Here is a 288,358-nt window from a genome sequence, read left to right on the forward strand (position 1 = left end):
AACAATGACTTTGTGAAATTCATAGGCAAATGGAGGGAACTGGAAAATATCATCATGCGTGAAGTAACACAATTACAGAAAAACACACATGGTATGCACTCACTGATAAGTGGCTATTAGCCCAAATGCTTGAATTACCCTAGATGCATAGAACACATGAAACTCAAGATGGATGATCAAAATGTGAATGCTTTACTCCTTCTTTAAAAGGGGAACAAGAATAGCCTTGGCAGGGTTTAGAGAGGCAAAGATTAAAACAGAGATAGAAGGAACAGCCATTCAGAGCCTGCCCCACATGTGGCCCATACATATACAGCCACCCAATTAGACAATATGGATGAAGCAAAGAAGTGCAGGCCGACAGGAGCCGGATGTAGATCTCTCCTGAGAGACACAGCCAGAATACAGCAAATACAGAGGTGAATGCCAGCAGCAAAACACTGAACTGAGAATAGGACACCCGTTGAAGGAATCAGAGAAAGAACTGGAAGAGCTTGAAGGGGCTTGAGACCCCATATGAACAACAATGCCAAGCAACCAGAGCTTCCAGGGACTAAGCCACTACCCAAAGACTATACATGGACTGACCCTGGACTCTGACCTCATAGGTAGCAGTGAATATCCTAGTAAGATCATCAGTGGCAGGGGAAGCCCTTGATCCTGCTAAGACTGAACCCTCAGTGAATGTGATTTTTGGGGGAGTGTGGCAATGGGGGGAGGATAGGGAGGGGAACACCCATAAAGAAGGGGAGGTGGAGGGGTTAGGGGGATGTTGGCTTGGAAACCGGGAAAGGGAATAACACTCGAAATGTAAATAAGAAATACTCAAGTTAATACAAAAAATAAATATCCTCAAAAAAAAAAAGCCTCAAATGTTAGCAGTCAGCCCTTCAAGGGAACACAACCTCTGGGACCTGAAAGAATTCCAGGAAAACACAATCAAACAGTTGAAGGTATTAAAAATGGAAATAGAAACAATCAAGAAAGAACACATGGAAACAACCCTGGATATAGAAAACCAAAAGAAGAGACAAGGAACTGTAGATACGAGCTTCACCAACAGAATACAAGAGGTGGAAGAGAGAATCTCAGGAGCAGAAGATTCCATAGAAATCATTGACTCAACTGTCAAAGATAATGTAAAGCGGAAAAAGCTACTGGTCCAAAACATACAGGAAATCCAGGACTCAATGAGAAGATCAAACGTAAGGATAATAGGTATAGAAGAGAGTGAAGACTCCAGCTCAAAGGACCAGTAAATATCTTCAACAAAATCATAGAAGAAAACTTCCCTAACCTAAAAAAAGAGATACCCATAGACATACAAGAAGCCTACAGAACTCCAAATAGATTGGACCAGAAAAGAAACACCTCCTGTCACATAATAGTCAAAACACCAAACACACAAAATAAAGAAAGAATAGTAAAAGCAGTAAGGGAAAAAGGTCAAGTAACATATAAAGGCAGACCTATCAGAATCACACCAGACTTTTCGCCAGAAACTATGAAAGCCAGAAGATCCTGGACAGATGTCATACAGACCCTAAGAGAACACAAATGCCAGTCCAGGTTACTGTATCCTGCAAAACTCTCAATTAACATAGATGGAGAAACCAAGATATTCCATGACAAAACCAAATTTACACAATATCTTTCTACAAATCCAGCACTACAAAGGATAATAAATGGTAAAGCCCAACATAAGGAGGCAAGGTACACCCTAGAAGAAGCAAGAAACTAATCATCTTGGCAACAAAACAAAGAGAAGAAAAGCACACAAACATAACCTCATATCCAAATATGAATATAACAGGAAGCAATAATCACTATTCCTTAATATCTCTCAACATCAATGGCCTCAACTCCCCAATAAAAAGACATAGATTAACAAACTGGATACGCAACGAGGACCCTGCATTCTGCTGCCTACAGGAAACACACCTCAGAGACAAAGACAGACACTACCTCAGAGTGAAAGGCTGGAAAACAACTTTCCAAGCAAATGGTCAGGAGAAGAAAGCTGGAGTAGCTATTCTAATATCAAATAAAATCAATTTTCAACTAAAATTCATCAAAAAACATAAGGAAGGACACTTCATATTCATCAAAGGAAAAATCCACCAAGATGAACTCTCAATCCTAAATATCTATGCCCTAAATACAAGGGCACCTACATACGTAAAAGAAACCTTACTAAAGCTCAAAACACACATTGCACCTCACACAATAATAGTAGGAGATTTCAATACCCCACTCTCATCAATGGACAGATCATGGAAACAGAAATTAAACAGAGACGTAGACAGACTAAGAGAAGTCATGAGCCAAATGGACTTAACAGATATTTATAGAACATTCTATCCTAAAGCAAAAGGATATACCTTCTTCTCAGCTCCTCATGGTACTTTCTCCACAATTGACCATATAATTGGTCAAAAAACGGGCCTCAACAGGTAGAGAAAGATAGAAATAATTCCATGCGTGCTATCGGACCACCACGGCCTAAAACTGGTCTTCAATAACAATAAGGGAAGAATGCCCACATATACGTGGAAATTGAACAATGCTCTACTCAATGATAACCTGTTCAAGGAAGAAATAAAGAAAGAAATTAAAGACTTTTTAGAATTTAATGAAAATGAAGGTACAACATACCCAAACTTATGGGACACAATGAAAGCTGTGCTAAGAGGAAAACTCATAGCTCTGAGTGCCTGCAGAAAGAAACAGGAGAGAGCATATGTCAGCAGCTTGACAGCACACCTAAAAGCTCTAGAACAAAAAGAAGCAAATACACCCAGGAGGAGTAGAAGGCAGGAAATAATCAAACTCAGAGCTGAAATCAACCAAGTAGAAACAAAAAGGACCATAGAAAGAATCAACAGAACCAAAAGTTGGTTCTTTGCGAAAATCAACAAGATAGATAAACCCTTAGCCAGACTAACGAGAGGACACAGAGAGTGTGTCCAAATTAACAAAATCAGAAATGAAAAGGGAGACATAACTACAGATTCAGAGGAAATTCAAGAAATCATCAGATCTTACTATAAAAGCCTATATTCAACAAAACTTGAAAATCTGCAGGAAATGGACAATTTCCTAGACAGATACCAGGTACCGAAGTTAAATCAGGAACAGATAAACCGGTTAAACAACCCCATAACTCCTAAGGAAATAGAAGCAGTCATTAAAGGTATCCCAACCAAAAAGAGCCCAGGTCCAGATGGGTTTAGTGCAGAATTCTATCAGACCTTCATAGAAGACCTCATACTAATACTATCCAAACTATTCCACAAAATTGAAACATCTGGAGCACTACTGAATTCCTTCTATGAAGCCACAATTACTCTTATACCTAAACCACACAAAGACCCAACAAAGAAAGAGAACTTCAGACCAATTTCCCTTATGAATATCGACGCAAAAATACTCAATAAAATTCTGGCAAACCGAATTCAAGAGCACATCAAAACAATCATCCAACATGATCAAGTAGGCTTCATCCCAGGCATGCAGGGATGGTTTAATATATGGAAAACCATCAACGTGATCCATTATATAAACAAACTGAAAGATCAAAACCACATGATCATTTCATTAGATGCTGAGAAAGCATTTGACAAAATTCAACACCCCTTCATGATAAAAGTCCTGGAAAGAATAGGAATTCAAGGCCCATACGTAAACATAGTAAAAGCCATATACAGCAAACCAGTTGCTAACATTAAACTAAATGGAGAGAAACTTGAAGCAATCCCACTAAAATCAGGGACTAGATAAGGCTGCCCACTCTCTCCCTACTTATTCAATATAGTTCTTGAAGTTCTAGCCAGAGCAATCAGACAAGAAAAGGAGATCAAGGGGATACAGATCGGAAAAGAAGAGGTCAAAATATGACTATTTGCAGATGATATGATAGTATATTTAAGTGATCCCAAAAGTTCCACCAGAGAACTACTAAAGCTGATAAACAACTTCAGCAAAGTGGCTGGGTATAAAATTAACTCAAATAAATCAGTAGCCTTCCTCTACACAAAAGAGAAACAAGCCGAGAAAGAAATTAGGGAAACGTCACCCTTCATAATAGACCCAAATAATATAAAGTACCGCGGTGTGACTTTAACCAAGCAAGTAAAAGATTTGTACAATAAGAACTTCAAGACTCTGAAGAAAGAAATTGAAGAAGACCTCAGAAGATGGAAAGATCTCCCATGCTCATGGATTGGCAGGATTAATATAGTAAAAATGGGCATTTTACCAAAAGCGATCTACAGATTCAATGCAATCCCCATCAAAATACCAATCCAATTCTTCAAAGAGTTAGAGAGAATAACAAAAAACCCAGGATAGCTAAAACTATCCGCAACAATAAAAGGACTTCAGGGGGAATCACTATCCCTGAACTCAAGCAGTATTACAGAGCAATAGTGATAAAAACTGCATGGTATTGGTACAGAGACAGACAGATAGACCAATGAAACAGAATTGAAGACCCAGAAATGAACCCACACACCTATGGGCCCTTGATTTTTGACAAAGGAGCCAAAACCATCAAATGGAAAAAAGGTAGCATTTTCAGCAAATGGTGCTGGTTCAACTGGAGGTCAACATGTAGAAGAATGCAGATCGATCCATGCTTATCACCCTGTACAAAGCTTAAGTCCAAGTGGATCAAGGACCTCCACATCAAACCAGATATACTCAAACTAATAGAAGAAAAACTAGGGACCCACCTGGAACATATGGGCACTGGAAAAAATTTCCTGAACAAAACACCAATGGCTTATGCTCTAAGATCAAGAATCAAGAAATGGGATCTCATAAAACTGCAAAGCTTCTGTAAGGCAAAGAACACTGTGGTTAGGACAAAACGGCAACCAACAGATTGGGAAAGGTCTTTACCAATCTTACAACAGATAGAGGCCTTATATCCAAAATATACAAAGAACTCAAGAAGTTAGACCGCAGGGAGACAAATAACCCTATTAAAAATGGGGTTCAGAGCTAAACAAAGAATTCACAGCTGAGGAATGCCGAATGGCTGAGAAACACCTAAAGAAATGTTCAACATCTTTAGTCATAAGGGAAATGCAAATCAAAACAACCCTGAGATTTCACCTCTCACCAGTGAGAATGGCTAAGATCAAAAACTCAGGTGACAGCAGATGCTGGCGAGGATGCAGGGAAAGAGGAACACTCCTCCACTCTTGGTGGGATTGCAGACTGGTACAACCATCTGGAAAGCAGTCTGGAGGTTCCTCAGAAAATTGGACATTGAACTGCCTGAGGATCCAGCTATACCTCTCTTGGGCATATACCCAAAAGATATAAAAAAGACACGTGCTCCACTATGTTCATCACAGCCTTATTTATAATAGCCAGAAGCTGGAAAGAACCCAGATGCCCTTCAACAGAGGAATGGATACAGAAAATGTGGTACATCTACACAATGGAATATTACTCCGCTATCAAAAACAATGACTTTATGAAATTCGTAGGCAAATGGTTGGAACTGGAAAATATCATCGTGAGTGAGGTAACCCAATCACAGAAAAACACACATGGTATGCACTCATTGATAAGTGGCTATTAGCCCAAATGCTTGAAGTACCCTAGATGCATAGAACAAATGAAACTCAAGACGGATGATCAAAATGTGAATGCTTCACTCCTTCTTTAAAAGTGGAACAAGAATACCCTTGGCAGGGAATAGAGAGGCAAAGATTAAAACAGAGACTGAAGGAACACCCATTCAGAGCCTGCCCCACATGTGGCCCATACATATACAGCCATCCAATTAGACAAGATGGATGAACCAAAGAAGTGCAGGCCGACAGGAGCCAGATGTAGATCGCTCCTGAGAGACACAGCCAGAATAAACAAACACAGGGGCGAATGCCAGCAGCAAACCACTGAACTGAGAACAGGACCCCCGTTGAAGGAATCAGAGAAAGAACTGGAAGAGCTTGAAGGGGCTCGAGACCCCATATGTACAACAATGCCAAGCAACCAGAGCTTCCAGGGACTAAGCCACTACCCAAAGACTATACATGGACTGACCCTGGACTCTGACCCCAGAGGTAGCAATGAATATCCTAGTAAGAGCTCCAGTGGAAGGGGAAGCCCTGGGTCCTGCTAAGACTGAACCCCCAGTGAACTAGATTGTTGCAGTGAGGGCGGCAATGGGGGGATGATGGGGAGGGGAACACCCATAAAGAAGGGGAGGTGGAGGGGTTAGGGGGATGTTGGCTTGGAAACCGGGAAAGGGAATAACACTTGAAATGTATATAAGAAATACTCAAGTTAATAAAAAAAAAACTCAGTTGAGCACAGATACTGGCGAGGATGTCTAGAAAGAGGAACACTCCTCCATTGTTGGTGGGATTGAATACTGGGACAACCACTCTGGAAATCATTGTGGAGGTTCCTCAGAAAATTGGAAATTACACTACCTGAGGACCCAGCTATACCTCTCTTGGGCATATACCCAAAAGATGCTCCAACATATAACAAGGTCACATGCTCCACTATGTTCATAACAACCTTATTTACAATATCTAGGACCTGGAAAGAACTCAGATCCCCTTCAACATAGGAATGGATACAGAAAATGTGGTACATCTACACAATGGAATATTACTCAGCTATCAAAAACAATGACTTCATGAAACTCATAGGCAAATGGATGGAACTAGAACATATCATCCTGAAAGAGGTAAACAAATCATAAAAAATCATACATGGTATGAACTCACTGATAAGTGGATATTTGACTAAAAACTCAGATTACCCAAGGTACAATCCACAGAACACACGAAGCTAATAATGAAGGAAGACCGTAATGTGGATGCTTCATTCCTTCTTAGAAGGAAGAACAAAATATACACAGGAGGAAATACAGGGACAAAGATGGACCAGCGACTGATGAAAAGGTCATCTGAGATTGCCCCACCTGGGGATCCATTTGATATGCAGCCACCAAACTTAGTCACTATTCCTGATGACAAGAAGTGCTTGCTGACAGGAGCCAGATATGGTTGTCTCCTGAGAAGCTCTGCCAGAACCCCACAGATACAGAGGAGGATTCTTGCAGCTAACCATTGGACGGAATAAGGGGACCCCAATGGAAGAGTTAAAAAAAAAGACTGAAGAAGCTGAAGGGGTTTGCGTTCTCATAGGAAGAAGAAAAGTATCAACCAACCAGACCCCACCAGAGCTCCCAGGGACTAAACCACCAACCAATGAGTACATATAGAGGGACCCATGACTCCAGTCACATAAGTAGCAGAGGATGGCATTGTCCACCATCTATAGGAGGAAAAGCCCATGGTCCTGTGATGGCTTGTTTCCCCAAGGCATGGTAATGCCGTCATTGAGGTTGAGTTGGCTGGGTGGGTGTGGGAGCATTTGATAAAAGCAGGGGAAGTGGTTGGGGTTTGGGAGGGAGGAAAGGGGTTAACATTTGAAATGTAAATACATAATATCAAAGAAAAATAAAATTTTTAAATTGCAAAAAAAAAAAAACAAAAATAAAACTTTGGCTGTTCATGAAGATGATCTTGGGTCAATATCCAGCACACACATACAGATCACAGCCATCTATAACATCAGTTCCAGTGGATATGTTGCCCTTTCCTAGCCTTGCCAGCATCAAGTAGGCAAGGCAGGTAGTGTATATGTAAACATGTAAACAACACATAGAAATGAAACAAAGAGTTACTTTTATACCCAGTCACTTTGCTGAAGGTGTTTATCAGGTTTAGTAGTTCTCTGGTGGAACTTTTGGGATCACTTAAATATACTATCATGTCATCTGCAAATAGTGATATTTTGACCTCTTCCTTTCCAATCTGTATCCGTTTATCTCCTTTTGTTGTCTGATTGCTCTGGCTAGGACTTCAAGAACTATGTTGAATAAGTAGGGAGAGACTGGGCAGCCTTGTCTAGTCCCTGATTTTTGTTGGATTACTTCAAGTTTCTCTCCATTTAGTTAGCTATTGGTTTGCTGTATATGGCTTTTACTATGTTTAGGTATGGGCCTTGAATTCCTATTCTTTCCAGGACTTTTATCATGAAGGGGTGTTGGATTTTGCCAAAGCTTTCTCAGCATCTAATGAAATTGTTGGTGGGATTGCAGACTGATACAACCATTCTGGAAATCAGTCTGGAGGTTCCTCAGAAAATGGGACATTGCACTACCTAGGACCCAGACATACCTCTCTTGGGCATATACCCAAAAGATGCTCCAACATAAACAAAGACACGTGCTCCACTATGTTCATAGCAGCTTTATTTATAATAGCCAGAAGCTGGAAAGAACCCAGATGCCCTTCAACAGAGGAATGGATACAGAAAATGTGGTACATCTACACAATGGAGTACTACTCAGCTATCAAAACCAATGACTTTATGAAATTCATAGGCAAATGGATGGAACTGGAAAATATCCTGAGCGAGGTAACCCAATCACAGAAAATCACACATGGTATGCACTCATTGATAAGTGGATATTAGTCCAAATGCTCGAATTACCCTAGATGCACAGAACAGGTGAAACTCAGGAAGGATGACCAAAATGCGAATGCTTCACTCCTTCTTTAAAAGGGGAACAAGAATACCCTTGGGAGGGAATAGGGAGGCAAAGTTTGGAACAGAGGCTGAAGGAATGCCCATTCAGAGCCTGCCCCACATGTGGCTCATACGTATACAGCCACCAAACTAGACAAGATGGATGAAGCAAAGAAGTGCAGGCTGGCAGGAACCAGGTGTAGATCTCTCCTGAGAGACATAGCCAGAGTATGGCAAATACAGAGGCGAATACCAGCAGCAAACCACTGAATTGAGACTGGGACCCCCGTTGAAGGAATCAGAGAAAGGGCTGAAAGAGCGTGAAGGGGCTTGAGACCCCATATGAGCAACAATGCCAACCAACCAGAGCTTCAAGGGACTAAGCCACTACCCAAAGACTATACATGGACTGACCCTGGTCTCCATCCTCATAGGTAGGAATGAATAGCCTAGTAAGAGCACCAGTGGAAGGGGAAGCCCTGGGTCCTGCTAAGACTGAACCCCCAGTGAATGTGATTGTTGGAGGGAGGGCGGTAATGTGGGGAGGATGAGGAGGGGAACACCCATATCGAAGGGGAGGGGGAAGGGTTGGGGGTTGTTGGCCTGGAAACCAGGAAAGGGAATAACAATTGAAATGTAAATAAGAAATACCCAATTTAATAAAGATGGAGCAAAAAAATGAAACAAAGAAAAATTTCAAGAAAGACCCGGAGGGTTCATTCTGTGCAGTTACTCTCTTCTTCTGAGCTCTGTGGCATGGTAATTGTTACATTGCATTAACCAGAATCTCAACTTTATAATTTAGTTCAGGAACTATTGGAGATTTCTTCATTTCCCTTTTTCTTGTGTGGTGGTGTTAGAAACTTACCTTATATGTTTCTAAAAGTCCTGTGTCTAGGGTGTTTTCATTCATTGTTTCCTTTTTTTTTGTGATAAACACAGGGTGACCTTTCATAGAAAATATCAACATGGAACTGGGTATAAAATTCAGACTGGCCCCAAGATTGTTGATAGACTTTTTCTCTCTCCCTTGGTGACACAGACATAAACCAGATTAGAGCATATTAAAAATAGAAAAAGGCAGGTTTATTAGGAAGCAGCTCTCCATTGTGTTCAGAGACCTCACAGGTGAAGGACAGTGAACTCACACTTCTAGGTAAAAGCAAGGAGGTTTTATGGGTCTTGGGGTGGTGACGATGTGTAAGGTAGGAGCTGGGGCCAAACCTGGTCAAGATCTGACCCTGTGTGAGCACTCTGGGGTGGGTTGATGGAAAGTCAAGGGACTACGAGTGACGACATGTTGGCCCAACTGTTTTCTCCAACCTGGCATTGAGAGTTTTCCATGTGAGGTAGGACTGGGGGTGGAGTGCAAATGGGGTTTTGAATGAGCAGGTGTTCCAGCCTAATACTTATGATCCTGCTGCCTCCTCTTCCTAAACACTGGTATTACAGATGTGGGACACCAGGCTTAGTCCTATAAAATGTGCTATATTTTGTGCTGTGCCTTTCCATACAGATGGTCGAACTGGAATGGAGTTTCAGACTTTTGTGTCAGACTTACTCTTTGAGACACAACACAAATGACTATTCACCCCAGATAGGGAGAAAAGGTCAGAACAAAGTATAGATAGGAACAAATTCCACCCTGGTGAACAAAGACTTTTATTGGGGTTACTTACAGGAGTAGAAATTGTTCAAAGGCAGAGGTATCACTAAGTACAACAAATCACAGGTGAGATCTCACAAAAGTTGGGAAGTGGCAGCACACTCCACAGCCTACAGACACCACAAGTGGGAGAGTGTTCTTTGAGGTACCTCAGTTGGTTGGAACAGGTACTTTGAAGAGACTCCTAGTCAGTTCAGCTGCTTTCTGCTTCTGCGAAACAGCTGGTCTTTTCTTAGAGTCTTTACAGATTTGCTTTGTCAGAAAGGATTCTTTGAAGGCTTGCCTCACTGAAGAAACTCTCAGCAGCCATTGTTCTTTACTCTTGAGAGGGGTGCCCTAGTCAATCTGGTTAGTTTCAAGGAATTTCTGAAGCTACTTTGACTAATTTGCCTCCTGACTAAGGAGCTTCTGTGTAGGGTGCAATGGTTCAAACTCTCAGCTACACAGCATTTTACCCTCATCCTGCAGCTCTTACATTCTTTCTGCCACCTCTTTCAGAATGGTCCCTGAGCCATGGAAGGGTAGCATACCTATCCACTTATGGTTAAGAATTAGGCCACTGTGTCACAGCAACAGTCCTTTCATCTCAAGAGCTTCACTGGTGGTTGAGTTGATCCTGACAACTTTGTCAATCTATGGCATTAAAACCACACTTGTTCAGAAGGCAGTATGATAGGAACATCTAATCCATCTAATAAAAGAATAGAAGCTATTCTCCATTTTGACTTATGACCACCACATTTCCAGGTTTTTGTCCAGACTTAAAGTATCAGATATGAACCCCTTCTTATGGAGTGGGGCTTTGCATATAAATTTATAGTTTTGTGTGTTGTGTTTGTGTTTCTCCTTAAGATATGACTTTGATGATGTGACTTAACTTTGAAGAACATATTAACATGAGACAGTCTGCCTCTCCCATATTTTACAAGTTCACTTCACCACAAAAGAGACCAGGCAGCTGGTTCCTGGCCACATAGAAGAGCCTACCCTCAAAGAAGCAGCTATTGATACTTGCTTCCTCCTAAATCACCCAGACTGAGATTTTAATACAATTAGAGGTAAGAAGAAGCTCTTGGTCCATCATCAGGCTCTCTTGGCAGGTCTCAACACAACTGCAAGATGGTTCACAAATTTGTATGACATTAGGCAGGGAGAAAAATGAAAGCCACACAGATTTCTTAGAGAGGGTCATGGAGGCATTTCAACAATGCACCACGATGAACCCTGAATCACCACTGGAAGCAAAGGCAGCAGTTGCTCTAGGTTTATTAATCAGGTAGCACCATATATTAAGAGAAATTTCCAGAGGGTTGGGTGGTTACGAAAGAGGAGTCTGAAGGACTTAGTGGGAGTGGCAGAGAGAATATTTAATGGGAGAAAGATTTCAGAAAAGAATCAGATGAGAGGACAGAAAGCAGTAGACTCAAAACCTGGCAGAGATCCAGTTGGTAGCCATGGCCAAACCAGAAGATCTTAGGAGACTCCTAAATCGCATAGCATCAAAAGAAGGAGGTAAGGAGGTGGGACAAGGATTGAGAATACCCCAACTTGAGAAAGAAACAATATGCATATTGTAAGTCTGATAGCCATTGGGACAGGGAATGTCCTAAGAAGAAGAATGCTGTCCAAACCATTTCCTTAGAAGATGAAGATTGGGGGAATGGAATTGGGATCCCCTCTCCAAGTCCAGAGTAACCCTAAAAGTAAAAAGGAAACCCATAAGAATTTTGTTAATAATTAATAAAGTTCAACATCCTGTCTACCTAAAACCTTAAGATAAAGTCTCTTCATCAGTTTATAAATGACTTCCTGGTGGCAACAGAAATGAAACAAACAAACAAACAAACAAACAAACAAACGGGACTTCTTAGAGATCCTGAAAAATTTGGACTATTGAGCCTCCACTAAGAAGGCCTCACTATGCCAACTATAGGTGATCTTCCTAGACACAGCTGATTCATACTCAGACACAGGGCTCTGGTGTCAACTAATGGTCAGTCTGAAACCAATTGCCAGAAGCTGCCTCCCATCTCATTTACATATCAGTGTAAGCACCTCCTGGTTAAATATAATGCCAGAATGACTCATTACCAGACTCTTGAATGCCCCCAGGATAACTTTTCAGCTGCTCTGCTGCCAGACCCTGACCTTAATCTATAGGCCTCTGCATGACTGCTTGGACATTTTGGCCTGCATCCATGGGACCAAAATACCCCCTCAATGGATGCAGAGATAACATGGTTCACTAATGGCAACAGCCTCATTCAGGATGGACATTAGTATGTTCAGACAGTGGTGGATTAAAAAACTGAGATCATATGGGCAAAGCCAGTAATGGCAGGAATGTCAGCCAAGAAAGCTGAACTGGAGCTCTGAGCAAGGCATTAAGTGCTGAGAAAAACAAGAGACACAAAAAGCCATTGTGCCTTTCTTACCACTCATCTATGGTGCTATTTATAGGGAGAGAAGCCTTCTGACAACAGAAGGAAGGTCTAAACTCCAACCCAAAGGGCAACACAACATCCCAGTGGTGGCCCTAGAAATTGGGCCCTTCATGCCCTTGATTGCCCCAGAACCAGTAGATTCCACACTCTTTGACCACACAGAATATATGATCTGTGCCAAAATCCTGGCCATGTCTGAGTGTCATAAAAGATGACAGAGGACACCTGACTACAAACTAATTGTACCAGAGAAAATAAGTTTATGCACACTTAAAAAAGATCCATTTTCTTCATACAGAGAGGCCTGGAGAATGCGGGACCTAGTCTACCAGTCCCATATCAGAATTCAAGATGCCAATTCAAAAAAAGTTGAAATTGTTAAAAACTATAATGTCTGTCAAGTGACCAATGCAGCTGCCAGTAAAAGAAACCCCATTATTCAATATCAAAGCACTAAGCCAGGAGTATATCAGGAAATGGACTTCATGGAGGTAAAATCAGGAAAATTAGGACACAAATATTTGCTGGTATTTATAGAAACCTTTTCAGGATGGCCTGAGACTTTCCCACATAAACTTGAGACTGTGTAGAGGATACCAAAGAGAATACTAAAATTCTTCCAAGGTATAGGTTTTCTAAGCTTACAGGCTTTGACAATGGACCTATAGTTATATCCCAGGTAAGTTAGAGATTAGCTAATATTCTAGAGATTGAGTGGAATCTTCACTGTGCTTATAGGCTCCAGAGTTCAGGGTAAATTCAGAAGATAAAAAGAACCCTCAAAAACGACTAACTAAATTAACCTTAAAGACTGTGTGTGGCTGGGTGACTCTTCTCCTCTTAATCCTTTATAGAGTACAGAACTCCCCATACCAGATTGCACTCACCCCTTTGAAAGTTATGTTTGCTTCACCTGCTGACAGAACTTATTACAGAAACAGACTATTATAGACTATTGTGAATTATTATATGAATTTGAGGGCGTTCAGTGGGTACACATTTAAACTTCCTGCTTTCTATAAAACAGGTCTACTTCTAAAGCTCCACCAAATTTATCCAGGAGATTGGGCCCTAGTCAACAGACACTGCCAGGGGTCACTAGAGCCTCCTTGAAGTGGTTCCTGTGCTACAGAGTTACAGTGTGGGTGCACTGCATGTTTGATTCCAGTAGAAGAACACCCTGGCTAGCAGGAGGAGAATTCAGCCTCAGAACTCTTTCCTGTCTCCCAGTGATGGGTCCCTACTCATGCCCCAGGGACACCACAAAGACATAGCCCTGTTACTAACTTTTCCATAAAGCTTCAGGAAGTTCGATTATTGGGCTTTTAGGTCATAATGGAAAGGGTCAGGGGGAGGGGGATGAGAGGCCAAATCTTTTAAATTCAGACTGCATTTTAGAGAATCTTACCTAAGTTTGAACTTAGGTAAATGTCCAACAAAACCCAAGTCTAGCTTCAGTCTTTAGGCTAAACCTCAAGACCTGCATCTCCTGGTTACACCTCTAACAAGACCAGTGTCTCCAGGTTATTCCCCCAAAAATCTGTACCTTCAGATTACAAGCCCATCCCCTGCCTAATGACATGTGTAAGGAAGCAGAAATTAAGTTTATGATATGAGTCCCAGTAGCAGCCAATTATGTTAAAGTCCAGGGTAGTTCTCCAATTAGATCCAATGAGATGCTTTCACACTGACTCCTGCTTCCTGCATACTAATAAAACCTTACCTGAATAGATATTCAGGGCACCTGTCTCTCCTCAAAACCTTCCCAAGTGCCAGAGGTGAGCTGAGGGGCCAGAGGTAAGACTAACAGAATAAAGACCCTGCTGTATGTTGCATCAGATCAGCTTCTCTCTGTGCTTTTTGTGGAAAGGGTGTGGGGGAATCACGAATCACAAACACTTCCTCAGCACTACACTTCTTTTAGTTATAACTGATGTTTAATGTTGGGATTTATAAATATAATCATTCCTATAACTGATTTATTCTGATGTATTTATCTACATCTTTATTTGATAATGTAACTGATCACTTTTACCAACAGAAGCAAATTTTGAAAATGTCAACGGAGCTTAATGCCAGTTCTTTTGAAGAAAACATTTCGCTAAAAATTATGACATGGGCATCCTTGTTTCGGGGACCTTTGGCTTTCCATCTTAGGACTGAGACCTTAGTGCCCATCCAAATACTGAGAGGAGGCAAGTGTACAGACTCCCTGATTAGCTCTGATACTGAGCTCCTGAAATCGTTACATCATCTTCACACCAAACAATTGCTACAAGTCATGGAGACCAAGAAGAAATCCTACCTGGTTATGGAACATGAAGTAAAGTTAATCCTTCTGAAACATGTCCCTAAATGTGGGTGTCTGGAGGAGGAGGGGGAGGCGGCACAAATGATATTTGGTGAAGTCTGTATGGCTATCTAACCTTCACATATCCACCATATTTCCAAGTGAGTTATTAAGCATCTAAACATCTCAGTAGCCTAGAAGGGGTTCATTAAACTTAGTGATTTTGGTATGGGAAAAAGACTCACCTCTGAGTAAAGGGATAAGAACGTCAATGAAACCACTGAATACTTTTCTCTTGAGATGTTCAAGAGCAAAGGGGGGGTTCCCTCTGACAACCCAGAACTTGTTTTGATCCTCCACTTTTTAGAGACTGGACACCACTCATTCATAGAGGCAGAAAATTTGAAGATCAAAAGCCAGATTTTTAATGGAAGCCAACTTGTATGTCAGATCACCTCTACAAAGAACTTGAAGACCTAATGAATCAGTAACTAAAGATGAAATCATACAAAGTCATATAATGCTTGGACTTATGATCCATCCATTGCTTAGATATGATGAAGACTCAACAAGGATTTTCTCAGAAGTAATCCCTAGAGAACCCTGATCTCAAATAAGCATTAGAATTTTTTTAGTGACTTACCGAACCTATAAATTCACAGATTCTTTAAAGCAACAAAAAATATGACTGTTTAATGGCAGACAATTAAAGAGTAGAAGTTTACCTGGCAGTGTAAATGTAACTACAAGAAAGGCCAGAGCTGTACAAGTACACACAAAAACCTCCCTACTTCCCGTTGCCTCTGAGGGGAAACAATGTCCTTCCCTTCAAACCTTCTTTTCACCAACTCTTCCAGAGCTGCCTGGAGATGAGAGGAAATGGCATGAGGAAATAATGTGCCTTCCAATCTTTCTTCCTTTAAAAAGACTGTATAAGGCAAAAGCTCCTCACAGCATGGACATTATCCTAATCTGAGGAACAGGAGATCCTGAGAGACAGAACAGCAGCACCAGCTCCAAGGATTCACTGATACTGAGCAGGTTTGCAGAGTATTCATCTTCACAAACATCAAACATGAAAAACCCAAGGTGTGACCACTCATAGCTCAGAACCTAGACACAGGCACATTCCCTTTTGTAGAAGGATGGCTTTATTTTCCAGAGAAATAGACAAGAGTAAGAGCACAAGCATAAAAGACTCCAAAGTTAGCAGCCCATCCTCCAAGAAACACACCCTCTGGAGCACTTCCAGTATTAGAACCAGGGTTTGTATTAGACTGAATGTTGTGTCCCAGAAAGGCACACATTTGGAAGCACTTCCTCCTGACATCTGGAACCTTGGAGTGGTATTCTCTACTAACTGGGTATCTCCCATTCAGAGTAAAAGAAAATTCAAAGAATAAATGGAATATTTCATCCTGAAATCTTTACCTCTACTTCACCTATCATATCACCAAATAGACATTGACAATGTACTTAGTTCCTGACAGAGGATGTCCAAAAGAGCGCCATAAAAATGGAAGGCCTGCCACACCTTGCAGATGCACCAAGCTGAAGACAAAAAGACCCTCAGTAGAAATCCAGAGGGAACCAGATTACAAATCTGAATTACAAATAATTTACATGGAGTTGGTATGAGATACAGGGTATCAAATATGCTTCAAAACAAGAAAAAATGCATGGCTACATATTTAATCATAAGTAAGAGTTTCATCTGCCATTGAAAATTTTAACACACTGTGGGGAGGGAACAAGGACACCTGTAAAACCTCTCAACCTTCCTTGGCTTGTAAAGAGGCTAACCAGTGTTTCTCCAGTTGCCATAATATCTAGGGACCCTCTACTTGAGCAGTTAGGAGACAAGAAAAAGGGCTGTATGAGATAGGGGGTGCCCCTTACTTCATGTACACTGAAGAGGGCAGTCCTAAAAGAGATCTGATTTATGACTCATCTCAAAAATAGGACTTGCAGAGAGACTGAGTGGAGCACAAGCTTGGAGTAATTTTTATCAACCAGCGGTAGTCACACATTTCCACCAATGCTATTACTACTGACAGCACTAAGAACCCAAGCACAATCATGGTTTCCTTGATGAATTGGAGGAAGAGCACAAGCATAGAATCCACAAAAGACAACAGCCCATCCTGAAGGGAAAGAGATGCTCAGGAGCACCTCTGGTGCCAGTTCAAGGGGGTGAATCAGACAGAATACTTTGTGCCACACATACACAGTATCACACAATCTGAAGGGCTTCTCACTGAAATCTGCAGCCTTGGAGGGGTCCTCTGCTTTTCAGGGATAAGTTTTCTTATTTAAGGGAGACAGAAAATTCAAATAAGAATATAGAATTTGTTCTTTGTATGAGCAGCTCATCCTTTCTTCCAAGCGTTTAAAAACCTATTAGCTTAGCAATCATCAGTGCATAGTAAAACTGTGGATGTCTCCTGATGTAGACTCATCAAAGGTTTCTGCACAAGAAATCCAGATGGACCCTACCCAAAGGTAGCATCAGAAAAATTTCAATGGGTTTGGTAATAAAGGATGTCAAACAGGTTGTGAAATGTCAAAAGCACAACCATGTAATGACAACTTACCTTAATTCTGAAAATGAAGTCCTCTTGATAGAGCAAATTTGAGCACAATAAAGGACAGAGTAGTACAATGTCACATTCACAACCACACCACCTTCTTCTAATTTTAAGGAGGAAATCCACTTCCCTTTCTCTTCTCCCCTCTCCCCTTCTTGTTACCCAGTCTATCTGAACTATCTGGACAAGAGAGGAAAAGGCTCTAGGAGGCACAGAGTTCTTCCATTCTGTCTTCTCTGAGCAAATCTAAAGGCAGATTTTTATGCTAAAATTTGTATCCCAGATCACCTCTCCCCCAAGCTAATAGATATACTTAACCATTTAAGGACCGTGGATGCCAAAGTGATGCCCAAAGTCAATGAAATCATGGCATATCTCTAGCTGAGCCTTGACCAAGAGACATCGAGAATTTTGTCAGAGTAATTCTCTAAGAAGCATCACTACCCATTATTGGAAATATTGTCAATGGGTTATGAAATACAGGATATTAAAACATGCTTTAAATAACACATTTACAAACATGCAAGTCAACATACTTAATCATGAGTCACAAGTCCATCTGATAATGCAAATTTGGCTGCTGTAGAGGGCAGGTACAATGAACCACTACACAACCTCCCAATATTTCTCTGTCTCCAAATAGCAGAACCAGGGTCCCGTCTTATCTTTTGAACAGAAGCTTCCATATAAAACATTCCCACCATCACCGGCAGGAGCGTGGACATATTCTAAAACTCTGGAACACTAATTGCACGGTGACTGAGATCATCATGGGTTCCAAGGTTTTATTCTCACCAAGCACATTTTCACAAACGTCTAGTAGGAACAAATCCAAGATGTCGTCACTGATAGTGCTCAGAACCTAGACACAAAGTGATCCTCCTAGGATGCACAGTATCTTTTCTAGTGAGAAAGGCTTTTCTTGTGAGTGCACAAGCATGGACGTCTCATCACCCCATCCTGCAAGGAATCAGACTCAGGACCACCTGTGATGGCTGTGCCAGGGTGTGTCTTACAGTGAGTTACCCCTGGTTCAGTAACACATAGCATCAAAGGCTTTCCATTGACCTGTGGAACATTTGAAAGGTCCTCTAGATTTCTGTGCTGAGACACATCCCATTCAGAATGTCAGAGAATCCTAAGATCAAGTGGCAGAAATTTTCCTAAATCTTGTCTCCTTGATCACCTCTCCCCAGAGATAAAAGTTCTTTTTAACCAATTATTGATTTTGTATGACACGAAGAGGCCCACAGACATTCAGGTCTAGGCATTCCCGTGGCTGAGTCAGGAAGAAGACACATCACCCATGTCCTCACAAGGAATATCAAGGGAATAAAAGTCCAGCTCCTCATTAAAAATCTATTTGATGAAATACCAAAACCAGAATATAAAACATGGCTCAAGATCATTTAACACCAACATTTGATCATGAATGAGAAATTCACCCAGCACCAGTGGAAATTAGACAATATTATAGGGCAGGGTAGAAAAATAACTTCTGAACTGCCTCCCAAGTTGCTTCCTTCCCCAAGAGTACCTTCCAATTTAAAACCTTTCTCACAGTATGGGCACATGTTTCACCTCAGGAACACAACTTGCAGAAAAGGTGAGACAATAATGGATTACAAAGATTGCTTATCAACAAGCACATCTTCACAAAATTCAAATATGTACAAATCCAAGATGTGAGCTCTAAAAGCTCTCAGAATCTGACACAAGCACATTGTCCTAAAATATATGAAATGTATTTTTACAACAAGGATTCCCAGGGTGAGAGCCAATGCATATGTCTCAGATGGCAACAGCCCATCTTCCAGAGAATCAGACTCCCAGGAATTCCTATGTCAACAGGGTCATTGAGTGCCTAAGAACGGATATTGTACCCTAGAGGGTTTCAGTACCAGAAAGAATGAAAGGCTTCCCAATGACATCCTTAGCCTTTGTGTGGACCTGGCATTTAATGACTTTGCTGCTCCCATTCAAAGAGATGGAGCACTCAACAATCAAATGGCTATTTTTGTACAGAAATGCTTTTATCCCTCATCACCTCTGTCAAAACTGAAAGTTCTAAACAATGAGATGTGACTCAGATGCCACAAAGAGGCCAAACATCATAGAAATAATAGCATACCAATGGCTGTGCCATAATGAAGAAATATCAATCACGGGCTCAGAAAAAGTCTCAAGAGAATGAGAGACAACTCTAATGCTAAAAATATTGTTTTAATTGGGTACCAAATTCTGGAGATGATCGAATCTTGAGATCACACAAAGGCATGATTATGTAATGAATAAATATTTGATAATGAAGAAAACATTGTGGCTAGATTTTAACCTCAACGGTCTGTTTGGTAGGCACTGTGGTATATCCATCACACCTGACTTTTTATACCACTGCTAAAGAGCTGAACTTGGGGCTCATGCTTAACTAGAAGGGACTTTGGTGACTGAGTAACATCTTTAGTCATGTATTGAGGATTTGGCTTTCCCATCTATATTCTTTAAGGCATTTATATTATAATTTTGCTTCCTATTTTGTCTTTATCCATCTTTGAAGTTGGCAAAATAATGGCTTCGTGGAGGGTGTATGGATGCCATCATTCCCTTCTACTAAAGGGAGTAGACTGAGGATCAAATGTTGTCACTGCTCTTTAAGCCTTTGTGAGAATTCATGGTGACTGCATTTAGTCTTGGGTATCCTTTCTGAGGATACAGGTTTTGGTTTTGTTATTAGAGGTATTCTGACTTGTATTTATCTGCATAAGCATTTTCTGTCATCTTGGTTCAATTTCAGTAGATCCAATGTGCCTATAAACTTATTTAGTTTTTTTAAACCGAGAAGAGTCTCAATTATAAAATCTTTTCCAAGGATTTCCTGGATTCAAGTGACATCTGATGCAACATCATCATTTCCTAGAATTTGATTGAAATCAGTGTCTATCCTAGTTGAGGGATGCCTTTGCTAACACTGTCAAGTTTTTGTGCTATGAGATAAAATTACTCTTTGGCCTGGCTTTTCATTTTTATTTCCCTTTCTTGATTTTCCACTATGATCCTTCTTCATTATTACCACCCACTGTTTGTCCTTGATTTGTTCTTATATTCCAAAGCCTTTCAATTTTATTTTAACAGGCTTTTTAAGTATGTCTGACTTTTAATGTTAGGATTTATATCTATGAACATTCCATGAAGTGACTTATTCTGTGTAGATGTCAGTTCCCTAACATCAATATTTGCTGTTGCTACTTTTCATGTCTTTGAACAAAAGTCAATTCTGATGCTGATATGGGAACTCAAGGCCAGTTCCTCTAAAGAGTACATTTTAACAAAATGACACCCTAGATTCAGGGCCCTTTGAATTTCTTTCCTTTCACTGACTACCTGGTGGCCATCAAAATTTTGAAAAGTGACACATGTCCAGGTGCCTTGGTTAGCTCTCAGCCTGAACTCCTGAAAGCATTGCATCATCCTCACATCACACAACTCCTGTGGCCATGGAGACAAGGAAAAAATCCTACATGGTTATGGAAGATGCAGCATAGGGAACTCTGCTGAAATAGATCACTGCAGGTTCATATCTAGAGGAAAAGACCCATCCTATCTTTACAGAAATTACTTTGGCTTCCATAGCTTTGCATAGCCACCATATTGCCCGGTGACATACTGACCATGAAAACATCTCAGTAGATTAGAAAGGGCTCATTAAACTCAGTGATGTTTGCTTAGGAAAAAAAGACTCTCCTCTGGAAATTAAAAGGTCACAAGCTTCATGGTATCAGTGGGTACCATTCTGCCAAGGTATTGTGGCATACAGAGTCTGAAGGGCTTCCCTTGACATGTTGGACCCTGTATTGATACTATACTATTTAATAACAGGACATCTAGTATGTCAGAGAGAGAATTTTAAAAAAAAGGTCATGTTTACTGCATACGAACATCTATGCCTGATCATCTCTCCCAAGAGCTTAAGGTTTATTAATACCTGAAGTTAAAATCACATACAGTCCTGTGATTCTGGCGGTTATGGTACATCCATGGATGATCCATGATGAAGACACAATAAGAATTTCCTCAGAACAAATTCAATAGGAACCCAGCCCCCCTACCTAGAAATAGAAATTCTTTAAAGGGTTACTGAATAAAGCAAGTCAGAGATACTTTAAAGCAACCAAAGTCCAACCATGTTATAGAAAATAATTCATTGTGAAGAATTTCATTACGTGTGTCAATGTGACCAAAGTAGACAGTACTTTGTACTGTAGACAGTAGTTTTACTGTGGCACGCTGCACAAATTCCCAATCTCCCACTGCTTCTGAGTGTACCAGTGCCCCTCCCCTTTTTACTTTCACTCCATCCACTCTTGTTAAGCTGCCATATGAAAAGAAAAGACATGAGGGGAGAGTGTGCCTTCTATTATATCTTCTGAGAAGAAGAACTTCACAAACAAATGCTACCCTACAGCTTAAACATTATCCTCATCTCAGGAATAGGAGTTTCTGAGAAACTGAGAGCAGCATCAACTTTAAGGATTCACTCCCGTTAGGCATGCTTTTCAGAGTTTTCTTCTTCACAAATTTCAATCATGAAAAAAACCAGTATGTTATCACTCAGGGCTGTCAGAACCTAGAAAAAAGTACATTCTCCTTCACAGAGGTATTGGGTCCTTTTTCAAAAAAGAATATGAGAACAAAGCCCTCCCCCCAAAAGTTAGAAGACTATAGTCCAATGAGACAGACCCTTTGGAGCACTTCCAGGGTTAGAACCAGTTTGTATTGAACTGAATGAATATTGTGTCCCTGAGGTGCTAAGGAGCACACATGTTGGGTCTCTATGAATGTCCCATTCATCGAGACAGAACTGAATGACTAAATGGTAGATACCTTCATGAAACTTAAACCACACATCAGCTACTGCAAGAGATTGAATATCTACATAATCGATGAATTGCAGAGGATTCCAGAACAGGTTCATAACAATGGAAGTTCTGGTGCACCTGTAGCTACACCAAGCTGAAGACATATAAAGAAGGTCCACAGAAAATATCTGGAAGGAACCAGACATGGAATTATAAATATTTTAAATGCAGCACCAAATACAGGGTATCCAATATGCTTTAAAGCAACAAAATGCATGGAACCATTTAATCCTGTGTAAGGGTTTGATTTGCCAATGAATATTTGAACACAATAGATGCAGGGAACAAAGTCCCAGGTAAAACCTCCTGGACTCCCTCTGCTTCTAAAGAGGTGAGCCAGTGTGTCTACACTTCCCACTCCTCCTACTCTACCTATGCTAAAGAGGACATTTCCAGACAAAGCCTGACCCCATCACTTAAGCCTTGTCTCAAAACAGGAGTCACAGAGAGACTAGGGGTAGGTAGTATTAGCTCTGAGAAATTATTACTGAGAAGCACATATTTACCAACCTCATACTATGCTGTGACCACTGACAGCACAAAGAACCTAGGGTCAAACACAGGCTCCTCTCTGTATTGAGGCCCTTTTCTGGTGAAGATGTCCAGAGTAAGAGCACAAGCCTAGAATCCTCAGAGACAGCAGCTCTGGTGGCTGTGGAACTGTGGGGATAAGGAGGAAGGCTGTGCTACACAGTGGTCAGGAGCACAATGTGAAGGGCTTCCCACTAATACCCTGCACCTTGCAGAGATCCTCTGCCCTTTAGTGACAATGAATTTATACTTACAGAGACAGAAAATTCAAATGACATTTCTCATTCATGAGAAAAAATTATTGCTTTTTAAAAAAATATTCTCTCAATAAACTCTACTAAGAGCTTGAAGATCCACATAGTAACAGTGAGGCCACAAAGAAAGCAACAATCATCACAACATGACACACCTGTGGATGCCCCAGGATGTAAAATCATCAAAGATTTTTTTTTCAGGAAAAAAATCTATGGGGACCTTGTCCAAAGGTAGCATTAGAATTATTCATAATGTGGTATTGAATACAAAAGATCTCAGGCCCTATAGAGCAACAATGCCATGTAATGAAAACCTACTTAATCCTGAAAATGGAGTCCTTATTGGTAGCACAAATTCGGCCACAATAAAGGTCAAGGCATTATAATGAAACATTCATGACCTCTCCAAACTCCTCTGCTTCTAAGGAGCAGAACTGGAACTAGAACATTTACAAGTTGAGTCTTGGAGTGGTCCTGTAAGGTATAGTGAGCAGTCACAGCACAGCCAGAAAGAATTTAAGAATCCAAGGTCAGTCATTTTCCTGAGGCCTGTGTCCTGGATCATTTCCCCCAAAGCGTATACATATAGTTCAGCGAATACTAATAGTAGTGAATGCCACAAAGTATCCCCACTTATGGTGATTTAGACCCATGCATGATGTAGGTGCATCAAAGAGTTCCTCAGTCAAAATTTTAACAGAGGCAGATCTCAATGTTGCATTCAAAATGTTTTTGATGGGTTATAAGAAAAAGTAATTAAAGGATGCTTTAAACCAACAAAAATACAACTATGCAATGAGTTGTTATTTAATTATAAATAAGAAATACACATGGCAGTGCAAAGGTAATTAAAATAGAGGGCATGGTTGTATGTTATCCTCTGAACAACCTCCCAACATTTTTCTGCCTGAAAAGGAGGAAGGTTGCCCCTCCCTTCACACTTTCACCTTGACCATCTACCTGATCTGTCTGGAGAGAAAAGACTGAAGAAAATATAGTGTACCTCCAACGGCTTGCTTTCTGAAGAGGAAATTTCCAAGACAAATTGCACACTAGAATATGCTTCAATTCAGGAAGAGAACTTAGAGAGGGACTGACTTCAGTATCTGCTCCAGGGATTATAATCATTAAACATGGCTTCTCAAATCATGACTATTACAGGACTGCATGGACAGCACTCAGAATATAGACCCAAGCCCATGCTCCTTGTGTCTCTTTTCCAAAAAGAAAGCCTGTGATGTGATCCCAGCTTAGATCACTCAGAGGACAGCTGCCCATCCTCCTGGGAAACAGACCCTCAGGAGCATCTAAGTTAGCAGTGTACCAAGATCTACTTTGGTCTGGCCCTGAGAAAGAAGGAAAAAAAGGGTACCATCAATACTAATTCAAAATGCCTACACAGCTTGTGTTTTTACCTTTCCATGCATAAAACAAAACAAAACAAAACCCCAGCAACTTTTGATCAAAAGTAAAATCCTGGCAGCTAATAAGGGAGGTCTTGGAGAAAACAGCTAACACATGTAAGGTAGGATGGTAATGATACCCGTTTCTACTTAATCATGTCGATTTGAATACTGTATTCTTAACATAAATATTTACTAAGACACATATATAGGGGGTGTTGATAACGTATCAGGAAGATTCAATGTCAGGGCAGGAAGAAGGGAAGGGGTGGGTGGGGGACACCCTCATAGAAGGGGTGTTGATAACGTATCAGGAAGATTCAATGTCAGGAAGGAAGAAGGGAAGGGGTGAGTGGGTGGGGGACACCCTCATAGAAGCAGGGAGATGAGGGGTTGGATAGGGGGTTTATGGACATCAAACCAGAAAAGGAGATAGCAATGGAAATGCAAATAAAAATAAACCCCGCCCCCCAAAAAACTCCAAAAAGATCAATCACATCCTTACTCCTACCAGGAGTCCTGAAATATTTGTACTAGATGTAGTAAGTAGAGGATGGTAGCCTTAGAGTTTTGAAGGATGGAGGAAAATGGTGGTGAAGGAAACAGTGGATCACTTAGGAGGAATCAGACAGAGGACCAAATCCAACTCAGATCCAGCACAGGCAGAGCAGAAGTCAGGCATATTTCTCTTAAGAGACCCTTTCATGTGTCTGTGTCAAATTTTGTAGGAGGCGCTATGGTCCCCGGAGCTGATACCACAGTCTGGAGAGCACCTTCCTGAGGATGCAAATAGTCACAGGAGAGGAGAGAGTGGGTAGAAATATTGGTGGGAAACATATATGGTCGCCTCTTTTGACTGTGGGGCTTTGCTCCGGGTAGGTCATGGTGATTTGTCACATTTTGTCATTGAAAGACCCAGGTACATTCAAGTAGATCGAGCTCCGAAGAGTTTTCTCCCTCCTAGAACACACATCTAGTACAATTATTTTGTATATTTTCCACAGGAGTCACAACCCTTCATTCACCTTGCAATTACAGTGTCCTTGCTCCTGCTGCTGCTCCTGGTGCTGTGGCTGCTACTGCTATATTGTTGTGTCCAGTGTACTGTGAATGACCAGGTGTTTTCATCGCACAGATATGAACTTTCCAAAAGTCCATGCTAGAGATACTGAAAATCATCAACAACAACACACAGTATTGTCAAAGCATGAGCCCAGCCTCAAAATCAAGGCCAGGGATACGGCTGACTCTGTACAGGACACCCTGAGTGGAAGAGAGGCAGTCAGGTGTTGCTCCCTGGCTCAGGCCAATGGCAATGATTGGCCAAGTACAAGCGGTGGACAACGCAACACTTTGTTTCTTACTGAAAACCCATGTTTTCAGGTCTCCTCAAATGAAGAGGCTCCTGTACGCTCACATACAAGTAAGGCCAGGTTGAGATACTCACAAGTGAATGAACTAAGAGAAACAAGATAAAGACAAATGGATGCTGACTCCTGGAAAAGGCGACTACATATCGAATCACTGTAATTACAGTTGCAAAATATATAGAACTGCCTTCCATTAAAATTAGCCATGAAAATAATCATCACCTATAAAAATGGCTGGAATTCTTCTAAAGTCACTCTAATCTCAACAGGCAGATGGTAGATTAAGGACAGGGAGAAATGTAATATTGTGATCTAAAGATAAAAATGTTAACATTTGCAATCTGCCCTTGCAAAATTATTTTGTTCTTTAATTGTACTAGCTAAATAAATGTATTAATAATGCAGTCGTAGGACTATGAGTAATGAGAATGTGTGTGTGTGTGTGTGTGTGTGTGTGTGTTTTCAAGGAGTTCAATTTAAAATACAAATTAACCTTAACTTCCTCCTGCCTCTGTGCTTTATTTATCCAGTTTATTCACACCTGTCTGCCACTGCTCTACAGGCAGTGGGACATAGGACAATGGAGCCCTAGATAAGGTATATGAAAGTCTTATGCTAAAGCCATCTTCATTCAAAGCCTCATATAAAGGCATAAAAAGGGTCATTTAAACACTTAAATAAATTACAACAGCAAGCAAAAATGAGCAATCTGAAGTAAACTCATTCCTATCCAAAACACTGGAGAGGAGCATGAAGACACTGTCTATGGACAATTTGGTATCTTGAAAGAACTTTGGTCACAAGGCCTTTGTCTGAATTTTTAGGAATATTCTCACAAGCACTCAGAAATCTTCTCACAGGACTCCATTCCTGGACCATATCTGATACCTGTCAAAATGATAAAGTAGTTTTAGAGATAGAAAAGGAATTAATGGACTCTTAATTTGAGCAGAATACAAGATAGACTATCTAGCTCAAGTTTTGGTTCTGACAGAGTAAAATAAAATGTGTGAAATTTAAAAAAAATTGTTTCATTTATTAACATTAAAAATGACTTGGAATGCAGTGACTGTTTAATTGATACAATTAATTGATATAATTGTGCATCTCAAAGAAGCTGTCTGAGGTATGCACAGGGAGTTATACTCAAGACTATCCCTATAGATGTACTACCCAGAATGTCACACAAAGGGTAGACAAAACAAAGTCCCTCTTCAATAGTAAGGTTCCTTTTTTGAAATAATATTTCATTTTCTACATAAGCTAAATGCAACTATTCTGTGGTACAGATACATACGCATGTATATGTACATATTATATGTGTGTATGTGTGTGAAGAATATATGTGTGTGTGCACGTATGTGTGCACGTGTATGTGTATATGTGTGTGTGTGTATAATATTTAAACTACATAAATTATCAAAGGAAATCAGGATAGAAATTAAAACAGCACAGGAACCTGCACACTGAAGCTGATGCAGAGGTCATGGACAGGTGCTTCTTACTGGCTGATAACACATGGCCTCCTCTCGGAGACATTCTCTCAATTGTGACCCCCTTCTCTCTGATGACTCTAGTGTGTGTCAAGTTGACCCATAACTAGCCAGCACATCCATGTTCCTTAAACCACTTCATCTCCTTGCACAGACTGCACTTTTGCCCCAGCAGAATGTGTTACATACAGGCTATTAGTTTCCCTTCCCTTACCTATGGTCAATATGAGCACAGCCAAAAGTCCCTGTGTGTGTACTCTGCAGGGATCTGTAACTCATCCCCTTTTCTCTATGTCTCAAACACAGTGATGTCTGTTCCAGACAGATCACCTGGGAGCATCACAGTCCTCTGTCACGCTGCTGCAGGGTCTCCATAAGAGGACTAAATATAAATGAGTAATAAGCATGATAAGGTGAGCTTGGCACAGTAGCAAGTTTTTGTGTAGTTCTTTTCCAGTTGGTTCTCATTACAGAGCTGTGCTCCTACTGAGAAGGGACATGGAGACAGAATCGTGCCATTTTTTTCTGACTGCTAATTATCAACAAGTGCTTCATCTACCCACAAAACAGACTCAAGACTGAGAACACAGGATCCTAATGCATGTTCTTCAGAACCCTCCCGAAACCACATCCAATCCCATCAGATGCTCTTCTGCTCTAGAATAGTAAATGTGTTCACATTCATGATCTTCCTTAGAGAAGATCATGAGAGCCTGTAGGTGACAAGAACAGACAAATCACTTCCACAAACTTAGAGGAGTGACAGAAGGCCAGAGCCATGGGAAGGTGGTAGGTTTCCCATGGCTCCATGTCCCAGACTCGTCTCCACTGCCTTTCTAAGTACTGTGTCTCTTCTTAGCACTCATGCCCTCTCTGCCTTTTGTGTTCACTGTGTGGTGCAAGGACCAAGTCACCAGGCTCCCAAAGCCTTTCCACACACATCTGCATGATGGACTGCAGTAGAAGTAAAGGATCAGTCCTGACAGGGGCAGGATGTCAGAACACAATACGACTCCAGCAGATGCTCTGACTGCCTCTCTGTCCCAGCCACACTCATTTGAGCAATTATTTTGAAGATCATACCTTGGGTATTAAACAAGAACTCAAAATTTTTGTCTGGTTGTGCTGCTGAAATAGATACGATGCCTTGAGAAAATTGTATCCTGTTTCTGGACCTTAGATTCGCCCACTGTAAAATGAAAGAAGAGAACCTAACTGTTGGTTTCATAGCATAAAGTTGTCAGTCTTAGTAGACTTCTTTCCCTGCATCAATCGATGAAAACTAAATGGCACTCTGTTTCTCACCTGCCTGAGATCCTGAGTCAGGGGGCTGGATAGATGGCTCAGCACTGTACATTTCATTCCCAGTAACCACATGGGTAGCTAGACCCATGGCAAATAGGCTTGGGCTGTACATTCATATTTTATTCTATTTTGTATATAGGGCCTCTTGATATCAGGCTTAGTACCTGATGAAGTGTGTTTGCAGCCTCTCAGCTAACAGTAAGTTCTTGGTGGCATCATGCATGCACATAGTGATTTATGTGTTATGACTGCATTAAAGGAGCATGCACATTGTATGCTTGGGGCATTGATGTGATAGGTCAGGCACCGAAGACATTCTCTACATAGTGGTTCATGTGCGGTGGCCCAACCCTTACTTAGCTCCTTAGGACAGGGTGGACTATCACAGGAGCCTAAGCCTCTCCCCATGCCCTTCTCAGTGATCTCACAGACATGATATATAGAGAACACAGTTTCTGTATTAGCTACATTATCAAGTCAGCAATGTGAACAAATACTGCAAACAACAAAGCATAAAACGTACAAACAACACAGCTACAGAGAAATATTACCTCATACATCTGTAACTGCCATTTCAGAGGCCAAAAGACATCTGTTAAAGTATTGGCACTTGATGTCAACCCCTCCTTTGGGAGGCAGATCTCTGTGAATCCCAAGGCAGTCTTGTCTACATAATAAAAGTTCCAGACATCTATGTAGTGAGAGGCTGATTCAGAAAACAAAACAAACAAACAAAAAAAGCTTTACCCTCCTGAAGGGTATTGTTTCCTTTCTTTCTAAAACAAGGAATTCACTCTAGAATTGAATCTTCATGAACATTTATGTTTTTTTTCATTCCTTGTGTTTCTCTGTGTGTTCCTTTCTGACCCCCTCTCCTTGTGTTTCTCTGTGTTCCTTTCTGACCCCCTCTCCTTGTGTTTCTCTGTGTGTTCCTTTCTGACCCCCTCTCCTTGTGTTTCTCTGTGTTCCGTTCTGACCCCCTCTCCTTGTGTTTCTCTCTGTGTTCCTTTCTGACCCCCTCTCCTTGTGTTTCTCTGTGTGTTCCTCTCTGACCCCCTCTCCTTGTGTTTCTCTGTGTTCCTCTCTGACCCCCTCTCCTTGTGTTTCTCTCTGTGTTCCTCTCTGACCCCCTCTCCTGTGTTTCTCTGTGTTCCTTTCTGACCCCCTCTCCTGTGTTTCTCTCTGTGTTCCTTTCTGACCCCCTCTCCTGTGTTTCTCTGTGTTCCTTTCTGACCCCCTCTCCTTGTGTTTCTCTGTGTTCCTCTCTGACCCCCTCTCCTTGTGTTTCTCTGTGTTCCTTTCTGACCCCCTCTCCTTGTGTTTCTCTCTGTGTTCCTCTCTGACCCCCTCTCAACTCTTTGCCTTCTTCCAACTTACACTCTTTTGTGAACTTCTCACTATGTGTGGCCTGTTTGAAGATTCAGAATATAACAGTCGTGAGGATTATACCACATGCCCTTGTCTTTCTAACACAGGGTATTCTATCTTCTGATCCTTTAACCTTCCTAGAACTTCATAGGCCATTTTAATTCCCCCTGGTATCCATTCAAAGATTTGTCACATCTTCTAACCAGGTTCCTGATGCTCTAGTTTCTTCTGGATTCAAACATGGAAGATCCCTCATTTGTCCTCCACAGATCTCATTGTCAGTAGGCAGTATGGATGGTAGTTTGTTACTACATCCCATTTGAATGGCATTTCCTTCTCCCAGCAGCCATGTTGGCCCTTATATCATCTGATACTATATATCACAAAAGAAAATACTCAAAACTGACATCAAATGGGGAAAGACGGAACTGGGATGCAATGAATTCATCTCATTGACCTTATAATTTTATGGCTGTTCTATCAGAGTTCTTAGTTCCCTACTGAAATTTATTCTTTTTTTGGTGAGAGCGGTGCAGATTGTATTATGGTCACCCAGTGACTCTAAGAGGGTGCTTACCTCATGATAATTTTCATTAATACACAGTAATATTGAACTTTTTCATATATAGTTTTGTGAGTCAAACTATATATAGATTTTTTTTGAACTCCACTGTGATTAGGAAAAAGAATAGTACCATTATCCCAAATAAATACTGTGACATACCTTACAACCACTCCTTACTTGACCCTCCTTCCTTAATTACCACACATGCCTAACTTACCCCTCTCACTGGTCACCATTCATGTGATGTCCTTATAGCTCTTTTTTTTGAAGATCATCAGAGTACAAAAAGACAGTGTGTAAAAGTTTTTACACTGAATTTGTTTCAGTTATCTTAATGACATTGACATTCAATGATTTGTGCATGTGCATGTAAATGTTGCAATGTATGCAGGTGCATGTGAGGCCAGAGGACACCCTCATGTATTAACCCTTAAGGCTCTAGGTGTCATTTTCATTATTATTATTATTATTATTATTATCATTATTATTATATTTTCTTATATTCCATAAGTTGCCCACCTTTTCTGTACCTTCTCCCCAGGTTCTTTACTCCTATCCAGATCTCAGATTGTCAATGCTCCACACTCCAGGAGGCCAAGAATGAGGACTGCACATATTTCTAGAAGACTTATTGACATATAGGGGACATGACTGCCCAGCATGCCAGGACACACTACCACAAAGAAACTGGTGAGGTCTAGGGATCAGGCAAGGGAGTATAAGCCCTCGGACTGAAAAAAAAAAGCCTTGTTCTTTTGGGCATGCATGTTTTTAAGAGGGAAAAGATCACCTCCCCAAATTGCCCAAATACTTTCACAGTAAATCACACTGTGACTCAAAGACACTCGGCAGCAGATTGGAGATCATGTGTGAATGTGGATACACAGACAGTCAACTTGATGGTTCTCAATCAACCAATAGGGCTAGAATGGAGTTCCCTTTAGAAGGGATGCTGGTGATCCTGCTACCGTTCATGCTAAGTCACTTGGGAGGGATCTGATATTGGGTTTTGTGGTCCCGCCAATGCCAAAAGGCTTCTGAAATGTCTCTGAGAGGAGAACCCTAGAGATGGGTGGAATGATTTCTCACACCTTCCCTTTTCATTTCACATGGGTGATTGTTCTATTTCAGGGAAAGAAAATAGGTGACAAACAGTAAACCTATTCACAGATTCATGCCTGATTAAAGTGCTGGGAATATACAACCATTGAGTGCCCAGCAGAACATGGATATCTATCTTTCAATGGCAAGAAGACTCTATGGAAGAGGGAAGAAAGTATACAAGAGCCCATAATGGGATTAGTTGCTATGAAGCACTTACTTTTTGATATAACATGGCCATGACACACATGAATCCACCTATGATCATGAGGATAAGGAATCATTTGTCAACTTCTATACTAAAATGTTTTTAACATTCAATGACTGGTAAGAAGAGGGATGCTGTTCTCATCTGGAGTGGTATTATGTTCTCATGAATAAACTCCACCCACACTCACACACTCACATAGCAACCCTATTTAAACCAAGTTCATCAAACACAAAACATAAAGAATGATCTGAAAATTGGAAAGCTACACATTGAGAATTGGAGGTTTAGTAGTATTAGAAGAAGGATTAGAAACAATGGAGGGGCATGACCAAAATACACCTATACATGTATAAAGGAATACTGATGCCATAAGTATATAAAATTGATTGCTATTAAGGTGGGCATAAAATTACAGGGATGTCTTCAGGAAACAGGGCAGTACAACCAGCATGCGACTTCTCTGGATCCCATGACAATCCCATAGTTGGAAATTCATTCTTTAGTATGTGGACTCCTGGGATTACATAATACTTTTCATTTCAATTTCTGTACATAGATGGTATACATACTTACAGATACAGGTTAGGACTTCCCAAAGGAAGTTTCCTACTGAAGTTTTCTATTTCGACTGCTACATCCTGAGTACTCTATCTGCAGCAGAAGAAATAATCTATATGAAAGTACAAAGCAAGTAAAATATGTAAATAGCTTAAAATGAATTTTGCTTAAAATAATCTCTAAAGGTAAAACCATTGTTTCTGTGACATTTTAGGTGAGAGAATGGCTCCTGCTATTGATTAAAAACTAACTTTCATTCTTGGTCAATAACTAGAACCAAGACCAAAAGATCATGCACAATCCCTGACCCTCTCTCCTAGCAAGGAAGACATACTCTGGGACTTTACACTTTTAATTCATGGATGCTTGGAGCACAAGGAATAGCTCCTCTCAATGTCTGAATTTTACATATATGTCCTCATCCTGGGAGACAGAAAGCTGCCTGTGGAGTAAGTTCCTAACAGTCACTGATAAGAGTACCAAATATCCTAACAGACTAGATACGTAAAGAAGACCCAGCATTTTACTCCACACAGGAAACACAGCTCAGAGAAAGATAGACGCTACCTCAGAGTAACAGACTGAAAACAAATTTCCAAGCAAATGGTCCCAAGAAACAAGCTGGAGTAGCCATTCTAATGTTGAATAAGATCAAACTTCAACCAAAAGTCATCAAAAAAAAAAAAGGACACTTCATATTCATCAAAGAAAAAAGTCCACCAAGATGAACTTTCAATCCTAAATATCTATGTTCCAAATGCAAGGGCACCTACATTCATAAAAGAAACCTTATAAAGCTCAAAGCACACATTGCACCTCACACAAAAATAGTAGGAGATTTCAACAGCCCACTCCCATCAATGGACAGATCATGGAAACAGAAATTAAACAGAGACATAGAGAAACTAACAGAAGTTATGAACCAAATGGACTTTAAAGATGTTTATAGAACATTTCATCATAAAACAAAAAGGATATGCCTTCTCAGAACCTCATGGTACCTTCTCCAAATTAACCAAATAATCAGCCACAAAACAGGCCTCAACAGATACAGGAAGATAGAAATAATCCCATGCATCTTATCAGATCACCACAGACTAAGGCTGGTTCTCAAAAACAAAAAACAAAGAAACTAAAAAAACCGACAGAGAGCCCATATTTACATGGAAGTTGAATAACTCTCTACTCAATGATAACTTAGTCAAGGAAGAAATAAAGAAAGAATTTAAGACATTTTCTAATTTATTGAAAATGAAGGCACAACATACTCAAACTTAGGGGACACAATGAAAGCAGTGCTAAGAGGAAAACTCATAGCTCTGAGTGCCCGCTAAAAGAAACAGGAGAGAGCATTCATCAGCAGCTTGACAGAACACCTAAAATTCTAGAACAGAAAGAAGCAAATACACCCAAGAGGAGTAGAAGACAAGACATAATGAAACTCAGGGCTGAAATCAACCAAGTAGAAACAAAAAGGACTGTGCAAAGAATCAACAAAACCAGGAGCTGATTCTTTGAGAAAATCAACAAAATAGATAAACCGTTAGCCAGACTAACCAGAGGGCACAGAGAGTTTTTTCCAAATTAACAAAATCAGAAAAGAAAAGGGAGTCATAGCAACAGAACTCAAGGAATTAAAAAAAATCATCAGAGCCTACTACAAAAGCCTATATCTAACAAAAAGTGGAAAATCTAGAGGAAATGGACAATTTTCTAGACAGATACCAGGTACCAAAGTTAAATCAGCAACAGATAAGCAATCTAAACAGTACCATAACTACTAAAGAAATAGAAGCAGTTATTAAAAGTCTCCAACCAAAAGATGCCCAGGATCAGATGGGTTTAGTGCAGAATTCTATCAGACCTTCATAGAAGACCTCATACCAATACTATCCAAACTATTCCACAAAATAGAGACAAACTGAGCAATACCAAATTCCTTCTATGAAGACACAGTTATGTTTATGGGCAGGAAACCAGGAAGGGGAATAACATTTGACATGTAAATAAAAAATATCCAATAAATTTTTTTCAAAAAAAAAAAAAGAGTACTAAGTATCTAAGAGGTGCCAAACCCAAGTCATTTCCGCTGAATACCTACCTCTCTGGGAATCTGGGAAGTTGGCTTATCTTAGTCGAAAACACTCGTGTGACAAAACAGCAGTAAGCTCTGGCATCACATTTCGTTTTGTGTGTTTTCCCCAGGCAAACATTTCACACGTTTGTGACGATCCATTGCCAGAGAAATATCCTATGGGATTGTAAGAGAAGTCCCTTATTTGCTCCTATTTCCTTGCCTCAGAAGTCAATCACTCACATCTCTTAATAAATTAAGCTGCAGGGCTCAACTGTGCTCTGAGACCTGTGTACGCTGCCTTAAATTATCTGTGTTAGTGCCATTTAGGGAGCTTGGTCTAGTTCCAGAATATTTCATTTTTTGTTATTAAATTCCTTAGCCTTATTTCATGGCAAAGCACTTAGCAGCATACACCACAGTGTGTTCTCCTGTGGGAACCAATCATAGGATCTTCTGTTCAGTTTAACCCAGAACAAATTTGATACCGTGTTTATCAGCATTGATGGTATTGATTAGATTAATTATTCCCTTTAAATCAATTTGTAATCTAGGGCTTGGCCAGCCTCATTTGTTTATTGATTGTAAATGATGTTTCTATCATTCTCTGTGAATAAATCATTGAGTGGTCCAAAAAGAGGCCAGCATCATTTAAGCAAGCAAGGAAAGTGGTTATTTTAATTAGATTTTCAAATTCTTTCACTCCTTATATAAATGTGAGTAGTTGTTTGTATGTGGGTGGACACCAGGCACAGTTCACTTGTGAAGGTCAGAGGAAAACTTGTAGGAGTCCCTTCCTTCCTCCCAATAAACGAGTTCCAGAGATTGAAGTCCCCTCATAAACCTTGGTGGCAGATGTCTATCAAGGTTTAGCCTTTGAGCAGCCATCTAAATAAGTTTATATACAAAATCTTGCGATTGTTCTGATACTTTAGCAACTAGTTCAGAATATGTCGAGCAACTTCTGGATTCACTAATTCCATCAACAAAACAATAAAAATTCTACTGTTATTTAAATTATGATCAATCTTCAATATTAAAAAGATTGTGAAATTAGCACCACAAGGAAAAGGATGCAGACATCCATGAAAATAAAAAAAAAACTTTAAAAGAATTGCACAGAAATTCCATCAAAATCATCACCTCAGGCAGGAGTCCCAGCAAGCATGACTCAGAAGTAGCCACTGGGACATGAGGTAAAGTCTAGAGTGAATCACCAGGAGCAGCTGAACACAGCATCACAGAAGACGCAGTGATGCACTGTGCTAACGCTAGGACAGGCTGGTTAGTGCCAAGGGCTGACCACTGAATTTGAATGCGGAGAAAAAGGCTTTCTGGGACCTGCAAGACAGCAAGAATTTTAATAAAGTAAGGAAAAATGAAAGCCTACTTGATGTGATTTCCAGCAAAATCTATGAAAGCTCAAGGACTCAGTACAAGCATAAGTGACGAGGAACTTCTACAAAAAGCAGAAGGGCGCGGGGTTAGAGAGTGATAAGGAGAGATTGTATTGGTTTGTATGCGTTCATGACTATGTAGGTTTTGGTGCACACATGCATGTTTCCATGTGGTCCTTAAAGGAGGACAAAGCTGTGGCTACTTAAAGACATAATTACAGGAGACAGCACTCACTTCACTTGGTTAACGAAAAAATGCCCTGCTGCAGTTAGAGGCCGGAGAAACAAGTGAACCTTATCTAACTATAATGTGTACATGTGGGGAATTACTGAATATAAGTTATTTTAAACCAATGTAACTTAGGGCGGAAGTTCTCGTACATACAAAATTAAAAGACCCAGGCAATTGTACTTGTATTATAGAGTACCGTAATGCAGTTGAGTATTTTTAATCTTTCTCTTACTTAACCCCTTTTTACCTATGGCAAAAAGCCCACAGCTCCCACAGATCTCCATGGCAAGAAACAGGAACACCTACGAACTGTTTTACTCAGAGGCCTTTGAACCCTAGTGCAGTACCTGAGCAACTGCTTCACCCAGCGCCCTTCTTTTCCTCGCGCTACTCCCAGTCAACAGCTCTACCCAGAGGTCTTTGCGCCTTTGTGCTATATCCTGCTAATTACTTCACTAGAGGCTTTGCGGCCGGGTTGCAGCATAGACAGAAGGGTTCCTGGCACACATTTCTACCCATCACCATTGTACCAGAGGCAGTAGCAAAGAATTCTGCCAATCCCAGTGACAGAAGCACACTCTAGCTGGAGGTGGCAGAAGGGCAAAGGGAGCCTTAGATTTCCAAGTGTTAGATGGGGATTACGAAGATGAATTTCTGAAGACCTGAGGTGAGTTGGAATGAACTCCATATCCTATGAGAAATGTGTGATTTTTTCAGGTACTCCAGTGAACGAGGTGTGATTACAGCGATGGACTTGTAGAAACCAAAAGTGACTTGATGTGACGCTTATGCCATGTGAGAAAGAGCTCTGTATTCCAAGGTCCTGCGGAAGTCCAAGTGTATCAGTTGCACAGCTGTTTGTGTTCTAGGGAAGAGAGAATTTGGTCCTGTGCGATAGAAGGTGAAATACGGACTACCAAGCAGAGAAAGTCCAAACGTCCCACAGTGTTGCTTAATAAGGGTGGAGGTAACAGATAAGCAGCTAAACGCATGAATTACACAGTCAGCCCTTTATTCTGGTGTAGGAGGGTTTACCTTGTTGGAATCTTTATACTCAGAAAGGTTTGAAAGATCAAGACACTATCATTACGGATTATCACCATAAAGTGACAGATTTGGAATCCTCAGCTATTGTTGGCATTCAAGCAGTTGGGTAAAGACTGCTGCCACAGCATATTTCCAAAAGCTATGGGATCAGAATCGTGAGCTGACATTCAGTGCTGTCCAGAGAGCATTATATGGGCATGAGCAAGAGAACTGATAAAGCTTATAATAAAATCAAACCTACTCATGTTAAAAGTCTTGGAGAGATCAGGAATTCATTGCAAAATACCTAAACATGATAAATGTAATGTTGGACAAAACAACAGCCAACACCAAATTAAATGGACACTTGAAGTGATCCCCTAAATTCTGGGAAAAGACAAGGATGGCCATTCTCTCCCTACGAAATCAGTATAGTCCATGAAGTTCTAGTTGGAGCAATTAGACAAGAAAAGAAGAACAAGGGAACACAAACTGAAAAAGGAGAGTCGGGCTGGAGAGATGGCTGTTAAGAGCACTGACTGTTCTTCCAGAGGTCCTGAGTTCAAATCCTAGCAACCACATGGTGGCTCACAGCCATCTGCAATGAGATCTGTTGCCCTTTTCTGGAGTGTCTGAAGACAGTTATATAATACATAAATCTTTAAAAAAGAAAAAGGAGAGGTATCAGTATTCTCAGAAGATATAATCATACATAAATGATTCCCAAAATTGTACCTCAGAACTTTTACAGGTGATAGCTTCAGAAAAGTGACTGGTATAAAATTAACTCAAAGAAATCAGTAGCCCTTAATAAAAGCATTAAATGGGCTCAGAAAGAAGTTAAGAAAAGCATACCCTTCACAATGGCATAAATAATATAAAATATATTGGTATAATTTTATCTAGGAAAGTGTAAGAAATATATGTCAAGATTTTCAAGTCCTTGAAGAAACCAAAGAAAACCTCAGAAGATTCAAACATCTCTCACGCTCATGGAGAGGTAGGATTAACATAGTGAAAATGGCCATTTACCAAAAGCAATCTACAGATTCAATGCAATTCCTATCACAATTCCAACTCAATTCTTCCTAGAGTTAGAGCAATTCACAAATTCATTTGTAATAATGAAAAACTCAGGATAGCAAAAACTATCCTCACCAATAAAAGAACTTCTAGGGGAATCACCATCCTAACCTTAAGCTATATTACAGAACTATAGTGATAAAAACTGTATGCTACTGGTTCAGAAACAGGGAGGTAGGTCAATGGAATAGAATTGAAGACCCAGAAACGAACACACAAACTATGGTCATTTGATGTTTGACAAAGAGGCTTAAACCATCCAGTGGAAAAAGATAGCATTTTCAACAAATGGTGCAGGTTCAACTGGGGGTCAGCATGAAGAAGAATGCAAATTGTATGATCTTGTACAAGGCTCAAGTCCAAATGGATATGGGACCTCCACATAAAACCAGATATACGTAATAGAAGGGAAAGTGGGGAAGATCCCTGAACACAAAGGCACAGTAGAAAATTTCCTGAACAGAACACCAATGGCATATACTCAACGATCAAGCAATGACAAATGGGACCACATAAAATTGTAAAGCTTCTGTAAGGCAAAGGAGTGTCATTAGGACAAAATTACTACCAACTGATTGGGAAAAGAACTTTACCAATCTTACATTTGATAGAGGGCTAATAGCCAATATATACAGAGAAGTCAAGAAGTTAGAGTGCAGAGAATCAAATAACCCTATTAAAAATAGGGCACAGAACTAAAAAAGTATTCTCAACTGAGCTATATTGAATGGCTGAGAAGTACCTAAAGAAATGTTCAACATCCTTAGTCATCAGGGAAATGCAAATCAAAACAACTCTGAGATTCCACCTCACACCAGTCAGAATGGCTAAGATCAAAAACTCAGGTGACAACAGATGCCAGCAAGGGTGTGGAGAAATAGAAACACTCCTCCATAATTGGTGGGATTGCAAGCTGGTGCAACCACTCTGGAAGTCAGTATGGAGGTTCCTCAGAAAATTGGATATAGTACTACCTGAGACCCAGCTATACCACTCCTGGGCATATACTCAAAAGGTGCTCCAACCTATAACAAGGACACATGCTCCACTATGTTCATAGCAACCTCTTTTTATAATAGCAAGAAGCTGGAAAAGAACCCAGATGTCCTTCAACAGAGGAATGGATACAGAAAATATGGTACATTTACACAATGGAGTACTACTCAGCTATCAAAAACAATGACTTCATGAAATTTTTAGGCAAATGGATGTAACTAGAAAATATCATCCCAAATGAGGTAACCCAATCAAAAAAAAAACCACACATGATATGCACTCACTGATACGTGGATATTAGCCTAAAAGCTAGAACTACCCAAAATACAATCCACAGACCATAGGAACCTCAAGAAAAAGAATGACCAAAGAGCAGATGCTTCAGTCCTTCTTAGAAGGGAGAACAAAAATATTCATAGGAGGAGATATGGAGACAAAGTTTGGAGCAGAGACTGAAGGAATGGCCATTTGGTGCCTGCCCCACCTGGAGATCAAGCCCATTCAGCCACCAAATCCAAAGAAGTACATGCTGACAGGAGCCTCATACAGCTGTCTCCTGAGAGGCTTGTGACAAATACAGAAGCGAATGCTAGCAGCAAAACATTGAACTGGGAATGGGGACCCTATTGGAAGAGTTAGAGAAAGGACTGAAAGAGCTGAAGGGGTTTGCAACCCCATCAGAACAATACCAACCAACCAGAGCCCCCAGGGACTAAACCACCATCCAAAGGGTACACATGGACAGACCCATGGCTCCAGCTGCATATGCAGCAGAGGATGGCCCTGTTGGACACAAATGGGAGGCGAAGCCCTTGGTCCTGCTAAGCTAGTGTAGGGGAATGTCAGGGCAGGGAGGTGGGAAGGGGTGTGTGGTTGGGTCGGGGAATACCCTCATAGAAGAAGGGGGAAGGGGGTAGGATAGGGGGTTTATGGAAGAGAAACTGGGAAGGGGATAACATTTGAAATGTAAATTAAAAATACCCAATTAAAAAAAACCAGGAAAATATTGAATAGAACAACCTAAAAAGAGATGCTAAAATGATTGGAAGATGTTGACATAAAAATGGAAATGAACCAGTGGAGAGCAAGAAGTCAGGAGATACACTGCAGGCAATGAATGTGGTGGATTCTCATCAATTACATGGGTTCAGTTCACCAAGTCTACTCGTATGCTGAGATGGTATATTAAAAATTAGTGGTGGCATTGGGCAACTTAAGCAGATAACATTTATTTTAAAAGAAATCATCATTCCTTTGCAGAAAGTTTTATTACAGGTTGTTGTGTGGGTCACACTTCTGTTGCAGGTACAGCATGGTGCCCAGCTCTCTGTCCATATCCTGGGTGGCTGATCTTCACCCAGACACACAAGGCCTAAATAGAAAAAAGAAACCACACATAAATAAACACACAGCTTTCAAACTCTGGGTCCTTTGAAAACTGATCAGTTCTGCATGCATGTGGTGATGTCACTGCTGTGGGTGGTACCAACATAAAGAGCCCCCTGTTGGTTGATGTCATTATGCAGGTGACAGAAGACAAAACGAGGCCTGTCATTAGACAAGAAGGGAGGCCAAAACAGATTTTAGAAGGGAGGGAGAAGACAAGAGAGGGACGGAGTGAGAAGGGAAAACTGAGAGAACATGGCAGCTGATATTAAGAATTTTCTCTGCTCATGGATAAAGGTTGTTATAACTATTCTTAAGGGATGGGTGTGTACAGGATTTCATGTTGTCTAGATGGCAAATTATATCTTAACTATTGGATCAGAGGACATTGTGTGGTCTGTTCATTCTTGGGGTAACTTAGTTGAGTGCAAGAGAGTATATGGTGGTGGGATACACCGGGCCTGCCACAGAATTGGGATATGTATGGCTGGCATAGTGGCAACTTGCCAAGAGAGCTGCGAGTGAGGGTAGGGCGGCTTGCCAGTGTACCAAAATGGAAGGAACAGCTCATGGACAGCAGGTCAGAAAGTACTTGGGGGCAGCGTGGAGACTCAGATAAATTAGTGTCAGTTCCAATGGCCTCCTGAAGACTGAATTAGCCAGAGCACTAGGGCACTCATGTGAACTGTTCCACCCTTTTTCATTTTTTACTGCAACAGCCCCCACTATCTCTCCTTGTCCCATTCGTACAGGAGTGGAGGCGATAGTTGGATGGGACATGAGAAGACCTTACCCTGGTCACTTGGATCTTGCCAGAACAGAAAGGAACTGTTCCCAGTGAGGAAGTTCTTCAAGCTGCCTCAGATAGTGTTCTCTCACCACCCTGGTCAGGATAAGGTGCTATATGCTCCTGGAATCAGAACATATCTTTCTTTTCTTGTACTTCTTGACCCATGCACTTGTGGGTCTGCCTTTGCCCTACATCTGTATCAATCAACAGGAGCCTCTTCCCTGAAAGAGATCTGAAAATAAGGAGTTATTCAAAGAATTAGAAAAGGCCAGTTGTGAATCTGTAAATGGCCGTCCCTTCCCAGATGGCCTGAGCCAAGAAGCGCCAACTGTGTGCCTCTCTTCCACCCAGGTTTTCTTTGCTCAAAAAGGTATAGCCTTTCCCAAGTCCCTGCAGGTGCTGCTGGCTGCAAGGGTTATTCTGTGTTGAGTGACATTACTGGTGTTTTCTGCAGTTTCCTGAGCATGAGGCTCCAGAAGCTCCTGGCCCTTCCCAGCCTGCAATGGATAAAACAATGAAGCAGAAGCACCAGAAGCAGAAGCAGAAGCAGAAGCAGCAGCAGGGGTGGCAGAGGTAGCAAGGATCTGAGCATGCCAAGAGTAAGTTCTGTGGTAACAATGATCAATATACAACAAATAGTTTGCAATAGAGAGTGGGGCCAGAGGATAGAGAAATCCAGTTCCTCCTTAACACAATTGGCGGTCCCTGTGTCTTTGTACTTGGTGGAAATGGGGCAAGTCACCATGGGCCAATCAGAGGAAACTCCACACTGTCATATCAGGGGATCTCATCTGTTTTACCATCAACATATCCCTGCCCCACCCCATCTCGCAATATTTCTTACCAGCACCTTCTCTGGACTCAAGCACTTCAGACCTCACCTTGGATCGCCTCAAAAGACAGACCATAGGTAAGCCTCACTTAGCACATGGCTAGGTGCCCTTGCCCAAAGTGGGGAACAAGACCCATACTGGCTTCCGATGACTCCTAGAAAGCAGTACAATAGGTAGTTAAAGTGTCAGAAGGGAGTGGAGAAAAGAGAAAGCTGATTTGGAGAAATGTTTCCAGAAGGCAGAATCATTCAAATTATGAAATTACCTGGTTTGGAATGGGGATTCTCTCCATTTCAAATAAAACGCATTTGTGTGTGTGTGTGTGTGTGTGTGTGTGTGTGTGTGTGTGTGTGTGTGTGTATGTGTGTGCGCGTGTGTGTATAGAATGTAAAGAATACCTATCAAATGACTCAAATTTGAGTGCACCATATAAAATAAGTGACTAGAGCTGGTAGATTTGTGAGGGCTTCAGGATCCATCTCGTCGTGACTGTGCTATGGAGGACTGCAGTAGAGAGCTGTGGGGCTGAGCGGTCTCTGCACCCTCTGAATTCTCCTCTCTGCTCCAGATGCGCTTTCACTGCTTCTCAGTCCTGTTGCTGCCTGTAACCAGTTCACACAGATCTCTTGGAGACATGGAACATAGTCCTCTGAGTGCCTCCAGGACCACTGTCTCCTCAGCTCACAAGTACACCAGAAGACAGGCAGCAGGGCTGACACTCTCACTGTGCTTGAAGGTTCTTTGGAGTCTCGTGTTTCTTCTCCGTTTTCTTGCTAATTACCAGTACTGCATGGATGTTTCTTCCAGGGGCTTCTGAGTGCTATGAAAAGCACTGTACTGGACCATGGCTATTCTGGGACTGCAGCCCAGGGTGGAACTCTGTGCAGAGAATAGGCAGAAGGAACAACACTCAGACTTTCTTCCCAGAATCTTCCTTCAGACTTCAGGGAAAAACAACATTGTGGCTCTAGTTTAAGTCAGCAACATGGACCTCTGTCCCACTGTCACACAGCCACTTGAAATTCCATCCTGACTCTATCCTCCCTGCTACTGTCTGCATCCTCAGCAGACTCCTCGCCACTCTCTGCTGTCATCCTCCAGGGAACACAGAGGGTCCTACAGCACTTTAAACAGACAAAAAATCTTAGCACAGATTTGTAGGACTTATGCTTCTCTGTGCTCTCCCTATGCTGACATGGGCCCTCGGGTTGCTTCTTCCCACGTGCTCCATGAATCCCTCTCCAGCATCCTTGCCTAGCAATGGGCCACTGTCTTCTGCTGTCTACAGGTAGCTCAAGATTTGGAGGACTCCTCAGAGGATGAAGGGCAGGATAGGCTTTTCACTCTGGCATGATAGCTACAATGTCACCAAACCCCTCAATGTGCATGCTGACAAGGGAAGAAAGAACTAGAGAGTGTATCCTTTCCCATCACACCCCACCTACTTGTCTTAGTCTGAATCTCTGCGGCTCTCTTCATTGGCTGCCATGATTTTGTTATTTGTCACTGGGAGGCAACAACACAAGGTTCTTAGGGCTTTGCCAATCCTCTTCTTCAGGCCCTTCCATCCCGACCTTCTCAGAGGGACTCTGGGCACACCCTGGCACTGCATTCTGAGTTGCTTCTGGTCTGTGTTTATGGAAGACAATGTGGTCACTTGCAATGATTCGGGGCCTGTATTTTCTTCCTGGATCTTCTTACTGGGGAAGGGGCTGCTGTTTGTGGACCCCCAAGAGGATGTGCTGCTACTTCTGTCTGGAGACTCAGAGCTCTCACTGACTGCATGTTGCCTGCTTTCAAAAGTTGAGGTTTGTGAGGATGCGAACAGTAATGAAGTGGTTTCTGATGTAGTGGTTGTTATCATTGTCATTGTTGTTGATGTTGTTTCTGTCGTCGTCGTTGTCATCGTCGTTGTTGTTTGTGTTGTTGCATTTCCTTCTCTTGGAGATGAAGCAGTGGAATCGATGCTGCCCTCATTCTCTCTACATGTCCCCTTTCTGATTTGAGGCATAAGCACCTGCAGTGGTGAAGTGTTTTCTAGGAATTTGGTCTTAAGTGAAGAAAGGGTAGGAAGTGAACTGTGCCTCCTCTTACAGACTCTTATTCCACCTGCAGGCACCTCAGAGTATGTGTGCGAAGTGAACACGGGAAGGCTAGGGGCACTCGTTACTCTCCTTATAGGCCAAGAAAGGTTGGCAGCTTCTCTAGGGTCCAGTGTACCACTCTGCCCTCCATCATGATAAAATTGGGGCTGCCAGGGTGATTTCTTTTTTAAAATAAGATATGTAGCCATGGCTTCATTATATTTCCTTTCCCTCAAAGCATCTATGAGCTCTTGAATGTTGAATCCCATTAGGAACATGGTAAAAGCAATGTTGGACTCAGGATATCTAGGGATTTCCCCTAAAGAGATCAATATCTCTTGATCATGGCAGAGCCAAGGGTGGGCCAATATTTCTGTTGTAGATGGTCTCATTGTGGGGTCTATTGTCATTAATCTCTTCAAGAGGTTTCGGAGCTGTGGGGAGAGGTGATATGGTATCCAACAGCTCCGGGACAGTATTTGATACTTTATCTTGCTGTGCACTGTCTCCCTAAATGGGAGATTTCCAAGAACTAAGTAATATAATAAAATTCCCATGCTCCATATATCGGCGGGGAGCATATCATATTGTGTGTGACCAAACACTTCAGGAGCACAATATTGTGCCGTGCCACAAAAGCCCTTGGCTTTTTCCCCAGAGGTCAGTCTTTTGCTTAAGCCAAAGTCAGAAAGCTTCACATGCCCCTCCCAATCTAATAGGACATTCTCCGCCTTGATGTCACGGTGGGCAATATTCTGACTGTGAATATAGTTGACGGCCAAGCACAACTCCCTAAATATGCTGCGTGCCTCTTCCTCATCCAGATGCCCACGCTTGTTGACGAGTTTCCGCAGGGATCCCTGGGCTGCGTATTCCATCACAAGGAAAGTTTTGCGCTCGGTGTCAATGATCTGGAGAAGACTTATTATATGATTATGGTATAGTGAGGTCATTAGGTCAATCTCAGAGATTACTAAGAAGTCTATTCTTGTGCCCCTTTTCAATATTTTGATGGCTACAAGAGTCTTGGTCGTAAGGTGGAGACCGACCTTGACTTGAGCGAAGGACCCTTCATCTAGGGTGCCCAGTATATAGTAATTCTGTGCCAGGATGTTCCCTTCGTGGCCACTGGCCTCAAGCTCCCCTGACTTCATCACAATTTGCTCATCTTCATCTGAGTCCCCAGAAACTACAGCATGTAAAGATGACAGAGAAACAAATTAGAATTACTTCTAGGAAAACTTACTACTTAAGATTCTAAAATTAACTGTCAGAGATACCTTCAAAAAAAGTCTGGTTATGGCTCCAGGGCACAGGGAAACCAGAACATAGCAAAGACAAACACAGTGGATGGAAAGAAGGAAGAAGGCTCACAGTAAAAAGAAAGCAAGGACAATGGAAGACAACATTTTCCTCAGGAGAACAAGGATCCCCATTTCAAAGGACAACCCTTTGAATAACTTACCTAAGACGTCCATTATGAAGGGAAAGCACTGAGTGAAAGGCTGCACTTGATCAAGATAGCCTTACCCAGAAAGGTAAGGGATATAAGCTGCCCTAGTATATACACGGGATGAGGGCAAGAGTAGCACAGCACCTATGAATAAGAATGAAAATTTGTCAATTTTTTTTTCTGAAAATGGATTCACCTTGAGGTCACTGCTATGTATGGAATAACACAGCCCAACAGAGATAAATACCACAAATTTTTCCTGATATGCAGTATCTTGGTGGTTGGTGGCAGAGTTAAAGGAAAGGGGAACTATGAGAGGACTGGAGGATAAGAGGTAGGATGAGCTGTAGAGTACCAGAAAGTGACAAAGTCAAGAGATGTCAGGAAAAGAAATACGGATGTTGGCCAGTGTGATGGTTTGCATATGCCTGGCCCAGGGAGTGGGACTATTAGAAGGTGTGGCCTGTTGGAGGAAGAGTGTCACTATGGCGGTGGGCTTGGAGAACCTCTTCCTAATGCCTGGGGAAGCTCTCAGTCTGTTCCTGGCTTTCTTCGGGTGAAGATGTAGAACTCAGCTCCTCCTGTACCATGCTTGCCTAAGTGCTGCCATGCTCCTGTCTTGGTGATAATGGACTGAACCTCTGAACCTGTAAGCCATCCCCAATTATATGTTGTCCATTATAAAACTTACATTGGTCATGGTGTCTGTTCACAGCAATAAGACCCTAACTTAGACAGGTAGGCAGGGTGCCACTTAGGTTTGTCCCCACATTTCATAACACTCGGGAGGCAAGGCAGGCAAATCTCTTAGGCTGCCCTGGTCTACAGAGAAAGTTCAGATTAGCCAAAGTCACACAATGAAACTCAGTCTCCAAAGAACAAGAAAACCAAACCAAACTAATGAGAGAGACTGGAAGAAAGAAAGAAAAAAGGCGAAAGGAGAGAAAGAAGGAAGAAAGGAGGAAAACAGAATGGATGCTAATCCAGGAAGCAAAATGAAATAAATTAAACAAACAAAAATCAAGAAGGCAAAACTGTAAATAAACCCTACAGATGAATAAAGTCCCATAAACAGGAAACTAAAACTCTGAGCTTGTGGAAAGAAAACAGCAGGAAACAACTCACCCTGTGGGTGTAAGTGTAGCTGATGATCAATGTCAAACTCCAGTCACCAAATCCAAATCCAATCCAATCACCGACCTCCAATTTCAATCCGACCACCAATCTCCAAGTCCCACAGTCCACCAAACCACTCTCTGTACAGAAGGACACAAAACAGTCCAGACAGTGAGTTATATGATCAGCTGTTGGTCATTTCTCACAATGGCTCTCTGTGATATCACAGCATTAGTGACCACTCAGAGCTGGCATAACCCACAGTGACTTTTCTTACTTCTTAGCATCAAGGGGCTCTACCTGTTGCTGTTCATTTTACTGAGACCAATGACTAGACAAGAGGCACCTTAAGGGACAGAGAGTTCATTTAGATTCAGGGTATGAGGAATTTGCTCAGAATGTTGGGGTCCCCCCTCACTGGAGCATTAGTCTCCTGTGAAAAATAATGTTTTAGATAGGGGTGCTTTGGGAAACATCTAGATGATTCCAGACAGGAAAGAACAAGATATATATGATCTCTCTGTCTCTCTCTTCTCTCTCTCTGTCCCCCTCTCTCTGTCTCTCTCTGTCTCTCTCTGTCTCTGTCTCTCTCAATCTCAATCTGTCTCTGTGTGTGTGTGCACTTTTGTGTTTGTGTGTGGTTGAGTGTGTGTTTCCACCCTGATGTGTAAAATTACAGCAAAATTCACATGGGGGATTTGGGGGGAAAGAAACATCTCTGCTCCATGAACAAGCAAGAGCAAATTGAACAGCAGTCAAGGCTTACATTGGATTCCTTAGTGGGCAGAGATTTCTAAGGGTAGGCATTTCCAGGATCAGGATTGCTAGAATTTCATGTCTTGATCTTATGGAGATCAGAGATGGGTAGCTTTTCTGCTCAGGATCTGGTGACTTTTCTTGCTCAGTGATTACTCAGGTTGTTTTTTGGTTTAATTGCTTGCTTCACCCGGTTTGTTCCTACACATGGTCCATTGTTCAGGATGGGAAGTCATTTCAGGCCACAGGATGCTTGACTTAGGTTCTAGGGCACAGTCATGGAGCTCTTCAGTAAATGTCGGAAGGATATTCTGCAGTGGCCTTGGCAGCTTCTGCTGCTGTACCTCAAGTTTTTTAAATGTTTCTTTCATTTGCTGTTTTTAAATTTACATTTCAAATATTATCCACTTTCCAGATTTCCCCAGGAGAAACCCTCTATCCCATCCCCACTTCCCCTGCTTTTGTGCACCCCCACCCACACAACCATCCCCTTCCACTTCCCCACCCTGACATTCCTCTACACTGATGTACTGAGCCTTGACAGGACCAAGGGCCTCTCCTCCCATTGATGCCTGCCAAGGCCATCCTGTGTTATATATGCAGCTAGAGCCATAGGTCCATCCCTCTGACTCATGGGATGGTGGTTTAGTCCCTGAGACTTTGAGGTGGTATGGTTGGTTGATATTGTTGTTGTTCTTATGGGATTGCAAACCCTTTCAGCTTCTTCAGTCCTTTCTCTAACTCTTCCATTGGGGACTCCATTCTCAGTTCAGTAGTTGGCTGCAAGCATCTGCCTCTGTGTTTGTCAGGCTCTGGCAGAGCCTCTCATGAGACAGCTATATCAGGCTCCTGTCAGCATGCACTTTTTGGCCTCCACAATATTGTCTTGGCTTGGTGGCTGTATGTGTGTGGGCTGGATCCCTAGAAACTAGACCAGAGAAAGTCACTGACCCTGTTGCCTGCCTGTGGATGTTACTCCCTAAACCAGGATACTTTTTCTTATGGAAATGGAAATAGCAAAAAGTGACTTGCTGTTTGCCATCTGATAAGAAGAGAATATTTTACTAATGCAATGTTTGAGCTCATTTTATTTGTGCATCATTGAGATGGCTTAGTAGGAAATGTCAACGGTATGCAATGCTGGCAACCTGACCTTGATCATTACATGAAGATGGCCAAAGTAGGCACTATAATTCTGTCATCCAGTCTCCACATATCTGTCATGGTTTAAAAGCCCATAATCACATCCAATTTGTTATATACAGAGGAAACTTACAAGATTTGTGGAAGGTTGTCCTCGTGGGCACTACATCTTCACTAATTTTGATGTGAAAAGGAAGCAACACAAATAATTGTGACAACCATACAAATTCGACTGTCTATATGATATACATTTAGGAAAAAATAACTTGGTCATTTTCTTTGTAGTAAGAGTACTAGGAACTGAGGTAATTCATTTCCAATGGAACTATTTGAACAAATAATTCAGCATACATTTAGTGATATTGATCAATAGAAAGCATTAAAATCAAATGAGGTGGGCTGGGCATGACAGCATATCCTTTAAATGTGAACACTCAAGAGGCAGAGGCAGAGGCAGAGGGTCTCTGTGATTTGGAGCAGTCCTGGTCTACAAATTGAGACTAGGACAGCCAGATCTCAGTTACACAGAGAACCTCTATCACAAAAAACCAAAATAGATAAATAAATACATAAATACTTAACTAAATGCATGCATACATACATACATCAAAACAAAATGCCAGTTACATAGCCTTAGTTATGCATGTGTGTATATTTGTGCTGTGGTGTTGGAAGTTGTTTGCCACTTCTCTAAAACAGGGAAAGGAGAGAGAGAAAGTCTACTTACCAGGCAGAGTCAAGGCAGGTCAAGCCTGTGGGCAGATTTCCAGGCCTGAGAGCCATGGGATGGTGATAGGATCTGCATTTAAGGCTGAAGGGCTAGGAGCTGAAGATTCTATTTTCCTGAGGGGAAGGAATAGGGAGACTTTTGAATGGGAACAGATGCCCATGTTTATTTCCGCAATTGTTTCTGTTACATTGTGCCTTTGCTTCCTACCGTACTGTGGAGTATAAAAAGGCTAAGAAGAATAAACTCAAAGCAGCTGTCTGCAGCTGTTGAGTAGTGACTGGCAGTCCTCCTACTGTGCCAGGAAGCATCTGTGAACCCCCCGCACCGCCCCCCAAAAAACCCACCAAGGAGTTGATTCTGGTGCAATCACATTAGGGTCTCCTTATTGAAAGTTGAGCTTGGGTACCACGGCAGCACTGACACAGCCAGATGGGAAAATGGAGCCCCCAGCCCAGCTCCAGGCAAGCATTTATAGAGGGAAGAAGGGGTTAAGTAGCCTGGTACACCTGATTGTGGGGGCCATTATGTCCTTTACCGTATTGGCTGGTGCTGGGAGACAAACCATAAACTTAACTTCTGTTTTCCTCCTGATTGGTGGTTGTTAGGAAGTAAAACGTCAAGGGTAGCCTTGTAACCTGGAGGTGTAGATTTCTTGTGCCTGGAAACTGGTGCTATGTACGGGCCTGTTAGGTCAACCTAATGTCAGGTTCTCTAAGATGAAGTCTGAACCCAAAAGTTCTGGTCTCTCCCCTTTTCTCTGGTAATTAGAAGGTCCCATCATGGGAGTTCCTAAAGCGTATAGGTGTCGTCATACAGAGACTGGTAGTGACTCTTTATGACCCTAAGCTGAATAGTCTCAAGCTTTTTTATATTAGTATACATTATTTGTCTCAGCCCATTATAAAGTTTGTTTTTCTCATGGTGTCCCTGGGCCTTGGCTAGGGGCCCAACAATGGGAGACGGGAGAGTAATGCAGCTCTTTCTTCCTGTCAATCAGCGTTGTCTTCAACTGCAATTGGCGGTATGGTGTTTCCTAGATGCAATCACATTGACCTTCAGGGATGTGGGTGTGGTCAAGTAGAAAACACCTGAACCTTTTTTTTTTTTCAATTTTTTTTATTATTATTTTATTTTTTTTTATTATCTTGAGTATTTCTTATATACATTTCAAGTGTTATTCCCTTACCCGGTTTCCGGACAGACATCACCCTCCCCCCTCCCCTTCCTTGTGGGTGTTCCCCTCCCAAACCTCCCCCCATTGCCACCCTCCCCGCATAGTCTAGTTCACTGGGGGTTCAGTCTTAGCAGGACCCAGGGCTTCCCCTTCCACTGGTGCTCTTACTAGGATATTCATTGCTACCTATGGGGTCAGAGTCCAGGGTCAGTCCATGTATAGTCTTTAGGTAGTGGCTTAGTCCCTGGAAGCTCTGGTTGCTTGACATTGTTGTACTTTTGGGGTCTCGAGCACCTTCAAGCTCTTCCAGTTCTTTCTCTGATTCCTTCAACGGGGGACCTATTCTCAGTTCAGTGGTTTGCTGCTGGCATTTGCCTCTGTATTTGCTGTATTCTGGCTGTGTCTCTCAGGAGCGATCTACATCCGGCTCCTGTCGGTCTGCACTTCTTTGCTTCATCCATCTTGTCTAATTGGGTGGCTGTATATGTATGGGCCACCTGTGGGGCAGGCTCTGAATGGGTGTTCCTTCAGTCTCTGTTTTAATCTTTGCCTCTCCCTTCCCTGCCAAGGGTATTCTTTTTCCTCATTTAAAGAAGGAGTGAAGCATTCACATTTTGATCATCCGTCTTGAGTTTCCTTTGTTCTAGGGATCTAGGGTAATTCAAGCATTTGGGCTAATAGCCACTTATCAATGAGTGCATACCATGTATGTCTTTCTGTGAGTGGGTTAGCTCACTCAGGATGATATTTTCCAGTTCCAACCATTTGCCTACGAATTTCATAAACTCGTTGTTTTTGATAGCTGAGTAATATTCCATTGTGTAGATGTACCACATTTTCTGTATCCATTCCTCTGTTGAAGGGCATCTGGGTTCTTTCCAGTTTCTGGCTATTATAAATAAGGCTGCGATGAACATAGTGGAGCACGTGTCTTTTTTATATGTTGAGGCATCTTTTGGGTATATGCCCAAGAGAGGTATAGCTGGATCCTCAGGCAGTTCAATGTCCAATTTTCTGAGGAACCTCCAGACTGATTTCCAGAATGGTTTTACCAGTCTGCAATCCCACCAACAATGGAGGAGTGTTCCTCTTTCTCCACATCCTCGCCAGCATCTGCTGTCACCTGAGTTTTTGATCTTAGCCATTCTCACTGGTGTGAGGTGAAATCTCAGGGTTGTTTTGATTTGCATTTCCCTTATGACTAAAGATGTTGAACATTTCTTTAGGTGTTTCTCAGCCATTCGGCATTCCTCAGCTGTGAATTCTTTGTTCAGCTCTGAACCCCATTTTTTAATAGGGTTATTTGTTTCCCTGCGGTCTAACTTCTTGAGTTCTTTGTATATTTTGGATATAAGGCCTCTATCTGTTATAGGATTGGTAAAGATCTTTTCCCAATCTGTTGGTTGTCGTTTTGTCCTAACCACAGTGTCCTTTGCCTTACAGAAGCTTTGCAGTTTTATGAGATCCCATTTGTCGATTCTTGATCTTAGAGCATAAGCCATTGGTGTTTTGTTCAGGAAATTTTTTCCAGTGCCCATGTGTTCCAGATGCTTCCCTAGTTTTTCTTCTATTAGTTTGAGTGTGTCTGGTTTGATGTGGAGGTCCTTGATCCACTTGGACTTAAGCTTTGTACAGGGTGATAAGCATGGATCGATCTGCATTCTTCTACATGTTGCCCTCCAGTTGAACCAGCACCATTTGCTGAAAATGCTATCTTTTTTCCATTGGATGGTTTTGGCTCCTTTGTCAAAAATCAAGTGACCATAGGTGTGTGGGTTCATTTCTGGGTCTTCAATTCTATTCCATTGGTCTATCTGTCTGTCTCTGTACCAATACCATGCAGTTTTTATCACTATTGCTCTGTAATACTGCTTGAGTTCAGGGATAGTGATTCCCCCTGAAGTCCTCTTATTGTTGAGGATAGCTTTAGCTATCCTGGGTTTTTTGTTATTCCAGATGAATTTGCAAATTGTTCTGTCTAACTCTTTGAAGAATTGGATTGGTATTTTGATGGGGATTGCATTGAATCTGTAGATTGCTTTTGGTAAAATGGCCATTTTTACTATATTAATCCTGCCAATCCATGAGCATGGGAGATCTTTCCATCTTCTGAGGTCTTCTTCAATTTCTTTCCTCAGTCTCTTGAAGTTCTTATTGTACAGATCTTTTACTTGCTTGGTTAAAGTCACACCGAGGTACTTTATATTATTTGGGTCTATTATGAAGGGTGTCGTTTCCCTAATTTCTTTCTCGGCTTGTTTCTCTTTTGTATAGAGGAAGGCAACTGATTTATTTGAGTTAATTTTATACCCAGCCACTTTACTGAAGTTGTTTATCAGCTTTAGTAGTTCTCTGGTGGAACTTTTGGGATCACTTAAATATACTATCATGTCGTCTGCAAATAGTGATATTTTGACCTCTTCTTTTCCGATCTGTATCCCCTTGATCTCCTTTTGTTGTCTGATTGCTCTGGCTAGAACTTCAAGAACTATATTGAATAAGTAGGGAGAGAGTGGGCAGCCTTGTCTAGTCCCTGATTTTAGTGGGATTGCTTCAAGTTTCTCTCCATTTAGTTTAATGTTAGCAACTGGTTTGCTGTATATGGCTTTTACTATGTTTAGGTATGGGCCTTGAATTCCTATTCTTTCCAGGACTTTTATCATGAAGGGGTGTTGAATTTTGTCAAATGCTTTCTCAGCATCTAATGAAATGATCATGTGGTTCTGTTCTTTCAGTTTGTTTATATGATGGATCACGTTGATGGTTTTCCTTATATTAAACCATCCCTGCATGCCTGGGATGAAGCCTTCTTGATCATGGTGGATGATTGTTTTGATGTGCTCTTGAATTCGGTTTGCCAGAATTTTATTGAGTATTTTTGCGTCGATATTCATAAGGGAAATTGGTCTGAAGTTCTCTTTCTTTGTTGGGTCTTTGTAACACCTGAATCTTTTAATGAGGCTCAATGAGCCCTGGCTGGAGGGGGACCTGTTTCATAGAGCACACAATGTTTAGGCCAAACATGTTTATAAGCCTACTGGACATCTTTGAGATTGTCTAGCAATTGGTGATCCTCAAACTCAGGGATGACCTCTCCTCGTATGTTAATAACAATGAGGTTATGAAAGGTATCTTGACCATGATTTTAAAAGGAGTGAGATCCATCTGGTAAGGGGAGTTTCCTACCTGGCAGAAAGCTAAAGGAAATAAAGTTAGTCATTTCTAGTCTCTTAGGTCAATTTAGTTACGGTCTCAAGGTTTTGTTCATTCTCTCTACCTATCTGGAACTCTGGTATCTATATGCACAATATAGTTTTCAATCAATTCTCAGAATATTAGCCAGTCTCTGACTTATTTGGGATACAACAGGTGGTCTGTTGTCTGACCCCATCATCTCAGAAATCCCATCCCTTGGCAGTATGTTCTTTAAGATCTTCTTTGTTGTTGAGGATATAGTTTCATGTTTGGTGGGGAAAGCCTCAATCCAACCTGAAAAGGTATCTAGAAACATCAGTAAATATTTATATCTAAATATTTCTGGTTTTACCTCTGAGACTTCTATCTCTTCGTAGACTCTAGGCCTCCTGCCTCACTGGCAAGCTTTACAGTAATAGACAATCCCAGCTAGCTTTGAGTTGCCATCTCTAATCCTGATGGTAGCATGTCTTTTCAAATCCTGTGTTCCTCAGTCCAAATATGGGAAGAGTGGTAGATCTTAAATATGCACAGTCCCATTTCTTCTGGCACAATGAGTTTGTAATCTGCTGTTCTCCACCATCTGTCAAAATGTTGTGGAATGGCAAATTCCTAGCCCGGATTATCTCATCTTTTGAATAAGCAGGGTGGTCATGGAGCATAGGATTCCCAAGACCCAGGGCAGTCAGGGGAATAAGAGGTCCAAGCATGATTGGCTGCTTGATCTGCCCTATTGTTGTCCTCCAAAACTAGGTCCTTCCCTTTCTGGTGTCCCAAGCAGTGGATGATGGCCAGCTTTTTTGGGCCCCAATAAGACTCTAAGTAGGGAAAGCATTTTGTTTTATAGTATTTCTTTCTGCCATCAGAAGGCCTCTCTCCCTATAAATAGGCCCATGTACATGAGCAGTAGCAAAGGCATTTTGTCTTTTCCCAGCTCTAAAGCATTGGTTAAAGCTACCAGTTCAGCTTTCTGGGCTGACATTCCTTCCAGGAGTGACCCCACACTTGTGATCTCTGTGTTTGGAACCACTGCTGGCCCAGTATACCTCTCTCTGGCCTGAATGAAGCTGTTGTCATTGGTGAACCATGTTAACCTCTTTGTCCATCAAGGGAGTATCCTGAATATCTCGTCTCATTCCATGGATGGGGGACAATATAACCAAGCAGTTATGCAGAGACCCATCAAGGTCTGTATCAGGCAGCAGGAGAGCTGGTCTTAGGGAGGCTGGTGCCTCAAAGGATATCCTGGGAACATTTTAGAGGAGAGGCTAGTAATGAATCATTCTAGTGTTGGTGATGGTCAGGATTTGGCTCAATGACAGATTGGCAGCATCTTTGACCAGAAGGTCCTTGGACAAGATGATGTGCAAATGGTTGGCTTTGGTAAATTGGTCTAATTTCTTGGACAGATAGGTCATTGGCTAGTGCCAGGACTCAGAGTCTGAGCCACTATCCATTTCACTATCTCAGATCTCTCCTCCATAAGGGGTGGAGGGTTTAATCACTTCTGGCAACCCCAAAGGAAGAGGGAAGGCCATACTATATTTGAATTTCAAAAAACATAAATGCTAAATAAAAATAGGAGTTAGAGAGTAGGTTCAGCATTCAATAGAACTGAGTGGTGTTTAACATCCTCAGGGTCCTGTCCTAGAATATTTGTGGTTCCTAACAATCTCTAGTCTAGGGGATCTGTTACCTCTTTGTGGACTCTACATGGTGTAGAAATACATACAGACAAACAACCATAGTAATTAAAAAAATAAGGGAAGAAAGGAAGGAAGAAAGAAGAAAGAAGAAAGAAAAGGAAAGAAGGAAAGAGAGAAGGGCAAAAGAAAGAAAGATAAAAGCAAAGAAGGAAGAAAGGAAGGAAGGAAGAAAGGAAGGAAGGAAGGAAGGAAGGAAGGAAGGAAGGAAGGAAGGAAGGGAAGTTTTATAAAGATGTCTTAGCCGTGAGACAGACAGCAGCCAGGTCTCGATAAATGAACTCTTTATGATCTTTCACTGAAGCAGTCTTTGGCAATCTTCTGAGCCTGACTGCTCAAAGGCAAAAGCAGTTTTATTCTGAGGATAGACTAGCAATGTCCACAGTGCTGTTAGGTAACTTTTCATTGCTGCTTTTCTCTATGTGTGTCCTCTGTCCTTCATATTAGGTTTAATTGAGGCACTGATACAATACATCTGTCTTTTAGATCACACATCATGATTAGCAAGTAGCATTGGATCTCAAGAAATCGACTTTCAGTGTCATTTACTTGACTTTCAGCTATGACCTTCTGTTACAAGATGAACATTCTAGAAACATTTCTGTCCATCATTTTTATAACTTACATATGTTTCTGCATAACTTTAACCAAATAATGGCCAAAAGTGCCTATGCTCTTACTATGTGACCGTGTCCAGAAGTGGATTTCTTAATTGACCAAGGATAGGGATAGACAGAACTCTACATGAACTTGTTTAGACACTCTAAGTAAAATCCCCATGCTTTCTTTTGGAAGAAAAATATTGTTTTGGAGACGACTCCCATGTTCGCCTTCCCTTCTATAGGTAAGAAATCTGTCTTAGCTCTTCTGTCTTGGCTCTTGTGAATGCTATTCTTGTAGTCAAAATGATTACATCTGGAATCAACTAAAATACCCCAAACAATTGCAAGGGATTTTTACTAAATAAAGCTTTTGAAGTGGGTAGGCACTTCTTTAATCTGGATCCATCGAGATCATAAGATTAATCTTTAATCCAGGCCAACACTTCTATCGACTGCCTACATATATAATGAATATTTAAGAAGGAAGATTTCACTCTCTGCACTCTTGCATTAGATCCGGCAAGAAAGTTCATTACTTTATGGACATTAGAAAGTAGGGGGATTTGTTTATTTTTGTTTGTTTGTCTGTTAGTTTGAATTCTGGTACCTATTGAAGACGAGCTGAGACATCCAGGCTAAGGTATTGAGCAACTACTAAATTCTTCAGCTTTCCATAGGTAGACAGCCATTCTTGAATTGGCTGAACCACAGCCTTTGAAACATTCTAATAATGCACTTTCTAAATATATGTATTCATTTTAACAGTCCTCTTCATGTGAGTAATCTTGACTAATAAACCTCTGTCATTTTTATCTACTGTGGGATTTGCTGGCTAACATTAGTATTCATAAAGGCATTCTTTTTTGTTTCATTTTTTCTTTAAATATTCAACTTATCATGAACCATACATTTTTTACAAATGTTTATTTTTCAAGAAATTGACCTGAATTTAGAAAGAAACCTGACAAAGCAATGGTGCCATCATCCACATTCTTGGTAGGAGAAAGATCCATCATGATGTTTGTCACCTGGGCCTGGCTATGGCCTCATGATTGTGTGAAGTCCCTGTGATTACCAGGTACACAGAACCTTCAAATTTACCTGACCACTGCTTGAAAACTCTGAACAAACATCACCCTTTGTGTCCTAAACTCTTATTAACCATCAATATTCTGGACACCCTTCTCATGTGGGTCAGGGAAACTGATCCACTCCATGTTACATAATGGGCTGTGTGAGCTAGTGACATTGTGTCCAGAAGGAAGATAAAGAAGTTGGGATGGAGTGCAAAAAGACAGAAGGATTAGCCACTGGAGGCCATAGGCATGTGCTATAGAAAAGGATATCCCTGCAGAATTTGAAAATGTTGTAGTCTAGAGTGGGAGCCAACACCAGGAATCATTGTGCAGTGTTTGTTTATTCACCCTGCTGTAACTTAACTCTAAGGACAGTTCTCATGTCACTCTGGCCTTATTAGCCAATCATGACCTCCAGTCAGACCAGTCTGAAGTGATGCAAGGTTCTTCAGAGAGCCAGGATGCAGGCTTGGCTTTGTTAGCTGAGCCCGTGCTAATGGGATTGTGTGTTGCTCTGAGTGCAGCTGCAGGAGATCTGAGGGAATCATGGGTGAGCTTGAAAGCCATGGCTTAGTAAGCAAGGTACTGCCATCCCCAGGTAGGAAGGATCCTATGGTAAGTCAAGAGAACTTGGGAGGCTGGTCCTCCCTGAGGAGGGATGGGAACCCGAGGAGAGAACCAGTATCCTGTGGGTTCCAAGCAGTACATACATCTCCCTGGACCCAGCTGCCAGCTTTTGAATATCTCGCCTCAGTGGACTGCATCTTCAGAGTATTGGACAGAGGGAGCTGTGTGTACAAATACCCTTGTAGTTAAGGTCACCATGCTTTTGGTGCATCCTAGATATGCAGACTGACAAAGTCAGAGAGGCTTAGTTTCTCCAGTATCTTCCACAAGTTCTGCACTCTGAATTTAACAGTTTGGTGTAAGTTTCATTCTGGTTAAGTTTATGAAGATTGTAAATGGCTTCTCATGTGTTGGGTAGCAGTACACTACTAAGCTGTGTTGTAGAAGAATACAGTTGATGATATAAAGGATTTGTCAATGTTTAGGAAATAGTAAATTACACAAAATAAAATACCCCAAAAATAATGAGTATACCAGATATGTTAGGGATTAGGTCACTAAGATCCATGTTTCTTCATTAGGATTTCAAGACATTTGTCTCCAAAACTGACAAAGGAGACCACTGACTTAGAACCAACTACTAGGCCCATATCTATATTAAAGTATAGGCCTCTAAAACACTGCTCAGGGAGGCATTACAGGATCACAACTGATGTTAAGGCCTGGTGTGGCATAAAGGTCCACTTTCCTTTTTGATAAAAGCATGTTTCTTACACATAGGCAACAGGATGCTGGATGACACCTATTTGAAAAGGAAAAACACAGTTGTGTTGAGGGCTGGACTGACCAAGCAAGGGCTTTGCCTTAAGCATGCATGTATGAGGAGACAAAGAAGGATGTTCCCAAGAACATCCTTGGAAAGACCAATTACAGCTTGAGACCTCAGCAGTATTCCCTAAGGTTCTGAGGCATAGAGCAAACCCAAAATATCTTCCCTAAAACCAGGAATAGGCTTAGGAAAGCTTGTAATGGATTATGGACAATACCTTTAGGAAGAGGTTTCTACAGATTCTGAGAACCCAAGTCTTCCCAAAATATGGAACTCTGATTATCAGTTTGAATGCAACTGTGAGCTTGGTCAATAATTTTCTTGAGATATCATAGGTTTCTGTTGTGTAATGTTTATTTTTCTGCCCCTGAAGTTTTTCCCAAGGTGTGATAGTTTCTGCTGACTTCACAGATGTCTGTGATTTTCTTCCTTTCTGCCCCATTTGTCTATTCTTTATTTTAGCATAAACCCTTGGTGTTCTGTTCAGTAAATTTTCCCTTGCACCACTGTGCTCAAGACTTTTCCCCACTTTCTCTTCTATTAGTTTGATTGTATCTGCTTTTATGTGGAAGTCCTTGGTTGACTTGGACTTGAGCTTTGTACAGGATGATAAGAATGGATCAATTTGAATTCTTTGATTTGCTGATTTCCAGTTGAACTAGCACCATTTGTTGAAAAATGCTGTTTATTTTTCCCACTGTATGGTTTTAGTGGCTTTGTCAAACATCAAGTGACCATAGATGTGTGCATTATTTTCTGGGTGTTCAGTTCTAGTCCATTGAGCCACCTCCCTTTTTTCAAGCTAGATTTCCAACACTGTCCCAATTCTCTCCTATCATAATGGAATATATACCTTTCATTCCTTATGTCACATATTGCCATTTACTCTCAGAAAACAGTTTTCAACAAATAATATTTTCATATTCTGTCAGAAGACAGAGTGCCAGGTCCTGAATGGCCTAGGTGAGGACAGAATGACATGGTTCTTGCTCTTAGTACAGGGCAGTAGATGTGATGTGGGTCTCCAACAATGTCAGTGGCTTCAATGGGCATAAGACTTGTTTGTATAATAAAGTACATATTTTACATTCCTCTTTAATGAATGTCCTCCCTATTAATATTAATGACTCGATGATAATCAGAGACAACACAAGTCCAGGAGGTAAGGGTGTGGTTAATCTCTTGGCAAAATGGTAAATGCTGGGACCTTTAGGACAGCCCTTAAAGCTGTGGAAAAATCCTATGAAACCAGGGATTCAAAATAACACGATTTCTGAAAAAATAAGAATGGAATATGAATTATGAGGGGCTTCACAAATATAAAGGAACAAAGGTAAGGCTGTGAGCCAAGAAAGATGGTAAAAAAGGAGATAGGAGATAAACAGATTAGGAAGTGGTGACCACAGGAGGTATCACCCAGCTAAGTGGTTTACTTTATGCTTCCAAAGGCAGAGGAATTCCTGAGTTCAGGATCAGCCTGGGACAGAGCAAGGTTAGGCCCAGGTATGGTAGAAATGCTAATTTCAGGACTAGGTCCCACCCAGCTAGTTTAACATCGGTGCTTAACGGAGGCAAGCAGATCTCCGAGTGCTTTTGCAATGTTAAAAGAAAAAGAAAATCAGAATTGCTGATTTCTAAGAATTAAGGGCCTGGGTCACAGGATGCTAATTCTTAAGATAGTCAAAGGGAAAGGTGAAAAGGACTGAATTGATATATAGAAAAGCCTGTGCTTATAGGCAGGAGGTGAGGATCCAGAGATAGAATAACAAGAGAGAACTGCTTGGAGAAGGGTCTTTAGCAGAACTTAGAGAGAGCTGTCTGGAGATCTCCAGAGGAAGCAGAACAGAGAGAAAGCAGGCTGGAAAGCTGTCTCTAGCAGGGCATAGGCCTCTAGGTTGGATCTAAGATTTGACTGCCACTCCTTTGTTTTTGCTGCTCCCAGACATCCCTTCTTTTAGAACATCCCTCTTGGTCCTTGGTAATAGAGGTTTATTTTTATATCGCTAAATTTTGAATCTATATGTTTGGACTTTTAGAAAACATATCCTTTATGAAACTATACAAGTCAATCCCAAGTGCTAGAGTATACCTAACTATTTTGATTTATGTTTCTTATGGAAGAGTGTTTACAGACCATGGTGAGCTGCCATGTGAGTGTTGGGGAAGGAAAAAAGTATGAACAGTGCTTTTTTTTTATCTTTAATATTCTCCTTATTTAAATTTGATATTATCTTTTCCCATCTAAATTTTCTTTTATTTTTTTTATTAGATATATTTCTTTACTTACATTTCAAATGCTATTCCCCTTCCAGGTTTCCCGTCCATAAGCACCCATCCCCTCCGCTCCCCTTCCCCCGTATGGGTATTTTCCCCATACACCCCCCTTACTGACACCCCCATATTCCCCTGCACTGGGGGTTCAACAATGGCAGGACTAAGGGCTTCCCCTTCCACTGGTGCCCCAATAAGGCTATACTCTGCTATATATGCAGTTGGAGCCCTGAGTCAGTTCATGTATAGTCTTTCTGTAGTGGTTTAGTACATAGAAGCTCTGGTTGTTGGCATTGTTGTACTTATGGGTTTGCAAGCTCCTTCAACTCTTTCAATACTTCCTCTAATTCCCCTCAGGGGGTCCTGTTCTCAGTTCAGTGGTTTGCTGCTAGCATTGACCTCTGTATTGGACATGCTCTGGATGTGTCTCTCAGGAGAGATCTATATCTGGTCCCTTTCAGCATGCATTTTTTTTTTTTTTGCTTCATCAATCTTATCTAGTTTTGTATATATTTGGGCCACATGTGGGGCAGGCTCTGAATGTCCATTCTTTAAGTTGCTTTTCTAAAGTTTGCTTCCATATCCCTTCCTATGGACATATATTTTCCCCTTTTAAGAAGGAGTGGGAGCATCTGCATTTTGGTCATCCTTCTTCTTGAGCTTCCTGTGGTCTGTAGATTGCATCTTGGGTAATTTGAGCTTTTTGGCTAATATCCACTTATCAATGAATGCATAGCAAGTGTGTTTTCCTGTGATTGAGTAATCTCACTCAGGTCAGGATGATACTTTCTAGTTCATTCCATTTCCTTATGAATTTCATAAAGTCATTGTTTTTGTTATCTGACAAGTACTCCATTGTGTAAATGTACCACATTTTTTTGAATTCATTCCTCTGTTGAAGGGCATCTGGGTTCTTTCCAGCTTCTGGCTATTATAAATAAGGCTGCTATGAACATAGTGGAGCATGTGTCTTTGTTGTATGTTGGAGCATATTTTGGGTATATGCCCAGGAGTGTTATAGCTGGGTCCTCAGGGAGTGCAATGTCCAATTTTCTGAGGAACCTTCAGACTGATTTCCAGAGTGGTCATACCAGTTTGCAATCCCACCAACAATGGAAGAGTGTTCCTCTTTCTCCACATCCTCACCAGCATCTGCTGTTACCTGGGTTTTTTATCTTAGCCATTCTGACTGGAGTGAGGTAGAATCTCAGGGTTGTTTTGATTTGCATTTCCCTGATGAAGAAGGATGTTGAACATTTCTTTAGGTGCTTTTTGGCCATTTGATAATCCTCAGCTTAAAATGTTTTGTTTAGCTCTGTACCCTATTTTTAATAGGGTTATTTGGTTCTCTGGAGTCCAACTTCTTGTGTTCTTTGTATGTTTTGGATATTATCTCTCCTTCACATGTAGGATTGGTAAAGATCTTTTCCCAATCTGTTGGTTGCTGTTTTGTCCTAATGACAGTGTCTTTTGCATTACAGAAGCTTTGCAGTTTTATGAGGTCCCATTTGTTGATTCTTGATCTTAGAGCAGGAGCCATTGGTGTTTTGTTCAGGAAATTTTCCCCAGTGCCCATATGTTTGAGACTCTTCCTCACTTTTTCTTCTATTAGTTTGAGTGTATCTGGTTTGATGTGGAGGTCCTTGATCCACTTGGACTTAAGCTCTGTACATAGTGATAAGAGTGGATCGATTTGCATTCTTCTACATGCTGACCTTCAGTTGAACCAGAACCATTTGTTGAAAATTCTATCTTTATTCCATTGGATGATTTTAGCTCCTTTGTCAAGGATCAAGTGACCCTAGATATGTGGGTTCATTTCTGGGTCTTCAATTCTGTTCCACTGATCTACCTACCTGTCTCTGTACCAATACCATATGACTTTTGCTCTGTAATACTGCTTAAAGTCAGGGATGGTGATGCCCCCAGAAGTTCTTTTATTGTTCAGTATAGTTTTCTGCTATCCTGGGTTTTTTGATAGTCCAAATGAATTTGCAAATTGCTTTTTCTATTTCCATAAAGAATTGAGTAAGAATTTTGATGGGGATTGCATTGAATCTGTAAATTGCTTTTGGCAAAATGACCATCTTTACTATATTAATCCTGCCAATTCATGAGCATGGGAGATCTTTCTATCTTCTGTGATCTTCCTCAATTTCTTTCTTCAGAGACTTGAAGTTCTTGTCATACAGATCTTTCATTTGCTTGGTTAAAGTCACACCAAGATATTTTATATTATTTTGGACTATTGTAAAGAGTGTCATTTCCTTAATTTCTTACTCAGCCTGTTTATCCTTTGAGTAGAGGAAGGCTACTGATTTGTTTGTGTTAATTTTATACCTGGACACTTTGCTGAAGTTGTTTATCAAGTTAAGTAGTTCTCTGGTGGAACTTTTGGGGTCACTTAAGTACACTATCATATCATCTGCAAGTAGTGATATTTTGATTCATTCCCTTCCAATTTATATCCTTTTGACCTCCTTTAGCTCTCTGATTGCTCTGGCTAGGAGTTCGAGTACTATATTGAATAAGTTGGGAGAGCGTGGGCTGTCTTTTCTAGTCCCTGATTTTAGTGGGATTGCTTTAAGTTTCTCTCCATTGAGTTTGATGTTAGCTACTGGTTTGCTGTATATGGCTTTTGCTATGTTTAGATATGGGCCTTGAATACCTATTCTTTCCAGGACTTTTATCATGAAGGGGTGTTGAATTCTGTCAAATGCTTTGCAGCATCTAATGAAATGATCATGTGGTTCTTATCTTTGAGTTTGTTTATATAGTGGATTACACTGATGGATTTTCATTCATTAAACCATCCCTGCATCCCTGGAATGAAGCCTACTTGATCATGATGGATGATCGTTTTAATGTGTTCTTGGATTTGGTTTGCAAGAATTTTATTGAGTATTTTTGCATCCATATTCACAAAAGAAATTGGTTTGAAGTTCTCTTTCTTTTTTGGGTCTTTCTGTGGTTTCGGTATAAGAGTAATTGTAGTTTCATAGAAGGAATTTGGTAGTGCTCCGTCAGTTTCAATTTTGTGGAATAATTTGGACAGTATTGGTAAGACGTCCTCTATGAAGGTCTCATAGAATTCTGTACTGAGTTGAGTGAACTATCTAGATCTCTCTGGAGAGCAAACAAATCTCTCCCATAATTTTTTGCTAATGGGAGTTTTGAGGTCAGAATTCCAAAGTATTAGACAACTGAAGCAGCTCTCTTAAATGTTTTCTAGCAGCTATTCAGATAAGATTGTCTGAAGAGCGAACACAGCTCTTTCAAATTTATTATTATTGTTGTTGTTGTTAGTATTGATTTTTGCTTTCTAATTTTGATAACCTAAGAATTACTTTTAGAATTTTTCTTTTTGACTTGGCCACTAGATAATAGTTTTTCTGACTTTGGTCAGAAAACCCATGAACTATCCATAGAACTATCAGAATTTTCACTAGCAGAGCGCTTTCTTCTGCAGAAAGCTAACTGTCTAAACCAGAGAGTTTGTAGAATAACAAGAAAAAACTGTTTAGAGTGGAGCAAAAAACACACACACACACACACACACACCACACACACACACACACACACACACACACACACACACACACACACCAGAGGAGGTGCTAGGAATCCATCTCACATCGCACCAGGAAAACCATTTCAGCAGAACATAAGCCACCAGCTTGGACCCATGATTTGACTTCAGGTTGTTTGTTTGTTTCCCTGCTCTCAAACACCCCTTCTCTTAGGAACCCAGACCTATTCAAGGTTGGTCCTTAGCTGTTGTGTTCTTTGTCCTTTCTATATGTGAGAATAGTGGCACTGGTATAGTCATTGCTTAGATCACAGGTCATGATTAGTAGCATTGGCTCTTTAGCCATAGGCTTTACAATGTCATTTGCTTGATGTTAGCTAAGACCTTGTACTGCAAGATGGAAACTCCAGAAAGGCACTGTTGTCCATCATTTTCATGATTTGCATTTGTTTCTGCATGACTTTGAGCTAAGAATGCGCCTAAACATCCCTTCTTTTCCATTATCACAGTGTACAGAAGAGTATGTAACTTAGCATGCTAAGAAAAGGCAAACCTATATCTGAAAGTATCCACATTCCCTAAGTAAAGTCTAATATTTCCTCTTTAAAAGAAAATCATTGCTTTGGAAATGGCTCCCATGCTTTCTTTAACTGCCACAGGGGGAAAAAATCTTTCTCACCACTCCTGTCTAGATTGTTGGACTGGCAATTCATAGTACTCAACGTGACTCTATCAGAAATTATCTAAAACAAAATTGTTGGTTATTGTGGGGGATTTTCTTAAAGCTTTTGAATTTGGAAAACCGTTCTTTAATCTGGATCTTTTGAGTTAATAAGATCCATCTTTAATCTGAGCCACAGCTTACATATATTAAGGACACTAAAGATGATAGATACCTCGTTCTCTTTGTCTGCTTGCCCTACCTCTGCCTAAGAAGGTTGTTTGTTTGTTTGTTTGTTTGTTTGTTTTTTTCTGGTATTAGAGCCTGTTTCTTAGGAATTCTGATATATACTGAAGACCAGGTGAAGCATGCAGCCACATGGACTAAACCACTACTGGATTCTTCAAGTTTTCACTGGTAGACAGGAAAGGTGGTCTAGTAGAACAACACAGCTCTTAATCCAATCTAATAAATCCATTTGCAAAATGATAGATATTGAATCTATCAGTTCTCTTTATCTAGAGAATCTTTACTAATATAGCTGTGGGTTTTGTTGTTGTTCTTTGTTTGTTTATGGTACTGAGGAAGATGTGCTGCTTAACAAGAATGCTCCACCCTGTTGGTCATATGATTCCTCCTTTGCTCTGAGGGTTATTTCATGACTATCAGGCAAAAAGGATTAGCAGTTTACTTGAACACAGAAGAAGGCACAAAACAAAAATCTTGTTTCCTAAATCCCTCCTTAATTGTTAAGATTTCGGGCACCAATTCAGGTGGAGGTACCACAGATAACCTCACTGCAAATTTAGAAATGGGCTGTGCAAGTTATGCGCCTTAATTCTAGGTAGAAGAAGGGGAAGTGCCTACTGAGTGTTGTGATTTGAGCTCAGGCAAGTTCCAAAGCTGCAACATGGGAGGACAGAGGCACTGTCCACAAAGGGGAGAAGCAGGTGGTTGAACATCTGGAAGCTGGAGTAATGGGTCCTCCCTGGACCTGGGTGGGAAAACAGATAAAAGTTGTGTGAAATGCAAAGCTCTGCAAATCTCCAAAGGGACTGGTCTGTGAGGAGTAGCCTTGGCCTGGAACTACTCCACTGAGTCCCCTCAGCACACTTTAACCCTAAGGGTGGTGCTTGTGTCACTAAGGACTCACTAGCCAATCAGAACATCCAAGTGGACCTGCCAATCAGAGTAAAAGGTCGGCTTTTCTGGATGGTTTCCTGCAAGTTCCTCTCTGAAGCTGAGCAGTCAGAAGTGTTTCTTTTTGTTCTGTTCTGAGTACAGCTGCTGGGTGCTACGCAGAGAGCTCAGGCAAGCTTAGAAGTCAGCACATGGTAAGTGCAGGGCCATCTCCAACAAATGGGAGGGAGCTGGTGTGGTGGGTTGTCCCTGGGGCTCTGTGGTAAACAGCAGCCAGACAGAAGCAGTGACTTGTGAGGTTCCTTGTGGTTCTGTTCTCTTCCTGAATCAGGAGATGGGCGCTGAACAACTTCAGTAGGGTGGTTCCATCTGCACAGAGTATTTGGAAAAAGGCTTCTGTGTATAAACATCCTTGGCAGGATGCCAAACTCGGAGAGACCTAGTTTCTCTACTATCCTCAGTAAGTTCTGGCCTTAGCAGTTAGCGTTTAGCTGTTAACATGAAGGTGTAAGATCTATTTGGAGTTAATTTTGTGGAGGTTGTAATACAAGGCATCTCATATGTTGGGTAGCTCTCCAATATTAAGCTGTGATGTAGAACAGTAAAATTAATAATGGAAAGGATTTATCAAAATTGAGTGACACCAAGTAGAATGCCTCGAGTGACGATTGCCTCTAAAACACTGGACAGATACACTGTATGCTTATCAGGCCTGTTAGAGAATAGAATGCTAGTATACATGTGTTTCTTTACCAGGATTAATATTTGTCTACAGACCATAACAAAGGAGACAACTCTGGCTTATAATAAGCCATAAGGCCCATCTTGATATCAAAGAACAGACTTCTAACAAGTGGCTCAAGGGGGCAATACATGGTCACCACCAATATTAATGTTTGGTGTGGCACGAGGTCCGTTTTTCTTCTTCTTCTTCTTCTTCTTCTTCTTCTTCTTCTTCTTCTTCTTCTTCTTCTTCTTCTTCTTCTTCTTCTTCTTCTTCTTCTTCTTCTTCTTCTTCTCCTTGTAGAAAAGAAATACATATTTGTTTTATTCATACCAAGCTTAAACTTGTGTTAAACAAGTAAACCCTGAGAAGAGCACCGTGGTTAAGATTAGTCTGCTTTCCCAAAGAATTTTACAATTTAGTAAGTCAACAGGGGATTAAATGTCTTATATCTACCTGTGATCCTTAAATACAAAAACAGATTGGATAATCAACCCTGCATATTTATAACTCGGATTTGTTCTACTATAACCATTCCACACACACAACTGGCTCTGCATATACACTAGAAGTGATCAAGACAAAGTTTTAAAAACCTGTAAGAAATACATTTCTAACTAGAGAAGTTGCAAATTTCAAAAGGCTATGGAAAAATTAAATCCAAGACTTCCTTCTCATGTTGAAAGAAATAGACTTTCTGTAAAAATATATACAATTTTTACAGACAAATACATTTCATAAGTTTTCTTAAAAATTGAGGCGGTCCAGTTTCATAACTAACTAATGAACCTTATTGAGTCAAGTACCTTTTGGCCATCACTAGACTAATAAACTTAAGCATACCTGGGCCTGCTTAGAGCGCCTCCTCCTTCACCCTCTTGTACAGCACTGCGGCTTCTAGCCAGAGATTGGTTACTTGTAGGTTAAACATCCATTTTACACAAGTCACCACCATTGTCAGGGCTTCTCTCTCAGCACTAGGAGCAGAGTAATGGATGCTGCATACTTATTGAACTCTAGGACCAACCTGGTGACTGGCCCCTCTTCCATCTCCAGACAAGGAAATCAAACCTTTCTGTTCACCCTTTCATTCATTCTAGAAGTCCTCCATGGCCTCCCAAAGTTTGCTGAGAGTGAACTTCACTTCATTCAGACAGTGACTCTTCCAGAGGGAGCACTTTTCCCATGTATTTATTCTCGTTAGCCACAAATCTGTAGCCACTTTCTTTCTGCCCTGTTAAAATCCCGGGCAGCTTCAAGTGCACCTTCATAAACACATTTGTTCTCACAGAAGCATGTAGTTGGTGGCTGGAGGCTTTAGAGTCACCTATTGCACTCACAAGCTACCTTATTAGATATGCCAGACCAGCCCCTACTCCAGCAACACCCACAAAAGCCAGCAACACATTTCTGATGCTGCCTTCTAGGTCCTGTAAGTGGAAGAACTCCACAAACCCATCCCATCCTCTTTGTTTCACAAGCCAGTTAAGCTTCGTCCTTACAAGAACAAGAACTTTTGTGATACTTTCTGCTAAAGGTGGATGCAGCTTTCTTGGTTTCAGCTCTTTAAGTGTTTGGCCACAAAGGCACCAAAAGAAATGAGTCACAATCCTGCCCCAGTTTGTTACGCCATCTTTGAAAACATGAGTCATCACTCGAGAAAAAGATTTAACATTGTCTTCGTGTTTAATGTCCAGTTTCAGAAGCATGCCCTGGAAGGCTGTCTCCTGGTTGAGCTGGGTGCTGTTGCCCATGCGCTGCAGGGTCTCCAGTGCCCTCCAGCCCGCCCCGCGGGGTCCTCTCCCAGAGGCTTCAGGTCCTTGGAGCCTGTCTCTGCTCCCGCAGGCAGCAGGAGATGATCTCCAGCGACTGGCTGTACAGTTCCTCAGTTTCCTGCTCAGGCGGCGGGGGGTCGGGGAGTGGGGGGGTGGGGGGTGGGGGGTGGCTTGGAGTGCATTGCCCTGGAGCTCTTAGCTGCCTCGCTCACGTGCTCCAGTAGGGGCAGGACCACTGGGCATTTGCTGAGCACCTCGGGCTCACACCCTTCCAGCTCCTCCTCTGGAGACATGATGGAGGTGGCCAAGGAGGCCATCTGCTCTGGAGGCACCGTGAGGAGGCCAAGGGACTTGGGCAGCCGCCTCCCTGCTGACGCGGTGAGGTCGGGGTTCTCCGCGCCCATGGGCAGAGGTCAAGCAACAACCGGGAGCAAGACAGCAGAGCGGCCTCCCCTCCCTACTTGCACTGGGCCTGGGCCTCCTTGGCCATCCCTGCCTGAGAGCCGCAGAAGGTAGTGCAACAGCGGCACAGGTTCAAGGGGATTACAGTGTTTCTCCACAGGCCAAACATGGTTGGGCAGGTTTAGGTCAGGGGAGAGCAGGGAAGGCCGCAACTCCAGACTGGAGGCACTTGGGAGTCTGGAGTACGGTTTCTTCTTAAGAAAAGCCTAGTTTTGCCACATGGGAAAACCACTCCTGGTGACAACTCTTTGAGACTAAAAACAGTGTTGTGTTGAGGACTGGCCTGATCAAGCAAGGCTTCTTATGAGGCCTTCATGTATGGAGAATGGCACAGCTCCTTCTCACTCTCCAGTGCCATTAACAGCCTGAGGCTTAGGCTTTGGGAGCTTCCCTAAGGTTCTGATGTAGTGAGAATAAAATAGAGCTCCTTCTCTAAAGCAAGGAGAGTGCATGGAAAAGGTGGTAGTGTTCCGGACCAGGGCATTTGGGGTTGGGTCACAATTTCCATATACAGTTTAGTGCCAAGAAGAGATCATTGTCTTTTTTCTTTTATTGGATATTTTTTATTTACATTTCAAATGTTATTCCCTTTCCTGGTTTCCCAGACATAAACCCCCTATCCCATCCTCCTCCCCTTCTTCTAAATGTATTCCCCTCCCCATCCCCCTCACCTTCCCAATCCCCTCCCCTAGACATTTCCTTACACTGGGGGATCAACCTTGGCAGGACCAAGGTCTTCTCCTTCCATTGATGCCAACGAGGCCATCCTCTGCTACATATGCAGCTGCAGCCATGGGTCCATCCATGTGTAGTCTTTGGGTAGTGGTTTAGTCCCTGGGAGCTCTGGTTGTTATTCTTTTGTGATTGCAAGCCCCTTTAGAAGAGCTTATTCTTATGGAAATGATAATAGCAAACACATGCTGGTTTTCTGTTTATAGAGTAACACAAATAACATGTTTTCCTTTTCATCAGTGAACAGCAAGTTTGGTATCAATTGTCATGATGTTACTGGGGTTACTACTCTCTATCATTTTGTGTTGCTCCATTCAATATTAAATGTTCTTGTAGAGAAAACACCTTATAAGTAGAATACCAATTTTATGAGTAGGGTGGGTAGTGACAAATTTGTAGCTTCATAAAAAGGGACAGGCTTATATGTATTCCTAGTGTTCTTCAGGTTTAATGTTTTTTTTTTAATTAAAAAAGTTCCTTCCTAAAAAGAAAAGGAAAAAGAAAATTTTTGTACATTGAGGGTAAATTATAACCCTTTACATCACCAAAATACATTGTAAAACTGATAGTGAAGTATTAAAAAATGACAGGGACCTTCCAGGGATGAGGATAGGTCAGTAAGAATTAGAAAAGTTAAATATTGTCAAATTGCATTAATGCCCATGTTCATTTATCATAATGAAAACTTGCCCTTTGTATAATTAATGTTTGCCAATAAAAACATAAACTGAAGGGACTGCAACCCCATAGGAAGAACAACAATATCAACTAACAGGACCTCCCAGAGCTCTCAGGGACTAAACCACCAACCAAACATGGATGGATCCACGACTTCAGCTACATATGTAGCAAAGAATTGCCTTTTCTGGCCTCAATGGGAGGGGAGATCCTTGGTCCTGTGGAGGCTTGTTGCCCTAGTGTATGGAGTGCTAGAAGGGTGAGGTGAGAGTAAGTGTGTAGGTGGGTGGGGGAGGAGCACTCTCTTAGAGGCAAAGGGGAGGAGATGGGGAGTTTGCAAAGGGGACAACATTTGAAATGTAAATAAATTAACTATCTAACTATTCTCTCTCTCTCTCTCTCTCTCTCTCTCTCTCTCTCTCTCTCTCTCTCTCTCTCTCTCTCCTATATTCTGCGGTTACTCCAGGATATATAGTCACATCTGAACACTTGGAAGTAAGATTTTGTGGTACGAGAGCATAAGACTTTTTCTTTACGTATCTGGGTTATGTCACTCACTGTGGACGTTTCTAGTCCAATACAGTAAGTTCATTATTTTATTTTTCTTTAGAGCTAACTGTACATATGTACTACAGTTTCATTATTCATTCTTCTGTTGAGGGACATTCAGGTTTTTTTTTTCTATTTCCTGTCTTTTGGGACTAGATCAACAAGAAACTGGGCTTTTGAGAAGTTTATATTCAATCCTCAATTTATAATTTTCTTCATTTATTGAAAATAGATTCTTTTCCTATACCATATGCATCGATTATACTTTTTCCTCTCTCTGTTGCCCATTCCTTTTCTATCTCCCCTCCACTGCAGATCCTTACTGTCTCTCATTATCAAAGAAAATGCTTCTAGGGGACAGCAACCAAAGATGACAAAATAAAATATAATAAGATAAAACCGAAACTACCACATTTAGTCTGAGCAACGCAACCCAACAGAAGTAAAACAGCCTAAGGGGAGGCAGAAGAATCAAAGACTTACTTGTTCCCTACATGCAGGAGTAACCCTCACTTTTGAATGTTTATGGGTTTTTTCTTCTTAGTTCTCTATATATTCTGGACATTAACCCTCTGTCAGGTGGAAAATTGGCAAAGGTTTTCTCCCATTCTCTGGGCCAATCCAGAAGCATAGGCTATCTGTCCATTTTCAACTGTTTTTTCCTCTCTTTCTGCCAAGGTTTAAATCTTCCATTATAGATTCCCTTCACTTCCTTGGTCTGATTTATTGCAATATAATTTATTTTCTTTGAGTCTATGAAGAGTGAGAGTGCTTTCTATTTCTTTCTCTTTATGTTTGCTGCGATGTATAGAAAAGCTAATATCCCGTAGATATTGATTCTATAACTTGCCACATTGCCAAGTAACTTTATCATAGAAGTATTCTGGTGGAACTTTGGGGGTCACTAAGGTATAGTATCAGGTCATCTGTGAATGGAGATAGTTGATCATCTTTTCTTATTTTTATCTGTTCAATGTTTTTCTCTTTCTTATAGATTCAACGAGTACTTTGAGCACCACATTCAAAAGGGAGTAGTAGACATGGATCTCATTTCTGACGTTAATGGGACTGATGCAGTCTTTTCCCAATTTCAGTTGATGTTGACTGTGGGTTCTCATACATAGCTTTTACTACAGTGGGGTACAGTCTCTCTGGTTCTATATTCTCCAGAACTTTCATCATGAAGGCATGTAAGATTTCTAAAAGGCTTTCCTGTGTCTACTAGGATGGTCCTGTGTTTGGGGTCTTTAAATTTACTAATGTGGTTTCTTACATTACATACATGCACATGTTTAGCCACCTTTGCACTCAGGGAGGACACCAACTTATCATGGTGGATAAAATCTGTGACGCACGTCTGCACTCTGTTTACAAGGACTTAATGAGCAGTTTTGTGCCTAGGTTATCAGGGTTGTTGGCCTGGCACTTTATTTTAATGCTGTGTCTTTGCATGGTTTTGATATTAGAGGGAACATGGTGACACTGGACACATAGGAGCAGTTAGGAGAGTATTGCTTCTGTTCTAGTAGAGTTTTTGTTTGTTTGTTTGTTTGGTTTGGTTTTATGAATAGTTTAAGAAGGGTTGGTTGTTGATCTCTGGCCCTGGTTTTTATATTTAATGGCTCTTTAGCTGGAAGGCCTGTTATTAACAACTTCAAACTCTTCCCCTGTTACTGGTCTATTTAAGTTGTTGACTTCTTGGTGTAAGTGAAGTATTTTGGTGGAATCAAAAATTTAAATAATCCTTTAGGTTTTCAAGATTAAAGTAATGCATGGTTCTACAGTATTTCCTTATAATTGATGAATTTTGTTGGGGCCTCTTGTATTATTTCTCTTTTCATTTTCTATTCTGTTGAATTAGGGCCCTTTGTTCTATTGACCAGTTGGGCACAGGACCTGTCAATCTAAGAATAAGCTCTCAATTTCTTCATCCTTTGTATTGTTTTCTTTGATTTGTACATGATTTTCATACTTTCTTGCCATCCACTGGGTTATGATTTGATTTCATTTCAAACAATATATTGTATCATTAAGTCATTTATTTATGATTTTCTTAAATTTTTTTTTAATGTTAGCATGTAGATTATTAGTTTTCCTCCTGGGACTGTGTCAGTGTTTGTTGTCTTGCATTCCCTATTTCATTTGGTTCAGGCAACATGTTTTATTTCCTTTTTTTCCCAATTACTATTCAGTAATGAGTTGTTTTATATCTGTAAGTTTGTGAATTTCCTAGAGATTTGTTTGCTCTCAATTTTAAGTTTTGCTACATTTAGTCAGTTAAGACAGAAAGTTATTTCAGTCTTTGCAACATTTTAAAGGTTTGTTCTGTTTCTAGGATGTAACTTGTTTTAAAGAAGCTTCCATTTGCTTCTGAGGAGAAGGTGTAATCCTTGGTGTTTGTGTATTATATTATATAGATAACTGTTAAGCCCATTTAACGATGATGTCAGTTAATTCTGATATTTCCCTGTTGTTTTTGTTTGTTTCTTTTCTATTTTTTGTTTCTTGTTTTGTTTTGGTCCAGATGATCTGTCTATTAGAGAAAATGTTATACTGAAATCATCTACCAGGAATCTGAAAGTAGGTGGACCAGAGACATAGGGGAAAACAGAATACAACTGTTCTGGTAAAGAAATGTAGCAAGAAAATGACTTTATTACACACTTATATTTTAGTGTCTAACTCAGCCATCATTAGAGAAGTTTCCTCTTGTACTATGACAGAATATAAGTATAAAACCTCTAAAAGGACAATGTGCAAAGATATTCTTGAAACAATCTATTCTACTTGCAATGTCTCAATTAAATTTCTCCCATACAGGAAACTCTGTGGTGGAGGAGGCAGAAAGATTGTAAGAATATGTGGGGTTGGGAGAAATCAAAAAACAAGGTGGGAGGCAGGCTAAGCTGTGGCCTGGAGAGTGGCGTATGGGGAGAGACAGGAGAGTGGGACCAAGGGACAGAGTGATGAATGGAAACCAGTGGCTGACTGGCAGGGATTGGAGGATCATCTCTAGAATGTGCCAGGGACATGGGCTGGGAGAGGCTCCCAAGAGTCTATGAGGTTTACTTTAGCTGAGACTCCCAAATGGGATCTCAGTGGCACCTCCTATAGGCCGGCAGGACCTCAGGTGGAGAGATAAGGACACCAGCCCACTCAGGAAACTTGCGACCAAAATTTGTCCTGTGTAAAAGAAATGCAGTGATAATGATGGAGCAGTGACAGTGGGAATGGAAGACCCATCCCAAGAGCAAACATCAACTCTGACACTGTCAATGATACTCATATGCTTGCAGTCAGGAGCCTAGCATAAATGTCCTCTGAAAGGCTCCACCCAGCAACTAACTGACACACATTCAGAAGCCAACTGACAAACATTAGAAAGAGCTAGGGATGTCTTATGGAAGAGTTGGGGGAAGGACTGAGTGCCCAGAAGTGATGAAAACCCCACAGGAAGACCAACACAGTAAACTAACCTGGACCCTTGGAGGTTCTTAAAGACTGAGCTACCAAGGAAAAAGCATACACACATTAGACATATCCCCCCAACACAGTTATGTAGTAGATGTGAAGCTCAGTCTGTCTGCAGTTCTCCCCAAAATTGGAGCAGGGGCTGTCCTTAAAGCTGTTGCGTAATTTTGGATCCTGTCCCCCAAACTGGGCTACCTCGCCTGGCCTGAGCGGAAAGGATAAGCCTAGCCCTGCAGGATCTTGATGTTTAGGTGGGAGATAATCAGGTCTGGGGGCGTCACCAGTGATCAGAGGAGAAGGGGAGTGCATGATGTAGGGAGGGACTGTGTGAGGATGCGAATGAGAGTAGTGAGGGCAATGATCCAGATAAAAAGTAAATGACTAAATGGAAAAAATATGTGCTGCGCCCAACCTCGACCAGCAAGGAAGACATGACCAGAGGAGATCTTCTTCAAGCAGTTTACTCAGGAACCTTGATACAATCTTCTGACCCCAGGGAGCCCCCGCACCACACTTAAATAGCTAGCGCTGGCCAATCCTAGCAAGCCACGTGGATCATGCAGATAGGCTGTCACTATTGGAAGCTAGCAGGCCAGGCAGGCATAGCCAAATAAGGACTTGTTTACTACAAGGAGCGCTCACCCTCGGGAGGGTGGAAGGCGGAAACCAGTGCCATCTTTGAGGCGTGGCACGTCGCAGCTCCTTACAGTTCCCCCTTTTTGTTTAATTAATCAAGCAGGCAAAGGCACCGCTGAGCGTGGCAACCCCCTCGTCTTAGGATCATCCCTTCATTAAACCCATCTCAGGACACCTCGTCGCCCACAAGGTTCCATGCCTTAGGTAGAAGGGAAGTTGCCTGTCACTGGGCAGGGTCACTCACACATACTCAGGGGCGAGGTGCAACTAGGTCTTCTGAATGACAGTAAGCCAGGCTTGAGGGGACTGTCCTGCTTCAATGGCTGTAAATGCCTGTACTATCATAGCCGTGTGCCACCTCTGAACAAACCTCATTCTACAGAGACACCACAGGCTCACTAGGGAGACCAGCAGCAAGAGTCCAGCTAGGGCTCCCATACCCACCCACTCCCTCAGATGATTCATAGCAGCGCAATCCAAGATGACAATCCCGTAGCCAGTCTAGCATCCGCACGTGTGGAGTTCATGGTCACGATGGCTACACGTAGCTGATCCATTAAGAAATCGAATTCTCCAGTCCAATTACCTAAAAGATAACTTGACAACTCTTTAGACAAATTAGAGGAGTGGGCTTAAAGGTCATGAGGTATCGGTATCGGCATGAGTCTCGGAAACACTGATAGTATCCTCCACCGGGGCTCCGTTTGGACCAGCATTTGGGTCACACTGAGAAGTGTCAGCAACAGCAGGATCTTCATTCTTGTTGTATCTCCTGGTCAATCTTTCAGGGACCCACAACGGATCTTTCCGGTCCTGAGGAAACACACAAACAGACCCTCTTGCCCACGACAACACAGGATCTGGCCCATGCCATAAGCCAGTGATCACATCTTTCCATTTCACATAACCTTTCAACATGCCTGCCCGACACTGATGTCGGTCAGCAGCAGAAAGGCCATCATCATCCAAATTTAAAAAATTAAGAGTAAAAAGGGCTAAGGATATCTGTTCCTTGGGAGTTCTGCCATGGCCTATTCCCCCTTTTTGTTTAATTATGCATTCCTTTAATGTATGATGAGCTCGCTCAACAATACCTTGTCCTTGGGGATTATAAGGCAGGCCATGGCTCAACTGCACATCCATCTGTTTACAAAAGGATTTGAAAGATTGGGCAGTGTATGCTGGGCCATTATCAGTTTTTAAGTGTTGAGGCTTTCCCCAAGCAGCTGAGGCTTCTAGGCAGTGTCCAATAACATTGCGTGCCTTTTCCCCACTCATAGGGGTAGCATGAATAACACCTGAACAAGTATCCACAGAAACATGAATGTATTTTAGAGTCCCAAATCCAGATATGTGAGTTACATCCATTTGCCAAATCTTTAAAGGCAGTAAGCTTCTGGGATTAACCCCCACACTAGGGGGATGATGGAAAGTGATACACTGTTGACATCCTAAAACTATCTGTCGAGCATCTGCTCGCGACAGATGAAACTTCTGCTGTAAGGTTTTGGTAGGCACATGAAATTGTTGATGAAACTGTCGGGCTTGATCCAATGATGAGCTTAAGAAGATAAACTCCATTTGGGTACATCTATCCACAAGATCATTTCCCTCACTGAGAGGACCAGGCAAACCTGTATGAGCTCTAATATGTTGGACAAAAAACTTGCGACCTCTTTCCCAGATCAATTCCTGAGGTTCCCTCAGCAGCTGGCATACCGTGCTACTAATTTTAATAGGACCAGCCACTTCTAACATCTTAACTGCATAAACAACATATGATGAATCAGAGAGCAAATTAAAGGCAAAAGAACAATTTTTAAAAACTTCCAGCACAATTTTGAGTTCAATTACTTGTGGAGAGCCGGGTTGATATTGACACAAAATTGGCTCTTGATGGTCAACCATATAGGCTCCACAGCCATTTTTGGATCCATCTGTAAAAATGTTTGGCGCCCCCTGTATAGGAACACTGGAGGTAACCTTAGGAAAGATCACGGGATGTTCCTTAAAGAAGGATAGCAAAGGGTGTTTTGGATAATGATTATCTATCTCTCCATGGAATACACAGCGTAATATAGCCCAATCATCCACAGTGCCACACAAGATCTTCATCTGCTGACCTGTATAGGGCACTATGATCGAGGTTGGGGAAACACCAAAAAATTGTATGCACTGTTGGATCCCATTCAGGGCTAATCCTGCAACGGCTGTTGGATAATACTCTACTGATCTAGCTGGAGAAGCTCTGGGATAAACCCAAAGCAGAGGGCCATCTTGCCACAACAATCCTGTAGGCTGCATGTAGGTGGCTGGAATGCATAGCACAATGTCTGTACCCTCCTTCCATCGATGTAAAATTGCGCCTTGTAATCCTTTTTCAACCTTTTTTAAAGCTTCCCTTGCTTCATCAGTCAATTGTCTAGGAGAATCCAAGGCTGAATCTCCAACCAAAGTATTATACAATGGTTTTAATTCATAATCTGGTAATTTTAAGTAACATGTAACCCAATTAATATCTCCCAATAATTTTTGAAAATCATTAAGAGTCTTAAGATTATCTTTCCTCAATTCAACCTTCTGGGGGATAATGGTATAAGGGCTTACTTTTGCTCCTAAATAATTTACAAGATTGCCTTTTTGTACCTTTTTGGGGGCAATAAACAAACCCTTACCCTCTAATAATTTAACTAAGTCTCCATGTCTCTGCCCAGGCTGCCCGCCCACTTCCTGCCGCTAAATTGGCAACAGCCTATTCATTGGCATATTCAATTAGAAAAGCTCTCCAATCTAGATACTGTCCTGGACTAAGACAGGCCCGAGCAAGGTTAGTCCAATCACTAGGAGTCATGCAAAATCTGTGTAAGGCCTCAACCTGAGCTATGGTAAATGAGGCCGTAATGCCATATGTCCTGACTGATTCCACCAGGGACTTGATCACCTTAAAGTCTAAAGGCTCATGATACCTTTGTTGATTAGCATCCACATTAACAGGATAGGCCAGATGTAGTTCTGTGCCGACTGCCTTCCACACTTCTGGGCAGAATGTACTACCCGAAACTCTACTTCCTCCCTCTACAACATTGCAGGGAGGAGGAGCCGAGGGGAACCACCCAGGAGGTTCCTCCGCCATTTTAGGCTTTTTCCTTTTCTTCTTCTATCTATTCCTTAGAGACTGTTTCCACATTTGATCTATCAACTCCTGTAACTCTTCTTCTGAATCTGTTTTGTCTGTTTCCTCCTCTGTATCTGTCTTTTCTGAGTCTGTCTCCTTTGTGCTTCCCTGCTTTTCTGACCTCTCCTCTTGAAGCATTTCTAGGGCAACTTGCCCCTTCTCTATAGCTGCCTGACAACATTTTTGATCCTCAAGGCAACTACACACTAAGCACCACACTGGACGGACCCCAGGTCTTAGAATCCCCTGTTCCCAGGCAAAATCAAGGTCTTTCCCTAATTTTTCCCAACTTGCCACAGTAAGATTACCAGAGACTGCGAACCAGGGTGCAATGGCATCGCATTCGCTCAGAAATCTCTCTATGGTGCTCCTTTTTATTTTTAGTTTCTTTCGCTCAAACAGCTCTTGAAGAGCCAGAAAAATTGGACGAGACTGTGAGGTCCCCATGACAAAAACTTTCTATGCTGCTACAGCTAAATTCACCGCGCGTCTTGCTACTTTTGGTTCGCTGCTGCCGCGAACTTTACTTTCAGTTCGCAGCTACCTCGAACTTTACTTTCAGTTCGCTGCTATCACGAACTTTACTTGCTCACTACCCTGAGACTTTATAGCCGCTTATTTCCTGTGGTCCCTATGGTCCCACCTTACCTTGGGAATTTTCCAGCACTGCCCTGACTGCAAGAAGTTCTGATCTCAGGAGGTCCCCGTACGGGCCACCACTTGCCGCACCCAACCTCGACCAGCAAGAAAGACACGACCAGAGGAGATCTTCTTCAAGCAGTTTACTCAGGAACCTCAATATAATCTTCTGACCCCGGGAGCCCCCGCACCACACTTAAATAGCTAGCGCTGGCCAATCCTAGCAAGCCACGTGGGTCATGCAGATAGGCTGTCACTATTCGGAAGCTAGCAGGCCAGGCAGGCATAGCCAAATAAGGACTTGTTTACTACAAGGAGCGCTCACCCTCGGGAGGGTGGAAGGCGGAAACCAGAGCCATCTTTGAGGCGCGGCACATCGCAGCTCCCTACAAATATGTATACACACATGTATGTACATATAATATTTATTTTTATATACACATATTTATTTATATATAAATACACATATTTATATATAGACTGTGGCAGCATGCACAGGTTTGAGCTGAATGAGATTCCAGAGGTGAGAAAAGTGGACCCAAACCTCCATTCCTAACTCAGAAACTATCTCCAGTTCATAAAAATTTACATAGGAAAAATTAGTTCTCTCTAAAGGAGTCTTTGTGGGTTTACAAAACACACTTAAGAGCAGACCCCCATGCCCTGAAGTAGATAACTGATGCAAAATGAACTCAGAGACATTTTGGAAGGACTTTTTTGTTTCTTTCCTTGCTTGTTTGTTTCCTGGTGCTTTGTTTTGCCCCGTACCCTCACCCCCCTTACAGGAATTTTGCTACATACTCTTTTTTGTGGTTTTGTGGGATATTTTTCTGTGCATGTGAATGTGTGTGTCTCTGTGTCTATATATATTTCTTGGGCTTTTTCTTTGGCTTTAGTTTTGCCCCTTTGTTTGCTTTTTTCTTATTGTGATTTGTTTTCATTTTGTCTTATTTTTGGTCATTATCATTTTATTTCTTTTTAAGATGCCTGATTCTTTTCTGTTGAAGAAGAGATGGTAGTGGACTTGGGAGGGTGGGAATATATAGAGAATCTGGGAAGAATTGGAGGACGTTGAACCATAATCAGAAAATTATGTATAAAAAATCTATTGTCAATTTTGTTTAAATCCCATACTCATACTAATTTGATCTTGGCCCTGTACTTTATTTAGGATTATAAATGCTGCAGGTCAATATCTCAAATGTTTGAGTAATGATTTTCATAGGCAACTACAGAGGACTTTTAGAAAGGTCATCCTGTGCAAGCGTAAGACTCAACTGTGTGCTGCCTACAAGAAAGACACATTTATCTAGGTGTCTGGACTAGACTTTCAGTCTTACACTCACATCTATCTTCCATAAAGCTGTGGTTATTTCTGTGTAAAGGGGAAGAAAGATGACCAGACATTAGAGTTTTAATTCCTAATCACCTTTTACACTTCTGCCTTACAGTCAAGACAGAACTGCTGGAGAATATCAACTTCTGACTGAGGAGGGAATGTAGAACTTACTCTTTTAAGGTCTCTACCTGTCACCTACCTGACCAATTTCTTTCTCTTAGTATCAGCAAAATCAATTTGATATCAATATAGCCCTTCTTGCTCCATCATTCTTTGCCTAGTGTCTATGTTGTAAACCAAATGTTAAAGCAATAGAAGTCTTTTTATAGAAGCTCTCTTTCTGCCAGGTAGGATTTTATACTTGTTCAGTCTGACAGCCTTTCACCTGATGTTTTTAGTCTTCATATTGCATCATCACTGATATAATTGATCATCATAAAAAAGAGTAGGAAAGGGAGGGATAAAATCTGCCAGAACTGAAAATCTGCATGTAAAATTTGACTATCCTAAATATAACTTTCAATAGGGTACTGCTGAGTGGAAGTTGGGCTGATAATATGAACTTTGATGAATAAGTTATTCCATGTGCTGTATATAATGTGAGTGGTGCCAGAAAAATAAGATGTGGGAGAGGTCACTGTGCAAAATGAAGGTCAGTTCACTGGTGTGGCCAACTGCTCTGAGATGTGAGTATTCTCTGGACTTCCTAAAGACTCCTGACTCTTGAGTTCACCAGACTGACAACAGGTGACTAAAATAAACACAAGGTATATGTGTATGACTCCTTCATACTTGGTTATGTTTGCTTGACATAGAATGGCACCAGGAATAGCCTGAATGTGAGGGGAGACATGTTTTAGTAAACTGTAATATCTATAATCTACTTGCATCTTGGGGTAGTAAATACTAGAATGGGCCTGACAGTAGTAAAATGTATATTATGTGGTGAGGATATACACTTTCTTTACTTGTTATATATTTGGGCTACATGGCTGATCTGCAAGTATGTTCTAAGTATCTCATTTATGAGCCTGACAATCAGCTTAGTGGTAAAGGTACTTGGCACTCAACCTCATGACATGAATTTGATCATTTGAATCCATGTAAAGGTGGAAAGAAAAACTAACTCCACAAAATTATCCTTTGATTTCAGGTATGTGTCATGGACCATGCTCACTGTGTAATGTACTTTATAATCACACACACATTATACACAACTAACCGCGCATATATTTACACACCCCCCACACACAGAGAGAGAGAGAGAGAGAGAGAGAGAGAGAGAGAGAGAGAGATAATACTAGTTATTTTCTTTTTGATGGCTTCCCAGACAAAAGCACCTGCTTCTAATCATTATGACCTTAGTTCATATTGACTCCCACAAATTGTTCTTCCACACACAATCTGTGTTTCATATGTCCCAACACACACACACACACACACACAATGCAATTTAAAATTATAAATACATAAGGAAATGAATAACAAAACTAAAACTAAACAAAATGAAAGATATTATCATGTGACATACTTCCAATCTATATGTGGGTCACTGGTCAGCAGCACTGGTCACCTGACATCAGATGGCATGATTTCTCCTCTGGTGCATCTCTGTGAACAAATTTGATTGTGAAAAAGAACCTTTTATGTGTCTACTTCACTGTATACATTTCACATGGGGATGCAATACAGTTACTTACAGACAGCTGAGTCTTCCTGATTTAGTGCTTGTGATTTATGGAAGCACTGTGGTCAGGCTATGGTTCATTCTTACATGAGGAACATCCTGTGTGATCAGTCTCCCCTTTGGCCTTTGGGTTATGAATCTGTTGATCCCATCTAATGACAATGCACACTCCCTCGGTGAGCATCACACATTTTCCTAAAAGTTTTTCAGATGTTCTGTCTCAAACCCTCAGTTGGTCTCTCATACATCTGTATTTTTTGGTAATCTGACAAATGCCTAAGGTGGCCTCTGTAGAATCACAGGTGCTTGGTTATGGAGAAATGCCTCAGGAATTAGGAACATTGGCTGTTCTTGCAGATTAGGAGTCAATATCTAGCACATGCATATAGATCGTAACCACCTATGTCAGGTACACTGGATGCACTGTCCTTTTCTAGCCTTGAAGGCACAGGTACTCAAGGCAGCACATGTTTCAACATGGAGAAAACACACACACACACACACACACACACACACACACACACAAAGCTAAATCTTAAAAAAAACTCTAGCATTCATTCTGTTCAGTTACTGTCTTCTGTTGAGTTCTGTAGTGTGGTCCTTGTCTGCACTAATTTGACCAGCTTCTTAGTTTTATAATTCAGTTCTGGAAATGTTGTAGAATGCTGCAGTTCCTTTTTCTTGCGTGGTCGACTTGGAAACTTACCTGATATATCTCCTAAAGTCCTGTGTCTAGAGAATTTTCTTTAATCGTTTCCTTCCTTCCTTCCTTCCTTCCTTCCTTCCTTCCTTCCTTTTCCTTTCCTTTTCCTTCTTTCTTTCCTTCTTTCTTTCCTTCTTTCTTTCTTTCATTTCATTCTTTCTTTCTCTCTTTCTCTTGTTCTTTCTTTCTTTCTTTCTTTCATTTCATTCTTTCTCTTGTTCTTTCTTTCTTTCTTTTCTTGTGATTGACAAAGGGTGAACATACATAGGAAAAATTGATATAGGATTTGGTATAAAATACAAACTGGACTCAAACATATGATCTTCTTCCTCTTTCTAATTACTGGAATTACAGATGTGTGACTCCAGGCTGAGTCCTTTAAAATGCACTGTATTAGGTGCTTTTCCTTTCAATGAGGTGGGATGGGAATGGAACTTAAGTCTCTTGTAGAAGCAGACACAACATAGATTGCTATTCACCACACAGGGAGAGTAGGACAGAAAAAAGTACAAAGAGCAGCAAAGTCGAACTTGGTAAACCATGAGTTTCATTGGGGTTACTTATAGAATTATGGGTGAGAGGTTATTTACAGAAGCTGAAATGACTCAAAGACAGAGGCATTAGCAAAGTCCACCAAACACAAGTGACATCTCACACAACCTGGGAACCTTATAACCTACAGTCTCCTCAACAGGTTGGAGAGCATTCTTTAGGGGTAGCTTGGTTGGTTGGAGGTTGCCCTTTCAAGTGACTCAGTTGGTCTATACATCTTCTAGGCACATTGGCTGCTTTCTGCTTCTAGGCAGCTCGTCTGGTTTGTCTCCTTTGCAGCTGGCTTTGTCTAAGAGTCTTCACTGCAGCTCTGCTTCTCTGAAGAAACTCTCTGCAGCAATTATTTTACTCTTGAAAGGGGTGCCCTCATGAATATACTCAGCTTCAGGGACTTTCTGAAGCTACTTTGTGCTGGTTACCTTCTGGCTAAGGAGCTTTCCTGTAGGGTGTAATGGTTCAAACTCCCAGGAAACAGCTCCACAGCTTTCCACCCCCATCTTGCAGCTCTTACATTCTTCCTTCCACCTCTTCTGTAATGGTCCCAGAGCCTTGGAAGGGTGACTTACATATCTGTTGCGTCTAAGAATTAGGGGTGACTTACTTATCTTACATATCTGCTATGTCTAAGAATTAGGCCATAGTACCACAACAACAGTCACTTATTTGTTCACAAGAACTGCAGTGGTGGTTATGAGTTGATGCTGAGAGCTTCTATGATGTATGACATAAAAACAAGCTTATTTAAAAGGAATTTTGACAGGCACATATAATCCATCTAATAAAGTGATAGAAGTTGCCTCCCTGTTGTGACCACCCCATCCAGAGGTTTTTGTTCAGGCCTACAGTATCAGATATGAACTCCCTCCTATGGAGTGGGCCTTAAATTCAATCAGAAAGCTGTTAGTCTTACCTGTAACAGCCTTGTCACTACTACATGAGAGGAGCATTCCCCTCATCTCTGTCTGCAATGTCAGTATGTTAGGAATCATGGTCCACAGATAAGCAGGAATGTGGGTGACAGTTCTCTACCAGCAACACGCATGCTGTCCTCTGACACTATGAAATGGACCAGCAGGGTGGGAGTCCCATCTTAATCCCAGCCAGTGTGTCCTATATGGTGATGGTCAGGTCAAAGCAATGTCTTCAGCAAAGTCTTACTCCCTAGTTCTGGCATAAATCCAACAAGTGTAGCAAAGAATTTTATGGTTTGTGGGACCTCTAGGGTTTCCATAGCCATCAACTCTCTGGTAAGTAGCCAATTCCTGCAATGGGATTTTCATTTAGTTACCATGAGCCTTCTGGGAGTATCATTTTTCACACAAGTAAGGTCCCTTTGGTACTTTTTCCTGTCAAGTAACATAGCCTGGTAGGACTGTATTGTTCCTGGGTGTCTCTCCAATGTCTTGTCAACTCTGCAAAACACTCAATCCTCAGCATTGTGTCATCCATGGACCAAAACATTTTCCAGAGGGTGGACAATACAAAGCAATGTCTGTCCCATATCAAATAGTGGGATTACAAAGATGACCCAGTTGAAGCACTCAAACTGTCTGTTTCATCTGTTCTACACAAGTGTCAGGTGACCCCACAAGTTCACAATTAAGAAGATACTAAAATTGAACATAAGCAATATCAAATACAGTATGGAAGATTTCATCTGTTTTGTCAGTATCAACTCCACAGTTCAAGGTGGATACAAAACATGGAGAAAAACTGCTAACTTCATTAGCTCCTGTAACTCTCAGTGATTTCCTTTGAGCTGTTATGTTTCTGTATCTCGGAGCTCCTCCCTGGAGTCTTCAGACATTTCTCCATCCACAATCAACTCAGTCGGTGTGACTTAATGTGATTAGACCTACTCAGGACTAATGGGACATGTGGCCTTGCTCTTGCCTTCTGCACCCACTAGATTCCTAGGTCTGAAGGGTGCAGGATTGGCACTGTAGCTCTTACTATTGCTTTAGCTTCTCCATTGAACAAATTTGACTATTTGTGGGTCCATAGCATGAACTTTTGTTAAAAATACATATACTCTGCTTAGTCTTCAGGAATAATCACCTACCTACCTCTGGTTTGATCATCTCCACCTGAACTATTTTATCACAGACGCCATCTGCCAACTCCTCCTGCTTTAAAGCATTCAAGAAGCCCTTTAGCTTTTAACTGGGCACTTTCAGCAGTGTTTTTCTTAAGAACTCTAGCTTGACACAAATGATTCCAGGTTTGTCTCTGAATCACTTAGACATACCTCGTCCTCTGCGTTACCATACCCTTAGCTCCTCTAGAGTGCCTTCCCATTTTACAGATATTCTTTCCTTGATGTTCCAAGTCCTGAGATCTACAAAAGCCTTTTCTACTGTACAAAGTTATTGCCACTGAAACTGTTTATTAAAATTTTAAAAGTTCCTTCCTAATGTCAATTTTTTTTGGATCAAACTTTTGTTAAACTCCTCATATGAATGCTTTTCTATCTGTCCTGGTGAACTGGGGTTCAAATATACTGTGTCTTATTCTGAGGTCCCTCAATACCTCCTGTCCCTCCTCTTTTGATCTTCTAGCCCCTGACACTTATGAGGACTTCAGATGGAGTTAACCAAGTATTACTACTGGCTTTCATATGCCAATCTCTTAGGGATTTATTTCCCTCATACTGTCTCAAGTCATGTATTCTTTCTCTTAAGGAAGGATGGAAAGTTACATTACTCAGTTTTCCTCCTTCCACAGCTACCCGCCTGATTCCATTTGATTTTTTTTCTTGTACCAAAGCCCCTTGAGCTAGGTTGCACCAAGCTCTTTTATTCTTTGTTAAAAAACTTTCCCTGATTCCTGAAGTTTAAGTGCTGAATATGTGCTGATGACCCCAAGTTCTTGTACGGGACCAATGGTAAGGCCCCTACTGCCTGTTGGATTACAGATTTTTCTCTCCTTTCCCACTAAAATTTGGACTCGAATAGCATATTCTATTTCCCTAATTACCTTTCTTTCATCTGTTATTTTCCTCAATTTGTTGGCCAGACCACAGGCTTAGATGGGGAGGATGCTAGGCACATCTCCCTTTTCCTATTTCAATAGATGCTTTATACAAATGACCATCATGATCACATCAGATGGCTGAGCCACAGTGTTTCTCATACTAAATAACTATCCCTAGAGGTGTCCAGGGTCACGCAGTATGAAGGTTTTTCTACTGACATTCTGAATCTTATAGTTCTCCTATATATTTTGGTTATTTCCCAATTTCTATTCTAATTGATGGAGAACCCAAAAGTTAAATGGCAGATTTTCTTCAGAATTTCAATTTTCATTTCATCAAGGAAAGAATATCTGTAAAATGGGAAGGCACTCTAGAGGAGCTAAGGGTATGGTAACGCAGAGGACGAGGTATGTCTAAGTGATTCAGAGACAAACCTGGAATCATTTGTGTCAAGCTAGAGTTCTTGGTCAAATCTATAAAATGTTATAGGATCTAGTTAGATCTATCAGTTATGGATGTTGGAAGTCACAGAGTCTCACAATCCTGTAAGTCTTAGGAAATGTGAATCTGCCATGATCAAGGAAACCTCAGCCATTTCCTCACAAGAAATCCCGAAAGAAGATTCCTAAAATAGCATCAGAAATATTTTGAATTTGGTACCAAATCCAAGAAGTAAAAGTAGCTTTAAAGCAATGAAATAAGGCCATGGTGCAGACACAGTAGACTAGGTGGTGTGGTCGCGATGGTGGAGTTTGCTAAGCGTTTCCTAGACCTTAGTGAGCATGTTGGCGGTTTTCACAAGGCAGCCCAGACTCAGCAGCGAGAACACCGAGAACGAAGCAAGCCTGTTTTTCTAAAAATGCCTGGGTTAGCTGAAGAAAAAGAAAAATTACAAACTTCATGCAAATGGCTATCGTCAAAAAACAGGAATTTCTCAGAGCTCTCTGGAAGGGTCTTGAAAAAAAGTCCAGATGAATTCTACAATAAAATGACTCAGGCCGAGGTCCAGGATGGAGACCACACTTTCAAAGAGAGCAAGGAAGAAGGAACAGCAGGGCAGCTAAAGCTGGTGAGAAGTCAGGACATCAGTACATAGAGATGAAAGGGGTTGCAGAAGCAAAGACAATTGAAAGACTGAAACCAGAGCGCCGTCTGCTGGATTTACAGGGGAAGCAACAAAATAAGCATATGTTGTGTTTTTGACACCAAAAAGAAAGTTGGACAGTTTGCCTTAAAGCGACAAATTTAAGACCATATAATTATGAAATAAATATTTTATGTGCCTTGTCCTTTAAATGATCCTATGCTCTGTTTTAATTTTTTGTTGGATTTTTTTTATATTTCAAATGTTATCCCCTTTCATGGTTTCCCATCCATAAACCCCCTATTCCATGCCCCTTCCCCGTCTATGAGGGTGTTTCCCCACCCATCCACCCACTCCTTCCCACGTCCCCTGACATTCCCTTACCACGAGAGGTGGAGTCTTGGCAAGAACAAGGACTTCTCTTCCCACTGATGCCCAAAAAAGCCATCCTGTGCTACATATGCAGCTGGAGCCATGGGTCTGGTCATGTATACTCTTTGGATGGTGGTTTATCCCCTGGGAGCTCTGATTGATTGGTATTGATGTTCTTATGGGGTTGCAAACTCTTTCATCTCCTTCAATCCTTTCTCTAACTCCTTCATTGTGCACCCCATTCTCAGTTCAAAGGTTGGCTGCAAGCATCTGCCTCTGTATTTGTCATGCTCAGGCAGAGCCTCTCAAGAGACAGCTATGTGAGGCTCCTGTTAGCATGCACCTCTTGGCATTCCCAATATTGTCTGGGTTTGGTGGCTGTATGTATGTGGGCTGGATCCCCAGTGGAGCAGTCTCTAAATGGCCTTTCCTTTAGTTTCTGTTCCAAACTTTGTCTCTGTATTTCCTCCTATGAATATTTTTGTTACCCCTTCTAAGAAGGACTGAAGCATCCACACTGTGTTTGTCCTTCCTGTGCTCCATGGTCTGTGAATTGTATCATTGGATAATCCAAGCTTTTGTGCTAATATCCCCTTATTAGTGAGTCCATACCCTCTGTGGTTTTTTTTTTTTTTTGTGTGTGTGTGATTGGATTATGTCACTCAGGATAATATTTTCTAATTCCATCTATTTGCCTATGAATTTCATTAAGTAATTTTTCAGTTAACATTTAATTTTAATAATACCTGTTATGTTTAAAGTGTCAACAACACATGACGAAATGTCTTCTGTGAAGGTTTAGAGAGGTGAACACATGCTTTAAATATGCAGTGGAGGAGGAGAGGTGCATTCAGTTACAAGAAAATCCCTTGTTATCAATTACACAAAGCATATAAAAATATTTCTCTGGATGCATAGATTAAAAGTTGGGACTCACCTAAGAACAACCATGCAGTTTCTTCCCACTGCCAGAGACATTGACCCCAGAGAACTGTGGCAAAGGATGGGACACTGGGCAGAGCCATGTGGGACATGACCTTTGGTCACTCTGAAGCTCTCCATTGTTCTTGTGTAGCCCACCTCCCAGCCAATCAACTAGGGTGGCTGAAGGAGTCTGAACCCCAGGAACTTATACATGAATTAAAGCTGAGTTTATTTCTTCTAAGATAGAATCACACTTAACTGAATTACTGAAGTTTTTCAAAGCAAATGAGACGGGAAAAATGGTTAGTATTTCTAAGAAGTAGTGTCTGATTGGTTGAAACACAAGGGAGGTTTCTTCAGTAAAGCACTTGGGAAAAGGGGTGGTGAGCAATGGCCACTCTGCTATGCAGACACTCTTCAGTGGAAGTCACCGGCTGTGCCAGGGGTGGGTACCATGCAGTTACTCCACAGTGACACCATGACACTGGCTTTGAAGAACACTCAAACTCATTTAGGCACTCAGGCGACAGTGGGAGGTCATTACCTCAACAAAGTTCTCTTCTAGTGCATCTGCATCTTTCCAGTCTACTGCAGTGTTCTAATAAAATTAATACCCAGGAAGTCAAGTTTCTTTGGAAACTATAGCCTCTGTGGGGAAAAAGCTAAAGACAGCAGGGATCCTGGACAACCACTGCTCCAGTCCTGCTCTCCTGGGTGGGCCAGGTCCTATTTAAAGTTAAGTCAACAGAGGCTTCAACTTTAATGATGCTGAGGAGCGAAGACTCTTGAATGAACTCTTGGAGAAGATCCGTACACCACACTCTAGAGTCTAATCAGGTCCTCACAACTGACTGTGGTTGTAATGGGATATTGAACACTTTGTATACAAAAGGAACAGACTTCAGAGTTATGCAAAAACCCTAATCATTTCCAAAATAACCTTTATCTTTGATACAAAAATAAAGATGCTAACTCCTTTAGTTTGGTTTCCCACAATAACCTTTAAAACAGCAACAAATCAGGCTCAAAAGCTGCTCTTCATTCCTGGTGGGGGTGAGAGTGGTGGATGGACCAGCAGAACTTGTTCTCTTCTTGAATGGTGCAATTAGATAGGGGCGACAGGAGCTGCCTCTGAGCAAGGTGGTGGCTCCTTTGGAAAGCATTAGAGAGCCCCCTAGTGACTGTAGAGGGGAGATGCAAAGATGACTGAATAGACAGCTGCAGTCATGAGTGGTCATAAAAGAAAACTGCAGGAGGTGAAGCTCCTCCTATTTACAATTAGGTAACTATATTTTAAATACTTTAAACCTGAGTAACATTTATAAATATGCTATATGAGACCTCCCAGCCACAGGACACAGTGGAATCCCTTTGTCCAGTACCTGTGCTCCTTTCTTTTCCCTTAGTCTTCCTCCCTAGTCAGTTCAAAATTTCATGAGTGTCATGAGCATGCAACACCAAGGAGAAGTGCCCGGCCCTTCAGGTGCACGTCAACAGGAGTGGCTAGAAATAGGTCTGAGCTCTCAATTTCTGCTTGGACAACTATTTAATTCTGCATGTAAATAAAACCACACACCTATGGTCACTTGATTTTTGACAAAGGAGCCAAAACCATCCAATGGAAAAAAGATAGCATTTTCAGCAAATGGTGCTGTTTCAAGTGGAGGTCAACATGTAGAAGAATGCAGATCGATCCATTCTTATCACCCTGTACGAAGATTAAGTCTAAGTGGATCAAGGACCTCCACATCAAACCAGATACACTCAAACTAATAGAAGAAAAAGTGGGGAAGAATCTCAAACACATGGGCACTGGAGAATATTTCCTGAACAAAACACCAATGGCTTATGCTCTAAGATCAAGAATCGACAAATGGGATGTCATAAAACTGCAAAGCTTCTGTAAGGCAAAGGACACTGTGGTTAGGACAAAACGGCAACCAACAGATTAGGAAAAGATCTTTACCAATCCTACAACTGATAGAGGACTTTGTATATCCAAAATATACAAAGAATTCAAGAAGTTAAACCGCAGGGAGACAAATAACCCTATTAAAAAATGGGGTTCAGAGCTAAACAAAGAATTCACAGCTGAGGAATGCTGAATGGCTGAGAAACACCTAAAGAAATGTCCAACATCTTTAGTCATAAGGGAAATGCAAATCAAAACAACACTGGGATTCCACCTCAGACCAGTCAAAATGGCTAAGATAAGAAACTCAGGTGACAGCAGGTGCTGGCAAGGATGTGGAGAAAGAGGAACACTCCTCTATTGTTGGTGGGATTACAGACTGGTACAACCATTCTGGAAATCAGTCCGGAGGTTCCTCAGAAAATTGGACATTGAACTACCTGAGGACCCAGCTATACCTCTGTTGGGCATGTACCCAAAAGATGCCCCAACATAGAACAAAGACACATGCTCCGCTATGTTCATAGCAGCCTTATTTATAATAGCCAGAAGCTGGAAAGAATCCAGATGCCCTTCAACAGAGGAATGGATACAGAAAATGTGGTACATCTACACCATGGAATACTACTCAGCTATCAAAAAGAATTACTTTACGAAATTCATAGGCAAATGGATGGAACTGGAAAATATCACCCTGAGTGAGGTAACCCAATCACAGAAAAACACACATGGTACGCACTCATTGATAAGTGGCTATTAGCCCAAATGCTCAAATTACCCTAGATGCCCAGAATACATGAAACTCAAGAAGGATGACCAAAATGCGAATGCTTCACTCCTTCTTTAAAAGGGGAACAAGAATACCCTTGGGAGGGAATAGGGAGGCAAAGTTTAGAACAGTGGCTGAGGGAACGCCCATTCAGAGCCTGCCCCACATGTGGCCCATACATATACAGCCATCCAATTAGACAAGATGGATGAAGCAAAGAAGTGCAGGCAGACAGGAGCCGGATGTAGATCTCTCCTGAGAGACACAGCCAGAATACAGCAAATACAGAGGCGAATGCCAGCAGCAAACCACTGAACTGAGAATGGGACCCCCGTTGAAGGAATCAGAGAAAGGACTCAAAGAGCTTGAAGGGGCTTGAGACCCCATATGAACAACAATGCCAACCAACCAGAGCTTCCAGGAACTAAGCCACTACCCAGAGACTATACATGGACTGACCCTGGGCTCCGACTGCATAGGTAGCAATGAATAGCCTAGAAGGGCACCAGTGGAAGGGGAAACCCTTGGTCCTGCTAAGACTGAAGCCCCAGTGAATGTGATTGTTGGGGGGAGGGCGGTAATGGGGGGAAGATGGGGAAGGGAACACTGACTTCGAAGTGGAGGGGGATGGGTTAGAAGGGATGTTGGCCTGGAGGCCGGGAAAGGGAATAACAATTGAGATGTAATAAGAAATACCCAATTTAATAATAATAATAAAACAAAACAAAACAAAACAACAACAAAAAACACTGGCTCTGGTAACTTCAGCTTCTGCCTCTCAAGACTATTTTCCAGCTGCTCAAAGATTCAGCAATAGGGTTATTGTCCACCAAGAGGCTTGTAAGAGCGGCACCGTTGCTGGGGGATGAGGTTACCGCCTGCCCAGGCAGGATGTTAGTGAACACTACGCAGTGGCTCCAGGGACCCTGGCGGGCCTCCAAGGCTTTTTGATCAATGGCTTGTCCTTTGTCCCAGAGGTGACACATACTGTTATGATACTCAGTGATAAAGTCCCTGCTGCATTAGTTTGTCAGGTTTGAAGCTCTCGGGTTGTATCAAGGCCTCTCAGTCAGGGAGGATGCAGCGTTTCTAAACAGAAAATTATTCTCACTTATCATCAGAGCCAGTTTCAGCTCCTGGAAGTCCTGGATTGGTGCAACATCTTCGTTCTTTCTTAACAGAGTATTGGGTAACTATTATCTTTTCCACTTGGTCTGGATTAACACTCAGCTCACAGCAACTCACTCTGAACAATTCTAGGTAAGTGAGTTTCTATCGATCAAGTTCACTTTCAATGAACTCATTTTCATGAAGAGATGGGTTCTGTACCTCACCTTGAGAACCAGCTCTCGCATATTTAATGGAAGTGCTCCGGTGAAGAAACGTGGCTAGGATGCTGGCACTGGTCCTGCATATGGTACAGCATTTTGTGGCTCTAGAGACACCTGTGTCTTGGATGGGACAGAGAACAGGGAGCGGTTCTACCCCACTGGTTGCTGACAGACAAGACCAAGTTTTGTGCTTTGTGGTATTCTAAGTATGGCAAAAGGGCTAGAAATAGCAACATTCTGGACCAGTGCCAAAGAGGTGTGGCTCCCTAGGAAAGGCCCCAAGTAGAAGGGGGTCTGTGGGGGAAGCAACGGAGGTGAGCCATCTGCAGGGGGTGGGCACTGGAGGTGGGGAGAGGACCCCATTCTGCAGCTGGATGGAGCCTTCTGCTGCAGGGGTGTAGATAAGAGGGAAGGCTGGGTTGGTCAGATAGTTAAGATCAAAAGGCAGTTCTGACTCCTTCTTCAGCTAGGGGATCTCCTCCTCGCCCTTGTCCTCCTCGTCCTTGTCCTCCTCGTCCTCCTCCCCCCCTCCTCCCCCCTCCCCTCGTCCTCGTCCTCCTCCTCGTCCTCCCCCTCCTCCTCGTCCTCGTCCTTGTCCTCCTCCTCGTCCTCCTCCTCCTCGTCCTCCTCCTCCTCGTCCTCCTCGTCCTCCTCGTCCTCCTCCCCCCTCCTCCTCCTCCTCGTCCTCCTCCTCCTCCTCGTCCTAGTCCTTGTCCTCCTTCTCCTTCTTCTTTTCTTCTTCCACTCCCACAATCTTCCTGATTTCTCTACTTGATGTGAATTGTACAGGCATTTCTCCTTTTGTTGTAAGAATCTCTCTGTCAGCTCCTAATATAACAGGTAGGATACCATCTGCCCATGGTTACATTTACGTGCCCAGCGTAAACAGGCCCAGCCTTTGATCTCATTTTGGGAGTCCACATCCATCCCACTCTGCACCAGTTTCTGCAATTTCTGAATGTCCTGCAAGGCCGCTGCCTACAGCAGCCTTTCCTGTTGCTTCTTCTGCTCTAGGAGGGCGCTCATCTTCCCCAGGTCCCAGGCCCTCAGCCGCCCCTCTTTGAGCCCATCCCTGCCTGCCATGGCCTCCATGGCCTGGGGAGGGAGTGCAGGGCTCACCAGCTCTACTGGCACCTACTCTCCCACTCCAGGGTGGCCTTGTGCTCCTGCCTGCCCATCAGCAGAACCCCTAAAGTCATTGTTTTTAATAGCTGAGCAGTATTCCATTGTTTAAATGTACCACATTTTCTGTATCCATTCCCCTGTTGAGGGACATCTAGATTCTTTCTGGCTATTATAAATAAGGCTGCGATGAACATAGTGGAGCACGTGTCTTTTTTATATGTTGGGGCATCTTTTGGGTATATGCCCAAGAGAGGTATACCTGGGTCCTCAGGTAGTGGAATGTCCAATTTTCTGAGGAACCTCCAGACTGATTTCCACAGTGGTTGTACCAACTTGCAATCCCACAACAAAGGAGGAGAGTTTCTCTTTCTTCACATCCTCACCAACATCTGTTCTCACCTGAGTTTTTGATCTTAGTCATTCTAACTGGTGTGAGGTGGAATCTCAGGGTTGTTTTGATTTGCATTTCCCTGAACTAAGGATGTTGAACATTTCTTTAGGTACTTCTCAGCCATTTGGAATTCCTCACTTGAGAAGTCTTTGTTTAGCTCTATATCCCATTTTTTTTAACTTTCTTGAGTTCTTCATATATATTGGATATTAGCCCTCTACTGGAGGTAGAATTGGCAAACTAATGGTTGCTGTTTTGTCCTAATGACAGTGTTCTTAGCCTTACAGAAGCGTTTCAATTTTATAAAGTCCCATTTGTGGATTCTTGATCTTAGAGCATAAGCCATTGGTGTTCTGTTTAGGAGGTTTACCCCAGTGCCCACATGCTCAAAGCTCTTCACCACTTTTTCTTCTACTAGTTTGACTGTATTTGTTTTTATGTGGAGATCCCTGATCCACTTGGACTTGAGCTGTGTACAGGGTGATAAGAATGGATTGATTTGCATTCTTCTACATGCTGACCGCCAGTTGAACTAGCACCATTTGTTGAAAATGCTTTCTTTTTTCCACTAAATTGTTTTAGCTCCTTTGTCAAAGATCAAGAGACCATAGGTATGTGGATTTATTTCTGGATCTTCAGTTCTATTCGATTGATCTATGTCCCTGTCTCTGTACCAATACTATAAAGTTTTGATTACTATTGTTCTGTAATACTGCATGAGGTCAGAGATGAAGATTCCCCCAGAAGTTCTTTTATTGTTGAGTATAGTTTTCACTATCCTATGTTTTTTTGTTATTCCAAATGAATTTGCAAATTGTTCTTTATAACTCTATGAAGAATTGATTTGGAATTTTGATAGGGATTTCATTGAATCTGTAGATTGATTATGGCAAGATGGTCATTTTTACAATATTAATCCTGCCAATCCATGAACATTGGAGGTTTTTCTATCTTCTGAGATCTTCAGTTTCTTTCTTCAGAGACTTGAAGTTCTTGTCATACAGATCATTCACTTGTTTGGTTAGAGTCACACCAAGATATTTTATGTTATTTGTGACTATTGTGAACGATGTCATTTACCTAATTTTTTCTCAACCTGTTTATCCTTTGAGTAGAGGAAGGTTACTGATTTGTTTGAGATAATTTTATATCCAGCCACTTTGTTGACGTTGTTTATTTGGTTTAGGTTCTCTGGTGGAATGTTTGGGGTCACTTAAGTGTACTATCATATCATCTCCAAATAGGGATATTTTGACTTCTTCCTTTCCAATTTGTATCCTTTTGACATCCTTTTTGCTCTGATTGCTCTGGCTAAGACTTTGAGTACTATATTGAATAACTAGTGAGAGAGTGGGCAGCCCTGTCTAGTCCCTATTTTTAGGGACTTGCTTCAAGTTTCTCTCCATTTAGTTTGATGTTAGCTACTGCTTTGCTGTATATTGCTTTTACTATGTTTAATTATGGGCCTTGAATTCCTCATCTTTCCAAGACTTTTAACATGAAGGGGTGTTGAATTTTTTCAAATGCTTTTTTCAGTATCTAATGAGATGATCATGTGTTTTCGTCTTTGATTTTGTTTACTTAGTGGATTATGTAGATGGATTTCCATATATTGAACCATCCCTGCATCCCTGGGATGAAGCCTACTTGATCATGACAGATGATCATTTTGATGTGTTCTTGGATTCAGTTTGCTATAATTTTTCTGAGTATTTTTGCGTCGATATTCATAAGGGGAATTGGTCTAAAGTTCTCTTTCTTTGTTGTGTCTTTGTGTATTTAGGTATAAGTATAATTGTAGCTTTATAGAAGGAATTGGGTAGTGATCCTGTTTCTATTTTGTGGAGTAGTTTGGACAGTACTGGTCGTAAGTCTTGTTTAAAGGTCTGATAGAATTCTGCACTGAACCCATCTGGTCCTGGGCTCTTTTTGGTTGGGAGACTTTAAATAACTGCTTCTATTTCTTTAGGAGTTATGGGACTGTTTAGATGGTTTATCTGATCCTGATTTAGCTTTGGTACTTGGTATTTGTCTAGGAAATTGTCCATTTCCTGCAGATTTTCAAGTTTTGTTGAATACAGGCTTTTGTAGTAGTAGGATTTGATGTTTTTTAAAATTTCCTCAGACTCTGTTGTTCTGTCCCCCTTTTCATTTCTAATTTTCTTAATTTGGACACTTTCTTTGTGCCCTCTGGTGAGTCTGGCTAAGGGTTAATCTATCATATTGATTTTCTCAAAGAACCAGCTCCTGATTTTATTGATTCTTTGTATAGTTCTTTTTGTTTCTACTTGGTTGATTTCAGGCCTGAGTTTGATTATTTCCTGCCTTCTATTCCTCTTGGGTATATTTGCTTCTTTTTGTTAGAGCTTTTAGGTGAGCTGCCAAGCTGCTAGTGCACGCTCTCTTCAGCTTCTTTTTGGAGGCACTCAGAGCTGTGAGTTTTCCTCTTAGCACATATTCCCGACAGTGAGCATATGGAATCTGAAGAGACCACCTCCAGTAGATAGAGAGAGCCCCCAGTGGAAAGAAGTGTCAGCAACCCAGCTTCAGAATTTTGACCCAGAATTGTGCCAGTCTTGAGAAAATGCAAGGACAAAATGGATCAGAGTCCGATATAAAGGCCTTCCAGTCACTGGCCAACTTGAGATCTAGGCTATGCACAGGAACCAAACCCTGACAGTCTTACTGATGCCATTTTCTGGTTGTAGACAAGAGCCTAGCCTGACTGTCCTCTGAGAGGCTCTATCAGCAGCTAATGGAGACAGATACAAGTACTTACAGCCAACCATTGGACTGAGGTCAGGGACCCCTATGGAAGAGTTAGGGGAAGGACTGAAGGAGCTGACAGTGATGGCAACTTTACAGGAAGAACAACAGTGTCAGCTAACCTGTACCCACCCCTCAGAGCTCCCTCAGACTAACAACCAAGCAAAGATACATGGGTTGGTCTGTGTCCCCTGGGACATATGAAGCAGCAGAGACTGCCTTGTCTGGCCTCGGTGTGAGAAGATGTGCCTAATCCCATAGGGACTTGATTCCCCAGGAAAGGGGGAATGCTATGGGTATAGGGTGGGAATGGGTAGGTGGTTAAGTGGGTAGGGAGCATCCTCTCAGAGACAAAGGGGAGGACAGGTGGGTTAAAAAAAACTCTTCATTGTGCGACCAGGAAGTAGGCAACATTTGGAATGTTAAGAAACAAAAGAATTTAAATTTTAAAAGTGGCAGGGACCTTCTATGGATGTAGACAGGGTTATGAGAAAGAAATAGAAGGGTTGTTATAGTCCCATTTTAGTACATACTTGCATGCATTTATCATACTTAACACTCTCACTTTGTATAATTAACATGTGCTACCAAAAATAGAAGTTCAAGTTCTACTGTCATCAATAAAACAATGGGACTAGAGAGATGGTGCAGTGGTTCAGAGCACTTCCTGGTCTTAAGAAAATTCTGGTTTGTTCCTCAGCACACACATGGTAGCTGGCAACTACCTGTAGCACTAGTTTCAGGGACCAGATTTGCTCTTCTGGCCTGGCCTCCCGGTGCTCCTGTAAGCACTTGGTGCACATAAAACTCATATAAACACACACACACACACACACATACACACACACACAAACATAAAAATGTAAAAGGTATATAGTTTTATTACTATAACAATGAGTGTGTTTGCAAAATGACATGTGAAAGTGGGGGATCTTTTCACATATGGAGACATTTACCTGACAGAGTTGGTTTTAAATGATAGCAATAGGTCAAGGATTTTTTATATGAATTAAGGATACATAAATCAAGGCTTAGTTAGGCTCATGCTCTGTTGCTGTCATATCAGGGCTTTGTGTTTGAGTCTTTAGTCAAATGAATAAAATAATTTAGCAAATCTCTTGAAAGAATCTCATGAACAATTTTATCCAAGTATTGTGAGAAAAGGATGACAGACTAGCTGGAAATATTAGGAGCTTCCTACAAGAGTGAAGGAAGAGGGATTGGAAAGATGGCTCAGTGGTTAAGAGCACCGACTGCTCTTCCAGAGGTCCTGAGTTCAATTCCCATCAACCACATGGTGGCTCACAACCATCCGTAAGGGGATCCGATGCCCTCTTCTGGTGTGTCTGAAGACAGCTACAGTGTTCTCATATACAAAATAAATAAATAAATCTAAAAAAAAAAAGAGTGAAGGAAGAGGACAGAAGAAAGCCATTCCTATTGCATGGACATCACCAAGAAATCATATGGTAGAAGCGCGTTCCAGAGCTAAAGATAAAGTGTGAGGAAATCCAGAGTGTACAGGAATGCAGGAGTGCATCCCTGATCTTTGGCTGGTACCACTTAAGACTGATGGTGGGGGAAGAAGAAGAAGAAGAGAAGGGGGAAAGGAGGATGATGAGGAAAAATACTCATTTTTGAGATAGCACTGCGGTGGTTTGAATGAAATTGACCACGATAGACTCATAGGGAGTGACAATTAAGTGGTGTGGCCTTTTTGAGTAGATGTGGACGTGTTAAAGGATGTGTGTCACTGGGGGTGAGCCTTGAGGTTTCAAATGCTCAACCCAGGCCCACTGTCCCCTTCTCTTCCAGCTGCCTTACAATCCAGATGTAGAACTCCACTCTGCTACCATTATTCATGCCATGATGATAATGGCACCTGATCTATAAACCAGCTCCAACTGAATGTTTTCCATTGTAAGAGTTGCCATCGTTATAGTTCTACTTCACTGCAATAAAATCCAAAGTAAGACAGAAATTGGTACGGGAGCCCAGGGCATAGCTGTGATAGGCCATACCATGCTTTTGTTTGGAAGAATATGGAAAGCTTTGGGGCTTTGTAAAAGAAGTGCAATTGAACAATTTAAGCAGGGCTTAGTGGTTCACACTACTAGGAACATGAAAGAAAGTGGACCAGAGGGTTATGTAAACTGTAAGAGCTCATCTCCAGAGGATGCAGAGGAGAATGATATTAGTATATGGCCTAGAGATAGTTCTTATGATATTTTGGCTAGGAACATCTCTACTTTCTGCCATTGCTGCAAAAACACACCCAAGACTCAGTTGAAGAGTTATGCATTAACTTTGGCATGTATGTTTTGGTAGAAGACATTTAAAAACAGCCTGCCATTGACTGTGCCGTGTGGCTCTTATTGGCCTGTCATATGATGTTCTGTAATGAAAAGGAGCAAACTGATCTAGGGAGAAATACAAAATGTACAATTTGAGGAAGGGAGCACCAGAAAGTTTAATGGAGCTATATCCTGTGTTTGAAGATCCAAAAGGATTAAAGAGAAGCTTTATTCAGTGAGTAATCTATATCCAGGTAAGATGCAACCCAGCCAAGCTTTCAGCTTATGAAAAGGAGTTTATGAACAGGTTAGTGCTTGGCATACACCTAATACCATCATTGGGGAGGCAGAGCAAACAACTCTTAGAGTTCAAAGCCACCTTGGTTTTCAGAGCAATTTCCAGGACATCCAAGCTTATGCAGTGAAGAAAACCACTTAAATTCAGAAAGCTGGTTGAAATGTATTTGAAAAAAGGAAGAATGTATTTTAATAAGGGAGCTATGTACCAGCTCTAGCAAGTAACAGAACTTGGCAGCTTCAGCAATGTGGTTATGAGTTTAGTGTCAAAGACAGAAGAAAGGGGTTGGGGAATCTCTCTCCACATCTAAGGAAAGTCTCTGAGGCCAAACATGTTAGGCGTGTTCCTGCATGGAGGCTTAAAGAAGCCAATTGCATGAATCTTTGAAAGCAAAGCATGGATTGCCTTGGAGACCCTAAAATGTTGAAGATTCCATAGTCTTGGGTTACCTGCCAAGGAATGCTGATAACAGGAGGTTGAATCGGCCCAAGAAAAGAAGGATGTTACAGTCAACAAGGCTGAAAAGAGCTGATGAGTGATCTGACATCAGATGTGGAGATGCAGTGTTTTCAGTCTTGCCTTGACCCAGTATTTTCTCGCTATGCTCTACTCAAACGCCTTGAGAATGGTGATGTTTACCCTGTGCCATTATTTGTTGGAATTTTGTGACTGGCTTATTCATCTTGATTTTGAAGGAGAATACAGTTAAGCGATTGCACAGGTCTCAGAAAAGACTTTAAGAATTGTGTTCACAGCCTTCGCCGTGCTGCCATTCTCTAAGGCCAGAGCAGCCTCTTGCTTGCGGAGTTCAACCAAAGGAGAAGGGGGGTAAGTAAGGAGGTGCCCATACCATAGCTCTTACAAAGCAGATTTCCTGCAAATCCACCTGTGTTAAAGCACTCAGGAATCAATTGGCTCATAAGGGTGCGCCCTCTACTGGAGGCGTGAAGAAACCTCATCATTGCAGGCCTGGTATTGTAGCACTCAGTGAAATCAGATGCTGTCAGAAGCCCACAGAACTTCTGATTCCCAAGCTCCCCTTTCACCTTCTGGTGCGAGAAATTGCTCAGGACTTCAAAACAGATCTGCGCTTCCAGAGTGCAGCTGTCGGTGCTTTGCAGGAGGCAAGTGAGGCCTATCTGGTTTGCCTTTGAAGATACCAACCTGTGCGCTATCCATGCCAAACCTGGAACAATTATGCCAAAAGATATCCAGCTAGCACGCCCCATATGCTTAGAACGTGCTTAAGTGTCCACTATGATGTTAAACATTTCATTCTCAAAAAAAGTGTTGTCCACTTATTCCTGTTATCAGTAGTTCTGAATGTTAGATATTTTTTCCTTGGTGTCAAAGGTACCTAAGTTTATGATTGCAAGCGGTAACATAGGGGACAGAATCAGGTATTGGTAGTTTCTCCACATTCATTTGTGTGTGAATTTTTAAGATAAATGCAAGGTGTAAAGCATTAATGCAAGCAAAATGTTTCAGTGAACACATTTCAACACTTCAACTTTATAACAATTATAAATAAAACTTTCTGACAATGCCAGCACTTGGATTTTTTTAAATAAATAAATTTCTTATTAACGAAAACTAAATGCTGTTTGTAGCGTTTTATCATACAGTAGGTTCCATCCATTCACTAGACTTTTCTAACAGAGTTGTCCTACGTGCAAGTACATGTTGTTAATGCTGTCGTCTTCTGTGCTGTGCTGTTCCTGTAAGTTTGCTATTAAAATGCATCAAACTAAAAAAAAAAAGACTAAACTTTGGAGTTTAAAACAGTGCGGGTAACTGTGATTATGTGGACTTCGAAATTAGAGTAAATGCATTTTGTATTACAATATGGCTATAGGCCTTTTAGAGAAAGGAAGTGGAATGTGGTAGTTTGAGTGGAAATGGTCCTGATAGCTTCACAGGGAGTAGCACTATTAGGAGATGTGGCCATGTTAAAAGAGATGTGGCCCTGCTCGAAGAAGTGGGATATTGAGTGTGAGCCTTGTGTTTCCAAATGCTAAAGCCAGGTCCAACATCCCTGTCACTCACTTCTGCCTATCAATCCAGATGTAGAACTTTTAGCTATTTCTCCATTACTACATCTGCCTGCATGGCATCCTGATTCCCATCATGATGATAATGAACTTCATCTCTGAACTGTAAGCCAGCCCCAATTAAATGTTTCTTCATAAGAGATGCCAAGTTGTGGCTGCTTTCCCAGAGACCATGCAAGCACCAGGGACCCTAGGTAAGTCACTATCCCCTGCCCACCATCCCCCTCTTAAAACTGCTCCAAAAGCCCCAAATAACACCCTATTCCACAGGCTGCATATTCTTGCCCATAACTCTGGCAGCTTTCCTGGAAGCAGTGTTGTCATGAGGGGTCACAGGTAAGACACCATCCCCTGCACCCTAACTCCCCTTAAACTCACCCAACCACCCTAAACTACACCCATTTCCAGGGTTACATATTCAAGCCTACAACTTCAGCAGATAATCTCTGCTTTTCCTGAGGCCATGCCAGTTCTAAGGACCTCAGGGGCACTGTTGTTTCCCCAAATCTCAGAGGTAACCCAAAGCACAAAAACCCCAGTAGAGATACCCTACTGGACTTGACGTCTAGTTGGTCATGAGAACTGCAGGCCACTAAAGCAAAAGACCAGAAAAGAAACATAATTCAAGGGGGAAAAACAGCCAAAAAACAAACCCTGTCCATCTAATCCATCTAACAAAGATAAACTCAGAAATCAGCACCTAAAACTATAAAAACTGTTAACCTAGAAAACTAGGGGCCAGTGTAAGGACAAGCCAGCCATGTCAATGTGACATCACCAGAGGCCAGGTATCCAAGTACAGCAAACACTGGATATTCCAACACAGATGAAGCACAAGAAAGTGACCTCAAATCAAATCCTTCAAAGACAATAGAGGCCTTTAAATATAAAATGAATAAGTGCCTTAAAGAAATCCAGGAGAATACTGACAGGTAAAGGAAATGAATAAAATTGTTCAAAACCTAAAAATGGAAATAAAGGCAATAAAGAAAACACAAAGTGAAGGAATCTTAAAGAAGGAAAATGTAAGCAAGCCAACAGAAACTGCAGCTAGAAGCATCACCTGTACAATATAAGAGATGGAAGGGAGGAAAGATACAAGAGAAGGAACTGATACATAGGACAAAGAAAATGCTAAACCTAAAACCACCCAGGGTGTCTGGAACACTATGAAAAGACCAAAGGTGAGAATAGTAGAAACAGAAGGAGAAGATTCCCAGCTCAAAGGAAATTATTTTCAACCAAATTATAATTATTCCCCCCCTAAAGAGATACATGTAAATGTATAAAAAGCTTATAGAACACCAAATAGATTGGGCCAGAAAGGAATGACTTCCCACAACATAACACTAAACATATATAACAAAGAAAAATATTGAAAGTTGCAAGGGAAATAGGCAAAGTAAGGTTTGAAAACAGCTCTCTTAAAACTGAAACAGACTTCTTAAGACATACTCTAAAAGCCAGAAAGTCCTGTATAGCTACCTCGCAGACTCTATAAGATCACAGAATTCATTCTAGACTATGACAGCAGGTAAAGCTCTGAATCACCATAAATGGAGAAGATATTTCATGACAAAACCATATTTAAACAATACCTACCCACAAATCCAGCCCTACCAAAGATACCAGAAGGAAAAGTACAACCCAAGGAAGTTAACTACAGACAAATAAACACAGGAAAAATTGTACAACAGAAAACCAAAAGAAGGAAAGCACCCACAAAAGTGCACACACACACACACACACACTCACGTATGCAAGCACAACTGCTTAGTATCCTGAAAGTTGGATGCTGGACCTCAGGACAGATCCAGTTCATACTGGCTTGCTCAGATACTACCCTTCCTTGGTAGTAACAATACCCATGGAATTTAGGGCATCTGCTGTCCCCAGGACAGGTCAAGTAGCCTCCAGGAACAACTACTAACTACTTTGTTAGCTCAGTAACCAGGAGGCCACACAAACAATTGACCTCTGTGAGTTCAGTGCCCCAAAGACCCAGCCCATTTTTATTACTAAGCAAGTTTGATGCATAAGCAGCCACACACTGTTCCTCAAGGCAAAGCAATGGCCAAGGTTGGGACTGCAGAGTTGACAGCAGGACAAGAGCACCTGGGGTGCACCAAATGGCACTCTCCAGGAAGAAACAATATCCAGGGACCACCACATTGTACTTCTGTGTTTGGAAACATATCCAGGACCCCAACATCAGTGACCCACTTCTCTCTGCCTGCAGCTTTTGATTTTTCCTGCCTGGAACTTATCTCTAGGGCCTACAATTATATGTCCATCAAATGAACACCATAGTTTCCCTAGATGAACATATTTCATTTCCCCCAAAACCCTTATAATGATGTCTTGCAAATCAACATTGTACCCCACATCCCCTAGACTGCACCCCATTAACCAGAGTGCAAGAAGTAGCCATGAATAAAGTGTCAGCCTTTATTTACATACTGGAGGATTATGCAGTGGGGACCCTGCCATTTGTTCCAGAGAAAGGCAGATAAACTGGGCATGAGCCAGACCGTGGAAGAAAGTACCCTAGTGTCAAAAGTCTGAGGTCCTAGAAAGATCTTTAAGTCATCAACTCTTTAAGGCACTCAATGCAACAGGTGCATAAAAACAAATGAAAAATAAGGTACAAAAAAACCTGCCAGTCACAGTGACTGTGAATGAGTCAACACCTGTGTGTACGGTAAGGGTTGGAATCCATGAAAGCCTGCTCAGCACACCCACCAGTCTAGGCAGATGAGCATTAGGATAGGTCTAAAAATGCAGGATGTGTAAACCTGTCGCCACAGCACTCAGGATCTAGAAAAAGATGGAGAATTACTACTGGCCAGTCTATGTTTCACAAAACCAGCCTGCTTCTAAGAAAGAAAGGGCCAAGAGATCCTGCAATTTATGTCAAGATGGGTAAAATGGGAGGGGAATATGGGGAGGAAAGGAAGCCACAAAGGGAGGAAAATATTGGATAGAGGAACAAGAGGCTGAAATGATGGAACATGTTGATGTATGTAAGGATGTAAGTGTGCAGCAAGAAGTCAGAGATCTACTGCAGGCAGTGGAGGTGGTGGTTTACTGTGAATTACCTAGGTTCTGGTCACCTGGCCTACAAAAATAAATGAGATGATGGATCAAGAAATAATGATGATATTTGGAAGCCTAAGTGGATGATAACATTTATTTTGAAAAGATAATAATTGCCTTTGTACTGCAGATGTAGAGGTTTAGTCCAGGTTGCTGCCTGTGACACTCTCGGTAACACTTCTGCAGGCACAGCATGGTACCCAGCTCTCTGTCAGATCCCAGGTGGCTGATCCTCACCCAGACACAGAATGTGTAAAATCAGCAACCACTTGGCTTTCCAAATCTGGGTCCTTTGAAAATGGTTCAGTTCTGCAGGTATTGGCTGATGTCACTGCTGTGGGTGGTGCCATCATAAAGAGCCTCCAAAGTGACTGTCACTGTTCTGGACAGCTGACTAGTAGATGGCAGTCTCTCTTGAGTCTTCTTATTGGGGAAGAGGTTTCCCTCTTAGGTAATGGGGGCAGTAGAACCTGCTGACTCTGCTTGCTCCATTGCACTGCAGTGGATGCGGCAAATGGACAGAACTCGAGAAGCACCTTATCGTGATTATGTGGCTCCTGCTTGGACTGAGAGAAACTGTCCCCAGTGAGGAAGTTCTCCAAGCTGCTGCGGACAGTGTTCTCCCACAGCAGTGGTCAGTATATGTAAAAGGTGCTCCTAGGAACAGAAAAAGTTTTTTATTTCTTCTTCTTACTGAGGTCCAACCACCTGTGAGTCTGGCTTACCTCCTGGTCAGAGGAGTATCTTCCATCAAGAAGATCTGAATAAAAATGATTTTCTGTAAGAATTTTTAAAAGTCCAGCTGTGCATCACCCTTCTAAATGACCAACACTGCCGGATGGCCTGAGCCAACAAGCATCACCTGTGTGCCTTGCTTCTACACAGGTGTCTGTGCTCAAAGAGACGGTCCTTTCCCTTTCATAGCCTGCAATGGACATAACAGTGAAGGATCCTCCTCCTCCTCCTCCTCCTCCTCCTCCTCCTCCTCCTCCTCCTCCTCCTCCTCCTCCTCCTTCTCCACAGCAGCAGCAACAGCATGGGCAGCAGAGGAAGCAAGGACACGTGCATGTCAGATGCCAGCTTTGTGGTAAAACTGGTTTGCATCAGTGTTTGGGGTCAGGAGGTAGAATGATCCAGTTCCTCTTTAAGCACATTTGAGTGACCCTGGGGCTGTCTGCTTGAAGGGAATGTGGAAAGTAACTATATGTCACCCAGAGTAAACCCCACACTGTCAGATGAAGCATTGTTTTGCCATCAACATTTTGCTGCCCACTGCAATACTTGTGGCCACACCTTCTCTGAACACAAGTGGAAAGCACCTCAGACCTCATCTTGGGTCTTCTCAAAAGGCAATTAGTAGATGAGCCTGGTCTTGCACATGGCTGGATGTTCTGGGCCAACCCAGTAGGGAACCAGCCCAATACTGGCTTCCCCTGGCTCCCAGGAACCAGTAGAGCAGATGCTTAATGTTTCAGATGGGAGTGGAGACAAGATAGAACGGATTTGGAGGGGCACCTATGCATTTCCAAAAGTGGGCTTCATACAAAACGTTAAATTACCTTGTTTGTAATGTTAATTCTCTACATTTCAGGCAAACTCCACTAGTATCAATTTTAGTTGAAGGACAGTAAGTAGAGTAGCATTATGTCTCTCTGTCTCCTTCTGTCTCTGTCTCTTGATGTCTCTCCCTCTCTTCCTCCTTCCTCCTCCCCCCTCCCCCCTCCCCCTCCCTTCTCTCTCTGTATTTTCAATCAGACGTCCAATACCAAACATGACTCAGGTGTAAATGCAATGTGAACAACCAGAGACTAGAGCTGGTAGCTTTGTGACAGGTCCAGGATCTCTCTCATTATGACCGTGCAGTAGTCAGGATGTTATGGAGGCCTGCAGCAGAGCTGTGGGGCTGAGCTTTCTCTGTCCACTCTGTATTCCCTTCTGGACTGCAGGTGGACCTCACTGCTTCTCAGTTCTGTTGCTGTTTCTAGCTTGTTCAGCCACATATCTCTTGGCTGTAGGTCAGGTCCTCCTGCTTTTTCTTTTGCTAGCAGGACCACTGTCTCATCAGCTCACAGGTACATTGGAGACAAGCATCTGGGCTGACATTCTGATTGTGCACAGAAGCTTCTCTCAAGTGTGGTGTTTCTTCTCAGTTTCCTTGGTAATCACCACCAATGCATGAAGTTTTCCCAGGGGCCTGTGAGGCCTACATAAAACAATGCACTGGTCCAGGGGTATTCTGGACCGCAGACCACAACAGATCACCCTACAGGGCATAGGCAGAAGGACCATCACCGGGACTACAGAGCAATTTCCAGGATGGAGAGTGAAGGCAAGAAAACCAAAGGAAAGAAAGACAAAGAAGGTAGAAATAAAAGTAGAAAGGTAAAAAGGTAGAAAGGAAGAAAAGAAGAAAGAAAGAAAAGAGAAAGAAGAGAGAAAAAAGGGAGGGGAGACAGGGAGGAAGGGAGCGAAGGAAGGAAAAAACAAAGAAACAGTGAAAGAAACAAAGATGGGTAGACGTTAGGACAAGAAGGGAAATGACTTGATCAAGAAGGCAAATCTGTAAACAATGCCCCCAAATGAATAAAGCCACATAAACAGAAAACCAGCCCTCCGAGCTTGTGCAAAGAGAACAGCAGGAAAGAACTCACCATGTGGAAGTGTAAATGATGGTCAATGCCGAAGTCCAAATAATCATCAGAGTCCAATTCCAATGCAACCATCAAGTCCTGCAGATCCCCACCAAACAGCTCTCTGCACAGGACACAGATTAGCCCCGGACAGTACATTATATGGACAGTGGTCTGTCATTCCACACAATGAGAGCAGGTGAGATCAGAAAACTATTGACCTGCGTCTGAGACACCGCCGGAACCTGAAGGAAACAGACCGGATAAACAGTTCTCTGCACCCAAATCCCGTGGGAGGGAGAGCTAAACCTTCAGAGAAGCAGACACGCCTGGGAAACCAGAAGAGACTGCACTCTGCACACACATCTCGGACGCCAGAGGAAAACACCAAACGCCATCTGGAACCCTGGTGCACTGAAGCTCCCGGAAACGGCGGCACAGATCTTCCTGGTTGTTGCCGCCGCAGAGAGCTCGTGGGCAGCACCCCGAGAGCGAACTTGAGCCTTGGGACCACAGGTAAGACCAACTTTTCTGCTGCAAGTGACCTGCCTGGTGAATTCAAGACACAGGCCCACAGGAACAGGTGAAGACCTGTAGAGAGGAAAAACTACACGCCCGAAAGCAGAACACTCTGTTCCCATAACTGGCTGAAAGAAAACAGGAAAACAGGTCTACAGCACTCCTGACACACAGGCTTATAGGGCAGTCTAGCCACTGTCAGAAATAGCAGAACAAAGTAACACTAGAGATAATCTGATGGCGAGAGGCAAGCGCAGGAACACAAGCAACAGAAACCAAGACTACATGGCATCATCAGAGCCCAATTCTCCCATCAAAACAAACATGGAATATCCAAACACACCAGAAAAGCAAGATCTAGTTTCAAAATCATATTTGATCATGATGCTGGAGGACTTCAAGAAAGACGTGAAGAACTCCCTTAGAGAAACACAGGAAAACATTAATAAACAAGTAGAAACCTACAGAGAAGAATCGAAAAAATCCCTGAAAGAATTCCAGGAAAACACAATCAAACAGTTGAAGGAATTAAAAATGGAAATAGAAGCAATCAAGAAACAACACATGGAAACAACCCTGGATATAGAAAACCAAAAGAAGAGACAAGGAGCTATAGATACGAGCTTCACGAACAGAATACAAGAGATGGAAGAGAGAATCTCAGGAGCAGAAGATTCCATAGAAATCATTGACTCAACTGTCAAAGATAATGTAAAGCGGAAAAAGCTACTGGTCCAAAACATACAGGAAATCCAGGACTCAATGAGAAGATCAAACGGAAGGATAATAGGTATAGAAGAGAGTGAAGACTCCAGCTCAAAGGACCAGTAAATATCTTCAACAAAATCATAGAAGAAAACTTCCCTAACCTAAAAAAAGAGATACCCATAGGCATACAAGAAGCCTACAGAACTCCAAATAGATTGTACCAGAAAAGAAACACCTCCCGTCACATAATAGTCAAAACACCAAATGCACAAAATAAAGAAAGAATATTAAAAGCAGTAAGGGAAAAAGGTCAAGTAACATATAAAGGCAGACCTATCAGAATCACACCAGACTTCTCGCCAGAAACTATGAAGGCCAGAAGATCCTGGACTGATGTCATACAGACCCTAAGAGAACACAAATGCCAGCCCAGGTTACTGTATCCTGCAAAACTCTCAATTAACATAGATGGAGAAACCAAGATATTCCATGACAAAACCAAATTTACACAATATCTTTCTACAAATCCAGCACTACAAAGGATAATAAATGGTAAACCCCAACATAAGGAGGCAAGCTATACCATAGAAGAAGCAAGAAACTAATCGTCTTGGCAACAAAACAAAGAGAAGAAAAGCACACAAACATAACCTCACATCCAAATATGAATATAACAGGAAGCAATAATCACTATTCCTTAATATCTCTCAACATCAATGGCCTCAACTCCCCAATAAAAAGACATAGATTAATGAACTGGATACGCAACAAGGACCCGGCATTCTGCTGCCTACAGGAAACACACCTCAGAGACAAAGACAGACACTACCTCAGAGTGAAAGGCTGGAAAACAACTTTCCAAGCAAATGGTCAGAAGAAGCAAGCTGGAGTAGCCATTCTAATATCAGATAAAATCAATTTTCAACTAAAAGTCATCAAAAAAGATAAGGAAGGACACTTCATATTCATCAAAGGAAAAATCCACCAAGATGAACTCTCAATCCTAAATATCTATGCCCCAAATACAAGGGCACCTACATACGTAAAAGAAACCTTACTAAAGCTCAAAACACACATTGCACCTCACACAATAATAGTAGGAGATTTCAACACCCCACTCTCATCAATGGACAGATCATGGAAACAGAAATTAAACAGTGATGTCGACAGACTAAGAGAAGTCATGAGCCAAATGGACTTAACGGATATTTATAGAACATTCTATCCTAAAGCAAAATGATATACCTTCTTCTCAGCTCCTCATGGTACTTTCTCCAAAATTGACCATGTAATTGGTCAAAAAACGGGCCTCAACAGGTATAGAAAGATATAAATAATCCCATGTGTGCTATTGGACCACCACGGCCTAATACTGGTTTTCAATAACAATAAGGGAAGAATGCCCACATATACGTGGAAATTGAACAATGCTCTACTCAGTGATAACCTGGTCAAGCAAGAAATAAAGAAATTAAAAACTTTTTAGAATTTAATGAAAATGAAGGTACAACATACCCAAACTTATGGGACACAATGAAAGCTGTGCTAAGAGGAAAACTCATAGCGCTGAGTGCCTGCAGAAAGAAACAGGAAAGAGCATATGTCAGCAGCTTGACAGCACACCTAAAAGCTCTAGAACAAAAAGAAGCAAATACACCCAGGAGGAGTAGAAGGCAGGAAATAATCAAACTCAGAGCTGAAATCAACCAAGTAGAAACAAAAAGGACCATAGAAAGAATCAACAGAACCAAAAGTTGGTTCTTTGAGAAAATCAACAAGATAGATAAACCCTTAGCCAGACTAACGAGAGGACACAGAGAGTGTGTCCAAATTAACAAAATCAGAAATGAAAAGGGAGACATAACTACAGATTCAGAGGAAATTCAAAAAATCATCAGATCTTACTATAAAAACCTATATTCAACAAAATTTGAAAATCTACAGGAAATGGACAATTTCCTAGACAGATACCAGGTACCGAAGCTAAATCAGGAACACATAATCCAGCTAAACAACCCCATAACTCCTAAAGAAATAGAAGCAGTCATTAAAGGTCTCCCAACCAAAAAGAGCCCAGGTCCAGACAGGTTTGGTGCAGAATTCTATCAGACCTTCATAGAAGACCTCATACCAATATTATCCAAACTATTCCACAAAATTGAAACAGATGGATCACTACCGAATTCCTTCTATGAAGCCACAATTACTCTTATACCTAAACCACACAAAGACCCAACAAAGAAAGAGAACTTCAGACCAATTTCCCTTATGAATATCGACGCAAAAATACTCAATAAAATTCTGGCAAACCGAATCCAAGAGCACATCAAAACAACCATCCACCATGATCAAGTAGGCTTCATCCCAGGCATGCAGGGATGGTTCAATATACGGAAAACCATCAACGTGATCCATTATATAAACAAACTGAAAGAACAAAACCACATGATCATTTCATTAGATGCTGAGAAAGCATTTGACAAAATTCAACACCCCTTCATGATAAAAGTCCTGGAAAGAATAGGAATTCAAGGCCCATACCTGAACATAGTAAAAGCCATATACAGCAAACCAGTTGCTAACATTAAACTAAATGGAGAGAAACTTGAAGAATCCCACTAAAATCAGGGACTAGACAAGGCTGCCCACTCTTTCCCTACTTATTCAATATAGTTCTTGAAGTTCTAGCCAGAGCAATCAGACAACAAAAGGAGGTCAAGGGGATACAGATCGGAAAAGAAGAAGTCAAAATATCACTATTTGCAGATGATATGATAGTATATTTAAGTGATCCCAAAAGTTCCACCAGAGAACTACTAAAGCTGATAAACAACTTCAGCAAAGTGGCTGGGTATAAAATTAACTCAAATAAATCAGTAGCCTTCCTCTACACAAAAGAGAAACAAGCCGAGAAAGAAATTAGGGAAACGACACCCTTCATAATAGACCCAAATAATATAAAGTACCTCGGTGTGACTTTAACCAAGCAAGTAAAAGATCTGTAAAATAAGAACTTCAAGACACTGAAGAAGGAAATTGAAGAAGACCTCAGAAGATGGAAAGATCTCCCATGCTCATGGATTGGCAGGATTAATATAGTAAAAATGGGCATTTTACCAAAAGCGATCTACAGATTCAATGCAATCCCCATCAAAATACCAATCCAATTCTTCAAAGAGTTAGACAGAACAATTTGCAAATTCATCTGGAATAACAAAAAACCCAGGATAGCTAAAACTATCCTCAACAATAAAAGGACTTCAGGGGGAATCACTATCCCTGAACTCAAGCAGTATTACAGAGCAATAGTGATAAAAACTGCATGGTATTGGTACAGAGACAGACCGATAGACCAATGGAATAGAATTGAAGACCCAGAAATGAACCCACACACCTATGGTCACTTGATTTTTGACAAAGGAGCCAAAACCATCCAATGGAAAAAAGATAGCATTTTCAGCAAATGGTGCTGGTTCAACTGGAGGTCAACATGTAGAAGAATGCAGATCGATCCATGCTTATCACCCTGTACAAAGCTTAAATCCAAGTGGATCAAGGACCTCCACATCAAACCAGACACACTCAAGAAGAAAAACTAGGGAAGCATCTCGAACATTTGGGCAGTGGAAAAAATTTCCTGAACAAAACACCAATGGCTTATGGTCTAAGATCAAGAATTGACAAATGGGATCTCATAAAACTGCAAAGCTTCTGTAAGGCAAAGGACACTGTGGTTAGGACAAAACGGCAACCAACAGATTGGGAAAAGATCTTTACCAATCCTACAACAGATAGAGGCCTTCTATCCAAAATATACAAAGAACTCAAGAAGTTAGACCGCAGGGAGACAAATAACCCTATTAAAAATGGGGTTCAGAGCTCAACAAAGAATTCACAGCTGAGGAATGCCGAATGGCTGAGAAACACCTAAAGAAATGTTCAACATCTTTAGTCATAAGGGAAATGCAAATCAAAACAACCCTGAGATTTCACCTCACACCAGTGAGAATGGCTAAGATCAAAAACTCAGGTGACAGCAGATGCTGGCGAGGATGTGGAGAAAGAGGAACACCTCTCCATTTTTGGTGGGATTGCAGACTGGTACAACCATTCTGGAAGTCAGTCTGGAGGTTCCTTAGAAAATTGGACATTGAACTGCCTGAGGATCCAGCTACACCTCTCTTGGGCATATACCCAAAAGATGCCCCAACATATAAAAAAGACACGTGCTCCACTATGTTCATAGCAGCCTTATTTATAATAGCCAGAAGCTGGAAAGAACCCAGATGCCCTTCAACAGAGGAATGGATTCAGAAAATGTGGTACATCTACACAATGGAATATTACTCAGCTATCAAAAACGAGTTTATGAAATTCGTAGGCAAATGGTTGGAACTGGAAAATATCATCCTGAGTGAGCTAACCCAATCACAGAAAGACATACATGGTATGCACTCATTGATAAGTGGCTATTAGCCCAAATGCTTGAATTACCCTAGATGCCTAGAACAAATGAAACTCAAGACGGATGATCAAAATGTGAATGCTTCACTCCTTCTTTAAAAGGGGAACAAGAATACCCTTTGGCAGGGAATAGAGAGGCAAAGATTAAAACAGAGACTGAAGGAACACCTTCAGAGCCTGCCCCACATGTGGCCCATACATATACAGCCACCCAATTAGACAAGATGGATGAATCAAAGAAGTGCAGACTGACAGGAGCCGGATGTAGATCTCTCCTGAGAGACACAGCCAGAATACAGCAAATACAGAGGCGAATGCCAGCAGGGAACCACTGAACTGAGAATAGGACCCCCGTTGAAGGAGTCAGAGAAAGAACTGGAAGAGCTTGAAGGGGCTCGAGACCCCATATGTACAACAAGGCCAAGCAACCAGAGCTTCCAGGGACTAAGCTACTACCTAAAGACTATACATGGACTGACCCTGGACTCTGACCTCATAGGTAGCAATGAATATCCTAGTAAGAGCACCAGTGGAAGGGGAAGCCCTGGGTCCTGCTAAGACTGAACCCCCAGTGAACTAGACTGTCGGGGGGAGGGCGGCAATGGGGGGAGGGTTGGGAGGGGAACACCCATAAGGAAGGGGAGGGGAGAGGGGGATGTTTGTCCGGGAACCGGGAAAGGGAATAACACTCGAAATGTATATAAGAAATACTCAAGTTAATAAAAAAAATAAAAAAAAGGATGTTGAACATATATAAAAAAAAAAAAGAAAACTATTGACCACTCAGAGCTGGCACAACCCAAAGTGGCCTTTTCCACTTCTTAGTCCCATGGGGTCCTCTCTATCAGTTACTGTTCATTTCATTGAGACCAATGCCCTGACAAGAGGCAGCTTTAAGGGGGAAGAGCTCTATTTAGGCTCACGCTATGAGGGGCTTGCTGGGAGTGTTAGGGCTCCTCTTCGTGGGTTTTTAGATTCTTGCCAGAAAGAATTTAAGAGCAGATTTGAACGAAGCTCCTGCATAACTTTGTTCAAGTGTGAAGGACAGACAGCAAATGGCTGCCATCAAGAGGGAGTTGAGGAGGGTGGGAGAAAGCCAGGCCTTTTGCAGTGGCATCCAGAAGTAAGGCATGTGGTGGGACTAGGTCCAGAGACTTCATAGCCTGTGACAGGAAGTTCAGGGTGCGCAGGAATATAGGAATACATTGCAGAACAGGGGATGGTACTTCCTTCAAAGAAATAGAATAAGTAAGGACTAAAAAGCTAGACAGGCCTTGAGGTGCTCACTGGGGAAACCTGCAAGTGTCAGTGTTTAGGAGGGACTTTTAGAAGCAGACTCCATTAGGGATATAATTACTCCTCCCATTTTCATAGGATGGCTTCAGTTGAGCCAGCTCTCATTTGTGATGATCTCCTGGCCAAACCCAGGTTTTCTACAGGCCCAGGCTTCATTTACTTTTAGTAAAAATACTAGAGAATAATACTTTTGAGTAACTTTTTGAGTCGCTACAAATGACAAAACTAAGCAGGGTCAGATATTCTGCATTGAAATGAAGAGAGAGAGTACCAAAATTTAAAGAGACAGAATCCACTGGGATATGATTAGGTCACTGTGGTTTTTTTAAAATTTTTTTAAAATTTGTATGGTTGTATTAATGTAACTCCTTTCTTATGATGTCTCTACTTCAATGGCTGCTGTGTCCCTGGCTTTTTAATATGGCTTCCTTTTCAGTTGTGAAACTAGGGTTTCTGGAAATGTCAAGTCTGTTTTGAAGGTTTAGTACTGAGTGACTTTTTGGAACATGATAATTTTTGAGAAGTGGAGTTTTATTGCTGGAAGTGAATACGGTCTTTGGCCATCAAGAACCATTTCCATGAACATCTCTTAGCCTAGTCTTTATGTACCTACACATCTTTCTGACTTTTGGGCCAAATATTTACAATGTTTGAGGAAGCTACAAGCTCCCTCCAAACCTAAGCTTTGCTTGTTGTAAGACAGCAATAAAATCTATAGTAGAGTCTCCCTACTGTATCTGATAACTGCATTGTCTCTGAATATTCTTCTGTCACCATGAATATTATATACCAATGGGGGAACCTTAGTCTTTTGGAGAAATCTAAATCCACATTCCCTAGCATGGTCACTCAGATTTAACTTCAAATAAACTTTCTTCCTATCTATGGTGAGAGATAGATATTTTAACAGGAAAATATCAACCAGTAGATGTCAGGCTTAGCCTGAAAATGTCTAAGTTTCAGCTTTTAAATGAACTTTACAGCAGGCCACTCAGCTCTTAAAGAGAAAACAGAAAGGTGTTGTTTCCCTAATTTCTTTCTCAGCCCATTTATCCTTTGAGTAGAGGAAGGCTACTGATTTGTTTGAGTTAATTTTATATCCAGCCACTTTGCTGAAGTTGTTTATCAGCTCTAAGAGTTCTCTGGTAGAATTTTGGGGGGTGTTTTGAGTTTGTTTATATAGTGGATAGGGTGTGTGTGTGTGTGTGTGTGTGTGTGTGTGTATGTGTGTGTGTTTGGTGGACTTATAGGCTGCAGTCTGACCAACACAAACAATGGTCAGCTATGAGAGGAAACTCGAAGAATCTAGTAGTTGTTCAGTCCCACAAGGTTGGGTCTTTTAGCTGCTCGTCTGTTTAAACTGGAATCCTGACAATCTAGACTCTAAAAGATGTGCTGTCAGAGAAATCCAAGTAGATTAAGAAGGAACAACCTTCCTTCTTCTGGTGTTCTCATGTAGACCCCTAGCAGAACGCGTGGTGGAGATTAAAAGTGTGCCTCAAGATCTGGGTTCGCGATTTGTGTTGACCCTGAAAATGCATCCTACCTCAACATCTAGAAAAACTTGTGGCTTTCAGCTTCAAGATCTGGGTCACAGGTGTGTCCTCCATTTCTAGATTGTAGTTCATTTCAGAAAACAGAGAACAGGCATCACACCATGAAAATCCAAATGTGTTAAACCAATGACTTTTTGGAGGGAGAACAGGGAAGGCAGAAACCTCTCATGGAGCAGAAGGGAAAAAGCTCATTTAATTTTCAATTTCTATAGGAATAGAGAGTGTGAGCATGGGAACTGGCTCTCCTTTGGCACAGAACTTACATCTGTAATGGAAATAAACAGCAATGTGAATGGGGCTCTCTGAGAACTCTCATCCCTATGGGAGATTTTATTTTCCAGGAATGAGGGGAGGACACGTGATAGCTTCTGATAATGCCTACCCTGGGGTGCTTATACCCAGAGTGAGGTCTTCACTGTGGTGTCTTCCTTTTACCTTGTCATCACCTCTTTCCAGCAGCACCAGGTTTCTTTATGTTTTCAACAATACATTTCTTTTTTGAATCTCATGCCATAAGCAAACGACTCTTAGTGTAGACATATTAGCATTATCAGAAACAAGGGAGTTGTATTTAGAGTTTAAACCAGGGAGACACAGAGTCAAGCACTTTTGAATTGTGTGTGTTCTGAGGGTCAAAGAATATTTCTGAGATATACCTTATGAATTTTTTTCTTTTGAGAACTCTCTATTGTCAGGCCAATTTTTGAATGGCTCTTTTTTTTTTGTTTTTTTTTTTAAACTTGGGTTTTTTCCCTAAATTTCAAATATTTTACTTTCTTTTTTTTATTTTTAATTCCCATTTATTTATTTATTTATTTATTTATTTATTTATTTATTTTACTAACTTGAATATTTCTTTGTATATTTTGGATATAAGGCCTCTATCTGTTGTAGGATTGGTAAAGATCTTTTCCCAATCTGTTGGTTGCCGTTTTGTCCTAACCACCGTGTCCTTTGCCTTACAGAAGCTTTGCAGGTTTATGAGATCCCATTTGTCGATTCTTGATCTTAGAGCATAAGCCATTGGTGTTTTGTTCAGGAAATTTTTTCCAGTGCCCATGTGTTCCAGATGCTTCCCTAGTTTTTCTTCTATTAGTTTGAGTGTGTCTGGTTTGATGTGGAGGTCCTTGATCCACTTGGATTTAAGCTTTGTACAGGGTGATAAGCATGGATCGATCTGCATTCTTCTACATGTTGACCTCCAGTTGAACCAGCACCACTTGCTGAAAATGCTATCTTTTTTCCATTGGATGGTTTTGGCTCCTTTGTCAAAAATCAAGTGACCATAGGTGTGTGGGTTCATTTCTGGGTCTTCAATTCTATTCCATTGGTCTATCTGTCTGTCTCTGTACCAATACCATGCAGTTTTTATCACTATTGCTCTGTAATACTGCTTGAGTTCAGGGATAGTGATTCCCCCTGAAGTCCTTTTATTGTTGAGGATAGCTTTAGCTATCCTGGGTTTTTTGTTATTCCAGATGAATTTGCAAATTGTTCTGTCTAACTCTTTGAAGAATTGGATTGGTATTTTGATGGGGATTGCATTGAATCTGTAGATCGCTTTTGGTAAAATGGCCATTTTTACTATATTAATCCTGCCAATCCATGAGCATGGGAGATCTTTCCATCTTCTGAGGTCTTCTTCAATTTCTTTCCTCAGTGTCTTGAAGTTCTTATTGTACAGATCTTTTACTTGCTTGGTTAAAGTCACACCGAGGTACTTTATATTATTTGGGTCTATTATGAAGGGTGTCGTTTCCCTAATTTCTTTCTCGGCTTGTTTCTCTTTTGTATAGAGGAAGGCAACTGATTTATTTGAGTTAATTTTATACCCAGCCACTTTGCTGAAGTTGTTTATCAGCTTTAGTAGTTCTCTGGTGGAACTTTTGGGATCACTTAAATATACTATCATGTCATCTGCAAATAGTGATATTTTGACCTCTTCTTTTCCGATCTGTATCCCCTTGATCTCCTTTTGTTGTCTGATTGCTCTGGCTAGAACTTCAAGAACTATATTGAATAAGTAGGGAGAGAGTGGGCAGCCTTGTCAAGTCCCTCATTTTAGTGGGATTGCTTCAAGTTTCTCTCCATTTAGTTTAATGTTAGCAACTGGTTTGCTGTATATGGCTTTTACTATGTTTAGGTATGGGCCTTGAATTCCTATTCTTTCCAGGACTTTTATCATGAAGGGGTGTTGAATTTTGTCAAATGCTTTCTCAGCATCTAATGAAATGATCATGTGGTTCTGTTCTTTCAGTTTGTTTATATGATGGATCACGTTGATGGTTTTCCGTATATTAAACCATCCCTGCATGCCTGGGATGAAGCCTACTTGATCATGGTGGATGATTGTTTTGATGTGCTCTTGAATTCGGTTTGCCAGAATTTTATTGAGTATTTTTGCGTCGATATTCATAAGGGAAATTGGTCTGAAGTTCTCTTTCTTTGTTGTGTCTTTGTGTGGTTTAGGTATAAGAGTAATTGTGGCTTCGTAGAAGGAATTCGGTAGGGCTCCATCTGTTTCAATTTTGTGGAATAGTTTGGATAATATTGGTATGAGGTCTTCTATGAAGGTTTGATAGAATTCTGCACTAAAACCGTCTGGACCTGGGCTCTTTTTGGTTGGGAGACCTTTAATGACTGCTTCTATTTCCTTAGGAGTTATGGGGTTGTTTAACTGGTTTATCTGTTCCTGATTTAACTTCGATACCTGGTATCTGTCTAGGAAATTGTCCATTTCCTGAAGATTTTCAAATTTTGTTGAATATAGGTTTTTATAGTAAGATCTGATGATTTTTTGAATTTCCTCTGAATCTGTAGTTATGTCTCCCTTTTCATTTCTAATTTTGTTAATTTGGACACACTCTCTGTGTCCTCTCGTTAGTCTGGCTAAGGGTTTATCTATCTTGTTGATTTTCTCAAAGAACCAACTTTTGGTTCTGTTGATTCTTTCTATGGTCCTTTTTGTTTCTACTTGGTTGATTTCAGCTCTGAGTTTGATTATTTCCTGCCTTCTACTCCTCCTGGGTGTATTTGCTTCTTTTTGTTCTAGAGCTTTTAGGTGTGCTGTCAAGCTGCTGACATATGCTCTTTCCTGTTTCTTTCTGCAGGCACTCAGCGCTATGAGTTTTCCTCTTAGCACAGCTTTCATTGTGTCCCATAAGTTTGGGTATGTTGTATCTTCATTTTCATTAAATTCTAAAAAGTTTTTAATTTCTTTCTTTATTTCTTCCTTGACCAGGTTATCATTGAGTAGAGCATTGTTCAATTTCCACGTATATGTGGGCATTCTTCCCTTATTGTTATTGAAGACCAGTTATAGGCCGTGGTGGTCCGATAGCACGCATTGGATTATCTCTATCTTTCTGTACCTGTTGAGGCCCGTTTTTTGACCAATTATATGGTCAGTTTTGGAGAAAGTACCATGAGGAGCTGAGAAGAAGGTATATCCTTTTGCTTTAGGATAGAATGTTCTATAAATATCCGTTAAGTCCATTTGGCTCATGACTTCTCTTAGTCTGTCGACATCACTGTTTAATTTCTGTTTCCATGATCTGTCCATTGATGAGAGTGGTGTGTTGAAATCTCCCACTATTATTGTGTGAGGTGCAATGTGTGTTTTGAGCTTTAGTAAGGTTTCTTTTACGTATGTAGGTGCCCTTGTATTTGGGGCATAGATATTTAGGATTGAGAGTTCATCTTGGTGGATTTTTCCTTTGATGAATATGAAGTGTCCTTCCTTATCTTTTTTGATGACTTTTAGTTGGAAATTGATTTTATTTGATATTAGAATGGCTACTCCAGCTTGCTTCTTCTGACCATTTGCTTGGAAAGTTGTTTTCCAGCCTTTCACTCTCAGGTAGTGTCTGTCTTTGTCTCTGAGGTGTGTTTCCTGTAGGCAGCAGAATGCAGGGTCCTCATTGCGTATCCAGTTTGTTAATCTATGTCTTTTTATTGGGGAGTTGAGGCCATTGATATTGAGAGATATTAAGGAATAGTGATTATTGCTTCCCTTTATATTCATATTTGGATGTGAGGTTATGTTTGTGTGCTTTCATTCTCTTTGTTTTGTTGCCAAGACGATTAGTTTCTTGCTTCTTCTAGGGTATAGCTTGCCTCCTTATGTTGGGCTTTACCATTTATTATCCTTTGTAGTGCTGGATTTGTAGAAAGATATTGTGTAAATTTGGTTTTGTCATGGAATATCTTGGTTTCTCCATCTATGTTAATTGAGAGTTTTGCAGGATACAGTAACCTGGGCTGGCATTTGTGTTCTCTTAGGGTCTGTATGACATCAGTCCAGGATCTTCTGGCCTTCATAGTTTCTGGCGAGAAGTCTGGTGTGATTCTGATAGGTCTCCCTTTATATGTTACTTGACCTTTTTCCCTTACTGCTTTTAATATTCTTTCTTTATTTTGTGCGTTTGGTGTTTTGACAATTATGTGACGGGAGGTGTTTCTTTTCTGGTCCAATCTATTTGGAGTTCTGTAGGCTTCTTGTATGTCTATGGGTATCTCTTTTTTTAGGTTAGGGAAGTTTTCTTCTATGATTTTGTTGAAGATATTTACTGGTCCTTTGAGCTGGGAGTCTTCACTCTCTTCTATACCTATTATCCTTAGGTTTGATCTTCTCATTGAGTCCTGGATTTCCTGTATGTTTTGGACCAGTAGCTTTTTCCGCTTTACATTATCTTTGACAGTTGAGTCAATGATTTCTATGGAATCTTCTGCTCCTGAGATTCTCTCTTCCATCTCTTGAATTCTGTTGGTGAGGCTTGTATCTACAGCTCCTTGTCTCTTCTTTTGGTTTTCTATATCCAGGGTTGTTTCCATGTGTTCTTTCTTGATTGCTTCTATTTCCATTTTTAATTCCTTCAAGTGTTTGATTGTGTTTTCCTGGAATTCTTTCAGGGATTTTTGCGATTCCTCTCTGTAGGCTTCTACTTGTTCTCTAAGGGAGTTCTTCATGTCTTTCTTGAAGTCCTCCAGCATCATGAGCAAATATGATTTTGAAAATAGATCTTGCTTTTCTGGTGTGTTTGGATATTCCATGTTTGTTTTGATGGGAGAATTGGGCTCCGATGGTGCCATGTAGTCTTGGTTTCTGTTGCTTGGGTTCCTGCGCTTGCCTCTCGCCATCAGATTATCTCTAGTGTTACTTTGTTCTGCTATTTCTGACAGTGGCTAGACTGTCCTATAAGCCCGTGTGACAGGAGTGCTGTAGACCTGTTTTCCTCTCTTTCAGTCAGTTATGGGGACAGAGTGTTCTGCTTTCGGTCGTGTAGTTTTTCCTTTCTACAGGTCTTCAGCTGTTCCTGTGGGCCTGTGTCTTGAGTTCACCAGGCAGCTTTCTTGCAGCAGAAAATTTGGTCTTACCTGTGGTCCCGAGGGTCAGGTTCGCTCGTGGGGTGCTGCCCACGGGCTCTCTGCAGCGGCAGCAACCAGGAAGACCTGTGCCGCCCCTTCCGGGAGCTTCAGTGCACCAGGGTTCCAGTTGGTCTTTGGCTTTTTCCTCTGGCGTCAGAGATTTGTGTGCAGGGAGCAGTCACTTCTGGTTTCCCAGGCTTGTCTGCCTCTCTGAAGGTTTAGCTCTCCCTCCCACGGGATTTGGGTGCAGAGAACTGTTTATCCGGTCTGTTTCTTTCAGGTTCCGGCGGTGTCTCAGGCACAGGGGTCCTGCCGCTCCTGGGCCCTCCCCCACGGGAGCCCAGAGGCCTTATACAGTTTCCTCTTGGGCCAGGGATGTGGGCAGGGGTGAGCAGTGTTGGTGGTCTCTTCTGCTCTGCAGCCTCAGGAGTGCCCACCTGACCAGGCGGTTGGGTCTCTCTCTCACCGGGTCTGGGAGCAGAGAGCTGCTGCCGGCCGGGATCCGTGGGTGTGGGACTTCTGGTAAACACAGAACGTGCCAGGTCCTAGAGAAATTCTGCTTTCCTGTGTCCCAAGCTCACCAGGCAGCTTTCTTGCAGCAGAAAATTTGGTCTTACCTGTGGTCCCGAGGCTCAGGTTCGCTCGTGGGGTGCTGCCCACGGGCTCTCTGCAGCGGCAGCAACCAGGAAGACCTTGAATATTTCTTATACATATTTCAAGTGTTATTCCCTTTCCCGGTTTCCGGGCAAACATCCCCCTCCCCCCCTCCCCTTCCTTATGGGTGTTCCCCTCCCAACCCTCCCCCCATTGCCGCCCTCCCCCCATAGTCTAGTTCACTGGGGGTTCAGTCTTAGCAGGAATATTTTACTTTTTTATTCATACAGTATAAAGTTCGCTAAAGATTTCATAACATGACATGTATCATGCAGAAGAAAACTTAAACATTCAACATAAACCATGCCCTTCCCACTTTCCTCACACAAACTAAAAAAGAAAACACCTCATTTGCCAGTAAGGAAATAGATTGCACTATTTTTTTCCACAACAGCAGCCAAGATATGCACAAGCAAGAGGTGTAGGAAGCATTTGCTAAAATATTTGTAACAAACAATTATATACCAAAAAATTCACAAAAGACTAGTTCCCTCTTGAAGCAGAGCACATGGCGGTTGACACTGGGACAGATCACACCACTGGCTGGGATAACAAGTCATGGGATAACAAGCCAGGTACTGTTCACGAGGGAGAAAGTAGTCACATGGAATGGAGATTTTCATTTAGAGTATTAATATTTCCAAAGTTAACAACATCATCTTTTTAAATTATGCAAATTATGTAAACAAGAGGTACATTTTAAATTGATCTACATGCAAAACTCCACGTCATGCAAAAACACCAAGCACGGGGATTTTTCGCTCACAGACAGAGGCCGTGATGGGCAGCACTCAGTTAAAGGGACTGCGGTGGCAGAAACTTTGTAGGGAAGATGGTCATATAAAACTATCCAGAATGTCTTACTCCAGTAAATAGTACCTTTGCAGAGAAGGGGAGGGATGATGTCAAGTGGTAGAACAGGACGTACTTTTATGTCACACAAATTTATTAAATCATTATCCATCACTAGTTATTTGGGCAAAACAGCATAAATCATCATGTGCTATCTAGCCTTCTGGCAAATAAATTTTAAAAATATAAATGTGAACAAAATCTGCTCTCCTATGGCATATATATTAGCAAGATATTCCCCCATTTTAACCACAATCGGTATCTTACATAAATATGTGCTCATTAAGTATCGGTTGAATTTTTAGGTTAGGTGTATGTCTTTTGAAATGCAGAAGGAAAATAAATCCATACAGTTTAGTGACAAGTATTGCCTGGTGTACAATGAAACAAGAATATTTTAAGCCATTAAAATATGACTGTTTTAGGTTTTCTTCACTAAATAATACATTCAAAAAATCATAAGTGCCTCAGAAAACTTCTGACCTTCATAAAAATCACAACTGCTAATTACATTTTCTCAGGGACACTTAGTAAAAATAACAGCGACTACTTAAAAAGTATCAGCCTATAGCAGTCATAGTATATGCTGTTCTATGGACACAAGAACCCACTCTTGGCAACACAATGAACTAGATCTCCAACAGAGATGGATTAAGTGCTGCTTGGCAATAAGACAGTCCCAGGAAAGATATTCAGAGGTATAAATAAAGTTACAGACTCTTTACAAAAGTGTGATTAAGGTAAATAATAGGGCATTAACAAATGCTTTGTCAATCTCTCAAAGGAGAAAGCACAGTGAAAGGAAACTAGCTGGCCTAATACCTGGCTCAAATTGTACAATCTTCTATCTACATATAAAACTGTGTGAAATAAAAATAAGGATGGTTTATGTTCTGCTTTGCACTTTTGTACTCTAACATTTTGTTTCTGAATCAAATATATCAAATTAAGCCAACCTACTAAATATATAGAAAGCTACATACATCTCTAAATATTTACATGTGAATACATAGATAATTTATTGTTATAAAAGATGAAGAAAAATAACCAGTCCCTTCCCTTTCTCCACCACACTGATATGCCCTTTTCCTGCTGCTGTCCCTCAAACTTTAAAGTGCTACACTGAGGCATTGAGAGGGTAGGAGTTCAATAACGCTTAGCTGGTTACATGAAGCTCATGTTGGAAAATGTGGCTTCCCAGAGAATAATACTTCCATTTAAACACAGAGAGCATTGCTGGACGTCTTGAGCAGGTCTTCAGAGATGGAGAAGAAAATCAAAGTGTTGGGCGGTATTCTTCAAAGAGTCACACACTCACCACGATCTTTTTGTGGACGTCTAGGCCACCTACAACAGCACAGACTCCCTGAAAGGATGTTCCTCCATCTCCATCCTTATCTGCATTTATTACAGCTTTGTGTACAATCTGCTGTAACCGCGTTTCCTTCAGATTGTTGCCCACCATCATCTTCAACACCTGGAAGAGTTCTCCATTGGAAAGATAGCTGTCTTAATCCGTGTCATAGATAGGAAAAGCAAACCTCAACTTCTGTTCCCTATGGCCTTTGACACTGAACTGAGAGACTTCTTCAGTGAATTCTTTGAAGTCTATTCCTCCATTCCAGTCTGTGTTGAATATATCTATATAGCCCCTGTACTAAAGTTTTCTGTTGTAACTCAGGCAGAGACATGAACTCTTGCACACTCAAAGAACCGGAATTGTCCAAGACAAAATTCTTTTTTTTTCCTTTTCTTTTTTTCGGAGCTGGGGACCGAATCCCAGGCCTTGCACTTGCTAGGCAAGTGCTCTACCACTGAGCAAAATCCCCAACCCCGACAAACTTCTTAAATCTCTTTCCCAGCCTTTTAATTTCATCAGCACCGACTGAGCACATTTCCAAAGGATAACTCACCTCGTTTTCCATCTTGCTCAGGGGCGAGGGGTGGGGGAGCATGACTGGTGGCCGCTGTAGGTTCCCCAGGACTCTGTGATGGCGGATTTGCATCTGGGGCTCACCAGAGTTGAACCAGGCCTGGGCCAGAGCAGAGGTGGTGGGTGGAGTCAGGGTTGGAGATGAGTCAGAGCTGGTGGGAGAGGTGCAGCCTCATGCAAGTGGGCAGCCTAGACTCTCTGCTGCAGCAGCTCGCGTTGACCCAAACCTCACTTTGGCTTTTTGAGTTCTTTTTATAAACTGCATAGGCGAATGCCAGCAGCCACTGAACTGAGAACGGGACTGCCGTTGAAGGATTCATAGAAAGGACTGAAAGAGCTGAAGGGGCTCGAGACCCCATATGAACAACAATGCCAACCAACCAGAGCTTCCAGGGACTAAGCCACTACCCAAAGACTACATGGACTGACCCTGGGTTCCAACTGCATAGGTAGCAATGAATAGCCTAGTAAGAGCACCAGTGGAAGGGGAAGCCCTTGGTCCTGCCAAGACTGAACCCCCAGTGAATGTGATTGTAGGGGGGAGGGCAGTAATGGGGGTAGGATGTGGCGGGGAACATCCATATAGGAGGGGAGCGGTAGGGTTAGGGAGGGGTTGGCCTGGAGCAGAGAAAGGGAATAACAATTGAGATGTAAATAAGAAATACCCAATTTAATAAAGATAGAGAGAAAAAAAAGCCTGTCAGATGTGTAGCTAGGAAAGATTCTCTTGCTTTTATGGGCTTCCTATTCATCCAGTTGATTATTTCTTCAGCTGTGCAGAAACTTCTTAGTTTCATGGATTCCCACTTGTCAATTTTGGCCTTAATTCTTGGACAAACAGTGTCTGAACCCTAGCTTCCCTGGTATCAGAATTTACATGCAAACTTCCAAAGTAGGGAGGAAACCAACAGTCCCTAGCCTGTTATGACATCTATGAAACATGACAGCAACCGACATAGCAGAATAATCGTCACAGTGAAGTAGTAGCATGCATTCACTGGCCGTATCTACCAGCTCTCTAATTGGAATTAAGACCCTCAACAAGAGGAAGACGTCTCCTAGGACTGGAAACCGAGTAAACGACTCCATGTTAGTTGACTTGGTTAATGAGGGAGAATCTAACCCCTTGCTTTACTAAATCAGCATAACTTGTAGCAACAGTCTATGAACATTTATCCCTTTACTCCCAGAGCAGTGGAGTCCTCCCCTCACCAGGGAAAGTTCTCTTTGTAACAGATAGAGATCACTGCAGAAACTGACCACCAATAAAAATACAAAGCCATTGAGCCCAGTCCCAGAGTTACAGCTACAAAGTACTCCTACTGCTAAGGGTTGACAAAGAGAGAGAGGCCTTGCAGATTGTAAGAGCTGCAGGAGCAGGGAGGTTGCTTTGTGCTGAGAATTTGGTGTCTGCGAATGTCCTGTACTGATTCCAGGACATGGACTTCCCTTTCACTCTCATGTTCTCCTCTGATTTTCACTGTCATCCTCATAATTACAGCATCGTTCCGTGTTATTGGTTCACCAGAAGAGGAGCAATTGGTAGGAGCAGATTCCTGGATTCTGTGTTGAAGATTTGGAGTTAATGACCAAGTGAGATTTGTATGTGAGTGAACCATTGTTTCTGTGAGGCCTTGTTTCTACAGCGGCGAAGGACAGAGAAAGGCTCCCAGAGGCAGTGGTTTCAGGAATGTGACAGGATAAAGGATCCTCATATCCAGGGGATGGAGAATCACGATTCTTGCTCAGGATTTACATTACTGCTCTGCTTGATGCTACATGACCTTGGATATGCAGAAGGTCAGTGAACATTGCCTCACAACATGGCTCCACTCTGTAGCTGTTTTGAATTTGAGAACTTTGGAAATGTTCAGATGCTAGAAGATGCTTGAATGTGATATTTCTTTATAAATATAAGACCAAGCTACCAAAGATAACAGTGTTGCTTTTCTATTACCACATATGCTAAATATTGTTTAATTGAAGAACGCACAAAGAAAATCCTATACTGAAGTGGAGAATGTCCTGGGATTCCTTCACACAATTAACCCATATCTTTTTCAACTACCATAACTTTATTGAGTTTATCTGACCTCTGTTCTTTTAACTCAGATACTACAGTTTGTATCTTGAGTGTCTATCTTCTACAGGCCTAGTTATTAGGGAGGTGCTATTCAGAAGTGGTGGGATTTCTGAGAACTAGGGCATGACCTTGGGTATGGAGAAGTTCAGTGAACATTGCCCCTCAACATGGGTCACAGCAGGAAGTCTTTAGGTCTTCGGTTGGGATCATGGTCCCATAAACACCCTCTCTTTTAGCTCCATGGGCTGTGAGGATGTGAGGGATTTTATTACACCTTTTGTCCCTGCCATAACATTTTCTCTCACCACAAGGTCATAACAAAGGGTCCACCAATCACAGACCAGATCTGCCCAGGTTGTGAACTAAAATAAACTTTTCAGAGTTGATTATCTCAGGTATTTTATTGAAAATGACAGAGAGCTGACTAGCACAGTAGGGTTGAAGAGTTCCTTCACCTCTGGGTCAATTTATGTCAATTTTTAAAAAAAATAATACTTTGTTGTTAAAAGTCTGGGCCATAGTACCACAGGCAGTATGACTGTAGAGACTTATAAAACCACTTGGCCTCATGTATTTACTCTTTCCTGTGTCTAAAGCAAAGCACTCAAGCAATACCCAACAATAATTCTAAAACAGAGGCTGTGGAGATCCACTTGCCAACCAATATTAAAACATGGGGGGAAGTTAAATAAAAACGAGTCAAAGCCAACTAAGGGTGGATGGGTTGGGGTTGTGCTCTGATCTGGGGCAAACTGTGAACATCAGGGCAGATGCAGCTACTCCCTTGGCACTGGAGACAGCCATCTGGTCCTTGAAACCTGAATATAAGAGTGTGTGTGTGTGTGTGTGTGTGTGTGTGTGTGTGTGTGTGTGTGTGTTTGTGTGTGTGTAAGAACAAGGCCATAAAATGGCAGCTCCCCTAAAAGTTCCTACCATCTGCCCAATGAACTTGAGAGTGAGCTACCACCAAAGGCCTCTGAGGAGCACAGCCTGAGGAAATAAATGAGAGCCTCACCGCTCAGAAGTCAGGGGTGATCCCACAATCATAGAAGCCCCAAATCACATCAGAGTACAAGGTGTACGATATTCTAAGTCTCTTCCTTCTATTTCCAGTCTAGCTGCCTCAGTGCCTTTGTGTGGCCTCACAGGAGAGAGATTTTAGTAATCTTCACTCCCCTCAGGTCTTCCTTGTTAGGTTTCAAATCCAGAACTATTGTAGTGCCTATTTAACATGCTAAAGTGGACCTGGCCACCTTGTTCTCCCAGCATCCCTCAGATCCTACCTGTTACTGGGTATGGTGGGCGTACCCCATCTTCTACCCTAAACTTCTTCATCCCAGAGATGTAAATTGAACTGATCTTCCCCCAGATGCCTTTCCCAATATAATCCAGCCATTTTGCTTACCTGACCCATTTTTGGTCTACCCTTTACCCTCTTGGCCTCTTGGTGTGGCTCTCCTCTTCTCTTCCCTGCTCCTCTCTTTACATGACCCAGCTCAAGCGTTCACTCTAGACTCTTCAGGATGTCCTTGCCTGGTCTCTGACTATGTTCTCCCTTTCATCTACAATAAACCTTCTTCTCCACCATACCTCGGAGAAGTCATGTGTTTCCTTTTTTATTATTCATCTTTGTCTGATGCCCTATAGAGAACCTGTGCCACAGTACTAGTTTCCGGGCATCCAGAAGGGTACTGTGCTTTTTGCTGTTTGGGGAGGGCACTAAGGAAGATTGAGAAGACTCTCTCAGGAAGTTTCACAGGCATGCAAAGATGTGTCAACCACCATCAATTAATCAATTAATTACTTTCTTACATTTTGAATGCCTCTTAAAGTTACAAAATTAGAAACTGGAGGAGAAGGCCCAAAGCTCTGTCTAACAGGCATCTTCTCCAGGGTCCGAAGGCAATTGAAGAACAGGACTTACTGCTTTAGAAGAGGCTGTGCTGCCCAGAAACCTTGAAACCCTGAAGTTAGGAAGCTGGGTCTTCCCATGTTGAGGAGAATGCCTCTGAGAAGTGCAAGAGGAAGAGAAGAAGGGCAGTTTGATTCTTGCTGAGCTGATTGTTTACATAGAGTGTTACTCTGCTGATGACCTGATTTGCCACAGGCGTGCTAGTGAACTGTACTGTGTGCGATGATAAGGGCCAGGAATTCAAGTCAGACAGGAAGAGAACAGTGTGTCCACGCCCTTGTTAATGACGTCCTGAGTGACTTCACTCCATCCCACTGAAATCCACATTCTGAGGGTTCCACTGCTTCCCATAGTGCAACAGGCCAGGACCCAAAGCTTCCATCATGCAGCCTAGGATAGACCCGAGCTTTCATCATGCAGCCTAGGATAGACCCGAGCTTTCGTCATGAAGCCTAGGATAGACCCGAGCTTTCATCATGCAGCCTAGGATAGACCCGAGCTTTCGTCATGCAGCCTAGGATAGACCCGAGCTTTCGTCATGCAGCCTAGGATAGACCCGAGCTTTCGTCATGCAGCCTAGGATAGACCCGAGCTTTCGTCATGCAGCCTAGGATAGACCCGAGCTTTCGTCATGCAGCCTAGGATAGACCCGAACTTTCGTCATGCAGCCTAGGATAGACCCGAGCTTTCGTCATGCAGCCTAGGATAGACCCGAGCGTGTTGTTTTGAGAATGTTGTGGAAGGACTTTGGAACTTTGTGCAAGAAAAGCCATTCTGTGTCCAGTGCTTGGTGAGCTGTTCTGCAGGAGCTTTGAAGATAAGAATATTGAGGGCAATGTGGACAGTGGAGGTGGCTTGTGAAGATTCAGAGGGAAGTTTAAAGATTCTAGAGGGGACATTTGGGTTTTGTTTTAATTTTATTTAATCTTTGTTTTTTGTTTTGTTTTGTTTTGTTTTGTTTTTTGTTTTTCTTTTTTCTTTTTTTTTTCGGAGCTGGGGACTGAACCCAGGGCCTTGAGCTTGCTAGGCAAGCGCTCTACCACTGAGCTAAATCCCCAACCCCTTAATCTTTGTTTTTACACTCCAAATTTTATCCCCCTCCAGGTCCACACTCTGCCCCCATCCCATACCTCTTCCTCACTCACCTGTCTCCATGAGGATGTTCCCCCAACTCTCACCCCACCAGACCTCTAAACTTCCTGGGGCCTCCAGTCTCTTTAGGGTTAGGTACATCTTCTCTGACTGAACCCAGACCTGGAAATAGTCTGCTGTATATGTGTTAGGGGCCTCATATCAACTTTTGTATGCTGCCTGGTTGGTGATCCAGTATCTGAGAAATCTCAAGGGGTCCAGGTTAATTAAGACTGCTGGTCCTCCCACAATGTCACCCTCCTCCTCAGCTTCTTATAGCTTTTCCCTAATTCAACCACAGGGGTCAGCAGCTTCTCTCCATTGGTTGGGTGCACATATCTGCATCTGACTCTTTCAGCTGCTTGTTGTGTCTTTAGGAGGGAAGTCATGATAGGTCCCTTTTTGTGAGCACTCCATAGCCTCAGTAATAGTATCAGGCCTAGGAGCCTCCTCATGAGATGATTTCCAAGTTTGGCCAGTCACTGGACTGCCTTTACCTCAGTCTCTTCTCTGTTTCTGTCCCTACAGTTCTTTCAGTCAGGAACAATTATGGGTCAGAGTTTTGACTGTGGGATGGCAACCCTATCCCTTACTTGATGCCCTCTCTTTCTGCTGGAGGTGGGCTCTACAAGTTCCCTCTCGACACTGTAGGGCATTTCATCTAAGCTCTTCTCCCTTTGAATCCTGAGAGTCTCTCACCTCCCAGGTCTTTGGTACCTTCTGGAGGGTCCTGCCACCTCCTACCTCTTGATGTTCCCTGTTTCCATTCTTTTTGCTGGCCCTCAGAGTTTCAGTCATTTTCCCTCACCCAGTATCAGATCATGTTTCCCTCTTTCCCTCTTGTCCCCTTTCCCACCCACATTCTCTTTCTTGGTTTCCTGTCTATAAACCCCCTATCCCATCCTCTCCACTTCTTCTATAAGGCTGTTCCCCCTCCCCAAATATTCCCCCTTCCTGTCTCCCCACCCTGACATTCCCCTACACTGGGGAGTCCAACCTTGGCAGGACCAAGGGCTTTTCCTTCTATTTTTGCCCAACAAGACCATCCTCTGCTGCATATGCAGCTGGAGCCATGGGTCTGGCCAAGTGTACTCTCTGTGGAGTGCTTTATTCCCTGGGAGCTCCAGTTGGTTGGTATTGTTGTTCTTATGGTGTTGCAAGCCCCTTCAGCTCCTTTAATCCTTTCTCTAACTCCTCCAATGGAGATCCCCTTCTCAGTTCAATGGTTTGCTGCTAGCATTTGCCTCTGTAACTGACATGCTCTGGCTGAGCCTCTCCGGAGACAGCTATATCTGACCCTGATATTCTTATACCTAGAGAGGGAAGTTGGAGATACAGTCCCTCTCCATTATGATAGTGTTGTCTAAAATATTAGGACACTGAGAAATAAAAGGGCTATTGAGGTTATAAAATGAGTTTTGCACATTTGAGACTGCTTCCTAGTCTTCCTTGGAAATGTGTGCATAAACCACGAGCCTGACTGGAAAAAAGGGAAGCTTGAATCTTTGCAGGTAGCAATCTTAATTCTTAATTTTTTGGTGGGGTGTGGTCATTCTTTTGACATTGACATATCTGGTAATGATTACACAATGTCTATTTCCCTCTTTGAGTGATAATAAAAGACTGTGATTAATCAGAGGCAAAAGCACAATCTCAAGCCCTAGACAGCCTGGCAGCTTGTACCTGCTAAAAGTTGCCAGTGTGTTATTTACATGCCTTCCATATATCCCTGCTTCCACTTGAGACCCTGATCATGTTTTGAGGCTGCACCCTGGCAAGTCTTTCTGTGGGTGCGTGGATAAACTCTAAAACATGATGGTTACAAAGACTGGGACCACTATACATGTTACATGGCTCTCAGGAATGAATTACCCACAGCAACAGCACAGAGTTTACAATATCCTGTCCACCTTCTTTGGATAATTTGTGAATAGAAGTTCTTGCTTCCAAACTATCTAAACTGGTCATATTATTAACATTTGACTTGTCTTTTAGAAAATGAGTCTAGGTCCCGGCATCAGCAGAGGAACCCTGCTTGACCAGAGGGAACGTCGGCCACTTGAACTCAAGGTAGGAAGGTTGCATGAGGAACCCCCACACTCTTTCAATGTCTCTTACCCTTACCCATCCATTTCTCCTCCTTATCTTGTCCCACCAGAGGAACCCTGCTCTACCAGAGGTCATGCCAACCCGAACTCCAGATACGTTGCCCACCCAGGGATCACTCTCATTCTTTTCATTTCCCCACAATACAAATTGAGGGAATTTTGGAAATGATAAATCTCCATAAGCAAATGAAAACTACAGACCCAGCTGCCACCAACATAATACAAGAAATCGAAGAGAGAAATTCATGTATTGATGATACAAGGGAAGAAATAGATACATCAGTCAATGTAAATCTGAAAAAACAAACAAAAAATGTTTGTTTTTCAGACAGGGCTTCTCTGCGTACCCCTGGCTGTCTTAGAATTCCCTCTTTATACCAGGTTGGCTTCCAACTCATAAAGATTCTCCTGCCTCTGCCCTGTATGTGCTGAGATTAAAGGAATGAGCCACCCCCCACCCCAGGCTTTTGCCTCAGTGCCTTTGTGTGGCCACATGAATACTGTGTCCTTGGCCTGAATAAATGTTTTACATTTCACCCCCTCCCTCTGTTACCCCTCTTACGGTATAAATTCATCCTTGGGAAAAATATAATTGTTGCCTTGATCAGACTCTTGTCTTGGCATCCTTCTTCACATCTCTTATCCCCCATTCTCTTCCAGGTACCCTCTGCACCCTTGTTGACAGAAGTGCATAAATATCTGAGCCATTGGATGTACGTGCTAGGAACCAAACTTTGATAGGCAACAAGGATAGTACTACTTACCCACCAGTCTTACTCACAGATATGTCAGCATAATAATGCAGAAGAGAAGACTGCCCCATTACTCCTGTCTTCTATCACCTGAAGGTGATGAAAGCCTTTGCTCCATGGCATTGATTCAATGGACCTCTAGCCCTATTGAATGGACTCTCCACATTGCTTATTGTCATTGCTAACACATGTCTCTTTATATGACTAGAGACAACATAGGTTTAATAACCAGAGATGTAGGTAGACTAATCATATTGGGTAAGGTTCTGTAATTTGTGATATGTATTTTGGGGGTGGAGTTAAAGTCAGGTTTTCTCTACATACATATGACTGTCCTGACACTCAGTATCTGGACCATGTTGGCCTCAAACTCGGAGAGATCCACCTGACTCTGAGGTTACCAGCTTACACCGCTGTGCCCTGCTGAGGTGTGTTTTTGAAATGACGTACTTCTGAATCAAAAAATGCAGATAATTTAAACAGGAACAGTCTTTGTTTTGATGAACAGTAACTCTTTCCAATATTCTACAATGTATTTAATTTCAACTGGCAAATCATTTCATAAGGTCTCAATATCTTAATTATTTTCTTTGCCTTGTTAATTTTAGCTTTTTTTCTTTTATTGCATATTTTATTTATTTACATTTCAAATGTTTTCCCTTTTCCCAGTTTCCCCTCTGGAAACCTTCATCTCCTCCCCCCTCCCCCTGCTTCTATGAGGGTGCCCCTCCACCCACCCACCCACCCACCCACTCACTCCTGTCTCCTCACCCTGGCATTCCCCTCCACTGGTGTGTCAAGCCTTCATAGGAACAAGGGCCTCTCCTTCTATTGATACCAAAGAGGTCATCTTCTACATATACAGCTGAAGATGTGGGTGGCTCTGTTCTTTGGTTGGTTGTTTAGTCCCTGGAAGCTGTGGGGTGCCTGGTTGGTTGATATTGTTCTACCTGTGGGGTTGCAAACCCCTTCAGCTCCTTCAATCCTTTTTCTTTTTTTTTTTTTGACCAAATTGATAAGATATAATTGCCCACTTAAACATGCAAAGCCCAGTACCAGCCATCCCTTAAGAACATTAATAACAACCTGTAAATACACAGAGCAGAATCTTTTTTTTTTTATTAACTTGAGTATTGCTTATATACATTTCGAGTGTTATTCCCTTTCCCGGTTTCCGGGCAAACATCCCCCTCCCCCCTCCCCTTCCTTATGGGTGTTCCCCTCCCAACCCTCCCCCCATTGCCGCCCTCCCCCCATAGACTAGTTCACTGGGGGTTCAGTCTTAGCAGGACCCAGGGCTTCCCCTTCCACTGATGCTCTTACTAGGATATTCATTGCTACCTATGAGGTCAGAGTCCAGGGTCAGTCCATGTATAGTCTTTAGGTAGTAGCTTAGTCCCTGGAAGCTCTGGTTGCTTGGCCTTGTTGTACATATGGGGTCTCGAGCCCCTTCAAGCTCTTCCAGTTCTTTCTCTGACTCCTTCAACGGGGGTCCTATTCTCAGTTCAGTGGTTCGCTGCTGGCATTCGCCTCTGTATTTGCTGTATTCTGGCTGTGTCTCTCAGGAGAGATCTACATCCGGCTCCTGTCGGTCTGCACTTCTTTGCTTCATCCATCTTGTCTAATTGGGTGGCTGTATATGTATGGGCCACATGTGGGGCAGGCTCTGAATGGGTGTTCCTTCAGTCTCTGTTTTAATCTTTGCCTCTCCCTTCCCTGCCAAGGGTATTCTTTTTCTTCATTTAAAGAAGGAGTGAAGCATTCACATTTTGATCATCCGTCTTGAGTTTCGTTTGTTCTAGGGATCTAGGGTAATTCAAGCATTTGGGCTAATAGCCACTTATCAATGAGTGCATACCATGTATGTCTTTCTGTGATTGGGTTAGCTCACTCAGGATGATATTTTCCAGTTCCAACCATTTGCCTACGAATTTCATAAACTCGTTGTTTTTGATAGCTGAGTAATATTCCATTGTGTAGATGTCCACATTTTCTGTATCCATTCCTCTGTTGAAGGGCATCTGGGTTCTTTCCATTTTCTGGCTATTATAAATAAGGCTGCGATGAACATAGTGGAGCACGTGTCTCTTCTATATGTTGAGGCATCTTTTGGGTATATGCCCAAGAGAGGTATAGCTGGATCCTCAGGCAGTTCAATGTCCAATTTTCTGAGGATCCTCCAGACTGATTTCCAGAATGGTTTTACCAGTCTGCAATCCCACCAACAATGGAGGAGTGTTCCTCTTTCTCCACATCCTCGCCAGCATCTGCTGTCACCTGAGTTTTTGATCTTAGCCATTCTCACTGGTGTGAGGTGAAATCTCAGGGTTGTTTTGATTTGCATTTCCCTTATGACTAAAGATGTTGAACATTTCTTTAGGTGTTTCTCAGCCATTCGGCATTCCTCAGCTGTGAATTCTTTGTTTAGCTCTGAACCCCATTTTTTAATAGGGTTATTTGTTTCCCTGCGGTCTAACTTCTTGAGTTCTTTGTATATTTTGGATATAAGGCCTCTATCTGTTGTAGGATTGGTAAAGATCTTTTCCCAATCTGTTGGTTGCCGTTTTGTCCTAACCACAGTGTCCTTTGCCTTACAGAAGCTTTGCAGTTTTATGAGATCCCATTTGTCGATTCTTGATCTTAGAGCATAAGCCATTGGTGTTTTGTTCAGGAAATTTTTTCCAGTGCCCATGTGTTCCAGATGCTTCCCTAGTTTTTCTTCTATTAGTTTGAGTGTGTCTGGTTTGATGTGGAGGTCCTTGATCCACTTGGACTTAAGCTTTGTACAGGGTGATAAGCATGGATCGATCTGCATTCTTCTACATGTTGACCTCCAGTTGAACCAGCACCATTTGCTGAAAATACTATCTTTTTTCCATTGGATGGTTTTGGCTCCTTTGTCAAAAATCAAGTGACCATAGGTGTGTGGGTTCATTTCTGGGTCTTCAATTCTATTCCATTGGTCTATCTGTCTGTCTCTGTACCAATACCATGCAGTTTTTATCACTATTGCTCTGTAATACTGCTTGAGTTCAGGGATAGTGATTCCCCCTGAAGTCCTTTTATTGTTGAGGATAGCTTTAGCTATTCTGGGTTTTTTGTTATTCCAGATGAATTTGCAAATTGTTCTGTCTAACTCTTTGAAGAATTGGATTGGTATTTTGATGGGGATTGCATTGAATCTGTAGATTGCTTTTGGTAAAATGGCCATTTTTACTAAATTAATCCTGCCAATCCATGAGCATGGGAGATCTTTCCATCTTCTGAGGTCTTCTTCAATTTCTTTCCTCAGTGTCTTGAAGTTCTTATTGTACAGATCTTTTACTTGCTTGGTTAAAGTCACACCGAGGTACTTTATATTATTTGGGTCTATTATGAAGGGTGTCGTTTCCCTAATTTCTTTCTCGGCTTGTTTCTCTTTTGTATAGAGGAAGGCAACTGATTTATTTGAGTTAATTTTATACCCAGCCACTTTGCTGAAGTTGTTTATAAGCTTTAGTAGTTCTCTGGTGGAACTTTTGGGATCACTTAAATATACTATCATGTCATCTGCAAATAGTGATATTTTGACCTCTTCTTTTCCGATCTGTATCCCCTTGATCTCCTTTTGTTGTCTGATTGCTCTGGCTAGAACTTCAAGAACTATATTGAATAAGTAGGGAGAGAGTGGGCAGCCTTGTCAAGTCCCTCATTTTAGTGGGATTGCTTCAAGTTTCTCTCCATTTAGTTTAATGTTAGCAACTGGTTTGCTGTATATGGCTTTTACTATGTTTAGGTATGGGCCTTGAATTCCTATTCTTTCCAGGACTTTTATCATGAAGGGGTGTTGAATTTTGTCAAATGCTTTCTCAGCATCTAATGAAATGATCATGTGGTTCTGTTCTTTCAGTTTGTTTATATAATGGATCACGTTGATGGTTTTCCGTATATTAAACCATCCCTGCATGCCTGGGATGAAGCCTACTTGATCATGGTGGATGATTGTTTTGATGTGCTCTTGAATTCGGTTTGCCAGAATTTTATTGAGTATTTTTGCGTCGATATTCATAAGGGAAATTGGTCTGAAGTTCTCTTTCTTTGTTGTGTCTTTGTGTGGTTTAGGTATAAGAGTAATTGTGGCTTCGTAGAAGGAATTCGGTAGTGCTCCATCTGTTTCAATTTTGTGGAATAGTTTGGATAATATTGGTATGAGGTCTTCTATGAAGGTTTGATAGAATTCTGCACTAAAACCGTCTGGACCTGGGCTCTTTTTGGTTGGGAGACCTTTAATGACTGCTTCTATTTCCTTAGGAGTTATGGGGTTGTTTAACTGGTTTATCTGTTCCTGATTTAACTTCGATACCTGGTATCTGTCTAGGAAATTGTCCATTTCCTGAAGATTTTCAAATTTTGTTGAATATAGGTTTTTATAGTAAGATCTGATGATTTTTTGAATTTCCTCTGAATCTGTAGTTATGTCTCCCTTTTCATTTCTAATTTTGTTAATTTGGACACACTCTCTGTGTCCTCTCGTTAGTCTGGCTAAGGGTTTATCTATCTTGTTGATTTTCTCAAAGAACCAACTTTTGGTTCTGTTGATTCTTTCTATGGTCCTTTTTGTTTCTACTTGGTTGATTTCAGCTCTGAGTTTGATTATTTCCTGCCTTCTACTCCTCCTGGGTGTATTTGCTTCTTTTTGTTCTAGAGCTTTTAGGTGTGCTGTCAAGATGCTGACATATGCTCTTTCCTGTTTCTTTCTGCAGGCACTCAGCGCTATGAGTTTTCCTCTTAGCACAGCTTTCATTGTGTCCCATAAGTTTGGGTATGTTGTATCTTCATTTTCATTAAATTCTAAAAAGTTTTTAATTTCTTTCTTTATTTCTTCCTTGACCAGGTTATCATTGAGTAGAGCATTGTTCAATTTCCACGTATATGTGGGCATTCTTCCCTTATTGTTATTGAAGACCAGTTTTAGGCCGTGGTGGTCCGATAGCACGCATGGGATTATCTCTATCTTTCTGTACCTGTTGAGGCCCGTTTTTTGACCAATTATATGGTCAGTTTTGGAGAAAGTACCATGAGGAGCTGAGAAGAAGGTATATCCTTTTGCTTTAGGATAGAATGTTCTATAAATATCCGTTAAGTCCATTTGGCTCATGACTTCTCTTAGTCTGTCGACATCACTGTTTAATTTCTGTTTCCATGATCTGTCCATTGATGAGAGTGGTGTGTTGAAATCTCCCACTATTATTGTGTGAGGTGCAATGTGTGTTTTGAGCTTTAGTAAGGTTTCTTTTACGTATGTAGGTGCCCTTGTATTTGGGGCATAGATATTTAGGATTGAGAGTTCATCTTGGTGGATTTTTCCTTTGATGAATATGAAGTGTCCTTCCTTATCTTTTTTGATGACTTTTAGTTGGAAATTGATTTTATTTGATATTAGAATGGCTACTCCAGCTTGCTTCTTCTGACCATTTGCTTGGAAAGTTGTTTTCCAGCCTTTCACTCTGAGGTAGTGTCTGTCTTTTTCTCTGAGGTGTGTTTCCTGTAGGCAGCAGAATGCAGGGTCCTCGTTGCGTATCCAGTTTGTTAATATATGTCTTTTTATTGGGGAGTTGAGGCCAGTGATATTGAGAGATATTAAGGAATAGTGATTATTGTTTCCCTTTATATTCATATTTGGATGTGAGGTTATGTTTGTGTGCTTTCATTCTCTTTGTTTTGTTGCCAAGACGATTAGTTTCTTGCTTCTTCTAGGGTATAGCTTGCCTCCTTATGTTGGGCTTTACCATTTATTATCCTTTGTAGTGCTGGATTTGTGGAAAGATATTGTGTAAATTTGGTTTTGTCATGGAATATCTTGGTTTCTCCATCAATGTTAATTGAGAGTTTTGCTGGATACAGTAACCTGGGCTGGCATTTGTGTTCTCTTAGGGTCTGTATGACATCAGTCCAGGATCTTCTGGCCTTCATAGTTTCTGGCAAGAAGTCTGGTGTGATTCTGATAGGTCTCCCTTTATATGTTACTTGACCTTTTTCCCTTACTGCTTTTAATATTCTTTCTTTATTTTGTGCTTTTGGTGTTTGACAATTATGTGACGGGAGGTGTTTCTTTTCTGGTCCAATCTATTTGGAGTTCTGTAGGCTTCTTGTATGTCTATGGGTATCTCTTTTTTTAGGTTAGGGAAGTTTTCTTCTATGATTTTGTTGAAGATATTTACTGGTCCTTTGAGCTAGGAGTCTTCACTCTCTTCTATACCTATTATCCTTAGGTTTGATCTTCTCATTGAGTCCTGGATTTCCTGTATGTTTTGGACCAGTAGCTTTTTCCGCTTTACATTATCTTTGACAGTTGAGTCAATGATTTCTATGGAATCTTCTGCTCCTGAGATTCTCTCTTCCATCTCTTGTATTCTGTTGGTGAAGCTTGTATGTACAGCTCCTTGTCTCTTCTTTTGGTTTTCTATATCCAGGGTTGTTTCCATGTGTTGTTTCTTGATTGCTTCTATTTCCATTTTTAATTCCTTCAACTGTTTGATTGTGTTTTCCTGGAATTCTTTCAGGGATTTTTGTGTCTCCTCTCTATGGGCTTCTACTTGTTTATTTATGTTTTCCTGGAATTCTTTCAGGGATTTTTGCGATTCTTTCAGGCATTTTTGCGATTCCTCTCTGTAGGCTTCTACTTGTTCTCTAAGGGAGTTCTTCATGTCTTTCTTGAATTCCTCCATCATCATGATCAAATATGATTTTGAAACTAGATCTTGCTTTTCTGGTGTGTTTGGATATTCCGTGTTTGCTTTGGTGGGAGAATTGGGCTCCGATGATGCCATGTAGTCTTGGTTTCTGTTGCTTGTGTTCCTGTGCTTGCCTCTCGCCATCAGATTATCTCTAGTGTTACTTTGTTCTGCTATTTCTGACAGTGGCTAGACTGTCCTATAAGCCTGTGTGTCAGGAGTGCTGTAGACCTGTTTTCCTCTCTTTCAGTCAGTTATGGGGACAGAGTGTTCTGCTTTCGGGCGTGTAGTTTTTCCTCTCTACAAGTCTTCAGCTGTTCCTGTGGGCCTGTGTCTTGAGTTCACCAGGCAGCTTTCTTGCAGCAGAAAATTTGGTCTTACCTGTGGTCCTGAGGCTCAAGTTCGCTCGTGGGGTGCTGCCCACGGGCTCTCTGCAGCGGCAGCAACCAGGAAGACCTGTGCCGCCCCTTCCGGGAGCTTCAGTGCACCAGGGTTCCAGATGGTCTTTGGCTTTTTCCTCTGGAGTCCGAGATGTGTGTGCAGGGAGCAGTCTCTTCTGGTTTCCCAGGCTTGTCTGCCTCTCTGAAGGTTTAGCTCTCCCTCCCACGGGATTTGGGTGCAGAGAACTGTTTATCTGGTCTGTTTCTTTCAGGTTCCGGCGGTGTCTCAGGCAGGGGTCCTGCCGCTCCTGGGCCCTCCCCCACGGGAGCCCAGAGGCCTTATACAGTTTCCTCTTGGGCCAGGGATGTGGGCAGGGGTGGGCAGTGTTGGTGGTCTCTTCCGCTCTGCAGCCTCAGGAGTGCCCACCTGACCAGGCGGTTGGGTCTCTCTCTCACCGGGTCTGGGAGCAGAGAGCTGCTGCGGGCCGGGATCCGCGGGTGTGGAACTTCCGGTAAACACAGAACGTGCCCGGTCCTAGAGAAATTCTGCTTCCGTGTGTCCCAAGCTCACCAGGCAGCTTTCTTGCAGCAGAAAATTTGGTCTTACCTGTGGTCCCGAGGCTCAGGTTTGCTCGTTGGGTGCTGCCCAGGGGCTCTCTGCAGCGGCAGCTTCAATCCTTTTTCTAACTCCACCATTTGGGACTCTGTTCACAGTCCAATGGTTGGCTGTGAGGATCCATCTCTGTATTTGTCAGGCTCTGACACAGCCTCTCAGGAGACAGCTATATCAGGCTCCTGATAGCATGCATTTCTTAGCATCTGCAATAGTGTCTGGGTTTGGTGACTATATATGTGATGGATGCCCATGTGCGGCAGTCTCTGGATGGCCTATCCTTCAATTTTTGCTCCATGCTTTGTCTTTGTACTTCCTCACATGAGTATTTTGTTTCCCCTTCTAAGAGGGACTGAAGCATCCAATTTGGTCTTTGTTCTTCTTGAGTGTCATGTGGTCTGTAAATTGTATATTGAGTATTCTGAGCTTTTGGGCTAATATCCACTTATCAAAGAGCCATGTGTGTTCTTTTGTGATTGGATTACCTCACTCAGGATGAAGCAAATTTGTAGGTAATTTTAGCTTTTTAAAATGTTATGCATGGGGGCTGGAGAGATGGCTCAGTGGTTAGGTGGTTAGGAGCACTGGCTGCTCTTTCAGAGTTTTTGAGTTCCAATCCCAGCAACCGCATTGTGGCTCACAACCATCTGTAATGAGTTCTGTAATGAGATAGCTACAGTGTAGTTATATATAATAAATAAACAAATCTTTAAAAAATGTTCTGTGTGTACAGTCTTGTGCCATAGTGTGTATTTCTTACTCAGAGGGCAACTTATAGGTGTCAATTATTACTTCCTCTATGTGAGTTCTAGAGATCAAAACCAAATAGCAATATTGTCAGAATGTGACCCCCCATTGGCCCTATTTTTCAGCTAAAAATTCTGTGTGTGTGTGTTTGTATGTATGTGTATGTGTGTGTGTATGTAGGTGTGTGTGTGTGCGCGTGCGTGTGTGTGTGTATGTGTGTGTGTATGTAGGTGTGTGTGTGTTTGTATGTGTGTGTGTATGTATGTAGGTGTGTGTGTGTGTGTGTGTGTGTGTGTGTGTGTGTGTGTGTGCTCGTATGTGCATGCTATAGTCCAGGTGTTGAAGAAACAGAAAATGTAGTAGTCTTATGGATCCCCTAGACATTGAACTAGGGTCATCAGGCTTAAGCAGCAATTGACTTTAACCAGTGAGTCAAGAGTTCTCTGGCATCATTTGTGTGTCTGAGAAAGTGTTCTGAACAAATGTTTAGTCCTCAGAATAAACTAAGACAATCCAAAAATAACAACAACAACAAGAACAGCAGCAGCAACAACAACAATGACAAAATAAAAGGCAACAGGGCATGGTAGTATATTTCTTTTTCCCAGCATTCAGGAGGCAGAGTTAGGTGGATCATTGTGAGTTTGAGGTCGGCCAGATCTCAAAAAGAGATGCAGGACAGCCAGAAATACCTACAGAAACACTGTCTCAAAAATCTCAAAAGTGTGTGTGTGCGGGTACAGTATAAATATCATGTTCATTTGCAAAAACCGTTTTTATTAAACTTTTCCGGTGTTCCTTCTATCCTTAAATGACAATATGCTTGACAAGATAGCTATGTAAGTAGGAGAGAATATTTTACTGAATCAGTGTTTCTACAAATCTTATGTGATTGCACTTGAGGTGCCTCATTAGGAAGATAAATGACTGTGGTATGCAATGCTGTTAACCTGACTTTGACCACCATATAATGAAGACCAACATGTCCTCACAAAGTTTTCTTCTATGCCACACATATCTGTCATGGAATACAAACCCATGATCACACTACACCACACACACACACACACACACACACACACACACACACACACACACACCAACATTATGGCTATTTTAAAATAAATCACTTGGCACTAACATTATCTCTCATGTCTACGTAATTCCCTTAGAGTTCAATTCTTCAAGATGGAGGGCTAAGTGCATAAGTAATTAGAACATGAAGAAGCAGCATCAAATAACACACACATACCCGTAGAACACCCATCTGTGTTATGAGATGTACAGTGGATTGCTGGATATCTTACTTTATACATATCTACGAGGTAGATGAAAATGATTTTTTCTATACACACACGAGGTATTCAATGTATGTGACATCATGTTCTAGGAAGCATTTCAAAATTAACATTTTTAAATATGGTTGGTCTCTTGTGTGTAGACATCCAGTTTTCCCAGGATCATTTGTTAAACACCCTTTTCTTCTCCAGTTCATATTTTTGGCATCTTGATCAGGTGTTAAATAGCTGAGGTTACATGTACGCGTATCTGTGTGTTCAACTTACCTCCACTGGATTTCGTGTCTGTTGTTGTGCCAGTGCAATTTTGTTTTATCTCTGTAATATATGTGGAGCTATAGAACATTAACCTCTACAGAATCATTTGGTTCAGGATTGTTTGCTTCTCTGGGTCTTTTTTGGTTCCATATAAGTTTTAGGATAGAATCTTCTATTTCTGAATGATGTGTGACTCATTAGGGTTATACTAAATAGCTTTATGCAAAATGATTATTTTCATATTACTAAATTCACCAATTAGTGAGTATCAGATGCTTTATCATTGTAGACATATTTCACTTCCTTGGTGAGGTTTAAGTATTTAATTTTCTATGCAGCTTTGCAAATGGTATTGTATTCAGCATGTAATTGTGTATTTGTTGCTTGTGCATAGAAAAGCTGTAGGTTTGTTCAGTCCATTGACTAGAACATTTATCACTAAGCCTTGCTGGATGTTGTCAAAGACTTTTCATTCCTCTATTGAGATGATAATGTGATTTTTGTCTTTTTTTTATTTATTATTAACTTGAGTATTTCTTATATACATTTCGAGTGTTATTCCCTTTCCCAGTTTCCGGGCAAACATCCCCCTCCCCCCTCCCCTTTCTTATCCGTGTTCCTCTCCCCACCCTCCCCCCATTGTCCCCCTCCCCCCAACAGTCTAGTTCACTGGGGGTTCAGTCTTAGCAGGACCCAGGGCTTCCCCTTCCACTGGTGCTCTTACTAGGATATTCATTGCTACCTATGAGGTCAGAGTCCAGGGTCAGTCCATGTATAGTCTTTAGGTAGTGGCTTAGTCCCTGGAAGCTCTGGTTGCTTGGCATTGTTGTACATATGGGGTCTCAAGCCCCTTCAAGCTCTTCCAGTTCTTTCTCTGATTCCTTCAATAGGGGACCTATTCTCAGTTCAGGGGTTTGCTGCTGGCATTCGCCTCTGTATTTGCTGTATTCTGGCTGTGTCTCTCAGGAGCGATCTACATCCGGCTCCTGTCGGTCTGCACTTCTTTGCTTCATCCATCTTGTCTAATTGGATGGCTGTATATGCATGGGCCACATATGGGGCAGACTCTGAATGGGTGTTCCTTCAGTCTCTGTTTTAATCTTTGCCTCTCTCTTCCCTGCCAAGGGTATTCTTGTTCCCCTTTTGAAGAGGAGTGAACCATTCACATTTTGATCATCTGTCTTGAGTTTAATTTGTTCTAGGCATTTAGGGTAATTCAAGCATTTGGGCTAATAGCCACTTATCAGTGAGTGCATACCATGTATGTCTTTCTGTGTTTGGGTTAGCTCACTCAGGATGATATTTTCCAGTTCCAGCCATTTGCCTACGAATTTCATAAAGTCGTTGTTTTTGATAGCTGAGTAATATTCCATTGTGTAGATGTACCACATTTTCTGTATCCATTCCTCTGTTGAAGGGCATCTGGGTTCTTTCCAGCTTCTGGCTATTATAAATAAGGCTGCAATGAACATAGTGGAGCACGTGTCTTTTTTATATGTTGGGGCATCTTTTCGGTATATGCCCAAGAGAGGTATAGCTGGATCCTCAGGCAGTTCAATGTCCAATTTTCTGAGGATCCTCCAGACTGATTTCCAGAATGGTTGTACCAGTTTGCAAACCCACCAACAATGGAGGAGTGTTCCTCTTTCTCCACATCCTCGCCGGCATCTGTTGTCCCCTGAGTTTTTGATCTTAGCCATTCTCACTGGTGTCAGGTGAAATCTCAGGGTTGTTTTGATTTGCATTTCCCTTATGACTAAAGATGTTGAACATTTCTTTAGGTGTTTCTCCGCCATTCGGCATTCCTCAGCTGTGAATTCTTTGTTTAGCTCTGAGCCCCATTTTTTAATAGGGTTATTTGTCTCCCTGTGGTCTAACTTCTTGAGTTCTTTGTATATTTTGGATATAAGGCCTCTATCTGTTGTAGGATTGGTAAAGATCTTTTCCCAATCTGTCGGTTGCTGTTTTGTCCTAACCACAGTGTCCTTTGCCTTACAGAAGCTTTGCAGTTTTATGAGATCCCATTTGTCAATTCTTGATCTTAGAGCGTAAGCCATTGGTGTTTTGTTCAGGAAATTTTTTCCAGTGCCCATGTGTTCCAGATGCTTCCCTAGTTTTTCCTCTATTAGTTTGAGTGTGTCTGGTTTGATGTGGAGGTCCTTGATCCACTTGGACTTAAGCTTTGTACAGGGTGATAAGCATGGATCGATCTGCATTCTTCTACATGTTGACCTCCAGTTGAACCAGCACCATTTGGTGAAAATGCTATCTTTTTTCCATTGGATGGTTTTGGCTCCTTTGTCAAAAATCAAGTGACCATATGTGTGTGGGTTCAATTCTGGGTCTTCAATTCTATTCCATTGGTCTATCTGTCTGTCTCTGTACCAATACCATGCAGTTTTTATCACTATTGCTCTGTAATACTGCTTGAGTTCAGGGATAGTGATTCCCCCTGAAGTCCTTTCATTGTTGAGGATAGCTTTAGCTATCCTGGGTTTTTTGTTATTCCAGATGAATTTGCAAATTGTTCTGTCTAACTCTTTGAAGAATTGGATTGGTATTTTGATGGGGATTGCATTGAATCTGTAGATTGCTTTTGGTAAAATGGCCATTTTTACTATATTAATCCTGCCAATCCATGATCATGGGAGATCTTTCCATCTTCTGAGGTCTTCTTCAATTTCCTTCTTCAGTGTCTTGAAGTTCTTATTGTACAGATCTTTTACTTGCTTTGTTAAAGTCACACCGAGGTACTTTATATTATTTGGGTGTATTATGAAGGGTGTCGTTTCCCTACTTTCTTTCTCGGCTTGTTTCTCTTTTGTATAAAGGAAGGCTACTGATTTATTTGAGTTAATTTTATACCCAGCCACTTTGCTGAAGTTGTTTATCAGCTTTAGTAGTTCTCTGGTGGAACTTTTGGGATCACTTAAATATACTATCATATCATCTGCAAATAGTGATATTTTGACTTCTTCTTTTCCGATCTGTATCCCCTTGACATCCTTTTGTTGTCTGATTGCTCTGGCTAGAACTTCAAGAACTATATTGAATAAGTAGGGAGAGAGTGGGCAGCCTTGTCTAGTCCCTGATTTTAGTGGGATTGCTTCAAGTTTCTCTCCATTTAGTTTAATGTTAGCAACTGGTTTGCTGTATATGGCTTTTACCATGTTCAGGTATGGGCCTTGAATTCCTATTCTTTCCAGGACTTTTATCATGAAGGGGTGTTGAATTTTGTCAAATGCTTTCTCAGCATCTAATGAAATGATCATGTGGTTTTGTTCTTTCAGTTTGTTTATATAATGGATCATGTTGATGGTTTTCCGTATATTAAACCATCCCTGCATGCCTGGGATGAAGCCTACTTGATCATGGTGGATGATTGTTTTGATGTGCTCTTGAATTCGGTTTGCCAGAATTTTGTTGAGTATTTTTGCGTCGATATTCATAAGGGAAATTGGTCTGAAGTTCTCTTTCTTTGTTGTGTCTTTGTGTGGTTTAGGTATAAGAGTAATTGTGGCTTCGTAGAAGGTATTCGGTAGTGATCCATCTGTTTCAATTTTGTGGAATAGTTTGGATAATATTGGTATGAGGTCTTCTATGAAGGTTTGATAGAATTCTGCACTAAACCCGTCTGGACCTGGGCTCTTTTTGGTTGGGAGACCTTTAATGACTGCTTCTATTTCCTTAGGAGTTATGGGGTTGTTTAACTGGTTTATCTGTTCCTGGTTTAACTTCGGTACCTGGTATCTGTCTAGGAAATTGTCCATTTCCTGCAGATTTTCAAGTTTTGTTGAATATAGGTTTTTGTAGTAAGATCTGATGATTTTTTGAATTTCCTCTGAATCTGTTGTTATGTCTCCCTTTTCATTTCTGATTTTGTTAATTTGGACGCACTCTCTGTGTCCTCTCGTTAGTCTAGCTAAGGGTTTGTCTATCTTGTTGATTTTCTCAAAGAACCAACTTTTGGTTCTGTTGATTCTTTCTATGGTCCTTTTTGTTTCTACTTGGTTGATTTCAGCTCTGAGTTTGATTATTTCCTGCCTTCTACTCCTCCTGGGTGTATTTGCTTCTTTTTGTTCTAGATCTTTTAGGTGTGCTGTCAAGATGCTGACATATGCTCTTTCCTGTTTCTTTCTGCAGGCACTCAGCGCTATGAGTTTTCCTCTTAGCACAGCTTTCATTGTGTCCCATAAGTTTGGGTATGTTGTATCTTCATTTTCATTAAATTCTAAAAAGTTTTTAATTTCTTTCTTTATTTCTTCCTTGACCAGGTTATCATTGAGTAGAGCATTGTTCAATTTCCAAGTATATGTGGGCATTCTTCCCTTATTGTTATTGAAGACCAGTTTTAGGCCGTGGTGGTCCGATAGCACGCATGGGATTATTTCTATCTTTCTGTACCTGTTGAGGCCCGTTTTTTGACCAATTATATGGTCAATTTTGGAGAAAGTACCATGAGGAGCTGAGAAGAAGGTATATCCTTTTGCTTTAGGATAGAATGTTCTATAAATAACCGTTAGGTCCATTTGGCTCATGACTTCTCTTAGTCTGTCTACATCTCTGTTTAATTTCTGTTTCCATGATCTGTCCATTGATGAGAGTGGGGTGTTGAAATCTCCCACTATTATTGTGTGAGGTCCAATGTGAGTTTTGAGCTTTAGTAAGGTTTCTTTTACATATGTAGGTGCCCTTGTATTTGGGGCATAGATATTTAGGATTGTGAGTTCATCTTGGTGGATTTTTCCTTTGATGAACATGAAGTGTCCTTCCTTATCTTTTTTGATGACTTTTAGTTGAAAATTGATTTTATTTGATATTAGAATGGCTACTCCAGCTTGCTTCTGCTGACCATTTGCTTGGAAAGTTGTTTTCCAGCCTTTCACTCTGAGGTAGTGTCTGTCTTTTTCTCTGAGGTGTGTTTCCTGTAGGCAGCAGAATGCAGCGTCCTCGTTGCGTATCCAGTTTGTTAATCTATTTCTTTTTATTGGGGAGTTGAGGCCATTGATGTTGAGAGATATTAAGGAATAGTGGTTATTGCTTCCCGTTATATTCATATTTGGATGTGAGGTTATGTTTGTGTGCTTTCATTCTCTTTGTTTTGTTGCCAAGACGATTAGTTTCTTGCTTCTTCTAGGGTATAGCTTGCCTCCTTATGTTGGGCTTTACCATTTATTATCCTTTGTAGTGCTGGATTTGTGGAAACATATTGTGTAAATTTGGTTTTGTCATGGAATATCTTGGTTTCTCCATCTATGTTAATTGAGAGTTTTGCAGGATACAGTAACCTGGGCTGGTATTCGCGTTCTCTTAGGGTCTGTATGACATCAGTCCAGGATCTTCTGGCCTTCATAGTTTCTGGCGAGAAGTCTGGTGTGATTCTGATAGGTCTGCCTTTATATGTTACTTGACCTTTTTCCCTTACTGCTTTTAATATTCTTTCTTTATTTTGTGCATTTGGTGTTTTGACTATTATGTGACGGGAGGTGTTTCTTTTCTGGTCCAATCTATTTGGAGTTCTGTAGGCATCTTGTATGCCTATGGGTATCTCTTTTTTTAGGTTAGGGAAGTTTTCTTCTATGATTTTGTTGAAGATATTTACTGGTCCTTTGAGCTGGGAGTCTTCACTCTCTTCTATACCTATTATCCTTAGGTTTGATCTTCTCATTGAGTCCTGGATTTCCTGTATGTTTTGGACCAGTAGCTTTTTCCGCTTTACAGTATCTTTGACAGTTGAGTCAATGATTTCTATGGAATCTTCTGCTCCTGAGATTCTCTCTTCCATCTCTTGTATTCTGTTGGTGAGGCTTGTATGTACAGCTCCTTGTCTCTTCTTTTGGTTTTCTATATCCAGGGTTGTTTCCATTTGTTTCTTGATTGCTTCTATTTCCATTTTTAATTCCTTCAACTGTTTGATTGTGTTTTCCTGGAATTCTTTCAGGGATTTTTGCGATTCCTCTCTGTAGGCTTCTACTTGTTTATTAATGTTTTCCTGTGTTTCCCTAAGTGTGTTCATGTCTTTCTTGAAGTCCTCCAGCATCATGATCAAATATGATTTTGAAACTAGATCTTGCTTTTCTGGTGTGTTTGGATATTCCATGTTTGTTTTGGTGGGAGAATTGGGCTCCGATGATGGCATGTAGTCTTGGTTTCTGTTGCTTGGGTTCCTGCGCTTGCCTCTCGCCATCAGATTATCTCTAGTGTTACTTTGTTCTGCTATTTCTGACAGTGGCTAGACTGTCCTATAAGCCTGTGTGTCAGGGGTGCTGTAGACCTGTTTTCCTCTCTTTCAGTCAGTTATGGGGACAGAGTGTTCTGCTTTTGGGCGTGTAGTTTTTCCTCTCTACAGGTCTTCAGCTGTTCCTGTGGGCCTGTGTCTTGAGTTCACCAGGCAGCTTTCTTGCAGCAGGAAAGTTGGTCTTACCTGTGGTCCCGAGGCTCAAGTTTGCTCGCGGGGTGCTGCCCAAGGGCTCTCTGTGGCGGCAGCAACCAGGAAGACCTGTGCCGCCCCTTCCGGGAGCTTCAGTGCACCAGGGTTCCAGATGGCCTTTGGTGTTTTCCTCTGGCGTCCGAGATGTATGTACAGAGAGCAGTCTCTTCTGGTTTCCCAGGCTTGTCTGCCTCTCTGAAGGTTCAGCTCTCCCTCCCACGGGATTTGGGTGCAGAGAACTGTTTATCTGGTCTGTTTCCCTCAGGTTCTGGAGGTGTCTCAGGCAGGGGTCCTGCCGCTCCTGGGCCCTCCCCCACGGGAGCCCAGAGGCCTTATACAGTTTCCTCTTGGGCCAGGGATGTGGGCAGGGGTGGGCAGTGTTGGTGGTCTCTTCCGCTCTGCAGCCTCAGGAGTGCCCACCTGATCAGGCGGTGAGGTCTCTTTCCCACAGGGTCTGGGAGCAGAGAGCTGCTGCGGGCCCGGGATCTGCGGGCGTGGGACCTCCGGCAAACACAGGACGTGCCCGGTCCTAGATGAACTCTGCCTCTGTGTGTCCCGATCTCACCAGGCAGCTCTCTTGCAGCAGACAAGTTGGTCTTACCTGTGGTCCCGAGGCTCAAGTTTGCTCGCGGGGTGCTGCCCAAGGGCTCTCTGCGGCGGCAGCAACCAGGAATGATTTTTGTCTTTTATTACATTTATTGGCTTGATTAAATGAACCATCCCTGAATTTCAGTGATAAATTCTACTTAATTTCTTTTTTTTTTTTTTTTTTTTTTTTTTTTTTTTTTTTTACATTTCTTTTTTTTTTTTTTTATTAACTTGAGTATTTCTTATATACATTTCGAGTGTTATTCCCTTTCCCGGTTTCCGGGCAAACATCCCCCTCCCCCCTCCCCTTCCTTATGGGTGTTCCCCTCCCAACCCTCCCCCCATTGCCGCCCTCCCCCCATAGACTAGTTCACTGTGGGTTCAGTCTTAGCAGGACCCAGGGCTTCCCCTTCCACTGGTGCTCTTACTAGGATATTCATTGCTACCTATGGGGTCAGAGTCCAGGGTCAGTCCATGTATAGTCTTTAGGTAGTGGCTTAGTCCCTGGAAGCTCTGGTTGCTTGGCATTGTTGTACTTTTGGGGTCTCGAGCCCCTTCAAGCTCTTCCAGTTCTTTCTCTGATTCCTTCAATAGGGGACCTATTCTCAGTTCAGTGGTTTGCTGCTGGCATTCGCCTCTATATTTGCTGTATTCTGGCTGTGTCTCTCAGGAGCGATCTACATCCGGCTCCTGTCGGTCTGCACTTCTTTGCTTCATCCATCTTGTCTAATTGGGTGGCTGTATATGTATGGGCCACATGTGGGGCAGGCTCTGAATGGGTGTTCCTTCAGTCTCTGTTTTAATCTTTGCCTCTCCCTTCCCTGCCAAGGGTATTCTTTTTCCTCATTTAAAGAAGGAGTGAAGCATTCACATTTTGATCATCCGTCTTGAGTTTCGTTTGTTCTAGGGATCTAGGGTAATTCAATCATTTGGGCTAATAGCCACTTATCAATGAGTGCATACCATGTATGTCTTTCTGTGATTGGGTTAGCTCACTCAGGATGATATTTTCCAGTTCCAACCATTTGCCTACGAATTTCATAAACTCGTTGTTTTTGATAGCTGAGTAATATTCCATTGTGTAGATGTACCACATTTTCTGTATCCATTCCTCTGTTGAAGGGCATCTGGGTTCTTTCCAGCTTCTGGCTATTATAAATAAGGCTGCGATGAACATAGTGGAGCACGTGTCTCTTTTATATGTTGAGGCATCTTTTGGGTATATGCCCAAGAGAGGTATAGCTGGATCATCAGGCAGTTCAATGTCCAATTTTCTGAGGAACCTCCAGACTGATTTCCAGAATGGTTTTACCAGTCTGCAATCCCACCAACAATGGAGGAGTGTTCCTCTTTCTCCACATCCTCGCCAGCATCTGCTGTCACCTGAGTTTTTGATCTTAGCCAATCGCACTGGTGTGAGGTGAAATCTCAGGGTTGTTTTGATTTGCATTTCCCTTATGACTAAAGATGTTGAACATTTCTTTAGGTGTTTCTCAGCCATTCGGCATTCCTCAGCTGTGAATTCTTTGTTTAGCTCTGAACCCCATTTTTTAATAGGGTTATTTGTTTCCCTGCGGTCTAACTTCTTGAGTTCTTTGTATATTTTGGAAATAAGGCCTCTATCTGTTGTAGGATTGGTAAAGATCTTTTCCCAATCTGTTGGTTGCCGTTTTGTCCTAACCACAGTGTCCTTTGCCTTACAGAAGCTTTGCAGTTTTATGAGATCCCATTTGTCGATTCTTGATCTTAGAGCATAAGCCATTGGTGTTTTGTTCAGGAAATTTTTTCCAGTGCCCATGTGTTCCAGATGCTTCCCTAGTTTTTCTTCTATTAGTTTGAGTGTGTCTGGTTTGATGTGGAGGTCCTTGATCCACTTGGACTTAAGCTTTGTACAGGGTGATAAGGATGGATCGATCTGCATTCTTCTACATGTTGCCCTCCAGTTGAACCAGCACCATTTGCTGAAAATACTATCTTTTTTCCATTGGATGGTTTTGGCTCCTTTGTCAAAAATCAAGTGACCATAGGTGTGTGGGTTCATTTCTGGGTCTTCAATTCTATTCCATTGGTCTATCTGTCTGTCTCTGTACCAATACCATGCAGTTTTTATCACTATTGCTCTGTAATACTGCTTGAGTTCAGGGATAGTGATTCCCCCTGAAGTCCTTTTATTGTTGAGGATAGCTTTAGCTATCCTGGGTTTTTTGTTATTCCAGATGAATTTGCAAATTGTTCTGTCTAACTCTTTGAAGAATTGGATTGGTATTTTGATGGGGATTGCATTGAATCTGTAGATTGCTTTTGGTAAAATGGCCATTTTTACCATATTAATCCTGCCAATCCATGAGCATGGGAGATCTTTCCATCTTCTGAGGTCTTCTTCAATTTCTTTCCTCAGTGTCTTGAAGTTCTTATTGTACAGATCTTTTACTTGCTTGGTTAAAGTCACACCGAGGTACTTTATATTATTTGGGTCTATTATGAAGGGTGTCGTTTCCCTAATTTCTTTCTCGGCTTGTTTCTCTTTTGTATAGAGGAAGGCAACTGATTTATTTGAGTTAATTTTATACCCAGCCACTTTGCTGAAGTTGTTTATCAGCTTTAGTAGTTCTCTGGTGGAACTTTTGGGATCACTTAAATATACTATCATGTCATCTGCAAATAGTGATATTTTGACCTCTTCTTTTCCGATCTGTATCCCTTTGATCTCCTTTTGTTGTCTGATTGCTCTGGCTAGAACTTCAAGAACTATATTGAATAAGTAGGGAGAGAGTGGGCAGCCTTGTCTAGTCCCTGATTTTAGTGGGATTGCTTCAAGTTTCTCTCCATTTAGTTTAATGTTAGCAACTGGTTTGCTGTATATGGCTTTTACTATGTTTAGGTATGGGCCTTGAATTCCTATTCTTTCCAGGACTTTTATCATGAAGGGGTGTTGAATTTTGTCAAATGCTTTCTCAGCATCTAATGAAATGATCATGTGGTTCTGTTCTTTCAGTTTGTTTATATAATGGATCACGTTGATGGTTTTCCGTATATTAAACCATCCCTGCATGCCTGGGATGAAGCCTACTTGATCATGGTGGATGATTGTTTTGATGTGCTCTTGAATTCGGTTTGCCAGAATTTTATTGAGTATTTTTGCGTCGATATTCATAAGGGAAATTGGTCTGAAGTTCTCTTTCTTTGTTGTGTCTTTGTGTGGTTTAGGTATAAGAGTAATTGTGGCTTCGTAGAAGGAATTCGGTAGGGCTCCATCTGTTTCAATTTTGTGGAATAGTTTGGATAATATTGGTATGAGGTCTTCTATGAAGGTTTGATAGAATTCTGCACTAAACCCGTCTGGACCTGGGCTCTTTTTGGTTGGGAGACCTTTAATGACTGCTTCTATTTCCTTAGGAGTTATGGGGTTGTTTAACTGGTTTATCTGTTCCTGATTTAACTTCGATACCTGGTATCTGTCTAGGAAATTGTCCATTTCCTGAAGATTTTCAAATTTTGTTGAATATAGGTTTTTATAGTAAGATCTGATGATTTTTTGAATTTCCTCCGAATCTGTAGTTATGTCTCCCTTTTCATTTCTGATTTTGTTAATTTGGACGCACTCTCTGTGTCCTCTCGTTAGTCTGGCTAAGGGTTTATCTATCTTGTTGATTTTCTCAAAGAACCAACTTTTGGTTCTGTTGATTCTTTCTATGGTCCTTTTTGTTTCTACTTGGTTGATTTCAGCTCTGAGTTTGATTATTTCCTGCCTTCTACTCCTCCTGGGTGTATTTGCTTCTTTTTGTTCTAGAGCTTTTAGGTGTGCTGTCAAGCTGCTGACATATGCTCTTTCCTGTTTCTTTCTGCAGGCACTCAGCGCTATGAGTTTTCCTCTTAGCACAGCTTTCATTGTGTCCCATAAGTTTGAGTATGTTGTATCTTCATTTTCATTAAATTCTAAAAAGTTTTTAATTTCTTTCTTTATTTCTTCCTTGACCAGGTTATCATTGAGTAGAGCATTGTTCAATTTCCACGTATATGTGGGCATTCTTCCCTTTTTGTTATTGAAGACCAGTTTTAGGCCGTGGTGGTCCGATAGCACGCATGGGATTATTTCTATCTTTCTGTACCTGTTGAGGCCCGTTTTTTGACCAATTATATGGTCAATTTTGGAGAAAGTACCATGAGGAGCTGAGAAGAAGGTATATCCTTTTGCTTTAGGATAGAATGTTCTATAAATATCCGTTAAGTCCATTTGGCTCATGACTTCTCTTAGTCTGTCTACATCACTGTTTAATTTCTGTTTCCATGATCTGTCCATTGATGAGAGTGGGGTGTTGAAATCTCCCACTATTATTGTGTGAGGTGCAATGTGTGTTTTGAGCTTTAGTAAGGTTTCTTTTACATATGTAGGTGCCCTTGTATTTGGGGCATAGATATTTAGGATTGAGAGTTCATCTTGGTTGATTTTTCCTTTGATGAATATGAAGTGTCCTTCCTTATCTTTTTTGATGACTTTTAGTTGGAAATTGATTTTATTTGATATTAGAATGGCTACTCCAGCTTGCTTCTTCTGACCATTTGCTTGGAAAGTTGTTTTCCAGCCTTTCACTCTGAGGTAGTGTCTGTCTTTGTCTCTGAGGTGTGTTTCCTGTAGGCAGCAGAATGCAGGGTCCTCGTTGCGTATCCAGTTTGTTAATCTATGTCTTTTTATTGGGGAGTTGAGGCCATTGATATTGAGAGATATTAAGGAATAGTGCTTATTGCTTCCCGTTATATTCATATTTGATGTGAGGTTATGTTTGTGTGCTTTCATTCTCTTTGTTTTGTTGCCAAGACGATTAGTTTCTTGCTTCTTCTAGGGTATAGCTTGCCTCCTTATGTTGGGCTTTACCATTTATTATCCTTTGTAGTGCTGGATTTGTAGAAAGATATTGTGTAAATTTGGTTTTGTCATGGAATATCTTGGTTTCTCCATCAATGTTAATTGAGAGTTTTGCTGGATACAGTAATCTGGGCTGGCATTTGTGTTCTCTTAGGGTCTGTATAACATCAGTCCAGGATCTTCTGGCCTTCATAGTTTCTGGCGAGAAGTCTGGTGTGATTCTGATAGGTCTCCCTTTATATGTTACTTGACCTTTTTCCCTTACTGCTTTTAATATTCTTTCTTTATTTTGTGCGTTTGGTGTTTTGACAATTATGTGACGGGAGGTGTTTCTTTTCTGGTCCAATCTATTTGGAGTTCTGTAGGCTTCCTGTATGTCTATGGGTATCTCTTTTTTTAGGTTAGGGAAGTTTTCTTCTATGATTTTGTTGAAGATATTTACTGGTCCTTTGAGCTGGGAGTCTTCACTCTCTTCTATACCTATTATCCTTAGGTTTGATCTTCTCATTGAGTCCTGGATTTCCTGTATGTTTTGGACCAGTAGCTTTTTCCGCTTTACATTATCTTTGACAGTTGAGTCAATGATTTCTATGGAATCTTCTGCTCCTGAGATTCTCTCTTCCATCTCTTGTATTCTGTTGGTGAAGCTTGTATCTACAGCTCCTTGTCTCTTCTTTTGGTTTTCTATATCCAGGGTTGTTTCCATGTGTTCTTTCTTGATTGCTTCTATTTCCATTTTTAATTCCTTCAACTGTTTGATTGTGTTTTCCTGGAATTCTTTCAGGGATTTTTGCGATTCCTCTCTGTAGGCTTTTACTTGTTTATTAATGTTTTCCTGTGCTTCCCTAAGTGTGTTCAGGTCTTTCCTGAAGTCCTCCAGCATCATGATCAAATATGATTTTGAAACTAGATCTTGCTTTTCTGGTGTGTTTGGATATTCCATGTTTGTTTTGGTGGGAGAATTGGGCTCCGATGATGGCATGTAGTCTTGGTTTCTGTTGCTTGGGTTCCTGCGCTTGCCTCTCGCCATCGGATTATCTCTAGTGTTACTTTGTTCTGCTATTTCTGACAGTGGCTAGACTGTCCTATAAGCCTGTGTGTCAGGAGTGCTGTAGACCTGTTTTCCTCTCTTTCAGTCAGTTATGGGGACAGAGTGTTCTGCTTTCGGGCGTGTAGTTTTTCCTCTCTACAGGTCTTCAGCTGTTCCTGTGGGCCTGTGTCTTGAGTTCACCAGGCAGCTTTCTTGCAGCAGAAAATTTGGTCTTACCTGTGGTCCCGAGGCTCAGGTTTGCTCGTGGGGTGCTGTCCAGGGGCTCTCTGCAGCGGCAGCAACCAGGAAGACCTGTGCCGCCCCTTCCGGGAGCTTCAGTGCACCAGGGTTCCAGATGGTCTTTGGCTTTTTCCTCTGGCGTCCGAGATGTGTGTGCAGGGAGCAGTCTCTTCTGGTTTCCCAGGCCTGTCTGCCTCTCTGAAGGTTTAGCTCTCCCTCCCACGGGATTTGGGTGCAGAGAACTGTTTATCCGGTCTGTTTCCTTCAGGGTCCGGCGGTGTCTCCGGCAGGGGTCCTGCCGCTCCTGGGCCCTCCCCCACGGGAGCCCAGAGGCCTTATACAGTTTCCTCTTGGGCCAGGGATGTGGGCAGGGGTGAGCAGTGTTGGTGGTCTCTTCTGCTCTGCAGCCTCAGGAGTGCCCACCTGACCAGGCGGTTGGGTCTCTCTCTCACCGGGTCTGGGAGCAGAGAGCTGCTGCGGGCCGGGATCCGCGGGTGTGGGACTTCCGGTAAACACAGAACGTGCCCGGTTCTAGAGAAATTCTGCTTCCGTGTGTCCCAAGCTCACCAGGCAGCTTTCTTGCAGCAGAAAATTTGGTCTTACCTGTGGTCCCGAGGCTCAAGTTCGCTCGTGGGGTGCTGCCCAGGGGCTCTCTGCAGCGGCAGCAACCAGGAAGACCTGTGCCGCCCCTTCCGGGAGCTTCAGTGCACCAGGGTTCCAGATGGTCTTTGGCTTTTTCCTCTGGCGTCCGAGATGTGTGTGCAGGGAGCAGTCTCTTCTGGTTTCCCAGGCCTGTCTGCCTCTCTGAAGGTTTAGCTCTCCCTCCCACGGGATTTGGGTGCAGAGAACTGTTTATCCGGTCTGTTTCCTTCAGGGTCCGGCGGTGTCTGTGGCAGGGGTCCTGCCGCTTCTGGGCCCTCCCCCACGGGAGCCCAGAGGCCTTATACAGTTTCCTCTTGGGCCAGGGATGTGGGCAGGGGTGAGCAGTGTTGGTGGTCTCTTCTGCTCTGCAGCCTCAGGAGTGCCCACCTGACCAGGCGGTTGGGTCTCTCTCTCACCGGGTCTGGGAGCAGAGAGCTGCTGCGGGCCGGGATCCGCGGGTGTGGGACTTCCGGTAAACACAGAACGTGCCCGGTTCTAGAGAAATTCTGCTTCCGTGTGTCCCAAGCTCACCAGGCAGCTTTCTTGCAGCAGAAAATTTGGTCTTACCTGTGGTCCCGAGGCTCAAGTTCGCTCGTGGGGTGCTGCCCAGGGGCTCTCTGCAGCGGCAGCAACCAGGAAGACCTGTGCCGCCCCTTCCGGGAGCTTCAGTCTCTACTTAATTTCTATTTGGTCTTGGTAGATAGGCTTTGTGATGCACGACTGTATACTGTCTTAATGGATATTGTTGAGGAATTGTTGGATAGGGGTTGGCAGAAAGAAAGGTAATAGTGGAAGCAGCATACTTCGATTTTAATTTCAAATGCATGCCATTACAAGCAAAGACAAAATAACACCCTTGTATGGTAAGGATAATATAAAAATATGTCATCCATCAGAATAAAGTTAGACTCCAGAGGGCCAAATAACCTAGCCTGATATAGCTGTCTTCTGAGAGGCTCTACCAGAGCATGACAAATACAGATTTGAGTGCTAGCAGAAAACCATTGAACTGAGAATAAGGTCCCCATTGGAGGAGTTAGAGAAAGGATTGAAGGAGCTGAAGGGTTTCAATGCCAACCAACCAGAGCTCCCAGGGACTAAACCACTACCCAAAGAGTAAAAATGGACAGACCCATGGCTATAGCTGCATATGTAGCAGAGGATGGCCTAGTTGGGCACCAATGGAAGGAGAAGCCCTTGGTCCTACCAAGGCTAGACCTCCCCCTCCCCCTGTCAGGGTAGGAAGGGGAGAAAGAACATCCTCATAGAAGAAGTGGGTAGGGATATGGGCTAGGGGGCTTATGGAGAGGAAACCGGGAAATGTAAAGAACAACAACAACAACAAAATCCAATAAAAACATCCCAAGGGGGAAATATCTGTCATGCTAGGAATGGTGGCACAAAAGTGCAGGATTAAATATATACTGCTCTTTATTACAGATTTAGTGTGTAGTGTATATTACAGTTTACTTAGTGAATCAAGGTCAACTGGGATTCTAAATGAGATCTTGTCTCAAAGATAACAAATCAAAATTAAATATATTAAGATCCAGCTGACATTTTCTTCTTCTCATTCCTAATTTATCCTAAAGATAAAATTTGATTAATTTCCATATTGATAACTATGGTGTTTTCCCTGATTTTTCCAAGTTGAAGATCACTTTGTTTTTCGATTTGTTTTTCCTCTATAATCTTGAGATTTACACAGTATAAATTGTTTCTATTGTTCATTGTATGTTTTTAGAACTGGCAGATATTTAATTGAATTTATAGCTGCAGAGCAATTCCAGTTTAGTAATCACTTACTATATACCTTAGCCTCCAGTTTGAATATAAAAAGTTCCTCTTTATTTACTCAGGATTTTTTTCTCAGTCCTAATTCAAAGGAGCCTGCGATATTGGCCTAGAATAAAAATAAAAATTTACTTCACATCATTTTAGATGTTCCCTAGTTCTTGGCAGAGCAACCATATCCAACCTTTTTGGAAAAAAATCTAATTGATAATTGAGATGGGTTATGCAATACAAGTGACAATGTAGAACATTCCTAGATAGGAATTTATCTCTAAAGTGCTGGGACTGATAACACATGCTATCAGGCTTTGCAATATTCATTTTGAAAATGATTGTATGGCACAGGTTCTAAACACTTGAAATGACTTTAAGAGTTATTGAATTGTGGCAGGACAAGATGGCAGAGTTGAGAATGGCCTCTGAGTTCCCTTGGATAAGGGCACAGCAGCAGCAGGTCCCCTGCCTCTGAGACACCGCCAGAACCTGAAGGGACCAACCAGATAAACAGTTCTCTGCACCAAAATACTGTGGGAGGGAGAGCTAAACCATCAGAGAGGCAGACACACCTGGGAAACCAGAAGAGTCTACACTCGGCCCACATCTCTGACTCCAGAGGAAAACACCAAACGCCATCTGGAACCCTGGTGCACGGAAGCTCCCGAAAAGGGCGGCGCAGATCTCCCTGGTTGCTGCCCACACAGAGAGCTCATAAGCAATACCCCACGAGCAAACTTGAGCCTCGGGACTACAGGTAAGACAAACCTTCCTACTCCAAGCGACCTGCCTAGTAAACTCAGGACACAGGCCCATAGGAACAGCTGAAGACCTGTAGACAGGAAAAACTATACGCCCGAAAGCAGAACACTCTGTTTCCATAACTGGCTGAAAGAAAACAGGAAAACAGGTCTACAGCACCCCTGACACACAGGCTTATAGGACAGTCTAGCCACTGTCAGAAATAGAAGAACAAAGTAACACTAGAGATAATCTGATGGCGAGAGGCAAACGAAGGAATCCAAGTAACAGAAACCAAGACTACATGGCAATATCGGAGCCCAATTCTCCCACCAAAGCAAACATGGAATATCCAAATACACCAGAAAAGCAAGATCTAGTTTCAAAATCATATTTGATCATGATGCTGGAGGACTTCAAGAAAGACATGAAGAACTCCCTTAGAGAAACACAGGAACACATAAATAAACAAGTAGAAGCCTACAGACAGGAATCACAAAAATCCCTGAAAGAATTCCAGGAAAACACAATCAAACAGTTGAAGGAATTAAAAATGGAAATAGAAGCAATCAAGAAAGAACACATGGAAACAACCCTGGATATAGAAAACCAAAAGAAGAGACAAGGAGCCATAGATACAAGCTTCACCAACAGAATACAAGAGATAGAAGAGAGAATCTCAGGAGCAGAAGATTCCATAGAAGTCATCGATACAACTGTCAAAGATAATGTAAAACGGAAGAAGCTACTGGTCCAAAACATACAGGAAATCCAGGACTCAATGAGAAGACCAAACCAAAGGATAATACGTATAGAAGAGAGTGAAGACTCCCAGCTCAAGGGACCAGTAAATATCTTCAACAAAATCATAGAAGAAAACTTCCCTAACCTAAAGAAAGAGATACCCATAAGCATACAAGAAACCTACAGAACTCCAAATAGATTGGACAAGAAAAGAAACTCCTCCTGTCACATAATAGTCAAAACACCAAATGCACAAAATAAAGAAAGAATATTAAAAGCAGTAAGGGAAAAAGGTCAAGTAACATATAAAGGCAGACCTATCAGAATCACACCAGACTTTTCCCCAGAGACTATGAACGCCAGAAGATCCTGGACAGATGTCATACAGACTCTAAGAGAACACAAATGCCAGCCCAGGTTACTGTATCCTGCAAAACTCTCAATTAGCATGATGGAAAAACCAAGATATTCCATGACAAAACCAAATTTACACAGTATCTTTCTACAAATCCAGCACTACAAAGGATAATAAATCGTAAAACCCAACATAAGGAGGGAAGCTACACCCTAGAAAAAGCAAGAAACTAATCATCTTGGCAACAAAACAGAGATAAGAAAAGCACACAAACATAACCTCATATCCAAATATGAATATAACAGGAAGCAATAATCACTAATCCTTAATATCTCTCAACATCAATGGCCTCAACTCCCCAATAAAAAGACATAGATTAACAAACTGGATACGCAACGAGGACCCTGCATTCTGCTGCCTACAGGAAACACACCTCAGAGACAAAGACAGACACTACCTCAGAGTGAAAGGCTGGAAAACAACTTTCCAAGCAAATGGTCGGAAGAAGCAAGCTGGAGTAGCCATTCTAATAACAAATAAAATTAATTTTCAACTAAAAGTCATCAAAAAAGATAAGGAAGGACACTTCATATTCATCCACCAAGATGAACTCTCAATCCTAAATATCTATGCCCCAAATACAAGGGCACCTACATACGTAAAAGAAACCTTACTAAAGCTCAAAACACACATTGCACCTCACACAATAATATTAGGTGATTTCAACACCCCACTCTCATCAATGGACAGATCATGGAAACAGAAATTAAACAGAGACGTAGACAGACTAAGAGAAGTCATGAACCAAATGGACTTAAAAGATATTTATAGAACATTCTATCCTAAATCAAAAGGATATACCTTTTTCTCAGCTCCTCATGGTACTTTCTCCAAAATTGACCATATAATTGGTCAAAAAACGGACCTCAACAGGTAGAGAAAGATAGAAATAATCCCATGCATGCTATCAGACCACCACGGCCTAAAACTGGTCTTCAATAACAATAAGGGAAGAACGCCCACATATACGTGGAAGTTGAACAATGCTCTACTCAACGATAACCTGGTCAAGGAAGAAATAAAGAAAGAAATTAAAGACTTCTTAGAATTTAATGAAAATGAAGTTACAACATACCCAAACTTATGGGACACAATGAAAGCTGTGCTAAGAGGAAAACTCATAGCTCTGACTGCCTGCAGAAAGAAACAAGAAAGAGCATATGTCACCAGCTTGACAGCACACCTAAAAGCTATAGAACAAAAAGAAGCAAATACACCCAGGAGGAGTAGAAGGCAGGAAATAATCAAACTCAGAACTGAAATCAACCAAGTAGAAACAAAAAGGACCATAGAAAGAATCAACAGATCCAAAAGTTGGTTCTTTGAGAAAATCAACAAGATAGATAAACCCTTAGCCAGACTAACGAGAGGACACAGAGAGTGTGTCCAAGTTAACAAAATTAGAAATGAAAAGGGAGACATAACTACAGATTCAAGGGAATTCAAAAAATCATCAGATATTACTATAAAAGCCTATATTCAACAAAACATGAAAATCTTCAGGAAATGGACAATTTCCTAGACAGATACCAGATAGCAAAGTTAAATCAGGAACAGATAAACTAGTTAAAGAACCCCATAACTCCTAAGGAAATAGACGCAGTCATTCAAGGTCTCCCAACCAAAAAGAGCCCAGGTCCAGACGGGTTTAGTGCAGAATTCTATCAAACCTTCATAGAAGACCTCATACCACCATTATCCAAACTATTCCACAAAATTGAAACAGATGGAGCACTACCAAATTCCTTCTATGAAGCCACAATTACTCTTATACCTAAACCACACAAACACCCAACAAAGAAAGAGAACTTCAGACCAATTTCCCTTATGAATATCGACGCAAAAATACTCAATAAAATTCTGGCACACCGAATCCAAGAGCACATCAAAACAATCATCCACCATGATCAAGTAGGCTTCATCCCAGGCATGCAGGGATGGTTTAATATATGGAAAACCATCAACATGATCCATTATATAAACAAACTGAAAGAACAAATCCACATGATCATTTCACTAGATGCTGAGAAAGCATTTGACAAAATTCAACACCCCTTCATGATAAAAGTCCTGGAAAGAATAGGAATTCAAGGCCCATACCTAAACATAGTAAAAGGCATATACAGCATACCAGTTGCTAACATTAAACTAAATGGAGAGAAACTTGAAGCAATCCCACTAAAATGAGGGACTAGACAAGGCTGCCCACTCTCTCCCTACTTATTCAATATAGTTCTTGAAGTTCTAGCCAGAGCAATCAGACAACCCAAGGAGGTCAAGGGGATACAGATTGGAAAAGAAGAAGTCAAAATATCACTATTTGCAGATGATATGATAGTATATTTAAGTGATCCCAAAAGTTCCACCAGAGAACTACTAAAGCTGATAAACAACTTCAGCAAAGTGGCTGGGTATAAAATTAACTCAAATAAATCAGTAGCCTTCCTCTACACAAAAGAGAAACAAGCCGAGAAAGAAATTAGGGAAACGACACCCTTCATAATAGACCCAAATAATATAAAATACCTCGGTGTGACTTTAACCAAGCAAGTAAAAGATCTGTACAATAAGAACTTCAAGACTCTGAAGAAAGAAATTGAAGAAGGCCTCAGAAGATGGAAAGACCTCCTGTGCTCATTGATTGTCAGGATTAATATAGTAAAAATGGCCATTTTACCAAATGCTATCTACAGATTCAATGCATTTCTCCAAAGAGTTAGAACAATTTTCAAATTCATCTGGAATAACAAAAAACCCAGGAGAGCTAAAACTATCCTCAACAATAAAAGGACTTCCGGGGGAATCACTATCCCTGAACTCAAGCAGTATTACAGAGCAATAGTGATAAAAACTGCATGGTATTTGTACAGAGACAGACAGATAGACCAATGAAACAGAATTGAAGACCCAGAAATGAACCCACACACCTATAGGCACTTGATTTTTGACAAAGGAGCCAAAACCATCCAATGGAAAAAAGATAGCATTTTCAGCAAATGGTGCTGTTTCAACTGGAGGTCAACATGTAGAAGAATGCAGATCGATCCATTATTATCACCCTGTACAAAGCTTAAGTCCACGTGGATCAAGGACTTCCACATCAAACCAGATACACTCAAACTAATAGAAAAAAAACTAGGGCAGCATCTCGAACACATGGGCACTGGAAAAAATTTCCTGAACAAAACACCAATGGCTTATGCTCTAAGATCAAGAATCAACAAATGGGATCTCATAAAACTGCAAAGCTTCTGTAAGGCAAAGGACACTGTGGTTAGGACAAAACGGCAACCAACAGATTGGGAAAGGTCTTTACCAATCCTACAACAGATAGAGGCCTTATAACCAAAATATACAAAGAACTCAAGAAGTTAGACCGCAGGGAGACAAATAACCCTATTAAAAATGGGGTTCAGAGCTAAATAAAGAATTCACAGCTGAGGAATGCCGAATGGCTGAGAAACACCTAAAGAAATGTTCAACATCTATAGTCATAAGGGAAATGCAAATCAAAATAACCCTGAGATTTCACCTCACACCAGTGAGAATGACTAAGATCAAAAACTCAGGTGACAGCAAATGCTGGCGAGGATGTGGAGAAAGAGGAACACTCCTCCATTGTTGGTGGGATTGCAGACTGGTACAACCATTCTGGAAATCAGTCTGGAGGTTCCTCAGAAAATTGGACATTGAACTGCCTGAGGATCCAGCTATACCTCTCTTGGGCATATACCCAAAAGATGCCCCAACATATAAAAAAGACACGTGCTCCACTATGTTCATCGCAGCCTTATTTATAATAGCCAGAAGCTGGAAAGAACCCAGATGCCCTTCAACAGAGGAATGGATACAGAAAGTGTGGTACATCTGCACAATGGAATATTACTCAGCTATCAAAAACAATGACTTTATGAAATTTGTAGGCAAATGGTTGGAACTGGAAAATATCATCCTGAGTGATGTAACCCAATCCGAGAAAAACACACATGGTATGCACTCATTGATAAGTGGCTATTAGCCCAAATGCTTGAATTACCCTAGATGCCTAGAACACATGAAACTCAAGATGGATGATCAAAATGTGAATGCTTCACTCCTTCTTTAAAAGGGGAACAAGAATACCCTTGGCAGGGAATAGAGAGGCAAAGATTAAAATAGACACAGAAGGAACACCCATTCAGAGCCTGCCCCACATGTGGCCCATACATATACAGCCACCCAATTAGACAAGATGGATGAAGCAAAGAAGTGCAGGCCGACAGGAACAGGATGTAGATCTCTCCTGAGAGACACAGCCAGAATACAGCAAATACAGAGGCGAATGCCAGCAGTAAACCACTGAACTGAGAATGGGACCCCCGTTGAAGGAATCCGATAAAGAACTGGAAAGCTTGAAGGGGCTCGAGACCCCATATGAACAACAATGCCAAGCAACCAGAGGTTGTAGGGACTAAGCCACTACCTAAAGACTATACATGGACTGACCCTGGACTCTGACTTCATAGGTAGCATTGAATATCCTAGTAAGATTACCAGTGTAAGGGGAAGCCCTGGGTCCTGCTAAGACTGAACCCCCAGTGAACGTGATTGTTTGGGGGAGGGCGGCAATGGGGGGAGGATGGGGAGGGGAACACCCATAAAGAAGGGGGGGGTTAGGGGGATGTTGGCCTATAAACTGGAAAAGGGAATAACACTCAAAAATGTAAATAAGAAACACTCAAGTTAATAAAAAAAAGAATTATTGAATTGTTCCACTTCTCCAGTGCGCCCTTTATCTATGTTACTCATTTTGTTTCTTCTTTCTGTGTGTGTGTGTGTGTGTGTGTGTGTGTGTGTGTGTGTGTGTGTGTGTGTCTATGTGTTTGTGTGTGGTTTTGAGGGATTTTCTATCCCAAGTTTTCTATCCCTTGTAATGTTTTCTCTCCAAGGCATTCTAAGTCACTCTAGGGTCTAACTTCTGTTGAGAGGATCCCTGCAGCTATCAGATAGGAAAGCAAACCATGGTAAGAGATGAGAATGGAAACCCAGTGTGGATGGACTTTGTCAATGAGATCTGACCTGGGGGAATCTAATACCGTAGGAATCTTTGCCAGCATCTTTAGAACACGGGACAATTTAGGAAAGATTTAAAGGCCACAACCAGTCTAATCATTATACTTCCAGGTATACAGTGAATCTGAAGGTGTGACTATATAGAAACAATGACAAGGAACATGTGACCAAGGGAATGGTTTCTATAGCTAAAAGACCTAGAATTTATTGTGTCCTCTGACTAATACCATAAAGGTCACCTAACCATAAAACACCGTGACATCTCCCCTAATGATGGGTAGGAGTCTGAGGAAGCAAGAGTCTGGGATAATCATTCTGGGTAATTTGGGTCAGTTAGGTCTATCTTTATAGCAAAAGGTAGGTGAGGTCAGCCTCCAAGGATGGCAAAGGGTCCCAGTTCTTTGATAAAAGCCACTCTCAGTCTTTTGCATTGAAAGTAGGTATTTTATCATAGTGAAGAGGACCCTGCCTGTTTAACATTCCTGCTTTCCCTAGTGACCTGTGTTTGAAAGGACCTTTATGGCCCCACCATCCCATCCTGTTGCTCATTAAAGAGTAGAACTCTCCTGCAAGTGGGACAATTAGCTTCAGGAAAAGATGAGCTCCCCTCTATGGTATTCAAAACAACCAGTAGAATGTGGTCAATTTTGCAACCATATGCACACAAACAACAGAAATGAACTCAGCATGCTTTATGCATATATTTGAGCATACATTTTTTGTTTTTTTTCTTTTTTTAAATATTAATTTTATGTATGTGAGTACACTGTTGCTGTCTTCAGACACACCAGAAGAGGGTGCCAGATCCCATTACAGATGGTTGTGAGCCACCATGTGGTTGCTGGGAACTGAACTCAGGACCTCTGGAAGAGCAGTCAGTGCTCTCAATCGCTGAGCCATCTCTCCAGCCCCTATTTGAGCATACTTACTCACTCATATTTAAGTAGGAAGAAATTAACTGCAAACAATTTGGGGAGTGATGCAGCCAGAAAGAGAAGGGGTAAGTGAACTAATACATTATAATAAAAAGGTGAAAAAAATAAATTTTAAATTAACGAACTGCCTAGAGAGATAGCTGAGAAGGTAAGATGTTGCTAAAAAGAATTCAGGTTTCACCCTAGAATATGCTTTTGCTCTAATTCCATTCCCAGCCATTTCCTGCAGTTTTTTGGCTTCTGTGGATGCAGACACCTGCACACACACACACACACACACACACACACACACACACACACACACACACACACACACGGAGAGCTTTTCTAGAAACTTTGCAGGAATTTGACATTTAGCCAGGACATGAAAGTAAGCTCAGGCAGGAGTTTTTCGCCTTGTTTATTGCCTTGTGTGTCCTTTAATCTAAAATTGACCTTACTTGCATGTACTTAAAATGGTATAAAAACAAATGATATAAAAAAACCTGCTTTAGCCTCAGAACAAGCTTGGATCATGCTATAGTGTTGTCTAAAAATAATTTTATATTAATTTTTATCTTTATTAACTTGAGTAGTTCTTATTTACATTTCAATTGTTATTCCCCTTCCCGGTTTCCCAGCCAACATCCCCGTAGCCCCTCCCCCCTTCTCTATGGGTGTTCCCCTCCCCATCCTCCCTACATTACCGCCCTCCCCCCAACAATCACATTCATTGAGGGTTCAGTCTTGGCAGGACCAAGGGCTTCCCCTTCCACTGGTGCTCTTACCAGGCTATTCATTGCTACCTATGAGGTTGGAGCCCAGGGTCAGTCCATGTATAGTCTTTGGGTAGTGGCTTAGTCCCTGGAAGCTCTGGTTGCTTGGCATTGTTGTTCACCTGGGGTCTCGAGCTTCTTCAAGCTCTTCCAGTCCTTTCTCTGATTCCTTCAACGGGGGTCCCGTTCTCAGTTCAGTGGTTTGCTGCTGGCATTCGCCTATATATTTGCTGTATTCTGGCTGTGTCTCTCAGGAGAGATCTACATCTGGTTCCTGTGTAGTTGTCTTCAGACACACCAGAAGAGTGCATCAGATCCCATTATAGATGGTTGTAAACCACCATGTGGTTCCTGGGAATTGAACTTTGGACCTGTGGAAGAGCAGCCAGTGAGTGCTCTCAACTGCTGAGCCATCTGTCCAGCCCTGTCTTTTTCCTTTTTAATCATTGCTTCCTCCCTGGAGATCCCATTAACTGACTACTCAGCTGGCTTTGCTCTGTGTGTGTGTGTGTGTGTGTGTGTGTGTGTGTGTGTGTGTGTGTACATATATGTGTGTGTGAATATATATTTGTGTATATATATATGTGATCGTATATAATCATGACTTTTTTTAAGTATAAACTCAGTCATTTTATTTTGAATATATTAAGCTTGTAGTTGCTTGACTCTGTGGATGTGAAGCCTGACTGTACATACAGAATACCAGGGACAGAGCCTGGCAGGTGAAGGCTCACTGGATCGATGGGTCAGTTCACACTGTCCCACTGTGTGCTGAGTACTGGGTCTGGACCTACTAATCCTTTCTCCACTGCACCATCGGTCTGAGATGTGGTCTGATGATGCTATGTTTTTATTCAGGGCCTTGGTTGTTGTTAGGACTGGTACCCAAGCTAGTAGTGAAAGGAAGTTTGTCTTCAGCAATCCTCCCTTCGGAGCATCTTCTCTGCCAGCATTTGATGGTTGTCTTCTTCTCCTGGTCCCATTTGCTCAATGTCTTTCTGATCTTGGTCCTGAATGTAGATGGGTCCACTCCTATCAGATCTACCCCATGAGGATTCCCAAGTTTTCATTATGTTTGAGCTAGTTGAGACCCATCTATCCACACAGCAAACATCTGCCTATGTGCTGGGCAATGGATGTGCACTTGTTTGCGTCTTTGGTTCTATGATAGAAACGCTGACTAAAATCATCTTGTAGTGAAAAGGGTTTGTTTGGCTTACACTTCTAATCCATCACCAGAGGAAGTCAAGATAGGACCTCAAGGCAGGAACTGAAGCAGAGACCATGGGGGAGCACTGCTTATTGGCTTGCTCCCCATGACTTGCTTGCTCAGCCCACTTTCTTATACAATCCAGAATCCTGTGTCCAGAAATGGCTTCACCTAGTATAGCATGGGCTTTCCAGCATTAACAAATTAAAAAACATGCAAATGAATCATAGACTTGGGGTTGTTTGAATGAGAATGTTGCCTATTGGTATTCAGTTGATGAAACGTTTTGAAGGATTACAATGTGTGGCTTTGATAGAGGAAATGAATGTGTCAGTTGGGGTAAGGTTTCAAAAGCCCTCAGCAGTTCTAGCCTCTCTCTCTGTCTCTGTCCCCGCCCCCCCCCACCCCCGCCTCTGCTACCTACAGTTATAACGCACTCAACTTCTGTTACAGCCCCATGCCTGTCTGCTTCCTATCATGGAAATTGTAAATACATTGTAAGTAACTTTCTGAAATTGTAGGTAAATCCCCAAATGAATGCTTTATTTCATAAGAGTGACTTTGGTTGTGTTGTCATGGTAATATAATAGTGGACACAAGTTAAGTTCCCAGTGCCCATGTGGGGCAGCTCACAGCAGCCTCTAACTCCAACTCTAAGGGATCCATCACTCTCTTCTGGACTATAGGGGTATCTGTACACACACACACACACACACACACACACACACAGAGAGAGAGAGAGAGAGAGAGAGAGAGAGAGAGAGAGAGAGAGAGAGAGGTTAAGAAAGACACAGCACATATTCTGGGCATCTGAAGACTGGGAATGTGCACTGTTCCAAGATCTGAGCTGTTTGAAAGGCAGTGTAAGGGAGTGAGCAGTAAGAAAGAGTTAGAACGGTGCTCCACAGACACTGCAGGCAGGACCTGCAGACCTTTCCTGAAGGCTGCTGGTCGCTGTGCACAGCGACCCTGGTGCCCATCAGAAGAGTAATGATCCAATGCTTTAGTTGTGGCCACAAGACACCTGGTGCTATTGCTAAAGCTGAAGAGAGTGACAAGGACATTGTCCAACTACCCCTACTGAATCAGTCTCCTGGGGCACCCAATGCTGATGTTGCTACTGGCCAGTTGTTAGAAAACCTCAGTGGTTGTGTCCAATGCTACTTGGTCATTCTTGAGGCCATTTACACTTGAGATTGCTGATTCAGGTCCATTTCTCCAGGCTCTTCTGCTTCTCAATACTTCTAGCTACACTTCATTTTGTCCAGTGCTCATGACTTCCGAGCACGCAGCCTGGATTCTCCCAAGTCGCTCTCTATGTTTTCATTCAAAATTGCCTCTTCCCAGTGTTTTGTGGCTCCCACTCATATGCTTCTTGATTAAATGCTTTTGGTACTTATTGATCATAATTTTATGGCTGCATTATATTTTATATTATGTATTTTTAAGACACTTTCTCATAGCTTAGCCTGCCCTCACTTAATCTGCAGTGAAGATAACCTTGAACTCCTGATCTTTCTGTATCATTCCAAGGGCTGGGATTACAGGTGTCTACCACCACGCCTGGCTTTCCAACATTAGTACTACTGAAATGCAAATCTGTTGGAGGAGAACTGGTCGCAGCTGGAACCACTCAGTACTTCCTCTAGAGTAAGCTAGAGTTCTAAGGGTGGTGGTCATGTCCCTCAAGACTCACTAGCCAATCAGAACCTCCAACCGGGTCTGCCAGTCAGAAGAGGAGGAGGCTCTTCCTGGTACCAAGCCTGCAAGTTCCTGTCTGATCCTTAGCCGGCTCAAACGTTTCTGCGTGTTATGTTCTGAGTTCCTCTGCTGGGTGCTGTGAGGGAGTTCAGACAAGCTCGAAACTCCAGACATGGTAAGGGAAGGGTCATCCGCCACAAAGGGGAGGAGCAAGCGGCTTAGTAAGGGGTGTGTGTGTCTTCCCAGCAGCTGGACTGTAAGCAGCGACCAGACAGATATGGCCACCTGTGAGGTGCTTTATGGTTCCACTTTGTGGTTTCTTGGACCCAGCGGTGGCCTCTGAATAAATTTATTATGGGGCTGCATCTCCACAAAGCATTTGGGGTAGGGGGGTTGCGTGCACAAAAACACTTGACAGGATGTCAAATCTGAGAACCCTAGTTTCTCTATTATCTTCTCTAAGTTCTGCCTGTAGCATTTGGAATTAATTTTATGGAGGCTGTACGAGGCATTTCATATGTTGGGTAGCACTCCCAATATTAAGCTGCGATGTAGATGAGTAGAATTTACCAATTCCTTTTAAAAAAGATTTATTTTATATATATGAATACACTGTTGCTCTCTTCAGACAGGCTAGAAGAGGGTGTTGGATTCCATTACAGTTGGTTGTGAGCCACCATATGGTTGCTGGGAATTGAATTCATGGCCTTTGGAAGAGCAGTCAGTACTCTTAACCATGGAACCATCTCTCTAGCCTCCAATTCTTTTTTTTTTTTAATCTTTATTAACTTGAGTATTTCTTATTTACATTTTGATTGTTATTGCCCTTCCCAGTTTCCTGGCCAACGTTCCCCTAACCCCTCCCCCTCCCCTTCTATATGGGCTTTTCCTCCCCATCCTCTCCCCATTACCACCCTCCCCCCAACAGTCACGTTCACTAGGGGTTCAGTCTTGGCAGGACCAAGGGCTTCCCCTTCCACTGGTGCTCTTACTAGGCTATTCATTGCTACCTATGAGGTTGGAGGCCAGGGTCAGTCAAGAATTGGGTAGTTAGCCCCCAATTCTTATAGTGACACCAAGTAGGGTGTAGCTGAGGGAAGACTGCCTCAACAGTAAGCCACAGGTATAAAGTATGCTACCAGGGCCTGTTAGAGAACAGTATGCATGTGTTTGTTTACCAGGATTGTCCAGACATTTGTCTCCAAACCAGAACAAATGAGACAACTCTGGTTTACAGTCAGGCACTGGGCTGCTCATGAGATAGCAAAGAACAGGCCCTTAACAAGGTGCTCAAGGTAGCTTTATAAGGTGACAACCAACATTAAGGCATGGTGTTGATTGTACTCTGACACTTGAGTGAGAAGAGATAGAGACTAGTGAATGAGTGTCCTCCAACCTCCTTGGATTGGGGTCAGGGGATTACAAATAAAGAGGGACCTGTGTGAGAATTGAGTTCACTGGGCTGGAGAGATGGCTCAGAGGTTAAGAGCACTGACTGTTCTCCCAGAGGTCCTGAGTTCGAAACCCAGCAACCACATGGTGGCTCACAACCATCTGTAATGAGATCTGATGCCCTCTTCTGCTGTGTCTGAAGACAGCTACAGTGTGTTACATATAATAAAAATGAATAAATCTTTAAGAAAATTCATTTCACTGGCCAACTTTGAAGCTGGTATAATCAGCACAGAGTGGAGGGGCAAAGGGAAGGTGCGGGCGTTTTTGCTCTGACAGTAGTTGGGGACAGCCATGAGTAGTCAGGTAATCAATTTCAGGAAATCAGTAAAATTCCAAACTGGCCATCTCTGGGGTGGGGGGTTTCACAGAACAGGGCAATCAGGAATCTGGATGAAGGACTGAACTCATTTCTAGAAACCAAATCTCTATATTTACAGTAGTTCAAGCAACACACGATCTAGACAAACGAGTGCTGTGTTCCTAAAAGGAATGTTATTTTCCCTGTTAGAAAATACCCAATGTGAGAGAAAAGACAGGATTAACACTGGGTGTGCCCTAGTACATATGTTTAGTATCTGAATAATACTGGACCATAAAGTGTTTCAAGTTTTTTAAATAGTTTTCGAAAGTATAATTAAATCGTTTCTTTCTTTTTTCTCCCTACTGTTAACTCTGAAACCTTGGAACAAATGGTTGAGGAGCGGATTTAAGAAATCAAACACAGCTGGCTATCAGCTTCTCTCAGCAGACCTCAGTCCCTACCTATTATGTCACATGGCTGACGTACCTCACTCTCTAGCCCAGGGCAGGGCTCCCCTTCTCCCAGCCGCCATTCTGTTTGTAATCCAACCATCACGGTTACGTGGTCATTTTCATCTGTCATCCTCATCTCTTTGTCTGGATCTTGCTTCTCCCTTCCTCCCTCTCTCCTCATGGCTCAGCTTCACATCTGTTCTGTATCTTCCAGATGTTCCTAGCTCTTGTTCTGTTCTCTTTTACATAAAATAATCTTTCTACTCCATCATCCCTGGGAGTAGTCATATCCTTTTTTTTCATTCACTTCTCATTAACTGCTCCTTGCTATAAGATTCATAGACACTTTCTTTTTAATTAGGTCTGTGTGGTGATCCCAGCAGAGGTCCTCGGCCTCTGACCCTTACTGAGTCTGGATTACAATCAGAGCGGGACACTCTAGTACACTGACTGTGGAAATCTGTGGTGCTTATAATGTATAATGTCATTATCCAGGCTGTACATACAAGCATTGTTTTTGATGTGTAGTAGGAAGACATATTAGAAGTCTGAAGGTCTGGTTTCTCAAATTTCTGACCCTTCCACATTCAGTGCTGGGGGACAAATAGTTTAGGAATCAGTAGAAAGGAGGTGATAGGGATTATCCTTCAGTAATATTTGGTTAGGATCCTTCTACCTTTCTACTACCTTCACTCACAGTGGCATGATGCACCAAAATTCAATTCCAGAGTTCAAAAGGAGTCTCTAAGGTGCAGAATTTCTCAGGTGTCCATGGTGTTGGGTATGTGGATAAGACAGATTGCACTTCAGTGGGGCTACTTTTACCTGAAGTCATAAGGGGTCATGAGAGATTGCAGAGTCATAGCCCACCTTCCTGATCACCTTCATGTACAGAGAGAACTCTAGAACATGGGGAGTTGGAAAGACAGATCTGCAGTCACTGGAGGGATAGAAGTATAACAGTTTGGAGGTGACTTTGGGTTATTTTTATCGGGATCATGAAGTCTGTGTTTATTTAATTTCTTTACACATACAATCACAAGGAACATTGGCCAAGTTCAACTTTTTCCTGGTGTAGTTTCCTTAGGTATTGATGAAAACTTGAATACATTTTTATATGTTTGAATATATTTTTGGCCTTTTCTCTCCTTCCCCACATTCTTTCACAAATGTTGTATGCATTCTTGATTATTGTATCTCTGTTGTAAATACAGAAATCACACTGTCAATGTGTATACTATTTCCTCAAAATACTATTAAGAATTGTGAGTTTTCTCACATGACATATAGCCTTGAAATCAACTTCCCTGTTATAAATTTTTAGATGTAATGTTTTCTTTGTCCTTGTGTCCATTCCTTCTAATGTACCTTCCGTGTCTGAGATTCTCTCTTCCGTCTGTGTTCTGTGGGTGAACCTTTACCCTGTAGTTCCTCTTTGCAGTCCTAAAATTTGGCTTACAGGATTCCCTCAGTTTGTGCTTTTTTAAAATTTTTATTATTCTTTTTCTTATTATTTTTTTTATTCATTTACATTCTAAATGTTGCATTTTTTCCTGGTTCCCCTGCCTAGAGTTCTTCATCCCATCCCACTCCTTAGCCACTCTGAAGGTGCTTCCCCACTCAAACGTCTACCCACCCCCATTGCCTACACCCATAAAGTTTTACACCGGGATTAGTAATTTCATGTAATTGAAGAGTATTGTATTTGGAAGTACAAACCAAATTAAGAGGGGTATCATATCATAATGTTTGAATACATTGTTGAGATGTATCATTTTCTTCTCTAGGAAAACTACTTTTCCCCTCTTTTATTAAATTATTTTTTCATTTATATTCCAAATATTGACACCCTTAATGGTCCTCCCTCCCAGAGTTCTTCACCCCTTTCCCCTTACTCTTTTCATCTGAGAGGATGCTCCCCTACTCACACACACCCTTTGTACCCACCCACCCCGACCTTACCCTCCTAGCACGGAGTGGTCTTTTCAGGTTAACTATCCCCACTGTTGTGCATTTGAGTCCTGAAAGCCTGTCATATCACAGGTCTCTGGAACTTTCAGCTATTAAAAACAAGCACATCATGAATTTTGTAGGCCAATGGATGGAACTAGAAAATGTCATCCTGAGATAGTTAACCCAGACCCAAAAGGACATGCATGTTATATACTCACTGATAAATGGATCTTAGCCATACTTTTCAGATATTCATGATACAACTCACAGAAAGTATGTAGTTTAACAAGAAGGAAGGCCCACGTGAGGATGCTTCAATCCCACTTAGAAAGGAGAACAAAATAATCATGCGAGGCAGAGGGAGGGAGAGACCAGGGTGGGAGAGAAGGAGAGAGGAAAAGGGGATCAGGATCAGTTATGGGAGAAAGATAGGAAAGAAGCCCAGAGGCCCAGGAGAATGAATGGAGATGAGCAACCACGTGGTATGGGTGTGGGCAGAACCTCTATTTTATGCTGTCTTTATATTTCTATTTCCATTTTACCATTATAAACAGTTACATTTTCTTCAACTGTTTGCCTGTTTTTATTTCTATATTGATGGAATTTCTTGGTATTGTCTGTTGTTTGATGATCTTTCCTGCATTTATCTATTTCCTCTTGAGGGCCTCTATCACATCCATATGTTTAAGGTCTTTCCCTTGTATTTTCATTTTTGTTGGGATATTCAGGATTATCCGTGGGAGGATAGCTTTGCTCCCTTGGTGACATATTTTCCTGGCTGTCATTGGTTATGTTCCTAAGCTGCTATGTAGGCATCTAGGTTTGGTGTCATTATAGGTCTAGGTTCTGGTTTCTGGGTTTGTCTTCTTTTGGTGGGATTTTCGATCCTCGGTTTCTGTTGGCTCTCTGGATTTTGAGAGAGTTTATTGGCTGAGTGTTGCTTCATTTACTGCTCTGTTTTTGACTGTGCTCATGGCGGAAAGCTTGCTGGTTTTGGAGGTTGGGGGATGAAGACTCAAGGGAAAGATGATCTTAGTAATCCACAGGACACTGAACAGAAGAGAGGGGAAGCTGCCTTTTGTGTTCCTGTCCAGTGCTGTAAACGTAGTGTCGAGGGTGACAGATCGTGTGTTAGAGCTAAGGACAGCCTCAGTGGTCTTCTGGCAAGCATGCCACATGGTTGAGAAGGTGCGTCTTGCTGAGCAGGAGCTGGGACACAGAGACAGATAGGGCAGGAAAAGAAGGGCACTGGGGGATTGTCTGTGGCATTTATTGGCACCGTGGAAACTGGGACAGGAAGCTTTCCCTGATGCTGTGCTGCAGTGCTTCAGCAGCTATGAGAACTGGGTCTGGGGTAACATAGTGGATAGGTCTTTGGACAGAATGCCTAGTCTTCTGGCAGTCATGGCCTGTTTCAGCAGGGAGTTTCTGCCTATAATCGAGGGCTCAGACACAGAGATGGCACGAGAAGAGAAGATGGAATGCTCTTTTGTATCTACAGGAAGCATGGACATGTGAGAGGAAGCTGCAGTCCTAAGGGCAACCTTGAGTTTTGGGTTTCAGGCAGCAGAACATGGGGACGGTCTGGTGGCATCTTACCTAGTTTCTTACTAACGCTTAATACTCAGGCGTCAGGTTCCCAGGGCTCATTTATTTGCTTCTATATTTACTTAGGTTTTTGTTGTTTATCTATGAAAGACTGTTTGCTTGTTTTTGATAAAATGTACTATGTGCATGGTCAGTCAGCAACTGTTCAGTTTGGGGTTGACCTGAGGTCAGATGCCAACAGCCAACCCAAATTGGGAGGCTCTTACCTACCCGCTCTACAGATCTAATGGTCTGATACCCTATTCCCTTGTGTATCATTTGTGCACACATGGAAGGCATTTTTTCTCTCTTATTCACAAACATGCACGTAAAATGGTAATAGATATAATTTCAAAACTGCTATGACTTATACAGCAGTTAGCTTAAAACAAGTTGTTTAGGTCTATAGTACAAAGCATAATCTGTTTTTTTTTTAAATCTACGTACTTGCACTTGGTTTTAAAAGTTAGCATTTTCTCACATTGGTACAGACTTGTATCCAGTCATTAGTCACTGAAAACAAATGATTTCTAAGTGATCCCAAAGCACATGCTTTTCTTTATCATAAGCGAAGGAGATACTTTTAGCAGTCAATATTTTCTCCAGTGTTGCACCATTCTCATGCTTTAAGCAGTAGCCCAGCCGCCCAATTGGATGCACATAGGGAGTGAAAGACCTGGAACTGAGAGGTGCGTGAGGAGTTGCAGGGACAGAGCTAGATGAGCACTTTGAACCTGAAGCCCCATGTGTCTGAGACAGAGCTGCAGGAATTAGTATTTGCCCTCTTAGGTTTCTTGTCTTGGTCCAGTGTATAATCTTCCTCTATATTGGAATGGAAAAGGTTTTATTGTGCCAGTAAATATTTGAAAAACATCATTTGTCGTCTGATTTTACAAGATGTGGCAATCACAAGATGGCCTTGAATGTCAAAGGATTCTTTGGAAGTTTGAACAGTTCGGAGGCTTTTGTAAACATTGAAAAAAAATATATGATTTATTTATTATATATAAGTACACTGTAGCTGTCTTCAGACTCACCAGAAGAGGTCAGCAGATCTCATTACAGATGATTGTGAGCCACCATGTGGTTGCTGGGATTTGAACTCAGGACCTCTGGAAGAGCAGTCAGTGCTCGTCACCACTGAGCCATACCTCCAGCCTGATATATAGCTTCATGAGAGGAAGACCATGAACCTAGAGTGACCAGAGTCACAATATACTCAACACACTCGACCCACTTCCTGTTCTTTATGTCTACTGTGTCGTGGTTGAAACTTAGCAGTCAGCTTCTTTCTTCTGCTCTCATGTCCTCATCATTACAGACTCTGTCCCTAGGTCACATAAGATGCAATAGAAGCGACTGTTATTCAGAGCTAAGACATTCCTTTCCCTAGCCTGACATTTTTATGTTTTGAGTTGTGTTTATGATTCTGATTTTGAAGACAAAAGTATTTCTGTGTGGCCTTGACTGTCCTGAAAGTAGGTTTGCTGAACAGGCAGATGATAATGATCCGTCTGCCTCTCTCTCCAGAGTGCTGGAATTAGATGTGGGGCAAAATGCCTAGTTTGTTTTGTTTTTATGTTAGCTGTTTGGGTTGGAATGTAGATTTTGTATGAGCAAGCATATGCGCATGTGCTGAACTTCAGGTACACTTGAACTGTGAAACTCGCAGACAGTATATTATATTTCACAGGATGTCAGGCATTCATGTCATTAGTACTATGTGGATGTTCATTGGATTACAGGTGTGTGTCATCATTTCTACCTGTGGGTTTTGTTCTGAATTTTTTGAATGAATGTATTTTCCCTGTACGCATGCGTAAGTTCATCCTTTGTGCCTGATGCTCACAGCAGGCAGAAGATATCTTTATAACTCTTGAACTTGGTCTAATGGATATTTGTGTGCCTCCATGCAAATATTGGGAACTTACCCCAATTATTTGCAAGACAGGGAATACCTCTGGTGAGCCACATCTCTGCCCTATATTGCTCATTCATGATCAAGATTTATATAGCTAATATTTTCTTCTCTCCATTTGTAACTTTTTAAACATACATTCACTTTTATTAAGAACTTATTAATTTTACTGTTAAAACTGGGTTACTTAAGGTTTTTGGAAGATGACTACAGACCTGTAGTGAATGTACAATTCTCTGTAGGTACTTCAGTGTAGACCTCTGGGTTTTTTCTATTTTTCTTTTTGTTTCTTTTATTGATTGATTTTTGCAGGGGAATTAGCATCTTAATATGTACCTGTTGATGTCCTGGAACTTAAGGCACAGACCAGGTTGCCATGCCATGGGTCTGCCACTGACGACTGGGATTAAAGGCCGGAGTGAATGCACCAGTTTTCTCATCACTTCCTTATTAGTAATTATCATCACAATTGGTCAGATATGTGCTCAGTACTGTTGAACTATTTTCTTGTTTGTCTTTATGTCTGTAAGTTCCCATTTCTCTTGCAAGACTTTATTCTATTCAAGGGGTGCAGAAATGACAGAGGTAAACCCTAATTATTATTAAGTTTTCTTCTAAAATGACTTGATTTCATTAGAGCATTTGTCTCAGGAATTAAGAGGAGTAATCCCCAAAATTAAGACTATATTCTCAATGAAGTATACATTTACAATGTTCTCAGTAATATGTTTTCTTATGTACATATGTATGGGATATTTTAGGGTATAGTGACCTATGATGATGTGCATGTCAACTTCACTCAGGAAGAGTGGGCTTTGCTGGATCCTTCTCAGAAGAGTCTCTACAAAGATGTGATGCTGGAGACCTATAGGAATCTTGCTGCTATAGGTAAGAATGAATTTCCTTTCACTTTTTAAAATGTAGGGACAAGTGTTTCTTTGTTATTGTTACTTGTTCTTGTAATATCAGCTGAGAATAGTAAAAATGTGGTGAATAAATCAGGTTCTAAAATTCACAGAAGTTTTAGTCACTGAAATTTTGCCTGATTTCTAATAGAGTAACATACATTCTCTGGTACTATATTTTAGGCTACGTTTGGGAACATCTTAATATTGAAGAACATTTTCAAAGTTCTAGAAGACATGGAAGGTAATTTTCATGTGTAAACTGATAAAAATATTGCTTGGAAGAAATTTTAGTATGTCTTGCAAATTTTAAAGACAAGCAACATGGTAAAAAATGCACTACTTTAAGTTATGGATGATTATTAATTAATGACAAACCACATATGTCCATGCCAGATATCCATTTTGTGTTTTCAAGCCATTCCTCTAAGTACAAAACAATTTGTTAACAGATCTTACCATTTAAATCATAGCGAAATAGAGCTATGCTGTAAACTGCCAGTGTGTTTAATCTCCTACAACTTAGATATTTCAAGGATATACATATTGACTAGGTGATAAGTATATGTCCAAAATCTTCTAATAAGCAAATAGTCCACACTAAAGCTGGTGTCAATAATATACTTGTAACAGTGTTGCTAAGTTTAGGAAGATGGATGGTTTATGACAGTCAAGAATGCTGCTGTGGAGGGACTTTATTGGTATTTAAAAGGCATGTTATATGTTACAATGTTACACGCCATGTGAAAATAGGAATATATTGAAAGAAGCAGCAATGCTCTCTCTCTTTCAGCACAATTAGAATATAACGTAGTACTCCCCACTTTGAGTAGGCTTTCTACATGTGCTACAAGTTTACAAATAAGTGCACCTCCAACAAACTTGCTGGGGACTATTGCTATGAGTATTAGGGACATGAAAAATTTTCTGTTTGCCTTGGTTCACTTTGCAAATGTCGTGTTACTGTCACCATAGCAAAAGTTATGAGTGCAATCATTGTGGGAAAGCTCCAAGTTCTTCCTGTTCACTTCAGATATGTGAACAAATTCATATAGAAAAAGGATCCTATAAATGTCAGCTATGCAGTCAATGCTCTTCCCAGTCCATGTATCTTCATAGATGCAAGAGAACACACAATGAAGGGAACTCCATACTCCATACGTGTAAACAAAGTGATAATACATTACTATCAGGTTGTTCTTTACAATTAGACAAATTGTAGATGAAAAGATTCATCAATGTAATGATGTGAGAAAGCTTTCATATTTGCCAATTGTCTTTGCAGACATGAGAGAAGTCATACTGAAGAGCAGTCTTCTCAGTTTATTCCATGCGGTGAAGCCTTGGTACTTCACCGTTATCTTCAAATACATAAAAGGACACACACTGGACAGAAATCCTTTGAATGTAACCAATGTGGTAGAACCTTTTCAGGAAATCGTCATCTCCTAAGACATAAAAGAATACATACTGGTGAGAAGCCCTATAAGTGTAACCTATGTGGTAAAGACTTCACACGACACTGTTCTCTTCAAAGACATAAAAGAATTCATACAGGAGAGAAACCTTATGAATGTAATCAGTGTGGTAAAGGCTTTGTATGTCACAATAGTCTCAAAAGACATAAAAGAACACATACAGGAGAGAAGCCCTATAAATGTAGTCAGTGTGATAAAGCCTTTTCATGTCCAAGTAGTCTCCTGTATCATAAAAGAACACATACTGGAGAGAGACCATATGAATGTAATGAATGCGGTAAAGCCTTTAAACGTTATGGTCATCTTCATATACATAAAAGAACACACACTGGAGAGAAGCCCTTTGAATGTGACCAATGTGGTAAAACCTTTGCACGAAACAATCATCTCCTACAACATAAGAGAGTACACAATGGAGAGAAACCCTATGAATGCAAGCATTGTGGTAAAGCCTTTGCATATTATAATAGTCTCCAAGTGCATAACCGAACACATACAGGAGAGAAACCCTATGAGTGTAATCAATGTGGTAAAGCCTTTTCATGTACAAGTGGTCTCCTGCATCATAAACAAATACATAACACACACAGGGGAGAAACCTTTTGAATATAATCAATGTGTTAAAGCCTTTCCAAACCAACCTAGTCTGCAAATACATAAAACAACACATACTGGAGAGAAACTGTTTGAATGCAACCAATGTGGTAAAGCCATTGCATATTCATGGTCTTCTCTGAATACATGAAAGAATATCTACTGGAGATGTATATTATGAGTGCAAGCAATGAAGCCTTTGCACACATCTGTAGTCATCATCATGGAAGAATCCATACTGGATAGAAACTCTGAATGTATTTAATATGGTGAAGCCTTTTCAAATTCCACAAAAGACTTTCATAATCATCAAAGAGAAACCCTATAAATGTATTTAATATGGTGAAACCTTTGCACATTTCTACAGTTTTCATCATCATGAAAGTACTCACACTGTAGAGAAAGTCTGTGAGTGTAGCAATGTGGAAAAGCCTATGTGTAATATGGTCCGCTGAGATCCAACACAACTCAAACTCATGCTATGAAAATGACTAGAATTTATTGTAGTGAAGCTGCTGCTGCTGGATCAAGGCCAGAGAACATACTTGAAGGCTGAACTGTGACCCTCCCAATTCACCTCCTCACACTGAGCCACAGTGAAAACCAGAAAGGTCTGTGCCAAGTTACAGCTACATTTCCCCACCAAACAGGATTTAGTGATAGGGGCTTTGTTCATGGAGTTTACTATGTCATCTGATACAGAACGTAGGTGTTACAATCTAATCAATCATATCCACTGTTCTATTGTGGTTAGGAACAGGCATTATGTTTTGAAGAGTAACAGATGAATAGAACAAGAAATTATTAGGGGCACTCATTATGTTTTCAGGAACAAAAGATGCTCAATGGAAGCTGGTCTACTATTTGGAAGTCTCCAGCTGCCCTAGGGCCTGGGAATTTGAACTTAGTTTCACCTTATGATTACAAAGAAGTTGATAACAAAAAGGCAATACTTAGGACATATTTCTTTTGCTTGTTCCCAACATTTATATATCACAGTCATTTTGAATACATAAAAAAACCACATTGGAGAGAAACCATGCAAATGTAATCAATGTGATAAAGACTTTTCACAACACAGCTCTTTGCAAATACATAAAGGAACATATACTGGATAGGAATCTTATGAATATACAGTTGATTAATTAGTTGATGTAGTAGTGTGAAAAGTCATGAAAAAATGTTATACTGCAAAGAAAGTCATCATTGTAATCAGTGGGGTATTATTTTGTACTTCATGGTATCTTCATACAAGAGTAAAACACTTAATGTATAATCCATCTTTTAAAGCCTTTCCATATTACAGTCGTCTTTGAGGACCTAACCAACTTTTATTGAAGGGAGACTATGACTATAAAGGATTTGGTAATATCTATAGCTGACACACTTACATTAAGTTACACAAGATTTTTCTGGAATTCTTTATATATTTTGTATATTACTTGTCTATTGGATACAGGGTTAGTGAAGAAATTTCCCCAATCTGTAGGTTGCTGTTTTGTCCTATTGACAGTGTCCTTGCCCTCCAGAAGCTTTTCAGTTTTATAAGGCCCCATTTGTCTAGTTTTGATCTTAGAGCCTTAGTCATTGGTTTTGTTTAGAAAATTTTCTCCTGTGCCAACGAGTTTGAGGCTATATCCAATATCTCTGCTTTTAGACTCCGTGTATCTGGCTTTATGTTGAGCTCTCCAAAACACGTTACCCCATTAAAAAATGGGGACAGAGCTAAACAGAATTCTCAGCAGACAGATCTTGAATGGCCGAGAAGCAAAGAGTTGTTCAACATCCTTAGTCATCAGGGAAATGCAAATCAAAATGATCGAGATTTTACCTTACACCCATCAGAATGGCAAAGATCAAAAACTTAAGTGACAGCACATGCTGGTGAGGAAGTGGAGGAAGAGGAACACTCCCCCACTGCTGGTACAATTGCAAACTGGTGTAAACACTCTGGAAATCATTCTGGCAGTTACTCAGGAAATTGGAAATTGATCTACCTAAAGACCCAGCTGTACCACTCATGGCCATATACCCAAAAGAGATGGGCCCACCCATCCATCTTCAAAAATGTAACCCAGAATTGTTCCTGTATAAAGGAAGTGCATGGATAAAAATGGAGCAGAGACTGAAGGAAAGGCCATCGAGTGACCTGCCGCATCCCATGGGCCTGCATCAGACACTGACACTATTACTGATGCCATGCTGTGCTTGCAAATAGAAGTCTAGCCTGACCGTCCTCTGAGAGGCTCTACCAGAAACTAAGACTGATGTACATACTTATAGCCAACCATTAGAGGTCAGGGACAGTAATGGAAGAGTTAGTGGGAAGATTGAAGAAGCTGGAGGTGACAACCCCATAGGAAGAACAATAGTATCAACTAACCTGGACCTTCAGAGCCCCTAGAGACTAAGACCCCGACCAACGAGCATACATGGGCATGTCCTTGGCCCCAGACACATATATAGCAAAGGACTGCCTGGTCTGGTTTCTGGGAGTCTGATCCTGTAGAGACTTGCTGCCCCATGGAACTGGGATGCTGGGGGGAGGGTGAGGTTGTGGGGATTGGGTGCAGGGAATGCTTGTGGGTGGGGGAAAAGACCACAAATGTGGGCAACATTTGGAATGTAAATAAATATAATATTTTAATAAAAAAGCAAATTTTTTCTGAAGAATAAAATGTGACAAGTCCCAACAATTTATTCAAGCATTATGATATGATGCCCCTCTTTATTTTGTTTGCACTTGCTGATGCAATGCTCTTCCATTACATGAGTTACTCGTTCAGGTGTAAAACTTTATGGGTGTGTATTAGTGCCTTTTCTGTCGCTGTGATAAAACACAGTGTCTAAGGCACTTCATAAAAGATTTTAATTTTGCTTACAGTTTCAGAGGAGGATGGGATCACCATCAAAGTGGCAACACTATTGTCACAAACTCTCTTCAGATGTGCTGTTATCTAACCTGAAATGGATGTCAATCATTAGTCAAGGCTACATTTTAACTCCTGATTCTCATGTGTCAGCCTCCTGAATACAAGATAAAATATAGAATATGTACCCTAATGTGTGCTCCATTATCAACACATTTTAACAGTTCTAATGTTAAAATGTTCAATAGAAGGGAATATAGCAAACATTGTATTCTTCATATGTATTCAAAATAGTTTTTCATCTATCTGCCAGAGATATAATGAAGTAAGATGATTCGCCATCAGCTGTATATCCCACAGCATAGCTTCCCTGTTGTGGATGTGCACATAGCATTTGATGCCTCTTCATGTTCCCATTGTTACCATTGGGCACTTCAACTTGAAGTGTGCCTTCCAGGGGGATTAGAGATGCTAGATAATGAAATAGCACCAAGAGTTATTTTTAATAAAGCATTTCTTCTCTCTCTCTCTCTCTCTCTCTCTCTCTCTCTCACTACCCTCTCCCCCTCTCTCCTTCTCTCCCTCTCTCCCTCTCTCCCTCTCCCTCTCCTTGTGCCAGTGTGTGTGTGTGTGTGTGTGTGTGCGTGCGTATGTATGTATGTATGTATGTATGTATGTATGTATGTATGTATGTATATAATGTGATTATGGGTTTTTAAGCCATGACAGGTATGTGGAGACTGGATAACAACATTATATACTTTGGCCATTTTTTATGATTATCAAGGTGAGGTTACCAGCATTGTATACCTTAGACATTTCCTACTGAGCCATCTTGTTGATGTGCAAATAATATTAGCTGTAACATTACAACATTACAGCAGTAAAATATTGTCTTCTTTTTCAGACTGTAAAGAGGAAGTCATTTTTTGCTATTGTCATTTCCATAAGAATAAGCAGCCTAGTTTTGGGAATCGCATCCACAGGCAGGGAACAGAGTCAGGCACTCTCCCTGCTCTAGTTCTTGAGGATCTTGCTTGAATATCAAGCTGCACATATGCTACACAATACAAGCCCATGAGTGCTCTTTGATTGGTGGTTCAGTCTCTGGGGACACCCAAGTGTCCAGGTCAGTTGACTCTGTTGTTCTACTGTGGAGTTCTTATGCACTCTGGGTTTCCCAATCCCCCATGCAAATCCTCCACAAGACTGTTGGAGCTCTCTCTAATGTTTGGGGGTTAGATTCAACTTATACAGTTGCTGTCTGGAGCCTGTAAGAAGACACTTACGTTAGGTTCTGGTCTATAAGCATGACCATATCGTTGACAGTGTCAGGGATTGCTTCTTGTCCATGGGATGGGTGTGAAGTCATTGGTAGGTTATGCCCTCAGGCTCTCCTCCTTCATTGTTTATGCACCGCCTGTAGGCAAAAGGTTTTGTAAGTGAGTTGGTATCAACATTTCTTCACTAGGGGTTTTGTTTGACTACAGGAGGTGGTCACCTCAGGCTCCATATCACCCAGTGCTAGGAGTGAGTCTCAGCTACAGTCATCCTCCTGGACTCCCTACAGCCTTCCCCCATTCCACATCTCTGCCACATCCTAGAGATGTCCTCCATCAGCCTGCAGCTGCAGCTCTCCACCTCTTCCCCCTGCAATGTTCCCCCAGCCTTCCCCTCACGTCCCCTCTCCCACACAGTTGCCCCTCTCCCACACAGTTGCCCCTCTCCATTCACAACTAAAGACTGCTATTTCCCCCTCTGAGTGAGAGTCAAGCATTGTTCCTTTTACCCTTGTAATTTAGCTTCTTTGTGTCTGTGGATTGTACCATGGCGATCCTATAATTTGTGGCTAAAATCCACTCATAAGTGAGTACAATTGAGGTATGTCCCTTTGAGTCTAGGTTATCTCACTAGGTTGTCTGATTTTTTTATAGTTTAATCCATTATTTTTCCTTGTTTTAATATCTGAATAGCAGTCTATTGTACAAATTACATTTTTTAACTGTTCTGTTGAAGGACATCTGGATGGTTTCTACATTCTGACTATTACAAATAAAGCTATTATGCACAGAATGGAGCATGGATCCTATGGTATGGTGGAACATATTTTGGGTGTATGCTCAGGAGTTGTATGGCTGGGTCATGAGTAGAATTATTCCTAGTTTTCTGAGAAACCACCAGATTAATTCGCAGAGTGGTTGTACAATTTTGTACTCCCACCAGCATGGAGAAGTGTCCTCTTTGCTATACACCCTCACCAGCATGTGCTGTCCCTTGAGTTTATCTTGGCCATTCTGATGGGTATAAAGATAAATATTAGTGTTATTTTTATTTACATTTCCCTGATGACTAAGGACATTGAACATTTAAGTGTTTCTCAGCCATTAGGGAGTCCTCTTTTGAGAATTCTCCATTTAGCTCTGTACCCCATTGTAAATTGGGTTATTGGATTTGTTGGTGTCTAACTTCTTGCACTCCCTATGTATTTTGGATTTTAGCCCTCTTTTGGATGTCAGTTGCCATTCTGTAGTCTTCTACTTTGTCCTATTGTTGGTGTCCTTTTCCTTTTCAGTTTCTTGTGGTTTTCTTTATTTATTGATCTTAGTGACTGAAACATTGATGTTCTGCTCACAAAGTTTTTTCCTATACCAGAATGGATGCCTATGCTCAATTTTCTATTCTATTAGAATCAGTGTATCGTGATTTATGTTGAGGTCTTTGATCCATTAGACTGGATTTTTGTGCAGTGACAAATAGGCATTTAATTGCATTGTTCTACACACAAAAATCCAAAAAGATCAGCCTCAGCTGTTGAAGATACTTTCCTTTTTAAAAAAAACATTTATTTTATGTATACAATTATCAGACACAGCAGAAGAGGGCATTGAATTCCATTACAGATGGCTCTGAGCCACCATGTGGTTGCTGGGTATTCTCAGGAGTTTACAGCAGCTCCTTGTAAAAAAGGACACTGTCTGAGATCCTGAGAAGCAGGAGACACATCCCTCCAGGTGACCTGTAATTTGGAATAAGGGACTGTGTGCAGTAGGCCAGGATGTCTATTTTATTAGACATTAGATATTAGAATGTCTATTCCAGCTTGTTTCTTGGGTCACTTGCATAGAAAACCTTTTTCCAGCCCTTTTTATACTGAGGTTGTGTCTACTGTTGGTGCTGAGGAGTGTTTCCTTATATGTAGCGAAGTGAAAGATCTTGTTTATACATATACTTTGTTAACCTGCGTCTTTATATTGGGGGAGTTGAGTCCATTGGTGTTGAGAGATATACATGGCTAAGGATTGTTAGTTCCTGTTATTTTGACATTAGTGATAATACTATGTGTGTATGCATATATCTCTATCTATCTATCTATCTATCTATCTATCTATCTATCTATGTATTTATCTATATGTGTGTGTGTGTGTGTGTGTGTATCCCACAGACACAGTGATTCTACCACCACGCTTTCACTTTCAGACAAGCACAGCCTTTTCTTGGGAGGGGTAAAAACTGACAGGAAGTTTTTCAACACAAAGTTATTCTCTTCTCTCTCGGCTCTCTTTCCTTCTCACTTGATCACAGCTCGAGGCTGCACATACTCTGCATTCTTTTGTACACTCTGCTTTATCCTGTGTGCTCTTTCTCTTTTTTTCTCAAAATTTCACACGCCTACACACCTCTACTCAACTCTCACTCCCACACACTCTTCATAACACCTCACACACCACTCACATATATACTTCTTCACACACACCTCACACTCTCTCTTCAGTCACTTTTCACATGCTCTTTTCATTCTCTCTCTCTCTCTCTCTCTCTCTCTCTCTCTCTCTCACACACACACACACACACACACACCCCTCACTCTCTACTTGCTCTCCAATTGCTCTTCATATGCTCACACATGCTCTCCACATTCACCTCACTCGCTATCTCTAGCCTTTCTCTTGCCCCAGTCTTTTATTGACTCCAAAACCAGGTAAAAAAGACATTGTATAATCATTGCCAAATCAAATTTAGAATAACCACATCCTACAAAGAATTAAGAATTACAATTGTTCCCCAAAGTTGCAAGCTTCCCCTAGTCCCAGGCCTGTAGCCAAACTAATAATAATTGCAAAGTTATCATTATTTAAACGTTACCTTTTGACTTACTGTACTTCAGAGCTCAAAGCTCTGAGGTCAGCTACTTGCATTTTCCTGTCAAGCTCTAATGATATATGACAGGACCAAAGCTGCCAGGCAATGGTCAGAAAGAATCAAGTTAACTCTTTACTCAGCAGTCCCACTAGCTTTCTGCTCCTGCCCATTGCACACAATGATTCTCTTCAGAGTCCCAGTGTTTTGACTTAGCTGTGCTAGTATAAGATTTTACATATTCTATACTTTCTTATCCAGGAACCACTCTCAAATGTTGTGCAAAACTTATTTCATAACTTGAATAGTTTTTTTCCCTTTTTCGGGGATCCCAATGTTTGCTTTAATTCATTTTCTAATAATTTCTTCACACTTTCTTTGCAAGTCAAGCATTAGCCTGTAACTACCATTGTGCAATTATTAGATTGTTTCCAAGATGAGAACACATAGCATTCACCTAGGCCATTAGGACTGTGCTGTGCTGTACCCCTAAGCCTCAATTTTTAATTGTTTAAGAATCATTACATCAGGGAACATTTAGTTTCATAGAATTCACCAGAGCAGAAGGAAAAAGAAATAGGAAAGCCAGATATAATAGGATAATTATGCACACCAAGGCCCACTGTAAAGAAGTCACACACAAATGAAATCTATAAAGTCGTAGTCCAGGGCTTTGATTAGGAGAAATGGAAACAACTGTTTTTTACAAAGAGCTGTCCTGGAGACTGAGATGTCTCTTTCCTGGCCTACTGCAGGCAGTCCCTTATTTCAGATGGTGGATCCCCTGGAGGGATGTGTTGCCTGCTTCTCAGGATCCTAGACAGTCAGCACTTTTTTTTTAAACAAGGAGCCTGTTGATTGTCTTTCAGCTCTAGGCATGGGCAGGAATCAGAAGGGTCCTGTCCCTGATTGTTCCTAGGTCCTTGCACCCAGAAGGCACAGTTGGTACTAGGTGATTCCCTCTTGGGTCTGGAATGTGGGAAGAGGGTTGTCTCCTCTGATTTCTCAGGAGTGTCTGCACTTCTGAGGATCCAGCTCTCTCTCCCACAGGATTTGGGTGCAGGGAGTTCTTTGGCCGGTTCAGTTCAGTCCTTCGGGCATACCAGAACGGCAGGTACCGGGGACTGACTGGTTCCTGTTTTCCTGTGTCCAGAAGCACTGTGCAGTTTCCCGTTGGACCAGGGATGTGGGCAGGAGTATGCAGAAGTGGCAGTCTGTCCTACAGTCTCAGGGTGTCTGACCTCAGGTTTTTTTATTCTATGGATTTTTGTGGTGTCCTTGACCCCTCTTGAGAAATACAAAATAGAAAACTAGTCCCTAGAACTTTTGCCAGTCTGATATTTAACGTGTCCTGGGAGTGTTGTCTGATGACCGACTCATTGATGGGTCCAGGAAGCAAACTCTAATGAGAATGATGAGTCAGGGACTGGGTTCCATCTTTTTTCACAGCCATCAGGATGAACAGGATCATGAAGAGGCTCGTTTTCACGGTGTGCCCCGGGAACCTCTTTTGTGATCTAGCATTCAGCCTGTAAAGTGGGACAATGGATGTCATATCACTCCTCTGTATCTGTTTCCTGCCAACCTTAGGATGGGCAAAGGGATACTGGAAGGCTGAGATGCTAGTCAATGGGGGATTTATCAGACGCTGGTACTGATGAAAGAGAAGGAACTATCACTCCAGCTGGACTGGTTAACATCAGCTTTTAGCATTTCCAGAGTTCAGCAGTCCCACAGGTGATCCCTGGATCCCTGGATGGAGTCTGTCAGCCAGGTGAAAGAGTGCTGAGATGAGTGCAGACTCGCAACAGAAATTGAAATTGTCTAGTAGTTGAGGAAGGTAAGAAATCCCAACACCAAGGGGAAAATCCCATTTTTAAGAATAAGCAGGGGTTTTGTCCCAGTCACCATCAACCTCAGTTGCAGCTGTGCCTTGCTCCTCAACTTGGCACTAATGCCTACAGAGACAGAGAGATGCATTGAGTCCCTGATTGCTCTTTTCCAAAAGTACAATGGGAAGGATAAAAATAGCTGTCAACTCTCCAAAACTGAGTTCCTTTCCTTCATGAACACAGAGCTGGCCACCATTAGGAAGAACCAGAAAGACCCCAGTGTCTTTGACTGCATGATGAATAAGCTGGACCTCAACAGTGATGGGCACCTAGATTCCCAAGAGTTTCCCAACTTTATTGGTGGCTTAGCTATAGCATGCCATGAGTCTTTCCTTCAGACTTCCAAGAAGAATATCTAACCCTGTCCATTCACTTCCTGCCAGCAAGTCATCACCTTCTGCACCCCCACACCCCATCCACACCTGGGCTAAGCCTACCACACATACCACACATGCAGCCCACACCTGATTGGGAAAATAAAACAATGTCATTTTTTAATGTAAAAAAATTAAGCAGGGATGCTGATCTGGAGTCCATTTAATCTGTGGTAGGCAGATCCACGTCTGTGGTTTCTTGATTTCCTGAAGTTTGTGCTAACTTTTGCTTACTAAAGGATAAACATAATTTCTTGCCATTGTATTGAAATCCATGTTTTAGAAACAGTAAGTAACTTGTGTTTGTTATAAACTAGAAGTAAACTCATGCCTCTAAGACCTAGTAAAAGATATAGGCTTAAAAGCCACAGAACATGGGTTCGATCCCCAGCTCCGAAAAAAAAGAACCAAAAAAAAAAAAAAAGCCACAGAACATTTTCTTGTCCTGACAGAAAGCCACATACGAAGCTTGAACAGAGAAGTTTTTAGCAGAAGTAGAAGCATCTTTTTGTTTGTTTATATTCAAAACACAACCAAATTGAAATGAACATCTTGAGCTTGTGGCTGAAATGAAAACTGCCAGCGTTCCATTATCTTATCAGAACTCCATTGTTCAATGATACTTTTTTTCTTTTTTTCTTTTTTTTTTTTTTGGAGCTGGGGACCGAACCCAGGGCCTTGCACTTGCTAGGCAAGCGCTCTACCACTGAGTTAAATCCCCAACCCATTGTTCAATGATAAAATTTGGAATTTGAAATAGCAATAGTATGCAGTGGAAATATGAACCCTTTCCCATTTTTTATACCTTTCTTATATCTCTATAACTTCATATGCCTTAAAATAATGTTTTAGAACCTAAAATAATTATAACTTTCATTTACCAACTTTAAACATCTTTCATCTGAAGCATTTTTATTTTTAAATCACCGATTCAAGTTGCTTTACATCCTCTAATTTTCATTACTTGCATTTATCAATCTCAAACATTTTCCATAAATGTTTTTCTAAGACATTAAGTGAGTTCAAATTTTATATTTTTTCCCACCAATAATTTAGTATGAGGTGTGGGTGGTTGGGTGGAAGAACATCCTCATACAAGAAGCGGGGGGTAGGGGATTTATGGATGGGAAACCGGGAAATGGGGATAACATTTGTACTGTAAATAAAAAATATCCAATGAAAAGAGAAATCAGCTCACAAGGGACCCATTCCTCAGTCAAGATGGCCCCGGTTTCAGAGTTAAAAATCTACTACTATTGCCAGATGCAGAGGAAAGTGGGCCAGAGAGGTCTTTCCTTGGTATTCAAGGCTTCAATGAAAAGTGATTTACTTTCCTGTCCACAGTCCTGCATTATATCCTTTCCGTCTTAGAATCTCAGAGTAAGCACAGCAGCATACAAGACTCAAGATTAGCCACGCATCCTCCACGGAAACAGATTCCAAGAAGTGCATGCTCACAGGAGCTTGATATAGCTGTCTCCTCAGAGGCTCTGCCAGAGTGTGACAAATTCAGAGGGCAATGCTAGCAGCAAACCATTAAACCGAGAACAGGGTTCCCATTGGAGGAATTAGAAAATGGATTGAGGAGCTGAAGGAACTTGCAACCCCATAAGACCAACAATACCAACCAACCACAGCTCCCAGGGACAAAATCACAACCAAAGACTACACATGGGCAGACCCATGACTCTAGCTGCATATATAGCAGAGGATGGCCATGTTGGGCACCAATGGGAGAAGAAGCTTTTGGTCCTGCCAAGGCTGGACCTCCCCAGAGTAGGGGAATGTCAGGGTGGGGAGGCAGGAAAGGGATGTGGTTGTGGAAGGGGAACACTCTTATAAAAGAAGGGGAAGGGGATGGGATAGGGGGCTTATGGCCAGGAAATTGGAAAAGAGAATAACATTTGAAATGTAAATAAAAAATCCAATATAAAGAAAAGGAAAAGAAAATGAAATACAGCCAATATTGAGACCCCAAGAAAGGGAAAATTATTGAAGTTAGGATATAAGTTTTTCATAACATTTGAGAGTGGTTCCTGGATAAGGAAGTTTCTAGTAAAACTAAGTCAAAATACTTCGACTCTGGCAAGAGTCATTGTGTGCAATGTAAAGGAACAGAAAGGTAGTGGAGCTACTGAGTTAAGGATTAACTGTTTCTTTCTAGTCACTGCCTGGCAGCTTTGCCCATGTCATTTATCATTAGGCTTCCCAGGAGAATGAAAGCAGCTGACCTTGGAGCTCTGAGCTCTGAAGTATAATAAGTCAAAAGTTAAAGTTTCAATAATGATAACTTTGCAATTATTATTAGTTTGGCTACAGGCCTGGGAATAGGGGACGCTTGAGACTTTGGGGAACAATTGTAATTCTTTTTTTTTTCTTTTTTCTTTTTTTCGGAGCTGGGGATCGAACCCAGGACCTTGCGCTTGCTAGGCAAGCGCTCTACCACTGAGCTAAATCCCCAACCCCAACAATTGTAATTCTTAATCTTTTGTGGGATGTGGTTATTCTTTTGAATTTGATTTGGCAATGATTATGCAATGTCTTTTTGCTCCCTGCTTTTGGAGCATCAATAAAAGACTGGGGCAAGAGAAAGGCTAGAAAGTGAATAAGAGAGCGAGTGAGGGAGCAAGTGAGGGAGAGAATGAGAGCATGTGTGAGCATGTGCAAGAATGTAAGGAACAAGTGGGAGTAAGTGGAGAGAGAATGATGTGTACATGAGATTGTGTGTGTGTGTATGTGTGTGTGTGTGTGTGTGTGTGAGAGAGAGAGAGAGAGAGAGAGAGAGAGAGAGAGAGAGAGAGAGAGGAGCATGTGAGGAGTGAGTGAAGAGAGAATGTGAGGTGTGTGTGTGAAGATTGTGTGAGAGTAAAAGGAGAGACGTGTAAGGTCTGTATGAAGGGTGTGTGTGAGAGTGAAAGAGTAATGAGCAGAGGTGTGTGTGAGTGTGGAAGTCTGAGAAAAGAAAAGCACAAAGGACAAAAGCAGAGTGCAAAAGGGATTGCAGAGTGTGCAGCCCCAAGCTGCAGATGAGTGAGAGAGAAAGAGAGCAGAGAGTGAGAGGGCGCGGGGAGTAACTTTAAACCTTGAAAAATTGCCTGTCAGTTTGTACCCAAAACAAACAAACAAAAACAAAAAACCAGTTTTATTTAATAAAAGTGGGAAGTATCCACTGTATTGAGAGGTACAAACAATCCTACTGAGCATTTTGGTTTTTTTTTCACATTAGTTTTACATTTGCATAAATTCCTACTAACTCTATTCTTCTTTTTCTACTCTGTGAATCTCTAACAGATTTCTTATGTAACTGTATAGAATTCTTATTAATCATTCTAATTGGCTCTTCCTTGTGTTATTGATATATGTGTATTCATGAATGTAACAAATAATTTCCTTAACCATAAAAATATAGAAAAGAGTAGAATCAGGGAAAGAAGAGAGAGAGAATAAGAAAGCGAGGAGGGGTTCAAACAGCCCCTTTCATAGTAAGCCATACCTAACTGTTAACGCCAGGTAACTGCTAGGAGGAGCCTAGAAAGAATGTTAACAAGCTCTGTGTCAATGGTGGAGATAGGCCCAGTCCAGTTCTTCCTCAGACCTGTGTGACTCCACTAATCTTAGAAAGACACTAGCATCTGTGGGCCAGGATACTCTTGCTCTCTGCCTTCCCTTCCTCCCCAAAGTCACTCACGCTGCTCATCTTAGAGTGGGTACTGCTCTATAGGTTGGATTGATCCCAAATCCTGACCCAGGTCTGACCCATTAGGCCCTTTTCTCCAGTGGACCCAGAATGTCTCCATTAGCAACTGGGTCTTGTACTTAGCTGAGTCCTGGGCCCACCTCATATCCTTCCCACTGCATGAACGTTGGGAGGAAGAGGAAACCTCAGACATCTGCCTGCCTCAGACAACTGTCTGCACTGGGTTTAGCATGGGCCTAAAGCTCTGCTAGTCCGTAGAGCAATGGTTCTCAACCTTCTTGATGCTTCAACTTTTGAATACACTTCCTCATGTTGTGGTGACCCCCCAACTGTAAAATTATTTTGTTGCTACTTCATTACTTTAATTTTGCTAATGTTATGAATAGTAATGTGAATATCTGATATGCAGGATACCTGATATGCGACTCCCAAATAGAGAATCACTGTCTTAGAGGATCTGCCCGCCATGCTGAACCTGGTGTGGGCTGAGCTGCCTGGCAAAGGGCCTCTGGACCATGGATGTGAGCACAGTACAGGAGTCTTCTCCATGAAGGCAGCTGAGGTTTGACATTCTACAGAGAATCTAAGAGGAGAGAGTGGAATCTGATCAGTCCCAGAAAGCAGACCCTGTTGTACCCCACACTCTTCTCAATACTTAGTCTTCTGGCTCCCCTCCTGCCTATGGCCTCCATATCTATCCTTCCCACCAATCTTTCTCACCTTCTCTCTCTCACACCCCAAATAATTAAATATTCTGTGTATGTCATTCCCAGATCCTGCAGAATGAATCTGACATTCCAGGACAGGGAGTGAGTTACTTACTTTTCAGTTTACTATAACCAAATGCTGATATTAAGCAACTTAAGGGCAGAGGGCAAATTTTCACTTACAATCTGACGGTAGGGATCAGCACAATAGCAGTGATGTGAGGTCACAATGTGTCTCATTAGGAAGCAGAAAGCAGACAGAAAGTGGAAATTGTCATAGCTTTTAGTATTAATTTATTTATTCATTCCCTTTACATCCTGATCACAGCACACACACACACACACACACACACACACACACACACACACACACACACACACTCCTCTCCCAGGTCCCTTCTCATGTAACTGTAATATATCCAGTTTCACCACCAGGGACTCATTTCCTCAACTGGGCAGCACTTCTAACAGCTCCCAACTGGGGACCATCTGAGCCTGAGGGACATCTGACATTCAAGCCACTGCAGGGAGGGGAGAAGCAGTGTGAGTGCTTACCAGGTCTCTCTCTAGTGAGTTAGGGATGCCCAGGTCTGAATGTTTTGTTCCTCAAAGCTGTATGTTGAGACTTGGCCCCAGAGTGATGGTCTCAACAGATAGTACCCTTGTGTGCCATTAGATCATGAGTTCAGAGCCTCCTCCCTGGGGTTTACTCCACTTATGTAAGCTGCCCCATGGGGTTGGGGAGAGAGCTTAGTCAGTAAAGCACTCGCTGCACAAGCATAAGGTCCTGAGTTCAATTCTCAGCAAGCACATAGAAGCCAAGTGTAGTAGCTGTATGTAGCACCTATGATTTCACACTGGGGTATGGAATATGAATGAAAACAGCTCCCATAGACTCATAGGGAGTGACAATATTGGAGATGAGGTCTTGCTGGAGTACATGTGGCCTTGTTGGAGGAAGTGTGTCATGGGATTGCACTTTGTGGTTTTAGACACTCAAGTCAGACCCAGTTTCATTCTCTCTTCCTGCTACCTGCTGATCCAGATGTAGACCCAGCTCCTTCTCCAGCATCACGTCAGTCTGTGTGTCACCTTACACGCCATCACGGTGACAACGGACTAAACCTTTGAACTCTACGCTAGCACTAATTGAATGTTTTTCTTAGAAAAAAGAACATGCTTCCTGGTTGCTGCCGCTGCAGAGAGCCCGTGGGGAGCACCCCACGAGCGAACCTGAGCCTCGGGACCACAGGTAAGACCAAATTTTCTGCTGCAAGAAAGCTGCCTGGTGAGCTTGGGACACAGGAAAGCAGAATTTCTCTAGGACCGGGCACGTTCTGTGTTTACCGGAAGTCCCACACCCGCGGATTCCGGCCCGCAGCAGCTCTCTGCTCCCAGACCCGGTGAGAGAGAGACCCAACCGCCTGGTCAGGTGGGCACTCCTGAGGCTGCAGAGCTGAAGAGACCACCAACTCACCCCTGCCCACATCCCTGGCCCAAGAGGAAACTGTATAAGGCCTCTGGGCTCCCGTGGGGGAGGGCCCAGGAGCGGCAGGACCCCTGTCCCTGAGACACCGCCGGAACCTGAAAGAAACAGACCGGATAAACAGTTCTCTGCACCCAAATCCCGTGGGAGGGAGAGCTAAACCTTCAGAGAGGCAGACAAGCCTGGGAAACCAGAAGTGACTGCTCCCTGCACACACATCTCGGACGCCAGAGGAAAAAGCCAAAGACCATCTGGAACCCTGGTGCACTGAAGCTCCCGGAAGGGGCGGCACAGGTCTTCCTGGTTGCTGCCCCTGCAGAGAGCCCGTGGGGAGCACCCCACGAGCGAACCTGAGCCTCGGGACCACAGGTAAGACCAAATTTTCTGCTGCAAGAAAGCTGCCTGGTGAGCTTGGGACACTGGAAAGCAGAATTTCTCTAGGACCGGGCACGTTCTGTGTTTACCAGAAGTCCCACACCCGCGGATCCCGGCCCGCAGCAGCTCTCTGCTCCCAGACCCGGTGAGAGAGAGACCCAACCGCCTGGTCAGGTGGGCACTCCTGAGGCTGCAGAGCGGAAGAGACCACCAACTCTGCTCACCCCTGCCCACATCCCTGGCCCAAGAGGAAACTGTATAAGGCCTCTGGGCTCCCGTGGGGAAGGGCCCAGGAGCGGCAGGACCCCTGTGCCTGAGACACCGCCGGAACCTGAAAGAAACAGACTGGATAAACAGTTCTCTGCACCCAAATCCCGTGGGAGGGAGAGCTAAACCTTCAGAGAGGCAGACAAGCCTGGGAAACCAGAAGTGACTGCTCCCTGCACACACATCTCGGACGCCAGAGGAAAAAGCCAAAGACCATCTGGAACCCTGGTGCACTGAAGTTCCCGGAAGAGGCAGCACAGGTCTTCCTGGTTGCTGCCGCTGCAGAGAGCCCGTGGGCAGCACCCCACGAGCGAACCTGAGCCTCGGGACCACAGGTAAGACCAAATTTTCTGCTGCAAGAAAGCTGCCTGGTGAACTCAAGACACAGGCCCACAGGAACAGCTGAAGACCTGTAGAGAGGAAAAACTACACGCCAGAAAGCAGAACACTCTGTCCCCATAACTGACTGAAAGAGAGGAAAACAGGTCTACAGCACTCCTGTCACACAGGCTTATAGGACAGTCTAGCCACTGTCAGAAATAGCAGAACAAAGTAACACTAGAGATAATCTGATGGCGAGAGGCAAGCGCAGGAACCCAAGCAACAGAAACCAAGACTACATGGCACCATCGGAGCCCAATTCTCCCATCAAAACAAACATGGAATATCCAAACACACCAGAAAAGCAAGATCTAGTTTCAAAATCATATTTGATCATGATGCTGGAGGACTTCAAGAAAGACATGAAGAACTCCCTTAGAGAACAAGTAGAAGCCTACAGAGAGGAATCGCAAAAATCACTGAAAGAATTCCAGGAAAACACAATCAAACAGTTGAAGGAATTAAAAATGGAAATAGAAGCAATCAAGAAACAACACATGGAAACAACCCTGGATATAGAAAACCAAAAGAAGAGACAAGGAGCTGTAGATACAAGCCTCACCAACAGAATTCAAGAGATGGAAGAGAGAATCTCAGGAGCAGAAGATTCCATAGAAATCATTGACACAACTGTCAAAGATAATGTAAAGCGGAAAAAGCTACTGGTCCAAAACATACAGGAAATCCAGGACTCAATGAGAAGATCAAACGGAAGGATAATAGGTATAGAAGAGAGTGAAGACTCCAGCTCAAAGGACCAGTAAATATCTTCAACAAAATCATAGAAGAAAACTTCCCTAACCTAAAAAAAGAGATACCCATAGGCATACAAGAAGCCTACAGAACTCCAAATAGATTGGACCAGAAAAGAAACACCTCCCGTCACATAATAGTCAAAACACCAAATGCACAAAATAAAGAAAGAATATTAAAAGCAGTAAGGGAAAAAGGTCAAGTAACATATAAAGGCAGACCTATCAGAATCACACCAGACTTCTCGCCAGAAACTATGAAGGCCAGAAGATCCTGGACTGATGTCATACAGACCCTAAGAGAACACAAATGCCAGCCCAGGTTACTGTATCCAGCAAAACTCTCAATTAACATTGATGGAGAAACCAAGATATTCCATGACAAAACCAAATTTACACAATATCTTTCTACAAATCCAGCACTACAAAGGATAATAAATGGTAAAGCCCAACATAAGGAGGCAAGTTATACCATAGAAGAAGCAAGAAACTAATCGTGTTGGCAACAAAACAAAGAGAATGAAAGCACACAAACATAACCTCACATCCAAATATGAATATAAAGGGAAGCAATAATCACTATTCCTTAGTATCTCTCAATATCAATGGCCTCAACTCCCCAAGAAAAAGACATAGATTAACAAACTGGATACGCAATGAGGACCCTGCATTCTGCTGCCTACAGGAAACACACCTCAGAGACAAAGACAGACACTACCTGAGAGTGAAAGGCTGGAAAACAACTTTCCAAGCAAATGGTCAGAAGAAGCAAGCTGGAGTAGCCATTCTAATATCAAATAAAATCAATTTCCAACTAAAAGTCATCAAAAAAGATAAGGAAGGACACTTCATATTCATCAAAGGAAAAATCCACCAAGATGAACTCTCAATCCTCAATATCTATGCCCCAAATACAAGGGCACCTACACACATAAAAGAAACCTTACTAAAGCTCAAAACACACATTGCACCTCACACAATAATAGTGGGAGACTTCAACACCCCACTCTCATCAATGGACAGATCATGGAAACAGAAATTAAACAGTGATGTCGACAGACTAAGAGAAGTCATGAGCCAAATGGACTTAACGGATATTTATAGAACATTCTATCCTAAAGCAAAAGGATATACCTTCTTCTCAGCTCCTCATGGTACTTTCTCCAAAATTGACCATATAATTGGTCAAAAAACGGGCCTCAACAGGTACAGAAAGATAGAGATAATCCCATGCGTGCTATCGGACCACCACGGCCTAAAACTGGTCTTCAATAACAATAAGGGAAGAATGCCCACATATACGTGGAAATTGAACAATGCTCTACTCAATGATAACCTGGTCAAGGAAGAAATAAAGAAAGAAATTAAAAACTTTTTAGAATTTAATGAAAATGAAGATACAACATACCCAAACTTATGGGACACAATGAAAGCTGTGCTAAGAGGAAAACTCATAGCGCTGAGTGCCTGCAGAAAGAAACAGGAAAGAGCATATGTCAGCAGCTTGACAGCACACCTAAAAGCTCTAGAACAAAAAGAAGCAAATACACCCAGGAGGAGTAGAAGGCAGGAAATAATCAAACGCAGAGCTGAAATCAACCAAGTAGAAACAAAAAGGACCATAGAAAGAATCAACAGAACCAAAAGTTGGTTCTTTGAGAAAATCAACAAGATAGATAAACCCTTAGCCAGACTAACGAGAGGACACAGAGAGTGCGTCCAAATTAACAAAATTAGAAATGAAAAGGGAGACATAACTACAGATTCAGAGGAAATTCAAAAAATCATCAGATCTTACTATAAAAACCTATATTCAACAAAATTTGAAAATCTTCAGGAAATGGACAATTTCCTAGACAGATACCAGGTACCGAAGTTAAATCAGGAACAGATAAACCAGTTAAACAACCCCATAACTCCTAAGGAAATAGAAGCAGTCATTAAAGGTCTTCCAACCAAAAAGAGCCCAGGTCCATACGGGTTTAGTGCAGAATTCTATCAAACCTTCATAGAAGACCTCATACCAATATTATCCAAACTATTCCACAAAATTGAAACAGATGGAGCCCTACCGAATTCCTTCTACGAAGCCACAATTACTCTTATACCTAAACCACACAAAGACACAACAAAGAAAGAGAACTTCAGACCAATTTCCCTTATGAATATCGACGCAAAAATACTCAATAAAATTCTGGCAAACCGAATTTAAGAGCACATCAAAACAATCATCCACCATGATCAAGTAGGCTTCATCCCAGGCATGCAGGGATGGTTTAATATACGGAAAACCATCAACGTGATCCATCATATAAACAAACTGAAAGAACAAAACCACATGATCATTTCATTAGATGCTGAGAAAGCATTTGACAAAATTCAACAGCCCTTCATGATAAAAGTCCTGGAAAGAATAGGAATTCAAGGCCCATACCTGAACATAGTAAAAGCCATATACAGCAAACCAGTTGCTAACATTAAACTAAATGGAGAGAAACTTGAAGCAATCCCAGTAAAATCAGGGACTAGACAAGGCTGCCCACTCTCTCCCTACTTATTCAATATAGTTCTTGAAGTTCTAGCCATAGCAATCAGACAACAAAAGGAGATCAAGGGGATACAGATCGGAAAAGAAGAAGTCAAAATATCACTATTTGCAGATGACATGATAGTATATTTAAGTGATCCCAAAAGTTCCACCAGAGAACTACTAAAGCTGATAAACAACTTCAGCAAAGTGGCTGGGTATAAAATTAACTCCAATAAATCAGTTGCCTTCCTCTATACAAAAGAGAAACAAGCCGAGAAAGAAATTAGGGAAACGACACCCTTCATAATAGACCCAAATAATATAAAGTACCTCGGTGTGACTTTAACCAAGCAAGTAAAAGATCTGTACAATAAGAACTTCAAGACACTGAGGAAAGAAATTGAAGAAGACCTCAGAAGATGGAAAGATCTCCCATGCTCATGGATTGGCAGGATTAATATAGTAAAAATGGCCATTTTACCAAAAGCAATCTACAGATTCAATGCAATCCCCATCAAAATACCAATCCAATTCTTCAAAGAGTTAGACAGAACAATTTGCAAATTCATCTGGAATAACAAAAAACCCAGGATAGCTAAAGCTATCCTCAACAATAAAAGGACTTCAGGGGGAATCACTATCCCTGAACTCAAGCAGTATTACAGAGCAATAGTGATAAAAACTGCATGGTATTGGTACAGAGACAGACAGATAGACCAATGGAATAGAATTGAAGACCCAGAAATGAACCCACACACCTATGGTCACTTGATTTTTGACAAAGGAGCCAAAACCATCCAATGGAAAAAAGATAGCATTTTCAGCAAATGGTGCTGGTTCAACTGGAGGGCAACATGTAGAAGAATGCAGATCGATCCATGCTTATCACCCTGTACAAAGCTTAAGTCCAAGTGGATCAAGGACCTCCACATCAAACCAGACACACTCAAACTAATAGAAGAAAAACTAGGGAAGCATCTGGAACACATGGGCACTGGAAAAAATTTCCTGAACATACACCAATGGCTTATGCTCTAAGATCAAGAATCGACAAATGGGATCTCATAAAACTGCAAAGCTTCTGTAAGGCAAAGGACACGGTGGTTAGGACAAAACGGCAACCAACAGATTGGGAAAAGATCTTTACCAATCCTACAACAGATAGAGGCCTTATATCCAAAATATACAAAGAACTCAAGAAGTTAGACCGCAGGGAAACAAATAACCCTATTAAAAAATGGGGTTCAGAGCTAAACAAAGAATTCACAGCTGAGGAATGCCGAATGGCTGAGAAACACCTAAAGAAATGTTCAACATCTTTAGTCATAAGGGAAATGCAAATCAAAACAAGCCTGAGATTTCACCTCACACCAGTGAGAATGGCTAAGATCAAAAACTCAGGTGACAGCAGATGCTGGCGAGGATGTGGAGAAAGAGGAACACTCCTCCATTGTTGGTGGGATTGCAGACTGGTAAAACCATTCTGGAAATCAGTCTGGAGGTTCCTCAGAAAATTGGACATTGAACTGCCTGAGGATCCAGCTATACCTCTCTTGGGCATATACCCAAAAGATGCCTCAACATATAAAAGAGACACGTGCTCCACTATGTTCATCGCAGCCTTATTTATAATAGCCAGAAAATGGAAAGAACCGAGATGCCCTTCAACAGAGGAATGGATACAGAAAATGTGGTACATCTACACAATGGAATATTACTCAGCTATCAAAAACAACGAGTTTATGAAATTCGTAGGCAAATGGTTGGAACTGGAAAATATCATCCTGAGTGAGCTAACCCAATCACAGAAAGACATACATGGTATGCACTCATTGATAAGTGGCTATTACCCCAAATGCTTGAATTACCCTAGATCCCTAGAACAAACGAAACTCAAGACGGATGATCAAAATGTGAATGCTTCACTCCTTCTTTAAATGAGGAAAAAGAATACCCTTGGCAGGGAAGGGAGAGGCAAAAATTAAAACAGAGACTGAAGGAACACCCAATCAGAGCCTGCCCCACATGTGGCCCATACATATACAGCCACCCAATTAGACAAGATGGATGAAGCAAAGAAGTGCAGACCGACAGGAGCCGGATGTAGATCGCTCCTGAGAGACACAGCCAGAATACAGCAAATACAGAGGCGAATGCCAGCAGCAAACCACTGAACTGAGAATAGGTCCCCTGTTGAAGGAATCAGAGAAAGAACTGGAAGAGCTTGAAGGGGCTCGAGACCCCAAAAGTACAACAATGTCAAGCAACCAGAGCTTCCAGGGACTAAGCCACTACCGAAAGACTATATATGGACTGACCCTGGACTCTGACCCCATAGGTAGCAATGAATATCCTAGTAAGAGCACCAGTGGAAGGGGAAGCCCTGGGTCCTGCTAAGACTGAACCCCCAGTGAACTAGACTATGGGGGGAGGGCGGCAATGGGGGGAGGGTTGGGAGGGGAACACCCATAAGGAAGGGGAGGGGGGAGGGGGATTTTGCCCAGAAACCGGGAAAGGGAATAACACTTGAAATGTATATAAGAAATACTCAAGTTAATAAAAAAAAATAAAGAAAAAAGAAAAAAGAACATTATTTAAATGACTAATTAATAGCATGACTAATTAAATTCTTTCATTTTGTGTTTTTGACCTAACAGAGCCTGCTCTGTTTACTGGAATTTGTTAGTTACCTGGATGTGAAAGCAGAATGCCAAGAGCTTTCCCCTAGTTTCTACCAAATCTATATGTAGCAGATGTGCAGCTCAGTCTACCTGTGGGACCCCCAAACACTAAAGTGGGGGCTGTCCTTAAAGCTGTTGCCTCTTTGTGGATCCAGTTCCCCTAACAAGAAGCCCTTCATTGGCCTCTGTGGAGGAGGATGTGCCAAGACCTGCAGAGTCTTGATGTGCCAGTCTAAGGAGATGGGAGGGGGAGGTGGGCTCTACTTTGTCACAATAGAAGGGTAGGGGACCTGTGTGAGGGGGGTTTCAAAGGGGGACAGTGATAAGGATGTAAAGTGAATATAAAATTAGTGACAAACTAAAGAAAAATACAAAGCTTGTTCAACAAAACAACTTGACACACATATGAACTCTAAGACACCACATGCATGCACATATCAGGACCACATGGTATCTCAGGGCTGTGAGGAGAAATGACAGAAACCTCTATGCATGACCCAGAAACTATCTCCCATTGATAACAGTTTACATAGGAAAAAGATTAGTTCTCTCCAAATAAGTGTCAGTGGGTTTACGAAGCATGTTTAAGGGTAGATCCAATGCCCAAAACTAGGCAAACAATGCAAAATAAATTCAGTGCTTCTTAGGGATTGCTGCTTGCTTGCCTGCCTGCTTGTTTCACAAGGCTTTGGTTTAGGTTTTTGCCTTAGTTGTTTGTTTTTCTTTTAGTCTTTTTAACTTATGGGACTTTTGCTTACATACACAGGATTTTCCTTCTGTGTTTGGGTGGGTGGTCGTTTTTGCATACAAACGTGTTTCTTAGGTTTTGTCTTTAGCTCTTTTTTTATCCATTTGTTTTGTCCTATTGTGATGTTTTAATTTTGACTTGCTTTTTTATAATCATCTTATTTCTTTTTAGATGGCTGCTCGTTTTGTGAAGATATAGGGATAGGGTATGGATTTGGATAAGTGGGAAGGTTGGGAGGATCTGGGATGAATTGCAGGATGTTCAACCATAATCAAATCACAATGTATAAAATAATCTATTTTTATGTTGCATATTTATACTAATTTGACCTCCATCCTGTATTTTATCTAGGATTACAAATTCACCCTTGGCAAGTATCTCATATGTGAAGAAGGATTTCAAGGCCAAAGACAAGGGATTTTAGAAAGAACACTGTTCTAGGACTGGAGTGAGACGCTCAGGAAAGGAAGAAAGCAAGGCTGTCTGCCAGGAGCCATTGCCACGATGTGGTGCACTGTGCTCAGTGGTGCTGCTCTAGGGCCTGTTAGGGCTTTCCTGACATGACCATGGCAGGTATGTTGGTCAGCACATCTGTCCACTCAGGATTTGTTCAAGTTCAAGAAGAGCAGTATTTCTCTGATCACTTCATATGAAGATGCTCTAAAGCCTGTCAGAGGGAACAAGAGTACAATCAACTAGGTGCTGACTGTAAGAAAGACATATTCTTCCATGAGTCTGACCTCACGTGTATCTTTCATAAAGCTGTGGTCATCCTGTGTAAAGGGTAGGAAAGATGATCAGAAATTAGAACCTGAGTTCCTAAACACTATTTGCAATGTAAGCCTTACAGCCAGGACAGAATTGCTGGACAATTCCAGCTTCTGAATGATGTAAAGGTATAGAACTACTATTTTAAGGTGTCTGCCTGTCACCTGCCTGACCAGATTGTTTCTCCTGGTCACAGCAAAATCATCTTTAATATCAATTAAGCACATCTTGCTTGCTCAGCAGTTGCTGCCATAGCATGCAAAGCACAATTTGTTGTTGTTGTTGTTATTAATCATTCCACATTTTTAAGTAGATGTTATCCTACTTCCGGGTTACCCCTCCACAAACCTTCCTCCAATATCTGCCCTCTCCTCTGTCCCCTTACCTATGTGAGTGTACTACCCCACAAAATCATCCTCTCTAGCCCTGTTGCTCCAGCTTCCCCCCACGCTGGGGCACCAAAATCCCACAGCACCAAGGGTCTCCCCTCCCATTGATATGAGACAAGGCAATCCTCTGCTACCCATGATCTGCAGCCTGGAATCCCTTGCAGTATGCTCCATGGTTGGTGGTCTAGTCCCTAGGAGCTCTGGGTTGTCCAGCCAGTTGATGTTCTTTCTACAAGTTTGTAATCCTCCTCAGCCCCTCCAGACCTTCTGCCAGCCCCCCACCAGATCCCTGACCTCAGTCTGATGGATGGCTCCAAGGGACTATATCTGCATTGGCCAGTTGCTAAGTGCCTCTTGGCAACAGCAACAGTTTTGGGGTTTGGTGTCTGCATACAGGATAAATCCCCTGTGGGGTGGTCCTGTGATGGCCCTTCCTTCAATCTGTGCTCTAGTTTTTTGTCCCTGTCATTCCTTTGGACAGGAACATTCCTGGGTTAAAAACTTTGAGATGGGTGGGTGGCCCTATCCCTTGACTGGGGGAGACAATACCTAGAGGTATTCTCTCCAGGTTCTGTCTCCTGTTCCCTGAGCATTTTGGCTAATGTCAGCCTCTTGGGGTCCAGGGAGCCTTCTCCTTCCCTTGTATAAGACCCTCCAGTTGCTACCCCCTTTTCCTCATCCCCCACTGCTACATATTTTTATTTGATTTCCTGATCCTCTGTACCTCTCTCAGATCCCCTCAGTACCAGATACTGTCCCCTTATATCTTCCCCCTCATCTCCCCCTCATCTGCCTCTCCCAGTTCCCTTCTCCCGACTGTCCTGTGTCCCCCTCAATGCAGGACTGAAGCATCAAAGCACATTTCAAAACAATAGACGTCTTTTCCCACAGCTCTCTTTCTACTAGGTAGGACAGAGTTGGATCTTATTCTTCTCCATTCTGACAATCTTTCACCTGATGTTTTTGATCTGTCTTTATATCACATCATCATTGATATAATTGATGACTATGATCAAGAGCAGGAAATGGAGGCATAAAATCTGCTAGAGCTGAAAATGTGCGTGTAAGATCTGACTCTCCCAAATTTAACTTTCAGTATACTACTGCCCAGTGGAAGCTATGCTGGTGATATAAACGTGAGTGAGTAGGTTATCTTGAGTTGCATATATTACAACAGGTATAAGATATGGTGTAGGTCCCTGTTTACAAAGAAGGTCAGTTAACTGGTGAAGCCATCTGCTCTGAGATGTGAGTATTCTCTGGACCTCCTAGGTATGCCTGACTCTTGAGATCACCAGATAACAGATGACTAAAGTAAGTTCAGCAGTATATTTGTATGACCCATTCACACTTATTTATATTTGTTTTTGTCATAGAATGTTGTCTGCAGCAGCCTAAATTTGATAGGACATGTGGTTTCGTAATTTTATTATGTAGAATCAATTTGTGTTTATTGGTAGAGAGTACTACAATGGGCCTGACAGTAGAGTGTGTATTATCTGTTGAGGACATATCCTTTTCCTATTACTGTTTACATATTTTTGCTCCATGATTATTTCCAACTGTGTTATAAGCATCTAATTTCTGAGCCTTGCAGGGAATCTATGTTAATAAAGATGCTTGGTGCTCACCTGGTGAGAGAAATTTGATTTTTTGAAACCATGTAAAGGTAAAAGAAAAAACAAATTCTATAAAATTATCCTATGATTTTAGGGATCTGTCATGGACTATTTACACCCTTGAATGTACTTTCCAACCACACAGTATGCACACCCAACTAGAGAAGGATGTGTACACACACACACAGACACACACATGCACACACACACACACACAACAAAAAGCACAAGCACCTGAATACACAGAAACAGAAACAGAGAGAGAGAGAGAGAGTGAGAGAGAGAGAGAGAGAGAGAGAGAGAGACAGAGAGAGAGACAGAGAGAGAGAGACAAAGTGGGTGGGATGAAGAGAAATAAAATCAAGGCTTCTGGTGATGACTCCACAGATAAAGGCCCCTGCCTCTAATCTAGATGACCTCTCTTCAGTTGTGCTTTCACTGCACATACACAAAATCCATGCTGCATATGACCATCACACACAGATAATGCTATTATAAAGCATGTATACATGTGTAAGTGATTAACAAATATGTTCTATTGCCGAAGGGGAAGAAAACAAAATGATGTGAGACTATTACACTATGACACAGGCCAGTTTGTTTACTGCTCAGAAGCAAAAAGGTTTTTGTGTCATCAGCTGGCATGATTTTTCCCTTTGTGCATCTCTGCAAGGTAGTTTCCTTGGGAAAGTAGACCCTTTCTGTCTCTAGTCTCTGTAAACGTTCAACATGGGGATACAGTACTGTTGTGATGGACAAGGTATGGAGAAAAGGCTCAGGGACCCAAAGAACTGAAGGGGCTTGCATCCCATAATAAAAACAATGCCAGCCAACCAACCAGAGCTCCCAGGGACTAAACCACTGCCCCGAGACTATACATGGACTGACCCAGGGCTCCAGCTGCATAAGTAGCAGAGGATGGCCTTGTTGGGCACCAAAGGAAGGAGAAGTCCTGGATCCTGCCAAGGTTGGACCCCCAGTGTAAGGGAATTTGGGGGAGGTGTTGGGAGCGATACCCTTGAAGCCCTCCATTGTTGATGTTATTATGGTTAGAATTAAGTATGACTGGGTTCATGGAAAATCCCCAGCCAGCTGCAGAAGACTAATACAAATCTGGTGGTCAAAATGAATAATAATATGATTTGTCAAGATACCCAATGTGATGACCTGTAACCTTTCTGAAAAGCCAACATCCTGCTGACTAATAGATATGACAAACCTGTGACCTTTCTGACATCCTGTCAACATCAGCCTATTCCCTGACCACACGAATATTGGGTCCTCGGCCTGCGTAAATGTTTCTTACTTCCCACCTCCCTCTGTTACCCATGTTATGGTATAAATTCAGCCTTGGGGAAAAATAAAATTGTTGCCTTGATCAAACTCTTGTCTTGGTGTCCTTCTTTGAGTCTCTTGTCCCTCATTCTCTTCCAGGTACTCTGCAGCCCGTCATTGATGGGGGGGTGGCAGGAAAGGGGTATGGGGAGGGGGAACACCCTTATAGAAGAAGGGGAGAGGGAGGGGATAGGAGGTTTATGTATAGGAAACTAGGAAATGGAATAACATTTGAAATGTAATTAAAGAAATATCAAAGAAAAAGAAGACGACAAGGACGACCTGGGGTCAACACCTGAAACACACATACAGATCACAACACTCTATAATGTCAGTTCCAATGAGCATTGCCATTTTTTAGCCTTGCAAGCATGGGTTAGCCAAGGCAGCACACATGTAAACATGCAAAGAACACATGCACATGAAACAAAAAGAAATGTTTGAAAAAGATCTGTAGGGTTCATTCTGTATTGGAACTTACTTCTGCTGAGCTCTGTACTTTGGTCCCTATCTACATGGAGTTGATAAGAATCTCAACTGTATAATGAATTCAGGAAATATTGAAGATTTCTTCACTTTCCTTTTCTTGTGTGGTCATCTAAGAAACTTATGTTTCCTAAAGTCCTGTGTCTAGGGTATTTTCTTTCATTGTTTCTTTTTGTGATTGACACAGGGGGCCACTTCATAGAAAAGATTTACATGGAACTGGGTATAAAATTCAGACTGCCCCAAGTTTATTAAATGGCTTGTTCTGTCCCTCAGTGAGACAGATACAGGCCAGATTAGGGCAGATTAGTAGTAGATAAAAACATATTAGGAAGCGGCTGTCCAGTGGGTTCAGAGATCTCACAGGGGAAAAAGAGGGAAGTCATGCTTGTAGGCTAAAGCAAGGCAAGGGTCTTGGGGTGGTGGTGACTTGGAAGGTAAGAGCTGGGATTATGTCCAAATGTGGTAAAAAACTGAACCCCTGTGTACGCACTCCTGGGTGGTTTGCTGGAAACTAAATAGATTAGGCTTGATGATATGTTGGTCCAGAGTTTGCTGCAACTGGCAGGGAGTTTTCTCTGTGGAATCAGGTTTGGGGAAGAAGTGCAAATGTGGTTTTCCAGCTTGTGCAGGAAATGAGCAGGTGTTCTAGCCTAACATGTATGATCCTCCTCCTTCCTCTTACTACATACTGGCATTAAAGATGTGATACACCAGACTAAGTCCTTTAAAATGTGCCATATTTTGTGCTGTGCCTTACCATACATATAGTGGAACTGAAATGGAGTTAGAGTGAGGCATATCTCTTGAGACACAACTCAAATGACTATTCATCCCAGATATGGAGCACAGGACAGAACACAGAATAGATAGGAACAAATGCCATCTTGGTGAACAATGAGTTTTATTGGGGTTACTTACAGAATTCTAGGGGAAAAATTACTTACAGAAGTAGAAATTATTCAAATACAGAGTCATCATCAAGCACGACAAAGCATAGGTGAGATCTCACAAAAGCTGGGAAGTGGCAGCACACTGCACAGCCTACAGATATCACAAGTGGGAGAGTGTTCTGTGAGGAAGCTCAGCATATACTATAAAGTGACTCAGTTCATCTTCTAGTCAGTTCAGCTACTTTGTTTCTGCAAGGCACCTGATCTGATCTGAGAGTCTTTAGAGCTTGCTTTGACTGCAAGTCTTCTTAGAAGCTTTGCATCATTGAAGAAACTCTCAGCAACCAATAATGTTTACTCTGGAGAGGGGTGTCCTAGTGAGTCTGTTCATTTCAGGGACTTTCTGAAGCTAATTTGTTGATTACCTTCTGGATAAGGAGCATCCCTGTAGGGTGTAATTGTTCAAACTCCCAGGAAACAGCAATATAGCACTCTACCCCCATCCTGCAGCTCTCACATTCTTTCTGCCACCTCTTCCGCAATGGTCCCTGAGCCTTGGAAGGGAGGTCACAGTTATCCACTTATGGCTAAGAATTAGGCCACTGTATCACAGTAACAGTCCCTTGATCTCAAGAGCTTCACTGATGATTGAGTTGATGCTGACAATTTGACAATGTATGGCATTAAAAGCCCTCTTGTTTAGAAGGCAATATGGCAGCAACATCTAATCCATCTAATAAAAGGACAGAAACTGTTCCCCATTTTGACCTGTGACCAGCACATCTAAAGGCTTATGTCCAGACTTATAGTATCAGATAAACTCCCTCTTATTGAGTGGGTCTTCATTCCAATCAGAAGACATTTGGACTTCTTCATGTTAACCCAGCAACTACAGAATGAGAGGAACATCCTGTTTGGCTTGTCACTAATTTAACAGCACGGTACATAGGGAAACAGGAATGCTGGTGACAGATCTCTACCAACAACCTGCATAGCACCCTCTTTCACTATGATTGCCTACCAGCAGGGTGGGAGCTTTTAGATCAGTCCCAGCATCATTCCTATGTCCTATAGTCAACAAATTGTCTTCAGCAAACAGTGTCTTTCTATTTACTTCTGGCATACAACCTGCATTAGTAGCAATAGAATGTATGCTTTGTAGGCTCTCAAGGGTTTCCATGGCCATCAACTCTCAGGTATGTAGCCGATCCATTGCACTTGGTTTTCATTTAGTTACCACATGCCTTCTGGGAGTTATCATTTTTTATACAGGAAAGATACCATTTGTATTTTTAACTTTCAATTAACCCAGCCCCACTAGGACTGTGAGGTAGACAGAATTACCCACGAACCTGGATGGCTCTCCAATAGCTTGCAAAACACTCAAAGATTACCCTTGTGTCATTCATGTAAGAGAATGTTTTCCAGAGGATGGGCAGGAGAAGGCCATGAACCAGCATCCCCTACCAAACCGAGGGATTAAAAAATGACCTTATTGAAGCACTCAAACTGTCTCTTTCATCTATTCTAAGCAAGGGACCATGAATCTCAGAAGTTCACAACCTAGAAGATACTAAAGTTGAACATAAGCAAAGTCTAACTCACTATGGAAACGTTTTATCCAGTTGTATCAGTATCACTTCCTCCACAGATTAAAGTAGGTATAAAACAATGACATTAGCCACTAACTGACTTAGCTCCCTGTAATGCTCAGTCATTTCTCTGAGCTGTTAGATTACTAGATCCTGGAGCTCTTTCATAGAGCCATCTACATATCTCCATCCATCGTTAGCTCAGTAGGTCTGACTTAATGGGATCGACCTACTCAGGAACAAAGGGACAGCTGACTGTGCTCTTGCCTGCTGTACCCGCTAGGTTCATATGTGTGTGGAGTGCTTGCTTAGCACTGTAGCTGTCTCATATAGCTTTAGCTTCCCCCATTCCACAAATGTCACTCTTTCAGAGTTTATACCTGAGCAAATCATCCCCACGCCTATCCTGAACCTTTCCAAGAAGGAAATACACACTGCTTATTCGTTGGGAATGTTTGCCTCTGACCTGATAATCTTCACCTAAATATTCTCTCACAGATGCCATCAGCCTACTGTTCCTTGGAATTTTAAGCAATCCAGAAGCCCTTTAGCACAAAATTTGCCATTCCAGGAGTGAGTATTTTTGTTGTTGCTGTTGAGGGATAGAATGCCTACATCATACAAATCATTCTACTTTTTCTTTGAGGAGCCCAGACAGACCTCTTCCTCTACTTTTCCATAGTCTTAGCTCATCAAGGGCGCCCTCTCATTTTCCAGACAGTTTCCTTCTTCCTCTAACACATTCAGATCAGCAAAAGCTTTGACTATTTTTAAAGGGGCAGCAAGGTTGTTAACATTTTATAATACACTGGATCAGTCCACTGGATAAACCTTTTCTTTTAGGAGTCAAATGAATACAATTTCATTGTCCTAGTAAAAGAGCCAAACACAGTCTCTTCTGATTTTTCACAGAAGATTTTGTCCCTCTCTTTCGGTCTTCCATTCCCTGATATTTAGGGCATGCCATGGAGTTAACCATGTGTTTCTAATGGATTTGACTTGTCAAACCAGTAATGAGTTGTTTCCCTCACACAGTCTCGGGTTACTTTTTTTTTTGCCTTAAGGAATGGTGGAAAGTTACATTACTCAGCTTTCCCAGCACTCACACTGATTATATTTAATTCCTATCTTTTCCTGTAGCACCATGAGTTAGGTGGCACCAAGCTCTTTTGTTCCTTGTTTAAAAGCCTCTTTTATTCCAGCAGTTCAAAAGCTAAGAACTTTCTGATGACCATAAGTTCTTGTAAGAGACCAATGTTAGGGACCTTACTGCATGTTGGATTATAGATTTTTCTCTCTTTTCCTACTATAGCTTGGACTTGAAGTGCACCTTTCATTGCTCTTCCTACCACTCTCCCATCTGCTCTTTGACCCACTTTCCTGGCCAAACCAGAAGTTCAGATGGAGGACACTAGTCACGTCTCCCTTTTCATGTTTCATTAGTTTCTTTATAAGATTATCTCTCAATAATCTTGCTGCCGTCTCAACAAATCCAAGTTGTGAGCCTTAGGAACTCTCAGAACCTAGGCACAAGCTTATCCTCCTAGGGAGGCTCAATTGTATTTTGCAGCAAGAAACTTCAGGATGAGAGACCAGTTATAGAAGCCTTAGAAAATGTCAGCCCATGCTCATGGAAACACACACTCATGATGACATCTGATGACTGTGCCAGGGTGTTTGTTATACTGAATAATATTCAATAGAGGTGTCCAGAGGCACACAGTATAAAGTTCTTTCCACTGATATTGCAAAGCTCACTGTCATCCTGTATTTTTTTTACTGTACGACTTCTGCTTAAAAATCACAAGAAACCCAAAAATTGAATAGCAATTTTTGTTCAAAGTTTCAATTCTCCCTATCTTGTGTACAAGTTGGAGGAAATTTTAACTAATTAGCTATGAATATTTGAATCTACAAAATGTTCCATAGTCATATAAGCCATAAGAAATGTGAATGTGCTAGGAAAAAACAAAAACAGAAGCAATAACAACACAACAAAAATACATCATCCTCAAAAGCAGTTCTGAGAGAGGACTTTCAAAATCACACTAGAATATTTTTAATTGAATACTAAATCCAGGATATAAAAGATGCTTCAAAGCACTTTGAATATGAGCATGTAAAGGGAATATATTTAATCACGAATATGAAGTCAGCCTGGCAGATCAAATCTGAGTACTGTATAGGATAGGACTCTACATATGTTGTACAATAAAACAGACACAATTTCTCAACTCGCCTCTGCCTCTAAGGGACTGAACCATTACCCCTACCTTTCTCATTTTGTCCTCTTGAAGAGGAGCTTCCCTTACATAACCTATCCCACCATGTACATGAGCCTCCTTTCAGGAACACAACTTGAGGAAAGACTTAGAGCATCATGGATTCCGAGGATTTATTGTCAACAAGAAAATCTCCACAGACGTAAAACAGGAAAAATCCCAGATGTCATCACTGATAGCACTGAGAACCTAGACATAAGCACATTCTCCTAGCAAGTATCTCTGGGTGAGCGCGCAAGCTGAGAAGCCTCAGCATCTTCTCATACAGGGAAACAGACGCTCAGGAGCACCTGTGCTAGGAGTACCAGAGCGAGCCCTGGAGGGCGTGTTGTGCGCTGGGGATTTAGTAGCACAAAGCATGAAACGATTCCTATTGCAATGTCCATCCCTGGGGTGATCAGTGCTGAGCCATGTCCCATTCAGGATGTCGAAGAATTCCAAGAACAATTGGCAGAATTTATCCTGAATCCTGCATTCTGAATCACCTCTTATAAAAATCTATTAAATCCATTACTGACTTCGAATGACACAAAGAGGGCCCACTGTTATTGAGGTCATAGCATACCCATGGCTAAGCCATGAAGAAGACACATCACCAATGTCTTCACAATGAGTAACAAAGGAAAAAATTCCCAACCACTCAGTAGGATGCTTTTTGATGAGATAATAAAAACAGGAAATAAGGCATGCCTTAAGAAACAAATTTAAGAGCATGTAATGGCAACATGTTTGATCAGAAAACATTCACTCTGTGCCTGTCAATTGACCTATGTGGTTGCCAGTTAACAGAAACTTAGTACTCAATAGCAGAGCACAAAAACAGGAGTCTATCAGGAAACACCCTTTATTGAGGTAAACTCAGGAAAAATCAGATACAAGTATTTCTGGTGCATATAGATAACTTTTCAGGATGGACTGAGATTTTCCCCCACCAAATACTAGAATGTGCAGATGCTTATATAAAATACTAAAATAAATTCTTGCAATATATGGTTTTTCTAAGCTTGTAGGGTCAAATAATCGACCTATATTTTTGTCGCAGTTAAATTAGAGATTAGCTAATATTCTGGTGATTCATTGGAAACTTCATTGTGCTTACAGACCCCAGAGTTCAGGAGAGGTAGAGAAGATAAAATAAACACTGTTGGCGACCTTAGCTAAATTAATCTTAAAGACTAACAGTAACTGGGTGACTCCTCTTCTCTTAATTCTCTATAGAGTACAGAACTCCCCATACTAGATGGGGCTCACACATTTTAAAGTTATGTTCAGTTCACCTACTTACAGAAGTTGTAACAGAAGCAGATGAGTACTAATTATTATATGGTTTCAAGGGTATCCAGTGGGTACACAAACATGTTTGGCTTAAACTTTGTGCTTTCCATAAAATACGCCAACTGTCTAGTTGGAGCTCCACCACCTATAACCTGGAGATTGGGCCATAGTCAACACACACTGCCAGGAGTCACTAGAGTCACTGAAAGGGTTCATGTGCTACAGAGTTACAGTGTGAATGCACTGCACATCCATTTGCAGTTGGAAATAGCCTGGCTAGCAGGAGGAGAATTGAACCTCAGAACTCCCTGCTGTCTCCCACTGATGAGCTCCTGCCCATGCTCCAGTGACAGCACAAAACGTAGCCCTGTAACTGTTCTCATAAAAGCCCACGATTGGGCCTTCTAGTCATAAGAGAAATGGGGGCCAGGAGAGGCCAAATCTTTTAAATTCAGATGTCCTTTTGGAGGATCTGACTTAAGTTTGAACTCAGGTAAACTAAAAGGCTGATACCTGGCATTAGTTTCCAAGTTACCACCCCTGAAGAAAACCTGAGCCTAGCTACAGACTCTAGGCTAACTAGCCACAATACCTGTGGCTCCAGGTTTTAACCCCAACAAGCCCCGTGTCTCCAGATTATTCCCCCAAGAAATACACACCCCCAGATTACAAGCACAGCCCCTGTCTAAGGAACAACAATGCAGGGAAAGCAGGAATTAAGTTTATGATATGATCCCTGAGCACCAGCCAATTATGTTAAAGGCCAGGGTAGCTGTCCAATTCAATGCTTGCACACTCACAACCCACCCCGCTTGCAGTTTATTATAAAGCCTTGACCAGTAGACATTCAGGGCTCCTGTCTTCATGCAAAACCTCCCTGTCAGTCAGTAGTAAGCTGAGGGGCCCGAGCTAGCTCATATAAAATAAAGGTCCTGCTGTGAGAACTGCACCAGAACAGCTCCTGTCTTTTATTTGGTGGGAATGGGGGTATCACTAGCAGTTCCCTAGCACTACAGTTCATTTAGGTATCTCTGATGTGTAGTGTTAGGATTTGTAAATATAATCATTCCTAGAACAGATTTATTCCAGGAAGACATCATTTAACTATATATTTATTCACTTGTATACCTTATCACTTCTACCAAGAGAAGGAAATAGTGAAAATATCAAATGAGCTTAAAGCCAGTTCCTTTGAAGAAAACATCTCCCAAAAATTATGTCATGGGCACTGTTTCAGGGACCTTTGGCTTTCTATCTTAGGACTAAGACCTTGTGTTCATCCAAATACTTAGTGAAGGCAAATATAGACTCCCTGGTCATGTCCGATACTGAGGTCCTGAAATCACTACATCATTCTCATATCAAACAACTGTTGCAGGTCATCAAGACAAGGATGAAAATCCTACCTGGATGTGGAAGAGGAAGCAAAGTTAACCTTCTAATACGTGGCACTAAATGTGGGTGTCTGGCCGAAGAGGAGGAGGCTGCAATATGCTATGTAGGGGACACTTGTGGATATGTCTATCCTTCACATACCCACCATATATTTAAGTGAGTTATTAAGCAAGATAACATCTCAGTAGCTTATAAAGAGCCCCTTAAATTTAGTGACTTAGGTGTGAGGAGAAAACTCAGCTCTCCAGTGGAACCTCTGCATTTTGATCTCCTGCAGTGTTCAGAATACAGTGGGTTATCTATGAAAATACAGGACTTGTTTTGATCCTCTACGTTTTAGAGACTGGATAACTCTCAACCGTAGATGCAGAAAATTCAAAGGTCCTTAGAAGAATTCTAAAAGGAACCCTGATCCCATTAGAATCTTTTAAAAGTGTTACTGAACCCAGGAAGTCCAAGATTCTTTAAAGCAACAACAATATGTCCCTGTAGTGGCAAACAGTGAATTAAAAGGTAGAAGGTCACTGAGCAGTGCAAATTGAAGTGGGCAGAGTTGTAGACAATCACACACACAACCTCCCAACTTCCCATTGACTCTGAGGGGGAAGTGTCCTTTCCTTCAAACCTTCTTTTCACCTGGTCTACCAGAGCTGCCTGGAGATGGGAGGAAATGGCATGAGGAAACACTGTGACGTCTACTCCTTCTTTCTTTAACAGAATGTATAAGGCAAAAGCTTCCCACAGCGTGGATATTGTCCTTTTCTGAGGAACAGGAGAATCTGAGAGACAGAACAGCAGCACCAGCTCCAAAGATTCACTGTACTGAGCAGGTTTGCAGAGTATTCATCTTCACAAACATCAAACATGAAAAACCCAAGGTGTGACCAGTCATAGCTCAGAACCTAGACACAAGCACATCCCCCTTTAGAGGAGGATCGCTTCATTTTCTAGGGAAATAGACAAGAGTAAGAGCACAAGCATAAAAGCCTCCAATGTTAGCAGCCCATCCTCCAAGTAACACACCCTATGGATTACATACAGGATTAGAGCCAGGGTTTGTTTTAGACTGAATATTGTATTCCAGAAAGGCTGTGTTGCACACATTTGGATGTAATTATCACTGACATCTGGAGTTTAGGTGTATAGTACTAGGAACTAATTGGGTATCTCCCATTCAAATTGACAGAAAATTCAAATAATACATGGTAGATTTCATGCTGAAATCTTGTACCCCCACTTCGACTATCATCACATCACTGAATAGAGATTGATGATGAACTTCATCAATTCAGGACAGAGGTTGTCAAAAAGAGAATCATAATAATGGAAGGCCTGGCACACCTGTAGATGCGCCAAGCTGAAGACAATTAGAAAGGATCCTAGAAGAAATCCAGAGGGAGCCAGAATCCAAATGTGGATTATAAATAATTAATATGGAGTGAATATGAAATATAGGATATAAAATATGGTTTAAAACAACAAAATTATGATCCTAGGATCATTATTCACTCCTGTTTGGTCTTGATTTGCTCTTATATTCCCAAGCCCTTCAGTTGTATTTTCACTACTTCTTTAGGTATGTCTAACTTTTAATTTTATACACATAACAACATCTCAGTAGATTAGAAAGGGCTCTCCTCTACAAATTGAAAGGTCCCAAGCTTCATGCTATCACTAGATACGGTTTTCCCAAGGTGTTGTGGCACACAGAGTATGAAGGGCTTCCCTTGACAGGCTGTGGCCTGTATTGATACTATACTACTTAGTTATATGATATCTCCCATGTCAGAGAAAGAATTCAAAACTCAAAAAGCCAGGTTTACCAAATGCAAACTTCTCTGCCTGATCACCTCTCCCAAGAGTTTAAAAATCTACTACATCAACAATTAAAGAGAAAATCACATACTGTCCTGTGGTTCTGAACATTATGGCACACCCATGGCTGATCCATAATGAACACAACAAAGATTTCCTCAGAAGAAATCCAAAGGGATACCAGACCCCTACCTGGCATTAGAAAAAATTAATGGGTTGCTAAATAAAGTAAGTCAGAGGTACTTTAAAGCAACCAAAGTCCAACCATGTTTCAGAAAATATTTCATTATGAAGAATTTCACCAGGCAGTGTCAATGTGACCACAGTAGACAGTAGAGTTGTACAATGACCCCATGCACAATTTCCAATTCCCCACTGCATTTCAGGAGAGTACAAGTGACCCTCCACTCACACTTTTATGCCAACCACTCTAGTTAAACTGCCCGGAGCTGAAAAGTAAAAACATGAGGGCATCTCTTGGTCTCTTGCTCTTTTTCTCCTCTCTTGCTCTCTTTCTCTTATCCTCTTGCCCCTTTGTCCCTTCTCTCTCCACCTTCCATCTCTCCATGTGCTCATCGCCGGCCTCTACTCTTCTCTTTCTCTACTTCTCTACATTTCTCTTCTCTCTTTCTCTGTCTCTCTCTTTCTGTTTTTCTCTCTTTGTCTCTGTCTCTGTCTCTCTCTCCAGCTCTCTCTGCCTTTCTCTGTCCTACCCTCTTAACTCCCTCCCTATTCCCTGAATAAACTCTATTCTATGCTTTAAAAAAAGACATGAAGGCAGAGTGTGCCTTCTACTGTATCTTCCCTGAAGACCTTCACAACTAAAGCTTCCCAACAACATGGACACTATCCTCACCTCAGAGATAGTGTTCGCGAAATATTGAGAGCAGCATCCCCTTTAATCTTTCTCTGCGATTAAGAATGCTTTCAGAGTTTTCCTTCCACTACAAAAAACCCCAATATGTGACCACTCAGCACTCAAAACCTAGAGAAAATCACATCCTTCTCCACAGGGGCATTGGGTCCTTATCCAGGGAAGATGCCCATAGGAGGAAAACAAGCATAAATCCTTCAAATGCTAGAAGCCTGTCCTCCAGTGAAACATGCCCTCTCTAGCACTTCCATGGTTAAATCATGGTTTGTATTAAACTGAATATTGTGTCCCTCAGGTGCTCAGAAGCACAAATGCTGGAACTCTATGAATGTCCCATACATAGAGACAGAATTCAATGGCTGAAGGGTAGATACGTTCATGAAACTTCTTCCTCTCATCATCTATCCCCAGAGCTTGAAGACCTACACAATCAGTAAATTGCAGAGGATGCCAGAACAGGTTCATAATACTGGAAGTCCTGGCATGCCTGTAGCTACACCAGGCTGAAGACATATGAAGAAGGGCCACAGAAAAAATCTGAAAGGAAACAGACCTGGAATAATAATTATATTAAATGCAGTGCGAAATACAGGGTATCAAGTAAACCCTCAAGCAACAAGATACATTGAACCACATTTAATCCTATATAATTATTTGATTTGCCAATGAATATTTGAACACAATAGACAGAGGGAACAAAGTCCCAGGTAAAACCTCCTGAGCTCCCTCTGCTTCTCAAGAGGGGAACCAGTGTGTCTACACTTGCCACTGCTACTACCCTAAACATGGTAAAGAGGACACTACCAGAAAAAGACTGACCTTATCACTTAAGACTTGTCACAAAACAGGACTCACAGAGAGACTGGGTGGATCCTGAGATCTAAGGGATTATTATCAACAAGCACACATTTACCGACTTCAAACTATGATCACTGATAGCACAAAGAACCTAGGCCAACCACAGGCTCCTCTGTGCACTGAGGCCCTTTCTAGTGAAGACGTCCAGAGTAAGAACACAAGCGTAGAATGCTTACAGACAGCACCCATCCTCCAGTGAAACAGATCATGAGTAGCAACTTTGATGGCTGTGCAATGGTGTGAATAAGGCAAATACTGTGCTGCATGGGTGGTCAGGAGCATTATCTGAAGGGCTTCCCACTGATACCTTGGGCCTTTCGGTTGTCCTCTGCTTTTTAGTGACAATGCATTTACATTCACAGTGACAGGAAATTCAAATAACAGGTATTGTTCATGAACAATATATATTGTTTTTTTAAATATACTCACACAGTAAACTCTCTTAAGAGCTTGAAGATCCACTTAATGAAATACCAACAATGAGGCTACAAGGAGAGCAACAATTATCATATCACGACACACCTGTGCATGCCCAGTCATGTAAAATCATCAATGATTCTTTTAAGAGAAAATCCATAGGGACATTGCTCAAAGGCAGCATTAGAAATGTTCTTAATGTGATAGGGAATACAAAAGATCAAGGCCTTTTTGAGCAACAAAACCACGAAAAGAAAACCTGCTTAATGCTGGAAAAGATGACCTTATTGGCAGCACAAATTTGAACACCATAAAAGTCAGGGCTGAACCCTGAAAGATTCATGACCTCTCCAACCTTCTCTGCTTCTCAGGAGCAGAATTAGATCACATTTACAAGTTGAGCCTTGGAGTGGTCCTCTAAGAATTAGTAAGCATTCACACCCCTATCAGAAAGACAGAATTTGGGGTTCCAATCTCAGACTTCTTCCTGAAATATGAGTCCTGGATTGTTTCGCACAACACAAACATTTATACTACATCAAATACTAATAGCAGTGAGTGTCATGAAGTGCCTACATTCATGTGTGTATTGGACACCCTTGCTTGTTCTTTGATGGACACACGTCAAAGATTTTGTCAGTCAAAATCCTAAGGGAACCAGATCTCAATGTTGCCTTCAAGATGTTTTTCATGGGGTACAAAAAGTATCCACCTGTCAGTGGAAAGGTAATTACAATAGAGGCTAGGGTTGTCTAATATCCCCTGAATAAGCTCCCAACCTTCCTCTGCATTAAAAGAAGGATGAGGGACCCTCCCTTCACACCTTCTCTTGGACTAGCTACCTGATCTGTCTGGAGAGAAAAGACTGAAGAAAACGTAATGTACTCCCCCCACTTTCTTTACTGAAGAGGGCCTTTCCCGAAGAGGAAATTTACCAGGCAAATTGCACACTAGAATGTCCGTATGCTTCACTTCAGGAAGAGAACTTGGAGAGGGACTGAGATCAGTGTCTGCTCTGGTGTATAATCATTAAGTGTGTCTTCACAAATCATGATTATTACCAGACTGCATGGATAGCACTCAGAATCTAGACCCAAGCCCATGTTCCTTGTGTTTCTTTTCCAGCAAGAAAGCCCATGGTGGGAACCCAGCTTAAATTGCTCAGAGGACAGCCGCCCATCCTCCTGGGAAACAGACCCTCAGGAGCATATCAAATATCAGTGTGTCATGTTCAACTTTGGTCTTGCCCTGAGAAAGCAGGAAAAAGGGTACCATCAATAGTAATTTAAAATGCCTCCATGCATAAAACAAAATAAAACAAAACAAACAATCAAAATCCTAACTATTGAGCGAATTAAAATCGTGGCAGCAAATGAGGGAGGTCACAGAGAAACCAGCTAACACATGTAGGTAATATGGTAATGAAACCCTTTTCTACTTAGTCATGTATGCTTTGAATACTGGATTCTTTTTTGAATCCTATATTCGTGACATAAATATAGGTGTTGATAATGTATCAGCAAGATTCATTCATTGATATAGCCCAGATAGAAAACCCATCCTGTCCTTACTCCTAACAGGAGTCCTAAAATATTTGAACGAGATGTAGAAAGCAGAGGATGGTAGCCCTAGAGTTGTGGAGGATGGAGGTAAATATAGTGAAGGAAAGAGTGGAACACTCAGGAGGAATTAGAGACTCAAACCCAGCTCAGAGCCAGCACAGCCAGAGCTTAAGTCCTGCACATTTCTATTAAGAGACCCTTCCATGTGTCTGTGTCAAGTGTTGTAGGAGGCGCTGTAGTCTCTGGAGCTCATACCACAGAGTGGAGAGCAACTTGCTGAGGATGCAGACAGTCACAGGAGACAACAGAGGGGTGGGGAATTATAGGTGGGAAAACAGCAAGGTCCCCTCTTATGACTAGGTGGTTTACTGCTGGTAGGACATAGTGATTTGTCATACTTCCAGCAAATGAAAAGACACAGATACATTCAAGTATATCTAGCTGGAAATGGAGTTTTCTGCCTCCTGGGACATATGTGTAGAACAATTATTTTTTATATTTGCATAGGTACCACAAAGGATCTTGCAATTACAATGTCCTTGCTCCTGATGCTGCTCCTGGTGCTGTGGCTATTACTGCTATATTTTTCTTTTTATTGTACTATGAATGAACAGATACTTTTGTTACACAAATATGAACTTTCCAAAAGTCCATGCTAGAGATACTGAAAATCATCAACAACAACACACAGCATTGTCAAGGCCTGAGACCAGCCTCATAAGCAAGGTCAGGGATACAGCTAACTCTTTGAACGATACACCCTGAGTGGAAGAGAGGCACTCAGGTGTTGCTCCCTGGCTCAGGCCAATAGAAATCGGTGGCCTACTACACGGAATGGACAACAGAACACTTTGTACTTTTTACTGTAAACTCATGTTTTCAGGTCTCTTTGAATGAAGAGGCTACTACATCCTCACCTAGAAGGAAGGCCAGATCCAGATGCTCACGAGTCCATGAACTAAGCAACACAAGAAAAATAAAAATGGCTGTTGGTTCCTGGAACATCCAGCCCTTGGCTATGCCCCCTTGTTGTAGAAGGACACTGTCTCTGGAAGTTTGCAGACCTTCCTCACTGAGAGCGGTGCATCTCTGCCCTGGCAGGAGCCAAGTCCGTGTAGGGTGATGCTCAAGTCCCCTCTCTCCACCCCCTCACCTGCTGTGTACATGGGCACTGAGAATTTACAGGTTTTACTCTAACACTAGACCTGGTAAGGGATGCCAAGTCCTCAATAAGATGATGCGAAAAAGTTATAAACTGACAGGGACAATCATACATGAAACTAACAGTGACCACAGTGCTATTTTATATGAGTGTGCTATGGAGCAGTGACTTTAATCAATAAATGAAGAACTGAACCATGATGCAGAGAAAGAAGGAGCTCTGTGACATGAGGGAAGCCTGGTTTATAGAACAAACTCCAGTCTAAACAAAGATAAAGATGGCTACATGATGAAATACTGTAATTATAATTGCAAAACTATACTGTGATGGTTTCTATGTGCTTGGCCCTGGGACTGGCACTGTTTGGAGGCGTGGCCTTGCTGACGTAGGTGTGTCACTCTGGGTTTGGGAATTAAGACCCTCATCCTGGCTGCCAGGAAGCTAGTATTCTGTTATCAGCCTTCAGATGAACATGGAGAACTCTCAGCTCAGCCTGTGCCATCCCTATCTGGATGCTGTCATGCTCCTGCCCTGATGACAATGGACTGAACCTCTGAACCTGTAAGACAGCCCCAATTGAATATTGTCCTTATAGGAGTTAGCATGGACATGGTATCTGTTCACAGAAGTCAAAGCCTAACAAAGACAATTATAGAACTGATTTTTGTTAAAATTAACCCCAAAAGTAAGTGTCCCATAACAAGTGCTGCAACTCCTCCAGAGTCACTGTCATCCCAACAGGCAGATTAAGGGCAGGGACAAATACAGCACTGTGATCCAAAGATAAAAATGTTTACATTTGCCATCACCCAATATAAAATTATGAATTGATAGTGCAGCCCTAGTACCATTAATATTGAAAATATAATACCTGTGTGTTTTCAAGGAGCTCAATTTAAAATATGATGTAACCTTAAGTTCCTCCTGCCTCTGGGCTTTGTTTCCCCAGTTTATTCACACCTGTCTGCCACTGCTCTACAGGCAGTAGGACCTAGGAGAATGGAGCCCAACATAACGTGTATTAAAGGCTTATACTAAAGCCATTTTCTTTCAAAGCCTCAGATATTGGAATCACTCTCAAGTTCAATATATAATTCTCCTGAGTTCAAGCTGTGTACAATCACAAGAACTAGCTACAAGTTGCCAAATTATGTTTTTCCATAAAGGCATATAAAGGGTAGTTTAAACCTTAGTTAAATTTCAACAGGAAGCAATAATGAGCAATCTGAAGTAAACTCATTCCTATCCAAAACACCAGGAAAAGAGCATGAAAACACAGTCCATGGACAATTTGGGATCTTGAAGAAACTTTGGTCATAAGGCCATCGGACTCTTAGGAATATTCTCACAAGCACTCAGAAGTCTTCTCACAGGACTCCATTCCTGGACCATGTCTCATACCTGTCAAAGTAATAGAGGCGTTACAGAGACAGAAAAAGAATTAATGGTCTCTTCATTGGTGCGGAGTACAAAATATTCAATCTAGCTCATATTTTGGTCCAACACAGTCAACTAACCTCAAACCTTGAGGGATCCCAGAGATTGAACCATTAACCAAACAATATACATGGACTGGACGTAGCCCTTCCAAGTCATAAGTAATAGATTACACCTTGGTCTTCATGAAGGCGTTCCAAAAAATGGAGCAGGGAGTTGTCAGTGACTTGTGAGATGAGATTGGGAAGAAAGGGGTGCTGTGGTACAAATGTAAAGGTGAAGATAGATAGATAGATGATAGATAGATAGATAGATAGATAGATAGATAGATAGATAGATAGATAGATAGATAAATACACAAATAAATACATAAATGGAAAGTTTTTCTTCCTGTTTGCACCCTGGGGTGAGGTGTCCTGAAACCGCACACTTCCATCTAATGTCCAGGTACTGAATCTCTCACAATGGTAGCTATGACTACAAGTGAATCTATCAGTAATCATTAAATTAGATTGTAAATGTAGATGTCATCGGGTATCATAGTTTGGAGAGACCATTTATCAGCTAATCCTCTGAGTAGACTTGAATACAGACAGTTTGGGGAACAGCCAGGTAATGGGATACCAGAGAAGACATGTCTAGGACATCAGACAAGAACATATTAGGAAGAGAGTAGGAAAACAGACACCTAGAGGGATAGATGGATGGAATGGGTGAGAGTTTTGCTAGATAAAGAAGGCATAGACTAAATGAAAGTGTTGCGTTCTCCAATCCTTCATGTAGAGCACTGCATGTAGAGTGTCCTTGGTCTGCCAGTGCCTGTGCTTTTAGAACTACAGCCTGCAGACCACTATGACATGGGATCCTGAGTACTCGACCTGTATTAGACATCACCATGCTATGGGACCCTCTATTGCCAAGGAGGTACAGGAGGCGTACCTGTTGTGCATGGCTACCGGTCCTCCCTGATGTCAGCATGGGATTGGTGTCCCATGAACCAGACAACAATGGAGCAGCATGCCATTGGGCTGCTAAGTATTGCGTTTCTTCTATTGGGCCTTATTCCAGTGGCATCCTGGCTACCAGTTCACTCAGAGCATTGTGAGGTCAACCTAAAACTTACTTCTTCTAGACCCATGGCAACTGGGCTTGTGCTGTAAACTCACATCTTACCCTATTTCTTATATTGGGCTTCTTGATAACAGGCCTAGCACCTGATGGAATGTGTTAGCCATTTCTAAGTTAATGGTATGTTCTTGGGGGCATCATGCACGCATGTAGTGATGTCTGTGTTATGACTGCACTAAAAAAAGCATGCACATTGTATGCTTGGGGTATTAGTATTGTGGCTCAGGTGTCCAAGCCATTCTCCACAGAGTGTCTCATCTGTCGTGGCCTGACCCTTAGCTCCTTAGGACACAGTGCAATATCACAAGAGCCTAAAGCTCTGCCCATGCCCTTCTCAGTGATCTCACAGACATGGTACATAAACTGTTCTGTGTTAGCTACCATAAGCAAGTCAGCAAAGTGATAAAATACTGCAAACACCAAAACATAAAACAAAGAAACAACACCGTTACAGAGAGATATTTCCTCATAAAATCTGTAACTGCTATTTTAGAAGCCAAAAGACATCTATTAAAGTATTGGCACTTGATGTCAACCCCTCCTTTGGATGATAGATCTCTGTGAATCCAAGCCAGCCTTGTCCACATAGTAAAAGTTGCAGGATGGAGAAAGCTATGTAGTGAGAGTCTGATTCAGAAAACAAAACAAAGATCAAAACAAAACAAAAAACAAAAACAAACCAAACAAAAAACAAAAACAAACAAAACAAAAAACAAAAACAAACAAAACAAAAAAAGCGTTACCCTCCTAAAGGATATTGTTTCCTTTCTTTCTAAACATGGATTTCCCTCTAGAATTGTGTCTTCTGTGAACATTTATAGATTTTTTCCCTTCCATGTGATTCTCTGTGTGTTTCCTCTGATCCTTCTCATCCTTTTCACTTTCTCCAAATCTCACTCTTTTGTGAATTTCTCACTATGTTTGGCCTATTTGAAATTTCAAAATATTATAGTCATGAGGATTATACCAAGTGCCCTTATCTGCCTAACACAGAGAACTCTATCTTCTCATCTTTTAACTTTCCTGAACATTGTAGGCCACTTTAATTCCCCCTAGTATAAATTTAAAGATTTGTCACATCCTCTACCCAGGTTCCTGATACTCTAGTTCCTTCTAGAATCAAAAATGGAAGATCCCTCATTTGTCCTCCACAGATCTTGTTGTTACTAGGCAGTATGGATTGGTAGTTGGTTACTGCATCCTATTTGTATGACATTTCCTTCCTCCAGGAGCCATGGTGGCACTTATTACCATCTGATACTATAAACACAAAAGAAAATACTCAAAACTGACATCAAATGGGGAAAGATACAGAATTGATAGAACTGGCGTAGAAAGAATTCATTTCATTGACCTCTGACTTTTATGGCTATTCTATCTGAGACTTGAGTTCCCTAATAAAATTTATTTATTTATTTATTTATTTATTTATTTATTTATTTATTTATTTATTTATTTATTTCAATAATAGTGCTTGTATATTTGTGACCCAGTGACTCTGACAGGATGCTCACCTCAAGTTTATTTTCAGTAATCCACAGTAAAATTGGACCTTTTCAAATTCAGTTTTGTGAATCAAAACAAATAGAATTGTATGAAAACTGCTGTGATCAAGAGAAAGAATAGTGCCGTTGTCTCAAATAATTCATGCGATGCTCCTTACAGTCACTCCTTATTTGACCCTTCCTCTTTAATTGCCCCACCCTAGTTACTTGCCCCTCCCACTGGTCACCATTCATTTGACAACCTTTTAGCTCTCTTTTTAAGAACACCAGGGTAGAATATCACAGTGTGTAAAAGTTTTACACCTCCTTATTTCTTAATTATCAGAATGCCTTTTAGATTGAATAATTTGTGAATGTTAATGTAGCAATGATGCAGTGGCATGTGAAGGCCAGCGGACAACTTCAAGGCTCTATTTGCCCTTTTTTCTTTATAATATCATTAATAATAATGAAGATTATTATTAAGATTTTTATTTATTCACATTGCAAAAGTTGCCCACCTTTTCTGTCCCCTCTCCACAGGTTCTTCATCCATATCCAGCTACCAGATTGTCAATGCGCCAGACTGCAGAATGCCAAGAGTGGTCACCTCACATGTTTATAGAAGACATGACCTCCCAGCATGCCAGAACACACACAGAGAGTGGTAAGGCCTAGGAAACAGACAAGGGAGTACAACCCTGAGACCGTTAAAAATAAAAGCATCCTTAATTTGTGCATGCATGTTTTTAAGATGCAAAAGTTCTGGCTCCCATCAGCTCCCCAAGTTGCCCAAATAGTTTCACAGTAAATCGCACTGTGACTCAAAGACACTCGGCAGCAGATTGGAGATCTTGTGTGAATGGTCATACTCAGACAGTCAACTTGATGGTTCTCCATCAACCAATAGGGCTAGAATGGAGTTCCCATTTTGAGGGATGCTGGTGATTCTGCTATTGGTCACGCTGAGTCACTTGGGAGGGATCTGATATTGGGTTTTGTGGTCCCACCAATGCCTAAAGGCTTCTGAAATGTCTCTCTGACTAGAATGCTGGAGAAGGGTGGAATGATTTCTCACACCTTCCCTTTCTCCATTACATGGGTGATTGTTGTATTTTATGCAAAGGAAATTGGTGACAACAATAAACATATTATTGATTATTGAATCATAATGATATTGAAAAATGATTAAAGTGCTGGGAGTATTCAACCATTGTGTGCCCAGCCTTAAGCAGAACATGAATAGCTATCCTTCAATGCTAAGAAGACACCATGGAAAGAGGGAAGAAAGAATATGAGTTACAGGTGATGGGACTAATTGCTGTGAAGCACTGACTTTATGAGAGAATGTGGCCATTAGACTTATCAATCCACCTACATGAGAATAAGGGGTCATTTGTCAGGTTCTATACTGAAAAGTCTTTAACATTCAATGATTGCCACATTCAATGCTGTGCTCTTTCCGAGGGACATGTTTATGTCCTAGTGAATAACCTCCAACCCCAGTCAGATAGCAACCCTATTTAAAACTAGTTCATCAAACACACAAAACAAAGAAAGATCTGAAAAGGGGAAGGCTATTCATTGAGAAGAATTGTAGGTTTACCAGGTATTAGAAGCAGTATTAGAAACAATGGGGGAGGGGTGCATGACCAAAATACACCTGAACATATATAAAGGAATACTGATGCCATAATCATATAAAATTGATAGTTATTAAATCAGAATAAAATTACAGATATGTCTTCAGGAAAACAGGGTGGAACAACCAGCATGCTACTTCTGTGGAACCTAAGACAATGGGGTTTATGGTTGGAAATTCATTCTTCTACTATATGGACTCCTGGGCTTTCATAAAAGTTTTCATTTTAATTTCTCTACATCCCTGTTTTACATACTTACAGATACAGGTTAGGACTTACCAATCCAAGTTTACTCCTGAAGTTTTCTATTTCCATTGCTACATCCTGAGTATTCTTTTTGAGCAGAAGAAATAATCTATATAAAAAGACAAAGCAAATAATGTATGTAAATATTTTAAAAATAAAATTTAAAAAAATTAATCTCTACAGGTAAAACCAATGTCTGTGACATTTTAGTCGTGGGAATGGTTCTTGCTATTGATAAAAACTAATTTTCATCCTTGACCCATCACCAGAACCAAGACAGAAAGATCATGAACAATCCTTGACCTTCTCTCCTAGCAATGAAGACATCTTCTGAGACTCTACCATTTCCCTTGTAGGAGTCCTTTCTTTCCTACCAGTAGATGATTCCCAGAGATTGAACTCAAATCATCAGCCTTGGAAACAAGTGTCTTTTCCAGTTCAGCCTTTGAGCAGCCATCTAGCTAAATTTATATACAAAATCTTTCTGTTGTTCTGATACTTTTGCAACTAGTTCAGAATATGTCAAGCAACTTTTGGGTTCACTAATTCCATAAAGAAAACAATAAAAATTCTACTTAGTTATTTAAATTACAATCAATCTCTGTAATATTAAAAAGATTGTGGGGCTGGAGAGATAGAGATTTTTCAGTGGTTAAGAGCAGTGACTTTTCTTCCAGAGGTCCTGAGTTCAATTCCCAGCAACCACATGGTGGCTCACAACCATCTGTAATGGGATCCAATGCCTTCTTCTGGTGTGTCTGAAGACAGCTACAGTATACTCATATGCCTGAAATAAATAAAAAATTTTATAAAAAATATTGTGTCTTAATTATTTGAATAAAATTAGCACCACAATGAAAAGAATGCCAATGTTCATGAAAATCATCAAAAGAATTGCACAGAATTTCCATCAAAATCATCACCTCAGACAGGAGTCTCAGCAAGCCCGACTCAGAAGTAGCCACTGGGACATGAGGTAAAGTCTAGAGTGAATCACCAGGAGCAGCTGAACACAGCATCACAGAAGACTCAGTGATGCACTGTGCTAACACTAGGACAGGCCGGTTAGTGCCAAGGGCCGACCACTGTATTTGGGTGTGGGGCAACAGGCTTTCTGTGACCTGAAAGACAGTGAGAATTTCATTAAAGTGAGAGAGATGAACGTGCACTTGCTCTGAATTCCAAACAAAATCAATCAAAGCGCCAGACTCAGTATGAGCACTAGACCCTGAGACTGTCTCCTACAAAAGTAAAAAAGAAGAGTCAGAAGAAGCTGTGTGATAAGGAGAGATTGTATTGGTTTGTGTGTGTTCATGAGCATGTAGGTTTCAGTGCATACATGTATGTTTCCATGTTGAGAGCTCAGTGGTAAAACTTAGTTGTCATTCCTCACAGACCGTCTACCTTCCTGTGTTCATTTTGTCTTTTGACAATTTCCTAATCAGGGACTGAGGATCACTGATGGAATTAAACTGTCTGTGTGGACATCCGTTTGGAAAAGCTAATGAAACAGTCTACAACATGGAAGCTGTAAGGACCTCACTCCACAGGCAATAACTCACCGAGAGATCACTGAAAGCACGAGAACACAATTTGACTCTGAGTTCCGGCTGTGTGTTTAACCCAGTTTAAACGAACCGTCTAAAAGTCAACCCTCTTTACCAGAACAATTAACACTCAAGCTTCCTTGCATCCATGTAGACAACTTTTATACCCTATGCCAATACATCACTGAAATCTTAAATTGTACGTTGTTCCAAGATCTGCAATAAACTATGTGTGCTGTTTGGGAAATCAGAAAATACCAGCGTTGAAAATACTCTAAAATCTCTCACACGTTTTGAATTCAGTATTTGGTTATTGGTTGATAAATATTGATATTTGCATTACTGCTTTTGGTCTTGGCCAGTTGAAGCCAAGAATTTAATCAAATTTTAAACCTCTGTTAAATATTTCAGTAAAGTTTCCCATCATTTTTCATGTGATATTTCTGCGCAGTTCCATTAAAAAAACAAACAGATGCCCTTTTAGTAGAATCAGAGACAAAGAAAGCATAAAAGACAGAAGTCACAACTGAACTCACTCTTGCTTATATATCTCCAAGGGAAAGGACTTTAATTCTGTGTCCTAATGCCACAAGGATGCATTCTAGGTTACTAGGACTTAGTCTCTAAGGTAGTGATGAGTGCAAGATCCATTGTACAGTGATAAGATTACAGGCATTAATCATAACATCACTCTCCTCCTCAAAGCTTACGGGAATTAATGTCAGGCTTCCATGGTTGCGAGGAAAGCACAGTTCCAACTGAACTTTCAACTGGGTTTTCAGAGGAATTATTTCTGTCCAGGAAAAAACAGTAAGCTGTATGCTGCTGTAGATTAAATAGTGCTCTCCTAAAAAATTCATTGGTGCCCTACCTCCAAAAGCTAGGATTATGACCTTCCTTGAAATTAGATTTGTCTTAGTTACTTCATCATTGATGAAATAAAATGCCTGGCACAACAAAATTAAGAAATCATTTATTTTAACTAACTTTCACAGGGTTTATTCAATATAGGTGGGCCCTTTGTACTTGAGGAGAATGTCTTTCCATTGCAGGAGAGTGTGGGAAGAGGACAGAGGTTCAGAGTACAAAAAAAGAGGACTAACAGTGTCCTCTCCCCCAAAACAATCTCAAATCAAAAACAGCCAAGATCCGTCTCCCACTGAGCAACTCATTGGATTGAGGCTTCACATTTCAAAGTTTCCTTAGTCTCTTCAGACAGCAATACTAGCTAGGGAAGGGACTACTGAGAATTAAAACATGAGTCTGTGGAGACATTTAAGTCTAACAAAAGTAAAGGTCTTAGAAGGCTTAATCATCTTGAGGTCATATGTGTGCAGACACTAAACAATTGATGTTCATGGGAGAAGCAATATTTGCAACAGGAAGAGCAGAAAGGGAGTAAGGGGAAATCAGAAGTAAAGAAAATGCATGCAAAGAGAGAATTGGAAACAATGACTCTACAAACCAAAAGACTGTGGATGGCCATCCAACAGCTGAAGGTAAGTGGTAGCAACCTAGTTTCTAAGAGCATTCTGGCTGAACAACCCAGGCAACTGTTAGGTTTCAAACCCTGAAACATATAACTAAAGTGTCTATTTAAAAGATCAAACTGGCAGCCAGGTTCTCTCTACATCCCTCAGTCATTTGGTCTCTCCTGGCTGGCATGCCTCAGCCCACACCCTAAATTTCCCCAGCCCCAGAGGTTTGTCTTTTCTTCCCTATAAAATAGAAATATGATGTTGGTTAATTGCTTTTTGAAACTTTGTGTCTCCTCATTGCTTCAACTTGTTCCCCTCTTTCCTTCTTCCTCTCCTCAGACGGCCCAGACAGTCTTCTCATGTCTCTTCTAGATTTTTTTCCAGAAGGCACTCCATCTTGGCTATGGTCAACCACATCACTATAATAATTTTTTTCCTCAACATTATTTAGCAGTAGTCATGTTCCTTTTTTCCCCTCAGCTCTTTGATGCTAGACAATAAATTTCTATTTCAAGCCACTGATTTCCTTACTATGCGATGGCAGACTTGGCTACCCACACTTATGGAGACTGGAAACCAACAGGACTGATTGACATTAAGATATGGCAATATCCTTTAGTAAACAACATCTATAAAACATAGGTAACCTACTTCAAAGAGTTCCAAATTATTTGTAAGAAGCAGGAGAACAAAGCTTTGGCTACTTGAAGGTGTAAGCACAGGAGACAGCACTCACTTCACCTGACTAACAGGAAAGTGCCCTGTTGCAGTTAGAGGCAGAAGAAACAAATGAACCTCATCTAATTACAATGTGTACATGTGAGAAATTACTGAAGATAGATTATTTTAAACCAAGTAATCATAGACCCAAAGTTTTGGTATATACAAAGCTGAAAGACCCAGGCAATGGTACTTGTATTATAGTGTACCATTATATAATTGACTATTTCTAATCTTTGTTGTACTTAACCCCTTCTTACCTTTGGCAAGAAGCCCACAGAGCGCAAGGCATGAGATGCCCCCAAAGATCTCCATGGCCAAGAAACAGAAACACCTCCCAAATGTTTTACTCAGAGGCCTTACCTGAACAACTGCTTCACCCGGAGGCGTTCGCTTCCTCGTGCCACTCCCAGTTAACTGCTCCACCCAGAGGCCTTTGCGCCCACGTCCTCGTGCTATCCCCTGATAAATGCTTCACCAAGAGACCTTGCACCCTTGGTAGCAGCACAAACAGAAGAGTTCCCGGGACACATTTCTACCAGTCGCCATTGTACTGGAGGCAGTAGCAAAGACTTCTTCCATCAGGACTGACAGAAACACACTCTAGGTGGGCAAAGGGAGCCTTCGTTTTCCCAGCAGAAGATGGGCATTAAGAAAGTGAATTTCTGTAGACCTAAAGTGAGTTAAAATGAATTTCATGTCCTATGAGAAAGGTGTGAGTTTTAAGGTACTGCCGTGAACGAGGTGTGATTGCAGCCCCGGACTTGCAGAAAGGTGCCTTGATATGAAGCTTATGCCGCATCAGAAGCAGCTTTGTATTCCAAGGTCTGGCAGAAGTCCAAGTGTATCAATTGTACAGCGGTTTGGATTCTAGGGAAGAGGGGATTTTTTTCTGTATGATTGAAAGTGAAATACTGGTAATCAAGCAGAGAAAACAAAGTATAAACCTCTTAAGTGTCGCTTAGTAAGTGCAGAGGTAGAGTTAAGTTCCTAAACTCTTGAATTCTGTACAGTCAACACTTTCTTCTGGCATTACTCTGTGGGATTCAGGTTTGAAAGACTCAGCATATTGTTATGGATTACCACCCTAAGCTGACAGATTTGGAATCCTCAGCTATGGTTGGCCTACAAGCACTTGGATAAAGACTGCTGTCACAGCATAATTCCAAAGGCTATGGATTCAGAATCTTGGGCTGACATTGAGGGCTGTCCAGAGAGCATTATATGGGCATGACCACGGGAACTGGCTTGTCCTGCCTGGTTCTCCTTATACACATAAACATAACCTACCTCCAATGAGATTACCACATGCACAGAGCTTTGAGTAAGGCCTTACACCTCCATGGCAGGACCTGGGAAAGCTTACTCATTTGTTTTAGTCTCTCTTATAACCACCAGGCTAGCCTGGCCTCCAGTATCAAAGGTTGGCCTCTCTGATAAGCACTCAGGTCCTAATATCCATTTAGAATTTAATGGCAAGGAGAGCTAATTCTTATGGACATGACAAGGTTACAAAAAGTTCTTGCTGTTTTTCTCTGCATGCAGTAAAACAAATACTGTTTTCCTTTCCCTCAAAGGATAGCAACTTTGGTAAAATTGTCATGATAATATCAGTGGCATTTTCTCTTTTCATGTTATTCTTTTCTTTCAGAGTTGAATGTCCTTATAGGAAAAAGAATCTCTTACACATCCAATAATCCTTATGATTAGGAGCAAGCATTGGCAAATGTATAGCTTTATGTAAAGGGCTGTGGAGTGGCATGTATTCTTAATGTTTTCGTCATTTAATGTGTGGGAAAGTTTTTATTTTGCTCTCCGAAATATGAACAGCACACAAGTTATCTACCACAGAATTAAAGTATAAACTCTTGTGTTAAATAATATACTTTGGAACATTGGTACTGATGTATTATTTAAAAAGGACAGGGAGCTTCAATGGATTTGAAAAAGGCAAGAAAAAGTAGTAGAAGTGTTGTTACAGTCAAATTTCAGTATACACACAGATGGATTTATCATGATTAACACTCACTCACTTTGTATAATTAGCATAGGCAAGCAAAACCATAAGTTAAAGCTGTATCATTCTCAGTAAAACAATGCTGCTAGGGAGATGGCCCAGTGCCTCCTGATCTTATGAAAATCCTTGTTTGGGTCTCAGCAAAGCCCTGCTGGCTCACAAACACCTGCAACACAACTTTGAGGAATGAGACATTTTCCTCAGGACTCCCTGAAATCCAGCCAACACACTTGTTGCATGTAAACCTCATATAAGCATGCACACACACACACACATACACACACACACACATCTATATATACATACATACACACATAGAAAAATGAACAAAGTATATAGTTTTAGTACTATAATAACAATGAGTGTGTTTGTAAAAATGACATGTGAAAGGTGGGGGATCTTTTCACATGTAGAGGCATTTGCTTGACAGAGTTGGTTAATAAATGATGGCAATAGGTCAAGGATTCTTGTTTATAAAAACCAAGGATACAGGAATCAAGATATAGGTAGGCTCATGCTTTGGTGATAGTACTAGTGATATCAGAGTTTCTTTGTTCAGGTTTTAGTTTTGTGAATGACTTAATATTGTAAATCTTTTGATAGAAGCTCATGAACAGTTTTATTTAAGTATTGTGAGAAAAACATGAAAGGATAGCCAGAAATATTAGGACCTGCCAAAAGACTGAGTGAAGAGCATAGCAGAAAGCCTTTCCCCTTGCAGTGGAGGTCACCAAGCAGCCATGTGTAGAAAGTATGTGCAAAGGCTAAAGATAGTGTGTGAAAACACAGAGTATAGAAAAATGCAGGAATACATTCATAATCTTTGGCTGCTACTAGAAATATGGGAGGAAGAGTAGGAAGAGCAGGAGGAGGAAGAGGAAAAAGAAAAATTACTCATTTTCTAAAATAAGACTGTGGTGGTTTCAATAATAATGGCACCATAGGTTCATAGGGAGTAGCACTATTAAGTGGTGTGCCTTCGTTGGAGCATAAATGGACATGGTGGAGGTTGTGTGAGTGGGGATGGGACATGAGGTTTCAAATGCTCAGCCCAGGCCCAATGTCCCTCTCTCTTCCTGCTGCCTCCCAATCCAGATGTAGAATTCTCAGTTAACACTCCAGTACCATGTAGGCCTCTATGCCACCATGTTTCCTGTCACAATAATAATGGACTGCACCTTTGAATATAACCCAGCATCAATTAAATGTTTTCCATTTGAAGAGTTGCCATGGTTAAGGTTCATCTACAAACTGAGATATTGCCATGATAGGACAGACCATGTTTTCATTTCGAGGAAATAAGGAACAACTTGGGGCTTTGAGCAAAATGAGTAAATGGACAATTCAAGCAGGTTTAATGGGTCATAGTTGTATGATCATGGAAGACAGTGATGTTTGAAGTTATTTAAATGTTGAGGGCCTGGCTCCAGAGGATTCAGAGGAGAATATTAGTATGGGGCCTAGAAAATAATCTTATGATATTTTAGCTTAAGAGCATTGCTGCTTTCTGCCATTGTGTTAAAAATCAACCTGAAGCCAAATTCAAATATTATATCTTTAAAAGTTTTGTCAGAGGACAATTAAGGCAGCCAAGCATTGATTGTGTCATGTGGTTCCTGCTGGCCTGTCTTATAAAGTTCTCTAATGAAAAGGAGCAAGCTGAGCTAGGAACAAAACTAAATTTACAGTTGAGAAAGAGAGCACCAGGGAGTTTAATGCAATCAAATCCTCTGTCTGTGGACATTGAAAAATGGTAATGCTTGATTCTAAATGGAAATTAAGGAATGGTTGACATCAAGTTAAAATGCTACCCAGACAAACTCCCAACTCGTGAAATGGAATTTGAGTTCAGCTTAGGGCCTTGCATATATCTTAATACTAGCACTAGGGATGCAGAGACAAGCAGATTTCAGAGTTCAAGGCCACCCTAGTTTTCATAGCATTTTCCATGATATCCAACCCTAGTCATTAAAGAAACTCATTGAAAACAAAAAGCTGGTTATAATGTGTTTGAAAAAGAGGGCAATGTATTTTCATAAGGGGCCATGTTCCAGTCCAACAAGTAATGGAAGTTGGCAGCGTTGGCCTTGTGGTTTGGGGTTCAGAGTCAAGGTTCCAAGAAAGAGATTGTAGAATCTCTGTCCATGGAGAAGGAAAGTTCAGAGGTCAGACACATGTTAGGGGTTTCCTTGCATAGAGACCATTGCATGAATCTGTGACAATGAAGACTGGATGGCCTTAAAGCCCCAAAGATGTTGGGGATGCCATAGCCTGGGGATATTTCTTGAACAAACCTGTGAACAATGGGTTGAATCAGCCCAAGTAAAAGAAATGTGTTGTAGTGAACAAGGCTGAAAGGAGTTGGAGATTTGAAGAGTATTTTGGCATGAGACATGAAGTTGCAGAGTTGGGAGTATGTCTAGCTGGTATTCAGTCTTTCTTTGTACCTCATTTCTTCACTATGTTTTTCTTATATCATTTGGGAATGGTAATGAATATTCCCTGTCATTGTTTTTTTGAAGAATGTGACTTGCTTCTTTCTTCTTTGTGATTTTACAGGGGATTTCATTTAAGAGATTGCATATGTCTCAGAAGAGACTTTGAAATTAATACTTTCAAACAGTGCTGTGCTAGTATAGACATTCAGAGAAAGACTGAATGGTTTTTGCATGATAGGTCTATAAGACTATGGACACAATGGAGTAGAATGTAGTAGTTTGAGTGAAAATGCCCTTGGTAGTTTCATAGGGAGTGAGTGACACTTTTAGGAAACATGGCCTCCTTGGACTAAGTGTGAGATAGTGTGACTGGGGATGGGCCTAGAATTTCCAAATGCTGAGGCTAGTTCCTTGTCATTGTCCACAGCTTGTCAATCCAGATATAGAACTTTTAGCTATGTCTTCAACACTATGTCTATCTGCATTCCACCATGATTCCCAACATGATGACAATGGACTACTGCTCTGAACTCTACGAAAGCTCCAAAGTTTCAGAAGACATGCTGAGTTCCTGACTGCCTTCCTAGAGGTCATTCATTGAAGGACCATGGACCCTAGATATTACCCCATCTCATGCCCAACATTTCCACTTAAACTAGACCAATATCCCCAAAGGGCACACGATCTCTGGGTTCCATATTCTGGTTCACAATTATGTAAGCCTCTCATGCCATGAGAACACTAGGGACCACAGGCAATATATGGTACCCTGCATACTAACTTCCCATAGTGTATACCCAACAGCACTGAAGTACACCCCATTTCCTGGGCACAATATTAAACACCACAACTTTGGTAGACCATCTCTGCTTTCCCAAAGGCAATGCAAGTTCTTGGGATACCAGAGGTATTGTTGGTTCCCAAAATCCCAGATGTCATTCAGGCCTTGAAATCCCAGTAAAGAGGCCCTACTTGACATGACGTCTGGCTGATAATGAAAACTGTATGCTACCCAGTCCAGAAGATCAGAAAAGAAACAAAATTCAAGCGGGAAAAACACCCATCCAGTTCACAAAGTAAACTAAGAAATCAGAACCTTAACCTATAATAAACCTACCCCTTGTAATCAGACATGAGTGGAAGAGTAAAGTAAAATACATCCAGGACAATAAAACCCCACTAGAGGCAATGGATCTTACTACAGCAAGCCTTGGACAAGCCAACACAGCCAAAACACATGAAAATATCCTTAAATCAAATTTGTTGAAGATGGTAGAGGAGGCCTTTAAAGAGAAGATGAATAGATGGTTAACACTGGAAAACAAAAACAAGAGAAGAAAATGAATAAACTGTTCAAGACTAAAAATAGATATAGAAAATAAAGAAAACACAAAGTGAGGGAATCCTGGAGATGGAAAATCTAAGCAAACAGAAAGTACAGACATAATTATAACCAATAAAATACAGGACATAAAAGAGAGAGTTTCAGGTGTAGAAGAAACATGAGAACTTCATGAATCACCAAGAATATGTTTGTAGAAGTTACTCACACAGACACACATGGTGTCTCAGAGACTCTGAAAGCACCAAACCTCAGAATAACAGCTACATGAAAAGAAAATCCCCAGCTCAAAGGACCAGTAAATAATGTCAACAAAATTGAAGAGGAGAGTTTCCCTAAGCTAAAAACATCTCTATAAATGTCCATGTAGCTCATAAAACACCACATATATTGAGCCAGAAAAGAAAGACCTCCGACTATATGATAATGAAAACACTAAATATATAGAAAAGGAATTTTAAACTGAAAGGGAAAGGAAAAAGTAACATATAAAGGCAGACCCTTTTAAATTTCCACAGAATTTTGGATGGATACTTTAAAACCCAGAAAGAACTAAAAAGCTGACTTACAACTCTCAGACACCAGAGATGCAATTCCAGACTATGATACCCAGCAAACTTCTCAATCAACACAGTTGAAGAAAATACAATGTTCTGTGGGAAAAATATGGTTAAACTATATCTATCAACAAATTGAGCCCTGCAGAAGGTACTGGAAGGAAAACTCCAATCTGACCAGGTTAACTACACTGAAGGAAACACAGAAAATAAAAATTGCACAGGAGAGAAAAACAAAGGAAGGTACACAAACAAGTGCACACCCTACAAGCACAAAGAAACACACACACACACACACACACACACACACACACACACCAGGTCTCCAGTACAGAAGAAGATAATTTACATACAGCTCCACAATCAAGCACAGTGACTAGGGGACGGGCAACAGCTGGCTGGAGGTAAGGCCAAGATGTCAGTGGCCCAACCACATGTTGGCCTAGAGGAAGTCTTCAGACCCAGGTTTACTGAATGCTAGTACTAGGGCAAACCTATTATCTAGGACACAATAGGAAAGCACAGGACAGACCCAACACCTAGGGTCTTAGTAAATGCCACATATACACAGCTACTTGCTATCCTCAAGGTTGAATGCACACTTAACCTCAGGACCAATCCAAGTCCCTACTGATCAGCTCACATGCTGCTCTCCACTGCAGAACCAAAACTCATGGGGTTGAGGCCATATATTGCACCAGAATTCATCAAGTAGCCTCGAGGATCAACAAATGACAACTTTGTAATATCAATAACTGAAAAGACATGCAATGACCTCTTTTTTTTTCAAGTAAGCTTCATCCCAGGCATTAACGGATGGTTTATTTTATTTTTTCATCTTTATTAACTTGAGTATTTTTTTTTTATATTTCAATTGTTATTCCCTTTCCCAGTTTCCAGGCCAACATCCCCCTAACCTCTCCCCCTCTCCTTCTACATGGGTGTTCCCCTCCCCATCCTCCCCCCATTACCGCCCTCCCCCCAACAACCACATTCACTGGGGGTTCAGTCTTGGAAGGACCAAGGGCTTCCCCTTCCACTGGTGCTCTTACTAGGCTATTCATTGCTACGTACGAAGTTGGAGTCCAGGGTCAGTTCATGTATAGTCTTTGGGTAGGGGCTTAGTCCCTGGAACCTCTGGTTGGTTGGCATTGTTGTTCATATGGGGTCTCAAGCCCCTTCAAGCTCTTTCAGTTCTTTCTAAGATTCCTTCAACGGGGGTCCTATTCTCAGTTCAGTGGTTTAATGATGGCATTCGCCTATGTATTTGCTGTATTCTGGCTGTGTCTCTTAAGAGAGATCTACACCCGGTTCTTTCAGCCTGCACTTCTTTGCTTCATCCATCTTATCTAGTTTGGTGGCTGTATATGTATGGGCCACATGTGGGGCAGGCTCTGAATGGGGTGTTCCTTCTGCCTCTGTTCTAAACTTTGCTTCCCTATTCCCTCCCAAGGGTATTCTTGTTCCCCTTTTAAAGAAGGAGTGAAGCATTCACATTTTGGTCATCTTTCTTGAGTTTCAGGTGTAATTCAAGGTTCTAGGGTAATTCAAGGTTTCGGGCTAATATCAACTTATCAATGAGTTCATACCATGTGTGTTTTTCTGAGATTGGGGTAACTCACTCAAGATGATATTTTCCAGTTCCATCCATTTGCCTATGAATTTCATAAAGTCATTGTTTTTGATAGCTGAGTAATATTCCATTATGTAGATGTACCACATTTTCTGTATCCATTCCTCTGTTGAAGGGCATCTGGGTACTTCCCAGCTTCTGGCTATTATAAATAAGGCTGCTATGAACATAGTGGAGCACGTGTCTCTTTTATATGTTGGGGCATCTTTTGGGTATATGCCCAAGAGAGGTATATCTGTGTCCTCAGGTAGTTCAATGTCCAATTTTCTGAGGAACCTCCAGACTGATTTCCAGAATGGTTGTACCAGTCTGCAATCCCACCAACAATGGAGGAGTGTTCTTTCTCCACATCCTTGCCAGCATCTGCTGTCACGTGAGTTTTTGATCTTAGCCATTCTCACTGGTGTGAGGTGAAATCTCAGGGTTGTTTTGATTTGTATTTCCCTTATGACTAAAGATGTTGAACATTTCTTTAGGTGTTTCTCAGCCATTAGGCATTCTTCAGCTGTGAATTCTTTGTTTAGCTCTGAACCCCATATTTTTTCCAGGAGCTGAGGACTGAACCCAGGGACTTGTGCTTGCTAGGCAAGTGCTCTACCACTGAGCTAAATCCCCAACCCCAAACCCCATTTTTAATAGGGTTATTTGTCTCCCTGCAGTCTAAATCCTGGAGTTCTTTCTATATTTTGGATATAAGCCCTCTAGCAGTTGGAGGATTGGTAAAGAACTTTTCCCAATCTGATGGTTGCATTTTGTCATAACAACAGTGTCATTTGCCTTACAGAAGCTTCGCAGTTTTATGAGATCCCATTCGTCGATTCTTGAACTTAGAGCATAAGCCATTGGTGTTTTTTTCAGGAAATTTTCTCCAGTGCCCATGTGTTCAAGATGCTTCCCCAGTTTTTCTTCTATTAGTTTGAGTGTGTCTGGTTTGATGTAGAGGTCCTTGATCCACTTGGACTTAAGCTTTGTACAGGGTGATAAGCACAGATCGATCTGCATTCTTCTACATGTTGACCTCCAGTTGAACCAGCACCATTTGCTGAAAATGCTATCTTTTTTCCCATTGGATGGTTTTGGTTCCTTTGTCAAAAATCAAGTGACCATAGGTGTGTACATTCATTTTTGGGTTTTCAATTCTATTCCACTGGTCTATCTGTCTGTCTCTGTACCAATACCATGCAGTTTTTATAACTATTGCTCTGTAATACTGCTTGAATTCAGGGATAGTGATTCCCCAGGAAGTCCTTTTATTGTTGAGGATAGTTTTAGCTCTCCTGGGTTTTTTGTTATTCCAGATGAATTTGCAAATTGTTCTGTCTAATTCTTTGAAGAATTGGATTGGTATTTTGATGGGGATTGCATTGAATCTGTAGATCGATTTTGGTAAAATGGCCATTTTTACTATATTAATCTTGCCAATCCATGAGCATGGGAGATCTTTCCATCTTCTGAGATTTTCTTCAATTTCTTTCTTCAGAGGCTTGAAGTTCTTATCATATAGATCTTTCACTTGCTTGCTAAAGTTACACCAAGTTATTTTATATTATTTGGGACTATTATGAATGGTGTCATTTCCCTAATTTCTTTTTTGGCTTGTTTCTTGTTTGTGTAGAGGAAGGGTACTGATTTATTTGAGTTAATTTTATACCCAGTCACTTTGATGAAGGTGTTTATCAGGTTTAGTAATTCTCTGGTGGAACTTTTGGGATCACTTAAATATACTATCATATCATCTGCAAATAGTGATATTTTGACTTCTCCTTTTCCGATCTGTATCCCTTTGATCTCCTTTTGTTGTCTGATTGCTCTGGCTAGAACTTCAAGAACTATATTGAATAAGTAGGGAGAGAGTGGGCAGCCTTGTCTAGTCCCTGATTTTAGTGGGATTGCTTCAAGTTTCTCTCCATTTAGTTTAATGTTAGCTACTGGTGTGCTGAATATGGATTTTACTATGTTTAGGTATGGACCTTGAATTCCTATTCTTTCCAGGACTTTTATCATGAAGTGGTGTTCAATTTTGTCAAAGGCTTTCTCAGGATCTAATGAAATGATCATGAGGTTTTGTTCTTTCAGTTTCTTTATATAATGGATTACGTTGATGGTTTTCCGTATATTAAACCATCCCTGCATGCCTGGGATGAAGCTTACTTGATCATGGTGCATGATTGTTTTGATGTGCTCATGGATTTGGTTTGCCATAATTTTATTGAGTATTTTTGCGTCAATATTCATAAGGGAAATTGGTCTGAAGTTCTCTTTCTTTGTTGGGTCTTTGTGTGGTTTAGGTATAAGTGTAATTGTGGCTTCATAGAAGGAATTCGGTAATGCTCCATCTGTTTCAATTTTGTGGAATAGTTTGGATAATATTGGTATGAGGTCTTCTATGAAGGTCTGATAGAATTCTGCACTAAACCCGTCTGGACCTGGGCTCTTTTTGGTTGGGAGACCTTTAATGACTGCTTCTATTTCCTTAGGAGTTATGGGGTTGTTGAACTGGTTTATCTGTTCCTGATTTAACTTCAGTACCTGGGATCTGTCTAGGAAATTGTCCATTTCCTGCAAATTTTCAAGTTTTGTCGAATATAGGCTTTTATAGTAGGATCTGATGATTTTTTGAATTTCCTCTGAATCTGTAGTCATGTCTCCCTTCTCATTTCTGATTTGTTAATTTGGACACACTCTCTGCGTCCTCTCGTTAGTCTGGCTAAGTGTTTATCTATCTTATTGATTTTCTCAAAGAACCAACTTTTGGTTCTGTTCATTCTTTCTATGGTCCTTTTTGTTTCTACTTGGTTGATTTCAGCTCTGAGTTTGATTATTTCCTGCCTTCTACTCCTCCTGGGTGCATTTGCTTCTTTTTGTTCTAGAGCTTTTAGATGTGTTGTCAAGCTGCTGACATATGCTCTCTCCTGTTTCTTTCTGCAGGCAGTCAGAGCTATGAGTTTTCCTCTTAGCACAGCTTTCATTGTGTCTCATAAGTTCGGGAATATCATATCTTCATTTTTCATTAAATTCTAAGAAGTCTTTAATTTCTTTCTTTATTTCTTCCTTGACCAGGTTATCATTGAGTAGAGCATTGTTCAATTTCCATGTATATGTGGGTGTTCTTCCCTTATTGTTGTTGAAGACCAGCTTTAGCCCCTGGTGGTCTGATAGGATGCATGGTATTATTTCTATCTTTCTGTATCTATTGAGGACTGTTTTATGACCAATTATATGCTCAATTTTGGAGAAAGTACCATGAGGTGGTTAGAAGAAGGTATATCCTTTTGTTTTAGGATAGAATATTGTATAAATATTTCTTAAGTCCATTTGGTATGACTTCTCTTAGTCTGTCTATGTCTCTGTTTAATTTCTGTTTCCATGATCTGTCCATTGATGAGAATGGGGTGTTGAAATCTCTTACTGTTATTGTTTGCCATGACCTCTTAAGTGTCCAGTGCACATAGGGTCCTGCCCATTTTTAGTACAAGGCAGGGCTGATGCCACATACTTCCTCAAGGCAAAACAAGTGACCTATGAGGGGACTGCAGAAAGATATCATAAGAGAACCGCACTCAGGGGAGCCAAAGAAGTGGAATATTCCAGGAGTGATCAATAGCCAGGGGCCACCATATTGTACCTCCATGTTGGAGAAATTATCCATGCCCTATCACCACATCAGAGACGATATATATCTATGGAGATGGGACTTAGTCTGTGCATAAGGCAGATCAGGATCTGTGGGGCACTATCATATTTATGAAAATTTTAAGCAGAATACATGTCAGACCCACACACTGCCCAACCCCTGGACAGGTCTAGTATCCTAGGTGTCAACTACATGATGACCAAATATCAGGCTTCTATCAAGAATGAACACCAATGAATCCATGAGGTCATATGAGTGTAGTAGTATCCACAGAGCTCAAACTTCTTCCCTTTAGGTAAGGTTCATTATCTATGAACCATTCTCATGTGTAGAAGGAACAGAGGTACTTTAGAGCATATTAAAGATTAGTTGGAGAGAAAAGGACAGCCACTTCTGTCTGCAGTTTCTTCTACGACCCTCTGGGGACTATTTGTGTGTTCAAATAAAGTTTCAGTTTATTATTGTACCATGTATTCCCCCACAACAGCCATCCACCTCTCTTTGCTTGCAACTTTTACATTTTCTGCATAGACCTAGGTCTAGGAAATTTGTTTCATCTCAAGGGTATAGTACATCCACCCCAGACCCTTATAACACTGTCATCTCATGAATGAATGAATGAACATTCCATCCAACCAGCCCCAGGCTACAAGCTCTTAACTGGAGTAGATAGAGGGGCCTCTGAATAAAAGTGTCATGCTTGTTAAGATCACTCTGAAGGATGTGCACAACTAGGCCCCTCCCTGTTGTTTCAGAAGGAGAGATATAGACTGGGTGTGAGAGTGACACTGGACCAAAGGTTCTCCACACCAAAGATGTCTCGTGAGAACATATTCAAGCTATCAACTCCTTAAGGAAATGAAGTCACCAGTCATGTAAAGAAAAAAGTACAGAAAAATTCTAGTCATAGTAAATGTTTGTGAATGTGTCAACACATGCATTTATGATAAGGGTTTGAACCTGTGGAATGGTTGTTCAGGACACATGTATAGGAAGAAAAATTTTACAAATTAAGGCCAAAAATGCAAGAGGTACAAATCTGTCAGCACAGCACCCAGGATTCAGAAAAAGATGTTACTGCTGGCCAGCCTGCCTTCACATTAGCAACATGCTTCAGAGAAAGACAGTGCCAAGAGATTCTGACATTTACGTCAAGAAAAGTAAATTGAGAGAGGAATATGCTCAGGAAAAGAATCAAGAAAGGAGGAAAATATTGAATAGAGCAATCTTCCCAAAAGTGAGGACAATCCTGATAGCTCAGCGGGAGACTGCCACTCCTGCTCAAATTCCTGGACCAAGATTAACTTGGCTAGTGGCCTCTAGATACAGGAATGTGGGAGCATGTCAGTGGCAGGAACCTGATTTTCTCTGCCTGCCCCTGGAACTAAACTGAGCCAGTCCCACAGTTCCCTGCACCCAAATCCTGGGGGCAGAGTGCTGGATCCTCAGAGGTGCTAATAATCCTGAGAGCTCAGAGGAAACAACTACTTTCTACCCACATTCCTGATCCAAGAGGAAACTGCCTAGTGCCCTCTTTGCTCTCCTGGCGCAGTGACCTAGGAGCAGTCAGGGGCAGGATCCTTCGGGTTTCTGCCTGCACCATAAAACTGAAAGCCAGCTGCCAGAAGTGACTACACACCTGGGAGCAGAGGTAAGACTAACTGTTCTGCACCAAGCAACCTGAGTGAAGGCTTCAGGTCACACAAACCAAGGTGCACCTCTCTGTTCCCAGATCTGTCCGAAATAAAAGAGGTCTTTTATCTCACACAATAATAGTAGGAGATTTGAAGACCCTGCCTGCTCTCATCAATGGACAGATCATGGAAACAGAAATTAAACAGAGACATAAACAGTTAGTTTCACTGAAGTGATGAACCAAATGAATTTAACAGATATTTATAGAACATTTCATCCTAAAACAAAAGAGTATACCTTCTTCTCAGCACCTCATGGTATCTTCTCTAAATTGGCCATATAATTGGTCACAAAACAGGCCTCAACAGAAATAAGAAGACTGAAATAATGCAATGCATCTATCAGGTCACCATGGAATAAAGCTGGACTTCAATAAAAAAGCAAAAACACAGAATGCACTCATACACATGGGAGTTGAACAACACTCTGCTCAAAGATAAATTGGGCAAAGAAGAACTAAAGAAAGAAATTAAAGATTTTTTTAGAATTTAATGAAAATGAAGGCACAGCATACCCAAACTTATACGACACAATGAAAAGAGTGCTAAGAGGAAAACTCCTAGCTCTGACTGCCTCCAAAAAGAAAAAGGAGAGAGCATACATTAGCAGCTAGACAGCACACCCAAAAGATCTAGAACAAAAAGAAGCAAATATACCCAAGAGGAGTAGAAAACAAGGTATAATCAGACTCAAGCCTGAAATCAACAAAAGAGAAATAAAAGGGACTATACAAAGAAACAACAAAACCAGGAGCTGGTTCCTTGAGAAAAGAAAAGATAGATAAACCCTTAGTCAGATTAACCAGAGGGCAATGAGACAGTTTCCAAATTAAGAAAATCAGAAATGCAAAGGGAGACATATCAACAGAATCTGAGGAAATTAAAAAAATCATTAGATCTTAAAACAAAAGCCAATATTCAACAAAACTGGAAAATCTGGAGGAAATGGACAATTTTCTAGCAAAATACCAGGTACCAAAGTTAAAATAGGATCACATAAACCATCTAAACAACTCCATAACTCCTAAAGAAATAGAGAAGGTTATTAAAAATCTCCCAACCAAAAAGAGTCCAGGACCAGATGGGTTTACTGCAGAATTCTATCAGATCTTCATAGATGACCTTATATCAATACTGTCCAAATTATTCCACAAAATAGAAACAGACTGAGTACTACCCAATCCTTTCAATGAAGCCACAATTAATGCTTATGCTTAAACCACACAAATACCCAACAAAGAAAGAGTACTTCAGACCAATTTACCTTAGGAATATCAAGCAAAAATACTCAATAGAATTCTTTTTTTTTTTTTTTTTGAGCTGGGGACCGAACCCAGGGCCTTGCGCTTGCAAGGCAAGCGCTCTACCACTGAGCTAAATCCCCAACCCCCTCAATAGAATTCTTACAAACCGAATCCAATAACACATCAAAACAATCATCCATCATGATCAAGTAGGCTTCATACCAGGGAATCAAGAATGGTTCAATGTGTGGATATCCATCAATGTAATTCACTATATAAACAAACTCAAAGAAAAAAACCACAAAATCATTTCATTACATGCTGAGAATGCACTTGACAAAAATTCAACATTCCTTCAAGATGAAACTGTTGGAAAGATTAGTAATTCAAGGCCCATAACTAAACATAGTAAAAGCAATATACAGCAAACCAGTAGCTAACATTAAACTAAAAGGAGAAAACCTTGAAGCAATTCCATTAGAGAAGGCTGCTCACTTTCTTCCTACTTATTCAATATAGTACTCGAAGTCCTATCCACAGGAATCAGACAATGAAAGGAAGACACAATATACAAATTGGAAAGGAAGAAGACAAAATACCACTATTTGCAGGTGATAGGATAGTATACTTAAATGACCACAAAAGTTCCACCAGAGAACTACTCAGCCTGATAAAGATCCAGCAAAGTGGGTGGATATAAAATTAACTGAAACAAATCAGTAGCCTTCCTCTACTGAAAGAATAAACAGGTTAAAATGAAATTAGGAAAATGACAAATAGTCCTTCAAAATAGTCCCAAATAATATAAAATACCTCATTGTGACTCTAGCCAAGCAAGTGAAAGATCTGTATGACAAAAATTTCAAGTCTGTGAAGAAAGAAATTGAGGAACATCTCAGAAGATGGGAAGACCACCCATGCTCATGGATAGGCAGGGTTAATATAGTAAAAATGGACATTTTGTCAAAAACAATCCAAAAATTCAATGCAATCCCCATCAAAATCCCAACTCAATTCTCCATAGAGTTAGAAATAGCAATTTGCTAATTCATTTGGAATAACAAAAAACCCAGGAGAGCGAATAAAAGAACTTCTGGGGGAATCACCATCCCTGACCTCAAGCAGTATTACAGCCCAGTAGCGATAAAAAACCAACCAACCAACAAAACAAACAAACAAACAAAAAAACCCAAAAAATGAAAAAAAACAAAAAAAAGAAAGAAAAAAACTGTATGGTATTTGTACAGAGACAGGCAGATAGATCTGTGGAATAGAATTGAAGACCCAGAAATGAATCCATATACCTATTTTCACTTGATCTGTGACAAAGGAGCTAAAACCATTTAATGGAAAAAAAGATAGCATTTCCAACAAATGGTGCTGGTTCAACTGGAGGTCAGCATGTAGAAGAATGAAAATAGATCCATTCTTATCACCCTGTACAAAGCTTAAATCCAAGTAGATCAAGGACCTCCATATAAAACCAGATACACTCAAACTGATAGAAGAAAAAGTGTGTAAGAGTCTCCATCACATGGGCTCTGGGGAAAATTTCCTGAAGAAAACATCAATGGCTTATGTTCTAAGAGCAAGAATCAACAAACGGAACCTCATAAAATGACAAAACTTCTGCAAGGCAAAGAATATCGTCATTAGGATGAAACGGCAACCAACAGACTGGGAAAAGATCTTTACCAATCCTCCATCTGATACAGGGCTAATATCCAAAATATTCAAAGAATACAAAGAGTTTGACTCCAGAGAGCCAAATAACCCTATTAAAATGGGGTACAGAGATAAACAAAGAGTTCTCATCTGAGGAAATCAAATGGCTGAGAAGTAGCTAAAGAAATGTTCAACATCCTTTGTCATCAGGGACACACAAATCAAAACAACCCTGCAATTCTACTTCACACCAGTCAGAACCGTTAAGATCAAAAACACAGGTGACAACAGATGCTGACAAGGATATGGTGAAAGAGGAACACTCCTTATTTGTTGGTGGGATTTCAAACTGGTACAGTCACTCTGGGAATCAGTCTGGAGGTTCCTCAGAAAATTAGACATTACACTACATGAGGACCCAGCTATATCTTTCCTGGACAAATACACAAAAGCTGCTCCAACATACAGTAAACACGCATGCTCCACTATGATCATACCAGCCTTATTTAAAACCCAGAAGCTGAAAAGAGCCCAGATGCCCTTCAACAATGTAATGGATACAGAAATGGTGGTAAAATGGAGTACTATACAGTTATCAATAACAGTGACTTCATGAAATTCATAGGCAAATAGATTGAACTAGAAAATATCATCCTGAATGAGGTAACCCAATCACAGAAAAACATACATGGTATGCACTCACTAATAAGTGGATATTAGCCCAAAAGCTTCAATCACCCAGACTACACACAGCTCAAGAAGGATGACCAAAGGGCAGATGCTTCACTCCTTCCAAAAAGGTAGGACAGAAATATTTATAGGAGGGGATATGGAGGCAAAATTTGGAGCACAGGCAGAAGGACTGGCCATTCACAGCCTGCTCCACATGTGGCACACACACACAAACACACACACACACACACACACAGACATTATACACACACACACATTATATATATATATACACACACATTATACACACACACACACACACACACACACACATACACACACATACACAGCCACCAAAACTAGATAAGATTGATGAAGCTAAGAAGTGCATGCCAACAGGAAGCAGTTACAGATCTCTCCTGAGTGACACAGCCAGAGCATGTCAAACAGAGGCGAATGCTAGCAGCAAACCATTGATCTGAGAATTATACCCGCCTTGGAGGAATTAACAAAAGGATTGAAAGAGCTGAAGAGGTTGGCAAAACATAATAGCAACAATGCCAACCAACCAGAGCGCCCAGGGACTAAACCACTGCCCAAAAACTATACATAGACTGACCCATTGCTCCAGCTGTATAGGTAGCAGAGGATGGCCTTGTTGGGCTCCAATAGAAGGAGAAGCCATTGGTCCTGCTAAGGTTGGACCCCCAGTGTAGGGGAATGTTGGGTAGGTGGGGGAAAGGGGGTTGGATGGGGAGGGGAACACCGTTATAGAAGAAGGGGATGGGGATGTCATAGGGGGCTAATGTCCTGGAAACCGGGAAAGGAAATAACATTTGAAATGTAAATAAAATAGTATCCAATAAAAGATAAACAAATATAAATGAGAAAACAAAAAACGGGATACAGAGCTAAACACAGAATTCTCAGATGAGGAATATCGAATGGCTGAGAAGTACCTAAAGAAATGTTCAACATCTTTAGTCATCAGGGAAATGCAAATTGAAACATTCCTGAGATTCCACCTCATATCAGTCAGAATGGCTAAGATCAAAAACTCAGGTGACAACAGACTCTGGCGAGGATGTGGACAAAGGGGACCACTCCTCCATTGTTGGTGGGATTGCAAACTGGTACAACCACTCTGGAAATCAGTCTGGACATTCCTCTGAAAACTGGACACTGCATTACCTGAGGACCCAGCTATATCACTTCTGGGCAGATACCCAAAGGCCGCTCCAGCATAAAACAAAGACACATGCATCACCATGTTCATAGCAGTCTTTGTAAAAGCTAGAAGCTGTAAAGAACCCAGATACCCTTCAACAGAAGAATGGATACAGAAAATGTGTTACACCTACACAACGGAGTACTACTCAGCTATCAAAAACAATGACTTCATGAAATTCATAAGCAAATGTATTAAACTAGAAGATATCATTCTGAGTGAAGTAACCCAATCACAGAAAAAGACAAATGGTATGCACTCACTGATAAGTGGATATTAGCCCAAAAGCTAGAATTACCGAAGATATAATCCATAGACCACATGAAGCTAAAGAAGGATGAGCAAAGTGGGGATGCTTTACTACTTCTTCAAAGAAGTAACAAAAACATTCATAGAACAGGATATGTAGACAAAGTTTGGAGCAGAAATGGAAGGAATGGCCATTCAGACCCTGCCCCACATTGGTATATAACATATAAATATATATATATATATATATATATGTATATATATATATCTCCAGCAAAACAATATATATGTATATATCCAGCAAAACTAGATAATATTGATGAAGCTAACAAGTGCATGCTGATCAGAGCCTGATATAGCTGTCTCCTGAGAGGCACAGCTAGAGCATGACCAATACAGGTGTGAATGCTAGCAGGAAACCATTGAACTGAGAATGGAGTCCCCCTTGGAGGGGTCAGAGAAAGGATTGAAGGATTGCAGGGATTTGCAACCCAGTAAGAACAACAATACCAACCAACCAAAGGTCCCAGTGACTAAACCACTACCCAAAGACTAGACACGAACAGACCCATGGTTCCAGCTGCATATATAGCAGAGGATGGCCTTGTTGGGCACCAATGGAAGGAGAAGCCTTTGGTCCTGCCACGGCTGGACCCTGCAGTGTAGGGGAAAGTTGGGGTAGGGGCAGGAAGTAGAGAGGTGGTTGGAGAGGGAACAACCTTACACAAGAAGAGGAGGGGAGATTGGTTGGTGGTCTTATGTCCGGGAAGCCAGCTAAGTGAATAACATTTGAAATGTAAATAAAAATATCCAATAAAAAAAGGAAAAGAAATTAGGCAACCTAAAAAGAGATGCTAAAATGATTGGCAGATGTTGGCGTAAAATCAGGGAAATGAGCCAGTGGAAAACAATAAGAAGTCAGAGCTGTACTGCAGGCAATGAATGTGGTAGATTCTCGTGAATTGCCAGTTCTGTTCATCTACTAGTAGGAAGAGATGATGTATCAAGAATTAGGGGAGGCATTGGGCAGCTGAAGCTCTCAGCATTTATTTTGAAGACAAAATAGTAAACCTTCCTTTGCAGAAACAGAGGGTTATTCCAGGTTGCTGTGTGTGTTTCTTGGTAACACTTCTGTTGCAGGCAGAGCATGCAGTCCAACTCTCTGTCGACATCATGGGAGGGTAATAATCCCCCAGACACACAATGCCTAATATCGGCAATGACACAGCTTTAAAACGTGGGGTCCTTTGAGAACTGAGCATTTCTGCAGGCATGAGGTGATGTCTCTGCTGTGGGTGGTACTCTTCCACTCAGGTTTTCTGTGCTCAAAAAGGTGGCCATTTCCCACATCGCTGCAGGTGAGGCTGGCTGCAAGCCTTGTTCTGTGTTGAGCGATGTTACTGGTGTGTTCTGTAGTTTGATGAGCACACGGCTTTTGAATGATGATTGAATGGCTTCAGAATCTCTTGGCCCTTCCCAGACTTCAATGGAAAAAACAATGAAGCAGCAGCAGCAGCAGCAGCAGCAGCAGCAGCAGCAGCAGCAGCAGCAGCAGCAGCAGAGATTACACAGGGAGCAAGGACATACACATGCCATTAACCACCTTTATGTTAAATCTGAACAATATACACCAATTTTCAATAGAGTGGGGTAAGGAGATAGAGGAATCCAGTTCCTCTTTAACATATTTGAGGTTCTCTGGGTCTTTCTACTTGGTGGGAATGTGGCATATAACAATGGGCTACCCAGAGGAAACCCCACATTGTCATATCAGGGGATCTCATCTATTTTACCATCATTTCCCTGCCCATGCAATCCTTCTTACCAGCAACTTCTCTGGACTCTAGAGGCAAGCACTTCAGACCTCATCTTGGATCTCCTCAAATGACAGATCATAGTTAAGCCTCACCTTGCACAGGACTGCATCCTCTGGGCCAAAATGGGGAACGAGGCACATCCTGGCTTCCCATGACTTCTAGAAAGCAGTAGAATAGGGAATTGATGTATCAGAAGGGTGTGGAGACTAAACAAAACTAACTTGGAGGATTATTTCCAGAAGAAGGCATCTCTCAAAATATGAAATTACCTTGTTTGTTGAGGATTCCTTCCACTTCAAGGAATCTTCATTATTCTCCACTGTGCGTGTGTCTGTTTGTATGTGAGTCACTCTGTGTGTGTGTGTGTGTGTGTGTGTGTGTGTGTGTGTGTGTCCCACCAGATGAAGAATACCCATCAAATGACTCAAGTTTGAATGTAATCTGCACAACCAGAGACTAGAGCTGGTAGCTTTGTAAGGCTCTGGATATCTCTCAGGATCTGAGCATTACCCAGGATGCTATGGAGGACTGCAGCAGAGCTGTGGGGCTGAGCAGTCTCTGCCCCTCTGAATTCACTTGGGACTCCAGATGCACTTTTACTGCTTCTCAGTTTTGTTGCTGCCTTAACCTGGTCATGCATATCTTTCGGACACATGGAACATGTTCCTCTGGGTTCCTTCCTCTGCCTCCAGGACCACTGTCTTCTCAGCTCACAGGTACACCTGAAGACAGGCAGCTGAGCTGACATCCTCACTGTGCACGAGGGTTCTCTGTAGCCTGGCGTTTATTCTCAGTTGCCTTGGTAATCACCAGTGCTCCATGGATGCTTTTTTCCAAGCTTCTGAATGCTGTGAAGAGCAGTGCACTGGACCACAGCTATTGTTTGACAGCTGCCCAGTGTGGAGCTCCTCTATGGGATAGGCAGAAGGAACACCACCCAGACTTTCTTCTCTGATTCATCCTTCAGACTTCAGGGAAAAACATTGTGCCTCTCGTTTAAGCTTGAGATATGGACAGAGCTTCCCCCTGACTAACACACAGCCACCTGAAATTCCTGGATCTCTCCTCCCTGCTCCTGTGTGCATCCTCAGCAGGCTCCTCTCCACCCTCTGCTATCATCCTCCAGGGACCACAGGGTCTCTGACAGCACTCGCAACAGACACATAAATCTTAGTAGAACCCCAGCTTCCCGCCGGGCGGTGTGTCAGCTGCAGATGAGCATCATGGCTGTTTGGAGACTGCCCTGGATGGTGGAGGTGCTGGCCAGGGTCTGGCGGGCCTTCATGGACGAGTTAGGAGCCGAGCAAGTGCTGGCAGTGTTGGCGCCTGGCCATGTCAACCACAACGAGGAGTACAGGGACTACAACCAGGTCCTGGGACTGCCCATGGCTCTGGAGCTTGTGAACTTGCTGGTTGGAGCCCGCGGGCAGATGGGATTCTTTCTCTCCTCACCGTTTCCAAAGATGAAGAAGAACCCCAGCAACTGCTATTCCCACTGACCTCAGCTCAGTGGCCCTTGGAGCTTTGAATCCCACAGTGAGACAATTATGTCAAGGGAGTGATTCAATATTACCCAGCTTTTGTCCCTCTCTGGTTTCAATGCAGTGGAGGTCAGCTCAGTGTCCCTGGGGTAGGGTGGGGTAGACTTTCCAGCTCAGCTTCTCTGGAAGTCGCCACATACACCTTCCTCCAGCAGCTCTGCCCAGACTCACTGGCAATAGCAACCCGGGCCCGGGTTAGTCAAAGGACTGAGCACAGCTTCGCTGGGGTGCCCTGTAGCGTCATGAACCAACTCATCGCACTGCTGGGGCAGAAAGGCTATTTGCTACTCATTGACTGCAGGTCCATGGAAAAGAGCGTGGTGTCACTATCAGACCCTAAGCTGGCTGTGCTCACCACGAACTCCAATGTCCGCCATTCCTTGGGCTCCAGCAAGTACCAGATTCATTGACGCCAGTATGAAGAAATGGCCCAGGCCCTGGGCAAGGTGAGCCTTCTAGAGGTGCGGATGGAGGAGCTTGAGGCAGGCAGAGAGCTGATGAGCAAGGAGGGCTTCTGGCAGCCCTTACATGTAGTAGGTGAGATCTGGATAACAGGCCACGCAGCAACTGCTCTAAATCGATGAGACTCAGGGACTTTGGGGTTTCATGGTGGACAGTCACTATTCACTCAGGGATGTCTATGGCGTGAGCTGTCCCGAGCTGGACCGATTAGTTGAGGACTCGCTCTCTGTACCTGGGATTTATGGCAATTGCATGACAGGCCTTAGCTTTGGTGGCTGCACTGTCACATTGCTGGAGGCCTCTGCTGCCCCCCTTGTCAAGCATCACTTACAGGAGCAGGAAAGTGGGACAGCCCCCTTCTACCTCTCTCATGCTGCCGATGGAGCTCAGGTGCTGAGTTTGTGAGGTGTCCCTGTGACTTATATAACCACAGGCATTAGGCAGAGGCAGCTGGTGGGTACTTCAGCCCTGAATCAGGCATCCTCCTCCTGTGTCTGGGTGTTTAATAAACATGTGCCGTTTACGGTGTTGAAAAAGAAAAAGGAAAAGAAAAAGAAAAGGAAAAGAAATCTTAGTAGAAATAGGCCAGACTTATGGTTGGCTGTGCTGGTCCTGTGTTGACATGGGCCCTCAGGCTGATCCTTCCTGAGTGCACCATGGATCCCTTTCCAACCGTCTCCAGCATCCTTGCCTAGCATTGGGCCACTATCTTCTGCTGTCTATAGGTAGCTCAAGTTTTGGAGGACTGCTCATAGGAGAGGGGAAAGGATGGGATTTTCTCTCTGCCATGATAGATACAATGTCACCAAACTCCTCAATGTGAATGCTGAGGTTATTTTAATGGAAGAAAGAACCAGAGTGTATCCTTTCCCATCACATCCCAGCTAATTGACTTAGCCTGTGTCTCTGAAGCACTCTACAGTGGCTGCCATGATTTTGATATTTGTCACTTGGAGGCAGCAAGACAATCTTCTTAAGGATTTGGGAATCATCTTCTTCATGCCCCTCCAGCCTAACCTGCTCAGAGAGACTCTGGGCATACCCTGGCACTGCCTTCGTAGTTGCTCCTGATGGTCTGTTTCCCTGGAGGCCCAGGTGCTGTCTTCTAAGAATTACTTGCCTGGATTCTCTTCCTGTATCTTCTTACTGAGGAAGAGGCTTCTGGTCTTGGACTCCCAAGAGGACATGCTGCAATTTGTCTCTGAGGACTCAGAGCTTTCAGTGACCACATCTTGTGTGTTTTCAAAGGTTGACTTTTGTGAGGATGTGAACAAGTGGTTCCTGATGATGTCATTGTTGTTGTTGTTGTTGTTGTTGTTGTTGTTGTAGTTTTTGTTGCATTTCCTTTCCTTGATGATGAAATTGTGGAATTGATGCTGCCCTCATTCTGCCTGAATGTCCCTTTTCCGAAGTGAGGCATAAGCCCCTGCAGTGGGGAGGTGTTTTCTAGGAAGCTATTCTTAATTGAAAAAAGGGAGGGAGGCATACTGTGCCTCCTCTTACACCCTTTACCCCCATTTCCAAGCACCTCAGAGAAAGAGAAGGTAGGAAGGCTCAGGGCACTGGTTAACCTCCTTGCAGGCAGAGGAAGGTTGGAAGCTGTTGTAGGGTCCAGTGTACCACCCTGGCCTCCATAGTGATTCAGTTGCTAGGTCGACTCCCTTCTGATAGTCAAGTATGTTGCCATGGCATGACTATACTTCCACTCCCTCAAAGTATATCTGAGTTCTTGAATGCTGTAGCCAATCACAAACATCCCAAAGGCAATGTTGGGCTCTGGTTCTCTAGGAATTTCCTCTGAGGAACTCAATGTGTCTGGAACATGGCACAGCCATAGGTGTGTCATTATATCTTTGATGGATGGTCTCATCGTGGGGTCTATTTTCATTAATCTCTTCAATAGGTCTTGAAGCTCTGGGGAGAGGTGATATGGGGTCCAACAGCTCCAGGATAGGATTTCTTTCTTTATCTTGGAAAGCAATCTTTTGATTTCTCTGAATGGGAGGAAAATATATATATATAATATAAATAATATAATAGGAGTCCTAGGCTCAATATGTCAGTTGGAAGGACATCACATGGTGTGTGACAGAACACTTGAGGAGCACAGTATTGTGCTGTGCCACAAAAGCCCTTGAACTTTTCCTCAGAGGCCAATCTTTTATGTAAACAAAAGTCAGTGAGTTTCACATGCCCCTCCCAATCCAATAAGATGTTCTCAGCCTTGAAGTCAGGGTGGGCAATATTCTGACTATGGATATAGCTGATGGACAGAGCTCCCTAAATATGCTACGTGCCTCTTCCTCTTGCAGACGCCCATACTTGTTGATGTAGTTCCGCAGGGATCCCTGGGTTGCATATTCCATCACAAGGTCTCAATGACCTGTAGAAGCTATATTATGGGACTATGGTATACTAATTTCATGAGGTCAATCTCAGAGATGACTAATAAGTCTATACTTGTGATCTTTTCCAATATCTTGATGGCTACCAGAGTCTGGGTCATAAGGTAGAGAGCCACTTTGCCTTGTTCAAAGGAACCTTCATCTAGGGTGCCAGGATGTAGTAATCCAGTACCAGGGTTTTCCATTCCTTGTAACTGGCCTTGAGTTCTATCGACATCGTCACACTTCCGTCCTCTTGGTCAGAGTCACCAGGAACTACAGTGAGGATAGTTGGCAGGAAACACAAATTAAAATTTCTTCTAGCAAAGCTGACTACTAGAGATTCTAAGATTAAAAGTCAGAGTTACCTACAAAGAAGAGTCTGGCTGTGGCTCCAGGGCACAGGGAAACCAGAACGAAGCAAAGACAAACACAGTGGATGGAAAGAAGGAAGAAGCTCCGAGCAGAAAGAAAGCAAGGGCAATGGAAGACAACAAATTCTACAGGAGAACAAGGATCCCAATTTCAAAGGAGAACACATTGACGAACTTACCTAAGACATCTATTATGAAGGGAAAGCATTGTGTGTGTGTGTGTGTGTGTGTGTGTGTGTGTGTGTGTGTGTGTGTGTGTGTGTTTCCAACCAGATGTGTAAAAGCACAGTAAAATTCACATAGGAGATTTGGGGGGAAGAAAAACATCTGGGGTGGGGACTCTGCACCAATTACAAGCAACAGCAAATTGAACAGCAGTCAAGGGTTAAATTGGATTTCCTAGTGGGCAAACAATTCTAAGGGTACAAATTTCCAAGATCAGGATTGCTGGAATTTTGTGTCCTGATCTTATGGAGATCAGAGTTGGGTGGCTTTTCTGTTTGGGATCTGGTGACTTTTCTTGCTCAGTGATTACTCAGGTTTGTTTTTTGGTTTAATTGCTTGCTTCACCCGGTTTGTTCCTACACATGGTCCATTGTTCAGGATGGGAAGTCCTTTCAGGCCACAGGATGCTTCAGCTTAGGTTCTGGGACACAGTCATGGAGCTCTTCAGGAGTGTGAAAAGGACGTCTGCCCCCATGGCAGCCCCTGTGGTGTTACCTCACTCTGATGGCAGGCAAAGTCTGGAGAATAAGTGTCATTGCCCTGGCAGTTCCTGCTGAGTTACCTCACAGGGGTCCCAGGCTGAGGTAGAAAAGGAGGTGCAGTTGCTTGGCAGCTTCTGTAGCTGTACCTCAAATTGTTTTTACATTTATTTCTGTTATTGGATTTTTTTTTTACATTTCAAATGTTATTCCATTTCCTGGTTTCCCCTCCAGAAACTCTCTATCCCCATTTCCTCTGCTTTTGTGACGGTGCACCTCCACCCACCTACTACCTCCCACCTCCCCATTCTGACATTACCCTACACTGGGGCACCAATCCTTGACAGGACCAAGGGCCCCTCCTTCAATTGATGCCTGACAAAGGCATCCTCTTCTACATATGCAGGTAGAGCCATAGATCCATCCCTGTGTACTCTCGGGATGGTGGTTTAGTCCCCGGGAACTCAAGGAGTTATGGTTGGTTCATATTTTTATTGTTCTTACGGGGTTGCAAATCCTATCAGCTCTTTCAGTCCTTTCTCTTAACTCCTTCAATGTGGATCTCATTCTCAGTTCAGTGGTTAGCTGCAAGCATCTGCCTCTGTGTTTGTCAGGCTCTGGCAGAGCCTCTCAGAAGACAGCTATGTCAGGCATCCATACTTTGGTCTTTCTTCTTGATCTTCGGAATGTATGTAAATTGTGTCTTGGGTATTCCAAGCTTTGGGACTAATATTCACTTATCACTGAGTGCATATCTTGCGTGTTGTATTGTGATTGGGTTACCTCACTCAGGTTGACATTTTCGAGTTCCATTCATTTGCCTGTGAATTTCATGGAGTCATTGTTTTTAAGAGCTGAGTAGTATTCCATTGCGTAAATGTACCATATTTTCAGTATCCTTTCCTCTGTGGAAGGGCTTCTGGGTTCTTTTCAGTGTCTGGCTATTATCAATGAGGCCACTATGAACATAGTGGAGCATGTGTCCTTGTTATATGTTGGAGCATCTTTTGGGTATATGCCTAGGAGTGGTATAGCTGAGTCAGGAAGTCCTATGTTCAACTTTTGAGGAACCACCAGACTGATTTTAAGAGTGGTTGCACCAGCTTGCAATCCAATTAAAAATGGAGGATTGTTCCTCTTTCTCCATATCCTAACAAGCATCTGATGTAACCTGAGTTTTTGATCTTAATCATTTTGACAGGTGTGGGGTAGAATCTTAGGGTTCTTTTGATTTGCATTTCCCTGATGGCTAAGGTTGTTGAACATTTCTTTATGTGCTTCTTTGGTATTCTATATTCCTTAATTGAGAGTCTTTGTTCAGCTCAATAATCCATTTTTGGTAGGGTTATTTTTTCTTCTGAAGTCTAACTTCTTGTGTTCTTTGCATATATTGGTTGTTAGCTCTCTATCAGATGTAAGATAGATAAAGATCTTTCTCCAATCTCTTGGTTCCCATTTTGTCCTAATGACAGTGGATCTTTGCCTGACCGAAGCTTTGCAATTTTTTTGAGGTCCCATTTGTCGATTCTTGATCTTAGAACATAAGCCATTGATGTTCTGTTCAGGAAAATTTTCCCTGTGCTCATGTGTTTGAGGCTCTTCCCCACTTTCTCTTTTATTAGTTTGAGTGTATTTGGTTTTATGTGGAGGTCCTTGATCTACTTGCCCTTGAGCTTTGTCCGAGGCAATGAGAATGGATATATTTGCATTCTTCTACATGCTGATCTCCAAATGATTCTACACCATTTGTTGAAAATGCTATTTCTTTTCCTACTGGCTGTTTTTTGTTCCTTTGGCAAAGATCACGTGACTATAGGTGTGTGGGTTTATTTTTTGTCCTCAGTTCTATATTCCATTGATCTATCTGCCTGTCTCCGTACCAATACGATACAGTTTTTATCACTATTGGTCTGTAATACAGCTTGAGGTTAAGGATGGTGATTTTCTCCAGAGGTTTTTTAATTGTGGAGAAGTTTTTGCTACACTGGGATTTTGTTATTCCAAATGAATTTACAAATTGCTCTTTCTAATTCTATGAAGAATTGAGTCGAATCTCTACATTGATAAGAGTGGGGTATTGAAGTCACCCCCTATTATTGTTTGAGCTGCAATGTGTGCTTTGAGCTTTAGTAAATTTTCTTTTATGAATGTTGGTGCCCTTGCATTTGGAGCATATATATTCAAAATTAAGAATTAATCTTGGACTCTTCCTTTGATGAATATGAAGTGTCCTGAGTTATCTCTTATGATAACTTTTAGTTGAAATTCAATTTTATTTGGTATTATAATGGCTATTCCAGCTTGTTTGTTGGAAACATTTGTTTTGAAAAAATATTCCCTCCCTCTTACTCTGAGTAAGTATCTGTCTTTGTCACTGAGGTGCATTTCCTGTATGCAACAAAATGCTGGATCCTGTTTATTTATGCAGTCTGTTAGTCTATGTCTTTTTATTGGAGAATTCAGTCTATTGATGTTGAGAGATATTAGGGACCAATGATTATTAATTCTTATTATTTTTGTTGTCAAAGATAGAATTATGTTTGTATGGTTATCTTTTTTTGGGTTAGTTTCCATCCTTGTATTGGAGTTTTTCATTTATTATCCTTTGTAGGGCTGGATTTGTGGGAATATATTGTGTAAATTTAGTTTTGTCATGGAATTTCTTGGTTTCTCCTTCTATGTCACTTGAGAGTTTCCTGGATATAGCAGCATGGGTTGGCATTTGTGTTTTCTTAGGGTCTATACAACATTTGCCCAGGATCTTCTACCTTGCATAGTCTCTGTTGAGAAGTCTGGTGTAATTCAGAGGTCTGCCTTTATATGTTACCTGACCTTTTCCCCTTACTGCTTTTAATATTCTTTCTTTGTTTAGTGCATTTGGTGTTTTGAGTATTATGGGATGAAAGGAATTTCTTTTCTGGTCCAATCTAATTGGAATTCTGTAGGCTTCTTGTATTTAGGATAGGGAAGTTTTCTCCTATAATTTTGTTGAAGATGTTTTACTGGCCCATTAATTTGGGAATCTTCACTCTCTTCTATACCTATTATCCTTAGGTTTGATTTTCTCATTGTATCCTGGATTTCTTGGACACTTTGTGTTTTTGCATTTTCTTTGATTGTTGTGTCAATGTTTTCTATGGTATCTTCTGCCTCTGATATTCTCTCTTCTATCTCTTGTATTCTGTTGGTGATGATTGTATCTAGACTCCTCATCACTTCCCTAGGTTTTCTATCTCTGGGGTTGTCTCCCTTTGTGATTTCTTTATTGTTTCAATTTCCATTTTTAGATCCTGGATGGTTTTGTTCAATTCCTTCACCTGTTTGGTTGTGTTTTTGTGTAATTCCTTAAGGAATTTTTGTGTTTCCTCTTTAAGGGCTTCTACCTTTTTACCTGTATTGTCCTGTGTTTTTTTTTAAGGGAGTTATATATGTCCTTCTTAAAGTCTTCTAACGTCATCATGAGATGTGATTTTAAATCAGAATCTTGCTTTTCCAGTGTCTTGGGGTATCTTGGGCTGGCTGTGGTGGGAGAACTGGGTTCTGATGATGCCAAGTGGCCTCGCTTTCTGTTGCTTCAGTTCTTGTACTTACCTCTCCACATCTAGTTATTTCTGGTGTTAGCTTGTCTAGCTGTCTCTGACAGCGGCTTGATCCTCCTGTAAGCCTGTGTGTCAGCACTCCTGAGAGACCAGCTCTCTCTTGGCTGGATTTGGGTACAGAGAGCTGTGGTACTGTGTCAGCTCAGGGAACATATGGAAACTGTCAGGATCGTATCCCAGATTGCTCTTAGGTGCCTGTGTCCTGAGGGTTCCAGGCAGTTTCCTTTGAGGAGAAGTGGTGTGTCAGCAATCCTGGGAGCCCAACTCTCTCCTGGTGGGATCTGGGTACAGAGATCTGTGACACAGGGTTGGTCCCAGGTGCAGTCCTCAGAATAAATTTTATTGTCCACTATCACTGCAAAATGCCACCACTATTTCTTTTTTTTTTATTATTAACTTGAGTATTTCTTATATACATTTCAAGTGTTATTCCCTTTCCCGGTTTCCGGGCAAAATCCCCCTCCCCCCTCCCCTTCCTTATGGGTGTTCCCCTCCCAACCCCCCCATTGCCGCCCTCCCCCCATAGTCTATTTCACTGGGGGTTCAGTCTTAGCAGGACCCAGGGCTTCCCCTTCCACTGGTGCTCTTACTAGGATATTCATTGCTACCTATGGGGTCAGAGTCCAGGGTCAGTCCATATATAGTCTTTAGGTAGTGGCTTAGTCCCTGGAAGCTCTGGTTGCTTGACATTGTTGTACTTTTGGGGTCTCGAGCCCCTTCAAGCTCTTCCAGTTCTTTCTCTGATTCCTTCAACGGGGGACCTATTCTCAGTTCAGTGGTTTGCTGCTGGCATTCGCCTCTGTATTTGCTGTATTCTGACTGTGTCTCTCAGGAGCGATCTACATCCGGCTCCTGTCGGTCTGCACTTCTTTGCTTCATCCATCTTGTCTAATTGGGTGGCTGTATATGTATGGGCCACATGTGGGGCAGGCTCTGATTGGGTGTTCCTTCAGTCTCTGTTTTAATTTTTGCCTCTCCCTTCCCTGCCAAGGGTATTCTTTTTCCTCATTTAAAGAAGGAGTGAAGCATTCACATTTTGATCATCCGTCTTGAGTTTCGTTTGTTCTAGGGATCTAGGGTAATTCAAGCATTTGGGCTAATAGCCACTTAACAATGAGTGCATACCATGTATGTCTTTCTGTGATTGGGTTAGCTCACTCAGGATGATATTTTCCAGTTCCAACCATTTGCCTACGAATTTCATAAACTCGTTGTTTTTGATAGCTGAGTAATATTCCATTGTGTAGATGTACCACATTTTCTGTATCCATTCCTCTGTTGAAGGGCATCTCGGTTCTTTCCATTTTCTGGCTATTATAAATAAGGCTGCGATGAACATAGTGGAGCACGTGTCTCTTTTATATGTTGAGGCATCTTTTGGGTATATACCCAAGAGAGGTATAGCTGGATCCTCAGGCAGTTCAATGTCCAATTTTCTGAGGAACCTCCAGACTGATTTCCAGAATGGTTTTACCAGTCTGCAATCCCACCAACAATGGAGGAGTGTTCCTCTTTCTCCACATCCTCGCCAGCATCTGCTGTCACCTGAGTTTTTGAGCTTAGCCATTCTCACTGGTGTGAGGTGAAATCTCAGGGTTGTTTTGATTTGCATTTCCCTTATGACTAAAGATGTTGAACATTTCTTTAGGTGTTTCTCAGCCATTCGGCATTCCTCAGCTGTGAATTCTTTGTTTAGCTCTGAACCCCATTTTTTAATAGGGTTATTTGTTTCCCTGCGGTCTAACTTCTTGAGTTCTTTGTATATTTTGGATATAAGGCCTCTATCTGTTGTAGGATTGGTAAAGATCTTTTCCCAATCTGTTGGTTGCCGTTTTGTCCTAACCACCGTGTCCTTTGCCTTACAGAAGCTTTGCAGTTTTATGAGATCCCATTTGTCGATTCTTGATCTTAGAGCATAAGCCATTGGTGTTTTGTTCAGGAAATTTTTTCCAGTGCCCATGTGTTCCAGATGCTTCCCTAGTTTTTCTTCTATTAGTTTGAGTGTGTCTGGTTTGATGTGGAGGTCCTTGATCCACTTGGACTTAAGCTTTGTACAGGGTGATAAGCATGGATCGATCTGCATTCTTCTACATGTTGCCCTCCAGTTGAACCAGCACCATTTGCTGAAAATGCTATCTTTTTTCCATTGGATGGTTTTGGCTCCTTTGTCAAAAATCAAGTGACCATAGGTGTGTGGGTTCATTTCTGGGTCTTCAATTCTATTCCATTGGTCTATCTGTCTGTCTCTGTACCAATACCATGCAGTTTTTATCACTATTGCTCTGTAATACTGCTTGAGTTCAGGGATAGTGATTCCCCCTGAAGTCCTTTTATTGTTGAGGATAGCTTTAGATATCCTGGGTTTTTTGTTATTCCAGATGAATTTGCAAATTGTTCTGTCTAACTCTTTGAAAAATTGGATTGGTATTTTGATGGGGATTGCATTGAATCTGTAGATTGCTTTTGGTAAAATGGCCATTTTTACTATATTAATCCTGCCAATCCATGAGCATGGGAGATCTTTCCATCTTCTGAGGTCTTCTTCAATTTCTTTCCTCAGTGTCTTGAAGTTCTTATTGTACAGATCTTTTACTTGCTTGGTTAAAGTCACACCGAGGTACTTTATATTATTTGGGTCTATTATGAAGGGTGTCGTTTCCCTAATTTCTTTCTCGGCTTGTTTCTCTTTTGTATAGAGGAAGGCAACTGATTTATTTGAGTTAATTTTATACCCAGCCACTTTGCTGAAGTTGTTTATCAGCTTTAGTAGTTCTCTGGTGGAACTTTTGGGATCACTTAAATATACTATCATGTCATCTGCAAATAGTGATATTTTGACTTCTTCTTTTCCGATCTGTATCCCCTTGATCTCCTTTTGTTGTCTGATTGCTCTGGCTAGAACTTCAAGAACTATATTGAATAAGTAGGGAGAGAGTGGGCAGCCTTGTCTAGTCTCTGATTTTAGTGGGATTGCTTCAAGTTTCTCTCCATTTAGTTTAATGTTAGCAACTGGTTTGCTGTATATGGCTTTTACTATGTTTAGGTATGGTCCTTGAATTCCTATTCTTTCCAGGACTTTTATCATGAAGGGGTGTTGAATTTTGTCAAATGCTTTCTCAGCATCTAATGAAATGATCATGAGGTTTTGTTCTTTCAGTTTCTTTATATAATGGATTACGTTGATGGTTTTCCGTATATTAAACCATCCCTGCATGCCTGGGATGAAGCTTACTTGATCATGGTGGATGATTGTTTTGATGTGCTCATGGATTTGGTTTGCCATAATTTTATTGAGTATTTTTGCGTCAATATTCATAAGGGAAATTGGTCTGAAGTTCTCTTTCTTTGTTGGGTCTTTGTGTGGTTTAGGTATAAGTGTAATTGTGGCTTCATAGAAGGAATTCGGTAATGCTCCATCTGTTTCAATTTTGTGGAATAGTTTGGATAATATTGGTATGAGGTCTTCTATGAAGGTCTGATAGAATTCTGCACTAAACCCGTCTGGACCTGGGCTCGTTTTGGTTGGGAGACCTTTAATGACTGCTTCTATTTCCTTAGGAGTTATGGGGTTGTTGAACTGGTTTATCTGTTCCTGATTTAACTTCAGTACCTGGGATCTGTCTAGGAAATTGTCCATTTCCTGCAAATTTTCAAGTTTTGTCGAATATAGGCTTTTATAGTAGGATCTGATGATTTTTTGAATTTCCTCTGAATCTGTAGTCATGTCTCCCTTCTCATTTCTGATTTGTTAATTTGGACACACTCTCTGCGTCCTCTCGTTAGTCTGGCTAAGTGTTTATCTATCTTATTGATTTTCTCAAAGAACCAACTTTTGGTTCTGTTGATTCTTTCTATGGTCCTTTTTGTTTCTACTTGGTTGATTTCAGCTCTGAGTTTGATTATTTCCTGCCTTCTACTCCTCCTGGGTGCATTTGCTTCTTTTTGTTCTAGAGCTTTTAGATGTGTTGTCAAGCTGCTGACATATGCTCTTTCCTGTTTCTTTCTGCAGGCAGTCAGAGCTATGAGTTTTCCTCTTAGCACAGCTTTCATTGTGTCTCATAAGTTCGGGAATATCATATCTTCATTTTTCATTAAATTCTGAGAAGTCTTTAATTTCTTTCTTTATTTCTTCCTTGACCAGGTTATCATTGAGTAGAGCATTGTTCAATTTCCATGTATATGTGGGTGTTCTTCCCTTATTGTTGTTGAAGACCAGCTTTAGCCCCTGGTGGTCTGATAGGATGCATGGTATTATTTCTATCTTTCTGTATCTATTGAGGACTGTTTTATGACCAATTATATGCTCAATTTTGGAGAAAGTACCATGAGGTGGTTAGAAGAAGGTATATCCTTTTGTTTTAGGATAGAATATTGTATAAATATTTCTTAAGTCCACTTGGTATGACTTCTCTTAGTCTGTCTATGTCTCTGTTTAATTTCTGTTTCCATGATCTGTCCATTGATGAGAATGGGGTGTTGAAATCTCTTACTGTTATTGTTTGCCATGACCTCTTAAGTGTCCAGTGCACATAGGGTCCTGCCCATTTTTAGTACAAGGCAGGGCTGATGCCACATACTTCCTCAAGGCAAAACAAGTGACCTATGAGGGGACTGCAGAAAGATATCATAAGAGAACCGCACTCAGGGGAGCCAAAGAAGTGGAATATTCCAGGAGTGATCAATAGCCAGGGGCCACCATATTGTACCTCCATGTTGGAGAAATTATCCATGCCCTATCACCACATCAGAGACGATATATATCTATGGAGATGGGACTTAGTCTGTGCATAAGGCAGATCAGGATCTGTGGGGCACTATCATATTTATGAAAATTTTAAGCAGAATACATGTCAGACCCACACACTGCCCAACCCCTGGACAGGTCTAGTATCCTAGGTGTCAACTACATGATGACCAAATATCAGGCTTCTATCAAGAATGAACACCAATGAATCCATGAGGTCATATGAGTGTAGTAGTATCCACAGAGCTCAAACTTCTTCCCTTTAGGTAAGGTTCATTATCTATGAACCATTCTCATGTGTAGAAGGAACAGAGGTACTTTAGAGCATATTAAAGATTAGTTGGAGAGAAAAGGACAGCCACTTCTGTCTGCAGTTTCTTCTACGACCCTCTGGGGACTATTTGTGTGTTCAAATAAAGTTTCAGTTTATTATTGTACCATGTATTCCCCCACAACAGCCATCCACCTCTCTTTGCTTGCAACTTTTACATTTTCTGCATAGACCTAGGTCTAGGAAATTTGTTTCATCTCAAGGGTATAGTACATCCACCCCAGACCCTTATAACACTGTCATCTCATGAATGAATGAATGAACATTCCATCCAACCAGCCCCAGGCTACAAGCTCTTAACTGGAGTAGATAGAGGGGCCTCTGAATAAAAGTGTCATGCTTGTTAAGATCACTCTGAAGGATGTGCACAACTAGGCCCCTCCCTGTTGTTTCAGAAGGAGAGATATAGACTGGGTGTGAGAGTGACACTGGACCAAAGGTTCTCCACACCAAAGATGTCTCGTGAGAACATATTCAAGCTATCAACTCCTTAAGGAAATGAAGTCACCAGTCATGTAAAGAAAAAAGTACAGAAAAATTCTAGTCATAGTAAATGTTTGTGAATGTGTCAACACATGCATTTATGATAAGGGTTTGAACCTGTGGAATGGTTGTTCAGGACACATGTATAGGAAGAAAAATTTTACAAATTAAGGCCAAAAATGCAAGAGGTACAAATCTGTCAGCACAGCACCCAGGATTCAGAAAAAGATGTTACTGCTGGCCAGCCTGCCTTCACATTAGCAACATGCTTCAGAGAAAGACAGTGCCAAGAGATTCTGACATTTACGTCAAGAAAAGTAAATTGAGAGAGGAATATGCTCAGGAAAAGAATCAAGAAAGGAGGAAAATATTGAATAGAGCAATCTTCCCAAAAGTGAGGACAATCCTGATAGCTCAGCGGGAGACTGCCACTCCTGCTCAAATTCCTGGACCAAGATTAACTTGGCTAGTGGCCTCTAGATACAGGAATGTGGGAGCATGTCAGTGGCAGGAACCTGATTTTCTCTGCCTGCCCCTGGAACTAAACTGAGCCAGTCCCACAGTTCCCTGCACCCAAATCCTGGGGGCAGAGTGCTGGATCCTCAGAGGTGCTAATAATCCTGAGAGCTCAGAGGAAACAACTACTTTCTACCCACATTCCTGATCCAAGAGGAAACTGCCTAGTGCCCTCTTTGCTCTCCTGGCGCAGTGACCTAGGAGCAGTCAGGGGCAGGATCCTTCGGGTTTCTGCCTGCACCATAAAACTGAAAGCCAGCTGCCAGAAGTGACTACACACCTGGGAGCAGAGGTAAGACTAACTGTTCTGCACCAAGCAACCTGAGTGAAGGCTTCAGGTCACACAAACCAAGGTGCACCTCTCTGTTCCCAGATCTGTCCGAAATAAAAGAGGTCTTTTATCTCACACAATAATAGTAGGAGATTTGAAGACCCTGCCTGCTCTCATCAATGGACAGATCATGGAAACAGAAATTAAACAGAGACATAAACAGTTAGTTTCACTGAAGTGATGAACCAAATGAATTTAACAGATATTTATAGAACATTTCATCCTAAAACAAAAGAGTATACCTTCTTCTCAGCACCTCATGGTATCTTCTCTAAATTGGCCATATAATTGGTCACAAAACAGGCCTCAACAGAAATAAGAAGACTGAAATAATGCAATGCATCTATCAGGTCACCATGGAATAAAGCTGGACTTCAATAAAAAAGCAAAAACACAGAATGCACTCATACACATGGGAGTTGAACAACACTCTGCTCAAAGATAAATTGGGCAAAGAAGAACTAAAGAAAGAAATTAAAGATTTTTTTAGAATTTAATGAAAATGAAGGCACAGCATACCCAAACTTATACGACACAATGAAAAGAGTGCTAAGAGGAAAACTCCTAGCTCTGACTGCCTCCAAAAAGAAAAAGGAGAGAGCATACATTAGCAGCTAGACAGCACACCCAAAAGATCTAGAACAAAAAGAAGCAAATATACCCAAGAGGAGTAGAAAACAAGGTATAATCAGACTCAAGCCTGAAATCAACAAAAGAGAAATAAAAGGGACTATACAAAGAAACAACAAAACCAGGAGCTGGTTCCTTGAGAAAAGAAAAGATAGATAAACCCTTAGTCAGATTAACCAGAGGGCAATGAGACAGTTTCCCAATTAAGAAAATCAGAAATGCAAAGGGAGACATATCAACATAATCTGAGGAAATTAAAAAAATCATTAGATCTTAAAACAAAAGCCAATATTCAACAAAACTGGAAAATCTGGAGGAAATGGACAATTTTCTAGCAAAATACCAGGTACCAAAGTTAAAATAGGATCACATAAACCATCTAAACAACCCCATAACTCCTAAAGAAATAGAGAAGGTTATTAAAAATCTCCTAACCAAAAAGAGTCCAGGACCAGATGGGTTTACTGCAGAATTCTATCAGATCTTCATAGATGACCTTATATCAATACTGTCCAAATTATTCCACAAAATAGAAACAGACTGAGTACTACCCAATCCTTTCAATGAAGCCACAATTATGCTTATGCTTAAACCACACAAATACCCAACAAAGAAAGAGTACTTCAGACCAATTTACCTTAGGAATATCAAGCAAAAATACTCAATAGAATTCTTACAAACCGAATCCAATAACACATCAAAACAATCATCCATCATGATCAAGTAGGCTTCCTACCAGGGAATCAAGAATGGTTCAATGTGTGGATATCCATCAATGTAATTCACTATATAAACAAACTCAAAGAAAAAAACCACAAAATCATTTCATTACATGCTGAGAATGCACTTGACAAAAATTCAACATTCCTTCAAGATGAAACTGTTGGAAAGATTAGTAATTCAAGGCCCATAACTAAACATAGTAAAAGCAATATACAGCAAACCAGTAGCTAACATTAAACTAAAAGGAGAAAACCTTGAAGCAATTCCATTAGAGAAGGCTGCTCACTTTCTTCCTACTTATTCAATATAGTACTCGAAGTCCTATCCACAGGAATCAGACAATGAAAGGAAGACACAATATACAAATTGGAAAGGAAGAAGACAAAATACCACTATTTGCAGGTGATAGGATAGTATACTTAAATGACCACAAAAGTTCCACCAGAGAACTACTCAGCCTGATAAAGATCCAGCAAAGTGGGTGGATATAAAATTAACTGAAACAAATCAGTAGCCTTCCTCTACTGAAAGAATAAACAGGTTAAAATGAAATTAGGAAAATGACAAATAGTCCTTCAAAATAGTCCCAAATAATATAAAATACCTCATTGTGACTCTAGCCAAGCAAGTGAAAGATCTGTATGACAAAAATTTCAAGTCTGTGAAGAAAGAAATTGAGGAACATCTCAGAAGATGGGAAGACCACCCATGCTCATGGATAGGCAGGGTTAATATAGTAAAAATGGACATTTTGTCAAAAACAATCCAAAAATTCAATGCAATCCCCATCAAAATCCCAACTCAATTCTCCATAGAGTTAGAAATAGCAATTTGCTAATTCATTTGGAATAACAAAAAACCCAGGAGAGCAAATAAAAGAACTTGTGGGGGAATCACCATCCCTGACCTCAAGCAGTATTACAGCCCAGTAGCGATAAAAAACCAACCAACCAACAAAACAAACAAACAAACAAAAAAAAACCCCAAAAAATGAAAAAAAACAAAAAAAGAAAGAAAAAAAACTGTATGGTATTTGTACAGAGACAGGCAGATAGATCTGTGGAATAGAATTGAAGACCCAGAAATGAATCTATATACCTATTTTCACTTGATCTGTGACAAAGGAGCTAAAACCATTTAATGGAAAAAAAGATAGCATTTCCAACAAATGGTGCTGGTTCAACTGGAGGTCAGCATGTAGAAGAATGAAAATAGATCCATTCTTATCACCCTGTACAAAGCTTAAATCCAAGTAGATCAAGGACCTCCATATAAAACCAGATACACTCAAACTGATAGAAGAAAAAGTGTGTAAGAGTCTCCATCACATGGGCTCTGGGGAAAATTTCCTGAAGAAAACATCAATGGCTTATGTTCTAAGAGCAAGAATCAACAAACGGAACCTCATAAAATGACAAAACTTCTGCAAGGCAAAGAATATCGTCATTAGGATGAAACGGCAACCAACAGACTGGGAAAAGATCTTTACCAATCCTCCATCTGATACAGGGCTAATATCCAAAATATTCAAAGAATACAAAGAGTTTGACTCCAGAGAGCCAAATAACCCTATTAAAATGGGGTACAGAGATAAACAAAGAGTTCTCATCTGAGGAAATCAAATGGCTGAGAAGTAGCTAAAGAAATGTTCAACATCCTTTGTCATCAGGGACACACAAATCAAAACAACCCTGCAATTCTACTTCACACCAGTCAGAACCGTTAAGATCAAAAACACAGGTGACAACAGATGCTGACGAGGATATGGTGAAAGAGGAACACTCCTTATTTGTTGGTGGGATTTCAAACTGGTACAGTCACTCTGGGAATCAGTCTGGAGGTTCCTCAGAAAATTAGACATTACACTACATGAGGACCCAGCTATATCTTTCCTGGACAAATACACAAAAGCTGCTCCAACATACAGTAAACACGCATGCTCCACTATGATCATACCAGCCTTATTTAAAACCCAGAAGCTGAAAAGAGCCCAGATGCCCTTCAACAATGTAATGGATACAGAAATTGTGGTAAAATGGAGTACTATACAGTTATCAATAACAGTGACTTCATGAAATTCATAGGCAAATAGATTGAACTAGAAAATATCATCCTGAATGAGGTAACCCAATCACAGAAAAACATACATGGTATGCACTCACTAATAAGTGGATATTAGCCCAAAAGCTTCAATCACCCAGACTACACACAGCTCAAGAAGGATGACCAAAGGGCAGATGCTTCACTCCTTCCAAAAAGGTAGGACAGAAATATTTATAGGAGGGGATATGGAGGCAAAATTTGGAGCACAGGCAGAAGGACTGGCCATTCACAGCCTGCTCCACATGTGGCACACACACACACACACACACACACACACACACACACACAGACATTATACACACACACATTATATATATATATACACACACACATTATACACACACACACACACGCACACACACACATACACACACATACACAGCCACCAAAACTAGATAAGATTGATGAAGCTAAGAAGTGCATGCCAACAGGAAGCAGTTACAGATCTCTCCTGAGTGACACAGCCAGAGCATGTCAAACAGAGGCGAATGCTAGCAGCAAACCATTGATCTGAGAATTATACCCGCCTTGGAGGAATTAACAAAAGGATTGAAAGAGCTGAAGAGGTTGGCAAAACATAATAACAACAATGCCAACCAACCAGAGCGCCCAGGGACTAAACCACTGCCCAAAAACTATACATAGACTGACCCATTGCTCCAGCTGTATAGGTAGCAGAGGATGGCCTTGTTGGGCTCCAATAGAAGGAGAAGCCATTGGTCCTGCTAAGGTTGGACCCCCAGTGTAGGGGAATGTTGGGTAGGTGGGGGAAAGGGGGTTGGATGGGGAGGGGAACACCGTTATAGAAGAAGGGGATGGGGATGTCATAGGGGGCTAATGTCCTGGAAACCGGGAAAGGAAATAACATTTGAAATGTAAATAAAATAGTATCCAATAAAAGATAAACAAATATAAATGAGAAAACAAAAAACGGGATACAGAGCTAAACACAGAATTCTCAGATGAGGAATATCGAATGGCTGAGAAGTACCTAAAGAAATGTTCAACATCTTTAGTCATCAGGGAAATGCAAATTGAAACATTCCTGAGATTCCACCTCATATCAGTCAGAATGGCTAAGATCAAAAACTCAGGTGACAACAGACTCTGGCGAGGATGTGGACAAAGGGGACCACTCCTCCATTGTTGGTGGGATTGCAAACTGGTACAACCACTCTGGAAATCAGTCTGGACATTCCTCTGAAAACTGGACACTGCATTACCTGAGGACCCAGCTATATCACTTCTGGGCAGATACCCAAAGGCCGCTCCAGCGTAAAACAAAGACACATGCATCACCATGTTCATAGCAGTCTTTGTAAAAGCTAGAAGCTGTAAAGAACCCAGATACCCTTCAACAGAAGAATGGATACAGAAAATGTGTTACACCTACACAACGGAGTACTACTCAGCTATCAAAAACAATGACTTCATGAAATTCATAAGCAAATGTATTGAACTAGAAGATATCATTCTGAGTGAAGTAACCCAATCACAGAAAAAGACAAATGGTATGCACTCACTGATAAGTGGATATTAGCCCAAAAGCTAGAATTACCGAAGATATAATCCATAGACCACATGAAGCTAAAGAAGGATGAGCAAAGTGGGGATGCTTTACTACTTCTTCAAAGAAGTAACAAAAACATTCATACAACAGGATATGTAGACAAAGTTTGGAGCAGAAATGGAAGGAATGGCCATTCAGACCCTGCCCACATTGGTATATAACATATATATATATATATATATATATATATCTAGCAAAACAATATATATGTATATATCCAGCAAAACTAGATAATATTGATGAAGCTAACAAGTGCATGCTGATCAGAGCCTGATATAGCTGTCTCCTGAGAGGCACAGCTAGAGCATGACCAATACAGGTGTGAATGCTAGCAGGAAACCATTGAACTGAGAATGGAGTCCCCCTTGGAGGGGTCAGAGAAAGGATTGAAGGATTGCAGGAATTTGCAACCCAGTAAGAACAACAATACCAACCAACCAAAGGTCCCAGTGACTAAACCACTACCCAAAGACTAGACACGAACAGACCCATGGTTCCAGCTGCATATATAGCAGAGGATGGCCTTGTTGGGCACCAATGGAAGGAGAAGCCTTTGGTCCTGCCACGGCTGGACCCTGCAGTGTAGGGGAAATTTGGGGTAGGGGCAGGAAGTAGAGAGGTGGTTGGAGAGGGAACAACCTTACACAAGAAGAGGAGGGGAGATTGGTTGGTGGTCTTATGTCCGGGAAGCCAGCTAAGTGAATAACATTTGAAATGTAAATAAAAATATCCAATAAAAAAAGGAAAAGAAATTAGGCAACCTAAAAAGAGATGCTAAAATGATTGGCAGATGTTGGCATAAAATCTGGGAAATGAGCCAGTGGAAAACAATAAGAAGTCAGAGCTGTACTGCAGGCAATGAATGTGGTAGATTCTCGTGAATTGCCAGTTCTGTTCATCTACTAGTAGGAAGAGATGATGTATCAAGAATTAGGGGAGGCATTGGGCAGCTGAAGCTCTCAGCATTTATTTTGAAGACAAAATAGTAAACCTTCCTTTGCAGAAACAGAGGGTTATTCCAGGTTGCTGTGTGTGTTTCTTGGTAACACTTCTGTTGCAGGCAGAGCATGCAGTCCAACTCTCTGTCGACATCATGGGAGGGTAATAATCCCCCAGACACACAATGCCTAATATCGGCAATGACACAGCTTTAAAACGTGGGGTCCTTTGAGAACTGAGCATTTCTGCAGGCATGAGGTGATGTCTCTGCTGTGGGTGGTACTCTTCCACTCAGGTTTTCTGTGCTCAAAAAGGTGGCCATTTCCCACATCGCTGCAGGTGAGGCTGGCTGCAAGCCTTGTTCTGTGTTGAGCGATGTTACTGGTGTGTTCTGTAGTTTGATGAGCACACGGCTTTTGAATGCTGATTGAATGGCTTCAGAATCTCTTGGCCCTTCCCAGACTTCAATGGAAAAAACAATGAAGCAGCAGCAGCAGCAGCAGCAGCAGCAGCAGCAGCAGCAGAGATTACACAGGGAGCAAGGACATACACATGCCATTAACCACCTTTATGTTAAATCTGAACAATATACACCAATTTTCAATAGAGTGGGGTAAGGAGATAGAGGAATCCAGTTCCTCTTTAACATATTTGAGGTTCTCTGGGTCTTTCTACTTGGTGGGAATGTGGCATATAACAATGGGCTACCCAGAGGAAACCCCACATTGTCATATCAGGGGATCTCATCTATTTTACCATCATTTCCCTGCCCATGCAATCCTTCTTACCAGCAACTTCTCTGGACTCTAGAGGCAAGCACTTCAGACCTCATCTTGGATCTCCTCAAATGACAGATCATAGTTAAGCCTCACCTTGCACAGGACTGCATCCTCTGGGCCAAAATGGGGAACGAGGCACATCCTGGCTTCCCATGACTTCTAGAAAGCAGTAGAATAGGGAATTGATGTATCAGAAGGGTGTGGAGACTAAACAAAACTAACTTGGAGGATTATTTCCAGAAGAAGGCATCTCTCAAAATATGAAATTACCTTGTTTGTTGAGGATTCCTTCCACTTCAAGGAATCTTCATTATTCTCCACTGTGCGTGTGTCTGTTTGTATGTGAGTCACTCTGTGTGTGTGTGTGTGTGTGTGTGTGTGTGTGTGTGTGTGTGTCCCACCAGATGAAGAATACCCATCAAATGACTCAAGTTTGAATGTAATCTGCACAACCAGAGACTAGAGCTGGTAGCTTTGTAAGGCTCTGGATATCTCTCAGGATCTGAGCATTACCCAGGATGCTATGGAGGACTGCAGCAGAGCTGTGGGGCTGAGCAGTCTCTGCCCCTCTGAATTCACTTGGGACTCCAGATGCACTTTTACTGCTTCTCAGTTTTGTTGCTGCCTTAACCTGGTCATGCATATCTTTCGGACACATGGAACATGTTCCTCTGGGTTCCTTCCTCTGCCTCCAGGACCACTGTCTTCTCAGCTCACAGGTACACCTGAAGACAGGCAGCTGAGCTGACATCCTCACTGTGCACGAGGGTTCTCTGTAGCCTGGCGTTTATTCTCAGTTGCCTTGGTAATCACCAGTGCTCCATGGATGCTTTTTTCCAAGCTTCTGAATGCTGTGAAGAGCAGTGCACTGGACCACAGCTATTGTTTGACGGCTGCCCAGTGTGGAGCTCCTCTATGGGATAGGCAGAAGGAACACCACCCAGACTTTCTTCTCTGATTCATCCTTCAGACTTCAGGGAAAAACATTGTGCCTCTCGTTTAAGCTTGAGATATGGACAGAGCTTCCCCCTGACTAACACACAGCCACCTGAAATTCCTGGATCTCTCCTCCCTGCTCCTGTGTGCATCCTCAGCAGGCTCCTCTCCACCCTCTGCTATCATCCTCCAGGGACCACAGGGTCTCTGACAGCACTCGCAACAGACACATAAATCTTAGTAGAACCCCAGCTTCCCGCCGGGCGGTGTGTCAGCTGCAGATGAGCATCATGGCTGTTTGGAGACTGCCCTGGATGGTGGAGGTGCTGGCCAGGGTCTGGCGGGCCTTCATGGACGAGTTAGGAGCCGAGCAAGTGCTGGCAGTGTTGGCGCCTGGCCATGTCAACCACAACGAGGAGTACAGGGACTACAACCAGGTCCTGGGACTGCCCATGGCTCTGGAGCTTGTGAACTTGCTGGTTGGAGCCCGCGGGCAGACGGGATTCTTTCTCTCCTCACCGTTTCCAAAGATGAAGAAGAACCCCAGCAACTGCTATTCCCACTGACCTCAGCTCAGTGGTCCTTGGAGCTTTGAATCCCACAGTGAGACAATTATGTCAAGGGAGTGATTCAATATTACCCAGCTTTTGTCCCTCTCTGGTTTCAATGCAATGGAGGTCAGCTCAGTGTCCCTGGGGTAGGGTGGGGTAGACTTTCCAGCTCAGCTTCTCTGGAAGTCGCCACATACACCTTCCTCCAGCAGCTCTGCCCAGACTCACTGGCAATAGCAACCCGGGCCCGGGTTAGTCAAAGGACTGAGCACAGCTTCGCTGGGGTGCCCTGTAGCGTCATGAACCAACTCATCGCACTGCTGGGGCAGAAAGGCTATTTGCTACTCATTGACTGCAGGTCCATGGAAAAGAGCGTGGTGTCACTATCAGACCCTAAGCTGGCTGTGCTCACCACGAACTCCAATGTCCGCCATTCCTTGGGCTCCAGCAAGTACCAGATTCATTGACGCCAGTATGAAGAAATGGCCCAGGCCCTGGGCAAGGTGAGCCTTCTAGAGGTGCGGATGGAGGAGCTTGAGGCAGGCAGAGAGCTGATGAGCAAGGAGGGCTTCTGGCAGCCCTTACATGTAGTAGGTGAGATCTGGATAACAGGCCACGCAGCAACTGCTCTAAATCGATGAGACTCAGGAACTTTGGGGTCTCATGGTGGACAGTCACTATTCACTCAGGGATGTCTATGGTGTGAGCTGTCCCTTGCTGGACCGATTAGTTGAGGACTCGCTCTCTGTACCTGGGATTTATGGCAATTGCATGACAGGCCTTAGCTTTGGTGGCTGCACTGTCACATTGCTGGAGGCCTCTGCTGCCCCCCTTGTCAAGCATCACTTACAGGAGCAGGAAAGTGGGACAGCCACCTTCTACCTCTCTCATGCTGCCGATGGAGCTCAGGTGCTGAGTTTGTGAGGTGTCCCTGTGACTTATATAACCACAGGCATTAGGCAGAGGCAGCTGGTGGGTACTTCAGCCCTGAATCAGGCATCCTCCTCCTGTGTCTGGGTGTTTAATAAACATGTGCCGTTTACGGTGTTGAAAAAGAAAAAGGAAAAGAAAAAGAAAAGGAAAAGAAATCTTAGTAGAAATAGGCCAGACTTATGGTTGGCTGTGCTGGTCCTGTGTTGACATGGGCCCTCAGGCTGATCCTTCCTGAGTGCACCATGGATCCCTTTCCAACCGTCTCCAGCATCCTTGCCTAGCATTGGGCCACTATCTTCTGCTGTCTATAGGTAGCTCAAGTTTTGGAGGACTGCTCATAGGAGAGGGGAAAGGATGGGATTTTCTCTCTGCCATGATAGATACAATGTCACCAAACTCCTCAATGTGAATGCTGAGGTTATTTTAATGGAAGAAAGAACCAGAGTGTATCCTTTCCCATCACATCCCAGCTAATTGACTTAGCCTGTGTCTCTGAAGCACTCTACAGTGGCTGCCATGATTTTGATATTTGTCACTTGGAGGCAGCAAGACAATCTTCTTAAGGATTTGGGAATCATCTTCTTCATGCCCTTCCAGCCTAACCTGCTCAGAGAGACTCTGGGCATACCCTGGCACTGCCTTCGTAGTTGCTCCTGATGGTCTGTTTCCCTGGAGGCCCAGGTGCTGTCTTCTAAGAATTACTTGCCTGGATTCTCTTCCTGTATCTTCTTACTGAGGAAGAGGCTTCTGGTCTTGGACTCCCAAGAGGACATGCTGCAATTTGTCTCTGAGGACTCAGAGCTTTCAGTGACCACATCTTGTGTGTTTTCAAAGGTTGACTTTTGTGAGGATGTGAACAAGTGGTTCCTGATGATGTCATTGTTGTTGTTGTTGTTGTTGTTGTTGTTGTTGTTGTTGTTGTTGTAGTTTTTGTTGCATTTCCTTTCCTTGATGATGAAATTGTGGAATTGATGCTGCCCTCATTCTGCCTGAATGTCCCTTTTCCGAAGTGAGGCATAAGCCCCTGCAGTGGGGAGGTGTTTTCTAGGAAGCTATTCTTAATTGAAAAAAGGGAGGGAGGCATACTGTGCCTCCTCTTACACCCTTTACCCCCATTTCCAAGCACCTCAGAGAAAGAGAAGGTAGGAAGGCTCAGGGCACTGGTTAACCTCCTTGCAGGCAGAGGAAGGTTGGAAGCTGTTGTAGGGTCCAGTGTACCACCCTGGCCTCCATAGTGATTCAGTTGCTAGGTCGACTCCCTTCTGATAGTCAAGTATGTTGCCATGGCATGACTATACTTCCACTCCCTCAAAGTATATCTGAGTTCTTGAATGTTGTATCCAATCACAAACATCCCAAAGGCAATGTTGGGCTCTGGTTCTCTAGGAATTTCCTCTGAGGAACTCAATGTGTCTGGAACATGGCACAGCCATAGGTGTGTCATTATATCTTTGATGGATGGTCTCATCGTGGGGTCTATTTTCATTAATCTCTTCAATAGGTCTTGAAGCTCTGGGGAGAGGTGATATGGGGTCCAACAGCTCCAGGATAGGATTTCTTTCTTTATCTTGGAAAGCAATCTTTTGATTTCTCTGAATGGGAGGAAAATATATATATAATATAAATAATATAATAGGAGTCCTAGGCTCAATATGTCAGTTGGAAGGACATCACATGGTGTGTGACAGAACACTTGAGGAGCACAGTATTGTGCTGTGCCACAAAAGCCCTTGAACTTTTCCTCAGAGGCCAATCTTTTATGTAAACAAAAGTCAGTGAGTTTCACATGCCCCTCCCAATCCAATAAGATGTTCTCAGCCTTGAAGTCAGGGTGGGCAATATTCTGACTATGGATATAGCTGATGGACAGAGCTCCCTAAATATGCTACGTGCCTCTTCCTCTTGCAGACGCCCATACTTGTTGATGTAGTTCCGCAGGGATCCCTGGGTTGCATATTCCATCACAAGGTCTCAATGACCTGTAGAAGCTATATTATGGGACTATGGTATACTAATTTCATGAGGTCAATCTCAGAGATGACTAATAAGTCTATACTTGTGATCTTTTCCAATATCTTGATGGCTACCAGAGTCTGGGTCATAAGGTAGAGAGCCACTTTGCCTTGTTCAAAGGAACCTTCATCTAGGGTGCCAGGATGTAGTAATCCAGTACCAGGGTTTTCCATTCCTTGTAACTGGCCTTGAGTTCTATCGACATCGTCACACTTCCGTCCTCTTGGTCAGAGTCACCAGGAGCTACAGTGAGGATAGTTGGCAGGAAACACAAATTAAAATTTCTTCTAGCAAAGCTGACTACTAGAGATTCTAAGATTAAAAGTCAGAGATACCTCCAAAGAAGAGTCTGGCTGTGGCTCCAGGGCACAGGGAAACCAGAACGAAGCAAAGACAAACACAGTGGATGGAAAGAAGGAAGAAGCTCCGAGCAGAAAGAAAGCAAGGGCAATGGAAGACAACAAATTCTACAGGAGAACAAGGATCCCCATTTCAAAGGAGAACACATTGACGAACTTACCTAAGACATCTATTATGAAGGGAAAGCATTGTGTGTGTGTGTGTGTGTGTGTGTGTGTGTGTGTGTGTGTGTGTGTGTTTCCAACCAGATGTGTAAAAGCACAGTAAAATTCACATAGGAGATTTGGGGGGAAGAAAAACATCTGGGGTGGGGACTCTGCACCAATTACAAGCAACAGCAAATTGAACAGCAGTCAAGGGTTAAATTGGATTTCCTAGTGGGCAAACAATTCTAAGGGTACAAATTTCCAAGATCAGGATTGCTGGAATTTTGTGTCCTGATCTTATGGAGATCAGAGTTGGGTGGCTTTTCTGTTTGGGATCTGGTGACTTTTCTTGCTCAGTGATTACTCAGGTTTGTTTTTTGGTTTAATTGCTTGCTTCACCCGGTTTGTTCCTACACATGGTCCATTGTTCAGGATGGGAAGTCCTTTCAGGCCACAGGATGCTTCAGCTTAGGTTCTGGGACACAGTCATGGAGCTCTTCAGGAGTGTGGAAAGGACTTCTGCCCCCATGGCAGCCCCTGTGGTGTTACCTCACTCTGATGGCAGGCAAAGTCTGGAGAATAAGTGTCATTGCCCTGGCAGTTCCTGCTGAGTTACCTCACAGGGGTGCCAGGCTGAGGTAGAAAAGGAGGTGCAGTTGCTTGGCAGCTTCTGTAGCTGTACCTCAAGTTGGTTTTACATTTATTTCTGTTATTGGATTTTTTTTTTACATTTCAAATGTTATTCCATTTCCTGGTTTCCCCTCCAGAAACTCTCTATCCCCATTTCCTCTGCTTTTGTGACGGTGCACCTCCACCCACCTACTACCTCCCACCTCCCCATTCTGACATTACCCTACACTGGGGCACCAAGCCTTGACAGAACCAAGGGCCCCTCCTTCAATTGATGCCTGACAAAGGCATCCTCTTCTACATATGCAGGTAGAGCCATAGATCCATCCCTGTGTACTCTCGGGATGGTGGTTTAGTCCCCGGGAACTCAAAGAGTTATGGTTGGTTCATATTTTTATTGTTCTTACGGGGTTGCAAATCCTATCAGCTCTTTCAGTCCTTTCTCTTAACTCCTTCAATGTGGATCTCATTCTCAGTTCAGTGGTTAGCTGCAAGCATCTGCCTCTGTGTTTGTCAGGCTCTGGCAGAGCCTCTCAGAAGACAGCTATGTCAGGCATCCATACTTTGGTCTTTCTTCTTGATCTTCAGAATGTATGTAAATTGTGTCTTGGGTATTACAAGCTTTGGGACTAATATTCACTTATCACTGAGTGCATATCTTGCGTGTTGTATTGTGATTGGGTTACCTCACTCAGGTTGACATTTTCGAGTTCCATTCATTTGCCTGTGAATTTCATGGAGTCATTGTTTTTAAGAGCTGAGTAGTATTCCATTGCGTAAATGTACCATATTTTCAGTATCCTTTCCTCTGTGGAAGGGCTTCTGGGTTCTTTTCAGTGTCCGGCTATTATCAATGAGGCCACTATGAACATAGTGGAGCATGTGTCCTTGTAATATGTTGGAGCATCTTTTGGGTATATGCCTAGGAGTGGTATAGCTGAGTCAGGAAGTCCTATGTTCAACTTTTGAGGAACCACCAGACTGATTTTAAGAGTGGTTGCACCAGCTTGCAATCCAATTTAAAATGGAGGATTGTTCCTCTTTCTCCATATCCTAACAAGCATCTGATGTAACCTGAGTTTTTGATCTTAATCATTTTGACAGGTGTGGGGTAGAATCTTAGGGTTCTTTTGATTTGCATTTCCCTGATGGCTAAGGTTGTTGAACATTTCTTTATGTGCTTCTTTGGTATTCTGTATTCCTTAATTGAGAGTCTTTGTTCAGCTCAATAATCCATTTTTGGTAGGGTTATTTTTTCTTCTGAAGTCTAACTTCTTGTGTTCTTTGCATATATTGGTTGTTAGCTCTCTATCAGATGTAAGATAGATAAAGATCTTTCTCCAATCTCTTGGTTCCCATTTTGTCCTAATGACAGTGGATCTTTGCCTGACCGAAGCTTTGCAATTTTTTTGAGGTCCCATTTGTCGATTCTTGATCTTAGAACATAAGCCATTGATGTTCTGTTCAGGAAAATTTTCCCTGTGCTCATGTGTTTGAGGCTCTTCCCCACTTTCTCTTTTATTAGTTTGAGTGTATTTGGTTTTATGTGGAGGTCCTTGATCTACTTGTCCTTGAGCTTTGTCCGAGGCAGTAAGAATGGATATATTTGCATTCTTCTACATGCTGATCTCCAAATGATTCTACACCATTTGTTGAAAATGCTATTTCTTTTCCTACTGGCTGTTTTTTGTTCCTTTGGCAAAGATCACGTGACCATAGGTGTGTGGGTTTATTTTTTGTCCTCAGTTCTATATTCCATTGATCTATCTGCCTGTCTCCGTACCAATACGATACAGTTTTTATCACTATTGGTCTGTAATACAGCTTGAGGTTAAGGATGGTGATTTTCTCCAGAGGTTTTTTAATTGTGGAGAAGTTTTTGCTACACTGGGATTTTGTTATTCCAAATGAATTTACAAATTGCTCTTTCTAATTCTATGAAGAATTGAGTCGAATCTCTACATTGATAAGAGTGGGGTATTGAAGTCACCCCCTATTATTGTTTGAGTTGCAATGTGTGCTTTGAGCTTTAGTAAATTTTCTTTTATGAATGTTGGTGCCCTTGCATTTGGAGCATATATATTCAAAATTAAGAATTAATCTTGGACTTTTCCTTTGATGAATATGAAGTGTCCTGAGTTATCTCTTATGATAACTTTTAGTTGAAATTCAATTTTATTTGGTATTATAATGGGTATTCCAGCTTGTTTGTTGGAAACATTTGTTTTGAAAAAATATTCCCTCCCTCTTACTCTGAGTAAGTATCTGTCTTTGTCACTGAGGTGCATTTCCTGTATGCAACAAAATGCTGGATCCTGTTTATTTATGTAGTCTGTTAGTCTATGTCTTTTTATTGGAGAATTCAGTCTATTGATGTTGAGAGATATTAGGGACCAATGATTATTAATTCTTATTATTTTTGTTGTCAAAGATAGAATTATGTTTGTATGGTTATCTTTTTTTGGGTTAGTTTCCATCCTTGTATTGGAGTTTTTCATTTATTATCCTTTGTAGGGCTGGATTTGTGGGAATATATTGTGTAAATTTAGTTTTGTCATGGAATTTCTTGGTTTCTCCTTCTATGTCACTTGAGAGTTTCCTGGATATAGCAGCATGGGTTGGCATTTGTGTTTTCTTAGGGTCTATACAACATTTGCCCAGGATCTTCTACCTTGCATAGTCTCTGTTGAGAAGTCTGGTGTAATTCAGAAGTCTGCCTTTATATGTTACCTGACCTTTTCCCCTTACTGCTTTTAATATTCTTTCTTTGTTTAGTGCATTTGGTGTTTTGAGTATTATGGGATGAAAGGAATTTCTTTTCTGGTCCAATCTAATTGGAATTCTGTAGGCTTCTTGTATTTAGGATAGGGAAGTTTTCTCCTATAATTTTGTTGAAGATGTTTTACTGGCCCATTAATTTGGGAATCTTCACTCTCTTCTATACCTATTATCCTTAGGTTTGATTTTCTCATTGTATCCTGGATTTCTTGGACACTTTGTGTTTTTGCATTTTCTTTGATTGTTGTGTCAATGTTTTCTATGGTATCTTCTGCCCCTGATATTCTCTCTTCTATCTCTTGTATTCTGTTGGTGATGATTGTATCTAGACTCCTCATCACTTCCCTAGGTTTTCTATCTCTGGGGTTGTCTCCCTTTGTGATTTCTTTATTGTTTCAATTTCCATTTTTAGATCCTGGATGGTTTTGTTCAATTCCTTCACCTGTTTGGTTGTGTTTTTGTGTAATTCCTTAAGGAATTTTTGTGTTTCCTCTTTAAGGGCTTCTACCTTTTTACCTGTATTGTCCTGTGTTTTTTTTTAAGGGAGTTATATATGTCCTTCTTAAAGTCTTCTAACGTCATCATGAGATGTGATTTTAAATCAGAATCTTGCTTTTCCAGTGTCTTGGGGTATCTTGGGCTGGCTGTGGTGGGAGAACTGGGTTCTGATGATGCCAAGTGGCCTCGCTTTCTGTTGCTTCAGTTCTTGTACTTACCTCTCCACATCTAGTTATTTCTGGTGTTAGCTTGTCTAGCTGTCTCTGACAGCGGCTTGATCCTCCTGTAAGCCTGTGTGTCAGCACTCCTGAGAGACCAGCTCTCTCTTGGCTGGATTTGGGTACAGAGAGCTGTGGTACTGTGTCAGCTCAGGGAACATATGGAAACTGTCAGGATCGTATCCCAGATTGCTCTTAGGTGCCTGTGTCCTGAGGGTTCCAGGCAGTTTCCTTTGAGGAGAAGTGGTGTGTCAGCAATCCTGGGAGCCCAACTCTCTCCTGGTGGGATCTGGGTACAGAGATCTGTGACACAGGGTTGGTCCCAGGTGCAGTCCTCAGAATAAATTTTATTGTCCACTATCACTGCAAAATGCCACCACTATTTCTTGATACATCATCTCATTATACTAGTAGCCCAGGTGACCCAAACCTAGGTAATTCACAGTAAACCACCACATTCATTGTCTGAAGTAGATCTCTGACTTCTTGCTATACCTTGGCTGATTTCTAGTTTTAAATCATCGTCTTCCATCATTTTAGCATCCTGTTTTAGGTTCCTCTATCCAATATTTTCCTCCCTTTGTGGCTTCCATTCCTCCACATATTCTCCTCCCATTTTACCCATTGACATAAATGGCCCCTTCTTTCTTAGAAGCAGGCTGGTTTTGTCAAACATAGACTGGCTGGTAGTAATTCTCCATATTTTTCAAGATCCTTAGTATTATGGTGACAGGTTTACACATTCTGCATTTTTAGACCTATCCCTAATGCTCCTGTGCCTAGCCATGTGGGTGTGTGGAGAAGGCATTCATGGATCCCAACCCTTATTGTACACACAGGTTTTGACAAGCATTAATTGTGACTAGCATTTTTCTGTGCCTTATTTTTTTTGTTTTGTTTGTTTCTTTTTACACATCTGTTAGTTTGAGTGCTTTAAAGAGTTGATGGCTTTAAGGTCTTCCTAGAACCTCAGACTTTTGACACTAGGGTAATTTCTTCCATGTTCTGGCTCATTCCCAGTTTATGGGCCTTTCTCTGGAACAAATGGCAGGGGCCTGAATACATAATCCACCAGTAAGTAAAGAAAGGCTGACACTTTACTCATGGCTACTCCCAGCACTCTGGTTCAGAGGGTGCAGTCTAAACTAAATGGAGAGAAACTTGAAGCAATCCCACTAAAATCAGGGACTAGACAAGGCTGCCCACTCTCTCACCACATATTCAATATACTACTTGAAGTTCTAGCCAGAGCAATCAGACAGTTAAAGGAGGTCAAATGGATACAAATTGGAAGGGAAGAAATCAAAATATCACTATTTACAGATGATATGATTGTGTACTTAAGCAACCCCAAAAGTTCCCCCAGAGAACTACTTAACCTGATAAACAATTTCAGCAAAGTGTCGGGGTATAAAATTAACTCAAACAAATCAGTTGCCTTCCTCTACTCAAAGGATAAACAGGTTGAGAAAGAAATTAAGGAAACGACACCCTTCACAACAGTCCCAGATAATAGAAAATATCTTGGTTTGACTTTAACCAAGTAAGTGAAAGATCTGCATGACAAGAACTTCAAATCTCTGAAGAAAGAAATTGAGGAAGATCTCAGAAGTTGGAAAGATCCTCCATGCTCATGGATTGGCAGAATTAATACACTAAAGATGGCCATTTGCCAAAGGCTATCTACAGATTCAATGCAATCCCCATCAAAATTCCTACTCAATTCTTTATAGAGATAGAAAGCGCAGTTTGCAAATTCATTTGGAATAACAAAAAACCCAGGATAGTTAAAACTATACTCAACAATAAAAGAACTTCTGGGAGAATCACCATCCCTGACTTTAAGCAGTATTACAGAGAAATAGTCATAAATCTGTATGGTATTGGTACAGAGACAGGTAGGTAGATAAATGGAACAGAATTGAAGACACAGAAATGAACACACACACTTGATCTTTGACAAAGGAACTAAAACCATCCAATGGAAGAAAGATAGCATTTTCAACAAATGGTGCTGGTTCAACTGGAAGTCAACATATAGAAGAATGCAAATCAATCCATTCTTATCACCATGTACAAAACTTAAGTACAAGTAGATCAAGGACCTCCACATCAAACCAGATACACTCAAACTAATAGAAGAAATAGTGGGGAAGAGTCTTGAACACATGGACACTGGGGAAAATTTCCTGAACAAAACACCAATGGCTCATGCTCTAAGATCAAGCATCAACAAATGGGACTTCACAAAACTGCAAAGCTTTTGTAAAGCAAAAGACACTGTCATTAGGACAAAATGGCAGCCAAAAGATTGGGAAAAGATCTTTACCAATCCTATATCTGATAGAGGGCTAATATCCAAAATATACAAAGAATTCAAGAAGTTAGATTCCAGAGAGCCAAATCACCTTATTAAAAATTGAGTACAGAGCTAAACAAAACATTCTCAGCTGAGGATTATCAAATGGCCAAAAGGCACCTAAAGAAATGTTCAACATTCTTTGTCATCAGGGAAATGCAAATCAAAACAACAGTGAGATTCTACCCCACAGAAGTCAGAATGGCTAAGATGAAAAGCTCAGGTGACAGCAGATGCTGGTGAGGATGTGGAGAAAGAGGAACACTCCTCCATTGGTGGTGGAATTGCAAACTGGTAGAACCATTCTGGAAATCAATCTGGAGGTTCCTCAGAACATTGGACATTCCACTGTCTGAGGACCCAGCTATACCTCTCTTGGGCATATACCCAAAAGATGCTCTAACATACAACAAAGACACATGGTCCACTATGTTCACAGTAGCCTTATTTATAATAGCCAGAAGGTGGAAAGAACCCAGATACACATCAAGAGAAGAATGGATACAAAAAAATGTAGTACATCTACACAATGGAGTACTACTCAGCTATCAAAACCAATGACTTCATAAATTAATAGGCAAATGGAATGAACTAGAAAATATCATCCTGAGTGAGGTTACTCAATCACAGAAAAACACACTTGGTATGAACTCATTGATAAGTGGATATTAGCCAAAAAGTTCAAATTACCCAAGATGCAATCCACAGACCACAGGAAGGTCAAGAAGAAGGATGACCAAAATGTAGATGCTCCCCCTCCTCCTTAAAAGGGGGAAATATCCATAGGAGGGGGTATGGAAGCAAAGTTTATAGCAGTGACTCAAGGAATGGCCATTCAGGGCCTGACACACGTGTCCCATATATATACAGCCATCAAAATTAGATAAGATTGCTGAAACAAAAAAAAAATGCTTGCTGAAATGGACTGGATATAGGTATCTCCTGAGAGACACATCCAGAGCATGTCCAATACAGAGGTCAATGCTAGCAGCAAACCACTGAACTGAGAATAGGACCCCCTTGGGCGGAATTAGAGGAAGTATTGAAAGAGTTGATAGAGTTTGCAACCCCATACAAACAACAATGCCAACCAACCAGAGCTTCCAGGGACTAAACCACTACAGAAAGACTGTACATGGACTGACCCAGGGCTCCAACTGCATATGTAGCAGAGAATAACCTTGTTGAGTCACTAGTGGAAGGGGAAGCCCTTGGTCTTGCCGAAGTTGGACCCCAGTGCAGGGGGATATGGGGGGGCAATAAGGGAGAAGTATAGGGGTAATACCCACATTGGGGAGGGAGAGGGAAGGGAATGGGGGCTTATGGACAGGAAACCAGGAAGGGGAATAACCTTTGAAATGAACCTAAAGAAATATATCTAATTAAAAATTAAAAAAAGAGTGTAATCTAGGGTTTGTGGGGTACAATATTGATTTGCAAGAAGACAGCATTATAAGGGTCTTGGGGGGAACGAAATATGTTCATGTAGGGAAACTAAGATGTTCATGTGATTTACAAATAATTATATGCACTAGACATAAGTTCCAGGCAGGAAAAATCAAAAGCTGCAGGCAGAAAGAAGTGGGCCACTGATGGGAGGGGGATATATAATAGAATGAACTATAATTTTATTTGAACAGAAAAAAGTCCCCATTGTGACATGGGAGGGACTGCAGTGGAAGTGGGACATCTGTTTCCTCCCCTCATATCATTTATATGTTCTAGATGGCCTCTGTTCCTGCTGCACATGCACCTGGGTACTGAGTTTTCCATAAAAGGAAGTTTTGCATCCTCGATACTACTACTGCCATCACTGGATCATTGGTGTGGGCCCCTGACTCAAGGCCTGACCTACAGTCATCTCATAGCTGGTGTCCAGGATTCCAGACATGTTTTAGGGGGCAGTGTGTGGGCTACCAGGGTACTGGGCCTAAAACAGTCAAAATGTGATAGTACCTGATAGATACTGCTCTGCCTGGGGCACAGCCCAAGATCCAGCACCCAGCATGGTATCTTCTATGATGTGATTTTGGGAATAAGCCTTGGACATATTTCCCAACACAGAAGTACAATGTGGTGGTTCCTGGCTATGGTTTCTTCTTGGGGAGTGCCATTTGGTACACCCCTAAGTGTTGGTGGCCTGATGTCAACTCTGCAGTCCCAACCCTGGGTATTACTTTTGCCTTGAGGCACAGTGTGTGCTGCTTGGGAATTTTGATGGGATCCTGTGAGGGCTAGTATTTTTCCACTAGTCTCAGACAGCCTCTCCTATCCAGGAGGGAGAGCAGCAATCATGTCTCCATCAGTTCCTGAGGTCACCAGTAGCCCTGTCTTCACAGCAGGGCTGTCTTAACATTATCTAAAGGAATGCATTTCAAGGACCCCGACAGTGCCCTCCTGTGTAGTGACCTAAGGCTCACCAATGCCCCCATATGCCCAATCTCTATTGCTGTGACCTGCCCTTTATGAAATGTATAGATCTGTACTTTATGG

At 41.6% G+C, this 288,358-nt stretch overlaps 3 protein-coding genes, 2 long non-coding RNA genes and 7 pseudogenes across 18 annotated transcripts; 4 read left to right on the forward strand and 8 right to left on the reverse strand.

Moving 5' to 3' along the window:
• Nucleotides 1–26,529: 26,529 nt before the first annotated feature.
• On the reverse strand, nt 26,530–36,775 carry LOC102554820 (uncharacterized). 6 transcript variants are annotated; one of them, XR_010064979.1, is made up of 7 exons: nt 36,582–36,699; nt 35,849–36,046; nt 34,733–34,882; nt 32,647–32,743; nt 29,380–29,534; nt 28,607–28,712; nt 26,530–26,918 (listed from the first exon to the last, which is right to left on the reverse strand). It is a non-coding gene; the product is annotated as an uncharacterized LOC102554820 (long non-coding RNA). The 6 variants fall into 6 exon arrangements; XR_001837310.3 differs by lacking the exon at nt 35,849–36,046 and having other exon boundaries at nt 36,682–36,775; XR_010064978.1 differs by lacking the exon at nt 29,380–29,534.
• 3300002I08Rikl1 (RIKEN cDNA 3300002I08 gene like 1) lies at nt 36,704–183,416 on the forward strand. 3 transcript variants are annotated; one of them, XM_063285046.1, is made up of 5 exons: nt 36,704–37,001; nt 42,070–42,214; nt 178,523–178,649; nt 178,850–178,910; nt 179,952–183,416. In XM_063285046.1, exons 2-5 carry the CDS (start codon nt 42,206–42,208, stop codon nt 180,748–180,750), a joined length of 996 nt encoding a protein of 331 aa, XP_063141116.1. In that variant the 5' UTR covers nt 36,704–37,001; nt 42,070–42,205; the 3' UTR covers nt 180,751–183,416. The 3 variants fall into 3 exon arrangements, with proteins under 3 accessions (XP_063141116.1, XP_038962572.1, XP_038962574.1); XM_039106644.2 differs by lacking the exon at nt 36,704–37,001 and adding an exon at nt 132,087–132,161 and having other exon boundaries at nt 42,077–42,214; XM_039106646.2 differs by lacking the exon at nt 36,704–37,001 and adding exons at nt 126,467–126,765; nt 132,087–132,161 and having other exon boundaries at nt 42,110–42,214; nt 178,850–180,150.
• On the reverse strand, nt 40,653–50,507 carry Smokxl3 (sperm motility kinase x like 3). 4 transcript variants are annotated; one of them, XM_063285008.1, is made up of 9 exons: nt 50,266–50,499; nt 49,728–49,843; nt 47,111–47,241; nt 45,998–46,129; nt 43,894–45,721; nt 42,714–43,327; nt 42,460–42,602; nt 41,619–41,847; nt 40,653–40,811 (listed from the first exon to the last, which is right to left on the reverse strand). In XM_063285008.1, exons 4-5 carry the CDS (start codon nt 46,008–46,010, stop codon nt 43,899–43,901), a joined length of 1,836 nt encoding a protein of 611 aa, XP_063141078.1. In that variant the 5' UTR covers nt 46,011–46,129; nt 47,111–47,241; nt 49,728–49,843; nt 50,266–50,499; the 3' UTR covers nt 40,653–40,811; nt 41,619–41,847; nt 42,460–42,602; nt 42,714–43,327; nt 43,894–43,898. The 4 variants fall into 4 exon arrangements, with proteins under 4 accessions (XP_063141078.1, XP_063141079.1, XP_063141077.1 ...); XM_063285009.1 differs by having other exon boundaries at nt 41,619–43,327; nt 50,366–50,507; XM_063285007.1 differs by having other exon boundaries at nt 41,619–43,327.
• On the reverse strand, nt 68,377–69,547 carry Mcl1-ps1 (MCL1 apoptosis regulator, BCL2 family member, pseudogene 1; annotated as a pseudogene).
• On the reverse strand, nt 92,657–93,991 carry Ankrd40-ps3 (ankyrin repeat domain 40, pseudogene 3; annotated as a pseudogene).
• Ppp3r1-ps2 (protein phosphatase 3, regulatory subunit B, alpha, pseudogene 2) lies at nt 123,923–126,473 on the reverse strand (annotated as a pseudogene).
• Nucleotides 183,417–183,536: 120 nt separating the features above from the next.
• On the forward strand, nt 183,537–191,141 carry S100a11l2 (S100 calcium binding protein A11 like 2). Its single transcript, XM_063285047.1, has one exon. The coding sequence runs from the start codon at nt 189,700–189,702 to the stop codon at nt 189,994–189,996; it is 297 nt and encodes a 98-aa protein (XP_063141117.1). The 5' UTR covers nt 183,537–189,699; the 3' UTR covers nt 189,997–191,141.
• Nucleotides 191,142–209,117: 17,976 nt separating this feature from the next.
• LOC102549488 (uncharacterized) lies at nt 209,118–232,472 on the reverse strand. 4 transcript variants are annotated; one of them, XR_005502580.2, is made up of 5 exons: nt 232,404–232,472; nt 229,219–229,416; nt 228,329–228,404; nt 226,928–227,080; nt 209,118–223,758 (listed from the first exon to the last, which is right to left on the reverse strand). It is a non-coding gene; the product is annotated as an uncharacterized LOC102549488 (long non-coding RNA). The 4 variants fall into 4 exon arrangements; XR_010064977.1 differs by having other exon boundaries at nt 224,734–227,080; XR_005502583.2 differs by having other exon boundaries at nt 232,301–232,416.
• An 18,235-nt stretch (nt 232,473–250,707) lies between these two features.
• LOC134486464 (galactokinase-like) lies at nt 250,708–256,232 on the forward strand (annotated as a pseudogene).
• Smokxl-ps4 (sperm motility kinase X like, pseudogene 4) lies at nt 256,018–256,823 on the reverse strand (annotated as a pseudogene).
• A 16,110-nt stretch (nt 256,824–272,933) lies between these two features.
• Galk1-ps3 (galactokinase 1, pseudogene 3) lies at nt 272,934–279,887 on the forward strand (annotated as a pseudogene).
• Nucleotides 278,246–279,049, reverse strand: Smokxl-ps7 (sperm motility kinase X like, pseudogene 7; annotated as a pseudogene).
• Nucleotides 279,888–288,358: the final 8,471 nt, after the last annotated feature.

Source organism: Rattus norvegicus, chromosome 3 (assembly GCF_036323735.1).
Source record: "Rattus norvegicus strain BN/NHsdMcwi chromosome 3, GRCr8, whole genome shotgun sequence".
Classification (NCBI taxonomy): Eukaryota; Metazoa; Chordata; class Mammalia; order Rodentia; family Muridae; genus Rattus; species Rattus norvegicus.

Bases quoted from the DNA above. Each gene is read 5' to 3' on its own strand.
- S100a11l2 (XM_063285047.1), top strand. From the start codon at position 189,700: ATGCCTACAGAGACAGAGAGATGCATTGAGTCCCTGATTGCTCTTTTC.
- 3300002I08Rikl1 (XM_039106644.2), top strand. The intron at 132,162-178,522 runs GTAGGAAGGTTG...GGGATATTTTAG, and splicing joins GTCGGCCACTTGAACTCAAG to GGTATAGTGACCTATGATGA. The intron at 178,650-178,849 runs GTAAGAATGAAT...ACTATATTTTAG, and splicing joins TAGGAATCTTGCTGCTATAG to GCTACGTTTGGGAACATCTT.